Source organism: Hypanus sabinus, chromosome 1 (genome assembly GCF_030144855.1).
Source record: "Hypanus sabinus isolate sHypSab1 chromosome 1, sHypSab1.hap1, whole genome shotgun sequence".
NCBI lineage: Eukaryota > Metazoa > Chordata > Chondrichthyes > Myliobatiformes > Dasyatidae > Hypanus > Hypanus sabinus.
Window position 1 is genome coordinate 138,489,577 of NC_082706.1, and position 288,358 is coordinate 138,777,934.

The 288,358-nt window shown below is 43.4% G+C and overlaps 3 protein-coding genes across 5 annotated transcripts in view; all 3 read right to left on the reverse strand.

The window, feature by feature from the left end:
- Positions 1 to 7,306: 7,306 nt before the first annotated feature.
- laptm4b (lysosomal protein transmembrane 4 beta) lies at positions 7,307 to 56,498 on the reverse strand. Its single transcript, XM_059948115.1, has 7 exons — positions 56,409 to 56,498; positions 37,808 to 37,919; positions 28,284 to 28,357; positions 24,320 to 24,442; positions 22,024 to 22,122; positions 12,498 to 12,590; positions 7,307 to 7,381 (listed from the first exon to the last, which is right to left on the reverse strand). Exons 1-7 carry the CDS (start codon positions 56,496 to 56,498, stop codon positions 7,307 to 7,309), a joined length of 666 nt encoding a protein of 221 aa, XP_059804098.1.
- Positions 56,499 to 86,143: 29,645 nt separating this feature from the next.
- mtdha (metadherin a) lies at positions 86,144 to 193,520 on the reverse strand. Its single transcript, XM_059977082.1, has 12 exons — positions 192,905 to 193,520; positions 172,664 to 172,774; positions 167,507 to 167,597; positions 153,182 to 153,373; positions 152,034 to 152,288; positions 140,687 to 140,770; positions 124,519 to 124,617; positions 119,007 to 119,131; positions 106,259 to 106,375; positions 104,295 to 104,417; positions 102,070 to 102,223; positions 86,144 to 87,970 (listed from the first exon to the last, which is right to left on the reverse strand). Exons 1-12 carry the CDS (start codon positions 193,313 to 193,315, stop codon positions 87,900 to 87,902), a joined length of 1,833 nt encoding a protein of 610 aa, XP_059833065.1. The 5' UTR covers positions 193,316 to 193,520; the 3' UTR covers positions 86,144 to 87,899.
- Positions 193,521 to 235,364: 41,844 nt separating this feature from the next.
- mep1ba (meprin A subunit beta a) overlaps positions 235,365 to 288,358 on the reverse strand; it is a 75,862-nt gene continuing 22,868 nt past the window's right edge. For 2 of the 3 annotated variants that reach the window (XM_059977096.1, XM_059977107.1), the window contains 13 exons: positions 287,384 to 287,434; positions 284,094 to 284,137; positions 283,902 to 283,980; positions 276,688 to 276,805; positions 275,457 to 275,635; positions 273,718 to 273,936; positions 270,755 to 270,907; positions 266,905 to 267,120; positions 258,893 to 259,366; positions 258,632 to 258,814; positions 256,140 to 256,332; positions 238,817 to 239,021; positions 235,365 to 235,601 (listed from right to left, as the gene is read on the reverse strand). In XM_059977096.1, the coding sequence (XP_059833079.1) occupies positions 235,590 to 235,601; positions 238,817 to 239,021; positions 256,140 to 256,332; positions 258,632 to 258,814; positions 258,893 to 259,366; positions 266,905 to 267,120; positions 270,755 to 270,907; positions 273,718 to 273,936; positions 275,457 to 275,635; positions 276,688 to 276,805; positions 283,902 to 283,980; positions 284,094 to 284,137; positions 287,384 to 287,434 (2,126 nt within the window). In that variant the 3' untranslated portion in view covers positions 235,365 to 235,589. Of the gene's footprint in view, positions 235,602 to 238,816; positions 239,022 to 256,139; positions 256,333 to 258,631; positions 258,815 to 258,892; positions 259,367 to 266,904; positions 267,121 to 270,754; positions 270,908 to 273,717; positions 273,937 to 275,456; positions 275,636 to 276,687; positions 276,806 to 280,850; positions 280,956 to 283,901; positions 283,981 to 284,093; positions 284,138 to 287,383; positions 287,435 to 288,358 lie in introns of those variants that run through there. The other variant, XM_059977115.1, reaches the window with a different exon arrangement.

Consider the following 288,358-nt stretch of genomic DNA (forward strand, 5'->3'; position numbering starts at 1 on the left):
GAGATTCCAAGAGCTAATATAGAACATAGAGCACAGGAACTGCCCTTCGGTCCACAGTGTCTGTGCCGACCATGATTGGAATGTAATTTACATATCTACTCATGGCTCACATCCTTTCACTGGCTTCCTGTTCAGATGCCTGTCTACCTCCCTTGGTAGTCTGTTCCAAGTACCTATCACTCTCTCTATAAAAAAACTTGCTATATAAATCTACTTCAAACTTGCTTCCTTTCAACTTAAAACTGTGTACCCTGCTCCCTTCTTCTCCGGCTTTGTACGTCTAGGATATATTCAACTTGGTTCCACCAAATCCGCGAGGTTGGGCTATCTTCCCCACCCAAACCCCGGAGTGTGTGAATCATACAGCATAGAATTAGGCCATTCAGCCCAACAAACAAAAAAATATTAACAACAACTTGACTAAAGCTTAAAGATTGGTCATGAAAATGATTTTCTTTAAAATTAACCATTCTGTCTACATATTCTTCATGAGTTCATTAATTTGAGATGTTAGAATATGCAAGGTGAAATTTGTTCAGACACTTCGGAACTCCTTCAAATTATTCCCACAAGATGGAAACATCAATTGTTTGTTCTCATAATGTGAAGAATTATTATTTGTATGAGCTGTGACCAGAATTACTGAAGTTACATTGAAGTGCAGCTGACTACCTACACCAATAGAATTTGAACAAAGAGTCAAACCATAGGATTGAGTCCAAGAGCTGTGAGGTAATGTTACAGCTATATAAGACCCTGGTCAGACCCCACTTGGAGTACTGTGTTCAGTTCTGGTCGCCTCACTATGGGAAATTGCAGAGGAAATTTACAAGGCTGTTGCCTGGATTGTTGAGCATGCCTTATGAGAATAGTTTGAGTGAACTCGGCCTTATCTTCTTGGAGTGACGGAGGATGAGAGGAGACCTGATAGAGGTGTATAAAATGATGAGAGGCATTGATCGTGTGGATAGCCAGAAGCTTTTTCCCAGGGCTGAAATAGCTAACACCAGGGGGCATAGATTTAATGTGCTTGGAAATACGTACTGAGGGGATGTTAGGAGTAAGTTTTTCACACAGAGAGTGGTGGGCGTGTGGAATGCACTGCCGACAGCAGTCATGGAAGCAGAAACAATAGGGTCATTTAAGAGCCTCTTAGGTACATGGAGCTGAGAAAAATAGAGGTTTTTGCGCTAGGGAAATTCTAGGAGGTCTCTTGAGTAGGTTACATGGTTGGCACAAAATTGTGGGCTGAAAAGCCTGTAAAGTGCTGTAGATTTCTATGTTCTATATTCTATGTTATGTTCAAACCTGTGCTGGTCCACTTATTTACATTAACCCTACACATCCCATTTATTCTCCCACATTTTCAGCAACTCCCCCTACATTCTTCCCCTCACTTACACACTATGGGCAATTTACAGCATCCAATTAACCTGCTAGCTGCAAAAGCCAATGCTTCTGACTGAGACTTCATCAGCACCAGTACTGATTGCAGCATAAACTCAGCTGATGAATTCACTAGTCATTTCCATGGAACACGATGGACAATCCTCTACCTTCACCCATGTTGGCATTGTGGATACAAGGCAGGACACTGGTGGCAGAGGGAAGCCTGATTTCTACAGGAGGACTGTCTCTATTGCACAGACTTAAAATTGGTTGCTCTCTAGCCAGTAGTTCACAGGTACTGGGTGAGTAACCAGAGGTCATGAATTGAAAAGGAATCAGGACGAGATGGACAAACCTTATCTAGATTGAAAGAGAAGGGGAATAAATCCAACATATTTGAAACACTGGAGTACTGTGTGCAGTACTTGTCACTACATTGCAGGAAAGAATGGTGCTTCACAGTTCTGATTAAAGGTCTCAGCCCAAAATATCGACTGTCCATTTCTCTCCATAGATACTGTTTGGCCAGTTGAGTTCCTCCAGCATTTTGTGTGTGTTGCTCTTTATTCTGTTTTGTTACAAAGCATTAAACAGGGAGGTATGGGAATGGAAGTACTGGAGTGTGGGAATTGGGAATAATTTTATTGTTATCACATGTACTGAGATACAGTTAAAAGTTTTTGTCTGGGTGCCATCCGGACAGATCATTCCAAATGACTACATCAATGTACTACAAAGGGAAAGTTAGACAGAATGCAGGATATATTGTTGGAGTGCATAGTGTAGAGTTAGCTATAAAAGCCTGAAAGCTTTGATGGATGTGCTTGTCCTGAAGATTTATGGACTATTGACAGTATGGATTTTTATGAGAAGTTTGAAACAAATAGCAGCCAATTTCACTGCCTCTCTCTTGTATTTTGAATCAATGTTAAACCCTGACAGATATAATACACAGATGGAATTATTGTGGTATCAGACAATGAGTTCTTGCATGGGTTGTATCTGGGTGAATTTCTTCTTTCATAGATGTGTTGAATCAAAGCAAAATTTGGCAGAGTAAGGCCATTTGGCTTACTTATGTTGGTTTTCCAATTAATCCCACACCCCTTCCCTTTTCTCTTGGCTCTGCAATTCTCTTTCTTTTACAAGTATTTATCTAATTTACTTTTGATAGTTCCCTTTGAATCACCTTCCAACTCAGGCAATGTGTTCCAGATCACAGCATCCTTTTGAGTATAGTTCTGTTTCCGGATGTGGTATTTGGTTGACAGTATCTTGGAAAAAGACACCGGTAGATTTCCTATTAGCCTGTTCCATTTGATAGTAGAGACCATGGATTTAAGAGGTGTAATTGGATTAAGCTGGGCAAGTAAGTGAACATTTTGCAAGTGATACACACTGTAACCACGGTGCACTGGTGGTGGAGGGAATGAAAGCTTGAGGAATTGGAGGAGCAGTTTCTTTGTCCTGGATGGTGTCAAACTTCTTAAAATTTGTGGAGTTGCAATTAGAATCAGAATCAAATTGATTACCCTTGACTTATAGGTGGTGATATTTGTTGCTTTGTGGCAGCAGTACAGTGCAAAGTTACAAAATTGCTATGAGTTACAAAGACAAATAAATAGTGAAAAAAGAATAACGTTCATGGATTCATTGACTGTTCAGAAATTTGATGGTGGAGGGGAAAAAGCCATTCCAGAATCTTTGAGTTTCTTTTATCTCCTTCCCAATGGCAATAATGAGAAGATGAGAATGTAAGTCTTTGGCAACATGCTGAACCTCCTCGAACTCCTAATGAAGTAGAGCAGTGTTGCCTTCATCGTGGTGGCATCAATGTGCTGGATGCAGGCTAGATCCTCCACTTACCTGGGCAAGTTGAGAACATTCCATTACTTATGGATGATGATGACCGCAAGAAAGTAGATGTGGAGATCTTGGCGATGCTAATGCCATTGAATATTGAAGTTTGGTTAATAGGATCTGTCATCGTCTGTGACCCTTGTTTAGCATGGGTGTTATTTGCCACTTATCAACCTACGTCTGGTTGTTGCATGCAGGTATGGACTGTTTCTGAAGCTGAGGAAATGCAAATGGAGCTGATGATGGTTGGGTATAAGGAGCTCCTACAGTGATGTCTTGGCACCGGGATGATGACTCCCCCATCAGCCAATCACAACCTTTTTTTATGCAGTCTGGTCCCAACCATTGGGATGGTTTGCCTCTCAACTATGTTTTAATCAACATATTATTAAAAATATTTTAGTGATACAAAGATAGCTTTCACCTTGCTGTTATAAGATGATTACAAGTTCCTTAATGTGATAAGTTGGACTCGTAACCTTACACTTATCTCATTATGATCTTACACCTTATTGTCCACCTGCACTTGCTCTTTATTCTATCTGTACACCTATGGTAGAAGTGAGGAAACCCATATGGCCACAGGAGGAACGTGCAAACTCCACACAGTTAGCAAAATCCACACAAATCCACACAAATTTAGGATTGAGCCAGGATCGAACTTGTGAAGAAGCAGAACTGATTGCTGTGCCTCTATGACTGCCTGCTTGCTTCTCATTTCACTTTTCTTTGCATGGCACTACTTCAGAATCTCTTCAGTGCCTCTGTTCTTGAACTTGATGACTAAATTCGGACCCTCTATGCAGTGCCAAAAAAGTGTCAGGGAATTTGATAGCACAATTTTAAGAAGCATCCTCTACAAATATTACTCCACAAATGTTGGCCACTATACATTCCAACATTCCCCTGAACATAATAAACATCTTTCAACATCCTTTAATCAGGAGAGCCAGAAAGTGAGGCTGTTTGGGCACAGAGAGATGCAAGTATTGTAATCAGGATGGGAGAGGATTGTAGACCAGTTGTGGCCTCAGTCTGCCATGGAATGTTCCAATGGCAGGAAGAGACTTGGAAGAAGTTTGGCTGTGTTACTGCTGGTGGCATTTTACTGCTCCTGTCCTTGTTCCCAAACCTACTCACAAATTGTGGACAAAACTAACTGTCATTCAGTAGGTTTTGAGGTCAGAGGGCGATGATAAGTGAGTTCTGGTGTGAAAGCCCAGAGATCAGCGAGTCTGGAATTCGAAAACCAGAGATCGATGGCACAGTTCAGCAAGTCCAGAGGTTGGAGAACTGATGTCTGTGAGTCTGGAGCAGTAGTCTGAAGCCTGTCCTGGGATTGGAGGCTCATTTCTGTGTGTGTGTGGAAGGGAATGAGGAAAGGGGTTTGCTTTGCTTTTGTTGTTGTTGTATGTTGGCTGCATGTTTTTCTGTTGAACGTGGTGGGTATGCTATGTTGGCACCAGAATGTGTGGTGATGCTTGTTGGCTGTGCCCAGCACATCCTCAGATTGTGTGGGTCGTTTACATAAATGACATCCTGCCTGTCTCCACTCTAGACCAAAAAATTCATCCACCTCATCTGGAATATACTCACTGATTCTGCCCACCCAGCTCTCTGGGAGAGAGAATTCTAAAGGATCTCAGCCCCCTTGAGAGAAGGAACCTGAGGGGTAGATCCTTCACTCATAAGATGTCTCATAAATGGACTGAGCTCCCAGATGAAGTAGTTAAAACAGGTACAATAACAATGTTTAAAAGACCAGTTGAACAAATACATGCACAAGGAAGTTTAGAGGCAGATATGGGCAGATAGGATTTGCTTCGATGGACATGGTTGATTTGGGTTGAAAGGCCTACCTCCATGTTGGATGACTCTATGGCTCTTTTCAAATGACTGGTCAATCATCCAGGCATCAGTCAGTCTGATGAACCCTCGGAAATGAGACATTCATCTACCATGATATTCTCTACTTCCACCAAGGTTAAATCAACCAAGCAGCCATTGTAATTGAAGATCCCACCCATCCTGGTCATTCTCTCTTCTCCCCTTCCCTTCATGCAGAAGACACAAAAGCCTGAAAGCACACACCACCAGCCTCAAGGACAGCCTCCATCCCACTATTGAACCCAGACCTCAGAATCTGTTTGTCATGGTCTTGCACCTTATTGTCTACATGCACTGTACTTTCTCTGAAACAGTAACACCATAAACTTCATCACTACCTCCTCCCATAGATGCTGTCTGGCCTGCTGAGTTCTACCAGCATTTTGTGTTTTTATTGATTTCCAGCATCTGCAGATTCACTTCTGTTGTTGCTTTCCCTAGTACCACCTTGAAGTACTGATGTAATGAAATGATCTGTATGGATGACATGTAAAACAAACTTTCATATGTAGCAATAATTTACCAGTTTAGTATAACCTCCCTTTGAAATGTTATTTGAATCCTGCATGTCCCAATTACCTGCATCATCTGTAATAATGAAGATCTATAAGGTGACACAGCAGCCAAATTTAGGGTCAGCATGCCCAGCATTTATTGATCCATTTGATTTTATAGACACATATGGATAGAAACCAAGATTTAGAGAAAGATTCTGTGGCTTCATTCATTAACAATCTGACCAACAGTACTGATCTACAATTCATTTTCCTGTTTTTATTCCAACAACCACTCACAGTTCAAGCAGATTCATACGTTTGTGATCATTTACAGGATTAAGGAGCCTTGTCTTGGTATCATCATGTTTCCCCACAAATGGTTGCCATGTGAACGTAGCAGGAAATGTCCTAAACTGTGAAGTGTAATGCAACAGGAAACTTTAAACAAAGCTCATAATCAGCTGGGATAAATACTGAGATGTCCAATTAAATTTTGGAGAAGCTTTTAGTTTCACAGATGCATTGTCATTCAGCAAGGAGGTAGGTCACTTGGCCCCTGGAGTCTGTGCCAACTATCAACCTCAACTGTTCTCTCTAATTCTACGCAGATCCAATTTCATTCTCCTCAGGTTCCCATCAGCTCTCCCAGAAACTCCTCGCTCATCTACGCAGCTCATGTGGATACTATAGAGAGTGTAGAGGAGATCTACATTGATTGTGTGGATAGCCAGAGGCTTTTTCCCAGGGCTGAAATGGCTAACATGAGGGGGTACAGTTTCAAGGTGCTTGGATGTAGGTATCGAGTGGTGTCAGGGGTAAGTTTTTCACACAGAGAGTGGTGGGTGCATGGAATGCACTGCTGGCGATGGTGGCGGAGGATCTTTTAAGAGCCGCTTAGATAGGTACATGGAGCTTAAAAAATAGAGGGCTTTGCGCTGGGGAAATTCTAGGCAGTTTCTAGAGTAGGGTACATGGTCGGCACAACATTATGTGTTAAAGGGCCTGCAATGTGCTGTAGATTTCTATGTTCTATGTTCATCCACCTACAATAGGGGTACTTATTTAGAGATACTGTACAGTAACAGGCCCTTCTGGGGTTAAATAAACAATTGAGGGGAAGGACAGAGGGAATGGATCATGTTGAAGAGGCCCAGTGGGTTGAATTGGCTCTCTGTGTTGCACTAGTCTATGATTCCATGAAATTTTATCCTTGGCTGATAGTGAATGAAGGTCAAACATCATTCTCTCTCTCACACACGCACACAATGTTAACAAAAAGAATAAAGTTCAAAATAATCACAAGGGATCAAAGTTACTAACATTTGACATACTTTTTCAATTCACATTTTATCTTTCCTGTAAGATACTGCATTAAGTAGAACACTTCCTCTCCCAAATGACTCACAAATCTATGGGAATAATAAAACAGATCAATTTTCAGAGGAGGCATTTCATTTAAACATCACTGGATGCAATAAATTATGGATAAATGATATCTATATTTGAAACCAACAACTGGAGGAAAAACAAGAATCATAATTATGGAATGCTTCATTCCCAAAGTAATCAAAACACGCTGCACAATGGAATGAAGATAGCTTTTAAATAGTGTTTAGTTAGACAGCGTGCGTACAAGTGTTTTTCACGTCTTTAAGTTTGTTTCTCTTTCGACTTTAAGCAGAGATGTAAGGAGGGGGTGGATCTTTCTCGGTGGTTATGGTAGCCTCATCATATGGCGGCAGAAGAACCTAATGGCAAGGAAGAGACTATGTTACAGAAAGAAGGACAAATATATTCCCACCTCCACTGCTCCGTCGCTGAAATGTTCTCAGCAATCGCTCTATTTCTGTTGCATTTTTCACAGCCTCCTCACACCTGAAGCTCTTTAAATTAATTCATAGAAAGTCAACAACATTATTCTGTTGTCCCTAGGCCAAGGAGGCAACGAAGAGCCAGCGAAGAGCCGCAGTATTGTGCAACACACAGTAAACACTGGAGGAACTCAGCAAGTCAGGCAGTTTCTATGGAGGAGAAAAACAACTTATGTTTCTGGCTGAGACCCTTCATCAAGACTATTGATTTGTTTCAGCCCAAAATGTCGACTGTCTATTCTCCTCCACAGATGCTGCCTTACTGGCTGAGTTCCTCCAGCATTTTGTGTGTGTTGCTCAAGATTTCCAGTGTCCCTAGAATCTCTTGTCTTACTTGCTTTTTTATTTAGAGATACAGCATAGTAACAAGACTTTTCAGCCCAATTACATCCATGTGACTAATTAATCTATCAACCCACAGGTCTTTTGAATGTGGGAGGAAACCAGAGCACCCAGAGGAAAGCTGTGTGATCATAGGGAGAACATACAGACTCCTTAGTGGCAGGAATTGAACCCGGGTCGCTGCCACTATAACAGTGTTCCGCTAATCGCCTTGCTACCCTGTTGCCCCTGTGGTTGGCAATGGTATTGTGCTGGGGCTGGAGTCACATTTAGGCCAGGCCAGGTCAGGGCAGCAGGTTTCCTCTCCAGAAGAACACACGAACATCTCACAATCACCATTGCTGACCCCAGGTTCCTATCACGGTGTAGTTCATTATTTGCATTTCACCTTCCCAGATGGGATTTCAACTCCTGTCTCTGGATCAGCTCCCATTGTGATGAATGGCTGAGCAACAGTGGGTGGTCTATTCATGCACCTGGTTCCTGTGATCTTATCAAAGGTCCATAGAGCCATACGGTATCTCCCTCTTTAAAAGTGATCTAGTTCTCTGGCTGTGGCTTCACTTGTATGGTTGTAGCAGGGCTTCCCAGGGACTGGGGAGGGATGGAGTCCTTCATAATTTGTAAAAAACTGAACTGTTGTCATCGACAGGACTGGAGACTAATATCTAATATCAGAGTACACACTAAGCCCTAATATCTTTTTTACAGCCTGGTTTCATCTATGAGGTTAAATCTCCATGATGGTTAAATCTGCTGTAATTCATTAACACTGAGAAAATGAATTGAATGGTAACCTGCAGCCTCACCCACTCCCCAGCCAAAGTTTCAATGCCTCGCATCAGCACCCTGTCTGACATTTCCACCAGGCATCAGTGCACCTCTTCATAGAAGCATAGAATGTGGACAAGAGCAGCACAGGAACAGGCCCCTTGATGCTGTGTCACACTGATTAGATTAGTAATTAAGTGCCCAGCTAAACTAATCTTCCCTTCACCATTGGTGCTGCTCTCACCCACCTCTCCTTCATTTCCCAGATATTGGCATTCAACCCATCTTCCCACCACTTTAGTGGGGATGGAGTTCCTCTTGCCTCCCCTACCACTTAATGAGCTTCCATATTCAACGCATCATTCTCTGCAACTTCCACCACCTTCAATGTGATTCTACTATCAAATACATCTTTACCTCCCTTCCACTCCACTTTCCACAGGGATTGCTCCCTACATGATTCCTTTGTCCATTTGTCCCCCTCCACTAATCTCCCTCATGGCACTTATCCCTGCAAATGACTAAAGTGCCTTACATGCCCATTTACAGTACCTCTTCCCTCACTGCCATTCAAAGCCCCGAACAGTCCTTCCAGGTGAGGCAATACTTCATGAAAGGCTGAATTTCCTGGTGGCCAACCATTTTAATTCCTATCCTCATTCCTGTGCTGACATGTCAATCCATGGCCTCCTCTTCTGCCACGATGAGGCAGGCCACTCTCAGCGTGGAGAAGCAATATCTCATATTCTGTCGAGGTAGCCTCCAACTTGCTGGCGTGAAAATCGATTTCTCCTTCTGGTAATTTTTTTTGTCCTTCCCCCTTCCCTCTTGTATCCCCCACTCTGGCCTCTTACCTCTTCTCCTTATCTGTTTATCACCTCCTCCTGGTGCTCCTCCTTCTTCCCTTTCTCCCATGGTCCACTCTCCTCTCCTATCAGATTCCTTCTTCTCCAGTCCTTTGCCTTTCTCACACAGCTGCTTCACCTATCATCTCCTTGCCAGTCATCCTTCCCTTTCTCCCATCATCTTATTCTGGCATCATCCCCCTTCCTTTCCAGTCCTGAAGAAGGGTCTTGGCCCAAAACGTTGACTGTTTTATTCATTTCTATAGATGCTGCCTGACCTGTTGAGTTCTTCCAGCATTCTGTGCGTGTCAATCTAAACCCTTCTACCTATGTGATAATTATACCCCCCCCCCCCAATATCTGCACATCCAGCTGCATATCTAAGGCTTCCTAAATGTCTCTAATGAATCTGTCTCCATCACCACCCCTGGCAGCACATTCCAAACACTTATATCAGTGCCAAAAACTTGACCCACACATCTCCTTTACACTTAACCCTTCTCACCTTAAATGCATGCCCTCTGGTATTAGATATTTCAATACAGGGAAAAAGATACTGGCAGTCTATTCTATCTATGCCTCGCATTATCTGTCCCTCAGCCTCCACTGCTCTAGAAAAAAATAATCCAAGTTTGTCCAACCTCTCCTTTTAGAAAATATTCTGTGCCAGGCAGTATCCTGGTAAACATCTTCTGTTCCCTCTCCAAAGCATCCACATGCTATTCCTACAATGGGTTGACTTTGCACTTAGACCCCAAGATCCCTCTGTACATCAACAGTTAAGAGTCTGTTAAGCATTTTGCCACTAACAGTGTCCCTTTACATTTGATCTCCCATCTGCCAAGCCTCCCATATCTTCAACTGATCTACACCCACTGGCTACTTTTCTAGGTTCCTCCGGTACCTAATGAAGTGGCCACTGAGTTTACGTTCATGGACTTCTGCTGCTACAGCTCATCCACTTCAAGGTTCATCATATTGCGCTCTTCTGCACATCACTGCTGTAATGCATGATCGTCTGAGTTCCTGTCAGCTTGAACCAGTCTGGCCATTCTCCTCTGATCGCTCTCATTAACAGGGTGTTTTTCACCCACAGAATTGCCACTTACTGGATGCTTTCCTCCCCTGTTTTTGCACCATTCTCTGTAAAATCTGCAGCATGTTGTGTGTGAAATTCTCAGGGGATCAGTAGTTTCTGAGGTATTCTGACCACCCCATCTGGCTCCATATCTTTCCATGGTTAAAGTCACTTTGATCACATTTCTTCCCCATTCTGATGTTTGGTCTGAACAACAACTGAACCTCTTGACTATGTCTACATGCTTTTATGCTGCTGCAACATAATTGGTTGATTATATATTTGTATTAACAAGCAGGTGTCCAGGTGTACCTAATAAAGTGTAGAGACAGAGTATACATTTAGCAATACTCTACACCATCCACAGTACCACCAAACATAGTATTGTCTCCAAACATTTTAACCCCACTCATCTATATTTTCAACCAGATCATTTATATATATCACTAACAGCAGCAGTTCCAGTTTCGATCCATATGGAATACTCCTGGTCACTGACCTCCATCAACCATACCATCTATGGACAAGCCAATTCAGAACTCAAATGGCTCATTCACCATGGAGTCCATGCATCTCAATCTTTTGGATGAGCCTCCCATGAGGCACCTTGCAAAAAGCCTTACTTGTCATTTGTGATAAAGCAAACACCTGAAACTTTCACTCTCAAGGAATCATGTATCTGTACTCCTGGGTACCTCTGATCTATAACATTTTCCTTGGCCCTACTGTTGTCTGTGAAAGTCTTACCCTCATTTGTCTATTCGAATTAAGCTCCATTTGCCATACCTGGACCCAATTACCCAGCTGTTCACGACCCTCCTGTAAATCTTTATAACCATTTTCACTATCATCACCACCACCTGTTTTAGTGCCATCTGTATACTTATTAACTATGTCTTGAACATTCTCATTCAAACATTTGATAAACATTTGATGACAAATAACAATGGGCCCTGGGGAACATTACAAGTCACAGGCATTACCCTCTGCTGTCTTCCATTAAGCCAACAGTGTATCCAGTTTGCCAGCTCTCCCTGGATCTCATGCATTCTAACTTTTTATTGCAGCCTACCCTGTTGAACCTTAACTGACTATGTCTACTCCCCTACCCTCATTGTCGTTCCTAGTGACTTCTTCAAAAAACCCCATCCCATTATGAGACATGATCTCCCATGCATTGAGCATTGTTGACTCTCCCTAATCATCTGTCTTTTCAAGTTCTTTTATATCTTATCCCTCAGAATTCATCCAGCAACTCACCTTCCACACATGCTAGGGTTACTGGTCAATAGTTCCCAGGATTTTCTTTGCAGTCCCTCTTAAAGGAAGCAGAACATTAGCCAGCCTTCAGGCTTCTGGCTCCTCACCCATCTTGAACAACATATCTCAGACAGGACTCCTGCTAATTCTTCACTAGCTTCCCACAGTGTTCTTGTAAAGTGGCAATTTTATGACCAATTTCTGCCTCCACCTTTTTTGGTGCTCTCTTAAGTACGTTGAACCAATACTCACAACTCAGTACAGGGAGCAATACTTTCAGTTTGGACTTTTATCCAACATGTCTCCTAAATGGTTGAAGTAAGAACACATGTTATGGAGTTATGGGTCTGTAATGGAGCATTAAACTCCATTTGTCATTCTTTAGCCACTTACCCAGCTAATCAATTTCCCTCTGTCAAACCTGATAACCGTCTTTGCTGTCATGCAAGAGGATGTGTCATACAGAGCCAGAGTTGTGGTCTACTCCTTCTCCACCCCAATGAATTAAAGAGTGTGATCTGACAAAGCAGCTCCCAAAGGAGGAACACACACAAAATGCTGGAGGAACACAGGTAGCATCTAGGAAATGAGTACAGTTTACGTTTCAGGCAGAAACTTTTCGGCAGGACTGAAGGAGGAAGATGGATGGAAGAAGATGCAAATTTTAAAGAGGTTAAGGCATACTCTCATTGCTTACCGTAGTGTCATTGGCCACATAGACTAGAACATCAGCTGAGTGTCTGCTGTTGATGTATCTGTAGCAGTTCCAGACACAAGCAATCAGATACACCTAGAAAATAAAGAAAGATAATGTTTCCCTTTGCTCTTTGAGCTCAACTGTCCCCTCCAATTAGACAGAAGGTACAAAAGCTTGAAAGCAGATACTTTGAATTCCTGCCCTTAAATCTCTCCCTCTCACTATCTTGCATCAAGAATCTCTATGAAGTTCACTTTTCTCACAGGGGACACACACAAAATGCTGGAGGAAGTTCAGCGAGTTGGGCAGTATCCATGGAGGGAAAAGGACAATTGATGTTTCAGCTGAGACTCTTCATCAGAACTTCCCTCCGTAGATGCTGCCTAGCTTGCTGATTTCCCCCAGCACTTTGGCTGTATTGTTCCAGGTTTACAGTCTGTCTTGTGTCTTCCCTCACAGGCTTTTTTTAAACCACTTTCCCTAATGAGATCAATACCGAACACAAAATGGAAAATGCTGCAAAAACTCAACAGATCAATATTTAGCTTTTGCAGGAAAAAGGACTGCATGCATTCACCCTCTCTGTGCCCCTCTTGTATTTCTACACCTCAGTGAGTTCATTTCTCAGTCACCTACACACCAATGAATAAGGTACTATCCTGCCCAACCTTGAGACCTGGCAACATTCATATAAATCCTCTTTGTACTATTTCCCGTTTAATGATGGCTTTTCTATTACAGGATGATGAAGGCCATTGTACCAGATGTTTCTTTTACCACCCAAAGTTCTAACAGACCAAGAGAAATGGTTTTCTGAATGGTTACCATGAAACATTTGCATGAAACATGAAACAAATGTATCAACCAAATGTTAAGACAATGGGATTGTGTTACTGGCCTGCATCAATCCAGGCAACTCTGGGCTTAAGTAATTTGCACCATTGTAAATAAATTCAGGGAAGCTGGCAATTAGTTTACCCCAGCAGTGGTATTTGAACATTCAGAAGTGTCACCCGCTGTAGATGTGTCATTCAAAGGAAGCATCATCAAACCAAAATATTGAAGTAAACAATATCATTGTGACTATTAAAATTGTCCTGAATCGTCTACTGTTACCTTTTGTAGACTTGAGTTTGTAAGTGTCTTTAGGAAAATGTCTGCTTGTTGTGATGAATGAGCACTTCTATATCACCAGTTTCAGTGTCTCTCTGATGACTTTGATCACAGTTACAACATTTGGGGGCTCATCCAGGATACATTCAGGACCCACTACGTGGCCAGTGATTTAAGTAGTCCAAGGGGGTGAGTATTTTTAAGAGTAACACCTAGGTTTAGATCTGTTCAGGCCAACAACCACAGGGTCATGAAGTTACAAAGAACCTGGCCGAGAGCTAAACTGTTAGATATAAAAGTGTGTGTGTGTGTTTGTGTAAGCAACCAGCTATTAGACTGTGTTAGGTAGCTTGATGAGATAGGCTACCAATTGTGAAAGGTGGCTACTGACCGTATGCGATGCCAGAGAGGTGTGTGTTACTCGCCTGAGAAACAGTATAGTAATATACTGTGTGTCTGTGCGTTTTAGAAATAAGTTTGAAAATTTGCGGTAACAGATTTTTAAATGGAAAGGAATACAACGGGCACCATGACTTCAGCGGTACTGAAGTGGCAAATTTCAGAGTACATACTCTGTGGTTTTAAGTTTGTACTGTTTAATTTTTATTGATTATATTTCACTTAATTTTGGAATTAATATGGAAATATTTGAGGGACAGGTTGTTCCCGGGTATATTTGTTAGGAAGACACCTTTTGAGGTCAGATAATGGCTGGTCAAGAATCCCAATGACCCCTGTCATCTCTTGACACTGATTGCCACTCCTTAGTGGAATGGTGCCTCAGCAACAACCTGGCACTCAACGTCAGTAAGATGAAAGAGCTGATTGTTGACTTCAGGAAGGGTAAGATGAAGGAACACATACCAATCCTCATGGAGAAATCAGAAGTGGAGAGAGTGAGCAGCTTCAAGTTCCTGGGTGTCAAGATCTCTGAGGATCTAACCTGGTCTCAACATATCGATGTAGTTATAAAGAAGGCAAGACAGTGGCTATACTTTATTAGGAGTTTGAGGACATTTGGCATGTCAACAAATACACTCAAAAACTTCTATAGCTGTACCGTGGAGAGCATTCTGACAGGCTGCATCACTGTCTGGTATGGAGGGGCTTCTGCACAGGACCAAAAGAAGTTGCAGAGGGTTGTAAATCTAGTCAGCTCCATTTTGGGTACTGGCCTACAAAGTACCCAGGACATCTTTCGGAAGCGGTGTCTCAGAAAGGCAGCGTCCATTATTAAGGACCTCCAGCACCCTTGGAATGCCCTTTTCTCACTGTTACCATCAGGTAGGAGGTACAGAAGCCTGAAGGCACACACTCAGCGATTCAGGAACAGATTCTTCCCCTCTGCCATCCGATTCCTAAATGGACATTGAAGCTTTGAACACTACCTCACTTTTGTTAATATACAGTATTTCTATTTTTGCACTTTTTGAAAATCTTGTCAATATACAAAATTGATTTACTTGTTTATTTATTATTATTATGTTTTATTTATTTTTTTCTGTTAGATTATGCATTGCATTGAACTGCTGCTGCTAAGTTAACAAATTTCACGTCACATGCTGGTGACAATAAACCTGATTCTGATTCTGATTCTGACTATCCATAAGTTCTTTACCACTGGGAAGAAGCAAAGCATTTTGTCAGAGCTGCCTTCACTTAAAGCCGCTTGCAGCAATTCAGAGTTCTTGTGCAAGCTCAAAGAAATGATTGAGAGTCACCAGATGCAGAGAGTCAGAAGATGGATACATGTTGGTAAAAGGAAAATCCCTGCGAAACGTGTGGGACCGTATGGCCCAGGGAGTGTGGGATGGTACATGGGCTGCTACTGGGAGTGCTAGTAATGAGGAGAGTTTTCTCTGCTTTAAAGGAGAAGTGAGGCAGCGACTGGGGGAGGTGAGAGTAACTGGGGAAAGATAACATCAGTGGTTCAGAGAGCTGATGAACCAACCATGGATTATGCAAAGCATAGATATTGAGCATATGATGAGTAGTCAGGGCTGGACAATCCAGGGAAGGATGATCCAGTCTTCCTGAAAATGCTGAAGCAAGGCCTGAGCTCAGCCCACCAAGAAGTTTTAAATTTGGGGATAGCAGCGGGATCAACCTACCCCACAACAGTATCATGGGCTAGGGAGATAGACCAGAGGAGGGGGAAGAGAAGTCATGAAGTGGCTGTAATGGATGTACCTGCTGTGAAGAAACAGAGGACTTACTTTGTGTGTCAGAACTGGGGAACCTAGCAAAGAACTGCTGGAATAGACATAGAAGGGTAAAGGAGCTGATTTGTTACAGCCATGGCATATTGGGCCATAGTTGAGCACTGCCTGAAAAAGGGAAGAAAGTGTGAGAATCACTCACCACAACGGGCAGAAACCTCAGTACTGACCTCTCTGTCCAGTCTGACTGCTGACCAGATCATATAGCTGGTGAGGATAGTATCCAGGTCAGACAACTGCTGGGTGCAGCATTCATTGCTAGTACTGGTCACCTATGGATGTACACAAAGGGTTTATTAGGCTCCAGCGATGTGATATGCAAGTGGACAGTGGGTCGTTGGTGTTGATAACTGATCAACCTTTGCCCATGACTGGAGAAGTGATTTACATTACCAGTACTGGAGGTGAAACAATGATGGCAAGGAGAAGAGAGCTTCAGGGACTTGAGATTGAGGGAGTGCAGCTTCTTGCAGATTTTTGGGTGTGCCAAAGTAATTAGGGCACAGTTCTGGGGATAGACACAGTGAGTAAGACAGGTGCTGTCATAGGCTCAGGAAGCAACATGGACAAGACAGAGATAGTGAACATGTGTGATTCACAGAGCAGACAACATGGTTCACAGAGAGATACCCCCCCACCACTGAGCAGGGACAGGAGATGGGATAATGTGTGTGAATCATGTCAGAAGGTCCCATGGGTAGGGACCAAATACAGACAAGAAATGTTAGAAGCACCACAGCCAATTTAGTAAGGTTATATGGAGATGTGAAGAACCATTGCAGTTAGGTTAACACGTTAAGGGACAGAGCAAAACAGCAGCAACACATTGCTGATCAACAAAAGTCAGACAGAGAGAAGATAATCTTCCCACGGCCGTGTGACCAAGTCATGGTAAGGGAACTGCCTGAAAAGACAGAATTTGTTCCCAGGCGAAGCTCCTGACAAATGGTACCTGTGTCTGTGTGCAGACATGGCAAGGCAGCCAGTGGAAACACTAAACTCAGATGAAACCAAATGACCCACCTTCCTGTCGCCCTCACAGACAGAACATCTGATCAAGTCTACCTATTAACAGTGTCATTACTGAGAGTTTAAGCCTGCTGCTTCGCATCTGACCCCTCCTGATGGAAGCAGGTCTGTGAAAGGGAACACGAATATCGAAGACACAGAGAGAAGCTGTCAGCAAAGCATTAATGAAGCGTTTGAGTATAACAGTAACTGTAATTTGACATGAAGACTGGTTCTGGAAGGTAGATTATTAGTTATACAGATCAGGATAGGACGATATTGGGAAAATACATGGGAAGAGATCTATGTTATGGCAGAGACAGCAAGTCCCACAACTTTGATGGCAAGGCAGAGCAAGAAAGAGAAGAAATTACACATAGCTTCCGAAAGCAGCCACACCATTCCAGAGTGGATACAAGTGAGCTGGGCCGGCGATCAGAGGGACTGTCAGAGAGGAAGTGTCGTCTGGGGGAGGTCCTTGCAGACATTCCAGCAGAGCCCACCTCAAACCGTTCTGTAGACTGATCAAAGGGATTGTCAGATCATTCTGTCATAGCCTGGAATGTGAACTCTTGCCTGTGAAGTTAGCTTGCTGTGCCCCTGCCCACAGAGAAACGACCGATAGCCACTGCTGAGTCTTGGCTATCAGGTGTTGAAGTGGCACAGATAAGAATATGTAAACCACAATGGGCCAGCAGGAAGGAGGCAACAAGCACAGGAGCACCAAAGCTGCATTTTAAAGTCTGGAATTCCTGGGACAGATTTTTGTCCGGGGCCAAGAGCAGAGTATACTAGGGAGTATTCTGGAGTTATATGACTATAGCAGATATTAATTCAAACAAGAACTAGTCTGTAGTTCTTATTATAATTGTAAACAGTAAATTGATGTTAAAAGAACAGGCTGGCCCACAGACTGAGGAAAATGGTTACCATGAGACACTTGCATATGTAACAACCAAATGTTAAGACAATGGGATTGTGTTAACTGGCCTGCATCAACCCAGGCAACTCTGGGCTTAAGTAATTTTCACTGTTGTAAATAAATTCAAGGAAGTGGGCAATTAGTTTGTCCTAGCAGTGGTGTTTGAACATTCACAGGTGTCTCCCATGGTAGATATGTTATTCAAAGGAAGCATTGTCAACTCAAAATATTGAAGTAAACAATGTCATTGTGACTAATAAAATTGTATTGAATTACCTATTGCTATTGCTTCTGTGTTCTCCTGGTCTAATGACTCATCTGAAACACAGCATCTCTGATGCTGCACTTCACCCTGGTGTGACTAGACATTGTTCGAGCTTCTGAATTCCACCTTTGGACTGCAGCCAGGGCACGTTCTCCCCTCATTACTACCATCAGGGAGGAGTACAGGAGCCTGAAGGCCTAAAACGCAGTGTTTTAGAAACAGCTTCTTCTCTCTGGCCATCAGATTTCTGAATGGTCTATGAACCCGTGAATGCCACCTCACCGTTCCTCTTTTGCACAGTTTGTTTATTTGCATTTTATTATAACCTAGAGCGATTTTTAAATGTCTTGCACTTCACTGCTGCCACAAAACAATGCATTTTATGACATTTGGCAACGATAATAAACCTGGTTCTGGTTCCGAGTACTTTGGAAAGGCTAGTATTAGATCCCATGAGTCAGTTAATGAAGCACCGTGGTGAGCAGGGACACATTGGGGCAACGAATTATACTGATTAGGTTAAATTACTCACATTTTGATTTCTGATCAATAAATTCCACTTATTTTCCATCCCCCCCTCGATTTCCCTTTCATTTCCACCTGAGAACTGCCCCCTAAACACTCTACTGCCTCAGACTTTGGAGCTCAGCTTAGTCTGATAAAGCATCAGCATCCAATGTGGACATCAGGCCTTGCCTGCTGACAGCGCACGGCGAAGAAAGCCTGTGTCTAGATAATAAGGCCATAAGACACAGGAAGAGAATTAGGTTATTCGGCCCGTTGAGTCTGTTCCGCTATTTCATCATGACTGACCCACTCATCCTCTCAGCCTCAGTCTCCTGCCTCTCTCCCATATCCCTTCATGCCCTGACCAATCAAGAATCTGTCAGCCTCTGCCTTAAATATACGTAATATCCAACCAAGTCCAATAACAACAGCATGCCATGAGTTGCACTGATTCACACTCTGTTTAATCCATTGATTATTAATTTATCTTGGCACCATCTGATATATATACAATAAAATATTTTCATATCTTAACAGAGCTTTGGTTTTATGTGTGAAAATAAAACTGGTTTATTTTACAGGAGGAAGAGGCACAACTCAAAGTCCACAGGAATGTGTGATTTGATCTTTTGCAAAAGCACGCCTGCTCCATTTCCACAGGAAAGAAGGTTGGAGAGGAAGAAGACAGCTCAGCCTCTCAAACTCAATGCGTTGCCATTCAGTGAGGCCGGAACTCTGTCAGCATTCCACCCACTCTCCCACATGTAGCAAGTTTAGCAGCAGTTAGTTTCAGGGACCCAGGTTCCAGGTAAGGTAAGATGCAGAATGGGTGACCACTTCACCGTGTACCTGCATTCTATCTGTCATGGCCGTTTGGAGCTCCTGGTTCTTTAAAATGATCTTTAATCTTCTTAGTATGATACTTATTAGATCTCACAGTCTACCTTGTCATGGCCTTGCATCTTACTTTCTACCTGCACTGCACTCTCTGCATTTTGCTATTGCTTTCCCTTGTAGTGACTAACTTCATGTACTGTTGTGACGAAATGCAAAACTAAGCTTTTCACTGTACCTTGGTATGTGTGACAATAATAAATCAGGGAGGTGGTGTTGGCAACAGTGTATGTTGGCTGAGGATTGGAAATTGTCTTTCAGTCCAGAAAAATGTGGCGTATTGCACTTTGGGGGATCACCCTAGAGTACGACTAACACAGAAAATGATAGGGCTCTGTTGTGGAAGAGGAGAACTCGGAAGTACAAGTGCACAGTTTGCTGAAACAGGTAGACAGGATGGTGAAGAAGGCATTTGACATGATGGCCTATACCAGTCAAAATGTTCAGTAAAGGAGCTGCGAAGTTATGTTGTAGTTATGTGACATTGGTAAGGCCGCAATTGGAGCATCGTGTACAGTTTTTGGTCACGTTGTCATCAGAAAGATGTTATTAAATTAGAAAGACTTGAAAAAGATTCACCAGGATGTTGCGTGAACTTAGGGGCTTGAGTTACAATGAGAAGTTGCACAGGACTTTAGGACTTTATTCCCTGGAACACAGGGGATTGAGGGGTGACCTGATGTAGGTATATAAGATAATGAGACAGGGTGAAGCAGATGGGGGGTGCTGTAAACATGAGGGCATAGTAAAAGGGACATCAGGGCATCTTCTTCACCAAAGTGTGACGTATTTTTGGAATGAGCTGCCAGAAGTAGTGGGACAGTTGGAAACAACACCAATGTTTAAGAGCTACCAAACAAAAAAAAATTGATAAAAAGAGACTGAAGAGACCTCAGATGCTGAAATCAAGAGCAAAAGCAGGTCACTCAGCACCTGTGGAGAGAAATGGACAGCCGATGTTTCAGCTCAAGATCCTTCATCTGGTCTGAAGGACAGAGTGGGGGCTTGTCAGTATAAAAAAGTGAGTGGGAGGTATGGTCGAGAGCTGCTGGCGATAAGTGAAACCAGGTGAGAAGGGGTGATAGGCAGATGGAGGAGGGGAGGTTAGGAGTAGCGGCAGAAGCTGGGAGGTGGGAGGTGAGAGGTGCAGGTGACAGAGGGCTGCAGATGATGGAATCTGATAGGAGAGGAAGGTGGAACATAGAACCAAATAAGGGAGGTAGCAGATGGGAACAATGTGGGGGGAAAATAGAAAACAGATTGTTCTTACAATGATTGAAATAACAAGCTTTTAAAACACAAGAAGTAACCAAAAAATTAATTGTGAACTTCCAGGAGGGAGAATTTAAGAGAACACACACCAGTCCTCATTGAGGGGGTCAATGGTGGAAAGAGTGGGAAACTTCAAGCTCCTAGGCATCAAGATGTTAAGGGACCTACTCTGAGCCAATCATGAAGAAGGCACAAAGGCAGGTATACTTCATTGGGAATTTGAGGAGATTCACCAGAAACTGTTGGAAATTTCTGACTGATTACATCACAACCTAGTATGGAGGATGCATTCAATATACAGGACTGCAAAAGGCCACAGAGGATTGTAAATTTGGCCAACTCCATCATAGGCACAGCTCTCCCCACATCTTCATGATGTGGTGCTTCAAGAAGGCAACATCCATCATTAAGGACCCTCACCATATAGAACATGCCCCCTTCTCATTACTATCATCAGTAAGGGAGCCTGAAGACTTGCTCTCAATGCTTTAGAAACAGCTTGTTCTGCTCCACCATCAGATTAATGAATGGCTCATGAATCTATGAACACAACCTTGTTATCCCTTTGTTTCTGACATTATTTATTGATTTCTGTAATTCATAGTAACGTTATGTCTTTGTTCTGTACTGTTGCCACAAGACATCAAATTTCATTTCATTTCATTTCAGTCAGTAATAAAGCACCTAATCCTGATTCTATACCACCCAGGCAGAATAAGGAAGGAAAATGTTATTGTAAAGTGATGGACATCTTTTTGCAACTGTGCAGGGCTTCAGTGAGAGTTTACTTTTGGTCTTAAGGAAGGGTATAGATGACAGAGCTACAGTGATATATATGCATTTTGATAATACATTTACTTTGAACTTTGAACCCATGGAGAAAGGCTGAGCAAGGTTGGCTCACGCTTACCTTGAACTTTGAACCCATGGAGAAAGGCTGAGCAAGGTTGGCTCACGCTTACCTTGAACTTTGAACCCATGGAGAAAGGCTGAGCAAGGTTGGCGCACGCTTACCTTGAACTTTGAACCCATGGAGAAAGGCTGAGCAAGGTTGGCTCACGCTTACCTTGAACTTTGAACCCATGGAGAAAGGCTGAGCAAGGTTGGCTCACGCTTACCTTGAACTTTGAACCCATGGAGAAAGGCTGAGCAAGGTTGGCTCACGCTTACCTTGAACTTTGAACCCATGGAGAAAGGCTGAGCAAGGTTGGCTCACGCTTACCTTGAACTTTGAACCCATGGAGAAAGGCTGAGCAAGGTTGGCTCACGCTTACCTTGAACTTTGAACCCATGGAGAAAGGCTGAGCAAGGTTGGCTCACGCTTACCTTGAAGGCCAGAATAACACTGATGAAGAAAACAACCATAATGAGCAAGTAGATTGGGTTCATCGACATGATGTCTTCCTTATATGGCAAGTCGTCAGGCTGTGGAAGCAGAAGGCAAGAAACAAATTATCCCTGGAGCTGCTGGTATATGGCATCACACAGATCCACACAGTCCTTACTCCCATCGTACCCATCTCCACCTCCATTCTGAGCACCGACAATTGTTATAATCATTCAGTGCAAACCACATCAGCATGAATCCCTGAAACACACTCTCTCCTGAGCTCCAGCATGGGAACAAGTGGAGAGATGGAAAAAAGATTCAAGCATCCTTGAAGAAGCACAAGTAGATAGGAAAGACTTGGAGGGAAATGGACTATACAGAGGCAAATGAGAGCAACACACGTAAAATGCTGGAAGAACTCAGCAGGTCAGGCAGCTATGGAAGGAAGCAAATAGTCACTGATTTGGTTCAAGACCCTTCATCAGAACTGGAAAGGAATGGGGCTGAAGCCAAGATAAGAAGGCAGGGTGAGAGAAGGGTGCAAGGTAGCAGGTGATGGATAAAACCAGGAGATTGGGGAATGTGGGTGGTGAGGGATGGGGGTGTTGGAGTAAGAAGCTAGGAGGGGGTAAGTGGAAGAGGCAAGGCTGAGGAAGGAATGTGACAGGAGAGGGCAGTTGACTGTGGAGGGGAAGGAGGAGGGGAACCAGAGGAAGGTGATACAGCAAATGATGATGGCCGGGGAGCAGAGAAAGGCTGGGAGGGCCACCGGAATGGGCAATGGTGGAAAAAACAAAAAATTAAGAAAAGGGATTGGGGGGTAGTGAAAAATAGAGGGGAGTGATTACCAGAGTTATAGAAATGAAGTTCATGCCATCAGGTTGTAATATGAGATGTTGCTCCTCTGGCCTGGGTTTGACCTCATTATTGCAGTAGGAGAAGATGTGAATGGTCATCTTGGTGTGGGAAAGGGAAGTGGAATTGGTCTTTTAAGAGACTTTTGGATAGGTACATTGAGCTTAGAAATATAGAGGGCTATAGGTAAGCCTAATTTCTAAGGTAGAGACAAGTTCGGCACAACTTTGTGGGCCGAAGGGCCTGTATTGTGCTGTAGGTTTTCTATGTTTCTAAATGGATGGCCACCAGGAGATCCTGTCTTTTGTGGTGGACAGAGTGAAGGCGCATTTCTGATAGGCAAATGGGCTAGCCCACTTAGTCAACGTGATCCGTGTGGGCAAGTTGACCTGTTCCCCATGCAGAATAACTTTAAGACTCTCTCCCCACTGATTCATGGAATGTCTGGCCCATGGCTGCACACAGTGCAGAAATGAATGCTGAAAGGAAACCAAGAACCTTCAGGCTCATCCATCAAAGCACACAGCAGCCCTGTGGGAGATGTGAATCACCTCATGGACAACCTCATCACCACCCTGTCAGGTACCTGCTGTCCTGTCAGTGGAAAAGTCTGTGGTTCCCGCATCAGCTTCATCAGCCGCCCAGAAACCCAGCACGGAAGACCTTCAGTCTTGAGGGACTGTCTGAGAAGGTGTTAAGGAAGGCTAAATATCTGGTTGAGGCTTCAGGAAGGGGAAGCAGGGTAAACATGTTGCAATCTATACTGGTGATGAGAGGATCAGCACCTTTAACTTCATAGCCATTAACATTTTGAATGCCCTGCTCTGGGCCCAGCACACAGACTTACTTTCTCTTGAGGTTGAGCTTGTTACTGAAAACTCTAACAAACTGCTAGTGATGTACTGTGTCCTGATTGTTTGCCATGTGGCCAGGTACAAGGAATTCAATGCACAGGAATGCAACAAGCCCATTACATCATGGGCATCATGGGCACATCTCTCCCCACCAACAGTAGTATTTACAGAGAAATACTGTCTCGAGAAGGCAACATCTATTGTCAAAGATCCCCACCGTTTGGGCCATGCCATCTTCTCACAGTTACCATCAAGCAGGAGGTACAGAAGCCAGAAGTCCCACATCATCGGGTTCAAGTACAGTTACTTCCATTCAACCATTCAGTTCTTGAACCAACCAGCACTACAGCACTACAGTTTAGCAATGCTATGACCACTTTGCGGTAAAATGGATGTTTTTCATTGTGTTCTTTCTTGTAAAAATTTTGCATCGTCTGTTTTTTCTGAATGCTGCTTATCTGATGCTATGTGCCTGTGATGCTGCTAGAAGTGAGTTTTTGATTGCACCTGGGCAGACATGTACTTGTGCTCATGGCAATAAATTCAACTTTGACTTTGATTTTGAAGAGTATTTGTGTCATACCAGTTGTTGCAAGTAGTCCTGGATGGAGTTTGGGTAGATAAGCAGACTGATAGCGACAAGAGTGTCGAGGGTGCAGTCGAAGATCTGGTAACAGAAGAACGGTACAATCCAGGCACTCCGTTGCTGGAAGACAAAAAGGAACAAAGATGTTTGAACTGCAAGCAGTAGCCTTCCTCCTCCCTCTATCGCAACAGAATGCCGACATTCTCTCACAGTGAACGCTGCAGCAAAGAGTGGGCCTTATAGCATGGTAGCGTAGTGGGAAGCTTAATGCTATTACAATGTCAGCTGCCTGGGTTCAAATCCACTACCGTCTGTGAGAAGGTTGCATGTTCCCTCCGTGATCACAGGGCATCTTTGAGGTGGCGGCTAGTGTAATGCATCAACGTGCCAGCAACGCGGTTCAGTTCCTGCTGCTGTCTGTAATGGGTCTGTACGTTCTCCCCGTGAACAAGTGAGTTTCCTTCGGGTGCTCGGGTTTCCTCCCACTTTTCGAAACCATGAGGGTCAGTAAGTTACGGGAATGCTATGCTGCTGCCGTCACCACGTTCTCACACTGTGTTGGTCATTGACACAGATTCCACCATATGCTCTGATGTTTTGATGTAAACGTGACACATAAAGATAATCTTTCATCTCTTTCGCATCTGTGAGCAGAACCGCCCGAGATTCCCAGATTAACTACAGGTCATCCCTCCACACCGAAATTACTAACTTCCAGATTCCCATGCTATGTGAGTTGGTTGAGGTTTCACCAACAAAATGTGGTCCATCCACTCTCACTACTGAACTCTGCTGAAGTATCTCATCAAACAGGCCTTTCAGCCCATCAAACCACTGCTGACCACTGAGCACCCGTTTTATTTTTACGTACATTTATTTCAACTTCTGCGTTAGTACAAACTACAACAATAACACTAGACATTATAACAATAACTAAACATGAACTAAATTTAAATAGTCCCATGCCCACCTAGGGTGCAATTTATCCCCTGTGGTGCTCAACGGTCACGGAAAAATTCCATGATACCCAGGGGCAAGCACGTTCTTTCTCCAGGGTTACCCAGGCACAGACATGCCCTCGAAGCTCTCCAATGCACGCCTCAGGACCATGACTACAGAACTTGATCAATCCCAGGAGCAAATTCACTAGGCCATCCTCTTCCCTCCACTCCCTACCCCCACCATACTGGATTACCAGATATAAAGAGGGTGGCCAGAAGGCGAGAAGCAGCTCCCCTCCTCCCTCGATAAGTGAACAGAGCCTGCAGCTTCGTGGCACATGGCCTTTCGCAGCCCGCAGAGGTGACATGCTTCTGGGCGATCTGTGTATATTACAGAGCACCACATAGTGCAGCAGTCTCACCCAAAGTCCCAAGTGTAGAAGGGAGGAGAAAAGGTAGGGAGAAATGCCCCTTTCCCACCTGGCAGAAGACACCTGCAGCCTTGCACTAGCCAGTGGATGGGCCCCCATTCTCCTCGCTGGTCTCCCAAACACTCACTCATATGGATGGGGTGTCTGTAATCCAGGGAGGAGCTGAATGCTGACCCTACACTACACCCCTTCTGTCCCCATTAACTCCCTCAGATTCTGCCACTCTCTTACACTAGGGACAATTTACCAGCCTTCTTTTCTTTCTGGAGATGGGACTCCTTGGAGCAAACCCATGTGATCACACGAAGAGCGTGCAAACTCCACATGGACAGCGCTAGAGTTCAGGATCGAACCTTGGCACAGAGAGGCAGCAGCTCTACCCAATTTGCCACTGTCCTGTCTTACTTTCACTGGCAAAGAGGCCAATGCAGTTCACAAGTTCTGACTGAGGTATTGTCAGTCATAATAAGAAGACTTAAATCTGAAATGTGTTAGAGGCAAGTGAGAACTCAGTGGGATAATTAAATGTGTTTAAAATGGAACTGTTAAAATTAGACCCAATTTACCACTTGGTACATCGGTGAGATATAACACAGTAGTAAGAATTGGAGAGCCAGACAAATTTAGCTCTCCCTGGTGTAAAATGGTGGCTGGTGGTTTAAGCAATGCTCACAGAATGCTGGAGGAACTCAACAGCTCAGGCAGCATCTGTGAGGGAAAATGAACAGTCGACATTTCAGATGCGGATCTTTTATCTGCCTTGATGAAGGGTTGTGGCCTGAAATATTGATTCCCCTCCGCAGACACTGCCTGACTTGTTGAGTTCCTCCAGCATCCTGTGTGTTGCTCAAGATTTCCAACATACACAGAGGCCAGTGGACCTCAGAGTCTCTCGGGTCTGCAGTTGGGTGTTTATTCTCATTTGTTGTTCTTTCAGAAGGTTACGGGTTCAAGTTCCACACCCGAGACTAGAGCAACAAAACACACAGAGCTCTCCAGTGCAGTGTACTGTCTCCAGTTGCCCTCTAGGGGCTTTGGATAAGGAATTAAGTGGAGGTCCCTTTTGCCTCTTCAGCTGGATGTTGAAGGTCAAAGCTGCATGTGTCAGGGTTCTGTCCTGTTCCAGTATTTGCTGCATGGAGTTTGCACAACCTGGTGGGCTTGCTCCAAGTGTGCTGTTTTCTCCCACAGCCCAAAGATGGATTGGTCCATTGTATTTTACCCTGGTGTGTAAATGAATGGTAGAATGTGCGAGAGCTGATGAAAATATGTGGAGAATAAAATGGGATTAGTGTAAATGGGTGCTTGATGATCAGCATGGGCTCAGTGGGCCAAAAGGCCTGTTTCATGCTATATAACTCTATGGCTCTAAGAGCAAGGAAGATCCCCCATGATAATGCTCCCACTGTCTTCACAAGTGTTTCCTGCTCCTGCAGAACCTCTTGAGTCACTCTGTTCACATTGCTGTTTGTGTGACAGCATGCTATCGCAGACAGGCAAGGCAATTCTTGCATTATAAGCAAGAACTAGAGGACATGGATTTTGGGTGAGAGGGACAGATTCAATCGAAACACGAGGGGCAACTTTTTTCCCCAGAGCGACTCGTAACGCTGGAGGAACTCAGCAAATCAAGCAACATCTATGGAGGGGAATAAACTGACGCCATTTCAGGCTGGGACCCTTCATCAGGACTGCAAAGGGAGTGGGGAGAAGCCAGAATAAGAAGGATGGGGGGGGGTGAGGGAGTACAGGTGACAGGTGAGACGAGGGGAAGGTGGGTGATGAGATAAGGTAAGAATCTTGGAGGTGATAGGTGATAAGGGCTGAAGTAGAAGGAATCCGATAAGAGAGAACAGAGGATGGTGGGAGAAAAGGGTAGGAGAAGGGGAACCAGAGGGTGGTAAGGGGCAAGTGAGGAGAAGGAAAGGGGTGAGAGGGAATGGAAAAAGAGAGGAGGAGGAGGAAGAGAAAGTGAAGGCTACCCAGATGGAATATGAGATGTTGCTCCTCCAGCCTGAGTTGGGCTTTTCTCATCCAGAGAGTGCTCTGTATATGGAATGGAGAGCTGCCAGAGGAAGTGGTTGAGGCAGGAGTATTACCAGGATTTAAACACACCTAGACATGGATAGGAAATGCTTAGAGGGATATGGGCCAAATGCCAAAAGGTAGGACTAAATTAGATGATAATCTTGGTCAGCATGGGCCAGTTGTGCTGAGGGGCCGGTTTCCCTGCTGTGTGACCCAATATCTCTGTAACAGTGACTGCACTCCACAAGGTGCTTTGGGAATGTCCCAAAGTGGATGTGAAGGATGCTAGGGCAAAATAGTGTTCCTTTAATTCATGTCCACACTGGGATTGCTTTGCAGGAGCCAGCCTGTTCTTAGTTACGGAACAATCTTTTCTGGAAAAATATGAATTCAGTCACTTTTTTGAAACCTACAGATCTGATAATATTGTATTGATTTTCATCAACCTGAGTGTGCTTTGCAAAATGCATAGTTCAAAACAAAATGATGGAGTTTATGCAGCTAACCAAAAAGCACCAAGTTTTAGCTGCAGGGAGTCAGGGCGCTGGGCTCTTCGTGTACCTTGTATGCACCGTAAGTGGCCATCCCGCAGATTGTAATCATAAGCAGCGAAATTGCAGTGGCAATGCATATACCTGGAACAGAGGAACAGGAGTCATGCACAGCACAAACAGCACACTATCATTGCAAGCCAGATCACTGCAACAAGTCGTAATTATTAAACCTGAATACTGATCGATTACAGGGAATGGTGGCGGAAGAATGAACCTACTAGAGGTCCTGACTGAAGATCTAACCTTAAGAATTCAAGCCTCATCAAGGAAATCGGAAAATTTAATTTTTAATTAATTAAATGCAAATTGTTTGAATATTGGTGTATCATTGTCACATGTGCCACGATGCAGTGAAAATCTTCGTTTTGCATGGAATCCATAAAGATAATTTTTTACAATAGTGCATTGAAGTAGGTCCAGGGAAAACAATAACAGAATGCAGAATGAAGTGTTACAGTTACACAGAAAGTGCAGTGCAGGCAGGCAATAAGATGCAAGACCATAGTGAGGCAAATTGTGAGGTCAAGAGTCCATTTTATCATATTAGAGAACTGTTCAATAATCTCATTCAATGTCAGCTTTGAGGTTAGAATAGCTGTTTTCTTTGGAGCAGGGAGAAGGGATTTGTTCATGGTAGATGAGACTATGACTGGGTTGGTCAGAGATACAGACTCCTACAACCCTCTGAGTGAAAACATTTTCCTCATCCCCTATTCATAGATTTTACAAATTACTTTAAATCTCTAACCTGTGACATTTAACCCCTCTACATTTCCTATCCATTTTGTCCCATCCCCTCTCAGTATTAGCTGCCTTTATTAAGCCTCCTGCATTTCAGGGAAAACAGCCCTGGCTTATCTAGTCTTTCTTTGCATCCCTTTTCTTTCAATCCTGATGACACCCATGCAAATCATCCCTGCACCGGCTCCATCTTCCCTGCAATGTTGTAATCAGAACAGTCCACAGTTCTTTGGCTGGGGTCTAACTAACACAATGGTGAATGAATTTATCCATGTTGGTTCAGGAGCCTGATTGTTGTGCGGTAATAACTATACGTGAACATGGTGGTGGGGATCTCTTGTCTGATGGTAGTAGTGAGACCAGGGCATCGATGTTTGACTGAAGGGCTTCTTCCTGTGCTGTACTCTCCTATGTTCTTTGTTCTAATTAACATAACAGCACTATTTTAGAGTCATATACTTCACCACTGAAACAGGCCCTTCAGCCCATCCAGTCCATGCAAGCCTCACCTTCTACCTAGTCCCATCTACCTGCACCTAGACCACAGTCCTCCATACCCTTCTCATCCACCTACCTATCTAAACTTCTCTTATTACAACTGAATCGGCATCTAGCACAGTCTGCTGGCAGCTCATTTCACAGTCACTCACCCTCTGAGAGATTGTGATAAAACTGCAGCATCTGGGTAAAATCCATAGAGTCACTGGAGGTCAGAATTGTTCACTTTGTAAATCAATACAGTTTTTAGTTCCAGCATTTTTAATGTTGATGACCTTAATTCAATTAAAATAAATTGCAAGTTAAAATTTCCCCACCTCAGAAACACACAATTGTAATATGCGGCAGTTCAATAGGAGGTAGCAACCACCAGGCAGTTATCTACTGTTTAATCATTTAAAAGCAGTAACCGTTGACAATCAATTGTTTGCAATCAATTGCATTCTTTCCTGAAAATCAGATACACAATAAATTAATGTCTGGTGATAAAACACTTCAGATTACAATGCAAGTTTGATCTGCCACATGTGTGGGACAGGGAGGTTTAGCGCATAGCTTGTATAAGCAATACTAACACTAGCACAACCAACGAGGACCTTTCAAGAGGCCGTGCCTCAAGGAGGCAGCATCCGTCACTAAGGACCCTCCCCATCCTCTTCTCATTACTACCTTCAGGGAGGAGGTACAGCAGCCTGAAAATTCACACTCAATAAATCAGAAACAGCTTGTTCCCCTCCATTGACAGATTCCTGAACAGTCTATGAACCCATCATAATACCTTGTGATCCAATTTTATGCATTATTTATTTATTTTGCAATTTATTGTAACTTTATGTCTGCAATCAACTGCTGCTGCAAAACAACAGATTTCACCTTATATAAGCCAGTGATAATAAATCTGATTCTGATTCTGAAGAAGCTATGAACTAAAAGTGAGCTTTAACTCAGAGCTATCAGGACTCTGAAGAAGAGTCCTTATGAAGTGCCTCGCCCAAAACACCAACTTTTTATTTCCTTCTGGAGATATTGCCTGACTTGCAGAGTTGCTCCAGCATTTTGTGTGCGTGTTTTATTCTGTGATAAATTCTGCCCTAATGGATCATTTCTGTGTGAACTCATTCTCGAACCTCTATCTAGAGCCACTAGATGGCAGCACAAGACAGCTTTGATGGACAGGTCTGACCCAGCTGAGGATACCTGCCATCCAGAACCATTCAAGCCTCCCATTCTTCCTCCCCTGTCTAGATATTTTTACAAGAAAGATTCAGTATAAGCTTGTGGAAGAACCCTTTAACTCCTGACTTGGCAAGTTACAGCCTTTTGGAGCTTATGCTGAGTTGAATAACTTCTAGTAATGGTTCTGTTGCTGCCTCAGAACCATTCCTTTGGTCCTTTATTAGTCCTAATCCAACCATTCCTTCCTGTAATTCACTCCTTCTTTCCTTTTGGTTTGCTCTGTCACTCTCCAACCACCCCCCCCCCCACCCTTTCTCTGTATCTTAAAACTTGGGATCTACCTGGATAAATGGGATTGATCTGGGCACCCAGAATCAGAACTAGGAACCTGGGATCTGGAGTAGGCAACAGTATCCAGATTAGTTATTCCAGATCAGGGATAGTTTGTTCTCTCACCAGTACTGACATCAATATTAGATAAACTTTTTTAAAGAGTTGGTAAAGGCACTGTAAGTGTCTGTTAATTATTATCCCTGCTCTAATCTCTCTCATTAAAATTAGAATTTTATTTCTTATATCCATATCACAACACGAAGGAGCAAAATTCTTTATGTTGTGTCTCTGTCACAATATACAACCTATAAGGTTTTCTCTTGAGGAACACATTCTGACTATGGCCTATCTTATCATGTGCCTCCAAGTACCCTGAGACCTCATCCTTAATAATCGACTCCAACATTTTCCCACCCGTTGAGGTCAGATTAATTGGCTTACAGTTTCTTTTCTTCTGCCTCTCTCCCTTCTTGAAAAGTGGAGTAACATTTGCAATTTTCCAGTCTATAGAAACATTCCAGAACCTAGTGATTCTCAAAAGATCATTACTGATGCCTCCACGATTTCTGCAGCCACCTCTTTCAGAACCCTGGGGTGTACACCATCTGGTCCAGATGACTCCTCCACCTTCAGACCTTTCAGTTTCCCAAGAACCTTCTCTCTAGTTATGGTAACTTCACACACTTCATAACCCCTCACACCTGAAACTTCAACCACACTGCTAGTGTCTTCCACAGTGAAGACTGATGCAAAATCCTCATTCAGTTTGTTGGCCATTTCCTTGTCCCCCATTACTACCTCTCCAGCTTCATTTTCCAGCGTTTTGATATACACAATCTTGCCTCTCTTTTACTCTTTACATATCTGAAGAAACTTTCGATATGCTCTTCAATATTATTGGCTAGCTTATTTTTGTATTCCATCTCCACCTTCTTAATGACTGTTTAGTTGCTTTCTGTTGGTTTTTAAAAGCTTGTCAAACCTCTGACTTCCCACTAATTTTTGCTCTATTATATTTTCTCTCTTTGGCTTTTATGCTGGCATTGACTTCTCTTGTTAGCTAAGGTTGTGACATCTCACCTTTAGAATACTCCTTCCTCTTTGTGATGTATATATCCTGTGCCTTCTGAATTGCTTCCAGAGATTCCAGCCATTGCTGCTTTGCCATCATCCCTGCCAGCGTTCGTTTCCAATTGATTCTGGCCAACTCCTCTCTCATGCCAATGTAATTCTCTTTACTTCACTGTAATACTGATACATCTGACTTTACCTTCTCCTTCTCAAAGTTCAGGGTGAATTTGATCATATTATGATCACTTTCCCCTGAGGGTTCTTTTACCTTAAGCTCTCTTAAGCTCTGGTTCATTGCAAAAAACCTAGTCCAGAATAGCTGATCCTCTAGTGGGCTCAACCAGGTGCTGTTCTAAAAAGCATCTCGTAGGCACTCTAGAAACTTCCCCTCCTGGAATCCAGCACCAACCAAACTACCAGCATATTGAAATCCCATGACCATTGAAACACTGCCCTTTTGGCATGCACTTTCTGGCTCCCGTTGTAATTTGCAGACCACATCCTTACTACTGTTTGGAGGTCTGTTACCCTTGCAGTTCCTTACCTCTATCTGCAATGATTTATCATCCTCCGACCCTCTGTCACCTCTTTCTAATGATTTGATTTCATTTTTTACCAACACAAAACACCGCCCCATCTACCTTTCTGCCTGTCCTTTCAATACAATGTGTATCCTGTGACGTTAAGCTCCCAGCTATAATCTTTCACCCATGAGCCCATGATGCCTACAACATCATACCTGCCAATCTGCAATTGTGCTGTAAGTTCATCTATCTTATTCCGTATACTGTACTGTGCACACTCAAATGTAACACCTTCAGTCCTGTAGTCACTTGTTTCGATTTTGTCCACCTGTTACATTGTAACTATTGACTACAATTTTGCCCTGTCAACAGCCTCTCCTCACTACACATTGCTTCCTTCTGTAAACCAGCTACCTCATCTTCGGCACTATCATCTGTCTTTCCTACGATACTGCTTACATTGAAGTATCGGCAGCTCAGGACACTAGTCACACCACGGTCAACCTTTTGATTCCTGACTTTGTCTGTGGTCTTACCAGTATCTGCCTCCACAACCTCTCCACTCACTGACCTGGGACTCCGGTTCCCATCCCCCTGCAATTCTAGTTTAAACCCCCACCATGCAGTATTACTAAATCTTCCCACCAGGATAAATGTTCCCCTCCAGTTCAGGTGCAAACCGTCCCTTCTATACAGGTCCCAGCTTCCCAAATCTAGGGATGATTCAAAATTCTTACACCCTCCCTCCTACACCAACTTTTTAGCCATGTATTAAACTGTATAATCTTCCTATTTCTGGCCTCACTAGCACGTGACATGGGTAGCAACCCTGAGATCACAACCCTGGAGGTCCTGTCATTTAACTTAGCACCTAATTGTCTGAATTCTCTATGCAGAACCTTGGCACTCATGTCATTGTTACCTACATGGACCATGTCTTCTAGCTGTTCACCCACCCGCTTGACAATGCTGAGGGCTCAATCTGAGATATCCAGGACCCTGGCACCCAGGAGGCAATACACCATCTGGGAATCTCATTATTGCCCTCAGAGCCTCCTGTTTGTTTCCCTAACTAATGAATCCTCTATCACCACAGCATGCCTCTTGTCTCCTGCTTCCCGTCTGAGTCTCAGAGGCAGACTCAGTATCAGAGACCCGACCACTGTGATTTTCCTCTGTTACATCAACTCCTCAACAGTATCCAAAGAGATGTATCTGTTGTTGAGGGGGTTGACCACAGGGGTACTCTACACTGACTCCTTAACCCTTTTCCCCTTCCTGAATGACATCCAGTTTCCTGTGTCCTGCACCTTGGGTGTAACTACCTCTCTATATGTCCTAACTACAACCCCTTCAACCTCCCAATTGATCGGGAGTTCATCCAGTTCCAGCTCCATCTCCTTAACGTGGATTGTTAGAAGCTGCAGCTGGATGCACTTCTCACAGTTGCAGTTGTCAGGAATACTGGAGGTCTCCCTGCCTTCCCACTATCCTGTCTGGCATCTTTACTGTCCTAGCTGAGCAGATATCAAGAAGGGAAGGAAAAACAATGTAACCTTGCTTTCCTTTGCTTTCTCTGACTGAAGCCTTGAAGAGCTAAAGCCTGAAGATCACCACTCTGATTCTGTCCACTCGGACAATAGCCACTGCACTTGCCCCTACTTTCCTTTAATTTGCTCTTGCTAATGCTGATTGGTCACTGGTCAAAGCGGTATTATGCTTCAATGACCTGCTGCTCCCTCTTCTACTCGGGCAGTGGACCCAAGTCCACCTAACTCCCTGAATTCCCTACACAGGGCCTCGTCACTCATTCTACCTGTGTCAGTGGTACTTACATGGTCCAAAACTTCTGATTGTTATGGATGTGTTTAAGATCATGAGGGGCATAGTCAAGGTGAATGCACTCTATTTTTCCCCAGGGTTGGGGAATTAAGCACTAGAGAGGGGAGAAATATAATAGGAACTTGAACAAATTTTGTACACAAAGGGTAGTATGTATGTTGAATGAGCTATCGGGGAAGTTGTTGAGGCAGGTAGAATCATAGACCCTTCAGCCCGTCTGGTTCATTCCAATCAAGTCGCCCCATCCAAGCTAATCCCATTTGACCCACAACATTCTGAACCTTCCCCTGTCCAGCTGTCTTTTAAAAGTTTCTGTTGAATCTGCCTATATACTGTACTGTTCTTATTGTTTACCTGCACTGCACTTTCTCCATAAGTGAAACACAATATTCTGCATTCTGTCTTGCCTTTTATTCTCCCTTGAATGATTGGTTCGGTTGGCATGCAAATAAAATGTTTCACTGTTTCTCAGTATATATAACAATAATAAACCAATCACCAATTCTTTGAGAGAAGATAGTTCAAAGTAAATTTATCATCAAACTACATGTATATCACCATATACAACCCTGAGATTCATTTTCTTGTGGGCATACTCAATAAATCCATATTAGAATAATAACCATAATAGAATCAATGAAAGACTGCACCAATTTTGGTGTTTGACCAGCATGCAAAAGACAACAAACTATGCAAATACAGAAAGAAAGATATAATACCAATAAATAAATATTGAGAACATTGAGATGAAGAGTCCTTGAAAGACAGTCAATTGGTTGTGAGAACATTTCAATGACAGGGCTAGTGAAGTTGAGTGAAGTTATCCCCTTTGGATCCAAGAACCTGATGGCTGAGGGCTAGTAACTGCTCCTGAACCTAGTGGTGTGAGCCCTGAGCCTCCTGTACATTCTTCGTGATGGCAACAGTGAGAAGAGAGCACGTCCTGGGTGATGGGGGTCCGTGATGACAGATGCTGCTTTCCTATGACAACATTTTGTGTAGATGCGCTCAATGGTGGGGAAGACCTTACCCATGATGGACTAGGCAATATCCACTGCCTTTTGTAGGATTTACAATGTGGCTGAATTTGTGTTAACTTTACAATAACAACAGCAGTAGGGATAAATCAAGCCAAGGGGGCACCATATCCCCATAAATTAGAACAATGATATTAGATTCATCTGAGATTCTTTGGCACAATTCTGAACTGCCCACTTTCCCCACTCCAGGAATATGTTGCATTTGCTTTCTTCTCCTAATTAAGTTAGGGATGTGGGGCAGTGTGTATTACCCCTCCCTGTTTGTCCTTAGGGAGTTGCTGGTGAGTCACCACTCATGAATGGGCTGCACAAGTATGGAGCACTCCCCAGACAGGGAAGGAAGCTTGGGCTATACATGAGCAGTAGATTTGGAGATAACTGCATGGGATTCTTGGGGGCAGTTTAATCATAAAAAAGGGAAAGAGAATCATTAAATTGTTGGAGAAGACCATTTGGTCTATGCCAACTTCCAAAGGAGCAATACATTCCTCTGAACTGTCCCCATTACTCTGTAAATCAGTCTTCCTCCAGTGCCCATCCAATTCACTTTTAAAGGCCTAGCTTGTACCAGCTCCCACTCCACAAGCAATGAGTTTGTCCTCACTGGGGGGATATAGTGGTTAGTTCAATCACTTTACAGCCCCAAAGATTACTGGTCGGATTTCAATTTGCCGTCAGTGCTGAAGAGCCTGTTTCTGTGCTGTGGTGCTCTCTGAGCCTCTGCCAACAGCCTCCTACTGATAAAGAAGTCCTCGGTGCGTGGCACAGAGTCACTGCCTCGAAGTTCCAAAGACCCGGGTTCAATGTGTGAAGTGGTGACCACAGGGGGTTTCAGTTTATTGCTGCATCCCAAGGATGTGAGTATTGGTAAGATAACTGTTAATCACCCCTCGTGTGTGGGTGAGTGGTAGAATCTGGTGAAATAGTTTGAAATAGAATTGATGTGGGTGATTAATGGCCAACAGGAACTCAATGGGTCAAAGGGCCTGTTTTGTATTTTGTTTTGCCAACTACCTCATATCCTGGAAACAGATCACTCTGTAGGTTTAGATTTCCCTGGATCTGGAATCTTCTCTCAGAGAACAACTCCAGCTTCACCACCCTCTCCAGAAAGCTGAATCTAAATAAATCTCTTCCACACCACATCTTTGCTCCAAGGAGAACAACCCCAGCTTCTCCAGTCCTACTGTGGAGCCAAAAGCCCTCACCCTGCACCCATTTTCATAAGTCTTCCCTTCACCCTTTCTGAAACCGTCATGTCCTCAAAGACCCGTTGACCAGAACTCAGAATAAAGTTATTATTACTGACATACATCATAAAATTTGCTGTTTTGTGGTAGTGGTACGGTGCAAGACATAAAATTGCTATAAATTACAATATAAATAAATAACAAATAAATAGATAGATAAATAGAAAGATAGATAGATATTGTAAAGGAGAAACAGTGAGGTAGTGTTCATGAAATTATGGATTGTTCAGAAATCTGATGATGGAGAGGAAGAAGCTTTTCCCGAATCATTGAGTGAGGCTCTTCAGGCTCCTGTACCTCCTCTCCAATGGTAGTAATGAGAAGAGAGCATTCCCCAGCTGGTAAGTATTCCATCAGTGGCCTAATCAGCATTTGGTACAAAGTCATCAAGTCATACAGCATATTCCGCATTCTGTTTTGTTTTCCCTTTTGCATTTCCTTGATATATTTATCTGTGGAATGATCTGTTATGGATGGCACACAAAACATTGTATCTTGGTGCATGTGACAATCATAAACCAATTATCAGTCACCACCATGGAAACAAGCTCATTGCCCATCGTCAAGCCTTTTACACCAATCCCATTTTACTCTTCCCAATTTCCTGTGAACTTCCCCCCAGGTTCTACCACTTACCTACCAACCAGGAACAATTCACAGCAGTCAGTTACCCTACCAACCCTCAGCTGGGAGGAAACTGAGCCAATTGGAGGAAGCCCACATGGTCATAGAAAGACCTGCAAACTCCACACTGACAGCACCCACGTTCAAGGTCGAACCAGGGTTTCTGGAACTGTGAGTCAGCAGCTCTACCAGGTACACCACTGACTCTGTTGAAGGTAAGGGAGATGAAATCAGCAAGGGACTAGGAATATGAGAGAGGGAGACAAGTAAGAGAGGGAGGAGGGGGAACGAAAGACAGAAAGATAAAGGAGAAAGTGAGGGGGAATGAGGAAAGTGGTAAAGGATGAAAGAGGAAAAGGGAATAGAAGTGGTAAAGAAAGATCTAGGGGAGAGACAGAATAGCAAAGGCAGTAAATATGTTGGTAGACTTACTAGCATCATCTGTGAGGTCAAAGTTGGTGCCAAGTTCAGCGTGGATAAGGTGGTAGTGGTCTGGGTCACCAAGTACTGACAGAAGGATCAACAGCACTGCACCATTGATTAACTAACAAGAGAAAATTAAGTCATTAGTTTCACATTAGTGTGTGCAAAAACAAGCTTCAGTAAATATTCAAATAGACTGACTTGTTTCCATTACTCATGAGCTATCAGTAAATCAATACAATGTCTACATTTCTTGCTGTCAGTAAAGCAGCCAGCACAATCAAAGAGCCCACCCTCCCTGGTCATCCTCTCTTCTTCCCTCTTCCATCAGACAGAAAACACAAAAGCCTGGAAGCTCGTACCACCAGGCTCAAAGACAGCTTCTATTTTGCTGTTATAAGACTACTAATAGTTCCTATGATAAGTCGCACTGTCTACCTCTTTATGATCTTGCACCTCATTGTTAACCTGCACTGCACTGCTGTTACACTTTATTCTGCATTCTGTTTGACCTTGCTCTAGCTCAATGCTCTATGTAATGATGTGATGCATATGAACAGTATGTGAGACAAGTTTTTCTTGGCATGTCGCTACCTGTGACCACAATAAACCACTTCCTTCTCAATTTCATTGCTGCACCCTGAACACAGTGTCTGAGAAATTACAGAATTTATCTAATCTTTCAGCTACGGAATGGAAACTGCACTGAACTGGAGAGGAAGGCTTTACAACAGGTCATCAAAACTGCCCAATGCATCACCAAAATGTGCCATCAAGGACATATCTACAGAAAGATGCCATAAAAAGGCCAGCAATGCCATGAAGGATCTCACCCACCCTACTCACGGACTGATAGTCCCACTACCACCAGGGAGGAGGCTACATAGCAACTACATCAGGACCAACAGACTCAGAAACAATTACTTTCCCCAAGCACTAAGGCTGATTAACACTTCCACCCACTAACTCACCCCACCACACTCCCCAGTGCCATTAGTTTACCTGTCAGAGTCACCTTACTTACAGATGTTCCTATACCAGGTGTCACTTCATGTACATGGAAAATATCTATGTATATTGCTATTTTATGCATTTGTATTTATTGTGTTTGTTTTACAAGTGTATTCTTTATCTTACTGTGTTTTTATATGCTGCACTAGATCTGGAGTAATAATTATTTAGTTCTCCTTTGTACGAGTGTACTAGAAACAATCTTGAGTCCAACTAATACAGGTAACAGCTAAGTTTATAAATGCCTTGATGGGATTGGTTTGACTTGCTCTTGTACCCATAGTGTTTATGTGGCAGGTCCAGTTGTGTTTCTAGATATTGATGATGCCAGGGTACCGATGAAGGGGTCTCGGTATTGGAAATGCTATTGAGTGTTAGGGGTGGTGGCTAGACTCTCTCCTGTTGGAGGTGACCATGCCTGGCATGAAAGTTTATAATTCCGTGCTTGATTCAGAATCACGTTCATTATCACTGACACGTTGTGAGATTTATAGTTTAGTGGCCGTAGTGCAGTGCAAAACATCAAATAAATTACCTGCAAATTAAAAGAAAAATGAATAAATAGTATAAAAGAAGAATAACAAGGCAGTGTGCATGGCTTCTGTGCTGTGCTGAGTTATTTTAATGTAGCAAGGAGAGAGAATTTTTGCCACAGCAATTGCCTTTGAATCAATTTGAGTGAATTAGACAAAATCAGCCAGTTTGCAACAATAGCATAGTTTATGTAGAACACTGTCTCAGAGGACAGTTCTGCCCACAGATCGAATGAAAATATGTCTGTTTATTGCTTTGTTTATTGTGTATCAATTACCCACCTAGACTTAAGGGACCACTGAAAATTTAATGATGAGACTGCTTCAGTTACAACAATTATATTCTCATGTGACTTGAATTGTGATGGATATTTGTTACCACTTTCTGCTTTTGCTAAGCTGCTGGAGAGTTTCCTTTATCATTAAAGAATTGACCAGTATCCGAAGCTGTTTGATGTAACGAATAGCTGGTGAATGAACCCAGAAGATCAAATTCTGGTTATTCTCCATTCCAATACAACTGCAGATCGCATTGCAGCTCTGCTGACATTGATGGCGCATCTATTAAACTATTCCCCTTTGCAAAGCGTTTAGATGAGTGGCCAGCTGCTGTATTGCAGAGCAGATGGGCTGAATGGCCTGATTATGTACCCATGCCTTTTGATCTTATGGTATTTCAGTGTTAAAAGACAGTTGGATGGGTGTTTGGGTAATAAAGGCTTGGAAGGATTTGGGCCAAAAGTTGGCAAGTGAGATTAGCTTGAATGGGGCATCTTGGTTGGCATGGACTAGATGGGCTGAATGGCCTGTTTTTGTGCTGTATTACTCTACAACTTGATATCTACTGAGGCCTAGTCGCATTCATTCTGTGTTTCCAAAACAAAAGAAGCTAATTTAATGTGGGGAAACTGGGAGCGAAGCAGATAATGCTGGCAATGTTGGGTCAATGAGGGTGGAGGTACACATGAGGAAGAAGTACGGAGGTGAGTTGGAGGGTGTCATGGAATCATAGCACAGAGCAGGCTCTTTGCTGCACTGAGTCCACACCGACTTTCAACCATCCTTTGACTCTCTCTAGCTGTTATTGGTGCTCTACAGAAAGCATCCTACCCAGGTGCATTGTGGCAGCTGCTCTGGCCATGCCAGCAAGGAACTGCAGAGGGTTGTGGGCACAGCTCAGCATATCACAGGAACCAGCGTCCCCCGTCCCCCCCCACCCCCCATCCACAGACTTTCTCTATACTTCTCACTGCCTTGGTAAAGCCACAGAAGATCAAAGACCCCACCCACCCCGGGCATTCCCTCCTGCCCTGTCCCATCAGGCAGAAGATATGTGCCTGAAAGCTTCTACCCTGTTGTTATAAGACTCTTGAATTGTTCCCCCAACACAATAAGATGAGCACTTGACTTCACAATCTACCTTTTTGCGACCTTGCACCTTATTGTCGACCCGCACTGCACCTTCCCTGTAACTGTAACACTTTATTCTGTTATTGTTTTCCCTTGTACTAACTCAAAGTACTGCGTAATGAATGGATCTGTATGAATGGCAGGTAAAACAAAGATTTTCACTGTACTTCAGAACATGTGACAATAATAAACAAATTTTCCAATTTAATTTAATCTGGCATTAATCTAATTTTCTATGCCTTCTCATCAGATCACAGATTCTACCACCCACCTACACTGGCAACAGTTAACCTACCCCTCAGTATGTTTTTAGGATGTAGGAGGAACCTGCAGCATCCGGAGGAAATCTGTGCAGTCACAGGGAGATTGTGCAGATTCCACTCACTGACGGTGAGGCAGCAGTTCTGTTAACTGTACCACTTTATGGCTAGCACGAGAGGGCACAGTTTTAAGGTGCTTGGAAGTAGGTACAGAGGAGATGTCAAGGGTAAGTTTTTTACACAGAGAATGGTGAGTGCGTGGAATGGGCTGCCGGTGACTGTGGTGGAGGCGGATACGATAGGGTCTTTTAGGAGACTCCTGGATAGGTACATAGAGCTTAGAAAAATAGAGGGCTAAGGTGACCCTAGGTAATTTCTGAGGGAAGTACATGTTCAGCACAGCATTGTGGGCTGAAGGGCCTGTATTGTGCTGTAGGTTTTCTTTGTTTCTGTGTTTGTACTGAGTCATTGGATTCCTTGCTTTAATAGGCCATTGGACAAACTTACATATTAAGGAAAAAATAAAAAGGCAAACACCTTCCCCATACCCAGAGCAGCCTCCCAAACCCTCCCCAGGTGGAGGAAGGCCCATCTTTATTCACAGCTCATAAAAATACAACTGCAGATGCTGTGGATCAAAGAATACGTATACAACGCTGGAAGAACTCAGCAGGTCAGGTAGCATCTGTGAGAAAAGAGTAGCCAATGTGATGAAGGGTCTTGGTCTGAAACGTTGGCTACTCTTTTCTCACGGATGCTGCCTGACCCGCTGAGTTCTTCCAGCGTTGTGTACATATTCTTTATTCACAGCTATCTCCCAGGTTATCCTCTTGTGCAATAAACTCTTTCCTTCATCATCAGATTTCTGAACGGTGTATGAACCCATGTACACTACCCCTCTGTTCCTCTCGTGCTATTCTTGTAACTTATAGTAGTTTTTACGTCTTGCACCGTACTACTACCACAAACAGTTCATGACGTTTGTCGGTGATAATAAACCTGATTCAGATTCTAATACCTTAGTATGGCCCTGGCACTTTATTGATCTTCTTGCACTGCACTTTCTCCATTCCTGTAACACTGTATACTGCAATCCGTTACAGCTTTCCCCCTGTACTCCACTGCTCTTATATTCTATAAGGAGTCTCTGTACGTCCTCCCCATGGAATGGATGGGTTTCCTCCCACAGTCCAAAGACATACCGGCCAGGTTAATTGGTCGTTGTAGATTGTCCCGTGATTAGGTTAGGGTTAAATTGGGATTGTGGGGTTGCAGGGGTTGCATGGCTCAAAGGGCCAGAAGGGCCTTCTCTGCGCTGTGTTGTTCAATTATGAATTCCACCTGAAGTTTGCTGATTATGCAGTCCTTCCTCCTGATGAGGAAGACTGCTCCCAGTCTGCTCCTGTGGGCTGGGGTGATGTGAGAAGCTCACGCTCTTCCACTAATGGCACTGGAGGCGGTTGATAGCGTGGGTAGTTGGCAAAATGGTGCAATCCCTCTGGTGCTCACGCAGGGCCTCTGAGACTGGGGCCTTCTCAGAACCATCCTAAATAATCCTTCCCCACCTTGTGCAGTCTTGGTCAGAGGATCCCAGGAGTTGATGGGGATGTTGCAGATTTTCAAGGAGACTTTGAGCTTCAGTTTTGTGCAATGCGATCTAATATCCACAATTAGAACAACCCAAAGCTCCCCAGTTTAACCTGGTAGCTGAAATATGAAATCGTTCCAGCAAAACTCCCTGATTTTACTATCCACCGGAAAGTGTGGTGATTAGAACTGGAAGCAGCACTGCAATTTGGATAAGTCCACTTCTTCAGCTTAACGCAATCTTCAACTCCCCTGACTTTGCAGTCAGTTTCTGGATGACAAGGTCTGATTTGCTTTACTTACTTTCCTCTCCATATGTTCTGATCCTTTATGTGCAGAGATATCTTTGGGTCCAAGTCCATTACTCACTGAGAGGGGGCACACATGCAGCTGGGGGTGGTAAAGAAAAGCATATGGCATGCTGGTTTTCACTGGTCGGAGCACTGAGTGTAAGGTTCAGGAAGTCATGCAGCAGCTAGATAATACTTCGGTGAGGCTGCACTTGGAGTTTTATATATGTTGCTGTTTGCCCCATTGCAGGAAGGTGGTATGCTCGCCCGCAGCGTCCATTGCCCTAGTCCGAGTAATACCATGGCACGTGGCACTTTGTAAATGTTTGCTTAGAATCCTTATAACCATATAACAATTACAGCACAGAAACAGGACATCTTGGCCTTTCTAGACCGTGCCAAACGCTTACTCTCACCTGTTCCCACGTAAACAAACTCCATTGCAATTCCTTCATTGTTTCCTCAAAGCATATAGTTACTGTAGGTCACCCTATTGGAAATTGATGCTAAATCTCTTTAGTTTATTCAAACTTCTCCAAGTGCCTCTTGATTATTTTCCTGCTAATTGCTTCTAAAATCCTTAGCTGCCATTAATGTTAAACTAGCCAGCCCGTGGCTACTAGAAATGCTGCTACAGCCTGATTTGAAGTAGGATGTCACTTTCCAACCCTTCAACACCTTGTCCCAACACTAGAGAGATTGGAAGATCTGAGTCCATCCATTTAATTCGACTCCATTTCCCTTGGTAAGACATTCAGTGCTGGCCATCACACTGATGTCGGTCCTCACCGTCCGTAAATGTTAAAACGCAGAACACAGAACAGTACAGCACAGGTTGTGCCAGTTGTGTCAATGACCAGCAGAGTATGAGGTGGTGCTGGGAGCAGCTGGAATGTGTCACCATGCTTCTGGTGCCAATGTAGCATGCCCACAATTATTAACCATGGCCAATACATCTTTGGAATCCGGGAGGAAATTAGAGCAGCAGGAGGTCATGGAGAGAACGTACAAACTCCTTACAGACAGCAGCAGGAATTGAACCCCAAATGATGGCGCTGTAGAGCATCACGCTAACCGTTATGCTACCATAAGATAACTCTTCCCTCCTACACAGTCCATAACCCTCCATTTTTTTCTTTCATTCACATGCCCACCTAAGAGTCTCTTAAATCTCTCTAATGTACCAACCTCTACCATCAGCTCCGGCAGTGCAATTCACCCCATCCATTATCCCTTCCGCCTCTCTTTCTACCAATGTTCTGTCAAGATCTTCCCACATAGTAAACACCAATAGAAGAATGTGCTAACTTCTTTTGTACTCCACGCTGCTCAACATAGACCAACTGGAAAGTGGGCAAAGGAATGACAAATGCAATTTAACTCGGAGAAGTGCTAACGGCTGCATTTTGGAAAGCTAAGCAGGACATACACTGTGAATGGCTGGGCCCTGGGGAGTGTTGTAGAATAGACAGACTTTGAGGTACGAGTGCATAGTTCCCGGAAAGTAATGACACAGGTAGGGTGGTGAGGAAGTTTTTGGCTACACTTTCCTTCATCAGCTGAGGATCTGAGTACAGGATATAAGGCAGAGAGTTAAAAATGCACAAGGCATTAGTGACACACCATCTGCAGACTTTCTCATATTTAAGATATAATGAGACTGCTCCTGAAATATCGCGCAGGATTCTGGTCACCATACTACAGGAAGGATGTAATTAAGCTAGTGAGGGTGAAGAAAAGCTTCACAAGGATGTTTCCATCACTGGAGAGCTGAGTCTTAAGGGGAGACTGGATCATCCTGGGACACTGAAGGTGCTGAATAAAATTATGAGGGGTATAAGTTGGGTGGTCACAGTCTTTCTCCCAATGTAGAAGGTTCTAAAAGTAGAGGTAGTAGGTTCAAAGGTTGAATTTAATGTCAGAGAAATGTATACAATATACACCCTGAATTGCTTTTACTTTGCAAACATCCACAAAAACAGAGAAGTGCCCCAAAGAATGAACGACAGTCAAACGTGAGAACCCCAAAGTCCCCCCCAGCTCCTCCCTCTGTGCGTAAGTGGCAGCGAGCAACGATTCCCCCTCCCCCACCCACCAGCAAATAAAAGAGCATTGGTATCATCACCAAGCCCAAGCGTGTGCTAAGCAATAGCAAAGACACAGACCAAAGTTACCCCAAAGGCTTTGCATTTCATCTGACATTCGACAAACCAAAGGTTCTCTCTCTCCCTGGCAAGGGAGAGGGAGGTGTCCCCCATTTTCACAGCGAGTGGAAGACATAACAGCAACCCGCTGGTTTACGACCTGAAGAGCATTTTTTTCATGCAGAGAACGTGACAGATGTGGGTACAATTGCAACACTTTAATGAGAGTTGGCTGGGTATGTTTGGTAGGAAATGTTTAGGGAATATGAGCCAAACAGGTAAGTGAGAGTAGCTCAAGTGGACACCTTTGTTGGCTCTAATGAGCTGGGTCAAAGGGTGATTTCTATGCTATTTAAATTTGTTGATGACACCATGGCTGTTGGCTGAATTAAAAGCAGTGTAGAATCAGCATATAGGATGGAAATTGAAAATCTGGATAAGTGGTGCCAATACAACATCGTACTCAATTTCAGCAAAACTAAAGAACTGATTATTAACGACAGGAGGAGGAAACCAGGGAGCCATGAGCCAGTCCTCATCAGGGGATCAGAGGTGGAGAGGGTCAGCAACTCAGTGTTATCATCTCAGAGGACTTGTCCTGCGCACAGCGTGTAATCACCATTATAAAGAAAGCATGGCAGCACTTACTTAGAAGTTTGCAGAGTTCAGCATGTCATCTAAAACTTTGACAAACTGCTTTCGATGCGCTGTGGAGAGTACATTGACCGGTTGCATCGCAGCCTGATATGGAAACACCAATGCTCTTGAATGGGAAAGCCTACGAAAAGTAATGGATACAGACAGCCTAGTCCATCATCGGTGAAGCCCTCCTCACCACCGAGCACAACTACAAGGAGCACTGTGTGAGGAAAGCAGTATCCATCATCAAAGACCCCCACCATCCAGCCCATAAGCTCCTGGCTGGAGAAGGTACAGGAACCTCAGGACCAACACCACCAGGTCTAGGAACAATTCCAATCCTCAGCCACCTCTTGAATTCCTCTTGAATCAGAGCCCATCACTGAACTGTGTGCACACCTTTGGAACTCAATTTCACAGAGACAAACAGCATGGAAACAGGCACTTAGCTCCACCAAGTCTGTACTAACTATTATTACCTCCCTCCATTGACATTAATCCATTTAAAAATGTTTTGTCATGTTCTCAGTAAATCTTCCCAGATTCTGCCACTCTTACATGGGGGGGCCATTAACTCACCAGCCCACACATCTTTGGGATATGGAAAGAAACCGGTCAAAGGGAGAATGTGCACAGGGAAACTCCACAAAGACAGTGCCAGAGGTCAGGATCGAACCTGACTCTCCAGCGCTGTGAAGTAGTGGCTCTACCAGTTGCCCAATGTTCCAGGAGGCAAAATGGGGAGCCTTCAGTTCTTCAGTTCTCAAAGATACAAGAGAAACTGCAGAGAATGGAAATTTGGAGCTAGACAGCATTTGTGGAAGGAAATGAACAATCGACGTATTGGGTTGAGACCCTTCATATGAAACTTCAATTCACATTTTCCAGGGCAAGTTATATTCTCAGGGATCTGAAGCTTCGTGTATTCCATCCTAACACCCTTAGCTGTCTCTGCAGTGTGATTAAACTGGAGCGACTTCTCTAGAAAACAAGGCAGAAATTTATGCACAACAAATATGCCACAAACTGCAATGCAGTTGAGGTCAGAAGATCAGTTCTTTTCTAAGTGGGTGCTGGATAAGCATCTAAGGACAACTAAAACTAATACCCACGCAATGATTGATGAAACATTTGCATTATGTGCATTATAATAATCACGGGGAAATTTAATCTTCTTATGGACTGGGCTAACCAAATTAGCAATAATGATGTGAGGGCAAATTCCGGCATGGAAAATGCTTGTGTTCCAGATCAATATGTTTAGATTTGATGAGAGTGCAAAATTATTTCAGAGCAAATGATGTAGAATGAGAAAGGATTAGAGCATGGAACATAGAACAATGTGGGCATCTACTCTGATCAATCTAGGGTGCAGGGGGCCTGGACAGAGGTAGAACCTTTAACGTCTGGCAGCTGCGCTCTACCTCATAGGGTGAACGGGCATCACTTGTCCTCATCCATCTCCTGAATCTCTCATGTTTGCCTCCAACTGGCACACCCCGGTATACTGCTTCAGCTGGCAAGCTAAACAATGTGAGGGGTTATGTTAACATGGCACCACTGGGTGTAGGACCTCATCGACAAAGTCACCGGTCAGGGTGGGTAAGTTCCCTAAAGAACTACAATGGCCATGTGTTCGAGATGCAGATGAGCCAAGTTGGAGGGCGTTGGTTGTGGCCTGGCCTGGAGAGGGTTGGGGATCCCCAGGCCTCACCAGCCCAGGATATGCAGCAAATGTAAAAAAAATGGAAGTTTGCTCTGAAGCCAAGGCCTTAAATATAAATGAAGCAAATGAGAAAATTGTGAGCTGTGTGTAGGCTGTGATCGTTGGCCTAACAGTGAATGAGCTGTAATTAAATAAGAGAGTACTGAAATCTGGAGCAAAGAAACAAACTACTGGCGGGACTCAGCAGCTGTGGAGGGAAAGGAATGGATGCCGTTTCAGGTTGAGACTTTGCAGATTAAATGAACAATGGCAGATATTTAAACTAAAAGGATCAGTAAGTAGAATGCCAATTGTAAAGGTACATAATTATGTCAGAGAGAAAGAATAAGGAGTGGCAATATTTCAGAATTGCACAACAGGGGGCTAGGAGCCAAATGTGTGTAGATAGGACAAGCTCTTTGCTCCTTGTTCAGTTTGCTGAACTTGGGCTGTAGACTATCTAACACTATGACTCTATGACTGAGGAACTGGAAAGGAAAGAGGAACATCAGATCAGTTAAACTGGTTGGGAAATTGCAGGAAACAGTTATTGACAAGTAGCAATAATGTCCTTAGAAAATAATAGGATTGTGCAGAATCAACAATGCACTTGGGGAAGAAAAGTAATGTTTAACAACTCCTTTGGCGATTATAACTATCATAGTAGAAAAAGCTGCATTAGTTGATTTGTATTGGTATTGCTTTATTATTGCAACATGAATAGAGATAGAGAGAAAAGCTTTTGATTTGTATGTCATGAGGACAGGTTATTTATTGAGATAATAAAAAAACAACAGAATACAAAATATAGTGTTGTGGTTACAGAGAAACTGCAGTGCAGGCAGATAATAAAGTGCAAGAACCACAATGAGGTAGACTGGGAGATCAGGAATTCATCTTTAGCGTATGAGAGTTCCATTCAAGAGTTTGATAACGGTGGGATAGAAGCTGTCCTGAGCTTGATGGTTCATTCTCTCAATGTCTTCAGCCCAATGGGAGAGGGGAGAAGAGAGAGTGTCTGGGACAGGAGGTATCTTTAGTTATGTTAGCTGTGTTCCTGAGACTGTGGGAAGTGTAGACAGATTCAATAGGGAGGAAATCTTTTTTGTGATACACTGAGCTGCGTCCACAACTCTGAAATTTCTTGTGGTTATGAATACATTTCAAAGTTCAAAGTTCAAGCTCAAGGTAAATCTTTTATCAAAGTACTGTACACACTGTATATGCCACCCTATAGTCCTCTTCAACTTCTTGTAGATATTTACAGTAGAACAAAGAAATACAACAGAATCAGTGAAAAGCTGCTCACAAAGACCGCAAGCAATCAATGTTCAAAAGAAGACAAACTGTGCAAATACACAAATAAATAACTGGGTAAATAATACTGAGAACAAAGCAGCTATCAAACATACCAACCCCTAATGCATCCAGATAGGATATCTATAGTGCATCTAGAAAAATTGGTGAGAGTCATCGGGGTACACATCACATTTCCTTAGCCTTCTGACGACATGGAGGTGATATGCTTTGGTGTTCAGAAGTCCTTTGTAGAAGAGGTTATGAAATAACTCTGAGCATGTGCAATTGGAGGCAATATTTCAGTGTGGATTGGAGGTAAGGTAACAGATAGCAGGCAGATGCTTGGAATAAACAAGGAGTGTGCTGGATCCAGATGTTCACTATCTATTGCTATGATTTAGGTGAGGGGACAAGTGTAATATGTCCAATTTTGCTAGTTATACGAAGCCAGGTGGCAGTGTGGCCATGAGGAACTCACAGGGAAGCCTTGGGGGAGTGAGATGCTGGTGAGGTTAGGCAGATGGAATATAATGTGGAAAGATGGGGTTACTCACTCTGGGTAGACATTATATCTGATGAGAAATTGGAACAATGTCAGTTCTCAGAAGGAATCTGGCTGTCCTTGTACTTTGATCATTGAAAATTAACGTGCAAGGACAGCAGGCAAGCAGGAAAACATAGAATATGTAGGTAGGCAACATAACTAATTTGTTTCCACATGAGAATTACTATACCAAAGCCACAATGTCCTGCTGCAATAGATTGTATTCTGCAGAGAATTCACTTGGAATATTGTACAAAAGTTCAGATGTTGAGGCTTTAGAGAGGGTACAGATGAGAGTTACCAGGATGATGTCTGCATTAGAGATTAGTCGCTCTAAGGAGAGATTGGAAAAATTGGGAAGTTTTCTCTGGAACATAGGAGGCTTAGGTACGACCTGATAGAAGCAAAACATTTTGGGAGGTTTAGATAGGGTAGACGGTCCTAATCAGGGGGTCGTCATATTCTGGGGTAGATAGCCAGAGCCTTTTTACCATTAAACCACAAATACCAGAAAGCATAACTTTAAGGAAAAGGAGAAATGGGGAAAGTTTGAAGGAAATTTATGAGGCATTTTTTACGCAGAGATTGATAGCTGCCTGGTAATGTGGTGGAAGCAGGTACGACGCCAATGTTTAAGAGGCTTTAAATTGGCAGGGAATGTGGGAGGTGAGTAGAGACCATGTACAGACAAATGGGGTTAGTTTAATTTGGCATCCTGATTGGCACAGACATTGGGAGCTGAAAGGATTAAGAGGCATGTTTTATTCTTCATGCACATATTCCTGCCTCTATTCTTAATGTTCTCCCGAGAGACCAAACTATGCAGATTATTGGCTTCACCCAAGCTCAGATAACTGAAGCAAGATTTGCATACACTTCTTACGTTAAGGCTGATTTGCAAGGATTTTCATGCAAGGACACCCAAATTCTTCGCAATTCTACTTGCCAGGCTGAGATGGTGTAATTCAATGTTATTAAAGCCCTTACTAATTTCTCATGGTTGAAGTGATGCATCATTGCCTGGCACGAAGGCTTAATGCACGGGTTCATAAGAGGCTGTAGGAGGCTCAGCCCTCTCCACCATGGCCAATAGCCTCCACATCATCAAAGACTTCTTAAAGAGGCTGTGCCTCAGGAGGGCAGCTCTAATTAGTAAGGATCCTCACCATCCAGAACATGCTCTCTTCTCATTATTACCAATGGGAAGGAGGTACAGGAGTTAAAGACCCAGACTCAGAGATTTAGGAACAGCTTTGTTCCATTGGGGTCCATGAATACTACCTCACTTTTCCTCCTTTGCACAACCCACACAAAATGCAGGAGGAACTCAGTAAGTCAGGCAGCATCCACTGAGGGATGTTTCAAGCTGAACCCCTTTATCAGATTCTGAGTCTGATCATCTGCTTTCTGCCTTGTGGATTACTTGCTATGTTCACGTACCATAGTCCACACATCCCCAGCTTTCCCAGTCCCCTGACCTGAAACACCTAGATAGAGTCAACATGGAGAGAGGGTGTTTCCAATAATGGGGGAGTCTTGAACCAGAGGGTGCATTCTCAGAATAGGAAGGTCCCTTTGGAACAGAGATTAGGGGGAATTTCTTTCGCCTGACTGTAATGGATCACTGAAATTCATTGCCACATATGGCTTTGGAGGCTAAGTCATTGAGTATATTTAAAGCTGATAGCTTCTGCTTATTAGGGTGTCAAAGGTTACAGGGAGAAGGCAGGAGAATGAGGTTAAGAGGAAAAATAAATCAGCCATGATGGAAAGGTGGAGCAGACTCGATGGACTGAATGGCCTCATTCTGCTCCTAAGTCTTGTGGTCTGATGTCACTCCACATCTTCTGCTGAGTTCCTCTAGTTCTTATGTGTGAAGTTCTCGATTTCCAGCATCTACAGAATTTCTTGTGTTTTGAAAAAACAGATTTATTACCTAATTACTTGGTGGTATCTGAATTTACAACTCAGAAGCTAAGTTAGAACCTTAACCACCATGCTTCCAAATCACATAATCTAGTAGCTTCATTCATCCACGATTCATATAATATTTTTAATTTCAGTTTTAATTAATTTAAGTGCTGGGATTTGAACTATGACTTCATTTGAGGTAAAAAGCTTCCAAGGTATTTTTGAGAAAATGAAGGCATCACCAATGAGTCAGAGTTGCCACAAGCAAGAATTCCTGTTGTTGGTTTCTACCTCACCGACTTCTACAGTTAATTCCGGTTTTTACAAATTTTCAGTACTTTCATTAATTTTTCAATAACGTCATAGAAAGAGGCTATTCAGCCTCTCAGGTCCATGCTGGCTTTCAGAGCATTCTAGTCAGTCCCATCCCCCTACTTATAATTCTGTGTCTATTCCCCAAAGTTGGTCCCAAACAGCAGCAATGAAACAGAAATTTTACAGTGGCCATAACCCACCATCTTTGAGGCATGGAGTCATAGGGTCATGCAGGCCTTCCAGCGCATTGCAAGCACATCAAATACCCATATATGGTATATCCATAGATAGGTCACATCAGGAGATTGCCCCATCCTAGGAAGAATGAGGAGGCTTTCAGAGGATGCAGAGGAAGGTTCACCAGGATGCTGGCTGGATTGGAGGGCATGAGCTATGAAGAGAGCTTGACAAATTTGGGTTGTGAAAGCTGAGAGGAGATATGATAAAGATTATCTAGTGTTTCTGTGCTTCGTGGCTGCTTGCGGGAGAACGAACCTCAGGGTTGTGTTCTGCATGCATAATTCAATAATAAATGCTCTTTGAATATTTGAAGAGGCACAGATAGAGTAGACAGCTGGTATCTTTTATCCCCAGGGTCAAAAAAGTCTAAAATAGAGGGCAATCACTGAAGGTAAGTAGGGTATGTTCACGGGAGATATGTGGGGGAAGTGGTGGGTGTCTGGAATGCGCTGCCAGGGATGGTGGTGGAGTCAGGTGTTTTAAGAGGCTCTTGGATAGGCAAATGAATATGCAAAGATTGGAGAGATATGGAGCTTGTGTAGGCAGAAAGGATTAGTTCCATTAGGTATTTAATTACTAGTTTCATTAGTTTGGCACGTCTTGGGCCAAATGGCCAGTAGCTGTTATATGTCCCAGATCCTGTGTATTGGTTTTGGTTTATTATTGTCACCTGAACCAGGATAAAGTGGAAAAGCTTGTCTTGCAGACCATTTGTACAGACCATTCATTACACAGTGCATCGGGCTAGGACAAGGTAAAACAGTAACAATGCAGAATAAGGTGCAACAGTTACAAACATGATCCCATTCGCCAGATTATCTGGATACTTCTGACATCACTGCTTCCCCACCCACTGAGCTATGGGAAGGAGCCAGAGTTCCTCAGAAAACCCACATCGACACAGGAAGGCACAAGCTCCACACTGTGGCAGCGGAGACCAGAATCGAACCCATTCACTGGAGCTGAGAGAGAGGGGCGCTTCACACACACAGCACCCGTGTGAAGCCCGCGTCATTTCACCACTGTAGGAAATCCTACTCCTGTTATTGGCCTTTGTTCCTGTTATCTGTGCGGAGAGGCTGGACTGGCCGTTGTTACTTCCTTGGCAAAGCGGGGTGATTTTACTGCAATGTGGGAGGCTGCAGATGCTGGTAGATTTGGCGGGGGGGGGGGGGGGGGCACGGAGGTAAAATGGGGAATTACTTCATTCAAAGTATAGGTGGGGTCTGGAACTCACCTCCTGCAGAGGCAGGATATACTTCCCACTGATGATCACACAATGCTCAACACTACTAGCATCTGCTCGGATAACAAAGTAGTCAGCTGCCAAATGCAGCAACAGCTGGGTGATATCCAGGGCCAGGCTGATGGGTGACAAGTTTGTGCCATTCCAGTGCACACGAAGAAGCTCAGCACCCACCTGACATTCAATGGCCATGGGATTCATCGCCGGATTGCTGCTGTCTGTGTTCTGGAGGGTGGGGGCATGGCTGACCGGACCCTGAGCTGCAGTAGCATTGGGTTCTATGTTTCTAAATGGTTCAATGTCGCCAGGCATGGATTTAAACTTTTAGGCAACTGGGAGATGTGAAGAGTCAGAGTTATAAAGCAGAGAAATAGACCTTTAGTCCATCTGGTCTGCGTGGGCCTGGTCTTGTATCTAGTCCCATCTCTCGTCCATGTACCTGTCCAATATTTTCTTAAATGTTAAAATTGAACCTGCATCTGTCACTTGTACTGGCGGCTCATTCTGTACTGTCACAACCCTCCGAGTGACAGAGACTTCTTTAGGTTTCCCTTAAGTATTTCACCTAATTATGTGCGGCAGAAGGGATTAATATAATCAGGCATCACGCTCAACACAGACGGCCTGTGCTGTACTGTGCTATGTTCTATGTCTGTTTCAATATTCTATGTTTTCTGCTTATGGGGGAAGTGGAAACAGAGTCCTTACAGGGGAATTGGATGGCCATCAAAGAAGAAATAATTTCCAGGGCTGTGAGGAAAGAGCAGGGAAATGGAACTGATGGAATTTCCCCTTTAGGAGCCAGCATTCAACTCAATGGACCAAATATCCCCCCTTTTTGTGCCACTACAGTTCACAAGATGGAACCAGGGACATTTACAGCAGAAGGATTCAAAGTACATTTATTATCAAAGTATGTATGCAGTGTACAACCCTGAGATTCATCTTCCCACAGACAGCCAGAAAACCAAGAAAAATGATGTGACTAAACACATTGATGAAGAGCAGCAGGTAGAGTGTATATGGATTTCAGCAAGGCATTTGATAAGGTACCCCATGCAAGGCTTATTGAGAAAGTAAGGAGGCATGGGATCCAAGGGGACATTGCTTTGCGGATCAAGAACGGGCTTGCCCACAGAAAGCAAAAAGTGGTTATAGACGGGACATATTCTGCATGGAGGTCGGTCACTAGTGGAGTGTCTCGGGGATCTGTTCTGGGACCCTTACTTTTAGTGATTTTTATAAATGACCTGGATGAGGGATGGGTTAGTAAGTTTGCTGATGACACAAAGGTTGGAGGTGTTGTCGATAGTGTGGAGGGCTGTCAGAGGTTACAGCGGGACATTGATAGGATGCAAAACTGGACTGAGAAGTGGCAGATGGAGTTCATTACAGTTACGTGTGAAGTGGTTCATTTTGGTAGGTCAAATATGATGGCAGAATATAGTATTAATGGTAAGACTCTTGGCAGTGTGGAGGATCAGAGGGATCTTGGGGTCTGAGTCCATAGGACGCTCAAAGCAGCTGCGCAGGTTGACTCTGTAGTTAAGAAGGTGTACGATATATTGGCCTTCATCAATTGTGGAATTGAATTTAGGAACCCAGAGGTAATGTTACAGCTATATAGGACCCTGGTCAGACCGCACTTGGAGTACTGTGCTCAGTTCTGGTCGCCTCACTACATGAAGGATGTGGAAGCCATAGAAAGGGTGCAGAGGAGATTTACAAGGATGTTGCCTGGATTGGGGAGCATGTCTTATGAGAATAGGTTGAGTGAACTTGCCCTTTTCTCCTTGGAGCAAAGGAAGATGAAAGATGACCTGATAGAGGTGTGTAAGATGATGAGAGGCATTGATCACGTGGATAGTCAGAGGCTTTTTCCCAGGGCTGAAATGGTTGCCACAAGAGGACACAGGTTTAAGGTGCTGGGGAGTAGGTACAGAGGAGATGTCAGAGGTAAGTTTTTTACTCAGAGAGTGGTGAGTGTGTGGAATGGGCTGCCGACAACAGTGGTGGAGACGGATACGATAGGGTCTTTTAAGAGACTTTTAGATAGGAACATGGAGCTTTGAAAAACAGAGGGCTATAGGTAAGCCTAGTAATTTCTAAGGTAGGGACATGTTTGGCACAACTTTATGGGCCGAAGGGCCTGTATTGTGCTGTAGGTTTTCTATGTTTCTAAAAAATCCATGGAACCCATTCAAAGAAAAAACATCAACACCACCCCTACAAATAAAGTGCAAAGTTAAAAATGGAACAGATCAAAATAATTATTGGGCAGCATGGAGAGACCACAGAAAATTAAACTCCTCTATTTTTAACATAAATCCCTTAGATATTGTTTTAACAATGGTTGCTGCCTGGAAACAGAGACTTGATTCTTTGAGCCTCACATAGTTAGTGAAGATGTATTACTCCAGGAGTTTGATTGTTGCATCGTTTTATGTGGATGTGTTAATCCAACCTTTTGCGGTTCACTGCAGGATATTCTCAGGCAGGGCTTACAGGGAGTCAACAGCCTAACGTATTATCTTAATTACTCTCTCGATGCAAAGCTTGCTGAAGGTTACAGTTTTAGCCTCCCAAGGCCATATGTGCTTATGCTCCCCCTGACTTTTCCAATGAAACTAAGGAAAGAGCTTGCTCCATCCCAGTCGATCCCAATGTTGAGAGACCCCTGCAAAGGTTCTGAAGCCTGTTTTCAGACAACGACAACAGCCAGGGTCCTGACGGCTGGGTGAGATGTGTTCACCACAGCTGGGAGTTTATCGAGGGTTAGTGCAGTCTGGCAAAGACCTTCATCATCTTATCACCAGCGGTTTGCTCACACTTTGTACTCTCCTTCTCGGGTGTCTACCTCACCCCTGCCACTCCTTATCCCTTTCCCTCTCCCTCCCTGCATTCTCCCTCACTCCTTCTCTCTCATTGTCCTACCCACTCCATCTAAACCTCCACCTTTCCAACCTCCTCCTCCCACTCCACTCCATTTCTCCTGCCCTCTTCTTCCCATTTCCTCTCTCTTCCTCCCCAATTACCTCTTTCATCCTTGTCCTGCACAATTTCTGCCTCCGCCCTCCCCCTTCATCCTTTCTTCGCCTACCCTCTCCTCCCTGTCCGCTCTCACTTCCTTCTCAATTGTCCCTCCTGCCCCCTCCTCACACGCTCCTGCCATTGCCTTGCTCCCGCCATTGCCCTGCTCCCTTTTTCCCTCCTTTTTCTATAATGCTCCTTTCCCACGCTTCCAGGCCCCTGATTATTACCCTGCATTGCTGCCCTCCCTCCCTCCTCAGCCTGTTCATCTCCCTCTCCCTCTGTTCTTCCCCACCCTCCTTCCCCAACTGTTACCTTCCCTCCCAAACCTCAAACCCCTCTCTCACACCTCTTTGCTCCTCTACTTCCCTTCCTCCTTCTCTCACTCTCCCTCCCTCCTTCCCTCTCTTCCCCCTCCCTCCCTCCCCCACTCCCCCATCACTCACCATGTACCAGACTCCCAGGATTATGGTTCCGGTGCGGACATGACAACAGCAACACTTGGTGGAATACCAGCGATCCACAGGCGAGATCATCCTCACCAGCCTGAGAACGAGCCAAACAGAGAGAAATCTAACGAGAAGTAAACTACAACCCTGTGGCTGGGAATGAAATGCCCTGCTCTCCCCCCCCCCGCCTTTCACTGTACCATGATCCTGAAGCCGACTCTCTCCTATTACTCGGTACAGTCTGCACTGCCTGACTGAGAGAGCAAGGGGAGGAGAATATACCTTTAACCCTTTCCCAGCCGGAGCTCTGTGAGTCCCAGTTACCATCCAGTTGTCTTTACATTCCTTACTTAGTAGATTGGGAGAAGGAGACAGCACTGGAATGGATCCTTCCGACACACAACAGTACAGCGCCTTCAGCCCCCCGCCCCATGTAAGACCATCAGATATAGGAGAAAAATTAGGCCACTCACCTATCATGCCTGCTCTACCATTCCCTAATTCCTGATTTATTATCTATCTCAACCACATTATCTTGTCTTTTCCCAGTAATGTTTGAATCCTAGGTTCGCCAGCTATAGGAAACTTCCTCCCCACATCCACTCTATACAGGCCATTCATTATTCAATAGTTTTTAACGAGATCCCCCTCATTCTTCTAAACTCCAGTGAGAATGGGCCCAGAGCCTTCAAATACTCTTCATATATTAACTCTTTCATCACTCTGGACCCTCTTCAATTCCAGCACCTCTTTTCTTAGATAAAGGGACCAAAACTGCACTCAATACTCCAAGTGCAGTCTGACCAATGCCTTAGAAAGCCTCAGCATTACGTCCTTGCTTTTATATTCTAGTCCTTTTGAAATTAATGCAAACATTGCCTTTGCCTTCTTCACCACCAACTCAACCTGCAAGTTAACCTTTATAGAATCCTACACAAGGACTCCCAAGTTGCTTTGCATCTCTGATTTTTGAATTTAGAAAATAGTCTATGCCTTTATTCCTTTTACCAAAGTGCATTGCCAGTGGCTTTCCTACATTAATTTTCATCTACCACTTTGCCCATTCTCCCAATTGGTCTAAGTCCTTCTGTAGGCTCCCTGCTTCCTCAGCATTAGGAAGTGTGAGGTGTGAGAAGTGTGAGCTTCTACATTTTGGCAGGAATAATCCAAATAGAACATACAGGGTAAATGGTAGGGCATTGAGGAATGCAGAGAGATCTAGGAATAACAGTGCATAGTTCCCTGAAGGTGGAGTCTCATGTTGACAGGGTGGTGAAGAAGGCATTTGGAACGCTGGCCTTTATAAATCAAAGCATTGAGTACAGAAGTTGGAATGTAATGTTAAAATTGTACAAGGCATTGGTAAGGCCAAATTTAGAATATTGTGTGCAGTTCTGGTCACCAAATTATAGGAAAAATATCAATAAATTAGAGAGTGCAGAGATGATTTATTAGGATGTTACCTGGGTTTCAGCACTTAAGTTACAGAGAAAGGTTGAATAAGTTAGGTCTCTATTCATTGGAATGTAGAAGGTTGAGGGGGGATTTGATCGAGGTATTTAAAATTTTGAGAGGGATAGATAGAGTTGACGTGAATAGGCTGTTTCCATTGAGAGTAGGGGAGATTCAAACGAGAGGACATGATTTGAGAGTTAGGGGGCAGAAGTTTAAGGGAAACACGAGGGGGTATTTCTTTACTCAGAGAGTGATAGCTGTGTGGAATGAGCTTCCTGTAGAAGTAGTAGAGGCCAGTTCAGTTGTGTCATTTAAGGTAAAATTGGATAGGTATATGGACAGGAAAGGAGTGGAGGGTTATGGGCTGAGTACGGGTAGGTGGGACTAGGTGAGATTAAGAGTTCGGCATGGACTAGGAGGGCCAAGATGGCCTGTTTCCGTGCTGTGATTGTTATATGGTTATATGGTTATTACCTGCCCCACCACCTATTGTTGTATCATCCGCAGACTTGGCTACAAAGCCATCAAGCCCATTGCCATACAACATGAAAAGAAGTGGTCCCAACACCAACCCCTGCAGGAAAATTCTAGTCACTTACAGCCAACCAGAAAAGCCCCCCCTTTATTCCCACTCTTTGCTTCCTGCCGATCAGCAAATCTTCTATCTATTCTGGTATCTTTCCTGGAATATACCATGGGTTCTACTCTTGTTAAACATTCTCATGTATGGCACCTTGTTAAAGGCCTTATGAAAATCCATGTATAGAAGAACCACTGACTCTCCTTTGTCTATCCTGCGGATTATTTTCTCAAAGAATTGCAACAGGCTTGACAGGCAAGATTTCCCTTTAAGGAACCCATGATGTCTTTGGTCTATTTTCTCATGTGCCTGTAAGTACCCCAAAATCCCATCCTTAACAATGGATTCCAACATCTTTCCATAATACTGAAGTCAGGCAAACTGGCCTATAGTTTTCTTTCTTCTGCTTCCCACTCTTCTTAAAGAGTGGAGTAACGTTTGCAATTTTCCAGTCTTCCAGAACAATTCCAGAATGTATTGATTCCTGAATGATCATTACTAATGCCTTCACAATCTCTTCAGCTACCTCTTTCAGAACTTGGGGTGTACACCATCTGTCCAGGTGACGAATCTACCTTCAGACCTTTCAGCTTCCCTTCCTCCTTAGTAATTATGTGACTTTTAAAACCTATTGGCTGCACCAATGATGATTTGGTGTGCCATATTATAGAGGACGAATTCTTATGCAATCAATTATTTTGTGTTTTATATTTGTAATTAGTTCAGATCACTTTGTTGGGCCATCTTTTTACTTTGACATGAAAGGCTTTTTCTGTTGATCAGTGCCAAAAAAGCCAAATTAAATCCACTGTGATTCAATGTAGTAAAACATGAAAACTCCCAAGGGATGAATCCTTTTTACAGGTACTGTAATGTCCTCTCTTTTTCCTTTTATGTTGCCTTTGACTTCCCTTGTCAGCCATGGTTGCCTCATCCCCCCTTTGGAATACTTCTTCATCTTTGAGACGTATCTATGTTGCACTCTCCCAGTTGCTTCCAGAAACACCAGCTATTGCTGTTCTGTTGTCATCTTGATAGTGTTCCCTTCCAATTTACTTTGGTCAGCTTCTCACTTATGCCTCTGTAATTCACTTTACTCCACTGTAATACTGATATATCTGACTTCAGATTCTCTCTCTAAAATTACAGGGTGAATTCTATCATATTACGATCTCTGACTCCTAAGGGTTCCTTTCCCTTAAGCTCCCTAAGCTTAATCCCGTTCATAACACAACACGCAATCCAGAATTGCCTTTCCCCGAGTGGGCTCAACCACACACTGCTCTAAAAACCCATCTTATAGGCATTCTACAAATTCCTTCTATTGGAATCCTACACCAATCTGATTTTTTCAGTTTACCTGCGTATTGAAATCCTCTATTATTATCATAACATTACCCTCTTGACATGCCTTTTCTATCTCTGTAATTTGTAACTCACACCCTGACTATTATTTGGGGGCCTGTATATAACTACCATCAGTCTCATTTTACCCTTTCAAGTTTCTTAACTCTACCCACAAGGATTCTACATCCTCTGATCTTATGTCACCTCTTTCTAAGGATTTGATTGTATTTTTTACCAACAGAGCCACCCCATACCCTTTGGCTACCTGCCTATTCTTTTGATCCAGTGTGTATCCTCACTTGTTAAGCTTCTTTCAGCCACAACTCAGTGATATCCACAGCGTTGTACCTGCCAATCTCTAACTATGCTACCAGATCATCAGCCCCATCATACTGAAGATGCAAGATGGCGGCGTGACGCAGCTTGCAGCGGCCACTCCAGAACTGATTATCTGTGAAGTGGGGTGCCGTGCGCAATCATAATCGATTGAAAATGGACGGAAAAACATCGGGAAAATTCCAGGAAGACCTTCTTCGTTGCTGCTGCTGCTGTGAGGTCCTGGACTCTGCTGGGAAGAACAGGCCCCCAGTCCTCGGGGTCGCATTGCCGATGGTGGGGCCGTCTTAATACGCTCGGCAGAGGATGGTGCTCGGAGAAGCTGTTCCGGAGGAGTTGGTCGTCGGCTCGAAGGTTCGATGGACTCGGAGTCTTTTCGACGGACTCGGGTCGCTTTCAGTGTGTGCTGTGTCTGTGAGGCTGAGTCGGGCGGTGCCGTGGAAGTCCATAGCGGGGGTACTCCCTTCTGCCGCCGGCGTGGGATGGCGAGTCTGTCGGGACCCTGGGGACTTGTGGAAACTGTGGTGATTTCTTTTGAACTAACAGTCCTTTAACATCTTGGACTATTTTTACTGTGCCCATTGTTTTTTTTTATCAATTATGCTTTTGTTTGCACTGTTGTAACTATATGTTGTGGTTTTGTGCAGGTCTTGTAGCTTTAGTTTTTGGTCTTGTTTTTATCTGGTGGATTTGGAGCTCCTTCCTGGGGAACGCGCTAGACAGTAGCGCCATGTTAATATGCAGCAGTCTCTCCGGACTCTGTATTGGGGATTGCCAAATGTTGTGTGGATTTTCTGGTGCAGTCTGTTTTGTCATATGCTTTTGTGATATCATTCTGGGGGAACATTGTCTCATTTTTTAACCACATTGCATTTGTGGTTTCTAAGTGACAATAAACTGAATCTGAATCTGAATCATCCTGGTCCCGAACCCTGCAAAATTGCTTTAAAACCTACCCCAACAACTGTAGTAGAACTGCTCACAAGGGCATTGGTCCTCTCCAGATCCAGGTGTAATCCATCCATTTTGTTCAGGTCATATCTCCCCCAGAGGAGATCTCAATGATCCAGAAATGTAAAATTCTGCCACCTGCACCAATTCCTTAGCAACTCATTGATCTGCCAGATCAAATTCTTACTCTCACTGGCTTGTGTCACGGGCAGCAATCCACAGATTACTTTTCAGCTTTCTACTTAACTCCCTATATTCTCTCTTCAAGACCTCCTCCCTTTTCCTACCTATATCATTGGTACCAATATGAACCACGACTTCTGGCTGCTCCCCCTCCCCCTTTAGAATGCTGTGGACCCATCTGACACATCTCTGACCCGGGCACCTTGGAGGCAAAGTACCATTTGGGTCTCTTTGTCATGTCCACAGAATCTCCTGACTGCTTGCCCAACTATGGAATCCCTTATCACTACTGTACTCCTCTTCTCTCCTATTCCCTTCTGAGCCACAGCAAGCAGGTCTCTGGCAATGCTGTGACTACTCCCTGGTAGGTCACACCCCCAAAAAGGTTTGCTTATTATTGGGGGTATGACCACATGGGTATTCTGCACGGGCTGCTTATTCCCTTTCCCCCTCAACCAGATACCTGCCTCCTGCAGCTTAGACATGACTACCTCCCTGTAGCTCTGTCTATCACCTCTTTATTCTCTTGCATGAGCTTAAGGTCATCGTACTGCAGCTCCAGGTCCCCAAGGAGATGCAGCTTGATGCACTTCATGCAGATGTCATTACCAGGGAGAAAGGAGGTCTTCCAGAGTTCCCACATCTCACACAAAGAACATAGCACTAACTCTGGACCTATTCTTAATGCACTAGCTATCTACTAATAGACAGAAAAAAGCTTCCAAGGAACTCCACCTGTACTTCAATAGGTTTCAATGAAATCCCCCATCATCCTTCTAAACTCTGGTGAGTACAGGCCCTGAGCCATCAGCATTCCACACACACTAACCCTTTCATTCCTGATCTAATTCTGCTGAACCCCCTCCGACGCCAGCACAACTTTTCTTAGAAAAGGGGACCAAAACTGTTCACAATACTCCAAATACAGTCTGGCTTTTATATTATAGTCCTCTTGAAATGAATACTAACATTGCATTTACCATTGTTACCACTGAATAAACCTGCAAGTTAAACTTTAAGGAATCCTGCATGAGGACTCTGAAGTCACTTTGTGCCTCTGATTTTTGAATTTTCTCCCCGTTTAGAAAATAGTGTACGACCTTATTTCTTTTACTGAAGAGCAGGACCACATACGTACCTACGTCATATTCCATCAGTCCTTTCTTTGTCCATTCTTCCAATCTGTCTATGTCCTTCAGCAGACTCCCTACCTCCTCAACACCAACTCTACCACCCCCCACCATTTTCATTTGGCCACAAAGCCATCATTCCCGTCATCCAAATCATTGACATACAATGTGGGTAGCCTTGAGATTTACAATGTGAAAAATAACACGAGACAATGAATATGGCTTACAGTAGAAATGGAGCACAGATTAATGGATGCTGGTTTGACCGTTTCCATCATTCCCCAAAGTGACTGTGTTGGCATTTCAAGGGTACTGAAGTGAAGTCTGTGGATATCGAACTAATTACTTATTCTGGGGAAAAGATAACTCCTGTGGGAATGACATTCATGACAGTGAGATACAACAACCAACAAGCCACATTGGATTTGTATGTAGTAAAGAGAGGAGGGCCAGCACTGTGGGGTCACAGGTGGCTGAGACACCCACTTGATTGGAGATCCATCCACCATTTGCAAAAGAGTCGACTGAAAGTGAATAAAGAAGGGTGCTGCATGATGCCACAGCAGTGTTCAAGGATGGCATTGGAAAAATCAAACTTATCAGGGGTAAAATAGTGTTAAATGAAACTGCCGCACCCAAGTTTTACAAAACCCATCCTTATGTATAAAGTACCCAGTGAGCTAGATCACATGGAGGCTGAGGAAATCCTTTCCACAGTTGTGTGGAGCCTGTGGGCAACGGTAGTAGTCTCAGTAGCCAATAACATTGGGTCTGTCAGAATCTGTGGTGATTTTAAGGTCACCATCATCCCAGTTCTGAAAATAGATCAATAGCCTCTGCCCAGAATAGAGGATATCTTTGCAAACCTCTCTGGAGGGAAACAGTACAGCAAAGTGGACTTAGCTGAGGCCTCCTACAGATGGAGGTGGAAGAGCCCAAAGTGTTTTTAAGCATGAACACTCACAAAGAGCTTTATCGCCACAGTAGGCTTATTTTTGGGGTAACACCTGCACCTGCACTCTGTCAGAAAGCTGTGGACCAGGTGCTGCAAGGCTGCCCCAGCATTACATGTTGGAGTTAAGAAACATTACAACTTTGGCCCCTTTTCTCATGTGCCTCCAAGTACCCAAAACTTCCTCCTTAATAATGAACTCCAATGTCTTCCCAACCACTGAAGTGAGGCTAACTGGCCTTTAATCTCCTTTCTTCTGCCTTCCTCCCTTCTTGAAGAGTGGAGTGACATTTGCAGTTTTCCAGTCCTCTGGAACTATTCCAGAATCTAGTGATTCTTGAAACACTAATGCCTCCACAATCTCTTCAGAAACCTCTTTCAGAAAGCTAGGATGGCAACCTTGCAACTTATTCCAAGATACCATACCTTCTTCCACCACTTTCCTTGGCAGCACACTCCAGGCACCTACCAGACTCTAAAAATACTTGCACACAAATTTAAATTTTCTCCCTCACAGCTTTAAGTTGTGGTCTCTAGTATTTGCCATTTCTTCCCTAAGAAAAGAAGACTCTATTGACCATGTCTGTGCCTTTCATAATTTTATATAATCCTTTTGAATGACATCTTAGTTTCCAAGTTTTTTCTGCCTCTGCTAATTGCTCATACTCTCTAATCCAGACAACATCCTGATGAAGCTCATCTGCACGTTCTCCAGAACCAGGATTGCACACAATATTCCAAGTGTAGCCTAATCAAAGTCTTATACAGCAGCAATATGACTTCCTGACTGTTATTTTCAACTCCCCAGTCAACGAAGGTAAATGTGTGGTACATCTTCTTTACCATCTTTTCTACTTGTGTTGCTACTTTCAGAGACCCATGGACTTGAACACATTCATATTCTGAAGGGTCCTACCATTTACCCTGTACTTTCATCTTACATTTGACTCCCTAAAGTGAAACATCTCACACTTCTACAGATTAATTTGCCACTTCTCCACTCACATTAGATCACACAAGATCACCACACAAAGGAGCAGAAGTAGGCCACCATCGAGTCTGCACTGCCCTGCCATGAGCTAAACTATTCTCCCGTCTAGTTCCAATTTCTGGCTTTTCTCTCACATTCCTTGCTACCCTGTCTGATTAGATACCTGTCAATCTCCTCCTTAAAAACCTTCAATGATTGGGCCTCCACAGCTGTATGTGGCAATGAATTCCATAAATCCACAACCCTCTGGCTAAAAAAAAATTCTCCTCATCACTGTTTTAAATGGGTTCCCTCTAATTCTAAGACTGTGACCTCTTCTCCTGGACTCACCCACCAAGCCTTTTCACATCTACTCTTGTCCAACCCTTTCAACAATCGAAATGTTTCTATGAGATCCCCTCTCATTCTTCTATACTCTAATGAATACAATCCAAGAGCCGATAAATGCTTCTCATATGTTAGTCCCTGCATTCCAGGAATCATCCTAGTGAATCTTCTCTGAACTTTCTCCAACATCAGCACATCCTTTCTAAGATAGGGGGCCCAAAACTGCACACAGTATTCCAAATGGGGTCTCACTAGTGCCCCATAGAGCCTCATCAACACCTCCTTACTCTTATACGCTATTCCTCTTGACATGAATGCCAACATAGCATTCACTTTCCTTACTGCCGATCCAACCTGGTGGTTAACCTTTAGGGTATCCTGCACTAGGACCCCAAGACCCTTTGCACTTCTGATTTTTGAATTTTCTCCCCATCTAAATAATAATCTGCCTGATTGTTTCTTCTTCCAAAATGTACAACCATACATTTCTCAACATTGTATCTCATCTGCCATTTCTTTGCCCACTCTCCTAAACTGACCAAGTCTCTCTGCAACTTTTCCATTTCTTCAACACTTCCTGCTCCTCCACCTATCTTGGTGTCATCCGCAAACTTAACCACAAAACCGTTTAATCCATAATCTAAATCATCGATATAGAAACTGTGAGGCAGACAGTAAGGGACAAGGTAAAAAGAAGAGGCCCCAACACCGACCCCTGCGGAACACCACTAGTGACCGGCAACCAACCAGAATAGGATCCCTGTATTCCCACTCTTTGCTTTCTGCCTGTCAGCCAATGCTCCACCCATTCTAATATCCTTCCTGTAATTCCATGGGCCCTCATCTTATTAAGCAGCCTCTTATGCGGCACCTTATCAAAGGCCTTTTGAAAATCCAAATACACAACATCCCCAGCCTCTCCCTTGTCAATCTTATTTGAGATCACCTCAAAAAATTCCAATAGGTTGGTGAGGCAGGATCTTCCCTTCATGAAATCATGCTGGCTTGGGCCTATTAGCTCTGCCTGAGACCGCAATAAGCTGCAGAGAGTTGCGGACACAGCTCAGCACTTCACGGAAACCAGCCTCCCTTTCATGGACTCTGATAACACTTCTCGCTGCCTTAGTGAAGTAGCCAATTTAATCAAAGATCCCACATGCCCTGGACATTCTCTCTTCACCCCTTTCCCATTGGGCAGAAGGTACAGAAGCCTGAGAAGATGTACCACCAGGCTCAAGGACAGCTTCTATCCTGCTCTGGTGAGCTTATTGAATGATCCCCTGGTATGAAAAAATGGACTCTTAACCTTTCAGTCTACTTCATTACAATCTTGTCCCTTACTGTCTGCCTCACAGTTTCTTGTGTAACTCTTTACTCTGCATTCTGTTATTGTTTTTGCACTGTTGTAATGAAATGTTCTGTATGCATGGCATGCAGAATAAAGTTTTTCACTCACTGTAACAATAATAAACCAATTGACCACATTTCTAGCTGATCATATCCTACTGTAGCCCCTGACAACCTTCCACCAGTGTTTGCGCTGCCTGTATTCATAGACAATTAAGACAAAATACTCCAATCCTGTGAGAACTGATTGGCTAATAAATTCTGCATGTTTAAATAAATAGGGAACTACTAATGAAAATACAATCATTGATGTGTTTGCATTCCCACATGACTTAGCAATTTTTTAACTTCTCCTTGCAGGATTGACTGGTTTAAATCCAGACGGTTTGGACGGCAGCCGTTGATTTTGCTCCTTCTTTGTCGGAAGGCCTTGGCAAAAAGTCCTACTCCTGATTTGTGATTGGTGTCTCAACATCAGACCAGAACAGAGTCAGGCCCGGCTGCTCAGGGTTCACTGATCAGTGACATTTACTGCCAAGCTTCATAGTTGTGCAAAATGTCTTCAAAGTCAAGATTGAGTTGATTGCCATTTGCACAAGTACATGCACAAGAAAAACATACATTAAACATAAATTATACAGAACTACATGAGAGAGCACAAGTAGAACAAGAAAAAACAAAGTTCATTCTAGTGCACAGTGATCGTAGTGTTGCTGTACTCTAGTAATCAGGGTTGTGTCAGCTGATTCAAGAACCCGATGGCTGAAGGGAATTAGCTGTTCTTGAACCCGCTGGTTTGGGCCTTCAGTCTTCTGAATCTCCTGCTCAGCTGCAAGAAGATGGCATGACCTGGAAGGTGGGGATCTTTGATAATAGACAGAGTCATAGCTATACAGTGTTGAAACAGGCCTTCAGCCAATTATGTCCATGATGACCAATATGCCCACCTAAGCTAGTGCTATTTGCCCAAGTTTAGTGAATATCCTTTTAATTCTCTTCTGTCCATGTACTTATCCAAATACAGTACCTTTTAAATGTTGTTAATGTACTTCCTCTGGTGGCTCATTCCATGTACTGAGAACTCTCTGGATTCCTAGTAAATCTCTCTCCCTCACCTTACACATCTGCCCTCTAGTTCTTGATTCTACTGCTGTGTCAGTGCACTGATGTGATGAACTGATCTGTATGGGTGGCATGCAGAACGAAGTTTCTCACTGAACGTGACAATAATAGACCAATTCAGCACCAGGTTTTTTATGTAGACGGCAGTCAGCTGCTTTTGGTGCTTGAACTTCACCATGGTTGGGTAAGTTTCTGAAGTGAAGTGTCCAGTGTAATGTCAGTCATGAACCAGCTGCCATGGCAGAGGAAGCCTGACAGAAAATCTAAAAATATCAGGAAAAAAGTCAAGCACCCCCAGGAAGTTGCATGCTTATTAAGTAAGGAAATCAAACAAACTGCCTGGGTTGTAACAAGAGCCTCGACAGTTCAAAGCAAGTTTATTATCAATACATATATGTTACCAAATAATCCCAAGAGATTCATTCTCTTGTAGGAATTTACAAGGAAAAAAGAGAACTGCAATAGAATTTCACTAAAAAGTTGTTTTATTTCATATAAACAAAGACTAACAAACAACCAATGTGCAAAAGATGACAAACTGTTGAAATAAAATAAATAATATTGAGAACAAGAGTTGTAAAAAGTCCTTGAAAACGAGTCTGTAGATAATAGAATCAGTTCACAGTACTGCTGATTAAAGTATCCAAGTCTGTTCAGGAGCCCGACTGTTGTAGGTTTATAACTGTTCCTGACCCTGCTGATCTGGGACCTACTCTTGATGTCTCATCTCCTGGCATTATGTCAAGCTGAAGGATCTGCCTAAGTGTCATAGACTTTTTGTACCAAGGGCCCCGGGTGCTTGCCTTCTTATCCCTTGTGAGTGGTTCATCCAACAACATGACAAACATGCACTTCCTTAAACACAATGATTCTCCAGGTGGATTTCTCATCTCTCCATGACCGTAAGAACATAATGGAAGGACTTAAGAAAGAGGGGCAGGAGTAGGCCAGCTGATGATTGATCCTGCTCCACCACTCCAAGCTATGGAAGATCTCCCATCCCTGTTCTGGTTTCAGCACTCTCCTCATATCTCTCCCTTTGACGTGAAGAAATCTTGAATAAACTCGTTTACGACTCCACAGGCTCAAGAGTAGACAATTCACAATATTCACTGCTCTGTGTGCAAAGATGTTTTCAGATGAAGGGTCTTGACCAGAAACATTGAGTGTCCACCTCCCTCTGTCGATGCCCACTAAGACACCCCCAGCTTCCTGTGTGTTGCTTCATAGTAGAAATATCTAAAATTAGAGGGCAGAGATTCAGGATTAAAGGAAAGCAACTTAGAGGGCCCTGAGGAAGAAATATTTTCACTCAGAGGATAGTTGGAATCTCAATTACACTTCTTGAGGGGGTGGTGAAGGTAGAAACTCTCACAACATCTATCCTACTGTTATCAGACTCTTGCAAGGACCTCTTGGATGATAAAATGGACTCTTGGTCTCACAACCTGCCTCGTTATGATCTTGCACTTTATTATTTACTACCAATGCATTTTTGGTAGCTTGTACACATTATTTTGCGTTGTTATTCAGGCAAACACTTTGATTGCCAACGCAGAGAAGATCATGGACGAAGTGATGGTAGATAGGATTAGTGTAGATAGATACTAAATGTTCAGCACGCACATGGTCTCTGCTGTAGAACCCTATGATTATGACTAAATCAGTTTGCAAATTTTTATATTTCCCTTTCTGGAAATCCAGACATGCACAAGAAAGTTTGGACAGGTACATGGATGGGAGGGATTTGAAGTGATATAGTCAACATTCAGGTAGATGGGATGAGGCAGTAGATCAGATCAGCATGGAGTAGATGGGCCAAAGAGCCTTTTTCTGTGCTGTTGTGCTCCATGAATCTTTGCTATTAAATAATAGGGCCGCACAGCATCTTTACACATCTTGTGCTTGGGGATCTCCCTGAATGTCATCAGCAATATATTGCCTCCCAATTCTCTTCAGCATTCTGGGTAGAATCATGGAGTCACAGAGTAATACAGCTCGGAAGCAGGTTCTCCTGCCTGACTTGTTTGTGCTGACCACCGCATCCTCCCTGTTGCCCGCATTTAGCCCATAAGTTCCAGGGTGGAATTTGAACTTGGGTCTACTGAACCACCTCCCTAGGTCCAGTCAATTTCCTCCTGTGTCACCACTACCTGCAAAACTACACATGCGCTAGGTGAGCTCTCTTTGAGTGTCATGAAGAAACTCATCTCCAGTATTCTGGTCAGTTTAAAACATGGAGTAATACTACAGGAAAAACAGGCTCTTTAGCCCAGTTCATCTGTGCCATCCAAGCAGCTGTTGGATTCTGGTGTTTTGCGATCCAGAGGTTTGGAAGTCAAGAATAGGGCATACAACTTGCTCCTTATGGCCATTTTATTGAGTGTTACAAGGACAAAAGGTCAAACATAAAGGAAGAGAAATGAGCACAAAAGCTGTGGTTGTCTTATACAAAATAAACTAACTCTAATTAAAAAGACAACAACATCCCAGTGATAACAATTTAACTATGAATTTGCCAAATTCAAGTTGGCATGACAGCTGCTGCATAAAAACTAAGATGTTTCTAGAAAAATACACAAGCAGCTATACTACAATTACTGAAATGTTCAATGAACAACTGCACATATGTTGGTGATTATATAAAAATGCAATCAAATATATGGAAGCTAAACTACAATGAAAAAGAATTTACACTCTAGTCCAACATGTCCTAGGTAGTTAGTTCATTTGGCTCAGATTGCTCTAAACATTTCCTAACTGTGTACCTATCCAAATGTCCTTTAACTGCTGTAACTGTGGCCGCCACTACCACTTCCCATATTCCCACCACTCTTTCACAAGATCCACATGGCAGGCTAGTCCTATGCTAGCCATGGCATCCAGGGAGAGGTAGCTAAATGGATTCACAACTGGTTTTATGGGAGGAAGCAGAGAATGTTGTTTCTTGGACCAGTGGCCCGTTTCTAGTGGTATGTCACAGGGGTCGATGCTGGTACTTTTTGGTTCAGCACTTATATGAACAATTTGGATGCGAATGTACAAGGCATATTTACTAAGTTTGAAGATGATACTAAAATAGTTGGTATCATAGACAGTGACAAAGGTTATCATAAACTACAGGGGGATCTTGATCAGTTAGGCAAGAGGGCCGAGGATTGGCAAATGGCTTTCAATTGGACAATTGCGAGATGTTGCATTTTGGGAAGCCAAACCAGGGTAGGACTTCCACAGTGAGCGGTAGGGCCCTGGGGGTATGTTGTAGAACACAGGGACCTAGGAGCATAGGTACATTATTCCCTGAAAGTGGCATCACAGGTAAAGAGGGCGGTGATGAAGTCGTTTGGCACACTGGCCTTCATCATTCAGGGCACTGAGTTGGGAAGTTATGTTCAGTTGTACAAGACAATGGTGAGATTGCGTCTGGAGTACTGTGTACAGTTTTGGTTATCCTGTTATAGGAAAGATGTAGGTGAACTGGAAAGAGTGAAGAGAACATTGGTGAGGATGTTACTACGACTTAAGAGGGGATGTTAAGCAGGCCAGGACTTTATTCTCTGGAACATAGGAAACTGAGTGGTGACATTATTGAGTTGTATAAAGTCATGAGGGGCATGGACAGATACATCTTTTTTTTGCCAGGAAAAGGGAACTAAAAATTAGAAGGCATAGGTTTAAGGTGAGGGGGAAAGATTTAAAAAAAACATGATGGACAACTTTTTCACACAGTGGGGTAGTGCATATGTGGAACTAGCTGATAGAGGAAGTGGTTCAGATGGGTACAATAACAATGTTTCCTACATGGATATGAAATATTTAGAAGGATATAGGCCAAATGTGAACATTTGGCATAGCTTGGTGGGCACCATGGTTGGCACAGACAAATTGGACCAAAGGGCCTGTTTCCAGCAGTATAACTCTGTGACTCTCTGGCTCTCTGTATGGGTATTCCCATTTTTGGGGAGGGGTGATAATTCAGCATTTATAATCAATGTTAGTATCATACTAGCAAAGTCAGGGCGTTCATGAAAATTAATGTCATTCATGGTTCAACTCAAAAGTATCTTGGTGCATGAAGCCTTTTAACTATTTATGCTGTCATCCACCACTAGAGGGAGGTAGTAACAGTAACATCAGAACATGTCTTCAAGGAAACTTTCTCAGGAAACATTATTGCAACTACAAACACCCTCAGCCATTGTACCTTCTTAGAAAATGAAGCTGTCCATAAACACAAGAGTTTCTGCAGACACTGGAAATCCAGAGCAACACTCACAAAATTCTGGAGGAACTCAGCAGGTCAGTCAGCAACTGAAAGGGGGAATAAATAGTCGACGTTACGGGCATACAAGCAAGACCTTGGCAATGTTTGAGCATAGGCTGGAAAGAAGACAGTGTGTGTGTGTGTGTGTGTGTGTGTGTGTGTGTGTGTGTGTGTGTGTGTGTGTGTGTGTGTGTGTGTGTGTGTGTGTGTGTAATTGTAGGTTTCCATTCATTCATTAAGAACAACTAATATAGTGTATCTGCTGCAAAGTAAGAATAATATTACTCTTAACAAGCTTAGATCTCATTTAAATCCAATATATTTCCTTTTTAAAACAATAGGATTATTGTTTCATTATACAAGTAGACTGTTTTAGTTACACCAGTTACTGTGGCAAATTATATCATCTTGGACAAGATAGCAATGAATAAATTCAGTCGTTAACATGGCTCTCGCTGAAGGACTTTTAACCAAATTGGCCCCTGCTTGAAAAATAGCAGGGTGCGCAGATGTAGAGTGATTGCTTTCACAAATATTAAACCAAGAGCTACAAATCATGTTAGCATGTGGTCTTTTTAGTCAACATCCTCCATTTTTGGATGTACTGTACGCTCCTAACTTCTGTGTAATTTAACACCTGAAGATTTGTGGATTTACAGTCAAAACCCAAGGGTTCAGCACCCAAGAGACTTCTAAACTCTCAGTTGTTCTGTTAATGAGGAAAACATTCAACATAACTAGACTCTGGTGATAATCCTTGGGGAGATCAGCCTTTATTTTTAAATGAGTGAATTTTTAGCAAGATGCTGTAAAGCACAATTAATTAGTAATTGGCTTCTTGCTGTCACTGGTACTGAGGCACAGTGAAAAACTTTGTTTTGCTGGCCATCCACATACATCATTACATCAGTGCATTGGGGGTGTTCAAGGACAATAAATAACAGAATGCAGAATAAAAACACACATTTTTAAAAGGAAGAATGGAATTAGAACCAAAACAGACAAAGTCTATTTTAGAGCAAAGTGATCAAAATTGTCATAGTGATGCTATACTGAGGTGGTGATTAGGATTGTATCAGTTGGTTCAAAAACCTAATGGTTGAAGGGAAATACTGTTCTTGAACCTGGTAGTATGGAACTTTAGGCTCCTGTACCTCCTACCTGATGATTGCTGTGAAAAGATGGCATAGCACCAATAGCCGGAATCTTTGGTGATGGATGTTACCTTCTTGATTTCCCAATCCTGGGAAAGACTATGCATTCACCCTGTCTATGTCCCTCATGACATTGTACCCCTCTCAGTCTCCTAAGTCCCAGTAAATAAAATCCACAGGTTAATAGTGACACTGCCTACACCACAACAGGTTAATTAGTTCATAACAGGGTGTAAAGAACATTGTCATTATCCTGTCCAAGTGAACTGGCAGGGCCGATTCATATTTGATTTTCCTTACACCATTGAAGGAAGCCATTGGTCTCTCCAAATCTATCCTAGCTCTCAGAGCAAGTGTTTCATTATTTTACTCTGCAATGGGCCACCAAGTTCACATTGACCATTTCTTTTACCATCAACACAAACACATTTGATTGCATTATGTCCTTATTCTCCAGAGAACACCTATTTGTGTTCTCTGCGTCAGTGGTGTTGAGGATGAAAGGGTGAGAGCTTCAGGTTCCTAAGCGTGAACACTCCAATAGCCTGGTCCAGCCACACTGATGTCATGGCAAAGAATACTCTACTTCTTTAGGAGGCTAAAGAAGTTCATCAAGTCCTCAATGAACATTACCAATTTTTATTGATGCTCCATAGACAGCAATCTACTGGGATGCACAATGGATTGGTATGTCAGCTGCTCTGCACATGACCACAAGAAACTACAGAGAATTGTGAACAGAGCTCAGCAATCACATGAACCATCCTCCTTCCATGGACTATGTCTATACTTCTCACTGCCAATGTAAAGTAGGCACCATAATCAAAGACCCCACCCACCACTGGTTTTCTCTCGGGCAGAAGATACAAAAGCCTGAAAGCAGATACCACCAAGGTCAAGGACAGCTTCTTTCCCAGTGTTGTCAGACTCTTGAATAAACCTTTGCACGATAAGATGGACTTAGCCTCGCAATCTACCTCATTATGATTTTGCACTTAACCACAAACGTGCACTGTATTTTTTTTTGGAGCTTTTACACTTTATTCTGGATTGTTATTGTCGTACCTTATTCTTGGACAATGCACTGTGTAATGATTTGATCTTGTAAACAGATTCAGAATCAGATTTACTTACCTACATATCCAGGAAAGTAAGTCATTTGCATTAACATCCAACACACCCAAGTCTGTTCTGAGGGCAAGTGTCGTCACACATTCCTGTGCCAACAAAGCGTGCCCACAACACACGGCTGTACAACACAGATCACAGCAAGACAGGGCATACCGAACAACAAAACAACAATGGCAAACAAGTCCCATTCCTCCCTCCCTCCCACCTATGTACGACTGTACACAGTCCTCCAACCCCGTATAGGCTGCCTTCTTTGATCTCCAGTGGACTTGCAGATACACAGACTTCCCCATCGGGCTCGCAGACATTCACAGACTCAGGCTCCGGCCATCAGCCCTCGACTTCTAGACTTCCAATCGACCTTTGGGCTTTGATCCAGAGTTTTATTCCTGCCGTTAAGTTCCTTTCTTTATCCAGAAACAGTGCACATGACTAGATTTCCTGGTATCTTGGTACGTGAAAATAATAATTCATCACAAATTTGACTATTACCTGTTCCCTCTCCCATGTCTTCTAAAGCAGCCACAAATTCTAGGGTTACCCTTCTGCACCTATTAACCTAGCAACCTGCGTGTCCTTGGGATGCGGAAGGAAGCTGGAGGAGACTGTGGGAGACCCACGCCACCACAGGAGGAGTGTGCAAACTCCACATGGAGATCAGCTGAGAACTTGGGTCACAGGCGAGCGGCACCACCCACTGTCCTGCGACTGACTGACTGTCCTCCAAATTAGGGAGATTACCTCTGAAAGTTGAAATTAAAAAATAAATAGATGCTGGAAACTTGAAATAGAGGCACTAGAGTGACTGAGATGCTGGGAATCGGGAGCAACACAGAAAATACTGGAGGAACTCAGCAGGTCAGGCGATATGAACCAGAGATCGAGTGGACAGCCAGCACCTTTTTCCCAGGGTGGAAACGGTTAGTACAAGAGGATGTCATTTTAAGGCGATTGGAGTAAAGTATAGGGGGAATGTCAGAGGAAGTTTTTTCTACTCAGAGTGCTCGGTGTGTGGATTGTGCTCCGGGGTAGTTGTAGAGGCATTAGAGGCATTTCAGGGACTCTTGGATGAACGAAAGAAAAACGGAGGGCTAGTTGGACGGGAAGTGTTAGATTGATCTTGGAGTAAGTTAAAAGATCAGCACAGCATCATGGGCCAAAGAGCGTGTATTGAGCTGTATCGTTCTATGTTCAGCGTCAGGCAGCATCTCTGAAGGGAAATGAACGGTCAAGGTTTTTGGCCAATACATTTGATGAAGAGTCTCGGCCCGAAATGTTGACTGTTCATTTTCCTCTATAGACTGGAATTGGGTTACTATTGTCATGTATACTGAGATATAGTGAATAGCTTGTCTTGCATACAAATCAAATCATTACACGGTGCATTGAGATAAAACAAAGTAAAACTATAACAGAAAGCAGAATAAAGTATAACAGCCACAGAGAAAGAAAGCGGAGTGCAGGTAAACAATAAGGCGTAAGATCATATAAAGGCAAACTGTGAGGTCAAGAATTGATCTTATGGTACTGGGGACCATTCGATAGTCTTATAACAGCGGCATAGAAGCTGGTGGTACATGCTTTCAGGCATTTGTAAACTCTGCCTAACAGGAGAGAGGAGAAGAGAGAATGTCTGCAGTCTTTGCTAGGAGTTCCAGAGCCAAGGGTCTTAATGCTGAAAATTCGGTTGAGCAGCCTCCTCCATTGAATCCAGAACCCTTCACTGCACGTCATCCAAGTATCCTGGAAGAAAGTTCAGGCGGGAGACACCTTCACAGCAAACACAAGTTTGGGTCCAACCCTACAGAATACGTGAACGGCCCTGAACAGTGAAAAGGACTGGTCACAGATGACGTGGCCACTTGTTGCAAAGACAGCACCTTAAACCTTCACGTATTGCCGCTATAGAAACTGTGAGGCTCATAATAACATCTTGCCCCTGAATGCAAGTTTCAGTCTAACAGATTGGAATTATATAGAACATTGAACATACAGGCTCTTGAGCTCATTATGTCGTGCTGATCTTTTAACCTATTCTAAGACCAATTTAACCCTTCCTGCTCAATAGCCCTCCAATAGTTTTTATCCATATGCCTACCTAAGGGTCTCTCAAACATCCCCAACACATCTGTCTCTACCAGCGCCCCGATAGACTTGCCCTGGGAAAATGTCTGTGGCTGCCCACTCAGTCTCTGCCTCTTATCCATTTCAACCCCTCTTTCAGAACACTTCACATCCGCCTTCACTCCAGAGAGAAAAGCCCTGGCTTGCTCTACTTATGAGATACTCTGTAATCCAGGCAACATCCTGGTAAATCTCTCTGCACCCTCTCTAAAGCTTCCACATCCTTCCTATAATAAGGTGACCGGTACTGTACACAATAATTCAAGTGTTGTCTAATTAGAGTTTTATAGAGCTGCAACATTACATCACGGTTCTTGATCTCAGTGCCCTGACTAATGAAGATCAATACACTGTACACCTTCATAACCACCCTATCAAGTGGTGCAACAACTTTGCGGACTTGAACCTCAAGGTCCTTCTGTTCCTCCACATGCAAAGAATCCTGCTGTTTATCCTGCCTTCAAGTACAACTTTCCAAAGCATCACTTCACACTTCTGCTGTCCAGCATGGTGTTGGGCAAGTTAGGGGATATTTTCTGCAGCAGGTCATTTCTAAAGTAAGGCAGGTTCATAAAAATTCATCCTATTGCACTGTAGGTTTAATTGGTATTGTTGGTTCATATCACATATCCAATTTTCAATCATTTTCAGAATGCCTTCGGAGACAATTTGCAAGTGTCATCAGAGAGAATCCAGTCAGATAAATATATTGTCCGACTCACAGTATTTGAGGCCCTTTCAACTGCGTCTACTGTTGAAGGGATAATGCGGTATTTTGAAGGAAATTACAAGATTTTCATGGATTATTTTTGGATGTAGCCACTGAAGTTACTGAATGTACCACCAACTGGCAAACCACAAAATGCATTCATAAGAATTTAATCAAGCTACTAACAAATTTGGCTGGCTGGTGGCGTAGTGGCATCAGCGCTGGACTTCAGAGAGTAGGCTCCCGAGTTCGAATCCAGCCGGCTCCCTTGCACGCTTTCCATCTGTGCTGGGTTGAGCATCGAGCTAGCAACTTGGCCTCGTAAAAATAAGAAAGACTGCTAAAAAAAAAATGCCATCACGACAGCATCCCGATGACTCTACTCGGAATTAGTGGCTTAAAAATAAAAAATTAAACTAACAAATTTAAAGGTTTAAATGTTTATAAACAAGTATTTCCAGAAAATCATCTGTATTGTGTTTAAAATACATTTATAGCTTTAGGTTAACAATCAAAATTCAAGATTTTAGATCCTGTTATTTTTCTCTATTGTAACCCTGTTATATCTTACAAATCAATTGATTATAATTTAGCAAACATGAAAACACAGACATCACTGACAAGTAGTGTTTAAAAAGATAAGAGTTGAATGTTAACAAACTAATTTTATTTGACAATTACACTGGCCTTATTCATAAAACTGATCACCCCATTTTCCCTTTTGTAAATATTCCAAGAGAATATAGACTTAATCACCATGACATGAGGTCTCTCAGTCAGGGTCAACCATGGATGTTGCGTCCAAGCTATCTGGATATGCAAGCCAGGGCAGTAGAATATGGAGAATAGGCCCATGTAGCAATTTAGATTTGCAGTAAATCACAATTTCAGACAAAATTAATTCTATGTAATCTCTAGTAACATGCAAAATGCTGGAAGAACTCAGCAGGTCAGGCAGCATCTATGGAGAGGAATAATCAATTGACGTTTCAGGCTGATACCCAATGAAGGGACTTGGCCCAAAAAGTCAACCGTTTACTCTCTCTCCATAGATGCTACCTGACCTGCTGAGTTCCTCCAGCATTTTATGTGTTAATTCAGTATAAAATTTTCGAACCTTTCCAACAAACAGATAACTAGTAATTCCCAGAGGAATTCCCCATGGTTAGCAATTTAGTTATTCTTAGTTCCCAGACATTATCTACTCTCCTTTCACTGGATTATTAATGAGGTAAAATTAAAATCTGTGATTCTATCCACTCACAAGTCACAATGAAAGTGGGTAACCAATAACTGGCTGCAGTTGTACAGAGCAGCTGTTCTGAGCAGAACAACTGCTGTTGAGCCATTCAAATAAAGATAAATTCCAAACTTAAACACACGTACACCAAGGGGCTAAGAGTTATTGGTTTGTTATTGCCACATGTGAGGTACAATCCACTGTTTGGACAACCCAAACGCTGGCCCGGATAGGCAGGGTGTCGAGTCAGGCGAGGCTGGATCACTCCGGGCACCGAGCTGACTTGGAGAGGTCGAGAACAGCTCCATCGGCAGTGATATCTAGGTCCAGAGCAATTCGGCGCGGTGGAGTCTGGGCTCTAATGTGAGGTACCATTTGCTGGTCAGACAATTCAAATGCCGGCCCAGGTAGTCTGGGGGCTCCTCTCTCCGTGAAGCTAAGGCTGTGAGACTGCCCCTGGCTGCTGTGCTTCATGTCTGTGAACTTTGTGGCGATTTGCCCCGCTAATATGATGAACTAGATACTGAGGCTTTAGGCCTAGTCTGGGATTTGGGACAAAGGACTCAATTTGCTGTCGTTGTTGCTCACTTCTATTGTTTGCATGTATTTTTTTTCTCGCTCTTTCTCAATGTGCGCATTGGTGGTTGGTCTTTATTTTTTTAATTGGGTTCTTTTGGGTTCCTAGCTTTGCAACTGCCTGTAAGCGAACAAATCTCAAGGTTGTATAATTTATACATTCTTTGATAATAAATGTACTTGAATCTTTGACTGTACCAAGACACTCACTGCAGTTTCTTTGCAGTCATAAGCAGAGCAATTGCGTGCCAAGCTATTATGCATTCGGACAGAATGCTTTCTATGGTATCGATAACATTCGCTAAGTGTTAACAGGGACATGCCACATTTCTTTAGCCTCCTGAGGAAGTAGAGGCACTGGTGAGATTTCTTGACTACGATATCAATGTGGTTGGACCGAGACAAATGATTGGTGATGTTCACACCTAGGAACTTGAAGCTCTTGACCCGAATAACCTCAACACTGTTGATGTAGACAGGAACGTGTGCACTGCCTCACTTCCCGACGTCAAAGAACAGCTCTTTTGTTTGACACCATTTCACAAAGCTCTTTACCTCCTTTCTGTACTCCAACTTATCCTTACTGTTGGCAGCTCAGGGCAGGATTGTATCCAGCAGTTCTCTCTGCTGTTACAGCCCACTATGAAGTTCAATGCCAGAGCAAGGTCTCGTTGGGATTACATTAGCAAAACTGCACTCAGACCCTGTGTCAGGTCGGACCTGGAGATCTGAACTCACATTGACGTCACTGGAGATTCTATCTAGGCCCTTGGATGATGAGGTAAACACAAGGGCAAGTTGTTTTAGATACTTGGAGATATAGGAGATTGTACATGCTGGAATCTGGTATAACTCACAATCTGCTGGACAAACTCTGCGGGTTGAGCGACAGCTGAGCAGGGAAGGAACGGTCAACAATTTAGGTCAAAACCCTGCTTCCAGACTGGGAGTGGAGTCTATAGACCATAAGATTTAGGAGCAATTAGGCTATTCAGTCCATCAAGTCTGCTCTGACATTCGATCACAACTGCAAAGTTGGGTGAGACAAGAATTAGAGCACATAGGTTTAGGGTGAAATACAAAATACTTATGGAGAAACTGAGTGGTACTTCTTCAGTCAGAAGGCTGTGCAGCTGAGGAGCAAGCTGCTAGTGGAAGTGGTGGAAGCAAATTCAAAGTCAGCATTAAGCTTGGATAGGTACAGACTAAATGGTCAAAGGGTTTGTTTCCATGCTCTAGGATTATGATTGGGTATTATGATGGCTGGGCAGATGAAATATTAGCCTCCACAGATGCTACTTGTCCACAAAGTTCTTCCAGCAGTTTGTATTTGTATTTAACTACTTTACTGTTTTTTTAGGAAAAATAAAATTATAGTATCTTTTTCTGATGTCTCCTTGATGTGGGAGTCATTGAAAATCTTCTAGGATTTTTGGAATGAGGTCGGGTTTCACTGATGTAGAGGAGGCTGCACTGGGAACTCCAGATATTGGACTCCCCTACATCTGTGAGACCTGATGTAGATTGGGGGGGGAGGGGCTGCTTTGACAAGCACCTTTGATCTGTCCACAACCGGCAGGATTTCCTGGCAGCCATTTCAATTCCACTCCTCATTCCAACTTATCTGTCCATGGACCCCCCCCCCCCCCAACCCCCACTACCGCCACAGAGAAGCTACTCTCAGGATGGAGCAGTAACACCTCACATTCTGTCTGGGTTCCCTCTAGCTTGATGGCATGAACACAAATTCCTCTTAACATCCAGTAATTTCTCCTCATTACCCCCTCTTTTTCCATTCCAGCACCCCCTTACCCCTTCTCTTCTCCTCACTTGCCAATCACCTCCCTTTGGTGCTCCTTCTCTTTCCCTGATGATCTACTGTCCTCTCCTATCAGATTCCTCCTTCTTCAGGCCTTTACCTTTTCCACCTACCACCTCCCGGCTTTTTAATTTATCCTCACTACCCAGCCATCTTCCACCTCACCTGACCTCACCTATCAACTGTCAGCTTGTATGACTTCCTCTCACCTACCTCCATATTCTGGCTTCTTGCCCCTTCTTTTCTAGTCCCGATGAAGGGTTTTGGCCCTAAATGTCGATGTTTAATCACCTTCATTGATGCTGCCTGACCTGCTGAGTTCCTCCAGCACTTTGTGTATGTTGCTCTGGATCACCGTTCCCTCTAAGCTGTACAGGTGGGTAGCCACTCAGTAACTGAGGTGCTCCCGTGCCGTAGGCTTTGTTGCTGAGCAGCTGGAATTTTCTTTTATATAATATTAATATAATTTTGAAATAATGATGACTGTGAAATACCCTGTAGTTAATTACCTGATAATGAATACATAAATTTTCTAAATAATAACTGTACCACACTTACACTTCAAAACATTTTAGAAAATTCACATTGGTCAGTTTTTCAAATTACAACACCGTTACAAACTGTAACAATAAACACAGAATGGGAGCTCATTATTAATAATCCATTATCAAAGCAGTTTATTTTTATCATTGTGCTTGTCAATTGTTTTGACCACCTGACATCGTTTACTTGTGTTGTGAGTTGTGCTTTGTGTTTGTTTGATGTGCAGTATTCAGGCAGTGTTAAACATTTCTGCTCAGATCAAAGGTTGGTTTGCACAGCTGTAAAAAAATTAAGCTGTAAATTGTTCTGGATTTCAGCATCTGCAGAATCTTTTGCGTCTGACAACCCTAATTAATGTAGTTTAGCACCACTATGACCACTTGGGCACTAAAATGGATGATTTTTGTTCTAATTGTCTTTCTTTCTTGTTAAGATTGTTCAACTTGTGCTTAATTTATGTTTTTCTTCTGAATGCTGCTTATGATGCTATGTGCCTGTGACACTGCTGAAAGTAAGTTTTTCCATTGCATCTATCTATAAATGTACTTGTGTATATAATAAACTCTACTGTAGTTGTAGGATTTACCATTGGTTTCTTATGAAAATACCAGGAAAGTGGGGTAAAGAGGACTGTTAAACCAGGGTAACCATGTGGATAAGCTGTAAACAAGAACACAAGAGATTCTGTAGATGCTGGAAATTTACAGCATCACAGGCAAAATGCTGAAGCAACTCAACAGGTCAGGCATTATCTTTGGAGAGGAATGAACAATTGATACTTTGTATTGAGATGCTTTATCTGTAAACAAGACTACTTGGTCACTGGGTGAGTGTGTAGCAGTTTGAAGAGAACATGGACAAAAGAATGTAGCATATGTGAAATGCAGAACAGTGAGACATCAGCCAGAGAGAGAGATGAAAAAATTGAGGCAATATTATAGATGGATGACTGATATCAACTGAGAAATAAAGTTACCTGAAGATATTTACAAAGATATCGCCGAGGCTGGAGAATCTGAGTTACAAAGTAAGATTGAGTAAGTTAGGACTGTATTCCTTAGAACGCAGAAGACTGACAGGAGATTTGATAGAGGTATACAAAATTATATAGATAGGGTAAATGCAAGCAAGCATTTTCCATCGAGGTTGGGTGAGGCTACTACCAGAGATCATGGGTTAAGGGTGAAAGGTGAGAAGTTTAAGGGGAACACAAGGGGAAACTTCTTCGCTCGAAGTTCATGAGTATGTGGAATGAGTTGCCAGCACAAGTGGTTCACGAAAGCTTGATTTCCACTTTTAGAAGTTTGAATATGTACATCGATAGTAGGGGTATGGAGGGCTTATGGTCCTAGTGCAGGTGAATGGGAGTAGGCAGTTCAAATGGTCTCAGCATGGACTAAATGAGTCAAAGGGCCTGCTTCTGTCCGGTACTTCCCTATGACTCTATAAAGAACTCCATATCAACTCCAGAAGACTGCAGAGCACCCAGGTGGAAAATGAGATGCTGTCCCTCTGGTTTGTGCTGGGCTTTACTGTAACAATGCAGGAGGTCAAAGACTGATGTCAGTGTGGGAGGAGGTTGAAAAGCAAAATGGTAGCAATATCAAGCTTAAGGTGTCCTCTGTGGACTAAGTGATCACCAGACTGTGTTTGGTCTCCCGAGTGTATAGACCACATTGTGAACAAGAAATGCAATAAACTAGATTGGAATTGCAAGTGGAATGCTGCCTTACCTACTATGACCTTTTGTCACTCGTTGGTGGGAAAACAGTACAAGATTTCCATCGCCTGTGGTTGTAAGGGGAAGTGCTGTATAAAAGGTAGTGGGTGGAAGGAAGAAAGAATGGACCAGGGAGCTATGTAAGGGACTGTCCCTGCGAAATTCTGAGAGGGGAAGAATAAGGCGTGTCTGCTGGGGATGGGAAAAATCGCTGAAGGTGACAGAAACTACAGAGAGCGGTCCGTGGAATGCAGAGGTTAGTGAGGTGAAAGGTGGGGACTGGAAACTCTATTCTTGTTTTGTTTCGCTCTTATTCCTTCCATCTGCCCCACCTCTTTCCAGACCAGTTTCTCAGGTTTGTGTTGGGCCTCACTGCAACAATGCAGATCACAAACTGGTAAGTCATAATGGGAACTGCCATTAACTGCCACCAACCATGCACTGCTTGTTTCTGCCTCCTACCTAAGGTCGACAAACCCTACTTCCTTGTAGGTCCATTGTTTCTGCCTGCACCTGCTCCACTGAAAATGTGCCTGCATACCTCGACCCCATTTTATCCCCCTTGGTTCAGTCCCTTCCCATCTATACTCACACTTCACATGCTCTCAGTCTTCTCAAATAACTTTTTCTGGCCTGATCACCTCATTTTCTCATGGATGTCCAGTTGCCATACAATTCTATTCTCCCTATCAAGACCTAAAGCTCTCCGTTTTTTTCTTGATTCCCCTCCACCACCTCCACTTTCCATCTAGTAGAATGATTTCTCCTTTAGCTTCTTCCACTTTCTCCAAACTCAAAGCTGTAGCTATAGGCCCCCATGTAGGCGTCAGCTATGCCGCCTTTTTGTTGGCTAGATCAAAGCCTTCCCTGCTTGTTCCCCAACTCTTTCTCTGCTACACTGACAATTGCATTGGTGCTGTTTCAAGCGCCTATGCTGAGCTCAATTTTGTCTCCAATTTCCACCCTGCTTGGTCCATTTCTGACACCTCTCTTCCCTTTCTCCATTTTGGGAGACAAAGGGTCTACTAATACCTTGTATAAACCCACTGACACCCACAGCTACCTTGACTGTAGCTCTTCCAGTCTTCTGTAAAAATGCCTTCCTTCATCATTGATGCTACCCACACCCTAAGCTCTTCCATTTCCCAAACATCTGCCCTCATCCCATCTACCTGCCATTAACAGGGATGGAGTTCCTCGAGTCCTTGCCTACCAACTCATGAGCCACCACATCCAGAACATTATTGTCCGCAACATCTGCCATCTTCAATGGGATCCTACCACCAAACACATCTTTACCTCCTCCCCCCACAGTATTCTCTGCTTTCCACAGAAATTGCCTCCATGATTCCCTCGTCCATTTGTCCCTCGCCACTAATCTTCTTCCCGGCACTTACCCCTGCAAGCTGCAGAAGTGCTATGCCTGCCCATTTACCACTTTCTTCACCTACATTCAGTGCCCGAAACATTCCTTCCAGGTGAGGCAACACTTCACCTGCAAATCTATGGGGTCATTGTCCGTATCCAGTACTCCTGATACAACCTCTTCTACTGAACAACTGGCTGATGTATTTACGAGAATTTTCAATCTGTCTCTGAGGCAACAGGCCCCAAGTGCCTGAAGTCAGCCATCATAGAGCCTGTCCTGAAGAAAACAAATATCAACAAAGAGATTGGTCATCTCCCACATTAAAGTCACTATCCCTGCTACACTGGACTTACCCAGTTTGCCTATAAAACAAACAGGTCTGCGGAGGATGCCATCTCATTAGCTCTTCACACTGTCCTGACACATCTGGAGGGAAAGGGCACATATATGAGGATGTTGTTTGTTGATTATAGCTCTGCTTGTAAGAATGTCATCCCCAGCAAGCTCATCTCCAAACTCCACCAGCTAGGCCTCAGCTCATTACTCTACAACTGGGTCCTGAATTTCTTGTCAGAACACTCACAGGCAATGAGACTGGGCCCTCACCTGTCCTCCACTACTACCCTGAACACTGGTACATCACAAAGTTGTGCAATGAGCCCCATACTCTACTCCCCCTTCACTTACAGCTGTGTACCTGCATTTACTACCAATACCATTGTCAAATTCAGACAACACAACAGTCATCGGGTTGATCTCCAAGAGACGAATCAGTGTAGAGCGGAGGTACAGAATTTAGTGAGCTGGCACTCAGAGAACAACCTGTCTCTTAAAACAGCAAAGACTAAGGAACTAATTATCAATTTTGGAAAGTCACTGGAAGACAAGTACGCTCCAGTCTACATTAATGGCGACACAATGGCCAGAGTATCCAGTTTCAGGTTTCTGGGAATACACATCTCAGAAGACCTTACATGGTCCACCAACACCACAATAGTTAAGAAAGCACAGCAACACTGTTTTTCCTCAGTTTGCTGAAGAAAGCTGGTGTACCTGAACAGATGCTGGTGACCTTTTACCACTGCACCATAAAGAGCATCTTAACATACTGCATCTCTGTGTGGTATCTCAGTTGTACAGCAGCTGATAGGAAAGCACTTCAGTGGGTCGTCTCTAGCACACAGAAGATCATCGGGACACAGCTCGTAGCCCTGGAGGACATCTACAGCTTACGCTGCCCAAGGAAAACTGTAAGGACAATACGCACCCATGCAATCACCTGTTTGAACTTCTTCCATCTGGCAAACGTTATAAGATTTTCTACGCACACATTTCCAGACTGAAAAACAGCTTTTTCCCCAGAGCTATAATTGCTCTGAACCAATCGATCAGGCGTCATCCATAAATTCGTCATATTGCTACCTTTAATACTGATTTTATGGCTGTCATGCATCTGAGTTGCATTTTTGTACTGCTGGACGTTGCTTGTACTGGCTGGTTACTTCATTTTATTTATTGTTTATTTATTTTATTTGTTGTTTTATAGCATTGAGTATGAGAGTTGCAAACTCATTTTCGCTGAATTGGCTCATGGCAAATTGTACTATGCAATGACAATAAAGATATTTCAATTACATTGATGAGACCAGATACCGATTGGGGCTGCGTTGAGCACCTTTGTTCCATCCATAAAAAACAAAATTTCCCAGTGGCCAATCATTTTAATTCCAAACCCAATTGATGCATCACCTCCACCTTTGGCACAATGAAGTCAATGTCAGGTCGGAGAAGCAACACTTCATATTCCATCTATGTAGCCTCCAATCTGATGGCATAAACATTGATATCTCTAACCTGGTATTTTTCCTCTTTCCCTTTTCTTCAATTCTCCACTCTGATTCCCTTCTGACCCTTTCTCTTCTCCTTACCCACCTACCATCTCCAACTGGTGCCTCTTTTTATTCCTCCAATAGTCCACTCTCCTCTCCAATCAGATTCCTTGTTCTCTAGCCCTTTCCCCTTTATACCCATCACATCCCTACTTCATCCACCCTTCCTCCAACCATCTGGCTTCACCTATATCTGTACTCCTTCCCTTTCCCTCCCCACCTTTTTCTGGATTCTACCTCCTTCCTTTCCAGCCCTGATGAATGGTCTTGGTTTGAAACATCAACTGTATATTCATTACAATAGATGCTGCCTGACCTGCTGAGTTCTTCCAGCATTTTGCATGTTATTCTGAATTTCTAGCATCTGCAGAATATCTTGTGTCCAGACCTTTTGGCCCATTTTTTAACTCAAGCAAATTGCCTCCTCTAAGTATGACTGTGGGGGAAAAGAAATTACATACAATACATACATATTCATTTGCTAAATTTATTTCAACAAATCAACTTAGAAATTCATTTCATTTTAACAAACTTTAGAACATGTAAACATACTTGCTATGTTTTTGAAACAGGTATAAATACATTTGTTTAACTTTAGTAATCAAGGTAATTACAAAAGCACAACAAATACCACGTCATAACCAATTAAGGCAGGTTATCGGGAGCATAATGACCATTATTTAAACTTTGCAAAATCTTTGCTGTCCCGTGTCAAACTCATTTACAGGTTTGACACAGATTAGTGGACAAAGTACCATTAGTATCAGCTCATTAAACTTCGGCCCCATTTACTTTCACTGTGTAGTTTAAACATTTCACATCCATTTAAAAACAATAATCATGGCTTGGTATGATCAGGTTAACTCAAGGAGGGGATGGAACATACAATGGTCCTTTATCAAGAGAATATATGGCTGGTAAAGTTATTAAAGAATGCATGTGGCTTTGCATGCACTAGTTACTTCTAACAATACTTGCCAACACTGCAAAGTAGACTGGAGATTTACCTGTGTGGTTATGGTTTAGATTCTAACCAGACTACAAATTTAATAATTGGTGGTTTTATTTAGTTTTTGTGCTTCAACTCTATTTTCAAACCTTGCATTTCAAGTAATTCCATTTGTCCACATGCAATTTAATTTCATCCTGTGCACCCATCCCTTCTTTCTGTCCTGCTAAGGTGTGTGGAAGCACTAGCAATGAGCCCTGTGACCAACACCAGTCGCTCTGCTGTCAGTGATCAGTACGCAGTTAGTTTGTGCAGTTTGACAAAACCTGGTGACTATTGAGAGGTGTTGACACACATGCATCTCAGGTGGGGAGTGAGGGGCAGAATGCTAAATGCAGCTTTAATCCAAAATCCAGGTTTTGCAGACCCACTTTAATCATTGGTGGGATGCCATCACGATTATTTTATGGAGAAACAGGTCTATGGATATTTTGTTGTGCCTTTTCAGGAGCTAATTGGCACAAAACGTCACATGCATCTGGTAAATTTTATCCCATATCCACCCTCCCCACTGTTTTGAATCAACCTTAAATTGCAATTTTCCTTTAACATTTTTCTTTCTAAACTACAGGTTAAGGCAGTAAAATGTCACTCCTGATATAAATTGAAATTATGTCCACAAATATTAAAGCTATCTAAATATTTACTTCCCTTTTCCTTCCTGCTTGTCACTCAACCCAGTACAGATTGAACACCATGCAATCTACGTTTAACTGCATTTTGTTAAAGCGATATTTTTGCTGCGGCTCATAGTCCCTCCCAAAGTCAACAGTGGTTTCCATTCTTTTGAAATTAAACCCACATTTGGGAGGTGGGTAGAGAAAGAGAAAATGCAGTGTTATTCTAGAAATTAATCCTTGTATGGCCTGGACTCAACTTCAAAGTCAGGCTCGCACTGAAGGTTTCTTGTGTGGAGCTAATGGTCACATGTGATTTGGTTCTGCACTTACTTCCGAAAAATTTAACTGTAAAAATCACACATTTCCTAGTGTCAAACATAGACCCAGCATTAGTGGCTGTAGACAGCATCAGTGTTTCACTTGAAGTTTCTCACATTGTATCAAATCAAGTTGCTCATGCGCTTTGCAACAGTTTTTTTTAATAAAAATTACAGTCAAATTTTCTATAAAATTCTGTACATTTTCACAAATTATTGCATAAACAGATTTCTTCAAGATCATTTTGCATAACAACTGACCACTGAATACAAAATAAAAAGCTCATGTTTCCCTTCTTGCCCTCTTCTTCTTCTTTATCTGCTTCGGTGATTCCCAACTTCCTTCAGATTTTGCTGAAATGAGATAAAAGAAATGTGTTCATTTTCAGTATTTGTGCCCTGCCAGAAAGGGCCACATTTAGCGCCTTAGAGAAGGTGGTGGTGAGCTCCCTTTTCGTCTTACTGTTCAAGATGTTCTTATAGTACTGTCGGGGCAGGAATTGGATGCAGTTGGGATGGTGTGCAACTTGTAGGGGCCTTGCAGGATGGGTGTTCCCACACTCCTGCTGTCCTTGCTATTGTGGCAGTGCTGACCATAGGTTCAAGAGGGCAACTGAAAGATTCAATACAGTCAGACTAATCATGCTGGTATACCTCTGACCACAGAACAGCACAATAGAGGACTTTTGGCCCATAATGTTGTGCCAGCCTTTTAACCTAATCCAAGATCAATCTAACCCCATCCCTCTCGCATAGCCCCCCATTTTACTTTCATCCATGCACCATCTACCCACAATACTGTTTAAAAAAACTACCCCCTCCCTGCTTCATTTCCTCCAATCATCTTAAAATTATCTCTCTTGTATTAACCATTTCCACCCTGGGAAAAATGCACTAGATGCCCATGTTATCTATGCCTCTTATCATCTTATACATCTCTATCAAGTCACCTCTCATACTCCCGGAACTCAGTAGGCTAGGCAGCAATTATGAAGAGGAAAAAACCATGTTTCTGTCCAGCCACTTCATCAGGACAGATGAAGGGTCTCAGCCCAAAACATCAACTGTTTATTTTTCTTCATAAACCTACTGAATTCCTCAAGCATTTTGTGTACATTGCTCTACATTTTCAGCATGTGCCAAATCTCATTTATCTCTCATCCTCCTTCATTCCAAACAGTAAAGTCCTAGTTCACTCATCCTGTCCTCATTAGACAAGCTCTCCAATCCAGGCAGCATTCTGTTAAACCTCCTCTGCACATCTGTAAAGCTCCCACATCCTTTCTATAATGAGCCATGCATGGTCATGCACTTTGGTAGCAGAAATAGATGTGCTGACTATTTTCTAAATGGGGAGAAAATCCAAAAATATGAGATGCAAAAGGGACTTGGGAGTCCTTGTGCAGAACACCTTGAAGGTTAACAGGCAGGTTGAATTGGTGGTGAGGAAGGCAAATGAAATGCTAGCATTCATTTCAAGAGATCTAGAATACAAGAGTAAGGATGGGATGCTGAGGCTTTAAAAGGTACTGGTGAGGCCTCACCTTGAGTATTGTTAACAGTTTTGGACCTCTCATCTTAGAAAAGATGTGCTGGCATTAGAGAGGTTCCAGAGCAGGTTCACAAGGATGATTCCAGAAATTAAAGTGTTATCATACAAGGAACATTTGATGGCTCTGTGTCTGTACTCACTGGAATTCAGAATGATGAGAGGGGGATCTCACTGAAACCTTTCTAAGGTTGAAAGGCCTAGACAGAGTAGATGTGGAATGGATGTTTTCCACGGTGGGAGAGTCTAGGACAAGAGGGCACAGCCTAAGGATAGAGGGGTGCCTTTTCAAAACAGAGATGCGAAGAAATTTCTTTAGCCAAAGGGTGGTGAATTTGTGGAATGTCTCTACCACCACCCCTGGCAGAGCATTCAGGCACCCACCACTCTGTAAAAATATACCTGAAATCCCCTCTATACTTTCCTCCAATCATCTTAAAATTATGGCCCTTCTATTAACCACTTTCACCCTGGGAATGTCTCTGGCTATCCATTTAATTTATGCCTCATCATTTTATATACACCTCTATCAAGTCTCCTCTATCCTCCTTTGCACCAAAAAGAAATATTGCGAGCTCACTCAAACTATTCTCATTAGACATGCTCTCTCATCAGGCAGCATCCTGGTAAATCTCTGTAACCCCTGTAAAGCTTCCATATCCTTTCTACAATGAAGCGACTAGAAATGAACACAATACTCCAAGTGTGGTTTAACCAGTGTTTCATAGAGCTGCAACATTACCTTGTGGTTCTTGAACTCAATCTCCTAACTAACAAGGGAATAACTGGGACTCCCACACTGTAAAAGCACTACTTAGATTTTAGCAAGGCCTCTGACCAATTCCTACATGGGAGGCAAAACACACAAAATGCTGGAGGAACTCAGCAGGGCTGGCAGCAACGATGGAAAAAGAGTCGACATTTCAGGCTGTGACATAATTGATTTTACTCCTAGATGGGAGGTTGGTCAACAAGGTTGAGTCGCTTGGCATTCTGTATGAGGTAGTAAATTGGATTAGACATTGGCTTTGCGGGAGAAGTCAGAGAGTGGCAGTAGCTGGTTGCTTCTCTTGCTCTTTATTTTTGTTCCTCTTCCGGGTGCATGAGTTTACAAGTTGGTTAACCCTTTCTATACCAAAGGGTTGATTTTAGAATTATGGTTCAGACCATTAATCTTGTGTCTTGGAATACTAATGGTTTAAATCATCCGATTAAACGAAAGAAGATTTTCATAGTATTCCAAAGACTTAATGCTCATATCATTTTTGTACAAGAAACTCATGTGAGGAAGGAGGACAAATTTCGCTTTTTTAGGTTTTGGCGGGGTCAACAGTATCATGCAAATTTGAATGCCAAAGTAAAAGGAGTTTCAATTTTTATTGACTCCTCTATTGCATTTGTTCAACACGATATCTTTTCGGATCCGAATGGTAGATTTTTGTTAATTATGTGTAACTCCCTGGGTCGCCTCAGGCTCGCTCAGCTCGTTCTTGTCTAGGGGGAGCAGCCTTCGGCCCCGCCAAACTGGGTAATCAGCTGGTGTGGATGCTGTGTGATGTCCCCGCCTCACCCAAAACCAGACAGTACACCATATGCGATTAAATGAGTACAATTTATAAAGGTTACTATAACTAAGTGATTAATAACGATACAGTATATATGAAGAGAAAATTAAAGAAAAGGCGCCAAACTTATCAAAGTCCAAACCACTTCGTGCACAACCGTTGGAGCTCAATTACTGAAGTCTTCTGGCCACCATTCGATCCCCTCCGAACTCCTCGACTCGCAGCTCAGGACCCTCCGAACTCCTCGACTCTCCAAACAGCTCAAGACCCTCCGAGTGGTCAACCAAGCACATCTAGCTTCATCCCCCCCCCCCCGGAGAATCTCCCGGCCTCGGACCCCCCTTTGGGGTCCGATCCTCGCCCAGCTTAGAGCATTGCGTCCTCTCTCTTGACCCCCTCGCACCGATCTGCCCAAAAGCCCGTCAACAAAAGTTTACAGACTCAGAAGAAAGAACATTAATCCCCATTTGGTTTACAAAGGAATACCATTCTCGTTATCAGTAAATTAGCATTCCTGCTAGTTAACAAAAGGAAACCCTTTCCCAACAGTAACAAAGAAAAAAAAAGAAACCCCCTTTTCATATGGGTTTACTTTGTAATAAAAAGGTTGCTTTGGTTAATGTTTATGCTCCAAATGTGGATTGTCCTGACTTTTTTAAGTCCTTATTTACTTCTTTACCCAATCTAAATGAATATAAGTTAATAATGGGTGGTGACTTTAATTGTTGTTTAAATCCTTTGATGGATAAATCTTTATCTATTCAGACTGTACCAAATAAGTCAGCCACTTGTATTAACTCCTTTTTGACTGATAATGGAGTTTTTGATGTTTGGAGATTTTGGCATCCTAACGACAAAGAGTTTTCTTTTTTCTCACATGTTTATCATTCTTATTCGAGAATTGATTATTTTTTTGTTGACTCTTGTTTTATTCCATCGGTAATCGGTTGTAATTACGATATTATAGCTATCTCTGACCATGCTCCATTAATACTTTCTATTAAGTTTACGGATACAGTTTCTAAAGCCAGACAATGGCGATTGACTCTACCTTACTGCAGGACTTGGACTTTATAAAATTTATGAAGGAACAGATCAATTTCTTCTTTTCAACTAACTCCACGGATGATATCTCCTGCGGAACACTTTGGGACACTTTTAAAGCGTATATACGTGGACAGATTATCTCTTACTCCGTTGGTTTGAGAAAACGCATTAAGAAGGAAACTCTTTTATTGGTCGATAAAATTAAAGAGATTGATAAGAAATATTTGATTACTCCTAGTAAGGAGCTTTACAAACAAAGGGTTGAACTTCAAATGGAACATAGTTTATTACTTACATCTCCGATTGAAAATCAATTAATGAAACCCAGATCTGATTTTTATATACATAGTGATAAATCAGGTAAACTGTTAGCTAGTCATTTGAAGAATGCTTTGGTTAAACGTCAAATCACTAAGTTTCGTCAGCAGAATGGGAATTTAACAGTTAATCATGATGAGATAAATAAGGCATTTCAAGACTTTTATACCTCCCTGTATCAATCTGAATTCCCTCAGGATTGTAATACCATGTGTGATTTTCTTGGGAAATTAAATTTCCCAAGATTATCATCTGATGATCTTTTAATATTAGATACTCCTATTACGGATGTAGAAATTAAAGGGGCTATTTCCTCAATGAATTCTGGGAAAGCACCAGGTCCAGATGGGTATACAGTAGAATTTTTAAAATGTTTTTCCGCTACTCTTTCTCCTTGGTTATGTAAGGTTTTCGAGGAAGCAATTAGATTGGGGAATTTGCCACAATCTATTTATAGAGCTTCCATTTCTCTAATATTGAAGAAAGATAAAGACCCCACTGATTGTGCATCCTGTAGACCAATATCTTTATTGAATGTAGACTCCAAGATTTTTTCCAAATTACTGGCATCCAGATTGGAGAAGGTATTACCCAAAATTATTTCAGAAGATCAAACCGGTTTTATTAAAAATCGCTATTCTTTTTTCAACGTTAGGAGATTACTGAATATTGTTTATACTCCCTCACATGGCACTTCAGAATGCCTGATTTCATTAGATGCAGAGAAAGCATTTGATAGAGTTGAATGGCCTTACTTTTTTAATGTGTTGGAGAAGTTTAATTTTAGTCCGACATTCATTTCTTGGATTAAATTGATTTATCACACTCCAGTCGCCTCAGTGTTTACCAATAATCAAAGATCTCCCTTTTTTCGCCTATTTCGGGGCACTAGACAAGGATGTCCTCTTAGTCCATTACTATTTAACATTGCCTTAGAACCTTTGGCAATTGCCATCAGAGAATCACGGGATATTTTGGGTATTAATTGTGGGACAGACATTCATAAGTTATCTTTGTATGCAGATGATTTATTATTATTCATTTCTAACCCTGAGAAATCTATTCCAGCAGTTTTATCATTGTTGGCTCAATTTAGTGAGTTTTCTGGGTATAAGTTAAATCTTAATAAGAGTGAATTGTTTCCTTTGAATAGACAGGTCCCAATATATGGAAATTTACCTTTTAAATTAGTTAATGACTCTTTTATTTATTTTTAAAATCACAAAAAACCATAAAGATTCATTTAGGTTTAATTTTTTACCCTTAATTGATCAGATTAAAGGCTTGTTTACTAAGTGGTCACCATTATCTCTATCTCTAATGGGCAGGATTAATGCTATTAAGATGGTTATTTACCTAAGTTTTTATATATTTTTCAAGCGGTACCAATTTTTATTCCGAAATTTTTTTTTTTACTAATGTTGATTCAAAAATTTCCGCATATATATGGCAGAATAAAAATCCCAGGTTAGGTAAAATATATTTACAGAAGACAAAGAAGGAAGGTGGGTTAGCATTACCTAATTTCAGATTTTATTATTGGGCAGTTAATATTAGATCTTTATCATGTTGCTTCAAAGACTGGGGTGGATCTTTTGGCCCTCATTGGGTGAGTTTAGAAATTAAATCTGTATCAGGTTATGCTCTGGGTTCTATTTTAGGGACTTCTCTCCCTTTTGCTCTTTCTAAATTGCTGAAACAAATTGACAACCCGATAGTTAAACATACTTTACGTATATGGTTTCAATTTCGGAAATTTTTTGGGTTGACTCAATTCATTTTAAATAGTCCTATTGTATCTAATTGCTTTTTCCACCCTTTCATTATAGATCAAGCTTATTTGGTTTGGAAAACTAAGGGATTGCTAAGATTTTCTGATTTATTTTTGGACAATTGTTTTATGTCTTTTGAGCAATTATCCAACAAATATAACTTGCCTAGATTTCATTTTTTTTTAGATATTTACAGATTAGACACTTTTTAAGTACTGTACTCCCTATGTTCCCAAATTTTGTACATTCAGATATTTTGGAGAGCTTGTTTGAATTAGACCCTTTTCAAAAAGGGCTTATTTCAAAACTTTATAATATAATTATGAAGATACGTTCAGAACCCCTTTATAAGACCAAAAAGGATTGGGAAAGAGAGCTTATTATTCCTAATGAGAATTGGGATAGAATTCTTCAATTAGTTAATACATCTTCGATATGTGCCAAACATTCATTAATACAATTTAAGGTCGTACATAGGGCCCATATGTCCAAGGATAAATTAGCTCATTTTTACTCCTATATAAATCCTATTTGTGATAGATGTCAATTTGAAATCACGTCTTTAACTCATATGTTTTGGTCATGTCCGCTTTTGAAAAAATATTGGGAAGATATTTTTGATATTATCTCTGCGGTTTTGAATATTGATTTACAACCTCATCCTATTACCGCAATTTTTGGTTTACCAATGATGGACTCACTGCATTTATCTTCTTCCGCCCGTCGAATGATTGCATTTCTAACTCTGATGGCTAGAAGATCTATATTGTTGAATTGGAAGGAAATTAATCCTCCCACTGTATTTAATTGGTTCTCTCAAACTATGTTATGTTTAAATTTAGAAAAAATTAGAAGTGGTGTTTTTGATACTTCTATGAAATTTGAAAAAGATACGGAGACCATTTATTTAATATTTTCATATGATGTAATATGACCCCGTTCCAAGTTCATTTGACTTTCCAGCTTTTAGCTTATGTATGTTGAGAGGACCGGAAGTGACAGCATTGATGATTATTTATTCTTGTGAGATATCATAAACAGCCCCTTTTTTTTCTCTTCCAACGTTTCTTTTTTTCCTTTTTTTTTGGCTTCTTTTTTCTTCTTTATTAGTCATTAGATCAGTAGATTAGTTAATTTGCATTATATATTTTTTTCTTTTTCTTTTTTGTTTTTTTATATCATATATTATGAAATATCTAGACTTACCATGTTCATACATATACTGTATGGTTCATGTCTTGGTAAACCCATTTATACTATAACCATTGTTTATGTCTTTTTTCATCTGTAATGGAATTTGTATGTTTGTAATTTCTTTATTAATATATCATTTGTATTTTGTCCATATTATTATTAATAATAAAAAGATTGAGAAAGAAAAGATGGTTGCTTCTCTGACTGGAGGCCTGTGACTAGGGATTGATGCTGGGTTCGACGCTGTTTGTCATCTATAAATGATCCAGATGATAATGTAATAAACTGGATCTGCAAATTTGTGGATGTCACCAAGATTGCTGGCATAGTAGACAACGAGGAAGGCTATCAAAGCTTTCTGGACCAGCTGTTAAAGCGGGCAGAAAAATGGCAAATGAAATTTAATACAGACAAGTTGGGATGTTCCGTTGAAATTGTTTAAAATGTTAGTGAGTTCGGAGTATTGTGCCCAGTTTTGGTCAACTACCTAAAAAAGAAAGATATAAATAAGAGTGAAAGAATGCAGAGAAAATTTAAAAAGGATGTTGCCAGGATTTGAGGACCCGAGCTGCAGAAAAATGTTGAATAGATTAGGATTTTATTCCTTAGAACGTAGAAGATTGAGGGGGGATTTGAAGAGGTATACAAAATTATGAGGGGTTTAGATGGAGTAAATGCAAGCAGGCTTTTTGTACTGAGGTTGGGTGGGATTACAACTAAAGATCATGGGTTAAGAATGAAAAGTGAAATATTTAAGGGGAACATGAAGGGAAATTTCTTCATTTAGATGGTGATGAAACTGTGGAACAAGATGTCAGCGCAAGTGAATGTTGGCCTGATTTCAACATTTATGAAAAATTTGGATAGGTACATGGATGATGGGTGGTTTGGAGGCTATGGTCCATAACTCAGGTCTTCAAGTTCTGGCAACATCCTTGTAAATTTTCTCTGCACTCTTTCAATCTTATTTGTATTTTTCCTGTAGGTGACCAGAACTGTACACAATACTCCAAGTTTTGCCTCAGTCTTAAACAACTTCAACATAACATCTCAACTCCTATACTCAATGCCCTGGTTTATTTCATTTCGAGGTACAGTGTAGAACAGGCCCTTCTGACCCTTCAAGCCCCATTGCCCAGCCACCCATCAATTTAACTTGGTCTTATCACAGGACAATTTATCAGGACCAGTTAATCTACTAACAGGTTGTTTTTGGACTGTGGGAGGAAACTGAGCACTCAGGAAACATAAATGTGCATGGCAAGGAATGTGCAAACTTGCTTCAAGAGAATGCAGAAATTGAACTTTAAAAAATGCCTTCCCATCTATCCAACAATCTTTTTGACTCCCCACCCCCCACCACCTACCATCAAGCAGGAGGTACCAGAGCATTAGGACAAGGACTGTTAGAATGCAAACAACCTCTTTCCCCATGCTGTGAGACCACTGAACTCCCTGCCACCACCTATGTCCCATCACATACAAATGCCACTGGTGTAATACTGTTTATTCTTTTTAAACTTGTGTTGTAAATGCACTTTAATATTTGTTAATTTATTTGTGGTAATATTACTTTATGTTGTGTGAGAGTCAGGTGCTGTGTTGTGCACTTTGGTCCAGAGAAATATAGTTTTGTTTGGTGATATACATGCACTGGTTGTATATCAATAAACTTGAATTTGCATTTCTAGAGTTCTATTCCTCAGGCCAACACACCATATCTCTTCTTAACCACCCTATCAATTTGTACAGAAACTAGATCAATGGATGTGGTCCAAGATCTCTCTGTTCCTTCACCCTGATAAGAATCCTGGCATTAATCCTGTACTTTGCTGGAAGTTCAACCTTCCAAAATGAATCACTTCACACTTTTCCAGACTGGCCTACATCTGCCGCTTATCAACTCAGCTCTGCAGCCTATCAATGTCCTGTTGTAACCTGTGACAACCTTCTACACTATCCACAACACCAACAATCTTCATGTCATCCTCATACAAACCCAACCAGTGGCGTATCTAAGGTATGGTAGGTATGGCAGATATGGCACGTACCCTGGGCATCACTTGAAGGGAGGCGCCACTGAGCAGTTCCTATTAAAGTCAGATAAGCCATCGTCAGACAGTGAAAAAAGAATTTTCTTCAGATGTATGATCTGTCTTTGATTATCATGGTGAGCAGCACTAGGATGGCCTTATTTCAGAGCATTGTGCAAGAAGACCATGAAAAGTTTCTTCACGAAGAAGGAACGTGGAGCTGAAAGACGCCAGAGACAATAGACAATAGGTGCAGAAGTAGACCATTCGGCCCCTTGAGTCTGCACCGCCATTCTGAGATCATGGCTGATCATTCACTATCAATACCCAGTCCCAGCCTTGTCCCCATAAGAAAGACGAAAGAAACAAATGGCTGATGAGAACTCGAGAGATGCTAAGGAGGAAATGAAAAGAGTCATGAAGGGAACACTTGACCGACTTCACAGAGAAATGGACGAAATGCTTGTTTGCATGACACTGTCGTCAAGTTTGGGTTCCTTCTCGATGTCGAGGGACTGGTGTTACGGTGCTGACAGTAACGACCTAAGGAAGAAGTGCGAAAATCTGGGCAAATTGTACAGCTCTGATGTTGGTGGACAGGAGCTATATGAAGAAATTTCAGATTGCAGAATGTTGCTATCAAGGCAGGTCAACATGAAAATACCAAGACTGAAGAGCTTCTTGAATTTATTCTCATCTTGTATGGAGATGAGAGTGTCTTCCCCAATCTTTGCATTTCTATTCAGATCATACTAACCATCGCAGTTTCCATTGCCAGCTGTGAGAGATCATTCAGCAAATTAAAACTAATACTTTTGTAGTTAAGAGCCTCCATGGTTCAAAGCAGACTGTGAGCTTGCTCTGCTGAGTGTAGAAAGAGAAGAAACTGAAAAAACTTGCTCGATTTTATTTTCATGTTAATCCAATCTGCGACAGATGTCATTCTGAAGTTGCTTCATTGACTCACATATTTTGGTCTTGCTCCTGTTTACAAAATTATTGGAAAGATATTTTTGGTATTATTTCAACAGTTTTGAACATCAAATTGCAACCGCATCCTATCACTGCAATTTTTGGTTTACCAATGGTGGATAATAGTTGTTAATCCCCTTCAGCACGGCTAATGACTAGAAGACCTATCCTATTGAACTGGAAATAAATTAATCCTCCAACTACATTTCAGTGGTTTTCTCAAAATATCTCTTGTTTGAGTTTAGAAAAAATTATAAGTGTCGTTTTTGACCCTTCAGTTAAATTTGAAGAAACTTGGAGACCATTTATTCAACACTTTCATATGAGCTAAACTGACTTTTCCTAAACCTTATTCTTATCATCTTTAATTATTTGGATAGAGGTGCGGAGTTATTGACACTACTGTGTATATTTAATATAATGCAATGGCCCACATCGGTTAGGTTAGTTGTTTTTTTTTTTTGGGGCTTCTTTTCTTATTTTTTCCATTTTCTGTAACCACTATGAGTTTTATTATATGTGGATTATCAACTGTTTGTATTTGTACTTTAACCTATTAATTATGTACTCTCAAGCTCTTTGTACTCGATGTTTTATTATGCTTGTTTAAAATTAAAAAGATTTAAAAAGAAAAAGAAAACTGACTTTGATCGCATCATAGACCAATTTATATCAGTGAAAGCAAGGAAAGTACAGTTATAATTTTCATGTAGTGCCATAATTTGTTAATTAAAAGATTAACAAGCTTGACTGAAGTGTTGGGTAAATAATAGTTTTTGTTGACTGTAGATCATGGTCTCTCTTTGGGGTCTTTGCTGTTGCTTGGTGGGTGGTGGGTGCTGATGCTTTTTGCTGAAACTGACGGGGGAAGAAGGCAGGATGATTAACTGATGCTTGCTGCTGCTTGCAGGGTGGGGTTCTAATGTTTTTCTGTCATTCATTCTTTTGGGGCTCTTCTGTTTTCTCCAGCATTTCAGTGGTATTCAAATGAACCAAATTACTTCCTTCTGAGTCAGTATGGAAATATGACACAAACATGAACAATTCCTGGTTTTCTGGAATTTACAAAGATGAACTTTATTGTCAATTGTACACTGCATCATCTGTGTCAACAACCAACACAGACTGAGGATGTCCTGGAGGCAGCCCGCAAGTATTGCAATGCTTACAGTGCCAAAATAGCATGTCCACAACTTACTAAGCCATCTTTGGAATGTGTGAGGAAACTGGAGAACCTGGTGGAAACTCAGTCACACAGAAAATGTACAAACTCCCTACAGAGAACAGTGGGAATTGAACCCAAGTGACTCATTATTCTAACTGCTATGCTACTGTGCCATCAGTTTTGGAACTGTCTAAGCAAGTTTGAGCAAACCTTTACTAATTTGTTTTTGAATTTATAATCATGAGTTCTGGACAGAGCAGAGATCAGTGCATCTGAACAATGATTTCCCATCTAGGTAATGTTTTAAGTTTGCTAGATAATCTTGCGGGAAGCACTGGCAATGGAGGGAAATGGATGAACTGTATGTGCAGATGAAGGGCCTTTGCTGACAGAGGTATACAGTCAGTGGCCACTTTATTAGTTACACCTGTACACTTGCTCATTACTGCAAATATCTAATTAGTCAATCATGTAGCAGCAACTCAAAGCATGCAGACATGATCAAGAGGTTCAGTTGCTCAGACCAAACATCAGATTGGGGGAAAAAATGTGATCAAAGTGACTTTGAGTGTGGGATGATTGTTGGTGCCTATTGGGTGGTTTGAGTATCTTAGAAACTGATCTTCTGGGATTTTCACACACAACAGTTTCTGAAGTTCAGAGAGAATAGTGAAAAAAAAATAATCAAGTGAGCTGCATCTCTGTGGGTGAAAATGCCTGGCTAATGAGAGGTCAAAGGAAAGTGGCCAGACTAGTTCAAGCTGATAGTAACTCAAAGGACCACTCATTGTGGGCAAGAGCATCTTTGAAAGCAAAATATGTTGAACCTTGATGTGGGTAGGCTACTACAACAGAAGACCTCAAACATATACTCAATGTCCACTTCATTAAGTATGGGAAATACCCAATAAAATGGTCACTGAGTGCATATTTAAATTCCCTGACAATTAAAAGCGAGTCCACTCAGTCCCATGCATCTCCACAGCAATCCCATCCCATACTCCTAGGGGTAATTTACAGTGCCCAACTTAACTACCAACCAGTACAATTTTGAAGCCATAGCACCCAGGAGAAATCCACAGATTCACAGGGAGAACATGCAAACTCCACACAGAAAGCACTGGAGGTGACGACTGAACCCACGGTGCAGAAGCTTTGTTAGTTCTGCCAAATCTATATGCCATGGGATGTGGGTGATGTTGATAAGTGTTCATTGATTGGTTTGATCCTAAATGCATGACCTTCCAGAAGCTAAGGAAATTTGCCATGTCCCTGTTGATCCCCACCACCTTTTTATCAATAGAAGGCATCTGATTTGGTTGCATCACGGCTTGGTACGGCAACTGCTCTGCATGTGATAGCAAGAAACTGCCGAGAGTTGTAGACACAGCTCAGCACATCATGGAAACCAGCTTTTCCCTCAGTGAACTCTGTCCACACTTCTCACTGCCTCAGTAAACAGCCAGCATAATCAAAGGTTGCAGCCCGGGCATTCTCTCTTTCCTTGCATTTTGGACAGAAGATACAAAAGCCTGAAGTCATCCACCAATAGGCTCAAGGACACATTGTATCTCACTGTCATAATACTATTGAACAGCCCCCAGTACAATAAAATGGACCTCTGACCTTGACTCTATACCTTGCCATAGCCCAATATCTTACTGTCTAACTTGCACTGCAGTTCCTCTGTAACTTAACACTCTATTCTCTTAATTGCTTTTCTGTTTGTACTACCTTGTGGTGTGGATGTTTGGAACGACATGTTTGAATGGCATGCAAAGTCCCCCCCCCACTGTATCTCAGTAAATATGACAATAATAAACCAATTACCAATTCATTGGGAGTCAACTACACTGCAATGTCTCTGCAGTCACAGACAAGGATGTTGGTAAGGCAGATTCAATAGATGGGCGCAAACTGTTGATTTTTTGAGCACTGACCCTTCATCAGTCCCAACTCAGCCCCCAAGGACGGCTGTTTACACCCCTCTGTAGATGCTGCCCGATTTACTGAGTTCCTCCAGCATTTAACATGCTGCTCAAGATTTCTAGCATCTGCAGAACCTTGTGTTTTTTTGCCAAAACAGTTGGCTTCTTAGCAACAAAATGAATACATTTCTGGATCATTGGTCCAAGCCATTAGATTATTAGATTTACCTTCCTGACAAGATTTGGAAGGAATTAGCTGCAGCTCTCTTCATTCCCATCTTTACAAAGATCAGCCACAGAGGACAGTTAGAACCCCAGCATTTTGTGGAGTATATAATCAGTAGCAAAATATTCAGTTGGGTCAAATTAAACTGAAGCACCAACATCTAAAAGCTTCAGATTTCAATGCTAGGGATAACATAACAGTTGTGTTACACCTCGCATGATATAGGTAAAAGAAAATGTTATGGAATAAATGCTTACCTGGAAACTCAACATCCATGATAAATAGGTATTTTTAATCTACACCTTACCATTCACTTCCTCTACCACCAGCACACAGTCACCCTATCTACAAAAATGCACTGCAGTTACTCATATAGGCATTTCTAACATCATCTACTAAAATGAAGAAGCTGTACCACAGAGGAGAGCTTGAGGTAATAGGACCATCATCAGCTGCAAGTTAACCTCCAGCTCACATGCCATCCTCAGTTTGAATATACTGCCATTCTGTCTAAATCCTAGAAATTCCTACATAACACCGTGAGAGTATCTTCAAGCTACAACTCACCACCAGCTAATCAATGACAATAGAAGATCTTTTGAAACAACTATACAATACCTACATACTTGGCACTGTAATTTCTCCATTCAAGGGGAAACAATTGGAAAGAATTCGAGTACTGACCTTGTGAAGAAGGCTGGCTATTCTGTTTAGCAACAGAAGCGGAAGGTTCCGACTCAGATAGTATGTCTGGCACTTGGGAAGTGATATCCTGGGAAGAACTTTTCAAAATGATAGCTGGTTCTTGGCTGATAATGACCGGCAGTGCCTCTTCATCCTGTGGAGAAACAACACCTCAATGAAAAAGTTCAAGACATCTGAAAGAAGTTTATTTATTTACAGATACCAATTACATCTAAGTGACCAATTACTCTATGAACACATACATCTTTACACTGGGAGGAAACAGGAGTGCCAATGGAAACACGTGGTCACGGGGAGAATGGACAAACTCCTTAAGACAGTGGCGGAACTGAACTGGGTCACAGGTGCTGTAACAGTGTTATGCTAACCACTACACTACCATGCTGCTCTTGGGAATGCTCAATATACACTAATAAAAACACACAGATGAAAAACTACGCCACCTTTCAACAACAGGCCACTGCATTAAGCAGAGAAACATTCCACAGCACTTCCATGAAGGTTTAAAGAGAAACAGGTGCTGAGTTAACAAATGGTGGAAAGGGAATGCTCAAGCTTTAGTCGTGGTGATAAGGTTGCAATTAGAGGGTACAGCTTAGGCAGCTAAAGACTGTTAGAAACCAGAAATGGAAGTGGGGGGGGGGGGTGGAATATAGAAGGGTCCAAGCTTTGAGGAAAGATGTATAAATTGAAGAAAGGAATATTAAGACTTAAATTGTGAGGAAAGTATGTGAGTTGTGTGGTGGATGAGAAGGAAACAGAGAATTCATTTAAAATGTAGATGGAGAACAAAGGCAGTACAGCTTTGAAGGTACCATTATTGGAGGTTAGCTGGAATTGATGAGTCTCAGCTGGTTCACTCTGGAGCCAATCTCTCAGACCTTGGGTTGCTCCAATGGTCAAGGCAGCACTACTGTAATTGCTGGCATGCGATGGACTTGTCAGGTCATTACATAGTACCTACATTGTACAGGATGCATTCTGTGACCCATACTGCTTTCATTAAATTGTTGATTTTGTTAGCCAACCCTCCCTAAAATCCTTAATGGGAGGCATTCAATACCTCCACAATGATAGGCTTTCTTCTGTCCTAAATTTCTACAGGCGTCTCATAAGACAGGATTGCTAGGGTTTAACTCTGCCTTTTCATTACAGCAAGCAACATCTCTGAACTCAACAAAACACAATAATTTGGCTAATTTAATTCCACTCTTTAACACACTGCTCAAGTAACATTTGTTAATGATCTTGTACTGTGTTTACAAGTGCATAGGAGTCTTGGCAATCAGTGGACCAAGCATCTCTTCATTAATACATCCATTTACAGGTGTTGGGAATTGTTAGAAAGGTCAATTGCCCTTTGAGAAGGTAAGAGTGAGCCATGTATTGAAAACGTTCCCAATGCAGCAAGTTACAATATTTGGACCAACTAAATCTTAAAGTCACTATGCAATGTTGGCAGGGACTCTGAGGGGACTTTGTATTCCCCTGTGGCTGCTATCATTGCTCTTTCTGGAAGCAGAACTGATGAGTTAAGGATTTGCTATCACAGTAGCCTAAGTGAATGCATTTTGTAGATGGAACACACTGCAGCTATGCTGTGCCAGTGATGAAGTCTGTGATAATGGGTGCCAATCAAATGAGCTCATCATCCTACAGGTTAATGGCTTCCCTCTCCATAAATGCTACCTGACTGATTGAGTACCAAGGCGCAACAAACAGTCTGCTGGAGGAACTCAATGGATTGAGCACAATCCATACAACAAAGGAACTGCCGATGTTTTGGTTGAAGGCTTGTATCTGGAGTCCTGATGCTGAGGGTCATAGAGCTTGAGGCAGAATCATATAAGAACAGGTAATCAAACACAAAATCTAGCTGACCATCAACATCAAACCTACACTGGGCCCATTTTATTCTCCCAACTTTCACATCCTCTCTCTCCAGATTCCACCATTCACCTACGGCAGTGCAATTTTTTTTTACTTTTGTGGGATCCAAGAGGAAAAAGAAGCAAATCAAGGAAAAAGGTCACTGGGAGAATGTACAAAGTCCATATAGTCAACACCAAAGGTTAGACTGAACTGGGGTTGCTGGAGCTGTGAGACAGCAGCACTACCAGCTGTCCTAAAGTGTTCCCAGCATCTTGCATTTAAATTCAGGTTTCCAGCATCAGCAACAGTTTGTTTCTGTTGCCAGTTCTTACCTCAGCTAGTTCACTAGTGCATATGGTTTCAACGGGTGAAGAACTCTCTTCTTCAGGCTGGGCCTTCACAATGAGCTGCTCCTGGTCTCCACAAGTGGGTTCCTTCTCCTGATCCTCGACCTCCTTTTTATTAAAGTATTTACACTATAATACACTTATGAACAGTTGAGAACCTTAACTTCACTAAAGAAAACTGCTGAAAATTCATACATTAGCATTTTAATTCCTGCATGGAAGGCTCTTTTTTGAATGTTGATATATGGGTCTTGCATCAATTAACTCAACTCCAGATCAAGAGAAGAGACTGCATATGCTGTGATCTGGAGCCAAAAACTGCTGGAGGAAGTCCGGTCAGACAGCATCTGCAGAGTAGAGGAATGGCTGACATTTAGGTTGAGACCCTGCATCAGAATTTCAACCCAAAACGTGGACCACCTCTCTGTCTCCACAGATGCTACTTGACTGATAAGCTCCTACAGCAGATTTGTGTTTTTGAGTCTGTTGATTCCGATAACTTTGGGTATCAATGTAACAAGGTGATAATAGGGTGATCAACCATTTCTTTAGGGAAATTCAATGATAAAAGACTAGGAAAAGTTGGTTAGCAGGTATACTGTGCACAGAGGTAAAATATACAGGCTATTAAAATACATCAATGGAAAAAATCAAGCAGCTCATACTCAATCAAACTTTTGTTAGTAAATATATTCATTTTTTCATAGCCAATGATGTTATTGTTGAAACACTAATTTGTAGAAAATGCTCAAGAATCTTCTCACCAACAAAAAGGTGATAATGAACTACTTGCTTTAGAGATTTCTTGATGAGAGATCTTCCTGGGTATCCTACTTCTCTGCCTTTTAAAAATTTTATGATTTTTTCCTTTTACCACTCTGCTAAATAGGTGTGACCCCGGTTTAATCTCATTCAAAAATCCACTCACCATACCATCATTCCCTTCATTTAACCTCATTTGCCCACCATTCCATTACAGGTCATCCTCAGCCTTTGCCCTCACAGCCATTCACCTTCATTAGTGTCATGTCATTTATAAACTGGTCGATGACCTCCTTGCAGCTCTAGATTTTCAGTATCAGTGTTCAATAATTCACACCACATTTTCAAAGCCACTTATGTTTCCTGACAGGCTGCCAGCTAACACTTTAGGTCTCTTTATTTAAGCCTGTAATGAAACTATTGCTTTCATTTACAAAGCTAATACAAAACTGAAATCCTCAGATGCCAACTATTTTTGCTCTCTCACTGCACTACTTAATGTATATTTTTATATACATTTTGTATTGTAATTTTATTTTTGTCTTGCACTGTATTGCTGTGCAAAACAACAAATTTCATAACAAGTGTCAGTGATATTAAACCTGATTCTGATACATACATCACTGAAATCATCTTCAAAGCAATTTCATAGATTCAAGATTCATAGATTCCATTTACCACTTTGCTATCTTTACAACTCCACCACGAGGATGTCTGAAATAATATGTCATTAGTATCTCTGTCCTGACCGTGAGTTTTCATTATTGCCAATCAGAACATCACTGAGGAAAGCCACTAACTTTTGTACTTGTACTGGCTGTTCCAAGTAGTTTTCCCCATTCACTCTCCTCACTCATATCCTACTGCTATCAGGTTGTCTTTTTACTGAATCCACTTTTTTACTCTCAGGCACCTCATTCTCATTTGTAATACATTGCTGCCTTTGGGAAAGTGGTTTCCCTCTCTAGCTCTTCTGTCTATCATCTTAAATCTACATCCTCTGGCTACCAATTTTCTTATGCAAACACCAATTAACTTGCGGCCGGAAATCCACAACTGTTTTTCCATTTCAAATTTCTCTTACTTTTTGCATCACAGTTGCCATCTGACCTACATCACTTTTAGAAAAAAAAACACAAGATTGCAGCAACTTAATGAACTCCACTGGACATGGGGCACATGCTCACTTGTGCAGCAGCAGCAGTATCTTCACTCTTTTTCTTCTTCTTCTTCTTCTTCTTGGATTTGCTGCTTGCAGAACCTTGCAAACCAGCATCTGTTTTTTCTTTATCTTCATCTGACACCTGCAAAATTTAACAAGTCTTTTAAAACAATCCACAACTTGGATAATTCTATTCAGACTGAAGCAGACTGTCTTTTCACCCAGACTGGTAAATAAAAAAGAAAATATACGTATAAATTAGAAAGTATTCCATCCTGAAATGATTCCACAAAATATAGTCAATAGATTATTTTTTCTATCTACTCAGATCAATTTGATATAGAATCGAACAGAACTACAGGCTATTTGGACAATGCTACCTCTACTGATTTTTCAGAAGAGTATCAATCAGTGCAGGGGTCGGCAACCTTTACCACTGAAAGAGCCATTTGGACCTGTTTCCCACAGAAAAGAAAACACTGGGAGCCACAAAACCCATTTGACATTTAAAATGAAATAACACTGCATACGTGTTTTTTTTGCCTTTATGCTATGTGTAAACAAATTATAATGTGTTGCATTTATGAAATCGATGAACTACTGCAGAGAAAACGAAATTACATTTCTGCATGCAACAAAAAACATTTTGAACTCCGATAAAAAGACGTTGGGTTGAAGGTTACTTTTAAGTAAAATACTCAATGTCTATTTGAGTCCTTCTTGTAGTTATGAAAAACGCTGAACTTAAATTGTCCGCCAGCAGCAAACCATTTCCTGAGCGGCAACAAAACTAGCATATGTAGTTGATTTTCCAGACTTCATCCACTTCTTGAAATGATTTTTGCTCAGATCAACCTTCCGCATCAGTTCCAAAACAGCTTTTTTTTGCTCATCTCCATCCGGATATTTTTGAGCAAAGGCTGCGTGTTTATTCTGGAAATATCTTGCGACATTTGACTTTTTGTTGTTTGCTAGTTTCTCATTGCATATTAAGCATACCGGTAAACCAGTCTCGTCAGCAGTGAAAGCAAATGAATCTGCCCACGTATCATTAAACATTCTGTTTTCTTCAGTCACTTTTCTTTTTTTAGAATTCTCCATAGTTAGCCTACCTTGGATCGAAAAATTAAAGAAATCGCGCACTGGCGGGTGTCAGGCATTGGTGACGTATATTAATAGCAAAAAAAAACACGTTTTATTTCGATTATACAAGATCACCATTATCTTCAAATTTAGAATTACATTTCAAAAACTAACAAACTAACATAAAATACATTTTAATTAAACACTCATCATTTATTTTCCAAAGCCACAGGGAGCCACAGCACAGGGATGAAAGAGCCGCGGGTTGCCGACCCCTGAATCAGTGCTATCCTCCTGCTGTTAGTTACTGTCCTACAGATCATCACTCTAAGTGGAAAAATACACTTAAGTGAAACCCTGACAAACCATTAGCCAATTATTTGGTTAATGGTTCAGCAATTGGGTCACTAGGATTGGTAGATTAAACCATTGTTATCCACGTATCCCCAAATCCATGCACTGGAGAGTTCAGTTGTGTATTACTGGGTGTGCTGTGGAACCCAGTGTCAAAAGCTTTTCTGCATTTGTTGTTTGTCATCTACATCAACCATCTGGATGATAATGTGGTTAACTGGATCAATTTTGTGGATAACACCAAGATTGGGTGTGTACTGAATCAGAATCAGGTTTATTATCACCAGCATGTGTTGTGGAATTTGTTAAGTTAGCAGCAGCAGTTCAATGCAATACATAATACAGAAGAAAAAATAATAAATCAATTACAGTATATGTATATTGAATAGATTAAAAATCATGCAAAAACAGAAATATATATTAAAAAAGGGAGGGAGTTCAATGTCTGTTTAGGAATCGGATGGCAGAGGGGAAGCTGTTCCTGAATCGCTGAGTGTGTGCCTTCAGGCTTCTGTACCTCCTACCTGATGGTAACAGTGAGAAAAGGACATGCCCTGGGTGCTAGATGTCCTTAATTATGGATGCTGCCGTTCTCAGACACTGCTCCTTGAAGATGTCCTAGATACTTTGTAGGCTAGTACCCAAGATGGAGCCGACTAAATTTATAACCCTCTGCAGCTTCTTTTGGTCCTGTGCAGTAGCCCCTCTGTACCAGACAGTGATGCAGCCTGTCAAAATGCTCTCCATGATACAACTATAGAAGTTTTTTGAGTGTATTTGTTAACATACCAAATCTCTTCGAACTCCTAATGAAGTACAGTCACTGTTTTGCCTTCTTTGTAACTGCATCGATATGCTGGGACCAGGTTAAATCCTCAGAGATCTTGACATCCAGGAACTTGAAACTTCTCACTCTCTCCACTTCTGATCCCTCTATTAGGATTGGTATGTGTTCCTTCGTCTTACCCTTCCTGAAGTCCACAATCAGCTCTTCTGTCTTACTGACGTTAAGCACCACTCCACTAGTTGGCATATCTCGCTCCTGTATGCCCTCTCGTCAACCTCTGAGATTCTACCAACACAGTCATGGGTAAAGAGAGAGTAGAGCAGTGGGCTAAGTACACACCCAGGAGGTGCACCAGTATTGATTGTCAGTGAGGAAGAGATGTTATCACCAATCCACACAGATTGTGGTCTTCCATTTAGACAATAGGTGCAGGAGTAGGCCATTTGGTCCTTCGAGCAAGCACCACCATTCAATGTGATCATGGCTGATCATCCACAACCAGTACCCCATCCCTGCCTTCTCCCCATATCCCTTGAGTCCACTATCTTTAAGAGCTCTATCTAACTCTTTCTTCAAAGTATCCAGAGAATAGGCCCCCAGTGCCTTCTGAGGCAGAACATTCCATAGATCTACAACTCTCTGGGTGAAAAAGCTTTTCCTGAACTCTGTTCTAAATGGCCTACCCCTTATTCTTATTAGGAAGTTGAGGATCTTGTTAGGAAGTTATTAGGAAGTTGAGGATCCAATAGCAGAGGGAGGTACAGAGATTAAGGTTATGTAACTCCTCAATCATGATTGTGGGAATGATGGTATTAAATGCTGAGCTACAGTCGATGAACAGCATCCTGACATAGGTGTTTGTGTTGTCTAGGTGGTCTAAAGCTCTGTGAAAAGCCACTGAGATTACATCTGCTGGTGACCTATTGTGGCAATAGGCAAATTGCAATGGGTCCAGATCCTTGCTAAGGCAGGAATTCAATCTAGTCATGACCAACTTCTCAAAGCATTTCATCATTGTAGATGTGAATACTACTGGGCGAGAGTCATTAAGGTAACTCATATTCTTCTTAGGCACTGGTATAATTGTTGCCTTTTTGAACTAAGTGGGAATTTCCACCTGTAGCAGTGCCAGGTTGACAGTGCAGGAGACTATTAAAGCTTGCAGGGGAATCTGGACCAGCTGGAAAATGGCAGATGGAATTTAATGCAGACAAGTGTGCACACTGGGAAGACCAATCAGGGTAGGTCTTAGACAGTGAGTAATTGGGCATAAAGGAGTGCGGTAGAACAAAGGAATCTGGAATCTGGTCCATAACGCATCGAAAATGGCAGCACAGGTAGAAAGCTTTTGGCACATTGGCATTCATAGATCAAAGTACTGAGTACAGGAGTTTGGATGTTATGTTGAAGTTGTATAAAACGTTAGTGAGGCCTACTGTTCGGAGTATTGTGTCCAGTTTTGTTCACCTACCTGCATACATGATAGCTATAAATAAGGAAAAATTTACAACTGGAGGACCTGCGTTATAAGGAAATAATGAATAGGTTAGAACATTATTCCCTAGAACGTAAAAGTTTGAGGGGAGATCTGACATAGAGGTATACAAAACAATGAGGAGTGAAAAACTGGGTAAATGCAAGCAGGCTTTTTTCCCCACTGAGGTTGGTTGAGACTTCAACTAGAGGTCATGGGTTAAGGTGAAGGGTGAAATGTTTAAGGGTAATCTGAGGGGGAACTTTTTCACTCAGAAGATGGTTGAGGGTGTTGAATGAGCTCAGCGCAAGAGGTGGGTGTGATTTTGATTTCAATATTTAAGGGAAGTTTGGATAAGTACATAGATGGAAGGGGTATGGAGGGCTGTGGTCCAGGTGCAGGTCGTTGGGACTAGGCTGTTTTAGTGCCTCGACATAGACTAAATGGTTGAAAGGATATTTCTGTGCTGTGTTTTATATGACTCTACAAGCGGAGTAAAGGGAATTACTGAGGCACGAGGAGGAATCGGCCCAACTTGGTTAAAAGGTGACACTCTGAGGGATGATGGCAGAACACCAATGGACAGTGTTTCTGGGGGCAATTCAAAAGGTGCAGGATAGCTACATCCCAAGGATGAAGTACTATTCTAATAGGAAAATGAGACAACTGTGGCTGACAAGGGAAGTTGAAGACAGATAAAAGCAAAGAGAAAGCATTATTTAAAAAAAGCAAAAAAAAACACGGAGTGCTAGAAGATTGAGATGCTTTAAAAAAACCAACAGAAGGCAACTAAAAAAGAGATAAATATTTACTATGAAGATAAGATAGCCATTAATATCAAAGCAGATACCAAAAGATTTTCCCCAGATAAATGAAGAGTAAAAGCGAGAAGAGAGTGGATATTGGACCACTAGAAAATGATGCTGAAGAGGTAGTAACAGGAGACAAAGAAATGGGGGATGAACTTAATAAGTATCTTGTGTCAGTCTTCACTGTGAAATAAACTAGCAGTGTGCCAAAAATTATATATGTGCACGCATGTGCGCAGGTGCGCGCACACACACTTGGAAAGACTGACAAGGTGCTGTACATGTGGTTGCTTAACAAATTAAGAGCCATTCGTATTACAGAAAAGATAGATGCATTGACAGAAGATTGGCTGACTGGCAGGAGACAGTGGGAATAAAAGTGGCCTTTTCTGGTTGGCTGCTGGTGACTAGTAGTAGGGAAGTGTAAGGTCATGCACTTCAGTAGAAGGAATAAAGACATAGTCCTATAGTTATAGCATAGTTCTAAACAAGGAGAAATTCCAAAAATCAGAGGTGCAAAGGGAACTGTGAGTCCTTGTGTAGGATTTCCTAGAGGTTAACTTGCAGGTTGAGTCAGTGTTAAGGAAAGCAAGTGCAATGTTAGTATTGAGAGTATATAAAAGCAAGAATGTAATGTTGAGGCCTTATAAGGCACTGCTGAGACCACATTTGTAGTAGTATTATGAGCAGTTTTGGGACCCTTCCTCTAAGAAAAGATGTGCTAGAATTGGAGAGAATGATTCTGGGAATAAAGTTCAAAGTAAATTTATCATCAAACTACATGTATATCACCATATATAACCTTGAGATTAATTTTCTTGCGGGCATACTCAATAAATCCATAATAGAAAGATAATCATAACATGATCAATGAAAGACTGCACCAACCTGAGTGTTCAACCAATATGCAAAAGACAACGAATTGTGCAAATACAGCAATAAATAAATAAATAAATAAGCAAGCAAGTGATAAATATTGAGAACATGAGATGAAGAGTCCTTGAAAGTGAGTCCATAGGTTGTGGGAACATTTCAAAGATATGGCAAGTAAAGTTGAGTGAAGTTACCTCCTTTGGTTCAAGAGCCTGATGGTTGAGGGGTAATAACCGTTACTGAGCCTGGTGGTGCAAGACCTGAGGTTCCTGTACCTTTCTCCTGATTGGCAGCAGCAAGAAGAGAGCATGACCTTTGGTGGTGGGGTCCTTGATGATGGATGCTGCTTTCTTGTGACAATGCTAAACGTAGACAGGTTCAATGGTGGGGAGGGCTTTACCCATGATGGTCTGGGCTGCATCAACTACTTTTCCTAGTATATTCCTTTCAAGGGCATTGGTGTTTTCATACCAGGCTGTGAGGCAGCCAGCTAATATACTCTCCATCACTCATCTATAGAAGTTTGACAAAGTTTTAGATGTCATGCCAAATCTTTGCAAGCTCCTAAGGAAGTAGAGGCATTGTTGCGCTTTCTTCATAATTGCACTTGTGCACTGGGCCCAGAAAAGGTCCTCTGAAATGATTACACCGAGGAATTTAAAGTTGCTGATCCTTTCCACCTCTGGCTCATGGACCTCTGGTTTCCTCCTCCTGAAATCAGTAATCAGTTCCTTGGTCATTTGTGGTACCACCCAGTCAGATTTTCAACCTCCCACCTATATGCTAATTTGTCACGCCTACAACAGTGATGTCATCAGCAAACTTCAATATTCGTGCTGTACTTAGACACACAGTCATACGTGTAAAGCCAGTAGGGCAGGGATTACACACACAGCCTTGTGGCACACCAGTGCTGATGGAGGTTGTGGAGATGTTGCCAATTCAAACTGACTGGGGTCTGCAAGTGAGGAAATAGAGGATCCAATTGCACAAGGCAATATTGAAGCCAAGGTCTTGAAGCTTACTCATTAGTTCTGAGGGGATGATAGTATTGAATGCTGAGCTGTAATTGATGAAGATCATGTTGATGTGTGCTGTCCAGGTGTTCCAGGGCTGAGTGAAGAGCCAATGAGATGGCATCTGTGGTGGACCTGTTGCATCAGCTGGCAAACTGGAGTGGATCCAAGTCACTTCTTAGGCAGGAGTTGATACGTTCAATTACCAATCTCTCAAAACATTTCATCACTGTGCTACAGGATGATAGTCATTGAGGGTTAACACATTCTTCTTGGGCACTGGAATAAGTGAAGCCTGCTTGAAGCACTGCTGAAGTGAGTGGTTAAAGATCTCACTGAATACTCCAGCCAATTAACAGTACAGGGTCTTTAGTACTTGGCTAGGTACCCCACCAGATGCTTTTCATGGGTTCATCGCCCAAAAGGCAGATCGCATGTTGTCCTCAGAGAATGAAATCAGAGTATCATCGAGGGCTGTGGGAGTTTGTGATGATTACTCTATTTTGACGGTCAAAGCAAGAATAGAAGGCAAGAATGAGCTCATCTGGAAGTGAAGACCAGTTGTCACCTATGTCGCTTGAGTTTACTATACAAGAGATGATAGCATTCAAGCCCTTCTACAACTTCATGCACCCTTTGCTGATTCAAATTTGGTCCAGAATTGCCACTTTGCCTCTGAGATGGCTTTCTAGAAACTGTAAATGGACCTCTGGTAACTTTCTTGGTCATCAGACATGAATGCCTCTGATCTGGTCCTCAACAGATTGCAAATCTCATGGTTCATTAAGGGCTTCTGGTTGGGGAAGACTGATTTTGTGCGCACACACTCATCTACAATTGTTTTTATAAAGTTTGTGACAACCATGATGCATTCATTCAGATCCACAGATGAGTCATTGAACATGGCTCAGTCCACCAACTAAAGCAATTCCGTATCTGCTACATCGCCTCCCACAGCCCCTCTTTGCTGTCCTAATCTCTGGAGCCTTGCTCTTTAGCCTCTGTCTGTTTGCAGACAGAAGGACAGCCAAGTGATCAGATCAGAAAGGGTTAACATAGGAAGAGCATTTGATTGCTCTGGCCCTATACTGACTGGAATTTAGAAGAATGAGACAGCAATCTCATTAAAACCTAACAAATGTTGAAAGGCCTAGATAGAGTGGATGTGTTAATGTATCCTATAGTGGGTGAGTCTCCGGCCAGAGGACGCAGCCTCGGCATACAAGGACGTCTCTTTAGAACAGACATGAAGAGGAATTTCTTTTGCCACAGCGTGGTGAATCTGTGGAATTCATTGCCACAGACAGCTGTATAGGCTAAGTCATTGAGTATATTTAAAGCAGAGATTGATAGGTTCCTATTTCGTCAGGGCATCAAAAGTTTACGGGGAGAAAACAGGAGAATGGGGTTGAAAGGAATAATAAATCAGTTATGATGAAATAATGAAGCAGACTTGAGTAGGCCGTGGTCTAATTCTGCTCCTGGGTCTCATGGCCTCTCATTCATCTTATTTATTCTCCTTATGATTTTATACACTTCTATGAAATCACCTCTGGCCTCCTACACTCCAGGGGAAAAAGCCCCAGCCTATCCAGTCTCTCCTTATAACTCATGCCTTCCGGTCCTGGTAACATCCTTGTGAATCTTTCTGCATCCTTTTTTGCTTAATGACATCTTTCTTATGTAACCAGAATGGAACACAATATTCCAAGTGGGGTTTCATCAGTATCTTGCAGAGCTGTGAAGTGGCATCCCAATTCTTTTACTCAAATGTTCTGACTGATGAAGGCAAATGCTTTCTTCACTACAGTCTACCTGCTTCACCACTGTCAGGAAACTATGTACTTGTACACCTTGATTTCTGTTCTACAACAGTCCCCAAAGCCCCATCATTTACTACACAAGCCTCGCACAGGTTTACCTTTTCAAAATACAACACTTCACCCTTATTTGTGTTATATTCCACCTGCTATTCCCTGGCCATTTCCCCAGTTGATCTGGATGCTGAAGAAATCTTACTCGACCTTCTTTACTGCCCACTACACCATTAATTTTGATGTCATCTTCAAATTTACAAACCTCACCAATTATATTCTGAAACAAGTCACTAATATAGATGATGTACAAATGAAAATTACTGTATGATATGTTAAGAAACTGTTGGATTAATCTTAGCAGTAAAATCTGATAGACTAGAAAATCTGCCAGTCCAGCCTGTTCCAAGACTGCCAAATAATTGGAGTTTTGAATCTGTCGTAACATCCAGAGCTCAACTTTGCAACCAAAAGAAATGCTAATTCTCATCCACAGAAGTAATTAGCCAATTACTTCTGCTGCATTTTGGAGGTTGCATTTTCTGCTGCAGTTCCTTAATGTTGTTACAGCTAGGAGTGGGAGTAGGGATAAGCTCCCACAACCTATTAAATGCTCCTAGTGCCATGCATCCCTGACAACCAAGTCTAGCTCCTGGCCATCACACGTGGATTAGCTACTAAGACCAATAGAAACATTTCTACTGATGGGAGAAGGGTCAAAGGCAGATTACTGGTGGCTTAATGCTAGCTGCTTTGGGCAGATGGAGCTCGTCCAAGAGAAGGAAAACTGATCTCAAGCCTTCACTGCCTTGAGGACATGCTCACTCTTGGGAAAGGTCTTAGGAGTAAACACTGAGGGGAAATCTGGGGCTGGAGTCCCTAAGGCAGTCCTACATTGAGTTCAACACTGAGTGGCAACTCCAGTGATGCCACTGGTACCAAACAGTATTAACCTCTGCCGATCATTTGGATTGATCAGCTGTGCAGAGGGGGAAGCCTTTACATGGGCAACAGCTTGCTGTCCATGTCATACTGCCTTGGCTTGCATATCACAGACAGCTGGGATGTAACATCCATGGTCAACTCGGATGAATGGAAATCCTTAAAGTATTGCTGCAAAGGATAACATTTGTTGCCCACCCCTTAATAGCCCGACTGCTTTTTTGGTCAATCGCACTGGGAAAGTGTTAGACCCAGCTATGGTGAATGAACAATGATGGTTGCAAGCAAGCACATGTAATTTGGAACGAAGCCTGCAGGGAAAGGTGGCTCCCATGTGTCTGCTGACCCAGTTTTACCTGTTAGTTGAGACTGTGGGCTTGGCAGGAATTGTGAGTAGCCGCAGCAAGTAACTGCAGTACAATTTTCAGATAGCAGAGTGCAAGCATGGAGCACCACTGGAAGTGAATCCTGTGATTCAATACCCTGCTATTTTCACATTTGTAGAATTAATCATTGGTTTATTATTGTCACGTGTAGTGTAAAACTTTGATGTTACGATATGGTCTGAATATATGGCAGGTGAAACAATGCAACAAGGTAGTACAAAAGTAAAGCAGAAGAGATCTCTAGAACTGATGGTGAAACTGCAGTTATTTATTTCTTTCTAGCCTGGGTGCAATCTGTGAGCTGGCCACCAAACTTCGGTGCAGTCTATTGTTCCATAACTAAAATGTCTCAATTCTACATTACTCCCCAAACCTCTGAAGACACATTACTTCTGCAATGCCCTCCTGTGAATACAAAAACTCAAAATAACCAATCCCCTCAGTAGAGAAATCCAAATATTGTAAATATGAAAATATCTGCAGGAGACAACTACAGCATGATTTCTCATGGCTCAAGGTATGTGCAATACTAAAAGTACTTCTGCTAATCCACTTCAATCACGTCCTTCCTTAATGCTAGTCTATTGAATGTTCATATTTAGAAGCTTACCACAGTAAAGGAAAATAATTTCATTGCTAAAAATAATGAAGACATTTTTTAAATATTGTTTTGGCACTAGGGGCTAATTGTAGAATTTGTAATCCCCTTGACAAACTAACAAACTCCCAATACAATTTGATACATAATTGTACTTGCATCAGTGCAGACTGAACAAGTACAAGCAAGTAAATACTATATTAATAATGATCTTTTAATTCTATGAATTCATTCAAATCGACTACAATCTATGTGAACATGATGCCCCAGGCTGGAGGTAATGATGCAGTTGTCAGTATTGAAAGGCTGGTAGGCTTTAAAAATGTGTAAGTTTCTTGGGAGAACCTCTCTTTGCCCATGAAATGGAGATCAAAACAGCTGGGAATTCCAAACTAGCACATGGCACAGCTGCAAACATAACAGTCCAGCTACCTCAGCTCAACTAGTTTATAGAGTTTTGGATATTGAAAGGAGTATTGGCAGTTTCTGGCTCAAATCCAGACAGTTGTTTTCCCAATGACTGGAAACATCTCAGCTTGCTTCAATTCTGCAATGGAATCTGAAATCACCAGATCAATCAAATCCAGTAATTTTTCTTCATTTATTGCTTCTGAATTTTAGTTTTATTTTCTTCCACTATCCAATCGCTAATATCTCCCACTCCTGCAGAAATTTGCTTTCATAACATACTGTTGAAGAGGACATGGTAAAGTTTGCCTATTTCTCCAGTTCTAATTAACTGAACTGAGCTGTCCTTTTGGTGGGTCTGGAGTCTCATATAGAGGCTAATCCAAATAGAATACAAAACAGAAACAGGTCATTGACCCATGATATCTGCGCCAAATGATGTGAAATTAATCTAAATCTCCTCTCACTGCACATGATCAATATTCTTCCATTACATACCTATCTAAAAGACTCTTAAACTACACTATCATATCTGCTTCCACCACCTGCCCTGGCAGCTGATTCTACACATCTGCACCGCAAACAGTGCAGGCAAAAGTCCAAGTTACAGTACCTTTTAAAAGTACTCAGCCCCCAACCCTTCGTTCATACAAATGAATATTACAACCATGAATTTTGATCTATTTAACTGAAAATTTGTATTTGTAAATCACATGCTCCTTTTTAAAAAAAAATATAGTGGAACCCAAATATCAGGGAAAATTGTAAAACATGAAAATCCAAAAATTCATAAACTGAAATGTTAGCAGTTCAAAAGAATTCAACCCCCTTTGATTAGTACTTAGTTGAGGTACCCCTAGCAGATATTATAGCCCAGTAGTCTTCTTGGATAAGTCTCTATTAACAATGCACAAGATGGAGCAAGATTTGCCCATTCCTCCTTGCAAAGTTGCTCAGGCTGTGCCAGGTTAGTTGGGTGGTGGTGGACAGCAATCTTGAGATCTTACCCAAAATGTTCAATCAGGTTAAATTCTGGACTCTGATTGGGCTTCTCAAGGACGTCAATTTCCTTCATTTAAAGCCACTCCATGGTTGCTCCAGCAGTGTGCATTGTCCTTCTGACGGACAAACTTCCTCTCTAGTTTAAGCTTTCTGGCAGAGGCTAGCAGGTTTTTATCCAGGATCTTTCTGTTTTTACCTACATGCATCTTTCCATCAATCTTGACGATGTTTCGAGTCCCTGCTGCTAAAAAGCATTCCCACAACATGATGCTTGCTCCACTATATTTTACAGTAGGGATGATGTTATCTATCTGATGCACAGTATTAAAGATACGCCACCTTTCTGCTTAGTGATGAGATCAAAATGTTCCACTTTAGTCTCTTTGACTACAAGACCTTCTTCAACATCTTTACAGCATCTTCTAAATGACACTTTGCAAAACCTTTATGGGCTAGGATATGTTTTTTTTTAAGCCAGGGGTTCCCAACCTGGGATCCATGGACCCTTCGGTTAACGGTAGGGATCTATGGCATAAAAGATAGGGAACCCCTGCACTAAGCTTACCATTTCATATATATTCTCCTTGAATTTCTTTCTCTTTGCCACTCGAAATCTGTTATTTATCCCTTCCTGCATTTTCCTCATCTGGTTCATTTTATCTCACTTTGCCCAGCAGAGCACAAATACTAATACAGCGCTTGCTTAGGCATAATCAGGAAAATAAAATGAACCTTTCATTTTGATGATTTTATTTCCCGTATTTATAAACTAGCATCAAAACCCATGATTTAAGAAACAGAAATTAAACCAAAATATTTTTATAAGTTTACTCTTCAGACTCAGCTGCATTCATTTGCAAATTAGGCATGGAGTGCACAAGAATTTATAATAAGCATTTTTCTAAGTACTTGGTTTGACAGCACCTCATGATCAAAGTGCAGTTCCCATTAGCATTGCTTAAAAATAGAACGATGCAAGTGTGAGATCTTTCCAATACTAATGACGTATGTAATCACACTATCATGAACGGCATCACATGGGCAAAAATGCTAGGGTACAAAGATCACATGGTCCCTGTTGAATTCACCACTGTTTGAACTCACGTTGACTATACAGGTGCAAAAAAGGCAACGGACAACCCCATCATTGTGCTCAGTGTGTAACCTTGCATAGGAGTGTGAAGGGCACGGAAGGGGAGCTCAGCAACAATGGCCAGGGTTACTAACCTTCTGAGCTTCTGTAACAGTCTCCTCAGGATGCACAGCTGGAGTAGGCTCCTCTGCTAGCCAATTACCCCATTCTTCTGTTGGGGCGTTCCAGTCTGAGCTTGGATCAGCTGTCGAAGTTCCATCTAGGAAAAATGATGGGCAAGAAATTAAATTGATTTTAACAATTGTTAATAGCGACAAAAGAGACACGAGATGCTAGAATTTGGAGAAAAATAAAATGTTGGAGTTCAGCGAATCAGGCAGCATTATCTATGGAGGGAACTGGACCATTGCCATTTCAGGTAGAGGACCTTTATCTAGAATGGCCACTGTCCATTTCCCTCCAAAGATGCTGATTCACTCTGAGTTCCTCCAGCAGATTTTTTTTTGAACAATTGTTTAAGTTAGCTTTAACCATGAAGAATATGCAAAAATTAAGGTGTATAATACGTTAAAGGATAGACAAATTAGTGTTTTAGAAGCTAAAATGTTATTTATACACAGCAATTACTTTGAAGTCCAAATGTGAGACATTAAATATTGAAATATTAATATAAAATACTGAACTTAAATTTAATAAAGTAGACACAGTTTGTGGGTTAACCATCAGAGAAACTTATGGACCAATGAAGCCACTACTATTTCCACTGATCCTTTCTATCTTTTTCTTACTGAACTGTAAAAAGGAGAAACTGAACATTATAAGGAGTAGATTTAGACAATCTGATGACACAAAATAATAGTTTGCTTAGAAAACCAGGCAAGCTAAAGAATCAACATCTTATGTCAACCACACTGCAGATGAGCAGATGAAATTGGAAAGTGAGCATCTCTTCATAAAGACCAAGTACAAATCTTTTGTTTTCTCATTAACATAAAGATAACATGTTTAAAACAAGAAAAAAAAGGAAAAAGACAATCTGAAGTGACAGAAGAAACAATTTAGAATGTTTTAAAAATTCTACTGGTACTCAGGTGCCACCAGGTTCAGCATTAATACTGGCAGAGATCAGAACAAATGCCCAAAATAAATACTAGAGGGATTTCTACTGCTGGTAAACAATTCTTAACCACACTGGGGAAAACAGCAATTATAATCACAATGTACCATTATGGCTTAATAGAACCACGTAAGGGGAGATGGTGTCACTTAGATCTCGATATGTCCCAGAACAGCTGTCTATAGATACAACTTAGCCTCAAAATTATTTGCAGTTCAAAGGCACTGCTGCAAAGGTAATTGGGTTTTAATTCACATCAGAAGGTTGGGCATTTATATCCCTTCATGTCAAAAATGTTATGAGATATCCATCAGTAGATTTAACTGAAGATTGGTTAACAACCTTGGCATCAGTGGCAATTGGAGGCTGAAGGATGACCTTAGAGATTTATAAAACTGAGGAACACAGACTAGATAGTCAGTCTGTTTCTTAGCTAATGGAATTTAAAACTAGAACATATAGGTTCAAGAGCAAGGGGAAAGATCTAAAGGAGCTCTCAGCAGCACTGTTTACCACACAGTGTGGTAGGTATATGGAATGAGCTGCCAAAGATGCTGCAAGAGGTAGGTTTAATTGTAATGTTTAAAATACATTGGGATAGGTACAAGGAGAGGAAAGGTTTAAATATGGGTCGAATGCAGACAGGTGGGACTAGCACAGATTTTCATCTTGATGGGCACTGATAAATTGGGCCAAAGGGCTTGCTTCCATGCGCTATATAACACTGTAGTCTATGAATCTTTATATACAAAACATTTTCTTTCAAGAATCTTTATTAAATAATCCCTTCAATCTACAAAGCATACAGACTACATTCTGTTATGTCCGCAGCCCCCTCCTTTGTGAGAATTGCAAGAGCACTAGTTGAGAGGGGGTCAGTAGACCCAGGAAGTGGGAGAGCCGAATAGACACAGGAAATGGGAGAGAGAGAGACGTGCCGAATACCGCGTTCCACCGGGATGCAAAATAAGGCGACATTGACTATTGTCTCGTGGAGACCACGTGTAAAGCCCTCGGGCAAAGTGGGCTGGTTGAGAGAGAGATTGCATCATCCCAACCTGATTGACACCTGAGACCCCATGAGGAAGTATAAAGGAGGGTCTGGGGGGGACAACCCCTTCAGACGCACCAGGAGACACGATAGCGATCCCGTCGTAGAGGGAAGCCATTTTGAAGGAAGCCACGTGTGTTAGATTCTGGGCCTGGAATCTGTGGCTGGAATCACGGAAAACCGCTTTTAGCTAACAACGGGGAAGCCCACTCCCCTGATTCAACGGATTTGCTTCATAAAGACCCGGGCAAGTTTTCCTTTTCTCACCAATCTCTCTCTCTCTCTCTCTCCAACAAGTGGAAACCCAGTACCCCCCCCCCCCCCACCCCCGAAAGCCAGAAGCCTGCAGGAATTTGAGTGTCTTTTTATATTTCCATCGGACACTATATTATCCCCTAGACAAATGATCGAGCTGCTTCTTATTGATGGTTATTATTAGACCCGTGCTTTTAGATTAAGTAGTGACTACGTATATTATCTGAGTGTTTGTATTAATCTTACGTTTGTGCCCCTTTCATAAATAAAGACTTTTAAAAATAGTACCATCAGACTTCAACGGACCTCTCTATCTTTGCTGGTAAGTGATCCCGTTACGGGATTTCATAACAATTCCCATTCAATACCTGACCTATTAAACTTCAAGATGTTCTGCAGCAAAAGCAAGATCAAAACTACTACTAATAAGTTTTGTTCAAAACGCAAAGAATTCAACCAACATTTGCCCCCTCCTCTCCACAGGTGTCAAATCACAAGGGTTACATTCTCATCAAACATGAGAAAATCTGTAGATGCTGGAAATACAAAGCAACACACACAAAATATTTGAGGAATTCAGCAGGCCAGGCAGCATCTATGGAAAAGTAAACAGTCAACATATCGGCCGAGACCCTTCATCAGGGCTGGAAAGGCAGGGGAGAAATCAGAAAAAGAACATGGGAGGAGGAGATGAAGTAGTAAAAGGTGGCAGGTGATAGATGAAAATGAGAGAGGGGAGGAGTGAAGTAAAGAGCTGGGAAGTTGATTAGTGAAAGAGAAAGGGCTGGAGAAGGGGGAATCTGATAGGAGAGGACAGAAGACCATGGAAGAAAAGAAAGGGGGAGGATCACCAGAAGGAGGTGATAGGCAGGTAAGAAGATAAAAAAGATAAAGAGATAAGATGAGAGAGGAAACCAGGAATGAGGAATGGTGAAGTGGGGTGGGTTAATTTCTGTAAGTTCATGAAATCAATGTTCATGCATCAGGTTGGAGACATGAAACAATTTTGTCTCACTTCCATGAAGGATGTCCAGTCATTTTAGACTTCCATCCACCATCAGGAGGGCCCTAAAGCTCTCCGCTTCTTTCTGGACAAAAGACCCAACCTGTTCCCCTCCACCGCTTTCTTCTGTCTGGCAAAACTGGTTCTCACAATCAATAAAGTCTCCTTTGGCTCCACCCACTTCCTTCAAACCATAGGTGTAGCCATGGGCACTCGCATGGGTCACAGCTATGCCTGCCTTTTCATCGGTTATGTGGGACAGTCCATGTTCCAAGCCTATGCTGGCATCGCTCCCCAACTCTTCCTACAATACACTGACCACTGCATTGGTGCTGCTTCCTACATCCTTGCTGAGCCTGTCAATTTCATCAACTTTGCCTCCAACTTTCACCCTGCCCTCAAATTTACTTGGTCCAATTCCAACACCTCTTTCCCCCTTCCCAATCTCTGTCTCCATCTCTGGAGACAGTTTATCTACTGATATCTTTTATAAATCCAGACTCTTACAACTATCTGGACCATACCTTTTCCCACCCTGTCACTTGTTAAAACGCCATTCCATTCTCTCAGTTCCTCCATCTCTGTTGCTTCTGCTCTCAGGATGAGGCTTTTCGTTCCAGAACAACTGAGATGTTCCCCTTCAAAGAAAGAGGCTACCCTTCCTCCTCCATCAACGCTGCCCTCAACCACATCTCCTACATTTTACATACCTGCCCTCACTCCATACTCCTGCTGCTGCACCAGGGATAGGGTTCCTCGTGTCTTCACCTAGCACCCTTCTAGACTCCATGTCCGGCATATAATTTTCCATAACTTCCGCCATCTCCAATAGGTTCCCACCACCAAACACATCTTTCCCTCACCCTAGTTTCCACTCCCTTCTCCACTCGGTCCCTCCCCACTGATCTCCCTCCTGCTACTTATCCTTGCAAGCAGAACAAGTGCCATACCTGCCCCTACACCTCCTCCCTCACTACCATTCAGGGCCCAAAACAGACCTTCCACATGACACATCACCTGTGAGTCTGTTGGGGTCATCCTGGCGTGACCTCCTGTATAATGGTGAAACACGATGTAGTTTGGGAGACCATTTTGTTGAGCACCTTCATTCTGTCTGCCACAAAAAGCAGGATTATCCAGTGGCCACCCATTTCAAATCTACTTCCCATTCCCTTTCTGACATATCGGTCCATAACCTCCTTTACTGCTAGAATGAGGCTACACCCAAGTTGGAAGAACAACAGCTTATATTCCGTCTGGGTAGCCTCTAACCTGATGCATTACTTCCGGTAATTGATGATCCCCCTCTTGTACTTCACCATTCCCTATTCCTCTCTCACCTTATCTCCTCACCTACCCATCATCTCCCTCTGGTGATCCTCCCCCTTTCTTTTCTTCCATGGTCTTCTGTCCTCTCCTATCAGATTCCTCTTTCTCCAGCTCTTTGTCTCTTTCACTAATCAACTTCCCAGCTCTTTATTTCATCCCTCTTTCCTCCCGGTTTCACCTATCACCGGCCACCTTGTACTACTTTCTTTCCTCCCCCCATTTTATTCTGACTTCTCCCCTTCCTTTCCAGTCCTGATGAAGGGTCTTGGCCTGAAATGTTGACTGTTTACTTTTCCACAGATGTTACCTGGCCTCCTGCATTCCTTCAGCATTTTGTGTATGTGTCATGCTCTTCAAAACTTATCACAACAGTCATTTGCTCACGAAGAGTGAAATGTCAAACTGTACACCATCCAATCTTTAGGTGGGTCCAACAATCATGGGGAGTGTGATTAAAGGCAAAGAAAGTGCAGCTAACTTGCCATTCACAAGCAAAAAATCAATACAGTTTCTGTACAGCAAACAAAATTCCTCAGCAATGTTAAATCACCCTAAATCAGAGGCAATTGAGTGACAGCTTTACTCAATATTGAAGTGCTCCTGGTGGTTTGAAACAGGATCTTAAATACAAATTCCCTTGATGAAAACTACTTCCAATTTAATTTTTTCTAATTCAAGTTATATAACAATTTTAATAGTGCAAAAGCTTTTAATGACATACTTCACTTTACATATTCTGCCAAAGAAGTGAATTAATATCTATGATAATTTATGATCAGCTTGCAGCTACAGTAGGCAATAATAATTTAAATACCCTTTCTGGCTTTTGAGTTATCAAGCACATTTTTAGCACATTTAGTACACCAAATTAATAATAAAAACACAACATACTTATCCCAGACCAGGCATCGTCAATGGAACTAGGAGTTGGGTTAGCATCCCACTGATGATCAGTAGAGCTTGGCTGGGGAGATGGTTCACTGGTGTTACCTGTTAGAAGGGAGAATGAGAGATATTTACAGGATCATAATGTCTTAAAATAACAGGTTTCAAACACAGCTCCACAAGATTTTGTTCAATTGATTAATCAAAAAAAAGTATTGAAGTTCAGTTAATATACATACTCAATATGCCACTCAACGTCAGTAAGACTGAAGTTATTACTGATCACTGTATCATAGATATTAATTCTACTTATTCTGCATTTCTTCTAAAATCTGTATGCCTTGTTGATTCAGGTGCCTGACTAGGTGGTTCTTAATAATTGTGAGAATCCTTTTCTCCACAACATGCAGTGTATTCCAGATTCCAGCCACTGTGAGAAAAACAACCCCTCAGATCCACTCAAAAGCACCTTGTATTTTATGTTATGTGATGAGACTATTTAATTCAAAGTTTGGGAGAATTCTCCCTTTTGCAAAGAAGGGACAAATTAAGAAAAAGTGCAGCATTTGATGAATGACCAAATTAATTTATTAGCAACAAACAGTCAAATGTTGCAGGAAGGTGTGTAGAAATCATCTGCTCAATACCAATCCTAAAGAGAATTATAACTGCAAGTCACAACTATTATGTTCTGATGGACATGCTGAATTTTCAGTATAGCAGAATTTTGCTTTTGCTTTCTGGTGAAAGTAGTTACTGTACTTCTCCCAACAGAAATGCTGAATGACCGGTTAAGTGTTTCTAGCATTGTTGGGTGAAATTAAATGCAAGGGAATGCTTTGAATATTCTAGCAAAAAGTAGTTATTAATTCATTGATCAATCAGTCTCATTCACACCAGGACGCTGCCTGGATTAAAGAGCACGTCTTTTATGGGAAAAGTTGAATGAGCTTGGCCTTTTCTCTGGAGAAAAGGAGTATGAAAGGAGACTTGGAGGTGGCAATGATAATAGCAAAGGGTCAGCCTTCTCCCCAGGATGACTGTAGTGTTCTCGCTCGGGTGTAACAGAACGCCGAACTAAACACCGAGATAAACCGTAGTCAATGAAAACAGGGTCGCAGTAAGATTAACCATTTACTGTTCGCTCTTTCTCATTAACGTATGGTGAAAACTGTTGATAAAACAATACAAGATTTGTACAGCACTTGTTTCCTTCTTGATATTACATTTACATTGTAAATACTTACAAAAGTAAAACTACAACAACTACATTACATTAAAGTGCAGCATACAGTCAGAATCTACCTACACCATTGACTGCTTTAAATACACTTCAACACAAACTATCCGCAACTCTTTAACTAACGAAAACATAAACCTTCTTTCTTTCTTTTTCCATCTTTTTATTATCATTATTAATAACAAAATAAAATTGGTACATAGATAATGGGATTACAAACGTACATATTTCAACTAACTATAAAAGATTACAAGAACAATGATTACAGTATAAATGAGTATTCCCACATCGTAAATGATACAATATACAAATAGACAAGGCAAACCTAGGCGTATCATAATAAAGAATAAAAAGAAAAAAGAAAAAGGAAAAAAGAAAAAAAATCATTATGCAAAAAAACTAATCTAAAAATCTAATAACTAATAGAAGAAAAAAAACGAAAAAGAAAAAAAGAAAAAATAGAGAGAAAAAAAAAGGGGCTGTTTATAATATCTCACAAAAATACAAAATCATCAGTGTCGTCAACTCCGATCCTCTTGACATATATGAAATCAAAACTGGAAAATCAAATAGGCCTGGAACAGGGTCCTATTACATCATATGAAAATATTGTATAAATGGTCTCCATATCTTTTCAAATTTAGAAGTGTCAAATACACCACTTCTAATTTTTACTAAATTTAAACATAACATAGTCTGAGAAAACCAATGAAATACAGTAGGAGGATTAATTTCCTTCCAATTCAACAAAATAGATCTTCTAGCCATTAGAGTAAGAAACGCAATCATTCGACAAGCGGAAGAAGATAAATGAAGTGAGTCCATCATTGGTAAACCAAAAATTGCGGTAATAGGATGGGGTTGTAAATCAATGTTCAATACTGCAGAGATGATATCAAAAATATCTTTCCAATATTTTTTCGAAAGTGGACACGACTAGAACATACGAGTTAAAACGCTATTTCAGATTGACATCTATCACAAATAGGATTTATATAGGAATAAAAATGAGCCAATTTATCCTTGGACATATCAGCCCTATGTACAACCTTAAACTGTAATAGAGAATGTCTGGCACATATAGATGATGTATTAAATAATTGAAGAATTTTATCCCAATTCTCAATAGGAATAATAAGGTTAAGCTCTCTTTCTCAATCATTTTTTGTCTTATGAAGGGGCTCTGAATGTAACTTCATAATTATATTATAAAGTTTTGATATAAGCCCTTTCTGAAAGGGGTTTAATTCAAACAAATTCTCCAAAATGCCTGAAGACACAAAGTTTGGAAAAGTAGGAAGTATTTAAAAAATTCCTAATCTGTAAATATCTAAAAAAATGAATTCTAGGCAAATTATATTTATTAGATAATTGCTCAAAAGACATAAAACAATTATCCAAAAATAAATCAAATATCGTAGTAATCCTTAGTCTTCCAAGCCAAATAAGCTTGGTCTATAATTGAAGGGTGGAAAAAACAATTGGATACAATAGGAATATTTAAAACAAACTGAGTCAACCCAGCAAATTTCCGAAATTGAAACCATATACATAAAGTATGTTTAACTATCGGGTTGTCAATTCGTTTCGGCAATTTAGAAAGAGCAAAAGGGAGAGAAGTCCCCAAAATAGAACCCAGTGCAAAACCTGGTACCGATTTAATTTCCAGGCTCACCCAATGAGGGCTAAAAGATCCATCCCAATCTTTCAACCAACATATCAAATATCTGATATTAACTGCCCAATAATAAAATCCAAAATTAGGCAATGCTAATCCACCTTCCTTCTTTGCCTTCTGTGAGTATATTTTACCTAACCTGGGATTTTTATTCTGCCAAATATGAGGAAATTTTTGTATCAACATTAGTAAAAAATTATTTCGGAATAAAAATTGGTACCGCTTGAAAAATATATAAGAACTTGGGTAAAATAACCATCTTAATAGTGTTAATCCGACCTATCAGAGATAAAGATAATGGTGACCACTTAGTAAACAAGCATTTAATCTGATCAATTAAGGGTACAAAATTAACCTTAAATAAGTCTTTATGGTTTTCTGTGATTTTAATCCCTAAATAAATAAAAGAGTCATTAACTAATTTAAAAGGTAAGTTTCCATAAATTGGGACCTGTCTATTTAAATGAAACAATTCACTTTTATTAAGATTTAACTTATACCCAGAAAAATCACTAAATTGAGCCAACAATGATAAAACTACAGGAATGGATTTCTCAGGATTGGAAATAAATAATAATAAATTATCTGCATACAAAGATAACTTATGAATATCTGTCCCACGATTAATACCAAGAATATCCTGTGATTCTTTAATAGTAATTGCCAAGGGTTCTAAAGCAATATCAAATAATAGTGGACTAAGAGGACAGCCTTGTCTAGTGCCCCGAAATAAACAAAAAAAGGGAGATCTTTGATTATTAGTAAACACTGAGGCTACTGGGGTATGATAAATCAGCTTAATCCAGGAAATGAATGTCGGACTAAAATTAAACTTCTCCAACACATTAAATAAGTATGGCCATTCAACTCTATCAAATGCTTTCTCCGCATCTAATGAAATTACACATTCTGAAATATTATGTGAAGGAGTATAATATTGAATAACCTAACATTAAAAAAAAGAATAACAATTTTTAATAAAACCGGTTTGATCTTCCGAGATAATTTGGGGTAATACCTTCTCCAACCTGGATGCAAGTAACCTGGAAAAAATCTTGGAATCTACATTCAGTAAGGATATTGGTCTATAGGATGCACAATCAGTAGGGTCTTTATCTTTCTTCAATATTAAAGAAATGGAAGCTCTATAAAAAGATTGTGCCAAATTGCTTCTTCAAAAACCCTGTATAACCAAGGAGAGAGAGTAGCGGAAAAACGTTTAAAAAATTTTGCTGTATACTCATCCGGACCAGGTGCTTCCCCTGAAATCATGGAGGAAATAACCCCTTTGATTTCTGCATCAGTCATAGGAGTTTCCAATATTGAAAGATCATCTGGTGATAATTTTGGGAAATTCAATTTCCCAAGAAAATCCACACATGGTACTACAATCCTGAGGAAATTCAGAATGATACAGGGAAGTATAAAAATCTTGAAATGATTTATTTATCTCATCATGGTTAACTGACAAATCCCCATTTTGCTAACGGATCTTAGTAATTTGACGTTTAACCAAAGCATTCTTCAATTGACTAGCTAGCAGTTTACCCGATTTATCACTATGTATATAAAAATCAGATCTGGACTTCATCAGTTGATTTTCAATCGAAGATGTAAGTAATAAACTATAGTCTGTTTGAAGTTCAACCCTTTGTTTGTAAAGCTCCTTACTAGGAGTAATCAAATATTTCTTGCCAATCTTTTTAATTTTATCAACCAATAAAAGAGCTTCCTTCTTAATGCGTTTTCTCAGACCAACAGAGTAAGAGATAATCTGTCCATGTATATATGCTTTAAAAGTGTCCCAAAATGTTCCATAAGAAATATCTTCCGTGGAGTTGGTTGAGAAGAAGAAATCGATCTGTTCATTCATAAATTTAATAAAGTCCGGATCTTGCAATAAGGTAGAATCAAATCACCATTGTCTAGCATTAGGAACTGTGTCCGTAAATTTAATAGAAAGTTTTAATGGAGCATGGTCTGAAATAGCTATAATATCATAATAACAATCATTTACTGAAGGAATCAAACGAGTCAATAAAAAAAAATAATCAATTCTCAAATAAGAATGATAACCATGTGAGAAAAAAGAAAACTCTTTGTCCTTAGGATGCCGAAATCTCCAAATATCAAAAATTCCATTATCAGTCAAAAAAGAGTTGATACAAGTGGCCGACTTATTGGGTAAAGTCTGAGTAGATATAGATTTGTCCATCAAAGGATATAAACAATAATTAAAATCACCATCCATTATTAACTTATATTCATTTAGATTAGGTCAAGAAGTAAATAAGGACTTTAAAAAATCAGGACAATCCACATTTGGAGCATAAACATTAACCATAGCAACCTTTTTATTAAAAAGTAAGCCGGTAATTAACAAAAATCTACCATTCGGATCCGAAAAGATATCATGTTGGACAAATGCAATAGAGGAGTCAATAAAAACTGAAATTCCCTTTACTTCGGCATTCGAATTCGAATGATACTGTTGACCCTGCCAAAACCTAAAAAGCGATAATTGTCCTCCTTCCTCACATGAGTTTCTTGTACAAAAATGATATGAGCATTAAGTCTTTGGAATACTTTGAAAATCTTCCTTCGTTTAATCGGATGGTTTAAACCATTCGTATTCCAAGAAACAAAATTAATGGTCTGAGACATATTTCTAAAATCAACCCTTTGGTATAAAAAGGGTTAACCAAATTATAAACTCATGCACCCGGAAGAGGAACAAAAATAAACAGCGGACCCGGAAGTGACGACATCGCGGACATTTGTAGTTCAAAATCAGCCCAAATGAAAAAACTAAAAAAAAAAACTGGTAAAAGAAATATAGAATTAGAAAAAAGATCACCCCCCTCCCACTCAAGAGAGAAAAAAAACCAGAGCCAAAAATAGGCTGGGAAAAAGAAAGAATGAAACTAACTCTACCCCCATATCAGCTGAAGACCACTCCATATATAAAGGATATATATATTAAAAAAATCCACCCAAACTTTAAAAATTATTATCACTATACTAAAAGCAAACTTCTTAATATAATTGGTAGTAGAAAAAAAATGAAGAAAATATAATCACTAGAAACTTATAAATCGGGTTAAAAGCCAAACAAACCAAAAAATATTTAAACTGTGATAAGCGATGCATTGCAGGAAGAAGACGAGAGAAGAAAATAGCGCCATCTTAAAAAAACACTAAAAATGTTTTTTCAAAAAACCACCATCTTAGTAAAAAAGTATTCACCTTCGAAGGGTTTACCTTCGAAGGAAAAGAAATAATAGCCAGCGATATAGTATAACGGTTAAAGTGTGTAAAACAAAATGATTAATATGTCGAAAGAACACTTTAACTTGAGTATAAAGTATAGAGTAAACCTACACCAATAACCAGAAACAAAATCTGGTTTAGGGAATCAAAAACAATCTTGCACGATCAAAATCACTCAATCATTAGGCATGAGAGTCCGTAGCAGTAGGGAAGTTCTTGTTCAGAAAACTTCTCGCTTCAGATGTAGAAAGGAAAACCCGGCGTGGAGCGTTCGGCGGCGAGATTCTGAGCTTCGCAGGGTATAAGAGCACTGCTTTTAGATTTTTCTCATAACATTCAGACATCAGCAGTTTAAAAAGAAGCCTTGCCTTCATTACTTCAGGACTAAAATCTTCTACTAAACGGAAATTGTGATCCTGAAATTTAACCATTCCTACACGCCGAGCTGCATGAATAAGTTGCTCTTTAACATGTACGTAATGAAACTGGACAATTACATCCGAGGGTTTAGCTGAAGCACTCGGTGATCGACGCATAATTCTATGAGCATGATCAAGTAACGGAGGACTATCTGGAAATACAGGTGGGAACGCATCCTTTAAAAGTTGAGCAAAGAACTTCATGGGGTCGCCTTGTTCAATACCTTCCGGAAGACTGAGTATACGTAGGTTCTGTGTTCTGGACCGATTCTCGAAGTCGACACTCTTGGCTTTAAGTGTTTCCACCAGTTTAGTGGTTGAAAGCAAGTCCTGTTGCAATTTTTCAATTATCAAATCTCGTTTCCGAGCGTCTTCTTGCAGAGATGCGATAAGAACTTGCTGCTGGTTACCGAATCCGTCTTATCCATATAATCTTGAAAAGCCTTTATATCTTGTTTAAAAATTCGTTGTTGTTCATCAAATTTTTTTTATCCAGAACCTCCAATAACAATTCATAAGTTAATTCAGTGCGTTGCGGATGAGCTTGCTTCTTTCCATTACCGTTCGGGTTCCGCCCAGGTTCTCGTCCTTTAGATCTAAGAGCCATTTCTGAGTACATATCTTCAAAAATTCACAATAAACTCTTAACGACAAGTCCAAAAAAATAGCAAGAATCTTTTGGTGTAGGTAAAAATAAATTGAATAAGGGTGATCAAAGGTTAAAAAAAGTAAAGGTTATGGAGCGAATCTAAAACAGTACTCACTCCATGAGCGTCTCCCGCTGACCTCACATAAACCTTATCGACCGTCGTTACTTTTAACAGAATCGGCGTTAACATTTTAATTCAACATATCGATTATCTCATGACTTATGGTGTTGCTTCCACTATGTTTCTAGACAACTTTTCTCGCACTGGACTCGCACATGTCAGCCCCCACCTTCCTGTTTCTCCAAACCGGTATTTTCCCACAGGACACTGCGAAACCGGATGTGACGTCATCACATGCCACGATATATCACAGACAACGAATTTACTTTAAACAATCCTAACTTTAACTGGAAAATGCTAACAAACGAATTACTAATCGAAAATATTATAAACTAAATAACTGCCATAAAGGCAACACACTCCCCGCTTGACCTTCGTAAGGTCACAATGAACACAATACAAAACTTCAGTCTCTAAATCAGTCCTTAGGTAGAAGTAGAATGACTTCTGTAACTGGCCTTTAGTATATTTTCACATCACCTTGGTCGGTAGTTTTCAACTCAACCTTCCTGACATGTCCATCCCTACTAGGGAATGTAGCAGTGATTCTGGCCATTGGCCAGCAGTTGCGGGCGATTTGCTTGTCCCTGAGCAGGACTAAATCTCCAACTTGAAGATTCCTGCAGGGTTCTGTCCACTTTTGTCTGTGTTGCAACAAAGGTAAATATTCCTGTCTCCAATGAGACCAGAACCGATTTGCCAGAGCCTGGACCTGTCTCCATTGCTCTGTGTACAGATCCTTATCGGAGAAGTCCCCTAGTCTCCTGCCTTCTGCGTAAGCAGCATTGATGGCGAGAGTATGAAGGGGTTTTCTGTGTCGGAAGACACGGGTAGAAGTGGTCGTGCATTTATAATGGCTGTGAATTCTGCCATTAGTGTGCACAGTACCTCGTGGGTCAATCGGGTGCGTTGCTGCATCTCAGGTTTCCTTTCCAGGGTTTTTTGCAAGGGCGTGAACTGCCTGACTGCCTGCTCTTTGTTGTTTGGCAAGCACTGGTGTGGTTCTCTGAAAGGTAGTGGGGCAACCCCATTACTTGCTTCATCTCTGAAGACCTTGGTGTCCTTTGTTTTTAAGAAAATGGCATCTTGAGCTGAATGAGCAAGTTTATTATCATGCTCAGTTTGAGCGAAGACTGACTGACCCAGCATCTCGTCAGTTACTTTACGTTGGTTAAAGCCTTATCGTGCTTCCTTAATACACGTGACACTTGTGCAGGGTTGAAAAATTGAATGGCGACCACTCTCTAGCACATTGGTCTTGAGTGTGCTAACCGTCAGTTTGTGTACATTGCCAGGGCACACCTATCCTATCACCACCCAGCCCAGGTCCAGGCGTTGCGCAAAGGGGGCGTCGTGTGGTCCATTGACCTGCTGCCTAACCTTGTGCACCCGAAGAACATCTCTTCCTAATAGCAGGAGTATTTCTGCTTTTGGATCCAGTTCTGGGATGTGTTTGGCGATGTGGCTGGTGTAGCACCGCACTTGGCGTCGGGATCTCAGTGTGGTTCTTCAAAATCTCATTGCACTCTAAGAGTGGAGGGAGACAGATGACGACTTTACCATCCAGGGATTTGAGCTGGAAGCCTTCTGCCTTCCTTCCATAAGTTTCCATGTTGCCTGAGCAAGTTCTAAGGTAGTATGGGACCTGCTCACTCTTAATGTTGAACAAGTTAAAGAACTCTGGACTGACTAGTGAGCGATTGCTCTGATTGTCCAGAATTACATAGGCTTTGATGGCCTTGTCTTTGGCTCCCTTTAGGGTACACCTTAGTGAGGCAGATCTTTGAACAAGAACGGCTTGACTGAGCTTGACCGCAAACTTCTGTACAACTCAGCTCGAGCTGACAACAGTTGTCCTGGAGTGAGTCTCTCCCTCCCCGCCGTCCTGTTGTGGGGGTGAAGGAGCGTTGTCGGTTTGCGGTAACGGGCCAGGATGCATGGCCCCATCGTGATTAGTGCTATTACATTCCGGACACTTCACGGCGATCGTACACTCTCTAGCAAAGTGAGAGGTCAAGGAACAGCATTTAAAACATATTCTTTTCTCCTTGAGAAGGGCCATCCTCTCTTAAAGGGGTTTTTCCCTAAACCTTCTGCATTTTCTGAGGGGGTGGGGTTTGTTATGCAATGGACAATTCTTGCGAGGGTTGTTGTTAGTTGTAAAGGCTTCAGTCTTAAGCACTGAGACGGGTGTATTAATGTTGAAATTATTCGAAGAGGATTTATCTGGCTTGGTGTAAATTGTACTGCTTCCTGGACCCATGAGGCTAGGGTTGTTTCGCTTCTTCGCCTCAATGCACACAAACCTAGTGAAATACTCAAAGGGAGGAATTCGACCATTGTGGTCTTCTTTGTACTCTGAGGCAACAAACACCCACCTGACCTGCAGCCCAAATGGAAGTTTGTCTAATCCCGGGTGGAGTATCTAGGTATACTAGACCAGTTGAGTAGCCATCTTCTTTGGCGCCTTGAAGCTCCATGAGTAAATCTCCGAGCTCCTTAACTTAATGTGGTCCTTGGCTGACACCTTGGGAAAATTTTCCAGACATCGGTACAGCGCCGCTTCAATAATTTCAGGGGCCACATAGCCCTCCCGAAGTCTCTCCCATGCTTTGCTTAAGGCTAGCTTGGGCTTGTTGATGTACACTGAACATATGCGTCTCACCTGTTCGCATGATTCTTTTCCCAGCCATTTCGCCATAAGAGCCAACTCTTGGGTTGCTCTGAGCTGGACTCCATCGATAGCGTTGGTGAATGTGGAGTACCATGCACGGTAACTTTCAGGTTTATCGTCAAACTGGTACAGTCCTGAAGTGACGAGATCTCGTCGTGCTAAATACTGTGCCACGGGTTCAACTGCAAGTGGCATACGGGCTGGGGAAATATGTCGGTAGGTATATGACTGAGGGCGTACCTCTGTTATGGACTTTGCTGTTCTGAATTCAGCCTTTGCCTCTCTTCTCGCCAAATCTGGTAAGTTTGGTGTCGAGAAGTATTTGTCATCAGCCCTTTCATTCTTGACTTCATCGCGGAGTTGCAAGGGTAAATTGTCTTCCTTGGATGGATGTGATGCAATTGGGCTTCTCTGGGACTCCTCATGAAGTGGGGCGTTATCAAATAAGTATGGAGAGGAAGAACGAATCTTCCAGTCTGTTTGAGATCGGACATAGTCGCTTGTGCGTTCCAATCTGGTCTTTTCTGAAGTAGATTTTACGTCAACCAGATCATGCATTTCTTCAGCATCTTCTATGAACTCTGCTTCCACCCTGGCAGCTTCTTTTTCTCGTTCCAGCGTCAGCACTTCTAACTCTGCCGCTATCCTTGCCCTTTCCAACTGGTTTTTGGTTTCTCTGGCAGCCGCTTCCTTCTGGTTTTCGGCTTCTCTGGCAGCTGCTTCCATCTTCAATTTTGCTTCTTGTTTGGCGTAGCGCACTCACACCTTGGCAGCTTCTGCCTTAGCTCTTGCTTGGGCGGCCTTACTTGATGCTGGATCGAGTCATCACTGCAGCACTTGAAACACCTGATACTGCCGCCTTTTCACTGTAGTGTTCTCGCTCGGGTGTAACTGAACGCCGAACTAAACACCGAGATAAACCGTAGTCAATGAAAACAGGGTTGCAGTAAGATTAACCATTTACTGTTTGCTCTTCCTCATTAACGTATGGTGAAAACTGTTGATAAAACAATACAAGATTTGTACAGCATTTGTTTCCTTCTTGATATTACATTTACATCGTAAATACTTGCAAAAGTAAAACTACAACAACTACATTACATTAAAGTGCAGCATACAGTCAGAATCTACCTACGCCATTGACTGCTTTAAATACACATCAACACAAACTATCCGCAACTCTTTAACTAACGAAAACATAAACCTTATCGACTGTCGTTACTTTTAACAGAATCGGCGTTAACATTTTAATTCAACATATCGATTATCTCATGACCCACAGCGTTGCTTCCACTATGTTTCTAGTGTGTAGAAAGACAACTTTTCTCGCGCTGGACTCACACGTCAGCCCCCACCTTCCTGTTTCTCCAAACCGGTATTTTCCCACAGGACGCGGCAAAACCGGATGTGACGTCATCGCATGCTGTGATATATCACAGACAACGAATTTACTTTAAACAATCCTAACGTTAACTAGAAAATGCTAACAAATGAATTACTAAGCGAAAATATTATAAACTAAATAACTGCCATAAAGGCAACACAATGACAATGGCTAGTATCAGAAGATCGTTTCAAGGTGCTGTGGAGGTAAGTATGGGGGGTGGGGTGGATGTCAGAAGTAGCTGTTTTTTTAAAAAAAAATAAAACAGAGTGCAAAGTGCATGGAACACACTGCTGGGAATGGTGGTAGAGGCAGATATACTAGGGACATTAAAGAAAGGCACACTGACGAAAGCAAATGGAGGAGTAGGTTAATAGGTTGGCATAACATTATGGACCAAAAAGCCTGTGCTGTGCTGCTCTGTTCAATGTAATTGCCTCTTTTATTTTAAACAAATAATACCTTTATGTCCAAAATGTCAATGACCTCAGGAGCTTAGTCACAATCTTCAAGTGCCTTTGAAGTTAATTTAGAAATAATACTCATACTATTTTACAAAATAGTTTCCATGTTTGATTTAGCCAAACTTACCATCGTGGGATGATTGAGAATGACTTAAGACTATTTATTTTCAAATAAGAATCCAAGCTAGACAAACAGTTTAGTTACAACAACCAAAGCAGTTTTAAAACAATGCCACAGTGACAGCAATTTGCAATTCTACCTCTACTGCAGACACAATAGGGCATTCAGACTTCTCTGTCATAGAACTCTTTAGCAGAGAAACAGGTTCGTTTGCCTGACTCATTCATGTTGTTGAACTTACCTTCCTGAACTCCTTCGGCCCTATCCCTCTAATACTTTACTATCCAGATATTTGTCTAAAAGTCTTTCAAAAGTTGATATTGCACCCACCTTTACCACCTCCCATCCACATATACCCAGCCACCCTCTGGATAAACCCCCCTCACTGTCCTCTTCAAATCTTTGATCTCACCCTAAATCTATGCCCTTTAGTTTCAGACTTTTCCAGCCATGGTTAAAAAGACCATGTTCTATGCCTCTCATTATTTTATAAACCCCTATAAAAGGCTGCCACTCAGCTCTCTCATCAGAGAAGACAGCTTAAGTCCCAGCTTATCCAGTCTCTCCTCAATATGCAAGTCCTCCATTCTTAGCAATGTCTTTGTGAATTTTTTTCTAATACAATAGTTTATCTTTTTTGAAAAACGAGATGCCCTATGCTAATTTTGACAGATCGTTGCAATTTCAATTGAGACTTTGTGTACACTATAACAATGACTTCACCAGAAAGGTAAATGATTCAGCAATGAGGCAATTAAGGTATGTACCGTGAGAACAGATGAAGAGGGTTCAGAGGAGTTAGACGGAGATGTCGCTTGCATGGGAGCAATTCAGTTATAAGGAGAGAATGGATTAGACCATAAAATATAGGAGAATTAGGCCATTTAGCCCATCAAGTCAACTTCGCCATTTCATCATAGGTGATCCAATTCCCTCTCAGCCCCAATCTCTCACCTTCTCCCTGCATCCTTTCACGCCCTATCAAGAATCTATCAACCTCTGCCTTAAATATACCCAATGATTTGGCTTCCACAGTCACCCATGGCAACCAATTCCAGTTTCACCACTCTGGCTAAAGTAATTCTTCCTCATCTCATTTCTACATGGTCAGCCCTCTATTCTGAGGCTTAGAATAGGAAAGCAGAGGAAACATCCTCTCCAAATCTACTCCATCAAGGCCTTTCAACATTTGACGTGTTTCAATGAGATCGCCCCTCATTCTTCTGAATTCCAGTGTGTGTAGGCCCAGAGTCATCAAACACCCCTCACATCCAGAATCATTTTCATGAAGCTCCTTTGAACCCTCTCCAATAAGTATATCTTTCTTAGATAAGGGGTCCAAAGCTGCTCACAATATTCCAAATGAGATCTCACCAGTGCTTTATAAAGCCTTAACATTATTTCCTTGCTTTTATATTCTAATCCTCTTAAAACAAATGCTACAAATTCACCTTTAGGGAATCCTGCACAAGGACTCCCAAGTTCCATTGCACCTCAGATTTTTGAATTTTCCCTCTCCATTTAGAAAATAGTCTACTCTTTTATTTCTTCTACCAAAGTGCATGACTATACACTTCCCGACACTGTATTCCATCTGCCATCTCTGGTTTTAATTTCCCTGACACATGGGAAGCAGATGGGTGCCCTGATAATAAGTCCATAAATTAAGGGGAATAGATATTAAAAAAAATACCTTTGTTCCTTGGGGGAGAGTGTCTAGGAAAAGAGGGCTAAGGCTTAAGATGAGAGGTGAGTGGCTTACAGGGGATTCAAATATGAATATTTCTCCACGAGGGTGACTGGAGTTTAAAATATATTGCCTGTAGAGGTGGTGGAAGCAAACACAATGAGTATTAAAGAAACATCTAGACAAGTACTTGCATTGTTCATCACAAAAGACTATAGACCTCATGTGGTTATATGGGATTAGTATACATAAGCACAATGTAAATAGGCATGTTGTGTTGGAAGAGCCTGTTCTATGCTGTACCGTTCCAAGACTTCGGATCTTAATTTGCTCCTTTCTTTGCAAATTACACCATTCAGTGAAAGAAGGGAAAGCTATTTTTTTTACATCCAAGCACAGACTCACTCAGCTTCATTCTAAAGTAACCTTCCTCGGCACTTCTGCAAGTAAATTTTTGTAGGGAGCCAACAAATGCCCCTGGTAGAGTAGCAGCTAGCATTACGTTATAACGACACCAGCAAACCAGATTCAATTCCACTGCTGTAAGGCGTTTGTACAATCTCCCTGTGATAGCATGGATTTTGTCCCATTTTCCAAAGACAGAATCAGATTTATTATCACCGGCATGTGACGTGAAATTTGTAACTTAGCAGCAGCAGTAAAATGCAATACATAATATAGAAGAAAAAAAACACAAAATAATAATAATGAAAAATAAATAAATCAATTACAGTATACATATATTGAATAGATCAAAAATTGTGCAAAAAACAGAAATACTTTATATTAAAAAATTGTAATGTCCAAGGGTTCAATGTCCATTTAGGAATTGGATGGCAGAGGGGAAGAAGCAGTTCCTGAATTGCTGAGTGTGTTCGTACGGGTTATTAGGTTAATTGCTTAAATGGTTGTAATTATGCAATGCAGGCTTGTTGAGTTGGTAGGCCCGGTTACTTTGCTGTATCTTGAAAAATAGAACAGGCATCATCCAATTTCAGGTTCAAGAACTTCCAAGCAGGATCAAGCAAGGCCAAATAAACCAATCCAGCCACAAGCTTACATTTCAATTCAGAAACAGTTCTAACACGCCAGTGTAAAACAAATCAAGCCCAATGACTCCTCCTTCCTACTTCCTACTGGTCACTTGAAAAAAAATGCCATTTTGTTTCTCAGTTCCTCTGTCTCTGCCACATCTGTACTCAGGATGAAGTTTTCCTTTCCAGAACATCTGAGAAGGGGTTTCCCTTCCTCTACCGCCGATACTCTCCTTAACTGCATCGCCTCCATTTCCCAAACTTCTGCCCTCACCCCAACTTCCTGCTGCCATAACACAAATAGAGTTCTTCCTTCTCGTTATCTACCACTCCACGAGCCAATGCATCCAACATATTATTCCCTGAATCTTCTGTAATCTTCAATAGGATCTTACCACTAAACACATCTTTACCTCCTCTCCCACTCTCTGCAGGGATCTCTCTCTCTCTGTACCTCCTTTGTTCATTCATCCCTCCCCACTGATTTCCCTCCTGGCACATATCACGGCAAGCAGCCCAAGTAATGCACCTGCCCCTGAACCTCCTTCCTCAGAGCCCCAAATAATCCTTCCAGGTGAGAAAATTCTTCACCTGTGAATCTGTAGATTTTCATAAATAAAACGAAGTGAGGTGCTTTGTGTTTAATGAAACCCGTAACACATTTTATTGAACTCCAAAACCTAATAACAAAAGCATGCTAAAAATCTTTACGTAACCACGTTATCACTCAGACCAGCCTCTTAAAGTGATGTTGGTGGCTGTGAAATATGTGCACTTCTCCCAATTATGTTACCCAGCACAGCAACCCCCACCCCCAGGATTCACTAAAACTGGCATTGTGAGCTCGGATGAACCGGCCTACTTGAGTACTATGTTCCATGGGTGAAGGAACTGCAGATGCCTCTGGCTCATCCAGAGGTGCACTGACATGCTTATGGCCATGCGGTCACTGAGGGTTGTGGAATCCTCCAAGTCTTGGTGGGCAAGTTTAAAACGATCTACTATTCATCTCCCTTCCTTTCCAGTACTGATGGAATCTTGGCCCAAAACTGACTATTTATTCCTTTCCATAGATGCTGCCTGAACTGCTAATTTCACCCAGGACTTTGTTTATTACTAAGCCAATGTACAAGTATTCTATTCACCACAATCTACATGTATGTCAGACAACCTCAGTGCCCAAAAATTTACCCTTCAGTTGTGCAAGAATTACCAGTTTCGACGCCATCAGGAACACAAAAGTTAAATAAAAATACAGACATTTAATTATACAGTGGATGTAAAAAGGCACTCTACCAAACTACTAGTCCAGATGATCAATGTACAATTGCAAAACAAAAACATGACAAAACAAATTACCAATCCAACATTCACAAAGTAGTTGTTTCAAAAGAGCTTTCCAATTAAATGTCAGAGACTGAATCAATACTTACTGGCCACTGAGGCTTTAGCCCCACGAGAGAAAGGTGGTTTTGGCTCTGAGGAATTTATTCTTTCATTGACTCCTGGCCAAGCACCTGCAAAAGAACAAAATAACATGATAAATTAGTCTGCGAATGAATCTGATTTACAGACTAATAAAATTATCTCCCACTGCTCTAAAACATGCAGTTCATTAGAGCAAGGACCATCTTTAAAAAGAGAAGCAAACAACATAAAAAGATAAAAAATATCTGAGATACAAGCGACTGTAGATGCTAGAAATCTAGAGCAATACAAAGGCACCGGAGGAACAGCATGTTCGGCAGCATCCATAGAGATAAATGGACAGTTTGACATTTTGAGTTGATGTCCTTCATCAGGACAAGTTGTACACATTACAGCAATAAGGTTAAGATTCACATTATTGTATGATCCTTTTTCGCTGGTAGTTTAATAAGATATTGTTATCTTGTTATCAACTCAATTTCAAATCTATTGTATTCATAACATATGTAATATAATATTATGTTATGTTTTCTTAAAAAAACTAATAAAAAGATTGAAAAAGAAAGAAAGATTCACATATTAGAAAAAGTGCTTAATCTTTGCAAATTGCTCAATTTAAAAAAAATCTTTGGCCACAGAAAGGTTTTGAGTATTCATAAAATCCTGATGTAGTAACTTTAAATTCCATCCTCTACTCAAAGGAACATGAAACTGTACAGCACAGGCCTTTTGGCCCACAATGTTGTGACCACCACTTAACCTACTCCATTATCAATCTAACCCTTCCCTCCCACATAACTTTCCAATTTCTTTCATCCATGTGCCTATTTAAGAGTCTCTTAAATGTCCTGAATGTATCTGTCTCTCCCACCACCCAGGAAGTACATGCCACACAGACACCACTTTGTAAAAAATCTACCTCTAAATTACACTATACTTTCTTCAAATTTACCTTAAAAATTCTGCTCTTTCCTATTAGTCATTTCCACCCTGGGAAAAAGGTGCTGATTGTTTGCTATCAATGCTTCTCATCATCTTACACACCTCTTTCAAGTCACCTCTCATCCTTCTTCACTCCAGAGAGAGAAGCCCATGCTCACTCAACCATTCCTCATAAGACATGCTCTCTAGCCCAGGCAGCATCATAGTAAATCTCTTCTGTGCCCTCTCTAAAACTACCATTTCATTCTTTTAATGAGTTGACCAAAACTGAACACAATACTCCAAGTATGGTCTAATCAGATTTTTATAACACTGCAACATACCTTGTGGCCCTTGAATACCACACACCTTAATCACCCTAATCAACTTGTGCAGCATCTACTCAAGTCACTTTTCTTGATGAATATCAACAGAAAATCTGAGAAATGCTTGCAGCATGCCCAACATCATGTGGATGCAAGCCTGAAACTGTAGGTCACCCAAGCTTATTTGGAAAACTATAACAGGACAAGGCTCAGATTTATTTACCTTTACCAAACAGTACAAAACTATTCTAATTTAAAATAGGTAGGCATAAATAAAATCTTAAAAATTAGAATATACCTTTAACTCAAAGAATATACAGTGGATTCCAACTAATTGGGACACAACGGGGGCAGTACGTTTTGGCCCAATAAAGCACTGCCACAATTAGCCGAAGTTTCATGGAAACAGTTCAAGGTATATTTAAAAGACAAACTACCATACAATTGAGTAACAAATTATGAATTTAAATCAAATACAGAACCAATTAGAACACTACTACAATTACTGTAGTATTATTAAACTTTGTATTAGTTCCTAATAGTCTTGGCCCTTTCTGGCATCTCCAAACCTGAATGCTTGAAACCACAGAGGCGGCCAAAACAGTTCTGAATTGTCTTGATGCTCATTTGTCACCGGTGACCAAAATTAAATAAGTTACTGCTCTTTGAAAATACTCACACTATTCAAAAACTGTTTGCTCTAAGCAGTGTAGTGCCTAACGCCACAGCATGTGCACGCAACTGATGCTAGTTAGAAACTGTTCAGCAAATCTCCTGTCCCAATTAAGCAGTATAGTTGTCCAAAATAAACAAAAGGAATCCTTTCAATTATTTTTTTGTTGAGCTGTTCCAAATAAGTGGCTGCCTCAATCAACCGATGGCCCAATTTACTGGAATTCACTATATTTTCAAACTGACAGCAATGATAAGTGTGAAAACGATAACTTGGAACAAGAACTGAATGCTATACCATCAGCAAAATTCCAGATCTTACTCACAAGGTAACAGCCAAGCGCAGTATACTGTTTCAGTACTTCTCACTTATAAATCAACTGAAAAACACTTCAAAACCCTCTCAGTTAGGTTCTATTTCATGCACCTTATGACAAAAATGGTGCCTCTTTGTCAACTTCTTTTTCTACCAGACTTGGAAATATCAAATCACACAGTCACCTTCAGTTGATCAATGGAAGAAAAAAAACCTCAAACAGCTCTTTCCTTCCAACACTTCTTTTTTCAGCTCAAGGAACCCAATGTTTGATGAATGAAGATCTGCTTAAAGGCATATTTATAATTGTGTGCCAATAATCTCAAATCAAAGGCATCCACACAAAGGAATGACCAATATAATTCTACTATATCTTACATTTTCAATGCTGCTCTACAGTACACTTACACATAAACTGTATAAGCATTATTAACACAAATGTACTTTCAGCAAATGGCCAGCAGCAAGATAGTGAAAGGTCAAAATCCTAAAATCTATGGAGTTCCTCTCTTTTGAAGTTTCACAACAATTGAATGTGACAGGATTCTTTTTTGGACCAGCAAGAAAACTAGCTAGGGTTACTGGAAGTATAGACCCGAGACTGCAGATCCTGGAGCAGTAACAAGCAAACTACTGGAGGAGCTCAGTAGGCAAGGCAGCAAATGTGGAAGGAAATGGACATTATCCCAGAAACACAAACTATCTCATCAGGTGCTGCCTGATCTGCTGAGTTCCTCCACCAGTAGCATTTTGTTCTTAGAGGTGTTTATTTCAGTGCAACAACTGTGACTAAATGCTGGCTTCCTAATAGTTAATACTCAAATGACAAACAACACTTAAGATATCCTTTAAAGTATATCTTGTACTACATTGAATATGAAACTATGTAAGATCCACAAGGTTTAGAATTACACAAAATTCCTGGTCACTTATTTAACAACTAGGTAGGACTTAGAATTGTACTTTTTTTTAAATTACAGGTTCATGGGATGCAGATGTCACTGACAATATTGATATTCATTGTCCATACACGGCAGGAACAGCAGATTTCCTTTGCTGATGGATTGTGAATAGGAATGATTTTTCAGGACTACCTAATAATTTTACACATCTCATTATCCACACTAGATTTCTTTTTGTACTTTCAGACTTATTTGAATTTAAATTCTCCTGATGCCATGGAAGAATTCAAACTTGGATTTCTGGTCAATGATACATAACTGCCTGCTAATCTAGTAGTTTAACTACTATGCTGATGAATGCATTTGCTCAGAAGTTGATGCAAACAGATTGAATAGTAGCATTCAAAGTGGAATTGGCTGATTACTGTGGAGAAAAATTTCAGGAATACAAACAATTGAATTCCTGCACACAAAAGAAAACCCACAGTGACCTGACAGGAGAAATGACCTGTATTATTTGTATTTATTCTATTGTTTAAAGACCTTTCTATTAATTATTCTGCTCATTGTTCAAAGGTGAATTATTTTGGCCATATACCAAATAAGACAACTAATAATTAATAGATATTGCATAAAAATGGAAAGATCCATATGATTAAACAAATTAAATCCAGCTGGTCTTGAGTGCTTTCCTTTGAAAATCAGAGAAGCAAATGAATATTAAATATCTGAATGTGTATCAACTTGAGTAGTTCCAGTGTGTAATGTAGTGGCTGTTTTAATAGATGACAGCAGACCACAAGCCTTTTGTTTTTAAAAAAAACTCACTAGTAGGTGTCACCACAGAAGCTGACCTCATTCCTCTTCATTCTACAATACAGTTGCAAGCAAAAGTTTGTGAACCTTTTGCAATTACCTGGTTTTCTGCATTAATTACTGTACTTATAAAATGTGGTCTGATGCACACCCATCTGCTTCAATTTATCACTACTCAGAATATTTCCTCCCCATTTGCAATTCATCCTAGGACCTGTCAAGGCTGCCCCCTTTCTCTGTTTTTGTTTGCACTTATCATTGAGCCATTGGCTGTTAGCATCATACAGGACCCTTTCATATCTCCCATTGATATGCATGGATATCAATGTCCTTTATGGATGCCCAATGACGGATATCAAACGTCACATTTTCTTTTATGCTGACATCCTTTTATATATCTCCAGCCCACAAACATCAATACCCACCCTTCTGACTCTAATTAATAATTTTGGCAGTTTCTCTATTGATTGGGTTAAGAGTGAACTAATGCCAGTCACTGCAGTGCTTAAAACAGTGTATGTACAGTCCATTTCCTTTAAAATAACTTTTGATAATATTTCCTAACTTGGTGTGACTATTACAAAAAACACAGATGATCTTTTGCAAGTGAATTGGCAAAACAAAGTTGAGCAGGTTAAATGCAATATTGACTTTTGGAAAACCCTTCCAATTTCTTTGGTGGGGAAGGTTAACACAATGAAAATGATTGTACTGCCACGATTTCTTCATCTTTTCCAGTCAATTCGATGTTTTATTCCTCTGTCATATTTTAAGCAATTGGATTCAATTATTATACCTTTCATTTAGAATTATAAAGCCATTAGAATTACTAAAAACCACTTGTCAAAGCCTAAGGAAGCAGGTGGTTTTGCTTTACCGAATGTTAAAATGTATTACTGGGCTGCTCACCTATCTATTCTTGTGGTGGAAGAAAGGCCCATCCTCTATCTCAGACTCATGCCCAGCATGGTTACTCATTGAGCGAAAGCTTTGTAAGAAGACTTCCTTACCAGCTCTCCTTAATAGCCCCACTGCAGTTAATGACACATTTTAGTAACAGCTTCGTGGTCTGCAGCACTACAAGAACTTGGAAGCAGATTCAACTACATACTAAGGTGCCAAAAACTTGTATTGTCACAGATCAGAGTGTCAATCATTCCTTTTTGCCTGGTGTGAATGATACTATTTTTTCCACCTGGAAACCTGTATAGTAATGGAAAGTTTGCCTCATTTGCGCAGTTACAAGCAGTTTACAATATCCCTGCATCTAGTTTTTTTTAAGCTATTTACAAATTTGAGATTATGTTAGGAAATATATACCCAGCTTTGAGGTTTTAGACAAACATGAGTCCCTGGAGGCAATAAATAAATTTGATCCTGTTACTCGTAGTGCGGTATCCTATTTTTATCAGATCCTACATAATGGAATACTGCAGGTCTTAAACAGGCATGACTGGATGAATTGGGTATAGAACTGACAGAGGTGGTCTGGGATGAGTGTTTAAAGAGTATACATGATTGTTCAGTCAATGTTAGACACAGACTCGTACAGTTTAAAACATTACATAGACTCCATTATTTTAAAGAAAAGTTGCATAGCTTCTACCCAGATGTTTCGCCAGTTTATAATAGATGTTCCACATGGAAGGTTAGTTAAGAAGGTTCAGTCGTTAGGTATTAATGCTGGAGTAATAAAATGGATTCAACAGTGGCTAGATGGGAGATGCCAGAGAGTAGTGGTGGATAATTGTTTATCGGGATGGAGGCCGGTGACTAGTGGGGTGCCTCAGGGATCTGTTTTGGGCCCAATGTTGTTTGTTACATAAATGATCTGGATGATGGGGTGGTAAATTGGATTAGTAAGTATGCCGATGATACTAAGGTAGGAGGTGTTGTGGATAATGAGGTGGATTTTCAAAGCTTGCAGGGAGATTTATGCCGGTTAGAAGAATGGGCTGAACGTTGGCAGATGGAGTTTAATGCTGAGAAGTGTGAGGTTCTATATTTTGGCAGGAATAATCCAAATAGAACATACAGAGTAAATGGTAGGGCATTGAGGAATGCAGAGGAACAGAGAGATCTAGGAATAACTGTGCATAGTTCCCTGAAAGTGGAGTCTCATGTAGATAGGGTGGTGAAGAGGGCTTTTGGAACGCTGGCCTTTATAAATCAAAGCATTGAGTACAGAAGTTGGGATGTAATGCTAAAGTTGTACAAGGCATTGGTAAGGCCAAATTTGGAATATTGTGTGCAGTTCTGGTCACCGAATTATAGGAAAGATATCAATAAATTAGAGTGCAGAGACGATTTACTAGGATGTTACCTGGGTTTCAGCAATTAAGTTACAGAGAAAGGTTGAACAAGTTAGGTCTCTATTCATTGGAGCGTAGAAGGTTGAGGGGGGATTTGATCGAGGTATTTAAAATTTTGAGAGGGATAGATAGAGTTGACGTGAACAGGCTGTTTCCATTGAGAGTAGGGGAGATTCAAATGAGAGGACATGATTTGAGAGTTAGGGGGCAGAAGTTTAAGGGAAACACGAGGGGGTATTTCTTTACTCAAAGAGTGATAGCTGTGTGGAATGAGCTTCCTGTAGAAGTAGTAGAGGCCAGTTCAGTTGTGTCATTTAAGGGAAAATTGGATAGGTATATGGACAGGAAAGGAGTGGAGGGTTATGGGCTGAGTGCGGGTAGGTGGGACTAGGTGAGAATAAGGGTTCGGCACGGACTAGGAGGGCCAAGATGGCCTGTTTCTGTGCTGTGATTGTTATATGGTTATAAATCTATGAATAGTAACTTGTCACATTCATTCTGGCCATGTTGTAAGCTTTATGCATACTGGAAAAGTATTTTTCTCTGTTTCTCTGAGGCTTTTGGGAAGCAGTGGGAACCGGACCCACTCTTGCTCCGGACCCTTGGAGCAACAAGCTCCTTATCTTCAGCCAATATGTATGAAAAAGTGGCTGTACTGTTTGGAATGGTGATTGCCAAGAAGTTAATCCTGCAAATGTGAAAACTGGACTCTGTGCCTACGTACGATCTGCGGCTGAGAGAACTGGCAAACACTTTACATTTGGAGAGACTGAGACTATGTAATGAGGACAGCGGGGACATCTTCAAAAGGATATGGGGCCCTGTATTGGACTTTCTTACTGGGTGAGGACTGAAGTTTTTTGGTACTGTGCACCTCTGCTGTGTATGTTTACTTTTTGCCTTTATATTTTTTTTCTCTTTTGCTGCTCAATATTTAATTTGATTTTGCTATGGTGTGATTTTTGTGGATGTGTTGTATTTTTTGAGTTTTTTTGTTAGTTTTTTCCAAGTCTGTTCACATAAAACAATATTTTTAAAAATGTGGTCTGATCTTCATGTAAATCACAGTAATAAACACAGTCTATCTAAAATAATAACTCACAAAAAGTCATACTTTTCACATCTTTATTGAACACATTGTTTAATCATTCACATTCCAGGCTGGAAAAAGTATGTAAACTCTTGTATTTAATAACTGGTAGAACCTCCTTCAGCAGCAACAACTTCCACCAAACATTTCCTGATCAGACTTGCACAACAGCAAATTTTAGACCATTCCTCCATACAAAACTGTTTCAGTTCATCAATATTTCTGGGATACCTGCATGAACAGCCAGCCCTCTTCAGGTCACGCTACAGCATCTCAATTGGGTTAAGATCTGGACTCCAACTTGGTCATTCCAAAACACAAGTTTTCTTTTTAAACCATTCTGCTGTTGATTTCAGATCACTGTCTTGTATATCATCCAACATCTATTAAACTTCAGGGGATGGATCACTACCCTGACATTCTCCTGTAAAATGTCTTGATACAATTTTGAATTCATTATTCCCTCAATGATTGCAAGCACTCCAGGCCCTGAGGCAGCAAAGCAATCCCAAACCATGATGCTCCTTCCACCATAATTCACAGTTGGGAAGAGGTTTTGGTGTTGATGTGTAATGCCCTTTTCCTTCCAAATATTGCGGTGTACATTTCTGCCAAAAAGTTCAGCCCTTTTGTCTCATCTGTCCACAGAATATTGTCCCAGAAGCATTGTGGAACATCCAGGTGGTCTTCTGCAAACTTGTGACGTGCTGCAATGTTTTTTTTTTGGAGCAGTGATGTCCTTCCATGACACCATTCTTGTTCAATATTTTTCTTAAAGTGGACACATGAACAAAGATTTTAACAAGTTCTAGAGATTTCTACAGGTCTTTTCCATGTGTTCTCTTTCACCTCCTTCAGCATTGCACATTGTGCTCTTGGTGTGATCTTTGCAGGACACCCACTCCTAGGGACAGCACTGAATTCCCTCTATTTGTAGACAATTTCTCTTACTGTGGATTGATGAATGGTCAGGTCTTTAGAAATACTTCTGTAGCCTTTTCCAGCTTCATATGTCTCTACAATTCTTCTTCCAAGGTCCTCCGAAAGTTGATTTGATTGAGGCATGGGGCACATAAACTGATCTTTCTTGAGAAGAGCAGGCCCTGTCAGTAAACTGATTTTGTACTTTTTTTTATATAAATAGGGGCAGGGCACCTCTAAAACCTACACCTCTAATCTCATATCATTGATTCTAACACCTGACTGACTCTAAACAGAGTTTGTAGAAGGCACTACCCCAGAGGTTCACATACTTTTTTGAACCTAGACTGATTGTTTAAATGGTGTACTATTGACAAGAACAACAATTTTTGAGTTGAGTTTAGGCAGGCTGTTTTTGTGCATTATTGTGACTTTGATGAAGATCAGACCATCTTATGAGTAATTAATGCAGAAAATTAATATGGGCCACACAGTAGTGAAGTAGAATCAGCAGTGGACACAGGCCGATGGTCCAGAGTTCACATGCAGCTGGATCCCAACTAGGGCAGCAGCAGCAATACCTGTGTGGAAGAAAGGCCAGGCAATCTACTTCCATATCTTGACATGAAAACCTTATCGAAAAGTACACTATTGGCGACTCGATGGCACTCAACAACAATAATGCAGAAAGCCAGGTAATTGCAAAGTGTTCACAAGCTTTTTCTTGCAACTGTACGTGGATAGCATTTAACAGCAAAATCTACTTCCTCTCATTACCTAAAAGAACATTCAGTTATGCTAGTAACCAAATACTATGCCAGATGAGATAGAGTTGCTACTTCATAGCTCAGAATCAGACTCAGTATCGGGTTTAATATCACTGGTTTTGTCGTGAAATTTGCTGTTTTGCAGCAGTAGTACAATACAATAATAAAAAAAAATCTATAAACTAAGAAATACAATGCTCTGGTTAATTGGGCCATTGGCTAACCAGGGTAGCCGCTTATTTGGGAAAACTCTTAAAAGAACAAAATCAAATCAAGAAAATAGCTGGGACTCCTTTCATTTATTTGGGACATTATGTTGCTTAACTGGAGCAGGCGAACAGTTTCTAACCCCTATCAGTCACATACACTTGCTGTGGGCATTAGATACTACAACATGTTTAGGGCAAAAGGTTATTAAAATGTCATTTGTGTGTATATGTTTTCAAAAACCAGTAATTTTCATCACTGGTAATTGACAAGTAATGAATAATGAACAGTAAGCCAATTCAGAACTGTTTTGTTCACTTCAATTTCCAGCTTGGAAATGCCAGAAATGTCCAGGAGTGAAAATGAAACTATTTCACTACTTCAACAATTTAGGGACTATGAAGAATGTGGAAGAATGGACAATCATCTTGAATATTCCAATGAAAACAAATATTCATCGTAAACATTGTACGAAGGCAACCGACTATCTGCACTAGGCGTCTGTGCTGATTTTCTTTTCTACAGTCAAAAGAACATGTCAATGTACACTGAATTCCTGCATCAATAACTATTAGGAACTAATACAGTTTTTTAGTATTGTAGTAGTTTTGGTGGTGTTCTAATTTATTCTGTACTTCATTTAAAGACATAATTTGTTACTTAATTTGTCTTCTTATATCTTTTTAAACTATTTCCATGAAACTCCAGCAAATTGGGACAGCCGCTTCAATTACTGGTCCTGATATGTCCCAATTAACTGGAACCCACTGTATTTATATTAAAAAAATTAAGTCATGCAAAAAGGAAGAAGTCAGTTAGTGTACATTGGTTTATTGTCCATTCAGCTATCTGATAGTGGAGGAAAAGAAGCTATCCCTAAAACATTAACTGTGTTTTCAGGCTCCTGTACCTTCTTCTTGATATTAAGAATGAAAAGACGGCATGTCTAGGGTGATGGGGATCCTTAATGACCGAGGTCATGTTCTTGAGGCATCGCATTTTTAAAATGTCCTCACTGCTGGGGAGGCTAGTGCCCATGACCAAGCTTGAATGAGTTTGCAACTTACTGCAGCTTTTCTTGATCCTGTGCAGTGGCCCCTCCATACCAGATGGTTATGCAACCAGTTAGAAAGGTCTCCAGGATACATCTATATAAATTTGCCAGTCTTTGGTGACATACCAAGTATTCAGACTCCTAATGTAATATAGGCAGTGTCGTGCCTTCTTTGCAATTGTATCGATATATTAAGCCCAGGATAGACGTTCAGAAATGTTGACAGGCAGGAGCTTAAAAATACTCATCATTTCCACTGCTGCTCCAGGGATCCAATTCTGACCTCTGGTGCTATCTGTTTGGAATTTGCACAGTCTCTCAGTGACAATGTGCATTGATTAACTCTCCACAGTAAATTGCCTGCAGAGTTTATGAGAGTGATGGGAATGTACTGGTATTAGTGTAGGATGAGTGCAAATGGGTGCTTGAGAATCAGTGTGCCACAGTAGGCTGAAAAGACAGTTTCTGTGCCAGGACAGATCTTTATCCTTGTAAGTTTTCATCTGCTAAACTGTCTGGATGTTAATCAAATTGAGCTCCATCAGGTAGAAACTATATGACAAGGCCAATGGAACTAAGATCCTGGAACTTGCTGTGTACAAAACTCCTACATTTGTCTGTCTGTCTAGGTACCACATCCGATGCGAACATTGGTGACCATGGTTTTCCATACAGATCTATTCCTCGTTCTTTGGATGACTTCCATTTCCTAGATGTGTAGCCACCTGGCTAGGCTTTTGATGTACATAAGCCGAGGTCTTCCTCTAAGTTTGCTCCCCTGATCTTTCCAGATTATGAGTATTTCTAGTTCATCTTTCCACATGATGTGTCCAAGGAATCTGAGTTGTCTTTCTCTTATTGTTGGTATGAGTGATCTAACTGCTTGGGCTCTTCTGAGACCTTCTTCATTTGATGTGTGTGTAACTCACATTACAACAATGAAAAAAAATTTAGAAAGATTTTTAAATGAAAGTCATTTCATATTAAACTAAGTAACGTCCTTCTCTTATTTGATCAATTGCAAATTCAAGGGCCCAGATTCACTCACCAATGCTGGAGAAAAGAGCATGGTCACCCCAAGTCTCATCGACTAATGGCACAGTCCATTCTTTAGCCCCTGCACTGGTATCACCACGTTCCTGACCCCAAGCAGGCTGATCCGGGCTTCGTTTTGCATTGGACAGGACTGGAATTTGCTGCCATTTATCTTCCTTGGTTGCATTAATCTGAGCAGGCAGTTTCGCTGGAATATCACACCAACCTCCTCCATTCACAGCTTGCTGTTCACCCCACCCAGGGGCAACTTAGAGGAAAAAGACATCCATTAAGCCTTATTAAAACAAAATAACAAATCACTCATTTCAAAGCCATTAAAATGTGTTTTACAACAGAAGGCTACATTGAGATTCATTGATAACAAAAAGAATTATGTTAGTTGTGGTCATATACAAATCCAGCAATAATCCAAGTAAATTAATCCCATCTTGAAAACTTGCCCATTTAGCCCTTAGGGGTAAATACAGAGGGCTCCAACCAAATTTTTGATTGCTTCATCTACAGAGCTATACAAAATTATGAGGGGAAAAGAATGGGCAAATGCATGCAGGTTTTTCTCCTCAGGATGGGTGACATGAGGGGTCAGAGATTTAGGGTGAAAGGTGAAATATTCAAAGGGGAATCCAAAGGAGAACTTTTTCCACACAGAGGGTGGTGTGAGTGTGGAATGAACTGCCAACAGAAATAGTGAATGTGATTCAGCTTCAATACTAAGAGAAGTTTTAATAGGGACATGATGAGAAAGGTTTTAAATGATATGGTATGTGCACAGGTAGACGAAACTAAGCAGAAAATCAGATTAGCATGAAGTAGATGGGCTGAAGGACCCACTTCTGTGCTGTAGTATTCTATGACTCAATAACACCACCCCTCCCTCAAATCATCTTCAGCAGTACCCCAAACTATATCTGGAATAAAATTGATTAAAAAGTCTGTGGAAGTTCAATAATTGGTATTCAGAATACAGCTAGAGATGAGAATTTACACAAACACTGCTCAATGGAAACAGCATGCCACTTCATTACATTTTTGCACCTCAGAGCACTGAATCATTCAGCACATCTACCTCACCTCATACTGGATTGCATACTATTTCCTGCATCAAATCATTGTTCAGTTCACCTTGTACTCGTAACCAACCTGATGCTTCAACTGCTTTGGCCTTCCGTGGCCCAAGCCCGGATGAGGCTTGTGGGTGCTGCTGAGTAGAAGATCCTTCAGAACCACCTGCTGGAAGACTGGAATCCATGGATGAAGGAGGATCACTTACTCCTTTATCACGTCTGCGTTGCTGTCGCTTTTCCCGGCTACTGATTTTGGTTTCCCATGCACCTATAAATCAAGTAAACGCCATAATAAATATACACATCCTCTCACCCTCTGCCCCGGCCACCCAAGTGTAGTGGGATGCACAAAAAAACTGAAAGCCAAAAAGGCAGGGTTTTCCTGGTTTGCTCCTGGCCAGTTCACATCCTCAAAATCTCATGGGCCTTAAATTTAGTAAGTTGGTTTATTACTGTATTATGTAAAATCTTTGATTAGCATGCCAACTATACAGATCATTTCAATTCAACAGTTCAGTGAGGCAACAAGACCATAAAACACTGAAGTAGAATGAGACCATTCAGCCCATCAAGTCTGCTCTGCCATTTATCATGTCTGATTTATTTTTCAATCTCCCCATAACCTTTGGCAACCTTACTAATCAAGAACCTATCAAACTCCACTTTAAATACAGCCAGTGACTTGGCCTCCACAGCTGTACAGTATGTGGCAATGAATTGAACTTCACATGCTCTCGCTAAAGAAGTTACCCCTCATCTTTGTTCAAAAAGGGTGTCCATGTATTCTGAAGCTGTGCCTTCTGATCCAAGGTTCTCCCTCACTTGGAAGTACAAGTGAAAAGGATAGCAGAATGCAGACTGAAGTGTTACAGTTACAGAGAAAGTGCAGTGCAAGCAGTTAGGCCATAACGAGGTATATTGTGAACTCACGAGTCCAGCTATTATACAAGGAGACCATTCAAATGATCATCCAACATATTTCACTCTACTTATTGGGTCGCATGAATGTTGCCGCATCAGGTGTTTATTGTCATGAAAATTCATTCTCGGTGAGCAACCTCCTGATTGTACCGCTCTGATCTTAGAGCCCAGATGAGACTTGCATGTGCTGCTGAATACGAATTACGTGATCTGGATGTAGCCTGCGGTCTTAGAGGGTCTGGACCTGAACTATCAGCTGTCTCTGACTGCAGATGACACTTCACCTACTGACATCTTCCAGCAGTGTTTCGTGCTCTGTGCTCTCTTATTTGGGTCTCAGCAACTGAAGTGCTTTGCACTGTAGTTCCAGCCATCTTGTACTTCCTTGTCCTTGTTCATCTTCCTCAATCCACTTCCTCCAGACAGTTCAGCTGCAATTAGTAAGGTTTCACCACTCAGCTAGCACCACCGCCTGTCATCTCAATTTATCTCTTTTGGCAGATGTTGTCTTTGGTTCTCTCCACACCTTTCCCAAAGTCAAAAGTAAAATTTATTATCAAAAGGATGTATATATTACCATATACTACCTTGAGATTCATGCTTTTACAGAAAAATAAAGAAAAACAACTTAGTTTTTCCTCTTCTCAAATACTTCCAGTCCTGCTGAGTGCTTGTAACAGTTTTTATTAAACATCTTGTTCATATAGTTCGCATAGACCAAACAGCAACGTTTGGTGTGCCCTTCATAATTCTATAATGCAAAATCAAAAGAACAGAATTAAATGGAAAGACTTTGTAAATGGCAATGAACCCTCTTTCAATGCTTTGAAACTCTTATAATGACAGCGATAGTAGTAATCAATAATGATTCCCATCACAGACAATTTTCAGCTTGCATTTTACTCAGGATACAGCAAGACTAACAGCATAAAACGCCGAACCTCTGACTCAGACCAAAAGGCATAGAACCAGAATAAGGCTATTTGGCCTATCGAGTCTGCTGTATCATTTCATCATGGCTGATCCATTGTCTCCCTCAAACCCATACTCCTGCCTTCTCCCTGTATACCTTCATGCTCTGACTAATCAACCTCTGCTTTAAATACACCCGATGACCTGACCTCCACAGCCACCTGTGGCAATGAATTCCAAGGGTTCACTACTCTCAGGCTAAAATTCCTCCCCATCTCCATTCTAAATTGCTGCCCCTTTATTCTGAGGCTGTGCCCTCTGGTCCTAGAGTCCCCAACTACAGGGAGCATCCTCTCTCCATCCACTCTATCTAGGCCTTTTAATGTTTGGTAAGTTCCAATGAGACCCTCACTCATTCTAATTTGCAGCTTATACAGGCCCAGAGCCATCAAAAACTCCTCATATCATAACCCTTCATTCCCAGAATCATTTTTGTGAATCTCCTCTGAACCCGCTCCAATTTCAACACATCCTTTCTTAGTTAAGGGACCAAAACTGCTCACTATATTCAAGTGAGGCCTCACTGTGCCTTTTAAAGCCTGAGCATTACATTCTTACTTTTATATTCTAGTCCTCTCAAAATGAATGCTAACATTGCTTTTGCCTTCTTCACACCAACTCAACCTGCAAGTTCACCATTAGGGACTCCTGCACGAGGACTCCCAAATCTCTTTTCCTTGGATTTTTGAATTTCTTCTCCATTTATGAAATAGTCTACTATATTCCATCGGCCACTTCTATGCCCATTCTACTAATCTGCTCAAGTCCTTCTGCAGTCTCCGCTTCCCCAAAATTACCTGCCCCTCCACCTATCTTTGAATCATCCATAAACTTGGTCACAAAGCCATCAATTCTGTCATTCAATTTCATTAACATATAATGTAAAAAGCAGTCCCAACACCGATCCCTGCAGACCACCACCAGTTACAGGCAGGCAATCAGAAAAGGCTCCTTTTATTCCCACTCCTACCATCCAGCCAATGTTCTATCCATGCTGGTATCCCTCCTGTAATACCATGGGCTCTTATCTTGTTAAGCAGCCTCACGTGCAGCACCTTGGAAAAGGCCTTCTAAAAATTGAAGTACACAATGTCCACAGATTCTCCTTTGTTTATCCTTCTTGTTATTTCCTCAAAGAATTCCAACAGATTTGTCAGGCAAAATTTTCCCTTCAGGCAATCATGCTGACTTTGGCCTAGTTTATCATGTGTCTGCAAGTACACTGAGACCTCATCCTTAATAAGCGATTCCAACATCAATCTCATCGCTATCATCAGGGTAACTGGCCTATAATTTCCTTCCTTTTGCCTCTCTCCCTTCTTGAACAGGAGAGTGAATCCAGAATCTAGTGATTCTTTAAAGATAATCACTAATGCCCCCACAATCATTTCAACTACCTCATTCAGAACCCTGGGATACAGTCCATCTGGCCCAGGTGACTTATATACTTTCAGACCTATCAGCTTCCCAAGCACCTTCTCCCTAGTGATGCACTTACTTCTGCCATTGACACTTTCGAATCCTTGGACTTGTAAACAGAAGTTGTTTTGGGCCCTAACATTCATTGTGCTCTTGTACAAAGCTATGGGTTCAAATTCCACCACACTTTCAAATACAAATACACAAGTATTTGTACACAGACTGCAGTAAAATACTGATAGAATTTCATATGTCACAACAAAATGAAAGATAGCATTGCACTCCTTTGGGGTTAAAGCATCACAAGTGAAGTCCTCTCCACCATTGAGCACATCTTCAATGAGTGCTGTTGCAGGAAAGTACCATTCTTCATCAATGACACCCACCATCCAGGCCATTCTCTCTTTTTGGTATAACTTCACTCACACAACACTAAACTGATCCTACAACCTAAGGACTCACTTTCAAGAACTTTCAACTCATGTTCAACATATGATTCTATCATGTTTCTTTATATTTACGGTGAATGCCCACAAAATGAATCTCAAAGCAAAATATGATGACATACAGGGTACTTTGATAATACATTTACTTTTATTTTCACAATGTGAATTAACTGACAGGATGTGACAGGACATGTATAGTTAGCAGATCCAAATACCTGTATCACTTTGTGTGTATGTGTGCTCTCCCTGGAGATATACTGTACCTATGGCTCTCAAGAGCTCAGATTTGCAGAGTGGGCAGTCACATGGCAGATAGAAATTAATACAGAGGTGGCTTAGGGAGATGGAGGTTTTGTCAGGACACTAAAGATGACTGTTTATTTGGATTATGACATGTAAAACAGTGTCTGAAAGCTCTTCGAAGTATATTCAACCGAAAATTTAATGTGGACATTTGTAAATAGTTTAGAAATAAACATTTGCAGAGTGATGGGTGGAAATGGGGGGAAAAAAAACGACAAATACACACAAAGTGATACCAATTGTCAACTGAAAAGCTTCAGCACTGACACAATCTTCTTCTATGCAAATATGATCCATTCCATGATTTGTAACTATAGTTCCATTCAGAAAGTGCAAAGAGTACATGCAAAAGGTGGAATGTGATTGCACGCTTGCACATGAAGGTGCTGATGGAGAGAGTGAAGATGGACATTATCTCTCTTTGTAAGAGTACGAAAGCAGCAAAAAGTGTTCGAATTGTGAAATACAGCGCAATAAAATAGCAGAATAAAGATAAATCCGAATCAAAGAAGCCGTGAACAAGAGGAATAAACAGTTGACGTTTTGGGACAACATCGTTCATCAGGATTTCTAGCATCTGCAGAATCTCAAACAAGAGAAAATCTGCAGATGCTGAAATCCAAGCAACACACACAAAATGCTGGAGGAACTCAGCAGACCTGGCAGCATCTATGGAAAAAAAGTACAGTCAATGTTTCGGGCAGAGACATTTGGGCAGGACTAGAATCTCTGTGCTTAATAAAAAAAAAGCAACTTGTTTCGTTAAAATGCAAATATTGCAATTTTTAATAACAACTGTGTCACTAGGGGACACACGCACACACTTGGATCTAGAGTGAATAACGCACCAACTCAAAACAATTGCGCTTTCTTGGGAATGGCAAATTATCCAGATCCCTTTTTATATTGCATGCAATTTACCAGAAAATATTTCACACCACCAAGTCCAATAGAGTAATGGAATCAAAAAATAATGCATCTGTTGGTTATACAAATCAGATCAAGAAAACATTAACAGAGCTTTGGGTTATCTGAACAAATTTAGCACATTGCTACAGGAGCGAACCATTGAATCACTGATTGACAATGGAAGCGGTTATGTGTCCTAAAGGGCTATATGGGGAAATAGAAGTTGTTGGAAGCATTCAAAATTCTTTTGGGGAGGGGGTGGGGAGGGGGAGGAGGGACGAGACTTGACCGACTATTAGTAGAGCAGGGACTTCCAAAAAAAAAGGATGAGGCATCAGAACACAGGAAGAACCATAGCTCTGCTATGGTTCAGTGACTCTGAAACTCGGCAATTTCAAGTCTGCAATCCATTGTATAATTCATCATCTCACAGCTAAAAACCTCAGTTACCAACTTTTTTCAATCATGACTCTTAATATCTGCTATCAACAAAATAAATAGCAGATTATTTTGTCAGTTATGCCACAATAATGATAAAGAGTTTGAACGTTTGCTTCTTGACACTGAAATGCACTGGCTGTCAAAAGGCTGCTGCTTAAAATGTTTCTTTGATCTTTTTGACACTGTGCTTGAATTTTTGCTCAAAGTGAACAAGAACTTGGGAAACAAGACTGAACTTCTACATGAAGATGTGGCATACCTAGCCGATCTGTATGACAGAATGAACATTCTACATGTGAAACTGCAGGGTGAAAATTTTAATTCAATTCAGGCAAAAAGTGCAGTGTGCACTTTTATCGGAAAATCGGAAATGTATAAGCAAAACATTGGAAGAACGTTCTCACAGTTTCCCTGCATGGAAAGTATGGCACTCTCTTTCACAGACTGTGATTTACAAGAGTACTGCTTACACCCGCAGTCACTGAAGATTTTCAGAACGGATTCAAAGATTTGAACGATATGGAAATTGCAGGGGTCTCAAGATGGCGCTTATGGAGTAAACCGCTTTTGGCTTTGCTCCAAGCCTTTTATGTCTTTTTAACCTACAAACACCTCTTAAATGATCTTTTTTTTACTTATTCTAAAGGGGTTTAAATATATAGAATTTTTCTTTTTAACTATTCGACCTATTTTCAACTCGCTGAAATGTCTAAAGCAAAAGAATCGAAACAGACGAAAGAACCGATAACTTTAGAAACTATTGTAAAGCTTATAGAAGATAAATTTGCGGGTCTGGAGAGAAAAATTACTGAACAGCTTTTTGCGTTTGATGAGCGTTTAAAATCATTCGAAGGAGAACTTAAAACACTTTCACTGGAACTACAAAAACAAGTATTTTGGTACTTGAAGAAGCCGCACGGAAGAAAGAACATATTATCGAAACTTTGAAACAAGAGCAAGCTTCGACTTCTCAACAGATGGATCGTTATAAATCTAAAATTATTGATCTTGAAAATCGCTCTCGAAGACAAAACCTTCGGCTAATTGGGATTCCGGAAAAATTTGAGAGGGGTGATCTTACCCTTGTCTTTTCTAAACTTCTAATGGATGTCTTCGGTTCAGAAGTTCTGGACTCTCCTCCAATAATCGATCGTGCTCACCGTATCTCTCGCTATCATTCTGATTCAGACAAACCACGGCATATAATTCTCCGGATCCATTACCCTTATATCAAAGAGCAACTGATTCGAGCGGCTCGGAAAAAGGGTATGATTAACTTTCAAGAATTCAAATTTCATATTTTGGAAGATTATAGCCCTGAAGTTTTAAGGGCAAGAATGGCTTTTAGACCCGTTATGTCTAAACTTCACCAGGAAGGCTACAAGCAAGCGCTGTTATTTCCAGCACATTTGAGAGTTACTTCTGAAGACGGAACTGTTCGGCTGTTTAAATCTCCAGCGGATGCTGAAAGTTTTTTGGAACAATGACACTCTATCGCATTGACTAATGTAATAATTAGTCTATAAATTTCGATCTCTTACAGAATGATGGTTTTTTTTGGTATGACTGACATGTATTTTTTATATATTGTAAAAGTTCTGTTTTTTGGTCTATTCTGATTTTATTATATTTTTATATTTTATTAATCTATTAACCTTGAAAATAACTGATTAGGGTTCCTTTTTTTAAGTTTGTATAAGCTTTTTTTATATTTTAAAAATTTAAATATTAAGATTTAAAAAAAATAATAAAATGGCGTTTCTTCTTCCTGACAGACTTTAGTGCTTGGAACGTCATATCCGTTTTGATGAGTTTGAAAGTTTTAAACTCTCATTTAAAATACTAATTTAGTAGTATTTATTTATGGTTTTTATCAATTTAATTTTTTTAACCCTTTTGTTATATATATATATATATAATACTAATTTTATATTTTAACTTTCGTTATATTAATCCTTTCTTATAATATGGGTTGTTAGTATTTTTTTCAATTTTTTTGTCTGAGTTGCCGTCTTGAGACACGGGGGTAATTTTAGTATTAGATTGCCTGCTTGCCTCTTTTTGGCTTTTTTCCTGCGGTTTCGAGGGTGGAGGGAGGGGGACTTTTCTTTTTCTTTTTGCTTGCTTTTTGCATAGTTTTATTTCATGGGCCTATATGAAACTACAAAAATGGTTGCAGTGCCGTGACTTCCGGTTTCTCCTTGAACTCACTTCCTTCTTCCGGGTTCATGAGTTCACACTTTTTTTTAAAACTTAAGTGTTAACTGTAATAAATATTGTCAATATGGATAGGATTATTAATTTTGTTTCTTGGAATACTAATGGTTTAAATCATCCGATCAAACGGAAAAAAATATTCAGAGTATTCCATAGAATGAATGCTAATGTTATTTTTATGCAGGAGACTCATGTAAGGAAGGTGGATAGTCAACGTTTTTTTAGGTTTTGGAAGAGCCAACAGTATCACGCAAATTCGCAAGCCAAAGTAAGAGGTGTTTCTATTTTTATAGACTCATCAACTTCTTTTATACATCATGAAACAATTTCAGATCCACAAGGTAGATTTTTGCTTATTACTGGTCTACTTTTCAATCAAAAAGTTGTTTTAGTTAACGTTTATGCTCCAAATACTGATTGTCCTGAATTTTTTAAATGCTTATTTACATCTTTTCCTAATCTGAATCAATATAGACTGATAATGGGTGGGGATTTTAACTGTTGTTTAAACCCTGTGATGGATAGATCCAAGCCTACCGAAACTCTTCCGAATAAATCGGCTTCTCTTATTAACTCTTTTATGATTGATTCAGCTATTTGTGAAATTTGGCGTTTTCTACACCCTAATGACAAAGAGTTTTCATACTTTTCCCATGTTTATCATAATTACTCAAGAATTGATTACTTTTTCATTGATCACCATTTACTCACAGAGGTTACTGATAGTAAATATGACTGTATTACCATATCTCATCATGCACCTCTGAAGTTATCTATTAAAATAACAGATTCATATATCAATGCTAAATTTTGGAGGTTTAATCCTATTTTATTGCAGGATTTAGACTTTGTTAACTTTATTAAACAACAAATTGATTTGTTTTTCACAACAAATTCTACAGTAGAGATCGCTAGTGGAATTTTGTGGGATACTTTTAAAGCATATATTCGTGGACAGATTATTTCATTGCTGGAGTTAGGAAACGAACTAATTCTAAAATATTAACATTAGTTGATAAAATCAAAGCAATTGATAAAATTTATTCAATGACTCCTAGTAAAGAACTTTATAAAGAAAGAGTGGAACTTCAAATGGAACATAGTTTATTATTATCCTCTTTGATTGAAAGTCAGTTAATTAAATCAAAAACTCAATTCTATATGCATGGAGATAAGTCTGGTAAATTATTGGCTAACCAATTGAAAATTGTTTCGGATAAACGACAGATTACTAGAATTCGTAAACAAGATGGTACTCCGACGATCGATCACAAAGAGATAAATAGAGCCTTTCAAGATTTTTATAACTCCTTATATCAATCAAAATTCACTGAGGACTCTTCTATAATAAATGAATTTTTAAGGAAATTGAATATTCCAAAAGTAACTGTTGAGGATAATGTAATTTTAGATACACCTATTACGGAGTCTGAAATAGAAAAGGCTATTTCTTTAATGAATTCTGGTAAAGCTTCTGGTCCAGATGGTTTTCCTGTAGAATTTAAAATCTTTTTCTCCTATACTTTCTCCTTGGCTTTGTAAAATTTTTGAAGATGTATTAAGTGTAGGTAAACTACCACAATCTTTTTATGAAGCTTCTATTTCTTTAATTCTTAAAAAAGATAAAGACCCTACTGAATGTGCAACCTATCGACCTATATCCTTATTAAATACGGATTTTAAGATTTTCAGTAAAATTTTGGCTATTAGATTAGAAAATATATTACCTCGAATTATTTCTGAAGATCAGACTGGATTTATTAAAAATCGCTATTCATCTTTTAACATTAGAAAATTAATTAATATTATTTATACTTCTTCATCTAAAATACCAGAATGTGTTATTTCTTTAGATGCTGAAAAAGCATTTGACAGAGTTGAATGGCCATATTTATTTACTACAATGCAACAATTTAATTTTAGTTCAAAATTTATATCATGGATTAAATTAATATACCATAAACCTTTAGCTTCGGTTTTTACCAATAATCAAAGATCCCCTTTTTTTCAGCTATTTCGTGGTACAAGGCAAGGTTGCCCTTTAAGTCCTTTACTATTTGACATTGCTTTAGAACCGTTGGCTATAGCTATTCTTGAATCACCTAATATTCTGGGTATTACCCGTGGGGAGAGGACGTATAAAGTATCATTGTACGCTGATGATTTGTTATTATATATATCTGACCCTGAAAAATCTATCCCTGCTATTTCGTCTTTGCTTGTTCAATTTAGTAATTTTTCTGGTTATAAATTGAATTTTAACAAGAGTGAACTATTTCCATTAAATATGCAAGTTCCAATTTATAAACATTTACCATATAAAATTGTTACAGATTATTTTACTTACCTAGGTATTAAAATTACTAAAAAACAAAGATCTATTTAAGGTTAACTTTTTACCTTTAATTGATCAAATTAAGCAACTTGCTATTAGGTGGTCTCCACTATCTTTGTCATTGGTTGGTAGAGTTAATGCTATTAAGATGATGATACTACCTAAATTCTTATATTTATTTCAAGCATTACCAATTTTTATTCCTAAAGCTTTTTTTTGATACTATTGACTCTAAAATATCTTCTTATTTGTGGCAGAACAGAAATCCTAGATTGGGTAAAAAATATTTACAGAAGCCCAAGAAGGAGGGCGGCTTGGCTTTACCAAACTTAAGATTTTACTATTGGGCAGTCAATATACAGTATTTAATATTCTGGACACAAGAATGGACTATAGCTACTTGCCCACAATGGGTAAATTTGGAATGTAAATCTGTGCAAGATTTTTCACCGATTTCAATCTTAGGATCTTCACTTCCTTTTTCTTTATTCAAATTGAATAAACAGATAACTAATCCTATAGTCAGATATACATTACGAATTTAGTTTCAATTTCGTAAATTTTTTGGTTTGAATAAATTTATTTTATCATGTCCTATAATATCTAATTATTTTTTTCGGCCTTCATCTATGGATCAAGCTATTCTTTTATGGAAAACAAAAGGTATAACACTTTTCGTGATCTGTTTCTGGATGATAACATTATGTCCTTTGAACATCTATCTAATAAATATAATTTACCTAAAACCCATTTTTTTTTTAGATATTTGCAAGTTAGAAATTTTTTGTATTATGAGTTAGTCTTTTTCAAAAGAATATCCATTGGACATTAGATAGAATTTTAGCTCTTAATTCTTATAAATGATGGCTACTATACCCTTTTGATAAGATGATCATGAATTTACAGTTGGATGGATCAGAAAAAATTAAGAAGGAATGGCAAGAAGAGTTGCATTGTCCTATATCTATTGAGCAACGGGAAACAATTTTATTATTGGTAAATTCATCCTCTATTTGTGCTAAACATGCCCTAATACAATTTAAGGTTGTACATAGAGCTCATATGTCTAAGGATAAACTGGCTCGATTTTATTCTCATCTTAACTCAACCTGTGATAGATGTCATTCTGATGTTGTTTCATTGACTCATATGTTCTGGTCTTGTCCTTGTTTACAAAATTATTGGAAAGATATCTTCAGTATTATTTCAAAAGTCTTAAATATTAATTTTCAACCGCATCCACTTACTGCAATTTTCGGTTTACCAATGACGGATAATAATCGTTTATCTGCTTCATCTCAACGAATGATTGCATTTGTTACATTAATGGCTAGAAGATCTACTTTATTGAATTGGAAAGAAATTAATCCTCCAACTGTATTTAAGTGGTTTTCTCAAACTATTTCTTGTTTGAGTTTAGAAAAAATTAGAAGTGTGGTTTTTGAACCAGTTAAATTTGAAGAAACTTGGAGACCTTTTATTCAACATTTTCACATGAGTTGTATTGTCTTTTCCTAAACCTTACTTATATTATCCTTAACCAATTGGATGGAGGTTCGGAGTTATTGGCACTACTGTATATGTACTTAATATTATTCAATGGCCCATGTTGGTTAGTGTTTTTTTTTTGCTTTTTTTTCTCTTTTTTTTTGGAGTTTTTCTTTTTTTTCCTCTTTTTACTTCTTTGTTCATTATTGTTCTGGGTTTGAGAGGTTATATATTTTTATTATTACATATCTGAATGTCTATTTAAACTATTAATTATGTACTCTCAAACATTTTGTATTCATGTTTCATTTATGTTTGTTTAAAACTAATAAAAAGATTTAAAAAGAAAAAAGAAAAGGAAATTGCAGACAGGGTAATTAATCCATTCTTTGCAAGATGGAAGAACAGGAAGAGAGCTTGCAAGAAATGATTGAAATTCAGAATGACAACGAAGCAAAACTGCTTTTCAAAAATGTCAGCTTTTGTGGTATGTGGCTACACTGTTTACCAAGTTTTCTAGTCTTTGGAGAAGAGCCAAACTGCTTTTCATTGTACTTCCATCTTCCAAACCTGTTGAAAGAGGCTTTAGTGCAGTGAACCACATTTAAAAAAAACCAGAAACTGCTTGGACACCGTTATGGGTGGGGAGCTTGCAGCTTTTGCTGTAACAACTTCATTTAGATATTTCAACTCTTGATAAAAAACTAAATTCAAGGATCACGTTGATATCAAAGTAGCTCACAGGTACTATGTAAGCTAGGTTTTAAAAACAACTAAAAATTTAAAGTAGAATAATTTTTATCATATTAGCACATGGTAGATACGTTTTTACACTATGGGGGTGCTGGAAAGTATATTGTGCCTAGGAGGGGCAATGGCAAATATGAAAGTGGTTTGAAGTGCAATGGGAAACACTGGTTTAACTCTTTAAGCCTGCCTGCCTTTCAGTTAAAGCCCAAGGGTGACCGACCTTTTACTTACAGAATGTTAGCCTTTACTTTTGGAAATTAGTGAGGCCTTTCAATTGTTTCATTGGAAAGAACATTTCACAACTTTACAACTAGCTTGGTGATCTTCTATGGTTTAAAGTGGGTGACATTTTACTTGCTCCCGGAGACCCATTTGCTACTTCTGTGTCCATAAACATTTCTTTACAATCTGACAATTTCATAATGCATGACTCCATGTTTCTTTGCCTCAATCACTAAATGTGGTACATTCCAACTACACACTGACTTTGGTTCTTTGCAGAAATGGGACCAGCTCTCAGGGCCTCATGATTGGTAGTTTTTCAATACGCCAAGGGCAAGGCCTGGAAGACTAGTGAAACTTCAGGGTGCCAGATTTTCATGGCTCTGGAGATGGGCTGATTCAAGACTGGTGCTGCCATCTGATGTGTCATAAGAGTACACGGTAGATTGAAAGCAGTGAGGTGGCTGTTGGTGGTGTGCCCAGGGACTCGAGGAAGTGGGCACAGAGCTCGGAAAAAGCGACACAACAGACTTGTAACACCATAAATCAGCAAGTCGTTTAAGGTCTCCCCTCACACTGGGGAGGAAAAAAAAATCTTTTTCCCTTTGAGACAGAGATATGTTGAATACCAGATGAACGAGTAGTCTTTGGGGTACTGCGAGTCTGTGTCTTTATCGATGCTTTGTTGCATGCTTGAGTGCTTGGTGGGGGGGGGGGGGTGCTGACGCTTTTTTTGCTGGTGGGCGGGAGTGTTGCTGCTTTGCTGCTGCTTAAGCGTGGGAGGGGGAAGCTGGGGGGGGTCTTTGGGGTTCTAACATTTAACTATCATTCATTCTTTGAGGAACTCCTCTGTTTTCATGGAGGAGTGCGAAGAAAAAGAACTTCAGGATGTATATTGCATAAATTTCTCTAACGAAATGTACCTGTTATAGCCACTGTAGTGTCTTTATAGCTGAATGGGATAAGCTGACTGGCCAGTCTTTTTTTTCCAGGACAGGGAAGATGAAAACTACAAGATAGAGTTAAGGTCAATAGAGGAATGATTTCAAAGGTACATGAGAAGCAAGTTTTTCCAACACAGAGGGTGATAGGTACATGGAAGGAGCCACCAGAAGATGCTGCAGAGGCCAATACACATACAATTTGCAAAAGGCATTTAGGAAAGGTCTAAAGGGATCTGGGCTAAACATAGGCAAAGGGAACTAGTTTGGATAGGCAACTTGTTCAGCATGGGTATGCTGAGCGAAGGGCCTGTTTCCACACTATATAATTCTATACCACTATTCATAAACCCCAAGATCCCAGAAACTGCACTGAACACTTTCTAACTGGCCCTATCACTTTCAACATTTCATGTAAAAAGTACACCAGACCTCTCCACTTTACAGAATCCATTTTAAAACTGAGTTTATACTGCCTCTTCTCATTCTTCCTACCAAAGTGTAACATTTTACATTTTTCAGCATTAAATCTAACTTGAAAACAGTAACGTTATCACATCTGCAACCAACGTCCAAGATTTAGTCAGTGCATTTGTTAGTAATCTATCCAAGTAAGGACGTCCTGCACATTTAGGTAGAACTTCATAGGTAAATTAGGTTACAGGAATCAAAAGCTATTTGGCTTTCATCCAAAATGACTGGTTTCCTGCTCCTGGATGAAAAGAACAGACGTTGGATTTAACATTCCACTCGGTCCAATTTTGAGATTTTATTCACTGAAGGACCATGTTAATCCAGATCTTTTTTTAAAAAAAGTGACATTTAACTGACATTTAACCAACTACCAACTCCCCCAGTTCATCAACTTAACCACCAGGTTACCATTCAGTACAGCCAACTTGTTTCAGTTCAAACTAACCCTACTTGGAACAGAAATGTAAAAGCCTTTGCACTTTTACTTATTTAAAAACCACTGGGCTACATAAAATTTTGAGTATTGAATTGAATGAACATAGTTAGCGGGTAGTAAAACTCACCTTCATCAGTTTCTCTACATTCTGCCCGATTCTGGAGCTCATCCTGCAGCAACTTCACCTCTGGCTTTGGTTTCTTCTTGTTTTTCCTTGCCTAAAGAAAAGTGTCCGGATTATTAAGGAGCTGCAGATAACAAAAGGTCATCAGTCTTAACGGCTAGTCAATGAACAATCAAGTTTACAAACCTGAAAAACACCCATACTAGATCTTCGGACCATGTAACCCACTACCACCTTATACTCTTCACTGTACCCACATCAATTCAACAATGTGTATTTACATTACAATGCCTTTAATGTAACACATTTAACAGGAATACTATTAAATAAAAAAGACAGCAAAGTATAGGAAGCATCAAGACATGGCCAAAAGCTTTGCTACGGAAGTGAGCTTCTACTTCTAGGAGATTAAAACAAGAGGTAGTGGTGGTGTGGGGGGGGTGCAAATACTGGTTCAAGAAAAACACATCCATGAAAAGTATGATAGGCAATGATGATCAAACAAGGCCAAATTGATTGAACTAAAGAACAAAAAAGGAGACAATCACATTCTTGCAAATGAATTAGAGACCTTGAAACAAACAATCGAAGACGACAGAATCTCAAATCAGGAGGGAAATTTCTTTGTGAAGGAAAAGATAGTATTATCAAGGATTTCAGTTAACCTATCATTAATGTGATACAGCCAGTGTAAAAGTTATAGGCGGCATAGAATTTCTAAATGGAATTAAGGGATTAATTTTGGATTTCATTTCAGGTAATGAAGCTGAGCAAAATAAAGTGAGACTGAACTTGTGCAGTAGTATTCATAATTTACTGAAATTCAACAGATATTAAACTGTCAAATCTGTAAATGACAAGGTGCACAAAGGGGATGATGAGACAAAGAAATGACATTTATATGAAACAAAGAGTTTAATACAGGAGAAAGTGTCAGAGCATTGAAAATGTAGGAGAGAAATTAAATGGGAAATTAGGAAAGAAAAGAGAGGTCATGAACAACACAGGCAGTGAGGAGTGTGGTGGAAAAAAGGGACCTGGGAATACAGCTACATTATTCATTGAAAGTGGTGTCACAGGTAGATGGGTCGTAAAGAAAGCTTCTGGCACATTACCCTTCATAAATCAATGTATTGAGTACAGAAGATGGCATGTTATGTTGACATTGTACAAGATGCTGTTGAGCATATTTTGGAGCACTGTGTACAGTTTTGGTTACCTACCTACAGGAAAGTTGTAAACAAGGTTGAAAGAGTGCAGACAAAACTTACAAGGATGTTGTAGGGTCTAGAAGACCTGAGTAAGATTGAATAAGTTAGAACTGTATTTTTTTTTAAAAGAACAGTGAAGGTTGAAAAAAGATTTGATAAAGTTGTACAAGATTATGTGGGTATGGATAGATAGGCAAGCAAGCTTTTTCCACTGAGAATGGGTGGGACAACAACCAGAGGTCATGGCTCAAGGATGAAAAGTGTGAAGCTTAAGGGGAAGATGAGGGGAAGCTTCTTTGTTCAGAGCAACATGAAACATTGGTTTGGCTGAAAATGCAGTATTGTTGTCCAATTTCAGTGAGAACACTAAGTACAATCATGTTCCTCATGATTTCAGTTTGTTCTCTCTACAAGAGGGTGAGCGATGACTTTATAGACAAAATCACAAGCAGCACAGGTAGGTCAGTCTTTTTTTTCCACGACAGGAAAATCTAAAATCTAGTCGAAAGGTCTAAACTACAGCAAAGGGTTAAAGTGAGAGGGAAATGACTTAAAAGGTACCTGAGGGGTGAGCTTTTCTACAGGTCAGGAACATGGAACAAGCCAGTAGAAAATGTTGTAGAGGCCAATACAATTATGTTTAAAAGGCAATTAGACTAGCTGTGAATAGGATGGTTAGGAAAGGTTTAGAGTAGTGGTCACCAACCTTTTTAAGCCCAAGATCCCCTACCTCGGCCTTAGTGAAAGGTGAGATCGACCACAGAGCGATTAGTTACACACATGCGCACTGGGGCAGAAAAGACCGGAAGTAAACCCCCGCAACCCAGAAGTAGAAATAATGCATAAACATCAGGGATACCCACCCTTTTTTTGTACCGCGGACCGGTTTAATATTGACAATATACTTGCAGACCAGCCGATGTGGGCCAGTAGAATCAGCGCTTCCCGCTGGCCGCGCTCCGGGCCAGTAGCATCAGCGCTTCCCACCAGCCGCGCGAGGTGAACACTGGCACGAAGGTATCACGGCGTTTAGGCAACTGATGACCTCGTGTGGGTTCAAGTTCAACAGTGGGCTGACAGGGAATGAGGAAAAAGGTACAACTGACTTGTATTGTTTCCTCGCGGCCCAGTGGTTGGGGACCACTGAAGTACACTGTGTAGTGCGGGGGAACTATGCGCACGCACACTGAGCAGAAAGAACAGAACTAAAACCCCACAACCCAGAAACAATCTCTGAACAGTATTTGTGTATTTATTTTTCATCTTTTTCAGGATCTACTGGGAAAGTCTCAAAGATCAACCAGTCGATTGCGATCGACAGGTTGGCAACCACTGGTTTATAGGGATCTGGCTAAACACAGGGAAAAGCACTCATTTGGGTAGGCAACTTGATCAGCATGGATATTTGTGAAGAGCCTGTTTCTCCACTGTACAATTCTATACCTGTTTGTAAACTCCAAAATCCCAAAAACTGCAATAAACGTTTGCTCAAATGACACTAGCACTTTCAATATACTATGTAAATACTGCACCAGACTTGTTCACTTCACATAACTCACTTTAAAACTGTCTGAGTTTATACTACCTCTTCTCATTCTTCTTGCCAAAGTGTAACATTTTACATTTTTCAGCATTAAATTTAATTTACGCTTGATGTTTTCATGAAAATAGTAATGTCATCACATCTGCACCCAAAGTCCAATATTTAGTCAATGACTTGGTCTGCAATCCATTCAAAAAAGGAAGTTCTGCACTTTCAAGTAAATCTTCACAAATTTGATAGCAATTAGATTATAGGAATCAAAAGATATTTGGTTTTCCTCCAAAAAAGTTGTGGCTTCCTGCTTCTGGATGAAATGAACGGATGGTAGATTTAACATTCACTTACTCCAATTTTGAGGATCGTTTCAGAATAAAAACTACTGGAATTGTACTTAAATTGCACTTAATTGAACTGTAATAGGGACAATGTCATTTTGGAAGCTTCTCTTTGACAGCATGTTTTTGTGGGTAGCTCTGCACTACCTGGTTGAGATAAATGGGAATATTAGGATAATAAAAAAAAGAGACAGCAGACACTGGAAGCTAGAGCAAAAACCAAATGCTGGAAGAACTAGCAAATGAGGAAGCAAATGTGGAGGGAAATGGATAGTACAGTCAACATTTCAGGTCAAGATACTTCACTCACCTGATAGAGTGCAGATAGCCAGAATAAAGCAGAAAGGAGAAGGAGAAGGGATGGTTGGCAAGTGATAGGTGGATCCAGGTAAGGAGGGGTAATAAGTCGATGGAGGAGGGGAGAGTTCAAATAATGATAGAGGCTGAGAGGCAATAGGTGGAGGCAAAGAGCCCCATAGGAAAAGAAGGTGGATCATGGAACCAAAACAAGGGAGCTGGGGTGGTCAGATGAAGTGGGTGGAGAAGGGGAAATAAACAGGCTGATAGAGGGATGGGATGAATGTAGAAAGAACTGCATAGATCAAGAGAAGAGAGAAAGGAGGAGGAAGCAGTTTACCCGAGATTAGAGAATTCAATGATAGTCTAATTAATGTACTGGATCATTTTGTGATTTGTCAGCATGGTTGACTCTTAGCTGTCTTCCCCAACAAGGGCTAGCTACACACCTTGTGAATAAATAAGTTTATAAACAGAGATCATGAAAGCATCTACCTGTTGGCAGTTACAATAAACTTCCTCCAAGTCATCCAAATAAAGAATCTGGGAACACTATACCGTTATACATTGCCTTGTAAAAGTAGTCAGCCCCCAGTCATTTGTTCACATAATTAAGTATTACAACCAGGATTTTGATCGATTTAACTGTGATTTTTTAATCTGTGAATCACATGCTCCTCTTCTCCCCCTGCCCCCCCACCCCCCACAGTAGAACTGGGAAAACAAGGAAAACTGTAGAGCATGTAAAACTAAAAATTCAAAAACTGAAATGTCAGCAGTCCAAAAGTATTCATCCCCCTTTGCTCAGTACTTAATTGAACCACCTCTTGCTGCTATTAAAACTAGTAGCCTTTCTGGATAGATCTCTATTAGCTTTGCATAACATGATGGAGCAAGATTTTCCCATTCCTCCTTGCAAATTTGCTCAAGCTACAGCAATGTTGGAGAGTCAGTGGATAGCAACCTTGAGGTCTTGCCACAGACATTTGATCCAGTTAAGGTCAGGACTCTAACTGGGCCACTCAAGGACACCAATTCTTATCATTTGAAGCCACTCAATGGTTGCTCTGGCAGTGTGCTTTGGATCATTTCCTGCTGAAAGATCAACTTCTTCTCCAGTTACAGAGACCTTACAGAGAGGGGGTAATTAATTCAGATGATCCTCTAATTTTCTACATCAACAAATTGGGTGAGTTGGTAAGAAAATATATAGTACTGCACCTGAGGAAATTAGCGCAGGGGATGCATACTTTTTCAGTCTCAATTTTAGGTTTTGAAATTTCTTTTGATTTGACATGATGCACGAAGTTCTGTAAATTAGCTTAAAAAATCCTACTTCAATACATATAGTTGTGAGAGCTGAATACTTTTTCAAAGTACTGTAAATAGACTTGTTTCCCAAATATATTCCTCAGGGTATGGGTGTCACTGGCAAGGTTAGTATGCACTATCCATCTACAACTATTCCCAGATAGTGGCAAGATACCATTATGCATCATTGAAGTTGGTGATTTTTGTAGGATACTAAGTGCCTTCCAAAGTTTCAGGCATTACCAAATTATTACCTTAGCTGTAATAAATCCTAGACAACCTCCATCCCTGTAATGCAGGGTGCATTATTTTGAACATCTCTGAAATGGTTTGGAATCATTTTGTTTATAATGAAGATACAAATGCAACTTAATGTAGAATGTCAACAACTAACTCAAGTCCAATACATTAGACTACACAAACATCACACAAGAAAATCGAGAGATATCAGATGTAAACAAACCTTTTCAGTTTTCTTTTCTACATCCAGTTGTTTCACAATAATCTTCTCAAATGATTCATTAATTTCCTCCTCTAATGGCTCAGCTCCTGCACGTCCATTAGGCTGAGATTTCTGGGGAAAAGAAAACACAACTATAAGTACTTGGGAAATATATATCTAAAACAATTACAACCAAAATAAACAATTGTTCCAAACCATGGAGGGGACGCAGGAAATATTGATTTAACGATATTTCAATACCCCTCAACACGGGCCTGCCAAACTCATTATTTTCCCCAAGTACTCTGCTACCACTTCCTTAATAATACAAATCTGGCATTTCCTCTACTGCCAAAATCAGCCCAAGTGCTCTGACTTATCCCTCCTTCCAAATTAAAAAGTAGGCTTACAATTCCTAAATCACCGTACTTATTGCAACTATTCTAAAATCTATATATTTGGATGATGACAACAAATACCCCCATTCTCGAGGACATGCCTCAAAGCTCTAGGACACGTCATCAGCTACTGTGAATACTGGCTTTCAGTCCCCTTAATTTCTCCAATATTAGTATTTGATTAATGATAATTTCATTAAACTCTTCTGTAAGTTTTCATGGTCATTTCCTAAGAGGGCAGACAAAATATTCATTTAATTTTGCTGCCATTCCTTTTATGCTAAATATAATTTCCATATTGCATTCAGTAAAGGATCTATATTACCTGGCCTAAAAAATAACTTTACATAACTTTCACAAAAGGTTTCAAGCCAAACTGACAAAAAAAAAGTTGGTAGGTTTAGCAGAGAATAACATCTCACTGGTGGTGACCAGTGGTGTTCCACAGGGGTCAGTATTGGGTCTCCTACTTTTCACATTGTATGTTAATGACCTGGATAACATAACTGATGGTTTTGTGTGTGGTCATGCACTTGGGTAGAAATAAATGTGCAGACTATTGTTTATAGTGGAGAGAAAATTCAAAAATCAGAGGTGTTAACAGACTTGGAAGCCTTAGTGCAGGATTCCCTAAAGGTTAGTTTGCAGATTGAGTTGGCAGTAAGGAAGGCATATGCAAAGTTATAACATTGAGGCTTCATAAGGTATTTGTCAGACCACATCTGGAACAATGAGAACAGTTTTGGCTTCCATACCCAAAGATGTGCTGGCATTGGAGTTTTACGAGAATAATCCCAGGAAAGAAAGGAGTGCTTAATGACTCTAGGACTGTACTTGCTGGAGTTGACATGAATGGGTGGGAATCTCATTAAAACCTACTGAATATTGAAAGGTCCAGATGAGCAGTGTATAGACAATGTTCATAACTGAGGCTACATCCACACTAGATCGGATAATTTTGGAAATGCCGGTTTCACGTAAAAACGATAGGCGTCCACACCAGGCCACCAAGGAATCTCGAACCAGACAGCACAGCTCAGAATAGAAGGACATCCCTTTAGAACAGAGATGGAGATGGATTTCTTTAGCCAAAGGGTCATCAATCTACGGAATTCAATGGCACAGATGGCTGTGAAGGTCAATTGATGGGGCAAATTTAAAGTACACTTTAGTAGGTTCTTAATTATTAGGTGTGTCAAAAGTAATGGGGAGAAGACAGGAGAATGGGATTGAGGGGGGAAAATTAAATCAGCCAAGATTGAATGGTGTGGCAGACTCAACAGGAGCAGAATTAGGCCATTTGGCCTGTCTTATCGTCTTACATCTTGACCATAGACAAAGTTGTGCCTTGCGTGGAACTCACAGAACAGGCCAGAGTCTCCAATTCTTACTAGGCCATAAATGGAATCATTGAGTTATAGAGATATACAGCACAGAAGCCACCCCTTTGGACCAACCTGTCCATGCCAACCAAGGTGGCTAACTGAACTAGTCCTACTTACCTATATTTGACCTATTCCTCCAAACATTTATTATCTGTGTATCTTGTTGCCCAATTAGGAAGTACAGGCAAGACCAAAAGGGAGCACAGAAAAAATCTACCAAGAAGGTGCTAGGCTTGAGGGACTTCAGTTACAAGGATAGGCTGGCGTTCTTCTCATGAAAGAAGGGACTGGTAGAAAACCAAGCTGTTTTGGTTAGCAGTAGTTTAAAGATTAGGAGATGTGAAATAATATTTTGGGGAAGTAACACTGAGCAGATGCAAAGAAAGATTTTCTGCTTAGAAGTCATCAGCTGAAATTCACAATCTGCATGGGTGGTAAAAGTAGTTAGTACCTTCAGTAACTACTCTGGCATAGGCAGAGCATTTTTCAGGGAAATGGGACTGTGGGACTGCTTTACTTGTAAACTGCATTGCTTTGATGGTTGAAATGGACTTCTATGCCTTAGCATATTTATTACACAGTAGTTTTAGCTAGTTTGGCCAGCAATGCTGCTATTCACTGTCAAATAGGTATGGTGGTGAGGAACATCAACCAACTAACAAGTAAATACATCTTCAGGTAAGCTGAATCAATAATAGTGGGAATAAAAATGGCATTTTTTTTAAAGTTCACGTTTTTTTTAAGAACTATTGTACATCTTTTCAAATATCCATACATGCATTAGAATACAGCACAGCACAAGTCCAGCCCAGTGTTATGCCAAACTAATTAAGCTGATATCTAATTGCATTGTCTGTATATGGTCCACATCCCTCCATTCTCAGCACATTCATGTGCCCATCTTAGAACCACTTAAATGTCTCTATCGTATCTGCCCCCTGGCAGTGCATTCCAGGCACCTACCAACATGTTAAAAAAAAGAACTTGCCCTGGGCATCTCCCTTAACTTTGCCCCATCTTGCCTTAAATGCATGCATTCTGGTACTGGACAGCTCAACCTGGGAATAAGATACCAGCTATCCACTCCATCTATACCTCTCATACTTCCATCAGGTCTCTTCACAGCCTCTGACACTCAGAAAATAGTGTAGTATGCCTAGCCTCTCCTTGTAGCACATTCCATCTAATCTAAGCAGCATCCTGGTAAACCTCTTTTGCGCTCTTTTCAAAGCCTCTACATCCTTCCTAAAATAGGTTGTTTTGTGTAAGCTAGAAAACATGTGCAAATTTTCAGAGGTAAACTAATGTAGTTTACTGATCTCATTACCAAAGTTCATTTGACCAACTTCAAATGTAAATTTTGCTCATGCAAATTTTGAGTCTCTTGTGATTTGTTAATGTATTTTGGTAATATTACTTAATATGTTATATATGAGTTACATGTACTGTGTTGTACACCTTGGCCTGGATGAATGCTACTTCATTTGGCAGTTTATCTGTGTACCATTGAATGATAATAAACTGAACTTGAACTTGAAGGATTTGAATGCACAACAAATTGGTTGTGTGACTGTTGTTCCCAGTACCCATTATTCTAAAAAAATGTTACAACCAGAAAGCCAGGGAAATCAAATCAAACAGGTTTAATCACATTCACATTAAAAATATCCCAAACAAACAGGCCCTGCTGCTTGCAAAGCCTACCTGGTGTGTGACCTTGACAATTTTACCCTGATCACTCATAGTTCCTTCAGCTGCTTGGCCAAGATAGATCTGTACATTGAGAGTTTTCTCCTCAACCAATAACAGTGGAATTTCACATTACTGTACACCTCTGATCCTGGACCCTCTTCCCCAACTTTCCAAAAGTTTGGAAGTTTCCATCCAATCCAGGCTTAGAAAATTCCAACAAAAACATTCCTTTCCTTATTTAGAGTATGTCTTAATGCCAAGGCACAGGTAGTGAAACTAGAGTTAAAATTTACTTCTTATGTATTGAAGTCCAGTATGCCACACACAAATCTAACAGCAGCTACTTTAAACCAGACTATAAAGACTCTCAGGACACAAGGATCTTTTGCTTTTATTTCCCCCCAATAAAATTACCATTTCAATTCACAGTGCAGCTTTTTAAATCAACTTTTAGACTTAATTCAGATGCAAAATTTTATCTCCAATAGTTTTGCCTATTTGTCCAGCAGCATATACTATTGCTTTGTTGGTCTTTGACTACATTTCCATTTTGATAAAATTTGTTTCTAAGCCTTAATCAGATCTCCAATAATTAGCCACAGGGATCGATGCAAGTTATCTACCGTAATAATTTTGATTTCAGGATCAAGTAATGATGTGTACAAGTTTACTGATAACAAAACTGGGTGTGCACTGCCAGGAGGATACAGAGAGGCATTAGTCATCAGTAAGGGAGCAGTGAGCAGATAAGGGCAAGCAGCTTCAATTTCTTGGATGTCAATTATCTCTGAGAACATATTGATGCAATTAGCAAGACAGCACTCCAGTAGTTCTACCTCAATAAGGAGTTTGAGGAGATTTGATATATCTTTATGATCAGTGGTTAAATTACCATCTTGTTTACGAATTTTAATAATTTGTCGCCTGGTCGAAATAGCTTTTAATTGATTAGCTAACAGTTTACCAGTTTGATCACTGGGAATATAGAATTGAGCTCTAGTCCTAATTAATTGATTTTCAATTGAAGAAGATAATAATAAACTATGTTCCATTTGAAGCTCAACTCTCTTCTTATAAAGTTCTATGGTAGGAGTCACGGAATAAATCTTATCAATTTCCTTAATTTTATCCACTAATAAAGCAATATCTAAATATCTTTGTTTCCTTTTACCAGCGGAATACGAAATAATTTGTCCACGGATAAAAGCCTTAAAAGAGTCCCAAAGTATTCCTCTGTCAATTTCTTCAGTATAGTTTGTTGAGAAAAACAAATCAATTTGCTGTTTTATATAGGTGACAAATTCTGGGTCTTGAAGCAGAGTAGCATTAAGTCTCCAAGATCTAACATTATTGGAAAAGTCCGGAATCTTAATAGATAACTTCAAAGGTGCATGATCTGAAATAGTAATAGAATCATATTTACAATCAATAACATCCGTTAATAACCGATGATCAATAAGAAAGTAATCAATTCTAGAATAACTATGATATACATGTGAAAAAAATGAAAATTCTTTATCTTTAGGGTTCAAAAACCGCCATATTTCTGTAATTCCCGAATCAACCATAAAAGAATTAATAAGTAAGGCTGATCTATTCGGAAGAGTTCGAATAGGTTTAGATCTATCCATCAAAGGATTCAAACAACAATTAAAATCTCCACCCATTATCAACATATATTCATTCAGATTAGGAAGGGAAGTAAATAAACATTTAAAAAATTCAGGGCAGTCAAAATTTGGGGCATAAATATTAACTAGAACCACTTTCCGATTGAAAAGTGAACCAGTTATCAACAAAAATCTGCCCTGTGGATCAGAAATAATTTCGTGATGTATAAACAAAATTGAGGGGTCTATAAAAATAGACACACCCCTAATTTTAGCAGTACAATTCGAATGAAATTGTTGACCCTTCCAGAACCTAAAAAAACGTTGATTATCCTCCCTCCTAATATGGGTTTCCTGTGCAAAAATAATATTAGCATTCAATCTACGGAATACCTTAAATATTTTTTTACGTTTAATCGGATGATTTAAACCATTAGTATTCCAAGAGATAAAATTAATAGATTTATCCATCATGCCAATATTAGTTGTGTATATCATAATAGGTTAAAAAGACACATAACCCATAATTTAGGAAAAAGGAAAATAGATTCAGGAGCAACCGGAGAACATGACACCTCAACAATATTAATAATTTAAAGTTGGCCCATAAACTAAAAGCAGAAAAAAAACGCAAAAGCGTGAAAAAGATCCCCACCCCCTCCCCCCACCCTTCGAAGAAAAGCCAAGCGGCAGGCGCATAATCTAACACTAACCTTACCCCCATTTCAAGATGGCAGCTCCATAAAAAGTTTTTTTAAAAAAAACTATGTAACACCCATATTTAAATATAGGGTTGCAAAAAGAAAATATATGTCAATCAGAATGAGAAAACTAATATAATAAAACAAACAATCTTTAACAAAAAAAAAATAAACATCAAAATTTAAGAGTGTAATATACCTTTAAAAAAATTTCATATATAAATGCAAGAAAGATGATGTTTCAAAAGCAAAGACTTATGGGAAGAAGAAACGACATTTTGAAAAAGCCATCTTACAAAATATAAATGTAGATTCAACAATCTATTAAAAAAGTTTAATAATAAAAAAATACCAAAATAGGATCAAAAAAGATTCAATAAACACTACAATATATATAAAAAAAACTAAAAAAAAATTCAAAGCATTCGTCCCATTTCTAAGTACAGGCAAACAAATAAATGTTTATAAAAAGCAGTCTTATGGGAAGAAGAAACGACATCTTGAAAAAAATAAATCATTATTACAAGATATAGATGTATATATCTGAAACAGAAAAAAGAATAAAATAAAAAAAATATTATAAAAGTTAAGAAAGCATCCATAAAACAGTGATAATAGTGAAAAATAAGAGCCAGACCCGTAGAACGGGATAGAAAGTTATAACCCAACTTCGTAGGTTACTTAAAATGAGATGGCACCCTCTCTCCGAGGAATCTTCAACATGACACATAGTTCAAGTTGCACTAGAAGATCTATATTCTTCAACAAATTTCTTCGCTTCTTCCGGTGTTTTGAAAAATTGCTGACTGTTGGCGTTTAACGTAATTCTGAGCTTCGCTGGATACATTAAAAGCTTGTTTAAGGCCAATCGAATAAATCTCTGCCATCACTGGTTTAAAAGCGATTCTTGATTTCATTACATCATAAGAATAATCTTCAACAATTTGAAATGAATTGGTGTTATAAGAAATCATGCCTTTTTTACGAGCTAATCGAATTAAAAGCTCTTTCTCCCGAGGATAATGAAGGCGAACAATCACCGCTCGTGGTTTATCAGACAGAGCCGAAAATCTCGCAACTCTGTGAACACGATCGATAACAGGTTTAGCTTGCAAACCTTCAGCACTGAAAGTTTCCCATAGTAAATTAGAGAAAAATTCAGTTAAATCACCGGACTCAACTTTTTCGGGAAACCCGATGATACGCAAATTCTGTCTGCGAGATCGATTTTCGAGATCAGTAATTTTAAACTTATACTGATCCATAGTTTTAGCATTCGACTCTACCTTCTTCTCCAACGCTTCAATTGTACGTACTTTTGCACAAATGGATTTTTCAAGAGTCGTGATCTTATCTTCATGCCGCTGAATGTCCGATGCCTGCGATTGAAGTTTAATTTCAAGCGATCTATCAGCAAGTTCGGATATTTTCCTGGTAAGCTTATTTTCCAAACTTGTCAGTCTGCTTCCCAATCTACCATCCAATCTGCCTTCCAGACTCGAAAGTTTAATATCCAGTTTAGCGTCCAAAAGAGTAGAGATTGCGTCGATGGATACAGGTTCCTTAGACGATTTCTTGCTTGTAGCCATTTTAAGTTTGTCGAGATTAGATCAAATATTATTTTAGGAAGAAAAAGTTAATCAAAAGTATCAACCCATGTGATTAAATTCGAAAAGATTTAATTAAGGGGTGATTATAGTTGAAAAAATGAAGAGCGCCTAAAGGCAGATGTTTACGTCGCCATCTTGAAAACTCCACCCCCGAGATTTGATATATCAAAGACTCTTGCAAATATCTATAGGTATACAGTGAAGTGCATTTGACTGCTTGTGTCACAAAAGTGATATGTAGCCTCCAATGCACAGGATTTCAAGATGCTACAGAGGGTTGTAGACTCAGTCAGTTCCATCATAGGCACTATGCTCCCCACCAGAGGACATATGCAAAAGGCAGTACCTAAAGAAAGTATCATACCCCATTAAGGACTCTCACCATCTGGGACATGCTTCCTCCTTTTTACTATCCTCAGAAAGTATAGGAGCCTGAAGATCCACACTCAGCAATTCAGAAACAGCTTCTTTCCCTCAGCAACCAAATTTCCAAATGGTAGTTCCAAATTTCCCTCAGTATTCATTCCCACCACCACCATTTATTTTTGTAATTTATAGTAATTTTGTCTTTGCAATGGTGCTGCCACAAAACAACAAATTTCATGTTACAAGACAGTGATAACAAACCTTAATCTGATTTGTATATGCTCAAAGTAAATGGCAGATGGGATTAGAATATGGAAATAGGGAGACTGTCACTTTGGTAGAAAAATGAGAAACTGAACAGTATTAGCCACAGTTGTATAGTATGGAAACAAGCCATCCATTCCAACTTATCCACAACGACCAGAAGTAATGCTGTTTGCCTATATCCCGTAAATCTTTTCCATCCATGTACCTGCTGCTGTTCAGTAGACCTGAGGTTACACTGTACATAAACTAATGAAAGCTAGTATGCAGGTCAAGCAAGCAATTTGGAAGGCAAATGCAGGAATGCCAGAAAAACTCAGCCAAACATGTAGCATCCACAGAAAGAGAAACCAGTCAATCTTTCGAGCCATCATTCCTTCCTCGAAGGGATGATAGCCTCGAAGCAAGTAGAGATACCTTGCTCAAATTATACAGAGCTTTGGTGGGAGTGCCTTTGGAATGTTGTACATTTGTTTACTCTATCTGAGGGAATCCATATTTAGTGGGGTTGAAATATGGAAAGACCTGTGTTGTGATATTTCTAACAGTATCTACGATCAGGAGGCAGAATCGCAAAATGCAGACTCAGCCACTCAGGAGAGAGTCTAGAAGAAATGCCTTCACCCAGAGGATCACTAATCTTTGGAATTCTCTACCCAAGGTGGTTCAATTGTTCAGTTTATTCTATCAGAGATTGAAAGATTTTCCGATATTAAGGAGCTGAAGATGCGTAGATTAGAGGAAGAAGATGGCTCTGAGGTAAAATAAATGGCTGAGAAGACTCAAAAAGACAAATAATCTACTCCATTTTCTATTTCTTATGTTTTCCTTGCAAAGGAAAACTCGGTCAAATAAATGATGGGCTCATTCAGAGAATATAGGTATTGGTAACTGCACTAGACTAGAGATTAGTTGTCTACTTCAGAGGCAGTTAAAAGGCAGACTGGGCAATTAATCTGTGGTCACACAATTCAGACCACATGGCAGATATCTTTCCATGGAGGATATTAGTGAACTGGTTTAGTTCTTAATGATGATAACAGTGATTTATAGGGCACTAATGCTGATACCTTTTAATTTCAGATTATTTTACTGAATTTAAGTCTCCAACTACTGTGGAGGAATAAGCACACATCTCTCGATTATTAATCCAGACCTCTGGATTAGTACTACAGTACCATATCCACAGTAAGAACAAACTCATACAATGAACAATTGAAAAGCATTTGTTCAAAAGCATTGTGTTTATGCACCCTGACCTATGATCTTAATCTGCAATAATACACCTATGGGATACTAAAGAGGATCAACTCATTAGCACAGTTTTAAAAAAAAGACTGCAGCATTTAATGAATGAATGATACAATAATTTAACACTGATGTCACAAAGAATCTACAAAAACCATGGGATTTGATTGTAGCAGAAAGGTCATTCTCAATCTTGAAGGACTATCCAAAAACTAAACTGATTTTACTGCACTGTTGCTCGAATTTGTTCTTTCATTGTTACGGCACAGAAGATACAATGTGAACCCACTGTGTCTGTGCCAACTCCTTAAAAGAGCTATCAAATGTGTTTTACTATCATGCTCTTTCCTCATAACATAGCATCTTTTTCAAGTACTAATCAAACTTAATTCTCTTTACTGAAACTGCTAATTATAGATGATCTATCTAATCTATAATTGGAAATGCTCTGCATATGAAAAGATTTCAGATGCCAGAAACTAGAAATGTGGGAGGACACAACTTATCAATGACAGTGTACGAATAAGCTTTGCATTATCAATTACTAGAAGCAAATTAAATTGTGCCAACTTTAAATCATTGTGTTCAACTGACTTTTACAAGAATGGACCAAAGTATAACTTTACTGTCTGCTCAGTTTAAATAAATTGGCTTGATGATTCGATTTACTCATGAATTTCAATTACTAAAACTCAATTCATTGCAGAATTAACATATGTATACACAAATCCTGCCAAGACCATTTGGTTGGCAATGTTTAATCATAAATGTGCAAATACAAGATTTTTAAATATCATTTAGTTGACTTTCTGTGCTTGCATTGGATGCATTGACTAACACATCAGGTGAAGAAACTTGGTCAAATGGACCAGAACATGCAAATGTAATACTCTCCATTTGAAAAGTCACCCGTCTGCCCTTATTTTTAGATTTCAATTATCAATTTCTGTGTCCTTATTGAGAATAGAAACTTTCACTCCGTAACTAAGCCATTTCCAATATGCAAGGCATTAACAGTTTTTCTTAGGGCTGGGAAATGGTAGCACTGGGTTCTACAATCACCAATCTCTGCAAGTTCATCACAAGACATCAGAAGCTAAAGAGGCATTCTTTAATGGGGGGGGGGAGAAGGCAGACAGGGGGCAGTCAATCTTCAACATTAAACTAAGAATTTGCAGGTGAATCAGGATAAATTTGACTGAAGAGGCTGGAATGCTTGTTCCTAGAGTATAGCAAGCAAGCTGAGGGGTGACCTTTATGAGATTTAGGAAATGATGAGGGCATAAAAGGGCACAAAGTCTAAACCTAGGGCACAGGACAGGAAACATTTAAATAGGACCAGAGGGGAACCTTTTCCACAGGGTGGTGGCTATGTGGCACAAACTGCCAAAGGAAGTGGTAGATGTTTAAAACATAATGTTTAACGGACACTAAACACTGATATGGGTCAAAAGCAGACAAATGGGAATAGTTCAAGCAGACATCCTGCTAGATATAGATGAGTTGGGCCAAAGGATCCATTTCCCTGCTGTATGATTAAGATAAAATGAAAGTTCGATAGAGATTTCAGAATAAGCTTTATTTGGAGAATGGCTAAAATGTGGCACTTATTAATGCATATAAGAATTTAAATGAATAGCAACAAAAGAAATGAAGGAGCTAGATGAGCTTGTGGGGAAAGGTTAAGTAGGACAAGATAGTTATGTGGAGCCTAAACCCCAATATTGAACAGTTATGCCAAATAACTTTGTGTGTTCCAAACTCTCAAAGACTCAGCTGCCAATACAGGAATACTTGTGACAGTTTATAACTGGGACATCTATCCAAGTACTGGAATACAGTTGTTTAATTTGACTTGTACACATTAATTTTAAGGTAACTTACTCTGGAGAATGACTAATTAAAAAATGTAAAAACTGAATTAGAAACAATTATGAAATACATACAGTCTCATCACAAAAAAGAGAAAATCTTCAGATGCTGGAAATCAAAGCAACACACACAAGAAGGATCTCCCAGCGTCCACCCATTTTAATACCACATTCCATTCCCATTCCGATATCTCTATTCATGGCCTCCTCTGCTGTTGTGATGAGGCTACAGTTTGATTGGAGGAACAAACCTTACATTCCATCTGTGTAGCCTCCAAACTGATGGTATGAACACTGATTTCTCGAACTTTTGGTAATGCCCCCCCACCTCTCCTTCACCATTCCCCATCCCCCTTTCCCTCTCTCACCTTATTCTTGCCCACTCATCATCTTCCTCTGGTGCTCCTTCCCCCTTTTCTTTCTTCCATGGCCTTCTGTCCTCTATCAGACTCCTCCTTCTCCAGCCCTGTACCTCTCACTAGTCAACTTCCCAGCACTTTACTTCATCCATCCCCCTTCAGGTTTCACCTGTCACCTGGTGTTTCTCTCTTTCCTCCCCCCACCTTTAAAATCTTCTCTTCAGCTTTTTATCTCCAGTCCTGCTAAGAGGTCTCGGCCCAAAACGTCAATTGTACTCTTTTCCATAGATGCTGCCTACCCTGCTGAGTTTCTCCAACATTTTGCGTGTTACATACCGTCTTAAATGGCTTAAGGCAAGTAAACCGTGACAGGAATTATCAATTGAAAGGATGACTTCAATTGGTCAAATGGCCAATGTTTATTCTGATATGTCACTTTCAGGGAAAGCTGGGGATGCAAGCCTTTCTCCTGTATAATATACTGCAACAAACCCTGATTAAGATTACAACTGGAATTGGTGATGAATATCATATACTTTTTCCACCAAAATATTCCTCATAAACTTTGCAACAGTGGGCTGAAAATTATAGTTAATCAACAGCAATTAGGAAAACTACAAAACAAAATCCAGTATTGTCAGTGAAAATGTTTCCAAACAGCATTTCTCCAACTCGCTCAGAAAGCAATTTTATTACAGTAACCCTTTTGTTTAGACTGGTCAGGTTGGAGGAAAGCAACAAGTCTGCTGAGACAAGGTTGAAAGTTAGAACTGGCTACCAACACAACAGCATGCAATGCAAGACATCTGATACAGGGGACATACAGGGGCCCCATGTGCCAAAAAAATAATTTGGAAATTACACAATTTTCCCCATACAAAACAACAGAAAATACTAACAGCAGATTTAGGATTAAATCAACAGTTTGTTTTCAACTAATTTGATTCATACGGAAAAACTAAGCAATTTATACGGTTTTACACAGACTAGGATAGGATTATTTAATACATGTTGTGAAAATCTAACTTTAAAAAAGGTGTTTTTTTTGTTTTAAAAGCAGTTATGTCATTTTAAAGATAATGGTGACCACTCTGCAGTAAATTATGGAGACAAAACACACAAATTTCTGATTAAAGCAACTTTTTTCTCTCAACACACACAAAATGCTGGAGGAACTCAGCAGGGTCTCAGCCTGAAATGTCAGCTGTATTCTTTTCCATAGATGCTGCCTGCCCTGCCGAGTTCCTCTTGCATTTTACATGTGTTGCTTGGATTTTCAGCATCTGCAGATTTTCTCTTGTTTTCTCCCTCAACACTATGCTTCATCTCTGCCTACTAGGATACCAGACATTTCCAAAAGTAGTCCTGAAATAAAACTATAATGGAATTGCTCAGTACTTCTTAAAATGTCGTCTGTAACTAATTACCAGTCTCTAAGCATTTTCGGTCAGGGTTAACAGCAAACCACAAGTGTAGTATTTTGTCACAAGTACACCAACACTTAACATTTGAAGCACACTTTAAAAAAAAACACAGAAGCATGTTCTCAGACCATTATTTTGCCTGCACCACGAATTCTATCCATGTTTTCAAACAATTTCCTTGGCTGCTGTCACTTGATTTTAGTTAGGGATTAGAAAATTTGGTATTAGGTTCGTGGAATATTTAAGTCTATATTGGCAGTCACCAGAGCAGACCAGCTCCACCTTAGCAGCGCTGCACTGACTCATCTCATTTTCACGGAATCATTAACATCCAGTGCTCTTCTCTGGTGTACACCAACTGCTATTTATGTTCTACCTTAACTACAATTGCTCCCCAATGTGCTACAATAAAGCTATTAGTCCCAAAACCCTAGATGATCTCTCTGCCATTTCAGTGCCTTCAAACCTCCAACATTCCTATGGCTCCTTGCATTTCATCTATTCTTCCAATGTTGAGTCTACCATTGAGATACAAGCATTAGTGGATGCTGGAATCTAGAGCAACAAAATCTGCTGGAGGAATTCAGTGGGTCAAGCAGCATCTGTAAGGGTTGGGAAAAATAAAAGGTCCTGGTGCAGGGTTGCATCTAAAACTTTGACAATTACTTTCCTCCCACAGTTGCTGTTTGACCTGTTGAGCTCTCCATCAGATTGCTTGTTAAGTCTACTATTGTCTGGATTTTTCCTCCAAAATATTTCTACATTTGTCTTTTTAAATGAGGTGTGACTTCTAAAAGCATCATGTCTATTGTTCCCATCACTGACAATCCACATGTACATATCGGAGATGTAGTGGTAGGAAGCACAACAGTGCCTCTTTCACCTCAGACAGTGGAGGAAGTTTGGTATGGGCCCCCAATTCCTAAGAACTTTCTACAGGGCACAACTGAGAGCATCCTGACTGGCTGCATCACTGCCTAGTATGGGAACTGTACTCCCCTCAATCGCAAGGTCTCTGCAGAGAGTGGTGCGGATAGCCCAGTGCATTTGTTGATGTGAACTACTCAGGACATTTACAAAGACAGATGTGTAAAGAGGGCCTGAAGGATCATTGGGGACCCGAGTCACTCCAACACTCCAACCACAAACTGATCCAGCTGCTACTATCCAGGAAATGGTACTGCAGCATAAAAGCCAGGACCTCCAGGCTCCAGGAGAGCTTCTTCCAACATGCCATCAGACTGATCAATTCACGTTGTATTTCTATGTCATATTGACTGTCCTGTGGTACATACTATTACAAATGATTAAAGATTGCACATTGTACATTTAGACAGAGACTTAACACGAAGATTTTTACTCCTCATGTATGTGAAGGATGAAGTAATAAAGTCAATTCAATTCAAAAGACTGGAAGTAAAGTACTGAAAGGCTTTTATTAACAGTAAAATGGATCCACGTCCATGCTGTATGTCTGTCCTGGACTGTGGGAAGAGCAGTGACACAATCGCCTTTATTCAGGGGTCTGTGGGAGGAGCCACAGGAGCAGTCAGCAGAGGGGTGTGTCCAGGCATGCCCAGACAGATAACCCAGTTACAACCTATATACGTGTTAAGTATATAAGTAAACCTTCGTGTTAAGTCCTGACGAAGGGTCTCGGCCCGAAACGTCGACAGCGCTTCTCCCTATAGATGCTGCCTGGCCTGCTGTGTTCCACCAGCATTTTGTGTGTGTTGTTGTTTGAATTTCCAGCATCTGCAGATTTCCTCGTGTTTACAACCGATATACATGGTTTACCACACTTGGTATTATGGTGTCATATAGATATACAATAGGTGCAATGCTGTGGTTGAGAAAACCATTAGCATCTCAACACTTGCTGCTAACCAGATAAACTTTCAAGTAGAATTCATATAGTATTAGATGAGAGCCAGAGTTGAAACTTCAGCCAGTAAATGAAAATCCTAAAAATTGCAGATTTTGGATTTCCAGCATAAGAACAGAAAATGGTGAAAATACACAGCAAGTCATGCCACCTGTCTGGGCAGAGAAAGAAATTAATGTCTCAGGTCAGAAACCCTTTGCCAGAATTAGGTCTGATTCTGACAAAATATGTTCAACCTGAAACATCTGATTTTTTTTTAAATTACTATACAGTCCCTTAATGTATAATTATACATTTCCATAAAAACATTAAGGGAAAAAGAGCAACTAGAGACAAAAGAGAGCCCTTAAAGATCAAAGGGAACATCTGTGTGGAGCTGAAAGAGTTGGGCAAGGTCATTAGTGAATATTTTACTTGTTTTTAACCCAGAAAACTTTAGCACTCGGAAAAGTAATGGAGGGGCCTTTGGGAGAGACTGGATTACAGGTGGTGTTGGATGTCTAAAAGGTAAGGTGGACAAATTTCCAAAGCACAAGCTGGTTTATCCAAGAACACAGTGGAAGGCTTGAGAAGAAATTGCAGGAGACCTGGCTGAGATAGTTGCATCGTTAGCCATGGGTGAGATGCCGGTAGACTGGTGGGTACGATAGGCCTTTATTTCAGAAGGGTAGCAAAATAAAGGGGAGGCCAGCAAGTCAAAGATCTGTGTTAAGTAAGTTACTGGATGGTATTCTAAGGGATAGGATATACACACATCTGGACACAGACAAAAGTTGTCAGCATAGTTTTGATCATGGGAAATTATTTCTTATGAGCCTGAGGCTTTTTTTTGTGATACCTTATGAAATAGGAACAGAATTAGGCCCATCGAGTCTTCTCTACCATTCAATCATGGCTGGTTTAATTTCCCTCTCAAACCTATTCTGCTTTCTGTCCATAACCTCTGACACCCTTTACTAATCAAAAACCAATCAGCCCCTGCTTTTAATACACCGAATGACTTCACCTCCACATCTGTCTGTGGCAATAAACTCTATAGATTCACCACCAAAGAAATTTCTCTTCAGTTCTGTTCTAAAGGAACATCCTTATATTCCGAACCTATGCTCTGTGGTCCTAGAGTCTCCCATTATTGGAAATATCCTCTTCACATCCACGCTATCTAGGGCTTTCAATATTCAGTAGATTTCAATGCGACCCAACTTCAAACTTCAGTGAGTACAAGCCAGGAGCTATCAAAGGGTCCTCATGTGTTAACCCTTTCATTCCCAGGATCATTCTGTGATGCTTCTGGGACAATGTTCCATGGACAGGTGAGACAAAATTTGAACTTTTTGGTAGAAATGCATACCACTATGCTTGGAGGAGCCCAACTGAGATGCTGTGGCATGCACACCAACATCAAAACTCAACCCAACTAAGAAGCATGATGGAAGGAGTATCATTGTTCGGGACAGCTTTGCTGCCTCATGGCTTGGACAGCTTGCAATCACTGAGGGTAAAATTAATTCAAAATTGTATCAAGACATCTTACAGGAGAAAGTCAGGATAGCAGCCCATCACCTGAAACTTAGTAGAAATTGGATGATGCAACAAGACTATAATCTGAAACGAGAGCAAGTCAAAAACAGAATGGTTTAAGAAGAAGAAAATTTTTGTCTTGAAATGACCAAGTCAGAGTCCAGTCTTAACCCAATTGAGATGCTGTGGCATGACCTGAAGAGGGCTGTTCATACAAGGTATCCCAGAAATATTGATGAACGGAAACAGGTTGTATGGAGGAATGGTCTAAAATCCCTCCTCACCATTGTACAAGTCTGATCAGCAGCTACAGGAAATGTTTAACGGAGGTTATTGCCGCTAAAAGAGGATCTACCAGCTATTACATACAAGGGTTCACATACTTTTTCCAGCCTGGAGTGCAAATAATTACACAATGTGTTCAATAAAGACAGGAAATGTACAATTTTAAGTGTGTTATTGGTTTAGTCAGATTGTGCTTGTCTATCATTGTGACTTCAATAAAGATCAGACCACATTTTATAAGTAATTAATGCAGAAAACCAGGTTTCACTAACTTTTTCTTGTAACTGTAGTTCCCTCAATGTGAAGGCATAGTTAGACTGTGACTGTCATGTTGGCCTTCATGAGTCAGGTTACTGAGCATAGTAGTTTGAGGTCATGGTGAAGTTGTACAAGACACTGGTAGGGCCACATTTGGAGTAATGTGTTCAGTTTTGTTTGCCCTGCTATAGGAAATATATTATTAAATTGGAAAGAGTACAAAAAAGGCTTACAAGGATAATACTAGGACTTGAGGGACTGAATTATAGGGAGAATTTAGTACTTCGTTCGTTAGCGCACAAGAGACTGCTGATTTTACAGGTGTATAACATGAGATGCATTCATATGATCAATTCACTGTCTTTTGTCTCCCACCCAAGAGACTGAGTATCAAAAACTTGAGGACATAGGTTTAAAGACCATAAGGCTGTTTCGCCCAGAGTCTGTTCTGACATTCCATCGAGGCTGATCCTGGATCTCACTCAACCCCATACATCTACCTTCCCGTAAATATCCTTGTATGTCCTGACCGATCATGAAACAATCAACTTTGGCCTTAAATATACCTACCAACTTGGCCTCCACCACAGTATGTGGCAGAGCATTCCACAGACTCACCTAACTCTTTGGCTAAAAAAATTCCTTGTTGACTCTGTTCTAAAGGGTAGCCCCTCAATTTTGAGGGTGTGCCTCAAAATTCACTGTTATTTGTCTCCCACCCAAGAGACTGAGTATCAAAAACTTGAAGGCCACTCTTTTATTACATCTATGGAACCTAGGCGGAATCAGCCGTCAAAGAAACTGGCTGAAGCATGTACAGTGTAATAAGCCAGTTTAACAGGTAGATGGATTGGAATGGTTTAGAAAGCTAAGGGCTAAAAACTGGCAAGTGGGACTAACTTGGACAGAGTATCTAGGTCAGCATGGACCATTTGGGCTGAAGTGCCTGTTTCCATGCTCTATGCCATTACGCTGGAAAGAATGCAGAGAGTCATAAAGATGTTGCCCAGACTTGAGGGACTGAATCATGGACAGAGGTTAACCAGATCAGGACACTGCATTGGAGTGTAGAAGGAGAGGTGATCTTAACAGAAATGTATAAAACCATGATGGGCAAAGACAGGCCGAAAGAACAATCTTTTTTCTAGGGTTAGGGAATTAAAAACTAGACAACATAGATTAAGGTGAGACGGGAGAAGGCAGCAAGGTGGCTAGCCTAATACTTTGCAGTATCAGCAATCAGGGTTCAATTCCTGCCACTTTCTACAAGGAGTTTGTATGTTCTCCCTGCGACAGCAAGGGCTTACTTTAAGTACTCCAGTTTCCTCCCACATTCCAAAGACTTACAGGTTAGTAGGCTGCCCCAGCACATCATTGGACTGTGTTGATCACTGACATAAATAACACATTTCATCATTGTATGTTTCAAAGTACATGTGACAATCCAAGGATGGTCAGTGTATAAAAGGAGCTGGCAGAGGAAGTGGTTGAGGCAAGTACAACAACGATATTTAAAAGGCACTTGGATAGGTTCATGGATAGGGAAGGTTAGAGGGACATCGGCCAAACACAAGCAAATGGGGCTAGGTTCGACTGGAATATTGATAGGCATGGGCCAATTGAACCCAAGGACCTGTTCCTATGCTCTATGAGGCTACATAAAACATTAACTTGTTCTTCAAGCAGACGCTGGCTGATCTGAATAATTTTCCAATGATCACTTTCAGATCATTTCAGATTTCCAGCAGCAATGGTATTAAATATTTCTTAAAGCAGAAAACAGACTGAGAAATTCCCTACATTAGCGTGCAAACCGATGGCATTTTGGCGGAGTCCTGTACCTAGACACAGAAGCAAATAAAAGGCAAAAATTAACGTGACGCTTTCATTCTTATTCAGCGAAACATCTGTTCATTCACAGGGAGCAACTAGGTAACGTATCTAAAAATAAATTTGCCTCTAAGTACGAGATTACACACAAAAAGACGCAACAACCATGCGTTGGCAAATTGAGCCCGGCCACGATCTTCTTGCGCGCTGTTACTGCGAGAACTGCCACATCACACAACTAGCGTCTGGCACCGGCCCAACTACACAAAATGCACTCATGGCCTGACCCATCCCATCCTAGGCAGATGCAGTGAAAGGCCACTGCAAATTCCACTCTCCCCGCCTCTCTCCCAAACTCCAACAGTGCACAGACGAAGCCTTTCAGGTTTCAAGGAGGGATTAGGGGAATAGGAAAATATGTCCCTGCCTCCAATCCAACAAAAAATAAACTCGGCCATAAAACGGTGTTGCAGCAAAGTGTTAAATATTAGAAAGAACGCAGCATTTCAAGCTGGGATTATTAATGACACAGGGCCAGAACATATTAAATGCAGGGAGTTGGTGGTGGTTACAAGGAAGTTGCTTAGTTTTAGGGAATTATTATGGCCACATGATGATTATTATTTGCTCAGCCTACATGGAGTACAGGGTAGGGTATGGAAGCTAACAGGGTAATTACACATTAGGAGGGGCTCAGGACTGTCATGCAACAAGCTAAACAAGAGCTATGGGTAACCACGGAGGTTATTAATAAGGGTTTTTATTTTAGAATTTATATTGGGTAAAGGCGTATCGACAGCAAGTTTATTAATTATTTGGTAACGTGGTTTAGGGGATCATTCAGTTGAAGAGGCTCAGATTTAAACATTGAGTGTAGTAAAAAGCTCAAGACGGATAGAAGAATTCTGATACCTTGAGTGACTGGTTGGGTTTAAGGGCGTATTAGCAGGGAGTTCCTAAAGGGAATTGTTTTCCAGACGGTATAAATCAGGGAATATTAACTTTAATAGGGCTATATTTGGCATAAGAAATTCAAATACAAGGGCTGAGTATGAAAATTTGGAGGTCTGGGAATGAAAAAAGACACGGATCGCTCCATTCAGAGAGGTCGTTAGGCTGACTAATCACTTTTGTAAAGGCCAGAGTGGTCTAGTACTAGGATAATTAATTCATTTGAGGGTTTCAACCATTTTAAAGACGTTCAGGGTGGCGAATAAAAGAGGATGGCTACACATTCAAGAGGGGAAATAATATGGGGGCGTTGGATATTTTAAATGGTTGGGAGATTTATAAAGGTGTTAGTTACCTATTTAATTAACAAGGGCAATTGAGCATGTAAAAGAGCCAGAAGAAATATAAAAGGGTGGGTTACCCATACGGAGGAGGGGGATAAATAACGGAAGGGTGACCATTTTAGAGAGTTGGGAAAATTATAAACGAGTTGATTACCTTTTCAATGAGGATTAATGCGTTATATGGCCATTTAAAGGAGCTGGAAGATTTATGATGGGGTTGGTTACCCCTCCATGGGGAGATGCTGCAGTTTTTCTCCTACCTTTGGCTTTTCCTTCTTGCGGCTCCTCTTCCTCTGCTCCTCGGCTCGCTGCAGTTGCACCTCTGCCGGCGTCCTATCCCTGTTCCTGGCGCCGCTACCACTCCTCCGACCACCGGCGCCCGCAAGCGGGGCTCCGCTGCCGGACCGCTTGCCAAAGCCCAGACATCGACCAAGGCGACAGGCGGCTGTCCATAGCCCGGCGAGTAGCAACAACAGGCCACCCGCCGCCGCCGCCAGTAGCAATAGCCAGCTGGCTGAGCCGGGGGACTGGCGCCTGAGCCACGGCTCCAGGCCCAAATCGATGCCCAGGCCGGTGCGGAGAAGGCCCAGGCCGGCCCATACTCCTTCCTCCAGCCGCCCCAGCAGGAGCTCGGCCTTGTCGGCCAGTACGTCGTGCCAATTCGCTGCCATCTCCACCTCCCTCGACCCGCGCTAAACCGCCGGCCACATGGCCCGGGGGGGCCAGGCTCGTCCCACTCCGAGCCTAAAACACTGCCAACGCCGCCTCCCGCATCCAGTAACCAGGCCGCTAGCTCGGCGGCTCCCACACCCGTCACTCGATAGCCAGCCCTCCCGCTTCTGCGAGGTAACCCTCCGACCGCGGCGGCGCACACACCTGCCTCAGTCCGTTATATAACTAGTGTTGTGTGGTCCTCCGACCACGAAGATGATGGAGCGCTATCTGTGGAGGCTGGATCACCATGTGGTCCTCCGACCACGAAGATGATGGAGCGCTATCTGTGGAGGCTGGATCACCATGTGGTCCTCCGACGACGTAGGTGGCGGGGCGCTGTACGTGGAGGCCAGCTCACCATGTGGTCCTCCGAGAGCGGGAGATACACTGTCATGGCAGTCTGAATTACACTGTGCTGAATGCTGGAGGACCTCATCGGGTCAGACGGCATCTGTGGAGGAAAATGAAGTTTACCTGTAACCATTGGCCATCATCCATCCTTCTCAGTACAGATGAAGGGTCCCAACCTCAAACAACGACTGTCCATTTCCTTGCACAGTTGCTCTCGGAGTCAAAGGAAATTTATTATTGAAGTATATATATGTTATCATATACTGCCTTGAAATGTATTTCCTTGCGGGAATTTAGAGGAAAATAAAGAAATACAATTGAATGCAAGAAAAACTAATCAGGTGAGGCAGAACACAAGGAAATATGCAGATTCTGGAAATTAAAGCAACACACACACAAAATCCTGGTGTAACACAACAGGCCAGGCAGCATCTATAGGAGGAAGCACAGTCGATGTTTCAGGCTGAGACGCTTTGTCAGGAGTAACTGAAAGAAAAGATACTAAAAGATTTGAAAGTGGGAGGGGGAGGGGAAATCCAAAATAATAGGAGAAAACAGGAGGGGGAGGGATGAAGCTAAGAGCTGGAAAGTTGATGGGCAAAAGGTATACACAGCTGGAGAAGGGAGAGGATCATGGGACGGGAGGACGAGGCAGAACCTATGGAAAAGAACAAACATCTGGTCTTGGCTGAAAATATTGACCGTTTACTCTTTCCCAAAGATGCTGCCTGGCCTGTTGAGATCCTTATTTAGGAAGAAGGAAGGCGTCAGAATAAAAAGGTGAACTACTGACTCTTTCCACCTCTGATCTGCTAATGAGGCTCATAGACCACCAGCCACTTCCTCATGTAGTTGATAATCATCTCTGGTTTTACTGACGTTGAGTTAGAGGTCATTGTTGTGGCACCACTCAACCAGATTTTCAATCTCCTGCCTATTTGCTAATTCATCATCACCTTTAATTTGGCCAATAACAGTATGTCATTGGCAAAATTTAATACAATATTGGTGCTATACTTAACCATGCAATCATATGTATAAAGCAGGGGGGCGAAGCATACAGCCTTGTGGTGAATCTATGCTGATGATGAATGTGGAGAAGTTGTTGTTGCCAATCTGTACTATATGGGGTTTGCCAGTGAGGAAATTGAGGATCCAGTTGCACAGGGAGGTGTTGAGGCCCAGGTCTTGGATCTTAGAGTTAAGTTCCTCCAACTTTTTGTGTGTTGCTGCATGAGGTCAGTCAGTGAGCCTGGCGTTCAAGGCCTGTATCCCATCGTCGGAGAATGGGACTGATACTAAAGATCAAAACAACTAAGGTCAGTCGGAAGTTGAAGCCCAGCGGCTGAAGCCTGGAGTTGGAGACTAAAGTCTCTGTATCCGTCTTGGTGTTGGAGACTGAAGGCTCTGTGTATGTCTAGGAGTTGGAGACAGAAGGCTCTGTGTCTGTCCCGGAGCTGGAGACTGAAGGCTCTGGGTATGTCTTGGAGTTGGAGACCGACGCTCTGTGGCTGTCCCAGAGTTGGAGACTGAAGGCTTTGTGCCTGTCCCGGAGGTGGAGACTGAAGGCTCTGTGTCTGTCCTGGAGTTGGAAACTGAAAGCTCTGTGTCTGTCCCGGAGTTGGAGACTGAAGGCTCTGTGTCTGTCCCGGAGTTGGAGACTGAAGGCTCTGGGTCTGTCGCGGAACTGGAAAATGAAGGCTCTGTGTCTGTCCCGGAGTTGGAGACTGAAGGCTCTGTGTCTGTCCTGGAGTTGGAGACTGAAGGCTTTGTGTCTGTCCCGGAGTTGGAGACAGAAGGCTCTGTGTCTGTCCCAGAGTTGGAGACTGAAGGCTCTGTGTCTGTCTTGGAGTTGGAGACGGAAGGCTCTGTGTCTGTCCCGGAGCTGGAGACTGAAGGCTCTGTGTCCCAGAGCTGGAGACTGAAGGCACTGTGTCTGTCCCAGAGTTGGAGACTGAAGGCTTTGTGCCTGTCCTGGAGTTGGAGACTGAAGGCATTGGTCTGTCCCGGAGTTGGAGACTGAAGGCTCTGTGTCTGTCTCGGAGTTGGAAACTGAAGTCTCTGTGTCTGTCTCCGAGTTGGAGACTGAAGGCTCTGTGTCAGTCTCGGAGTTGGAGACTGAAGGCTCTGTGTCTGTCCCGGAGCTGGAGACTGAAGGCTCTGTGTCTGTCCCGGAGTTGGAGACTGAAGGCTCTGTGTCTGTCTCGGAGTTGGAGACTGAAGGCTCTGTGTCTGTCCCGGAGTTGGAGACTGAAGGTTTTGTGTCTGTCCCGGAGTTGGAGACTCAAGGCTCTGTGTCTGTCCCGGAGTTGGAGACTGAAGGTTTTGTGTCTGTCCCGGAGTTGGAGACTGACGGCTCCGTGTCGTCCCGGAGTTGGAGACAGACGGCTCTGTGTCGTCCCGGAGGTGGAAACTGAAGGCTCTGTGTCTGTCCTGGAGTTGGAGACTGAAGGCTCTGTGTCGGTTCCGGAGTTGGAGACTGAAGGCTCTGTGTCTGTCCCGGATTTGGAAACTGAAGGCTCTGTGTCTGTCCCGGAGTTGGAAACTGAGCACTCTGTGTCTGTCTTGGAGTTGGAGACTGAAGGCTCTGTGTCTGTCTCGGAGTTGGAGACTGAAGGCTCTGTCTCAGTCCCGGAGCTGGAGACTGAACGCTCTGGGTCAGTCCCAGAGCTGGACACTGAAGGCTCTGTGTCTGTCCCAGTGTTGGAGACAGAAGGCTTTGTGCCTGTCCTGGAGTTGGAGACTGAAGGCTCTGTGTCTGTCCCGGAGTTGGAGAATGCAGGCTCTGTGTCCATTCCGGAGTTGGAAACTGAAGGCTCTGTGTCATTCCCGGACTTGGAGACTGAAGGCTCTGTGTCTCTCCCTGAGTTGGAGACTGAATGCTCTGTGTCTGTCCTGGAGTTGGAGACTGAAGGCTCTGTGTCTGTGCTGGAGTTGGAAACTAAGCGCTCTGTGTCTGTCTCGGAGTTGGAGACTGAAGGCTCTTTGTCTGTCCCGGAGTTGGAGACTGACGGCTCTGTGTCTGTCCCGGAGTTGGAGACTGACAGCTCTGTGTCTGTCCCGGAGTTGGAGACTAAAGGCTCTTTGTCTGTCCCGGAGCTGGAGACTGAAGGCTCTGGGTATGTCCCGGAGTAGGAGACTGACGGCTCCGTGTCGTCCCGGAGTAGGAGACTGACGGCTCTGTGTCTGTCCCGGAGTTGGAGACTGAAGGCTCCGTGTCGTCCCGGAGTAGGAGACGGACGGCTCCGTGTCGTCCCGGAGTAGGAGACTGACGGCTCTGTGTCTGTTCCGGAGTTGGAGACTGAAGGCTCCGTGTCGTCCCGGAGTAGGAGACTGACGGCTCTGTGTCTGTCCCGGAGTTGGAGACTGAAGGCTCTGTGTCGGTTCCGGAGTTGGAAAGTGAAGGCTCTGTGTCTGTCCCGGACTGGGACACTGAAGGCTCTGTGTCTGTCCCAGACTGGGAGACTGAAGGCTCTGAGTCTGTCCTGGAGTTGGAGACTGAACGCTCTGTGTCCGTTCCGGAGTTGGAAACTGAAGGCACTGTGTCTATCCCAGAGTTGGAGAATGAAGGCTCTGTGTCTGCCCCGGACTTGGAGACTGAAGGCTCTGTGTATGTCCCGGAGTTGGAGACCGACGCTCTGTGGGGGTCCCAGAGTTGGAGACTGAAGGCTTTGTGCCTGTCCTGGAGTTGGAGACTGAAGGCTTTGGTCTGTCCCGGAGTTGGAGACTGACGGCTCTGTGTATGTCTCGGAGTTGGAAACTGAAGTCTCTGTGTCTGTCCCGGAGTTGGAGACTGAAGGCTCTGTGTCGGTTCCGGAGTTGGAAAGTGAAGGCTCTGTGTCTGTCCCGGACTGGGACACTGAAGGCTCTGTGTCTGTCCCAGACTGGGAGACTGAAGGCTCTGAGTCTGTCCTGGAGTTGGAGACTGAACGCTCTGTGTCCGTTCCGGAGTTGGAAACTGAAGGCTCTGTGTCTATCCCAGAGTTGGAGAATGAAGGCTCTGTGTCTGTCCCGGACTTGGAGACTGAAGGCTCTGTGTCTGTCCCGGACTGGGACACTGAAGGCTCTGTGTCTGTCCCAGACTGGGAGACTGAAGGCTCTGAGTCTGTCCTGGAGTTGGAGACTGAACGCTCTGTGTCCGTTCCGGAGTTGGAAACTGAAGGCTCTGTGTCTATCCCAGAGTTGGAGAATGAAGGCTCTGTGTCTGTCCCGGACTTGGAGACTGAAGGCTCTGTGTATGTCCCGGAGTTGGAGACCGACGCTCTGTGGGGGTCCCAGAGTTGGAGACTGAAGGCTTTGTGCCTGTCCTGGAGTTGGAGACTGAAGGCTTTGGTCTGTCCCGGAGTTGGAGACTGACGGCTCTGTGTATGTCTCGGAGTTGGAAACTGAAGTCTCTGTGTCTGTCTCCGAGTTGGAGACTGAACGCTCTGTGTCAGTCCCAGAGCTGGAGACTGAAGGCTCTGTGTCTGTCCCGGAGTTGGAGACTGAAGGCTCTGTGTCTGTCCCGGAGTTGGAGACTGAAGGCTCTGTGTCTGTTCTGGAGTTGGAAACTATGTGTCTGTCTCGGAGTTGGAGACTGAAGGCTCTGTGTCTGTCCCGGAGTTGGAAACTGAAGGCTCTGTTTCTGTCCCGGAGTTGGAGGCTGAAGGCTCTGTGTCTGTCCCGGAGTTGGAGACTGAAGGCTCTGTTTCTGTCCCGGAGTTGGAGACTGAAGGCTCTGTGTCCGTTCCGGAGTTGGAAACTGAAGGCTCTGTGTCTGTCCCGGACTTGGAGACTGAAGGCTCTGTGTCTGTCCCGGAGTTGGAGACTGATGGCTCTGTGTCTGTACAGGAGTTGGAGACTGACGGCTTTGTGTCTGTCACGGAGTTGGAGACTGAAGGCTCTGTGTCGGTTCCGGAGTTGTAAAGTGAAGGCTCTGTGTCTGTCCCGGACTGGGACACTGAAGGCTCTGTGTCTGTCCCAGCCTGGGAGACTGAAGGCTCTGAGTCTGTCCCGGAGTTGGAGACTGAACGCTCTGTGTCCGTTCCGGAGTTGGAAACTGAAGGCTCTGTGTCTGTCCCGCAGCTGGAGACTGAAGGCTCTGTGACTGTCCCAGAGCTGGAGACGGAAGGCTCTGTGTCTGTCCCGGAGTTTGAGACTGAAATTTCTGTGTCTGTCCCAGAGTTGGTAACTGAAGGCTCTGTGTTCCAGAGCTGGAGACTGAAGGCTCTGTGTCTGTCCTGGAGTTGGAGACTGAAGGCGCTGTTTCTGTCCCGGAGTTGGAGACTGAAGGCTCTGTGTCTGTCCCGGAGCTGCAGACTGAGGGGTCTGTGTCTGTACCAGAGCTGGAAACTGACGGCTCTGTGTCTGCCCCGGAGTTGGAGTCTGAAGGCTCTGTGTCTGTCCCGGAGTTTGAGACTGAAATTTCTGTGTCTGTCCCAGAGTTGGTGACTGAAGGCTCTGTGTTCCAGAGCTGGAGACTGAAGGCTCTGTGTCTGTCCCGGAGTTGGAGACTGAAGGCTCTGTTTCTGTCCCGGAGTTGGAGACTGAAGGCTCTGTGTCTGTCCCGGAGCTGCAGACTGAGGGGTCTGTGTCTGTACCAGAGCTGGAAACTGACGGCTCTGTGTCTGCCCCGGAGTTGGAGTCTGAAGGCTCTGTGTCTGTCCCGGAGTTGGAGACTGAAGGCTCTGTGTCTGTCCCAGAGCTGCAGACGGAAGGCTCTGTGTCTGTCCCGGAGTTTGAGACTGAAGTTTCTGTGTCTGTCCCAGAGTTGGAGACTGAAGGCTCTGTGTTCCAGAGCTGGAGACTGAAGGGTCTGTGTCTGTCCCGGAGTTGGAGACTGAAGGCTCTGTGTCTTTCCCAGAGCTGCAGACTGAGGGGTCTGTGTCTGTACCAGAGCTGGAAACTGACGGCTCTGTGTCTGCCCCGGAGTTGGAGACTGAAGGCTCTGAGTCTGTCCTGGAGTTGGAGACTGAACGCTCTGTGTCCGTTCCGGAGTTGGAAACTGAAGGCTCTGTGTCTATCCCAGAGTTGGAGAATGAAGGCTCTGTGTCTGTCCCGGACTTGGAGACTGAAGGCTCTGTGTATGTCCCGGAGTTGGAGACCGACGCTCTGTGGGGGTCCCAGACTGGGAGACTGAAGGCTCTGAGTCTGTCCTGGAGTTGGAGACTGAACGCTCTGTGTCCGTTCCGGAGTTGGAAACTGAAGGCTCTGTGTCTATCCCAGAGTTGGAGAATGAAGGCTCTGTGTCTGTCCCGGACTGGGACACTGAAGGCTCTGTGTCTGTCCCAGACTGGGAGACTGAAGGCTCTGTGTCTATCCCAGAGTTGGAGAATGAAGGCTCTGTGTATGTCCCGGAGTTGGAGAATGAAGGCTCTGTGTCTGTCCCGGACTTGGAAACTGACGGCTCTGTGTCTGCCCCGGAGTTGGAGACTGAAGGCTCTGAGTCTGTCCTGGAGTTGGAGACTGAACGCTCTGTGTCCGTTCCGGAGTTGGAAACTGAAGGCTCTGTGTCTATCCCAGAGTTGGAGACTGAACGCTCTGTGTCCGTTCCGGAGTTGGAAACTGAAGGCTCTGTGTCTATCCCAGAGTTGGAGAATGAAGGCTCTGTGTCTGTCCCGGACTGGGACACTGAAGGCTCTGTGTCTGTCCTGGAGTTGGAGACTGAACGCTCTGTGTCCGTTCCGGAGTTGGAAACTGAAGGCTCTGTGTCTATCCCAGAGTTGGAGAATGAAGGCTCTGTGTCTGTCCCGGACTTGGAGACTGAAGGCTCTGTGTATGTCCCGGAGTTGGAGACCGACGCTCTGTGGGGGTCCCAGACTGGGAGACTGAAGGCTCTGAGTCTGTCCTGGAGTTGGAGACTGAACGCTCTGTGTCCGTTCCGGAGTTGGAAACTGAAGGCTCTGTGTCTATCCCAGAGTTGGAGAATGAAGGCTCTGTGTCTGTCCCGGACTGGGACACTGAAGGCTCTGTGTCTGTCCCAGACTGGGAGACTGAAGGCTCTGTGTCTATCCCAGAGTTGGAGAATGAAGGCTCTGTGTCTGTCCCGGACTTGGAGACTGAAGGCTCTGTGTATGTCCCGGAGTTGGAGACCGACGCTCTGTGGGGGTCCCAGAGTTGGAGACTGAAGGCTTTGTGCCTGTCCTGGAGTTGGAGACTGAAGGCTTTGGTCTGTCCCGGAGTTGGAGACTGACGGCTCTGTGTATGTCTCGGAGTTGGAAACTGAAGTCTCTGTGTCTGTCTCCGAGTTGGAGACTGAACGCTCTGTGTCTGTCCCGGAGTTGGAGACTGAAGGCTCTGTGTCTGTCCCGGAGTTGGAGACTGAAGGCTCTGTGTCTGTCCCGGAGTTGGAGACTGAAGGCTCTGTGTCTGTTCTGGAGTTGGAAACTATGTGTCTGTCTCGGAGTTGGAGACTGAAGGCTCTGTGCCTGTCCCGGAGTTGGAAACTGAAGGCTCTGTTTCTGTCCCGGAGTTGGAGGCTGAAGGCTCTGTGTCTGTCCCGGAGTTGGAGACTGAAGGCTCTGTTTCTGTCCCGGAGTTGGAGACTGAAGGCTCTGTGTCCGTTCCGGAGTTGGAAACTGAAGGCTCTGTGTCTGTCCCGGAGTTGGAGACTGATGGCTCTGTGTCTGTACCGGAGTTGGAGACTGACGGCTTTGTGTCTGTCCCGGAGTTGGAGACTGAAGGCTTTTGTCGGTTCCGGAGTTGTAAAGTGAAGGCTCTGTGTCTGTCCCGGACTGGGACACTGAAGGCTTTGTGTCTGTCCCAGACTGGGAGACTGAAGGCTCTGAGTCTGTCCCGGAGTTGGAGACTGAACGCTCTGTGTCCGTTCCGGAGTTGGAAACTGAAGGCTCTGTGTCTGTCCCGCAGCTGGAGACTGAAGGCTCTGTGACTGTCCCAGAGCTGGAGACGGAAGGCTCTGTGTCTGTCCCGGAGTTTGAGACTGAAATTTCTGTGTCTGTCCCAGAGTTGGTAACTGAAGGCTCTGTGTTCCAGAGCTGGAGACTGAAGGCTCTGTGTCTGTCCTGGAGTTGGACACTGAAGGCTCTGTTTCTGTCCCGGAGTTGGGGACTGAAGGCTCTGTGTCTGTCCCGGAGCTGCAGACTGAGGGGTCTGTGTCTGTACCAGAGCTGGAAACTGACGGCTCTGTGTCTGCCCCGGAGTTGGAGTCTGAAGGCTCTGTGTCTGTCCCGGAGTTTGAGACTGAAATTTCTGTGTCTGTCCCAGAGTTGGTGACTGAAGGCTCTGTGTTCCAGAGCTGGAGACTGAAGGCTCTGTGTCTGTCCCGGAGTTGGAGACTGAAGGCTCTGTTTCTGTCCCGGAGTTGGAGACTGAAGGCTCTGTGTCTGTCCCGGAGCTGCAGACTGAGGGGTCTGTGTCTGTACCAGAGCTGGAAACTGACGGCTCTGTGTCTGCCCCGGAGTTGGAGTCTGAAGGCTCTGTGTCTGTCCCGGAGTTGGAGACTGAAGGCTCTGTGTCTGTCCCAGAGCTGCAGACGGAAGGCTCTGTGTCTGTCCCGGAGTTTGAGACTGAAGTTTCTGTGTCTGTCCCAGAGTTGGAGACTGAAGGCTCTGTGTTCCAGAGCTGGAGACTGAAGGGTCTGTGTCTGTCCCGGAGTTGGAGACTGAAGGCTCTGTGTCTTTCCCAGAGCTGCAGACTGAGGGGTCTGTGTCTGTACCAGAGCTGGAAACTGACGGCTCTGTGTCTGCCCCGGAGTTGGAGACTGAAGGCTCTGAGTCTGTCCTGGAGTTGGAGACTGAACGCTCTGTGTCCGTTCCGGAGTTGGAAACTGAAGGCTCTGTGTCTATCCCAGAGTTGGAGAATGAAGGCTCTGTGTCTGTCCCGGAGTTGGAGACCGACGCTCTGTGGGGGTCCCAGAGTTGGAGACTGAAGGCTTTGTGCCTGTCCTGGAGTTGGAGACTGAAGGCTTTGGTCTGTCCCGGAGTTGGAGACTGACGGCTCTGTGTATGTCTCGGAGTTGGAAACTGAAGTCTCTGTGTCTGTCTCCGAGTTGGAGACTGAAGGCTCTGTGTCAGTCTAGGAGTTGGAGACTGAAGGCTCTGTGTCTGTCCCGGAGTTGGAGACGGAAGGCTCTGTGTCTGTCCCGGAGTTGGAGACTGAAGGCTCTGTGTCTGTCTCGGAGTTGGAGACTGAAGGCTCTGTGTCTGTCCTCGAGGAGGAGACTGACGGCTCTGTGTCTGTCCCGGAGTTGGAGACTGAAGGCTCTGTGTCGTCCCGGAGGTGGAAACTGAAGGTTCTGTGTCTGTCCTGGAGTTGGAGACTGAAGGCTCTGTGTCTGTCTAGGAGTTGGAGACTGAAGGCTCTGTGTCTGTCCCGGATTTGGAAACTGAAGGCTCTGTGTCTGTCCCGGAGTTGGAAACTGAGCGCTCTGTGACTGTCTTGGAGTTGGAGACTGAAGGCTCTGTGTCTGTCTCGGAGTTGGAGACTGAAGGCTCTGTGCCTGTCCTGGAGTTGGAGACTGAAGGCATTGGTCTGTCCCGGAGTTGGAGACTGAAGGCTCTGTGTCTGTCTCGGAGTTGGAAACTGAAGTCTCTGTGTCTGTCTCCGAGTTGGAGACTGAAGGCTCTGTGTCAGTCTCGGAGTTGGAGACTGAAGGCTCTGTGTCTGTCCCGGAGCTGGAGACTGAAGGCTCTGTGTCTGTCCCGGAGTTGGAGACTGAAGGCTTTGTGTCTGTCTCGGAGTTGGAGACTGAAGGCTCTGTGTCTGTCCCGGAGTTGGAGACTGAAGGTTTTGTGTCTGTCCCGGAGTTGGAGACTCAAGGCTCTGTGTCTGTCCCGGAGTTGGAGACTGAAGGTTTTGTGTCTGTCCCGGAGTTGGAGACTGACGGCTCCGTGTCGTCCCGGAGTTGGAGACAGACGGCTCTGTGTCGTCCCGGAGGTGGAAACTGAAGGCTCTGTGTCTGTCCTGGAGTTGGAGACTGAAGGCTCTGTGTCGGTTCCGGAGTTGGAGACTGAAGGCTCTGTGTCTGTCCCGGATTTGGAAACTGAAGGCTCTGTGTCTGTCTCGGAGTTGGAAACTGAAGGCTCTGTCTCAGTCCCGGAGCTGGAGACTGAACGCTCTGGGTCAGTCCCAGAGCTGGACACTGAAGGCTCTGTGTCTGTCCCAGTGTTGGAGACAGAAGGCTTTGTGCCTGTCCTGGAGTTGGAGACTGAAGGCTCTGTGTCTGTCCCGGAGTTGGAGAATGAAGGCTCTGTGTCCGTTCCGGAGTTGGAAACTGAAGGCTCTGTGTCATTCCCGGACTTGGAGACTGAAGGCTCTGTGTCTCTCCCTGAGTTGGAGACTGAATGCTCTGTGTCTGTCCTGGAGTTGGAAACTAAGCGCTCTGTGTCTGTCTCGGAGTTGGAGACTGAAGGCTCTTTGTCTGTCCCGGAGTTGGAGACTGACGGCTCTGTGTCTGTCCCAGAGTTGGAGACTGACGGCTCTGTGTCTGTCCTGGAGTTGGAAACTAAGCGCTCTGTGTCTGTCTCGGAGTTGGAGACTGAAGGCTCTTTGTCTGTCCCGGAGTTGGAGACTGACGGCTCTGTGTCTGTCCCAGAGCTGCAGACGGAAGGCTCTGTGTCTGTCCCGGAGTTTGAGACTGAAGTTTCTGTGTCTGTCCCAGAGTTGGAGACTGAAGGCTCTGTGTTCCAGAGCTGGAGACTGAAGGGTCTGTGTCTGTCCCGGAGTTGGAGACTGAAGGCTCTGTGTCTTTCCCAGAGCTGCAGACTGAGGGGTCTGTGTCTGTACCAGAGCTGGAAACTGACGGCTCTGTGTCTGCCCCGGTGTTGGAGACTGAAGGCTCTGAGTCTGTCCTGGAGTTGGAGACTGAACGCTCTGTGTCCGTTCCGGAGTTGGAAACTGAAGGCTCTGTGTCTATCCCAGAGTTGGAGAATGAAGGCTCTGTGTCTGTCCCGGACTTGGAGACTGAAGGCTCTGTGTATGTCCCGGAGTTGGAGACCGACGCTCTGTGGGGGTCCCAGACTGGGAGACTGAAGGCTCTGAGTCTGTCCTGGAGTTGGAGACTGAACACTCTGTGTCCGTTCCGGAGTTGGAAACTGAAGGCTCTGTGTCTATCCCAGAGTTGGAGAATGAAGGCTCTGTGTCTGTCCCGGACTGGGACACTGAAGGCTCTGTGTCTGTCCCAGACTGGGAGACTGAAGGCTCTGAGTCTGTCCTGGAGTTGGAGACTGAACGCTCTGTGTCCGTTCCGGAGTTGGAAACTGAAGGCTCTGTGTCTATCCCAGAGTTGGAGAATGAAGGCTCTGTGTCTGTCCCGGACTTGGAGACTGAAGGCTCTGTGTATGTCCCGGAGTTGGAGACCGACGCTCTGTGGGGGTCCCAGAGTTGGAGACTGAAGGCTTTGTGCCTGTCCTGGAGTTGGAGACTGAAGGCTTTGGTCTGTCCCGGAGTTGGAGACTGACGGCTCTGTGTATGTCTCGGAGTTGGAAACTGAAGTCTCTGTGTCTGTCTCCGAGTTGGAGACTGAACGCTCTGGGTCAGTCCCAGAGCTGGAGACTGAAGGCTCTGTGTCTGTCCCGGAGTTGGAGACTGAAGGCTCTGTGTCTGTCCCGGAGTTGGAGACTGAAGGCTCTGTGTCTGTTCTGGAGTTGGAAACTATGTGTCTGTCTCGGAGTTGGAGACTGAAGGCTCTGTGTCTGTCCCGGAGTTGGAAACTGAAGGCTCTGTTTCTGTCCCGGAGTTGGAGGCTGAAGGCTCTGTGTCTGTCCCGGAGTTGGAGACTGAAGGCTCTGTTTCTGTCCCGGAGTTGGAGACTGAAGGCTCTGTGTCCGTTCCGGAGTTGGAAACTGAAGGCTCTGTGTCTGTCCCGGACTTGGAGACTGAAGGCTCTGTGTCTGTCCCGGAGTTGGAGACTGATGGCTCTGTGACTGTACCGGAGTTGGAGACTGACGGCTTTGTGTCTGTCCCAGACTGGGAGACTGAAGGCTCTGAGTCTGTCCCGGAGTTGGAGACTGAACGCTCTGTGTCCGTTCCGGAGTTGGAAACTGAAGGCTCTGTGTCTGTCCCGCAGCTGGAGACTGAAGGCTCTGTGACTGTCCCAGAGCTGGAGACGGAAGGCTCTGTGTCTGTCCCGGAGTTTGAGACTGAAATTTCTGTGTCTGTCCCAGAGTTGGTAACTGAAGGCTCTGTGTTCCAGAGCTGGAGACTGAAGGCTCTGTGTCTGTCCCGGAGTTGGAGACTGAAGGCTCTGTTTCTGTCCCGGAGTTGGGGACTGAAGGCTCTGTGTCTGTCCCGGAGCTGCAGACTGAGTGGTCTGTGTCTGTACCAGAGCTGGAAACTGACGGCTCTGTGTCTGCCCCGGAGTTGGAGACTGAAATTTCTGTGTCTGTCCCAGAGTTGGTGACTGAAGGCTCTGTGTTCCAGAGCTGGAGACTGAAGGCTCTGTGTCTGTCCCGGAGTTGGAGACTGAAGGCTCTGTGTCTGCCCCGGAGTTGGAGACTGAAATTTCTGTGTCTGTCCCAGAGTTGGTGACTGAAGGCTCTGTGTTCCAGAGCTGGAGACTGAAGGCTCTGTGTCTGTCCCGGAGTTGGAGACTGAAGGCTCTGTTTCTGTCCCGGAGTTGGAGACTGAAGGCTCTGTGTCTGTCCCGGAGCTGCAGACTGAGGGGTCTGTGTCTGTACCAGAGCTGGAAACTGACGGCTCTGTGTCTGCCCCGGAGTTGGAGTCTGAAGGCTCTGTGTCTGTCCCGGAGTTGGAGACTGAAGGCTCTGTGTCTGTCCCAGAGCTGCAGACGGAAGGCTCTGTGTCTGTCCCGGAGTTTGAGACTGAAGTTTCTGTGTCTGTCCCAGAGTTGGAGACTGAAGGCTCTGTGTTCCAGAGCTGGAGACTGAAGGGTCTGTGTCTGTCCCGGAGTTGGAGACTGAAGGCTCTGTGTCTTTCCCAGAGCTGCAGACTGAGGGGTCTGTGTCTGTACCAGAGCTGGAAACTGACAGCTCTGTGTCTGCCCCGGAGTTGGAGACTGAAGGCTCTGAGTCTGTCCTGGAGTTGGAGACTGAACGCTCTGTGTCCGTTCCGGAGTTGGAAACTGAAGGCTCTGTGTCTATCCCAGAGTTGGAGAATGAAGGCTCTGTGTCTGTCCCGGACTTGGAGACTGAAGGCTCTGTGTATGTCCCGGAGTAGGAGACCGACGCTCTGTGGGGGTCCCAGAGTTGGAGACTGAAGGCTTTGTGCCTGTCCTGGAGTTGGAGACTGAAGGCTTTGGTCTGTCCCGGAGTTGGAGACTGACGGCTCTGTGTATGTCTCGGAGTTGGAAACTGAAGTCTCTGTGTCTGTCTCCGAGTTGGAGACTGAAGGCTCTGTGTCAGTCTAGGAGTTGGAGACTGAAGGCTCTGTGTCTGTCCCGGAGTTGGAGACGGAAGGCTCTGTGTCTGTCCCGGAGTTGGAGACTGAAGGCTCTGTGTCTGTCTCGGAGTTGGAGACTGAAGGCTCTGTGTCTGTCCTCGAGGAGGAGACTGACGGCTCTGTGTCTGTCCCGGAGTTGGAGACTGAAGGTTTTGTGTCTGTCCCGGAGTTGGAGACTCAAGGCTCTGTGTCTGTCCCGGAGTTGGAGACAGACGGCTCTGTGTCGTCCCGGAGGTGGAAACTGAAGGCTCTGTGTCTGTCCTGGAGTTGGAGACTGAAGGCTCTGTGTCGTCCTGGAGGTGGAAACTGAAGGTTCTGTGACTGTCCTGGAGTTGGAGACTGAAGGCTCTGTGTCTGTCTAGGAGTTGGAGACTGAAGGCTCTGTGTCTGTCCCGGAGTTGGAAACTGAGCGCTCTGTGACTGTCTTGGAGTTGGAGACTGAAGGCTCTGTGTCTGTCTCGGAGTTGGAGACTGAAGGCTCTGTGCCTGTCCTGGAGTTGGAGACTGAAGGCATTGGTCTGTCCCGGAGTTGGAGACTGAAGGCTCTGTGTCTGTCTCGGAGTTGGAAACTGAAGTCTCTGTGTCTGTCTCCGAGTTGGAGACTGAAGGCTCTGTGTCAGTCTCGGAGTTGGAGACTGAAGGCTCTGTGTCTGTCCCGGAGCTGGAGACTGAAGGCTCTGTGTCTGTCCCGGAGTTGGAGACTGAAGGCTTTGTGTCTGTCTCGGAGTTGGAGACTGAAGGCTCTGTATCTGTCCCGGAGTTGGAGACTGAAGGTTTTGTGTCTGTCCCGGAGTTGGAGACTGAAGGCTCTGTGTCTGTCCCGGATTTGGAAACTGAAGGCTCTGTGTCTGTCTCGGAGTTGGAAACTGAAGGCTCTGTCTCAGTCCCGGAGCTGGAGACTGAACGCTCTGGGTCAGTCCCAGAGCTGGACACTGAAGGCTCTGTGTCTGTCCCAGTGTTGGAGACAGAAGGCTTTGTGCCTGTCCTGGAGTTGGAGACTGAAGGCTCTGTGTCTGTCCCGGAGTTGGAGAATGAAGGCTCTGTGTCCGTTCCGGAGTTGGAAACTGAAGGCTCCGTGTCATTCCCGGACTTGGAGACTGAAGGCTCTGTGTCTCTCCCTGAGTTGGAGACTGAATGCTCTGTGTCTGTCCTGGAGTTGGAAACTAAGCGCTCTGTGTCTGTCTCGGAGTTGGAGACTGAAGGCTCTTTGTCTGTCCCGGAGTTGGAGACTGACGGCTCTGTGTCTGTCCCAGAGTTGGTGACTGACGGCTCTGTGTCTGTCCTGGAGTTGGAAACTAAGCGCTCTGTGTCTGTCTCAGAGTTGGAGACTGAAGGCTCTTTGTCTGTCCCGGAGTTGGAGACTGACGGCTCTGTGTCTGTCCCAGAGTTGGAGACTGACGGCTCTGTGTCTGTCCCGGAGTTGGAGACTGAAGGCTCTTTGTCTGTCCCGGAGCTGGAGACTGAAGGCTCTGGGTATGTCCCGGAGTTGGAGACTGACGGCTCCGTGTCGTCCCGGAGTAGGAGACTGACGGCTCTGTGTCTGTTCCGGAGTTGGAGACTGAAGGCTCCGTGTCGTCCGGGAGTAGGAGACGGACGGCTCCGTGTCGTCCCGGAGTAGGAGACTGACGGCTCTGTGTCTGTCCCGGAGTTGGAGACTGAAGGCTCTTTGTCTGTCCCGGAGCTGGAGACTGAAGGCTCTGGGTATGTCCCGGAGTTGGAGACTGACGGCTCCGTGTCGTCCCGGAGTAGGAGACTGACGGCTCTGTGTCTGTTCCGGAGTTGGAGACTGAAGGCTCCGTGTCGTCCCGGAGTAGGAGACTGACGGCTCTGTGTCTGTCCCGGAGTTGGAGACTGAAGGCTCCGTGTCGTCCCGGAGTAGGAGACGGACGGCTCCGTGTCGTCCCGGAGTAGGAGACTGACGGCTCTGTGTCTGTTCCGGAGTTGGAGACTGAAGGCTCCGTGTCGTCCCGGAGTAGGAGACTGACGGCTCTGTGTCTGTCCCGGAGTTGGAGACTGAAGGCTCTGTGTCGGTTCCGGAGTTGGAAAGTGAAGGCTCTGTGTCTGTCCCGGACTGGGACACTGAAGGCTCTGTGTCTGTCCCAGACTGGGAGACTGAAGGCTCTGAGTCTGTCCTGGAGTTGGAGACTGAACGCTCTGTGTCCGTTCCGGAGTTGGAAACTGAAGGCTCTGTGTCTATCCCAGAGTTGGAGAATGAAGGCTCTGTGTCTGTCCCGGACTTGGAGACTGAAGGCTCTGTGTATGTCCCGGAGTTGGAGACCGACGCTCTGTGGGGGTCCCAGAGTTGGAGACTGAAGGCTTTGTGCCTGTCCTGGAGTTGGAGACTGAAGGCTTTGGTCTGTCCCGGAGTTGGAGACTGACGGCTCTGTGTATGTCTCGGAGTTGGAAACTGAAGTCTCTGTGTCTGTCTCCGAGTTGGAGACTGAAGGCTCTGTGTCAGTCTAGGAGTTGGAGACTGAAGGCTCTGTGTCTGTCCCGGAGTTGGAGACTGAAGGCTCTGTGTCTGTCCCGGAGTTGGAGACTGAAGGCTCTGTGTCTGTCCCGGAGTTGGAGACTGATGGCTCTGTGTCTGTCCCGGAGTTGGAGACTGAAGGCTCTGTGTCTGTCCCGGAGTTGGAGACTGAAGGCTCTGTGTCTGTCCCGGAGTTGGAGACTGAAGGCTCTGTGTCTGTCTCGGAGTTGGAGACTGAAGGCTCTGTGTCTGTCCTCGAGGAGGAGACTGACGGCTCCGTGTCGTCCCGGAGTTGAAGACTGACGGCTCTGTGTCTGTTCCGGAGTTGGAGACTGAAGGCTCCGTGTCGTCCCGGAGTTGGAGACTGAAGGCTCCGTGTCGTCCCGGAGTTGGAGACTGAAGGCTCTGTGTCTGTCCCGGAGTTGGAGACTGAAGGCTCTGTGTCGGTTCCGGAGTAGGAGACGGACGGCTCCGTGTCGTCCCGGAGTAGGAGACTGACGGCTCCGTGTCGTCCCGGAGTTGGAGACTGAAGGCTCCGTGTCGTCCCGGAGTAGGAGACTGACGGCTCTGTGTCTGTCCCAGAGTTGGAGACTGAAGGCTCCGTGTCGTCCCGGAGTAGGAGACGGACGGCTCCGTGTCGTCCCGGAGTAGGAGACTGACGGCTCTGTGTCTGTTCCGGAGTTGGAGACTGAAGGCTCCGTGTCGTCCCGGAGTAGGAGACTGACGGCTCTGTGTCTGTCCCGGAGTTGGAGACTGAAGGCTCTGTGTCGGTTCCGCAGTTGGAAAGTGAAGGCTCTGTGTCTGTCCCGGACTGGGACACTGAAGGCTCTGTGTCTGTCCCAGACTGGGAGACTGAAGGCTCTGAGTCTGTCCTGGAGTTGGAGACTGAACGCTCTGTGTCCGTTCCGGAGTTGGAAACTGAAGGCTCTGTGTCTATCCCAGAGTTGGAGAATGAAGGCTCTGTGTCTGTCCCGGACTTGGAGACTGAAGGCTCTGTGTATGTCCCGGAGTTGGAGACCGACGCTCTGTGGGGGTCCCAGAGTTGGAGACTGAAGGCTTTGTGCCTGTCCTGGAGTTGGAGACTGAAGGCTTTGGTCTGTCCCAGAGTTGGAGACTGACGGCTCTGTGTATGTCTCGGAGTTGGAAACTGAAGTCTCTGTGTCTGTCTCCGAGTTGGAGACTGAAGGCTCTGTGTCAGTCTAGGAGTTGGAGACTGAAGGCTCTGTGTCTGTCCCGGAGTTGGAGACTGAAGGCTCTGTGTCTGTCCCGGAGTTGGAGACTGAAGGCTCTGTGTCTGTCCCGGAGTTGGAGACTGATGGCTCTGTGTCTGTCCCGGAGTTGGAGACTGAAGGCTCTGTGTCTGTCCCGGAGTTGGAGACTGAAGGCTCTGTGTCTGTCCCGGAGTTGGAGACTGAAGGCTCCGTGTCGTCCCGGAGTAGGAGACTGACGGCTCTGTGTCGTCCCGGAGTAGGAGACTGAAGGCTCTGTGTCTGTCCCGGAGTTGGAGACTGAAGGCTCTGTGTCGGTTCCGGATTTGGAAAGTGAAGGCTCTGTGTCTGTCCCGGACTGGGACACTGAAGGCTCTGTGTCTGTCCCAGACTGGGAGACTGAAGTCTCTGAGTCTGTCCTGGAGTTGGAGACTGAACGCTCTGTGTCCGTTCCGGAGTTGGAAACTGAAGGCTCTGTGTCTATCCCAGAGTTGGAGAATGAAGGCTCTGTGTCTGTCCCGGACTTGGAGACTGAAGGCTCTGTGTATGTCCCGGAGTTGGAGACTGAAGTCTTTGGTCTGTCCCGGAGTTGGAGACTGACGGCTCTGTGTATGTCTCGGAGTTGGAAACTGAAGTCTCTGTGTCTGTCTCCGAGTTGGAGACTGAACGCTCTGGGTCAGTCCCAGAGCTGGAGACTGAAGGCTCTGTGTCTGTCCCGGAGTTGGAGACTGAAGGCTCTGTGTCTGTTCTGGAGTTGGAAACTATGTGTCTGTCTCGGAGTTGGAGACTGAAGGCTCTGTGTCTGTCCCGGAGTTGGAAACTGAAGGCTCTGTTTCTGTCCCGGAGTTGGAGGCTGAAGGCTCTGTGTCTGTCCCGGAGTTGGAGACTGAAGGCTCTGTGTCTGTCCCGGAGTTGGAGACTGAAGGCTCGGTGTCCGTTCCGGAGTTGGAAACTGAAGGCTCTGTGTCTGTCCCGGACTTGGAGACTGAAGGCTCTGTGTCTGTCCCGGAGTTGGAGACTGATGGCTCTGTGTCTGTACCGGAGTTGGAGACTGACGGCTTTGTGTCTGTCCCGGAGTTGGAGACTGAAGGCTCTGTGTCGGTTCCGGAGTTGTAAAGTGAAGGCTCTGTGTCTGTCCCGGACTGGGACACTGAAGGCTCTGTGTCTGTCCCAGACTGGGAGACTGAAGGCTCTGAGTCTGTCCCGGAGTTGGAGACTGAACGCTCTGTGTCCGTTCCGGAGTTGGAAACTGAAGGCTCTGTGTCTGTCCCGCAGCTGGAGACTGAAGGCTCTGTGACTGTCCCAGAGCTGGAGACGGAAGGCTCTGTGTCTGTCCCGGAGTTTGAGACTGAAATTTCTGTGTCTGTCCCAGAGTTGGTAACTGAAGGCTCTGTGTTCCAGAGCTGGAGACTGAAGGCTCTGTGTCTGTCCTGGAGTTGGAAACTAAGCGCTCTGTGTCTGTCTCGGAGTTGGAGACTGAAGGCTCTTTGTCTGTCCCGGAGTTGGAGACTGACGGCTCTGTGTCTGTCCCAGAGTTGGTGACTGACGGCTCTGTGTCTGTCCTGGAGTTGGAAACTAAGCGCTCTGTGTCTGTCTCGGAGTTGGAGACTGAAGGCTCTTTGTCTGTCCCGGAGTTGGAGACTGACGGCTCTGTGTCTGTCCCAGAGTTGGAGACTGACGGCTCTGTGTCTGTCCCGGAGTTGGAGACTGAAGGCTCTTTGTCTGTCCCGGAGCTGGAGACTGAAGGCTCTGGGTATGTCCCGGAGTTGGAGACTGACGGCTCCGTGTCGTCCCGGAGTAGGAGACTGACGGCTCTGTGTCTGTTCCGGAGTTGGAGACTGAAGGCTCCGTGTCGTCCGGGAGTAGGAGACGGACCGCTCCGTGTCGTCCCGGAGTAGGAGACTGACGGCTCTGTGTCTGTCCCGGAGTTGGAGACTGAAGGCTCTTTGTCTGTCCCGGAGCTGGAGACTGAAGGCTCTGGGTATGTCCCGGAGTTGGAGACTGACGGCTCCGTGTCGTCCCGGAGTAGGAGACTGACGGCTCTGTGTCTGTTCCGGAGTTGGAGACTGAAGGCTCCGTGTCGTCCCGGAGTAGGAGACTGACGGCTCTGTGTCTGTCCCGGAGTTGGAGACTGAAGGCTCCGTGTCGTCCCGGAGTAGGAGACAGACGGCTCCGTGTCGTCCCGGAGTAGGAGACTGACGGCTCTGTGTCTGTTCCGGAGTTGGAGACTGAAGGCTCCGTGACGTCCCGGAGTAGGAGACTGACGGCTCTGTGTCTGTCCCGGAGTTGGAGACTGAAGGCTCTGTGTCGGTTCCGGAGTTGGAAAGTGAAGGCTCTGTGTCTGTCCCGGACTGGGACACTGAAGGCTCTGTGTATGTCCCGGAGTTGGAGACCGACGCTCTGTGGGGGTCCCAGAGTTGGAGACTGAAGGCTTTGTGCCTGTCCTGGAGTTGGAGACTGAAGGCTTTGGTCTGTCCCGGAGTTGGAGACTGACGGCTCTGTGTATGTCTCGTAGTTGGAAACTGAAGTCTCTGTGTCTGTCTCCGAGTTGGAGACTGAAGGCTCTGTGTCAGTCTAGGAGTTGGAGACTGAAGGCTCTGTGTCTGTCCCGGAGTTGGAGACTGAAGGCTCTGTGTCTGTCCCGGAGTTGGAGACTGAAGGCTCTGTGTCTGTCCCGGAGTTGGAGACTGAAGGCTCTGTGTCTGTCCCGGAGTTGGAGACTGAAGGCTCTGTGTCTGTCCCGGAGTTGGAGACTGAAGGCTCTGTGTCTGTCCCGGAGTTGGAGACTGAAGGCTCTGTGTCTGTCCCGGAGTTGGAGACTGAAGGCTCTGTGTCTGTCTCGGAGTTGGAGACTGAAGGCTCTGTGTCTGTCCTCGAGGAGGAGACTGACGACTCCGTGTCGTCCCGGAGTTGGAGACTGACGGCTCTGTGTCTGTTCCGGAGTTGGAGACTGAAGGCTCCGTGTCGTCCTGGAGTTGGAGACTGAAGGCTCCGTGTCGTCCCGGAGTTGGAGACTGAAGGCTCTGTGTCTGTCCCGGAGTTGGAGACTGAAGGCTCTGTGTCGTTTCCGGAGTAGGAGACGGACGGCTCCGTGTCGTCCCGGAGTTGGAGACTGAAGGCTCCGTGTCGTCCCGGAGTAGGAGACTGACGGCTCTGTGTCTGTCCCAGAGTTGGAGACTGAAGGCTCCGTGTCGTCCCGGAGTAGGAGACGGACGGCTCCGTGTCGTCCCGGAGTAGGAGACTGACGGCTCTGTGTCTGTTCCGGAGTTGGAGACTGAAGGCTCCGTGTCGTCCCGGAGTAGGAGACTGACGGCTCTGTGTCTGTCCCGGAGTTGGAGACTGAAGGCTCTGTGTCGGTTCCGGAGTTGGAAAGTGAAGGCTCTGTGTCTGTCCCGGACTGGGACACTGAAGGCTCTGTGTCTGTCCCAGACTGGGAGACTGAAGGCTCTGAGTCTGTCCTGGAGTTGGAGACTGAACGCTCTGTGTCCGTTCCGGAGTTGGAAACTGAAGGCTCTGTGTCTATCCCAGAGTTGGAGAATGAAGGCTCTGTGTCTGTCCCGGACTTGGAGACTGAAGGCTCTGTGTATGTCCCGGAGTTGGAGACCGACGCTCTGTGGGGGTCCCAGAGTTGGAGACTGAAGGCTTTGTGCCTGTCCTGGAGTTGGAGACTGAAGGCTTTGGTCTGTCCCGGAGTTGGAGACTGACGGCTCTGTGTATGTCTCGGAGTTGGAAACTGAAGTCTCTGTGTCTGTCTCCGAGTTGGAGACTGAAGGCTCTGTGTCAGTCTAGGAGTTGGAGACTGAAGGCACTGTGTCTGTCCCGGAGTTGGAGACTGAAGGCTCTGTGTCTGTCCCGGAGTTGGAGACTGAAGGCTCTGTGTCTGTCCCGGAGTTGGAGACTGAAGGCTCTGTGTCTGTCCCGGAGTTGGAGACTGAAGGCTCTGTGTCTGTCCCGGAGTTGGAGACTGAAGGCTCTGTGTCTGTCCCGGAGTTGGAGACTGAAGGCTCTGTGTCTGTCCCGGAGTTGGAGACTGAAGGCTCCGTGTCGTCCCGGAGTAGGAGACTGACGGCTCTGTGTCGTCCCGGAGTAGGAGACTGAAGGCTCTGTGTCTGTCCCGGAGTTGGAGACTGAAGGCTCTGTGTCGGTTCCGGAGTTGGAAAGTGAAGGCTCTGTGTCTGTCCCGGACTGGGACACTGAAGGCTCTGTGTCTGTCCCAGACTGGGAGACTGAAGGCTCTGAGTCTGTCCTGGAGTTGGAGACTGAACGCTCTGTGTCCGTTCCGGAGTTGGAAACTGAAGGCTCTGTGTCTATCCCAGAGTTGGAGAATGAAGGCTCTGTGTCTGTCCCGGACTTGGAGACTGAAGGCTCTGTGTATGTCCCGGAGTTGGAGACTGAAGGCTTTGGTCTGTCCCGGAGTTGGAGACTGACGGCTCTGTGTATGTCTCGGAGTTGGAAACTGAAGTCTCTGTGTCTGTCTCCGAGTTGGAGACTGAACGCTCTGGGTCAGTCCCAGAGCTGGAGACTGAAGGCTCTGTGTCTGTCCCGGAGTTGGAGACTGAAGGCTCTGTGTCTGTCCCGGAGTTGGAGACTGAAGGCTCTGTGTCTGTTCTGGAGTTGGAAACTATGTGTCTGTCTCGGAGTTGGAGACTGAAGGCTCTGTGTCTGTCCCGGAGTTGGAAACTGAAGGCTCTGTTTCTGTCCCGGAGTTGGAGGCTGAAGGCTCTGTGTCTGTCCCGGAGTTGGAGACTGAAGGCTCTGTTTCTGTCCCGGAGTTGGAGACTGAAGGCTCTGTGTCCGTTCCGGAGTTGGAAACTGAAGGCTCTGTGTCTGTCCCGGACTTGGAGACTGAAGGCTCTGTGTCTGTCCCGGAGTTGGAGACTGATGGCTCTGTGTCTGTACCGGAGTTGGAGACTGACGGCTTTGTGTCTGTCCCGGAGTTGGAGACTGAAGGCTCTGTGTCGGTTCCGGAGTTGTAAAGTGAAGGCTCTGTGTCTGTCCCGGACTGGGACACTGAAGGCTCTGTGTCTGTCCCAGACTGGGAGACTGAAGGCTCTGAGTCTGTCCCGGAGTTGGAGACTGAACGCTCTGTGTCCGTTCCGGAGTTGGAAACTGAAGGCTCTGTGTCTGTCCCGCAGCTGGAGACTGAAGGCTCTGTGACTGTCCCAGAGCTGGAGACGGAAGGCTCTGTGTCTGTCCCGGAGTTTGAGACTGAAATTTCTGTGTCTGTCCCAGAGTTGGTAACTGAAGGCTCTGTGTTCCAGAGCTGGAGACTGAAGGCTCTGTGTCTGTCCCGGAGTTGGAGACTGAAGGCTCTGTTTCTGTCCCGGAGTTGGAGACTGAAGGCTCTGTGTCTGTCCCAGAGCTGCAGACTGAGGGGTCTGTGTCTGTACCAGAGCTGGAAACTGACGGCTCTGTGTCTGCCCCGGAGTTGGAGTCTGAAGGCTCTGTGTCTGTCCCGGAGTTTGAGACTGAAATTTCTGTGTCTGTCCCAGAGTTGGTGACTGAAGGCTCTGTGTTCCAGAGCTGGAGACTGAAGGCTCTGTGTCTGCACCGGAGTTGGAGTCTGAAGGCTCTGTGTCTGTCCCGGAGTTGGAGACTGAAGGCTCTGTGTCTGTCCCAGAGCTGCAGACGGAAGGCTCTGTGTCTGTCCCGGAGTTTGAGACTGAAGTTTCTGTGTCTGTCCCAGAGTTGGAGACTGAAGGCTCTGTGTTCCAGAGCTGGAGACTGAAGGGTCTGTGTCTGTCCCGGAGTTGGAGACTGAAGGCTCTGTGTCTTTCCCAGAGCTGCAGACTGAGGGGTCTGTGTCTGTACCAGAGCTGGAAACTGACGGCTCTGTGTCTGCCCCGGAGTTGGAGACTGAAGGCTCTGCATCTGTCCCGGATTTGGAGACTGAAGGCTCTGTGACTGTCCCAGAGCTGGAGACGGAAGGCTCTGTGTCTGTCCCGGAGTTTGAGACTGAAATTTCTGTGTCTGTCCCAGAGTTGGAGACTGAAGGCTCTGTGTCTGTCCCGGAGCTGCAGAATGAGGGGTCTGTGTCTGTACCAGAGCTGGAAACTGACGGCTCTGTGTCTGTCCCGGAGTTGGAGTCTGAAGGCTCTGTGTCTGTCCCGGAGTTGGAGACTGGAGGCTCTGTGTCTGCCCCGGAGTTGGAGACTGGAGGCTGTGTGTCTGTCCCAGAGCTGGAGACTGATTGGTCTGTGTCTGTCCCAGAGCTGGAGACAGAAGGCTCTGTGTCTGTCCCGGAGTTTGAGACTGAAATTTCTGTGTCTGTCCCAGAGTTGGTGACTGAAGGCTCTGTGTTCCAGAGCTGGAGACTGAGGGGTCTGTGTCTGTACCAGAGCTGGAAACTGACGGCTCTGTGTCTGCCCCGGAGTTGGAGACTGAAGGCTCTGTGTCTGCCCCGGAGTTGGAGACTGAAGGCTCTGTGTCTGTCCCAGAGCTGGAGACGGAAGGCTCTGTGTCTGTCCCGGAGTTTGAGACTGAAGTTTCTGTGTCTGTCCCAGAGTTGGAGACTGAAGGCTCTGTGTTCCAGAGCTGGAGACTGAAGGGTCTGTGTCTGTCCCGGAGTTGGAGACTGAAGGCTCTGTGTCTGTCCCAGAGCTGCAGACTGAGGGGTCTGTGTCTGTACCAGAGCTGGAAACTGATGGCTCTGTGTCTGCCCCGGAGTTGGAGTCTGAAGGCTCTGTGTCTGTCCCGGAGTTGGAGACTGAAGGCTCTGTGTCTGTCCCGCAGCTGGAGACTGAAGGCTCTGTGACTGTCCCAGAGCTGGAGACAGAAGGCTCTGTGTCTGTCCCGGAGTTTGAGACTGAAATTTCTGTGTCTGTCCCAGAGTTGGTGACTGAAGGCTCTGTGTTCCAGAGCTGGAGACTGAAGGCTCTGTGTCTGTCCCGGAGTTGGAGACTGAACGCTCTGTGTCTGTCCCGGAGCTGCAGACTAAGTTGTCTGTGTCTGTACCAGAGCTGGAAACTGACGGCTCTGTGTCTGCCCCGGAGTTGGAGTCTGAAGGCTCTGTGTCTGTCCCGGAGTTGGAGACTGAAGGCTCTGTTTCTGTCCCGGAGTTGGAGACTGAAGGCTCTGTGTCTGTCCCGGAGCTGCAGACTGAGGGGTCTGTGTCTGTACCAGAGCTGGAAACTGATGGCTCTGTGTCTGCCCCGGAGTTGGAGTCTGAAGGCTCTGTGTCTGTCCCGGAGTTGGAGACTGAAGGCTCTGTGTCTGTCCCGCAGCTGGAGACAGAAGGCTCTGTGTCTGTCCCGGAGTTTGAGACTGAAATTTCTGTGTCTGTCCCAGAGTTGGTGACTGAAGGCTCTGTGTTCCAGAGCTGGAGACTGAAGGCTCTGTGTCTGTCCTGGAGTTGGAGACTGAAGGCTCTGTTTCTGTCCCGGAGTTGGAGACTGAAGGCTCTGTGTCTGTCCCGGAGCTGCGGACTGAGTTGTCTGTGTCTGTACCAGAGCTGGAAACTGACGGCTCTGTGTCTGCCCCGGAGTTGGAGTCTGAAGGCTCTGTGTCTGTCCCGGAGTTGGAGACTGAAGGCTCTGTGTCTGCCCCGGAGTTGGAGACTGAAGGCTCTGTGTCTGTCCCAGAGCTGGAGACTGAAGGCTCTGTGTCTGTCCCCGAGCTGCAGACTGAGTTGTCTGTGTCTGTACCAGAGCTGGAAACTGACGGCTCTGTGTCTGCCCCGGAGTTGGAGTCTGAAGGCTCTGTGTCTGTCCCGGAGTTGGAGACTGAAGGCTCTGTGTCTGCCCCGGAGTTGGAGACTGAAGGCTCTGTGTCTGTCCCAGAGCTGGAGACGGAAGGCTCTGTGTTCCAGAGCTGGAGACTGAAGGGTCTGTGTCTGTCCCAGAGTTGGTGACTGAAGGCTCTGTGTTCCAGAGCTGGAGACTGAAGGCTCTGTGTCTGTCCCGGAGTTGGAGACTGAAGGCTCTGTTTCTGTCCCGGAGTTGGAGACTGAAGGCTCTGTGTCTGTCCCGGAGCTGCAGACTGAGTTGTCTGTGTCTGTACCAGAGCTGGAAACTGACGGCTCTGTGTCTGCCCCGGAGTTGGAGTCTGAAGGCTCTGTGTCTGTCCCGGAGTTGGAGACTGAAGGCTCTGTGTCTGCCCCGGAGTTGGAGACTGAAGGCTCTGTGTCTGTCCCAGAGCTGGAGACGGAAGGCTCTGTGTCTGTCCCGGAGTTTGAGACTGAAGTTTCGGTGTCTGTCCCAGAGTTGGAGACTGAAGGCTCTGTCTTCCAGTTCTGGAGACTGAAGGGTCTGTGTCTGTCCCGGAGTTGGAGACTGAAGGCTCTGTGTCTGTCCCAGAGCTGGAGTCTGAAGGCTCTGTGTCTGTCCCGGAGTTGGAGACTGAAGGCTCTGTGTCTGTCCCGGAGCTGCAGACTGAGGGGTCTGTGTCTGTACCAGAGCTGGAAACTGACGGCTCTGTGTCTGCCCCGGAGTTGGAGTCTGAAGGCTCTGTGTCTGTCCCGGAGTTGGAGACTGAAGGCTCTGTGTCTGCACCGGAGTTGGTGACTGAAGGCTCTGTGTCTGTCCCAGAGCTCCAGACGGAAGGCTCTGTGTCTGTCCCGGAGTTTGAGACTGAAGTTTCTGTGTCTGTCCCAGAGTTGGAGACTGAAGGCTCTGTGTTCCAGAGCTGTAGACTGAAGGGTCTGTGTCTGTCCCGGAGTTGGAGACTGAAGGCTCTGTGTCTCTCCCAGAGCTGCAGACTGAGGGGTCTGTGTCTGTACCAGAGCTGGAAACTGACGGCTCTGTGTCTGCCCCGGAGTTGGAGTCTGAAGGCTCTGTGTCTGTCCCGGAGTTGGAGACTGAAGGCTCTGTGTCTGCCCCGGAGTTGGAGACTGAAGGCTCTGTGTCTGTCCCAGAGCTGGAGACTGAGGGGTGTGTTTCTGTCCCAGAGCTGGAGACTTAAGTCTCTGTGTTGTCCCGGAGTTGGAGACTGAAAGCTCTGTGTCTGTCCCAGAGTTGGAGACTGAAGGCTCTGTGTTCCAGAGCTGGAGACTGAAGGCTCTGTGTCTGTCCCGGAGTTGGAGACTGAAGGCTCTGTTTCTGTCCCGGAGTTTGAGACTGAAGTTTCTGTGTCTGTCCCAGATTTGGAGACTGACGGCTCTGCGTCTGTCCCGGATTTGGAGACTGAAGGCTCTGTGTCTGTCCCGCAGCTGGAGACTGAAGGCTCAGTGACTGTCCCAGAGCTGGAGACAGAAGGCTCTGTGTCTGTCCCCGAGTTTGAGACTGAAATTTCTGTGTCTGTCCCAGAGTTGGAGACTGATTGGTCTGTGTCTGTCCCAGAGCTGGAGACTGACGGCTCTGCGTCTGTCCCGGATTTGGAGACTGAAGGCTCTGTGTCTGTCCCGCAGCTGGAGACTGAAGGCTCTGTGACTGTCCCAGAGCTGGAGATGGAAGGCTCTGTGTCTGTCCCGGAGTTTGAGACTGAAATTTCTGTGTCTGTCCCAGAGTTGGTGACTGACGGCTCTGCGTCTGTCCCGGATTTGGAGACTGAAGGCTCTGTGTCTGTCCCGCAGCTGGAGACTGAAGGCTCTGTGTCTGTCCCGCAGCTGGAGACTGAAGGCTCTGTGACTGTCCCAGAGCTGGAGATGGAAGGCTCTGTGTCTGTCCCGGAGTTTGAGACTGAAATTTCTGTGTCTGTCCCAGAGTTGGTGACTGAAGGCTCTGTGTTCCAGAGCTGGAGACTGAAGGCTCTGTGTCTGTCCCGGAGTTGGAGACTGAAGGCTCTGTGTCTGTCCCGGAGCTGCAGACTGAGGGGTCTGTGTCTGTACCAGAGCTGGAAACTGACGGCTCTGTGTCTGTCCCGGAGTTTGAGACTGAAATTTCTGTGTCTGTCCCAGAGTTGGTGACTGAAGGCTCTGTGTTCCAGAGTTGGTGACTGAAGGCTCTGTGTTCCAGAGCTGGAGACTGAAGGCTCTGTGTCTGTCCCGGAGTTGGAGACTGAAAGCTCCGTGTCTGCCCCGGAGTTGGAGACTGACGGCTCTGTGTATGTCTCGGAGTTGGAAACTGAAGTCTCTGTGTCTGTCTCCGAGTTGGAGACTGAACGCTCTGGGTCAGTCCCAGAGCTGGAGACTGAAGGCTCTGTGTCTGTCCCGGAGTTGGAGACTGAAGGCTCTGTGTCTGTCCCGGAGTTGGAGACTGAAGGCTCTGTGTCTGTTCTGGAGTTGGAAACTATGTGTCTGTCTCGGAGTTGGAGACTGAAGGCTCTGTGTCTGTCCCGGAGTTGGAAACTGAAGGCTCTGTTTCTGTCCCGGAGTTGGAGGCTGAAGGCTCTGTGTCTGTCCCGGAGTTGGAGACTGAAGGCTCTGTTTCTGTCCCGGAGTTGGAGACTGAAGGCTCTGTGTCCGTTCCGGAGTTGGAAACTGAAGGCTCTGTGTCTGTCCCGGACTTGGAGACTGAAGGCTCTGTGTCTGTCCCGGAGTTGGAGACTGATGGCTCTGTGTCTGTACCGGAGTTGGAGACTGACGGCTTTGTGTCTGTCCCGGAGTTGGAGACTGAAGGCTCTGTGTCGGTTCCGGAGTTGTAAAGTGAAGGCTCTGTGTCTGTCCCGGACTGGGACACTGAAGGCTCTGTGTCTGTCCCAGACTGGGAGACTGAAGGCTCTGAGTCTGTCCCGGAGTTGGAGACTGAACGCTCTGTGTCCGTTCCGGAGTTGGAAACTGAAGGCTCTGTGTCTGTCCCGCAGCTGGAGACTGAAGGCTCTGTGACTGTCCCAGAGCTGGAGACGGAAGGCTCTGTGTCTGTCCCGGAGTTTGAGACTGAAATTTCTGTGTCTGTCCCAGAGTTGGTAACTGAAGGCTCTGTGTTCCAGAGCTGGAGACTGAAGGCTCTGTGTCTGTCCCGGAGTTGGAGACTGAAGGCTCTGTTTCTGTCCCGGAGTTGGAGACTGAAGGCTCTGTGTCTGTCCCAGAGCTGCAGACTGAGGGGTCTGTGTCTGTACCAGAGCTGGAAACTGACGGCTCTGTGTCTGCCCCGGAGTTGGAGTCTGAAGGCTCTGTGTCTGTCCCGGAGTTTGAGACTGAAATTTCTGTGTCTGTCCCAGAGTTGGTGACTGAAGGCTCTGTGTTCCAGAGCTGGAGACTGAAGGCTCTGTGTCTGCACCGGAGTTGGAGTCTGAAGGCTCTGTGTCTGTCCCGGAGTTGGAGACTGAAGGCTCTGTGTCTGTCCCAGAGCTGCAGACGGAAGGCTCTGTGTCTGTCCCGGAGTTTGAGACTGAAGTTTCTGTGTCTGTCCCAGAGTTGGAGACTGAAGGCTCTGTGTTCCAGAGCTGGAGACTGAAGGGTCTGTGTCTGTCCCGGAGTTGGAGACTGAAGGCTCTGTGTCTTTCCCAGAGCTGCAGACTGAGGGGTCTGTGTCTGTACCAGAGCTGGAAACTGACGGCTCTGTGTCTGCCCCGGAGTTGGAGACTGAAGGCTCTGCATCTGTCCCGGATTTGGAGACTGAAGGCTCTGTGACTGTCCCAGAGCTGGAGACGGAAGGCTCTGTGTCTGTCCCGGAGTTTGAGACTGAAATTTCTGTGTCTGTCCCAGAGTTGGAGACTGAAGGCTCTGTGTCTGTCCCGGAGCTGCAGAATGAGGGGTCTGTGTCTGTACCAGAGCTGGAAACTGACGGCTCTGTGTCTGTCCCGGAGTTGGAGTCTGAAGGCTCTGTGTCTGTCCCGGAGTTGGAGACTGGAGGCTCTGTGTCTGCCCCGGAGTTGGAGACTGGAGGCTGTGTGTCTGTCCCAGAGCTGGAGACTGATTGGTCTGTGTCTGTCCCAGAGCTGGAGACAGAAGGCTCTGTGTCTGTCCCGGAGTTTGAGACTGAAATTTCTGTGTCTGTCCCAGAGTTGGTGACTGAAGGCTCTGTGTTCCAGAGCTGGAGACTGAGGGGTCTGTGTCTGTACCAGAGCTGGAAACTGACGGCTCTGTGTCTGCCCCGGAGTTGGAGACTGAAGGCTCTGTGTCTGCCCCGGAGTTGGAGACTGAAGGCTCTGTGTCTGTCCCAGAGCTGGAGACGGAAGGCTCTGTGTCTGTCCCGGAGTTTGAGACTGAAGTTTCTGTGTCTGTCCCAGAGTTGGAGACTGAAGGCTCTGTGTTCCAGAGCTGGAGACTGAAGGGTCTGTGTCTGTCCCGGAGTTGGAGACTGAAGGCTCTGTGTCTGTCCCAGAGCTGCAGACTGAGGGGTCTGTGTCTGTACCAGAGCTGGAAACTGATGGCTCTGTGTCTGCCCCGGAGTTGGAGTCTGAAGGCTCTGTGTCTGTCCCGGAGTTGGAGACTGAAGGCTCTGTGTCTGTCCCGCAGCTGGAGACTGAAGGCTCTGTGACTGTCCCAGAGCTGGAGACAGAAGGCTCTGTGTCTGTCCCGGAGTTTGAGACTGAAATTTCTGTGTCTGTCCCAGAGTTGGTGACTGAAGGCTCTGTGTTCCAGAGCTGGAGACTGAAGGCTCTGTGTCTGTCCCGGAGTTGGAGACTGAACGCTCTGTGTCTGTCCCGGAGCTGCAGACTAAGTTGTCTGTGTCTGTACCAGAGCTGGAAACTGACGGCTCTGTGTCTGCCCCGGAGTTGGAGTCTGAAGGCTCTGTGTCTGTCCCGGAGTTGGAGACTGAAGGCTCTGTTTCTGTCCCGGAGTTGGAGACTGAAGGCTCTGTGTCTGTCCCGGAGCTGCAGACTGAGGGGTCTGTGTCTGTACCAGAGCTGGAAACTGATGGCTCTGTGTCTGCCCCGGAGTTGGAGTCTGAAGGCTCTGTGTCTGTCCCGGAGTTGGAGACTGAAGGCTCTGTGTCTGTCCCGCAGCTGGAGACAGAAGGCTCTGTGTCTGTCCCGGAGTTTGAGACTGAAATTTCTGTGTCTGTCCCAGAGTTGGTGACTGAAGGCTCTGTGTTCCAGAGCTGGAGACTGAAGGCTCTGTGTCTGTCCCGGAGTTGGAGACTGAAGGCTCTGTTTCTGTCCCGGAGTTGGAGACTGAAGGCTCTGTGTCTGTCCCGGAGCTGCGGACTGAGTTGTCTGTGTCTGTACCAGAGCTGGAAACTGACGGCTCTGTGTCTGCCCCGGAGTTGGAGTCTGAAGGCTCTGTGTCTGTCCCGGAGTTGGAGACTGAAGGCTCTGTGTCTGCCCCGGAGTTGGAGACTGAAGGCTCTGTGTCTGTCCCAGAGCTGGAGACTGAAGGCTCTGTGTCTGTCCCCGAGCTGCAGACTGAGTTGTCTGTGTCTGTACCAGAGCTGGAAACTGACGGCTCTGTGTCTGCCCCGGAGTTGGAGTCTGAAGGCTCTGTGTCTGTCCCGGAGTTGGAGACTGAAGGCTCTGTGTCTGCCCCGGAGTTGGAGACTGAAGGCTCTGTGTCTGTCCCAGAGCTGGAGACGGAAGGCTCTGTGTTCCAGAGCTGGAGACTGAAGGGTCTGTGTCTGTCCCAGAGTTGGTGACTGAAGGCTCTGTGTTCCAGAGCTGGAGACTGAAGGCTCTGTGTCTGTCCCGGAGTTGGAGACTGAAGGCTCTGTTTCTGTCCCGGAGTTGGAGACTGAAGGCTCTGTGTCTGTCCCGGAGCTGCAGACTGAGTTGTCTGTGTCTGTACCAGAGCTGGAAACTGACGGCTCTGTGTCTGCCCCGGAGTTGGAGTCTGAAGGCTCTGTGTCTGTCCCGGAGTTGGAGACTGAAGGCTCTGTGTCTGCCCCGGAGTTGGAGACTGAAGGCTCTGTGTCTGTCCCAGAGCTGGAGACGGAAGGCTCTGTGTCTGTCCCGGAGTTTGAGACTGAAGTTTCGGTGTCTGTCCCAGAGTTGGAGACTGAAGGCTCTGTCTTCCAGTTCTGGAGACTGAAGGGTCTGTGTCTGTCCCGGAGTTGGAGACTGAAGGCTCTGTGTCTGTCCCAGAGCTGGAGTCTGAAGGCTCTGTGTCTGTCCCGGAGTTGGAGACTGAAGGCTCTGTGTCTGTCCCGGAGCTGCAGACTGAGGGGTCTGTGTCTGTACCAGAGCTGGAAACTGACGGCTCTGTGTCTGCCCCGGAGTTGGAGTCTGAAGGCTCTGTGTCTGTCCCGGAGTTGGAGACTGAAGGCTCTGTGTCTGCACCGGAGTTGGTGACTGAAGGCTCTGTGTCTGTCCCAGAGCTCCAGACGGAAGGCTCTGTGTCTGTCCCGGAGTTTGAGACTGAAGTTTCTGTGTCTGTCCCAGAGTTGGAGACTGAAGGCTCTGTGTTCCAGAGCTGTAGACTGAAGGGTCTGTGTCTGTCCCGGAGTTGGAGACTGAAGGCTCTGTGTCTCTCCCAGAGCTGCAGACTGAGGGGTCTGTGTCTGTACCAGAGCTGGAAACTGACGGCTCTGTGTCTGCCCCGGAGTTGGAGTCTGAAGGCTCTGTGTCTGTCCCGGAGTTGGAGACTGAAGGCTCTGTGTCTGCCCCGGAGTTGGAGACTGAAGGCTCTGTGTCTGTCCCAGAGCTGGAGACTGAGGGGTGTGTTTCTGTCCCAGAGCTGGAGACTTAAGTCTCTGTGTTGTCCCGGAGTTGGAGACTGAAAGCTCTGTGTCTGTCCCAGAGTTGGAGACTGAAGGCTCTGTGTTCCAGAGCTGGAGACTGAAGGCTCTGTGTCTGTCCCGGAGTTGGAGACTGAAGGCTCTGTTTCTGTCCCGGAGTTTGAGACTGAAGTTTCTGTGTCTGTCCCAGATTTGGAGACTGACGGCTCTGCGTCTGTCCCGGATTTGGAGACTGAAGGCTCTGTGTCTGTCCCGCAGCTGGAGACTGAAGGCTCAGTGACTGTCCCAGAGCTGGAGACAGAAGGCTCTGTGTCTGTCCCCGAGTTTGAGACTGAAATTTCTGTGTCTGTCCCAGAGTTGGAGACTGATTGGTCTGTGTCTGTCCCAGAGCTGGAGACTGACGGCTCTGCGTCTGTCCCGGATTTGGAGACTGAAGGCTCTGTGTCTGTCCCGCAGCTGGAGACTGAAGGCTCTGTGACTGTCCCAGAGCTGGAGATGGAAGGCTCTGTGTCTGTCCCGGAGTTTGAGACTGAAATTTCTGTGTCTGTCCCAGAGTTGGTGACTGACGGCTCTGCGTCTGTCCCGGATTTGGAGACTGAAGGCTCTGTGTCTGTCCCGCAGCTGGAGACTGAAGGCTCTGTGTCTGTCCCGCAGCTGGAGACTGAAGGCTCTGTGACTGTCCCAGAGCTGGAGATGGAAGGCTCTGTGTCTGTCCCGGAGTTTGAGACTGAAATTTCTGTGTCTGTCCCAGAGTTGGTGACTGAAGGCTCTGTGTTCCAGAGCTGGAGACTGAAGGCTCTGTGTCTGTCCCGGAGTTGGAGACTGAAGGCTCTGTGTCTGTCCCGGAGCTGCAGACTGAGGGGTCTGTGTCTGTACCAGAGCTGGAAACTGACGGCTCTGTGTCTGTCCCGGAGTTTGAGACTGAAATTTCTGTGTCTGTCCCAGAGTTGGTGACTGAAGGCTCTGTGTTCCAGAGTTGGTGACTGAAGGCTCTGTGTTCCAGAGCTGGAGACTGAAGGCTCTGTGTCTGTCCCGGAGTTGGAGACTGAAAGCTCCGTGTCTGCCCCGGAGTTGGAGACTGAAGGCTCTGTGTCTGCCCCGGCGTTGGAGACTGAAGGCTCTGTGTCTGTCCCAGAGCTGCAGACTGAGGGGTCTGTGTCTGACCCGGAGTTGGAGACTGGAGGCTGTGTGTCTGTCCCAGAGCTGGAGACTGATTGGTCTGTGTCTGTCCCAGAGCTGGAGACTGACGGCTCTGCGTCTGTCCCGGATTTGGAGACTGAAGGCTCTGTGTCTGTCCCGCAGCTGGAGACTGAAGGCTCTGTGTCTGTCCCGGAGCTGCAGACTGAGGGGTCTGTGTCTGTACCAGAGCTGGAAACTGACGGCTCTGTGTCTGCCCCGGAGTTGGAGTCTGAAGGCTCTGTGTCTGTCCCGGAGTTGGAGACTGAAGGCTCTGTGTCTGCCCCGGAGTTGGAGACTGAAGGCTCTGTGTCTGTCCCAGAGCTGCAGACGGAAGGCTCTGTGTCTGTCCCGGAGTTTGAGACTGAAGTTTCTGTGTCTGTCCCAGAGTTAGAGACTGAAGGCTCTGTGTTCCAGAGCTGGAGACTGAAGGGTCTGTGTCTGTCCCGGAGTTGGAGACTGAAGGCTCTGTGTCTGTCCCAGAGCTGCAGACTGAGGGGTCTGTGTCTGTACCAGAGCTGGAAACTGAAGGCTCTGTGTCTGTCCCGGAGTTGGAGACTGAAAGCTCTGTGTCTGCCCCGGAGCTGGAGACTGAAGGCTCTGTGACTGTCCCAGAGCTGGAGACGGAAGGCTCTGTGTCTGTCCCGGAGTTTGAGACTGAAATTTCTGTGTCTGTCCCAGAGTTGGTGACTGAAGGCTCTGTGTTCCAGAGCTGGAGACTGAAGGCTCTGTGTCTGTCCCGGAGTTGGAGACTGAAGGCTCTGTTTCTGTCCCGGAGTTGGAGACTGAAGGCTCTGTGTCTGTCCCGGAGCTGCAGACTGAGGGGTCTGTGTCTGTACCAGAGCTGGAAACTGACGGCTCTGTGTCTGTCCCGGAGTTTGAGACTGAAATTTCTGTGTCTGTCCCAGAGTTGGTGACTGAAGGCTCTGTGTTCCAGAGTTGGTGACTGAAGGCTCTGTGTTCCAGAGCTGGAGACTGAAGGCTCTGTATCTGCCCCGGAGTTGGAGACTGAAGGCTCTGTGTCTGTCCCAGAGCTGGAGACGGAAGGGTCTGTGTCTGTCCCGGAGTTTGAGACTGAAGTTTCCGTGTCTGTCCCAGAGTTGGAGACTGAAAGCTCTGTGTTCCAGAGCTGGAGACTGAAGGGTCTGTGTCTGTCCCGGAGTTGGAGACTGAAGGCTCTGTGTCTGTCCCAGAGCTGCAGACTGAGGGGTCTGTGTCTGTACCCGAGCTGGAAACTGACGGCTCTGTCTCTGCCCCGGAGTTGGAGTCTGAAGGCTCTGTGTCTGTCCCGGAGTTGGAGACTGAAAGCTCTGTGTCTGCCCCGGAGTTGGAGACTGAAGGCTCTGTGTCTGCCCCGGCGTTGGAGTCTGAAGGCTCTGTGTCTGTCCCAGAGCTGGAGACTGAGGGGTGTGTTTCTGTCCCAGAGCTGGAAACTGACGGCTCTGTGTCTGTCCCGGAGTTGGAGACTGGAGGCTGTGTGTCTGTCCCAGAGCTGGAGAGTGATTGGTCTGTGTCTGTCCCAGAGCTGGAGACTGAAGGCTCTGCGTCTGTCCCGGATTTGGAGACTGAAGGCTCTGTGTCTGTCCCGCAGCTGGAGACTGAAGGCTCTGTGACTGTCCCAGAGCTGGAGACGGAATGCTCTGTGTCTGTCCCGGAGTTTGAGACTGAAATTTCTGTGTCTGTCCCAGAGTTGGAGACTGAAGGCTCTGTTTCTGTCCCGGAGTTGGAGACTGAAGGCTCTGTGTCTGTCCCGGAGCTGCAGACTGAGGGGTCTGTGTCTGTACCAGAGCTGGAAACTGACGGCTCTGTGTCTGCCCCGGAGTTGGAGTCTGAAGGCTCTGTGTCTGTCCTGGAGTTGGAGACTGAAGGCTCTGTGTCTGCCCCAGAGTTGGAGACTGAAGGCTCTGTGTCTGTCCCAGTGCTGGAGACGGAAGGCTCTGTGTCTGTCCCGGAGTTTGAGACTGAAGTTTCTGTGTCTGTCCCAGAGTTGGAGACTGAAGGCTCTGTGTTCCAGAGCTGGAGACTGAAGGGTCTGTGTCTGTCCCGGAGTTGGAGACTGAAGGCTCTGTGTCTGTCCAAGAGCTGCAGACTGAGGGGTCTGTGTCTGACCCGGAGTTGGAGACTGGAGGCTGTGTGTCTGTCCCAGAGCTGGAGACTGATTGGTCTGTGTCTGTCCCAGAGCTGGAGACTGACGGCTCTGCGTCTGTCCCGGATTTGGAGACTGAAGGCTCTGTGTCTGTCCCGGAGCTGCAGACTGAGGGGTCTGTGTCTGTACCAGAGCTGGAAACTGACGGCTCTGTGTCTGCCCCGGAGTTGGAGTCTGAAGGCTCTGTGTCTGTCCCGGAGTTGGAGACTGAAGGCTCTGTGTCTGCCCCGGAGTTGGAGACTGAAGGCTCTGTGTCTGTCCCAGAGCTGGAGACGGAAGGCTCTGTGTCTGTCCCGGAGTTTGAGACTGAAGTTTCTGTGTCTGTCCCAGAGTTGGAGACTGAAGGCTCTGTGTTCCAGAGCTGGAGACTGAAGGGTCTGTGTCTGTCCCAGAGCTGGAGACTGAAGGGTCTGTGTCTGTCCCGGAGTTGGAGACTGAAGGCTCTGTGTCTGTCCCAGAGCTGCAGACTGAGGGGTCTGTGTCTGACCCGGAGTTGGAGACTGGAGGCTGTGTGTCTGTCCCAGAGCTGGAGACTGATTGGTCTGTGTCTGTCCCAGAGCTGGAGACTGACGGCTCTGCGTCTGTCCCGGATTTGGAGACTGAAGGCTCTGTGTCTGTCCCGCAGCTGGAGACTGAAGGCTCTGTTTCTGTCCCGGAGTTGGAGACTGAAGGCTCTGTGTCTGTCCCGGAGCTGCAGACTGAGGGGTCTGTGTCTGTACCAGAGCTGGAAACTGACGGCTCTGTGTCTGCCCCGGAGTTGGAGTCTGAAGGCTCTGTGTCTGTCCCGGAGTTGGAGACTGAAGGCTCTGTGTCTGCCCCGGAGTTGGAGACTGCAGGCTCTGTGTCTGTCCCAGAGCTGGAGACGGAAGGCTCTGTGTCTGTCCCGGAGTTTGAGACTGAAGTTTCTGTGTCTGTCCCAGAGTTGGAGACTGAAGGCTCTGTGTTCCAGAGCTGGAGACTGAAGGGTCTGTGTCTGTCCCGGAGTTGGAGACTGAAGGCTCTGTGTCTGTCCCGGAGTTGGAGACTGAAGGCTCTGTGTCTGTCCCAGAGCTGGAGACTGACGGCTCTGCGTCTGTCCCGGATTTGGAGACTGAAGGCTCTGTTTCTGTCCCGGAGTTGGAGACTGAAGGCTCTGTGTCTGTCCCGGAGCTGCAGACTGAGGGGTCTGTGTCTGTACCAGAGCTGGAAACTGACGGCTCTGTGTCTGCCCCGGAGTTGGAGTCTGAAGGCTCTGTGTCTGTCCCGGAGTTGGAGACTGAAGGCTCTGTGTCTGCCCCGGAGTTGGAGACTGAAGGCTCTGTGTCTGTCCCAGAGCTGGAGACGGAAGGCTCTGTGTCTGTCCCAGAGCTGGAGACTGAAGGGTCTGTGTCTGTCCCGGAGTTGGAGACTGAATGCTCTGTGTCTGTCCCAGAGCTGCAGACTGAGGGGTCTGTGTCTGACCCGGAGTTGGAGACTGGAGGCTGTGTGTCTGTCCCAGAGCTGGAGACTGATTGGTCTGTGTCTGTCCCAGAGCTGGAGACTGACGGCTCTGCGTCTGTCCCGGATTTGGAGACTGAAGGCTCTGTGTCTGTCCCGCAGCTGGAGACTGAAGGCTCTGTTTCTGTCCCGGAGTTGGAGACTGAAGGCTCTGTGTCTGTCCCGGAGCTGCAGACTGAGGGGTCTGTGTCTGTACCAGAGCTGGAAACTGACGGCTCTGTGTCTGCCCCGGAGTTGGAGTCTGAAGGCTCTGTGTCTGTCCCGGAGTTGGAGACTGAAGGCTCTGTGTCTGCCCCGGAGTTGGAGACTGAAGGCTCTGTGTCTGTCCCAGAGCTGGAGACGGAAGGCTCTGTGTCTGTCCCGGAGTTTGAGACTGAAGTTTCTGTGTCTGTCCCAGAGTTGGAGACTGAAGGCTCTGTGTTCCAGAGCTGGAGACTGAAGGGTCTGTGTCTGTCCCAGAGCTGGAGACTGAAGGGTCTGTGTCTGTCCCGGAGTTGGAGACTGAAGGCTCTGTGTCTGTCCCAGAGCTGCAGACTGAGGGGTCTGTGTCTGACCCGGAGTTGGAGACTGAAGGCTCTGTGTCTGTCCCAGAGCTGGAGACTGACGGCTCTGCGTCTGTCCCGGAGTTGGAGTCTGAAGGCTCTGTGTCTGTCCCGGAGTTGGAGACTGAAGGCTCTGTGTCTGCCCCGGAGTTGGAGACTGAAGGCTCTGTGTCTGTCCCAGAGCTGGAGACGGAAGGCTCTGTGTCTGTCCCAGAGCTGGAGACTGAAGGGTCTGTGTCTGTCCCGGAGTTGGAGACTGAATGCTCTGTGTCTGTCCCAGAGCTGCAGACTGAGGGGTCTGTGTCTGACCCGGAGTTGGAGACTGGAGGCTGTGTGTCTGTCCCAGAGCTGGAGACTGATTGGTCTGTGTCTGTCCCAGAGCTGGAGACTGACGGCTCTGCGTCTGTCCCGGATTTGGAGACTGAAGGCTCTGTGTCTGTCCCGCAGCTGGAGACTGAAGGCTCTGTTTCTGTCCCGGAGTTGGAGACTGAAGGCTCTGTGTCTGTCCCGGAGCTGCAGACTGAGGGGTCTGTGTCTGTACCAGAGCTGGAAACTGACGGCTCTGTGTCTGCCCCGGAGTTGGAGTCTGAAGGCTCTGTGTCTGTCCCGGAGTTGGAGACTGAAGGCTCTGTGTCTGCCCCGGAGTTGGAGACTGAAGGCTCTGTGTCTGTCCCAGAGCTGGAGACGGAAGGCTCTGTGTCTGTCCCGGAGTTTGAGACTGAAGTTTCTGTGTCTGTCCCAGAGTTGGAGACTGAAGGCTCTGTGTTCCAGAGCTGGAGACTGAAGGGTCTGTGTCTGTCCCAGAGCTGGAGACTGAAGGGTCTGTGTCTGTCCCGGAGTTGGAGACTGAAGGCTCTGTGTCTGTCCCAGAGCTGCAGACTGAGGGGTCTGTGTCTGACCCGGAGTTGGAGACTGGAGGCTGTGTGTCTGTCCCAGAGCTGGAGACTGATTGGTCTGTGTCTGTCCCAGAGCTGGAGACTGACGGCTCTGCGTCTGTCCCGGATTTGGAGACTGAAGGCTCTGTGTCTGTCCCGCAGCTGGAGACTGAAGGCTCTGTTTCTGTCCCGGAGTTGGAGACTGAAGGCTCTGTGTCTGTCCCGGAGCTGCAGACTGAGGGGTCTGTGTCTGTACCAGAGCTGGAAACTGACGGCTCTGTGTCTGCCCCGGAGTTGGAGTCTGAAGGCTCTGTGTCTGTCCCGGAGTTGGAGACTGAAGGCTCTGTGTCTGCCCCGGAGTTGGAGACTGAAGGCTCTGTGTCTGTCCCGGAGTTGGAGACTGAAGGCTCTGTGTTCCAGAGCTGGAGACTGAAGGGTCTGTGTCTGTCCCGGAGTTGGAGACTGAAGGCTCTGTGTCTGTCCCGGAGTTGGAGACTGAAGGCTCTGTTTCTGTCCCGGAGTTGGAGACTGAAGGCTCTGTGTCTGTCCCAGAGCTGGAGACTGACGGCTCTGCGTCTGTCCCGGATTTGGAGACTGAAGGCTCTGTGTCTGTCCCGCAGCTGGAGACTGAAGGCTCTGTGTTCCAGAGCTGGAGACTGAAGGCTCTGTGTCTGTCCCGGAGTTGGAGACTGAAGGCTCTGTTTCTGTCCCGGAGTTGGAGACTGAAGGCTCTGTGTCTGTCCCGGAGCTGCAGACTGAGGGGTCTGTGTCTGTACCAGAGCTGGAAACTGACGGCTCTGTGTCTGCCCCGGAGTTGGAGTCTGAAGGCTCTGTGTCTGTCCCGGAGTTGGAGACTGAAGGCTCTGTGTCTGCCCCTGAGTTGGAGACTGAAGGCTCTGTGTCTGTCCCAGAGCTGGAGACGGAAGGCTCTGTGTCTGTCCCGGAGTTTGAGACTGAAGTTTCTGTGTCTGTCCCAGAGTTGGAGACTGAAGGCTCTGTGTTCCAGAGCTGGAGACTGAAGGGTCTGTGTCTGTCCCGGAGTTGGAGACTGAAGGCTCTGTGTCTGTCCCGGAGTTGGAGACTGAAGGCTCTGTTTCTGTCCCGGAGTTGGAGACTGAAGGCTCTGTGTCTGTCCCAGAGCTGCAGACTGAGTGGTCTGTGTCTGTACCAGAGCTGGAAACTGACGGCTCTGTGTCTGTCCTGGAGTTGGAGTCTGAAGGCTCTGTGTCTGTCCCGGAGTTGGAGACTGGAGGCTCTGTTTCTGACCCGGAGTTGGAGACTGGAGGCTGTGTGTCTGTCCCAGAGCTGGAGACTGATTGGTCTGTGTCTGTCCTGGAACTGGAGACTGAAGGCTAAGCGTCTATCCCGGAGTTGGAGATTGGAGGCTCTGTGTCTGTCCCGGAGTTGGAGACTGAAGGCGCTGTGTCTGTCCCGGAGTACGAGACTGAAGGCTCTGTGTCTGTCCCGGAGTTGGAGACTGAAGGCTCTGTGTTCCAGAGCTGGAGACTGAAGGCTCTGTGTTCCAGAGCTGGAGACTGAAGGCTCTGTGTCTGACCCAGAGTTGGAGACTGAAGGCTCTGTGTCTGTCTCGGTGTTCGAGACTGAAGGCTCTGTGTCTGTCCCAGAGCTGGAGACTGAAGGCTCTCTGTCTGTCTCGATGTTTGAAACTGACGCTTTGTGTCTGTCCCGGAGTAGGAGACTGAAGGCTTTGTGTCTGTCCCGGAGTTGGAGACTGAAGGCTCTGTGTCTGTCTCGGTGTTTGAAACTGACGCTTTGTGTCTGTCCCGGAGCTGGAGACTGAAGGCTCTGTTTCTGTTCCGGAGTTGGAGGAATGCCCAGGTGTGTGGATTGATGGGATGGAGGGAAGAGTCTTCTTTTGCTGGTTTGTTGCATTCTGTATTTTTCTGCTGAGCGTTGTGTGCCTGCTACATTGGTGCTGGAATGTGTGACCAGACTCGGTGGCAGCCCCTGGCACATCCTTGTGTTGTACTGATTGTTAATGTAAGCAATTCTTTTTGCCGTATGTTTCCATATACTTGGGATAAATAAATCTGAATCTGACATATAGGTGATGTGTGGCCAAGACAAGGGAGATTGCAGCTGCTGGTTTCTTGAGCAACACAAGAGGAACTCAGTAGGTTGAACATCATCTAAGGGGGCAAAGGACCAGGCACTGGGATGTGCAGTCGTCCAGCCAGAGGATGCAGTCTATAGCTGCTGATGGGTTCAGTAAGTGCAGTGGCTGCAAATGACTTCTTTAACTCGTTCTATATAGTTCGTAACAACCATTCCATAAGGACAGAAGACTAAGAGATTGAAGCAGAATTAGGCCATCCGGCTCATTTATTCTGCTCTGCCATTAGATCATACTGATTTACTCTCCATCTCACATTATTCTCCTGCTTTCTCCCTGTAATCTTTGATGCCCTTACTAATCGAGAACCTAACTTTAAATATACCTAATGTCATGGCCTTCACAGCCAAAACGGATCTACAGATTCATCACCTTCAGGCTGAAGAACATCTTCCTCATCTCTGTTCTAATGGGATTTTCTGGACTTTTGTACTCTGGTCTTAGTCTCTCCCACTATCAGAAGTATCCTCTCCACATCCACTCTCTCCAAGTCTTTCAATATTTACTAGGTTTCAATGAGGATTCTCCCCCCCCCCCCCACTACTCCCCACATTCTTCTAAGCTCTGGTGAGTATCGGCCCAAAGTCATCAAACAGTCCTTGTGCCTTAACCCTTTCAGTCCTGAAATCACTTTTGAAAATCTCTTCTCCTATGCCAACACATCCCTTCTTCGAACCAGAATTAGGTTTTATATCACCAGCATATATCATGCAATTTGTTATGTGGTAGCAGTAAATTGCAATGCATAATAAGTTTTAAAAGTATAAATTGCAATAAGAAATATATTTAAAGTAATTAAATAAGTAGTGCAACAAAAGGCAAAAAAAGAGGAAAAAATATTGAGGCACATGGGTTCATTGTCCGTGGAGAAATCTGATGGAGGTAGGGGAGGAGCTGTAACAAAAACAGTGAGAGTGTGTCTTCTGGCTCCTGTATCTCCAGCAATGAGAAGAGAGCTTGTCCTGGGTGAATGGGGCCTTTAATGATGTATGCCACCTTTTTGAGGCATTGCCTTTTGAAGACATCCTCTAACTGCAATTTCTTGTAATCATGGGCAGAGTAGTTGCCATACCAAGCTACGATGCATCTGTAAAAATTGGTGAGGGTCAAGCTGAACTTGCCATTGAGGAGTTTCGGTAGGGTTTCACCAGATTGGTTCCAGGAATGGTGGGTTTATTATATGAATGAAATTACTAATCTGGGACGGGCCTCTATAAATTAGAAGATTGAGTGGATATCTTGTTGGCATTTACAAAATTCTTGCAGGGCAGATGCAGGGAAGAAATTTCCCCTGGCTGAGGAGTCTGACAATAGGCAATAGGTGCAGGAGTAGGCCATTCGGCCCTTCGAGCCAGCACCACCATTCAATGTGATCATGGCTGATCATCCACAATCAGTACCCCGTTCCTGCCTTCTCTCATCTGGGACCAGGGGCGCAGCCTGAAGTTAAGTGGTAGGCTGTTTAGGCTGAGATGAGGAGAATTTCCATCAGGCAGGGTATGGTGAATGTTGGAAGTCTTCCCCCTCCCCATCGAATGACTGTGAAGCCTCCATTACCTGCATCAGAGCAGAGGTCAATGTCAATAACAGAGGGAGTGGACACAGATGGAATCTAAGGATATGGTGATATACAGCACTGAGATATGTCAGTAATGATCTTGATGACAAAGTAGGTTCAAAGGAGTGGATTTCCTACTCTTGCACCTGATTCGTCTATCCTCATTCTCGAGTCACTGTTAAATTCACTGCTGACACTGATAAAACCATTTTCAATTTTAAATTCTATCACATAACTACAAGTGATTAAATGGCACCTCTATCTAATTCATGATAATCCTGCAGTCACAAACCAACCTTGTTATATGATTGTTTTGCAGTCATTTTTATTTAACATTTTCATGCAATGCTGTACATTTAATGTTCAAACACCATCGATGGTTACAATCAGCTCCTTTGGTACAATTTTTAACTAGAAGTCACATATTTGTAAAGCTAAATCACAATTCACAAATCTGTCCAGTTCGATTTGGATTTCTGCTGAAATGTCCTTGCTTGGAGTTTCCTGTCCCTTTTCCATGATTAGAGCCTTTCAAAATGCGGTCTGTCAGAAAAACAATGCAACAATTTTGACATTGGAAATTGATAATGTTATGAGTATAGTTACAAGCAATGCAATTGAGTCTTCATAAGCATTTCCCTTAATGGATCTATTGGCAAATGCATAGCCCAGGTTGGAGCTGGACTTCACAGACAAGTAGATCCTGCTCACCCAGTTGGGCTGAATTCTCAGATTACAGCTGGAGCTGGATGGACTCTACTTGGAAAGTGCACCACCTCACTGGGATCTGAAAGCCAAGGTGTCCCAAATTGTTCCCAGGTTTCTGATTGTTTAGAAATAGTGATGGCTTGGCAACTGTCTCGCTCACTTTTCTGAATTGTGAAAAATGGATGACATTTGTGCAGGTGGTACAGCCACTGGCTCATGGCTCCAGAGACGTGAGTTTGAGTCTGGCCTCGGTTCCTGTCTGTGTGGAGTCTGCACATTCCCCCTGAGATCGTGATTTTCCTCTGGGTGCTCTCGTTTCCTCCGGCCTCTCTGACATGTGCAGGTTGGTGGGTGAATTTGATCAGAAACACGATGCCTGAGCAAGTGGTGGACTCACCGTGTTTAAGAAGCATGGTGTGCAACAAACCAAAAACAGGTCAGCGGGATTAGAACATGGAAATCTACAGCACATTACAGGCCCTTCAGCCCACAATGTTGTGCCGACCATGTAACCTACTCTACAGACTGCCTAGAATGTCCCGAGTGCATAGCCCTCTATTTTTCTAAGCTCCATGTACTAAGAGTCTCTTAAAAGGTCCTATTGTATTCACCTCTATCACTTCACTGGCAGGGCATTCCATGCACCCACCACTATGTGGAAGAACTCACCTCTGACATCCCTCTTGTACCTACTTTCAAGCACTTAAAATCTTGCCCCTCATGTCAGCTATTTCAGCCCTGGGAAAAAGCCTCTGGCTATCCACACAATCAATGCCTCTCATCATCTTATACACCTCTATCAGATCACCTCTCATCCTCTGTCGCTCGAAGGAGAAAAGGCCAAGATCACTCAACCTATAAAGCATGCTCTCCAATCCAGGCAACATCCTTATAAATCTCCTCTGCACTCTCTGTAGTATCCACATCCTTCCTGTAGTGAGGTGACCAGAACTGAACACAGTACTCCAAGTGGGGTCTAACTACAAGTCTTGTATAGCTGTAACCTTGCCTCACAGCTCTTGAACTCAATCCCACAGTTGATGAAGGCCAACACACCATATGCTTTAACAACACTGTCAACCTGTGCAGCAGCTTTGAGTGTTCTATGGACATGGACCCAAGGAGCTTGCTGATCCTCCACACTGCCAAGAGTCTTACTGAAGACAGAATATTATATACTTTCTTCACATTTGACTGACCAAAATTAATCACCTCACACTTACCTGGATTGAAGTCCATCTGCCACTTCTCAACCAGTGCTGCATCCTATCAATGTCCCGCTGTAATCTCTGACAACCCTCCAGACTACCCACGACACCCCCAACTTTTGTGTCATCAGCAAACTTACTAACCCACGCTTCTACTTCCTCCTCCAGATCATTTATAAAAATCACAAAGAGGAGGGGTCCCAGAACAGATCCCTGCAGAACATCACTGGTCACTGACCTCCATGCAGAATACGAATCATTTACAACCACCCTTTGCATCTGTGGGCAAGCTAATTCTGGGTCCACAAAGCAAGGTCTCCATGGATCTCGTGCTTCATTACTTTCTGAATGAGCCTCGCATGGGAAACCTTATCAAATGTCTTACTGAAATCCATGTACACTATCTTCATCAGTGAGCTTTGTTACATCCTCAAAGTATGCACTCAGATTCGTAAGGCATGACCTGCCCTTGACAAAGCCATGTTGACTATCTCTGATCAGACTACATGTCTCCAAATGCTCATAAATCCTGCCTGTCAGGATCTTCTCCAACAGCTTGCCCACCAGTGAAGACAGACTAATCGGTCTATAATTTTATGGGTTACTCCTACTCCCTTTCTTGAACAAGGGAAAAACATTTGCAACCTTCCAAATCTCTGGTACTTCTCCCGTCCCTATTGATGATTCAAAGACCATCGCAAGAGACTCAACAATCTCCTCCCTTGCTTCCCACAGTAGCCTGAGTATATCTCGTCCTGTCCCAGTGACTTATCCGACTTCATACCTTGCAAAAGCTCAAGCACGTCCTCTTTCTTAATGTCTATACAGTCAAGCATTTCAGTCTGCTGTAATTCATACCCACAATTGCCAAGGTCCTCTTCACTGGTGCATACTGAAGCAAAGTGTTCATTAAGTTACTCCACTACCTCCTCCGGCTCCTTGCACTTTTCCATTCTCATTCCTGATTGGTCCTATTCTCACATGGTCCTATCCCTCTCCTGTGCTATGGTAAAGGAGATAGAATTGTGATCAGTACCTCCAAAATGCCCTCCCACCAAGAGATCTGACACCTGACCAGGTTCATTTTCCAATACCAGATCAAGTACAGCCTCTCCTCTAGTTGGCTTATCTATATGTTGCATTCGGAAACCTCTCTGAACACATCTAACAAACTCCACCCCATCTAAACCCTGTGCTCTAAGGAGATGCATGTCAATATTAGGATAGTTAAAATCACTCATCACAACAATCCTGTTATAATTGCTCCGGTCCAGGATCTGCCTCCCTATCTGTTCCTTAATGTCTCTGTTACTACTGGGGCAGTCTAGGAAAAAACACCCATTAGAGTTATTGCTCCTTCCTGTTTCTGATTTTCACCCACAATGACTCAGTAGACAATCCCGCCATGACTTCCTTCTTTTCTGCAGCTGTGATACTCTCCCTAATTAGCAGTCCCACTCCCCAACTTTTTTGCCTCCTTCCCTATCCTTTTTGAAACATCTAAAGCCCGTCATACTCAGCAGCCATTCCTGCCCCTGTGTCATCCAAGTCTCTGTAATGGCCACAACATTCATCCACGTATTGATCTACACTTTCAGTTCATCCTCCTTGCTTATAAATCTAGTGTCCATGCTGGTCAGCACCAGTAATGGTGGTTCAATTCCCGCTGCTGTTTGCAGGGAGTTTGTACGTTCTCATTGCTGGTGCTGTAAAGCATTACTCTAGCCACTACGCTACCACGCCATCCCAGTGAACATTGACTTCCAATGGTTACAGAGAGAAAAAAATAAATATGGGGGATCTGCACAACTTGCTTTTGACAAATCAGTTTTGAATACTCACATTGGCTAAACCGACTTCCTTGTCAGACTTGATCATTTCCTCCCAGTACTTCTTCCTCATGCAGTATGCAGTGAGCAGTGTGATCAGCAGCATGCCCAGGAAGATGACTACAGATGAAGTCACAGCAATTACAACAGTATCTTGTTGTTCACTGAGGTTTTCACAGTATCTGCCCGAATACCACCAATTATCACCTGTTCGACACCTGTAAAACAGTCAGATGTAGGTCTATTTGGCCAAACTGGTTGACATTGTTTATATTACTCACCTATTGAAAGTATCCTGACTTGTTACATGATGGTTTGGTCCAGCAATTCCATGGCGAAAGAATGCAAGAAGCTGCAGAGAGTAGTGGACTCTGCCCAAAATATAACGGGTACACCCCTCCTCGCTGCAATAGTATCTACAGGAGGTACTGCCTCAAAAAAGGCACAAAGATTTCCACCATCTGGGCAATGAATTACCATCCAGCATGATGTACAGAAGCCTGAAGTCCACATCACCAGGCTCAAGAACATCTACAGTACATCCCTTTAACCTGCACAACCCTAGTTGCTACCTCAGTATTGCAACACTAAGACTACTTTACACTAAAATGGATGTTGCTTTGCTTTGTGCTAATTGTGGTTTATTGCAAAAAGTGCCTAAAATTTATTTTTTTCTTGTGAATGCTGCCTATCTAATGCTATGTGCTCATGAGGCTGCTGGAAGTAAGTTTTTGTCATTGCATCTGTGCATGTGCAGTATAGACTTGTACATATGCAATAAACTTGATTTTGACTTTGAAGGTTGAGCATAGAACATTGAACAGTACAGTACAAGCCCCACGACCCATAATGTTGTACTGACCTTTTAAACTACTCCAGGATCAATCTAACCCTTCCCTCCCACATGGCCCTCCAGTTTTCTCTTGTGTCACAAATGTATCTGCTTCCACCACCATCTCTGGTAGCACTTCCCTCCTCTCACCACTCTGTGTAAAACAAACCTACCTCTGATATCCTCCCTATACTCTCCACCAATCACCTTCAAATTATGTCCTCTTTATTAGCTATTTCCACCCTGGGAAAAAAAGTGCTGGCTGTCCACCCTATCTATGCCTCTATCATCTTATAGACCAGTAACCTTCAGGTTCGGCTGGTGGCGATAGTCGAGGGGAAGATAGTATCTGGCACTGCCAAATTTGTGAAATCTCATTTGTGTGGATGCTGCGTGATGTTTTCCCCTGTTACAAATCAGTACAGGTAGTCCCTGAGTTACGATTGGCCGACTTACGGACAGCTCGTACTTACGAACCGAGGAAGGAGAAAGCCGTCCACCATCTTAAGTCAGATCGCAATGCCGTCCGCCATTTTCAGTTGGATCGTGATGCCGTCTGCTATTTTAAGTCATTGCCGTTGACACTGTGTTGAGTGTTTAACTTTGTATTTGGCTTAAATTTTTCTTAGTAAGTGTTATGATCCCAGCCCCCTCCTTTGTGAGAATCGCAAGAGCACCCGTTGAAGGGGGGGGTCAGTAGACCCAGTCGGAGAGAGAGAGAGAGAGAGAGAGAGAGAGAGACGTGCCAAATTGCAGGTACCACCAGCGATACAGAATAAAGACAACAGCGACTATTGTCTCATGGAGACCACGTGAAAAGCCCTCGGGCAAGGTGGGCTGGTTGAGAGAGAGATTGCATCATCCCAACCTGATTGACACCTGTGACCCCGTGGGGAAGTATAAAGGAGAGTCTCAGGGGGACAGCCCCTCAGACGCACCAAGAAGACCCGAGAGTGTCCCGCAGCAGCGGGAAGCCATTCTGAAGGAAGCCACGTGCGTTAGATTCCGGGATTGGAATCTGTGGCTGGAATCACAGGAAACCGCTTTTAACTAACAGGGGGAGAGGAAACCAACGCTCCCCCGATTTCACAGAAGATTCATCGAGACTTGGCAAGTTCTTTCTCTTCTCCCCAATCTCTCTCTCGGTCGCCCCACGTGAAACCCAGCGATTTTCAAAGGGCTGAGGCCTGCAGCCTTCTGAGTGACTTTTATATTTCCAACGGACAATCTATTAACCCCTAGACATCAGCAGAGCTCACTTCTTAATGATGATTATTACTATACCCACTCTTTAGATTGAGTGTTGACGATGTGCACTATCTGAATGTATGTATTAACCCTACTTTTGTGTCCCTTTACGAATAAAAAGTTTGAAAATAGTGACAACAGACTTCAACAGACCTCTCTATCTTTGCTGGTAAGTTATCCAGTTACAGGATACGTAACAATTGGGTTGCTCGTCCGTGATTTGACACCAAATTGGGAAGCCAGTGAATCGGGCTCCTAAATCAAAAACGTATCTGGTTATGCGGGTAGCCAGACGGGAAACCAGCAAAGATGGACGTGGGTGAATTTATGGAAAACCCGACGGTGGGGGCGCTAGAGGCGGCCACCAAATCAGATTTGTTAAATTTGGAGAAGGGGTTGAACCTCACAGAAGTGAGGTCGTCCATGAAAAAGCGGGAGGTACGAAGGGCCATAACTCAGTATTACGTTGGGAAGAATGTGTTTGAAGATGAGGTATTGGAAGATATCCCTGACAAAGTACCATGAAGTGGGACAGTTCAGTTAGAGGTGGAGAAATTAAAGTTGGAACGTGAACTTAAGTTAAAAGAGCTGGAAGTGGCGGAGAGAGAGCTGTGAACGAGAGCAGTTTAAATCTGGCCAGTTTTGATTTGGCCGAGACGTCTTTGCCGACCCTGTGCCACGAGGGTTCCGAGGGTGGTAAGACGAAGAGTAGTAAAGTGAAAGGGGGTAAGGGAGAGGAGATAGATCTGCCTTTAGCGAAGAGAAAGGTCCTAAAGGTAGGAAATAAAGATGAGAAACAGATAAAGCTGTTAAAAGGTCCAGAGGTGGACATGGATGATCTGTCTGGTTTGGCAGAATTGTTTGAAGAACTTGAGAGTTCTAAAGGTGTTACCGATAATGAGAGGAGGGCAGTCCTAGATGGAAAGGATACCCTTGCCTCGAAGGAGTCTGCTGAAAAGGCCGAGGAGGTTGTTTCAGCTCGCAGGGTTGCGCCTTCCCCGGGTGGGAGCCGCCCAGAGAGTAACTGGGAGGATCGGGGGAAGTTAGAATTTGAAAAGGTACGGGTGTTGAAAGCCTGGAAGAGGCCAATGTCCCGTTTGAGAGTGTCCGAGATGGGGATGCCCGAGGGGCTGAACCTAGTAACAGAGCTCAGAAGAAGTCTGAGGTATCTGACCCAGTGGAACGGGGCGGCCGTCCTTGTGGGTCAGATGGACTCGGTTCAGTGGGAAAAGGGTTAACCTTGGTAACCGGGAAAAGTGTGAGCTCCCCGGCGTCTGTACTCGAAGGAGTGGTCATCGGTTCAGTGGGAAAAGGGTTAACCTTGGTAACCGGGGAAAGTGTGAGCTCCCTGATGCACCATCAATAACTCACACTGAGACGTAAGGCGAGATATCGGCTTTTATTGACTGGAAGAAGGAACCATGAGTGAGTGTCCATCATACTATGTCCTGGAGACTGAGGCCGAGCGTCAGGCCTCAGATCGCCTTTATACAGGGGCCTGTGGGAGGAGCCACAGGAGCAGTCAGCAGGGGGCGTGTCCAGACAGGCACATAGTTCACCACACTCCCCAGCGTCTGTACTCGAAGGAGTGGTCAAAGTTAATGCAGAATTTAAGAATGGGGGGGGTGAGGATTGTTGGCGAAGGAAATGAAAAGTCTGTAGTTTCCAAATCGAAGGAAGAAATCTTAAACCCGGCAGATCGCTCACAGAGTGAGCCGGGGAATAACGGGGCCTCCCACTCTATTGTTATGCCAGGATGGGGGTGAAGAGGCCGCCTTCGCCATGCTACTCAAGCGAAGAGTTAGAATCAAACACCAATAGCCCGAAGGGTACTGATAAAAAGGCCAGCTACCTGGGTAAAATCAAAGAGTTGGGTGGAAATGGTCTAAGTCTGGGACATGGGGTTGCTAAAATAACCCCGATGAGCGGGGCAGGCGGGAGTTCACCACACCAAACTACTCAAGTTTTTCACGGGGGGGCTCGCCGGAAAAGAGGCGACGGTTAATGGGGATGCCATTGTTAGACAGCCAAGCAGGTTGAACAGGGTTTTGCCAAAGCCTGTGAATAATAAAGACAGCCCTTTGTAGACCTACCGGTTAAGTTAAACGACTGAAACGATTAGTATTCGCGTAAACTTTTGTAAATGCACCTAAGCTAAGGTCACACCTCCTTAGTTTTGTTACTTAGAAAAAAAAATTAAATCGGTGGTTATTGAATTGAAGTCTGATGTACGGTTCGCAATGTTAAGATATTAAAGAAAGGGACACTGTAATCGTTAACTATTTAGATACTGACGTGAATGTATAACGGTAGTATTTTGTGAAAAGAAAAACGTGTGTATTGTGTTAGATCCAAAACTCCGGTAAGACTGTGGACCACTTCGTTTTAACCACTGGTAAAACGTCTTTTAAGAGGGGAGGTGTTATGATCCCAGCCCCCTCCTTTGTGAGAATCGCAAGAGCACCCGTTGAAGGGGGGTGGGGTCAGTAGACCCAGTCGGAGAGAGAGAGAGAGAGAGAGAGAGAGACGTGCCAAATTGCAGGTACCACCAGCGATACAGAATAAAGACAACAGCGACTATTGTCTCATGGAGATCACGTGAAAAGCCCTCGGGCAAGGTGGGCTGGTTGAGAGAGAGATTGCATCATCCCAACCTGATTGACACCTGTGACCCCGTGGGGAAGTATAAAGGAGAGTCTCAGGGGGACAGCCCCCTCAGACGCACCAAGAAGAGATGAGAGAGTGTTCCCGCAGTAGCGGGAAGCCATTCTGAAGGAAGCCACGTGCGTTAGATTCCGGGATTGGAATCTGTGGCTGGAATCACAGGAAACACTTTTAACTAACATCGGGGAGAGGAAACCAACGCACCCCCGATTTCACGGAAGATTCATCAAGACTCGGCAAGTTCTTTCTCTTCTCCCCCAATCTCTCTCTCTCTCGGTCGCCCCACGTGAAACCCAGCGATTTTCAAAGGGCTGAGGCCTGCAGCCTTCTGAGTGACTTTTATATTTCCAACGGACAATCTATTAACCCCTAGACATCAGCAGAGCTCACTTCTTAATGATGATTATTACTATACCCACTCTTTAGATTGAGTGTTGACGATGTGCACTATCTGAATGTATGTATTAACCCTACTTTTGTGTCCCTTTACGAATAAAAAGTTTGAAAATAGTGACAACAGACTTCAACAGACCTCTCTATCTTTGCTGGTAAGTTATCCAGTTACAGGATACGTAACAATTGGGTTGCTCGTCCGTGATTTGACACCAAATTGGGAAGCCAGTGAATCGGGCTCCTAAATCAAAAACGTATCTGGTTATGCGGGTAGCCAGACGGGAAACCAGCAAAGATGGACGTGGGTGAATTTATGGAAAACCCGACGGTGGGGGCGCTAGAGGCGGCCACCAAATCAGATTTGTTAAATTTGGAGAAGGGGTTGAACCTCACAGAAGTGAGGTCGTCCATGAAAAAGCGGGAGGTACGAAGGGCCATAACTCAGTATTACGTTGGGAAGAATGTGTTTGAAGATGAGGTATTGGAAGATATCCCTGACAAAGTACCATGAAGTGGGACAGTTCAGTTAGAGGTGGAGAAATTAAAGTTGGAACGTGAACTTAAGTTAAAAGAGCTGGAAGTGGCGGAGAGAGAGCTGTGAACGAGAGCAGTTTAAATCTGGCCAGTTTTGATTTGGCCGAGACGTCTTTGCCGACCCTGTGCCACGAGGGTTCCGAGGGTGGTAAGACGAAGAGTAGTAAAGTGAAAGGGGGTAAGGGAGAGGAGATAGATCTGCCTTTAGCGAAGAGAAAGGTCCTAAAGGTAGGAAATAAAGATGAGAAACAGATAAAGCTGTTAAAAGGTCCAGAGGTGGACATGGATGATCTGTCTGGTTTGGCAGAATTGTTTGAAGAACTTGAGAGTTCTAAAGGTGTTACCGATAATGAGAGGAGGGCAGTCCTAGATGGAAAGGATACCCTTGCCTCGAAGGAGTCTGCTGAAAAGGCCGAGGAGGTTGTTTCAGCTCGCAGGGTTGTGCCTTCCCCGGGTGGGAGCCGCCCAGAGAGTAACTGGGAGGATCGGGGGAAGTTAGAATTTGAAAAGGTACGGGTGTTGAAAGCCTGGAAGAGGCCAATGTCCCGTTTGAGAGTGTCCGAGATGGGGATGCCCGAGGGGCTGAACCTAGTAACAGAGCTCAGAAGAAGTCTGAGGTATCTGACCCAGTGGAACGGGGCGGCCGTCCTTGTGGGTCAGATGGACTCGGTTCAGTGGGAAAAGGGTTAACCTTGGTAACCGGGAAAAGTGTGAGCTCCCCGGCGTCTGTACTCGAAGGAGTGGTCATCGGTTCAGTGGGAAAAGGGTTAACCTTGGTAACCGGGGAAAGTGTGAGCTCCCTGATGCACCATCAATAACTCACACTGAGACGTAAGGCGAGATATCGGCTTTTATTGACTGGAAGAAGGAACCATGAGTGAGTGTCCATCATACTATGTCCTGGAGACTGAGGCCGAGCGTCAGGCCTCAGATCGCCTTTATACAGGGGCCTGTGGGAGGAGCCACAGGAGCAGTCAGCAGGGGGCGTGTCCAGACAGGCACATAGTTCACCACACTCCCCAGCGTCTGTACTCGAAGGAGTGGTCAAAGTTAATGCAGAATTTAAGAATGGGGGGGGTGAGGATTGTTGGCGAAGGAAATGAAAAGTCTGTAGTTTCCAAATCGAAGGAAGAAATCTTAAACCCGGCAGATCGCTCACAGAGTGAGCCGGGGAATAACGGGGCCTCCCACTCTATTGTTATGCCAGGATGGGGGTGAAGAGGCCGCCTTCGCCATGCTACTCAAGCGAAGAGTTAGAATCAAACACCAATAGCCCGAAGGGTACTGATAAAAAGGCCAGCTACCTGGGTAAAATCAAAGAGTTGGGTGGAAATGGTCTAAGTCTGGGACATGGGGTTGCTAAAATAACCCCGATGAGCGGGGCAGGCGGGAGTTCACCACACCAAACTACTCAAGTTTTTCACGGGGGGGCTCGCCGGAAAAGAGGCGACGGTTAATGGGGATGCCATTGTTAGACAGCCAAGCAGGTTGAACAGGGTTTTGCCAAAGCCTGTGAATAATAAAGACAGCCCTTTGTAGACCTACCGGTTAAGTTAAACGACTGAAACGATTAGTATTCGCGTAAACTTTTGTAAATGCACCTAAGCTAAGGTCACACCTCCTTAGTTTTGTTACTTAGAAAAAAAAATTAAATCGGTGGTTATTGAATTGAAGTCTGATGTACGGTTCGCAATGTTAAGATATTAAAGAAAGGGACACTGTAATCGTTAACTATTTAGATACTGACGTGAATGTATAACGGTAGTATTTTGTGAAAAGAAAAACGTGTGTATTGTGTTAGATCCAAAACTCCGGTAAGACTGTGGACCACTTCGTTTTAACCACTGGTAAAACGTCTTTTAAGAGGGGAGGTGTTATGATCCCAGCCCCCTCCTTTGTGAGAATCGCAAGAGCACCCGTTGAAGGGGGGTGGGGTCAGTAGACCCAGTCGGAGAGAGAGAGAGAGAGAGAGAGAGAGAGACGTGCCAAATTGCAGGTACCACCAGCGATACAGAATAAAGACAACAGCGACTATTGTCTCATGGAGATCACGTGAAAAGCCCTCGGGCAAGGTGGGCTGGTTGAGAGAGAGATTGCATCATCCCAACCTGATTGACACCTGTGACCCCGTGGGGAAGTATAAAGGAGAGTCTCAGGGGGACAGCCCCCTCAGACGCACCAAGAAGAGATGAGAGAGTGTTCCCGCAGTAGCGGGAAGCCATTCTGAAGGAAGCCACGTGCGTTAGATTCCGGGATTGGAATCTGTGGCTGGAATCACAGGAAACACTTTTAACTAACATCGGGGAGAGGAAACCAACGCACCCCCGATTTCACGGAAGATTCATCAAGACTCGGCAAGTTCTTTCTCTTCTCCCCCAATCTCTCTCTCTCTCGGTCGCCCCACATGAAACCCAGCGATTTTCAAAGGGCTGAGGCCTGCAGCCTTCTGAGTGACTTTTATATTTCCAACGGACAATCTATTAACCCCTAGACAACAGCAGAGCTCACTTCTTAATGATGATTATTAATATACCCGCGCTTTAGATTGAATGTTGATGATGTGCCCTATCTGAATGTATGTATTAACCCTACTTTTGTGTCCCTTTACGAATAAAACGTTTGAAAATAGTGACAACAGACTTCAACAGACCTCTCTATCTTTGCTGGTAAGTTATCCAGTTACGGGATACGTAACAGTAAGATTCACCCTGACCCTGCCCCCCCCCCCCCCCATTCAGGTCGGCTGGTGCCGCAGTGAGATCAGTGCCGGGCTCGAGAATGGAGGGTCCTGAGTTCGATCCAGTGACAGACTGCTGCCGTGCCGCGTTGATGTCAATGCAGTGACTCCCGTACCATCTGTGCTGGGTTGGTGTTGAGCTTGCAACTTGACCTCGTACAAAAAAACACTGCCACTTTCAGTTTAAATTCCCACACGGAATATTGTGGAGGATCAAACCCAGCACAGCCCCCACTTGTCTCAATTAACCTGTCTCAGTGTGGTGGTCCTCAGGACCCTACGGACCTCGGGACCCACCGCCCGCAGTGTTTCTGTTCCATTGATGGAAAGCGATTGTGATTAAAAATAAAGTAGAAATAATAAAGCATTTGGAATGAGGTGAAACGTCATCAGTCATTGGAAAAGTGTTAAGCTACAGTCAGTCAACGATCGGAACAATTTTAAAGGATGACGGATAAAGTGAGAATAATGGGGTATGTGAAAGGCCCTGCCCTGATGAAAGCTACAATTATTACTAAGCAACGCAATGGTTTAATTATTGGAATACATGTGTTTCTTAAGTGTTTTATGTGCATAGAAAGGTAAAATATATACTATATACTAAGACAAACTTTTGACTAACTGATGCTAAATAATACTAGATGTACTTGTTCTGACTTACGTACAAATTTGACTTAAAGACGGACTCAGGAAAGGAACTCATACGTAACCCAGGGACTGCCTGTACCACAAAATAATGAACAGTACAGAATATGCAATTAAACAACAGAGCTTTATGATTCTTAACTTGACTATAGGGTTAACAGAGAAAACAAAAAGGGAAAATGTGCTCATTTTAATAAAAGTCTAATGTGCCTGTTGGAGCTCACGATTTTCCCATCCATTCATTCTCCATCAATTTTCCCCGGGTGTCGTCGACTCCTGACCCCATTCCAGGTCCACTCTGCCCAGCCGTCCACGACCTCTCTGTTCTCTCTCCATCTTCTGCTGAACAGAAGCCCACAAATACCTCGCTCTCGGGCAGACACGAAGGAAATAACCTCCCCTCAATGGACGCCGCACACTCCAAAGCCCCCGTTATCTCTAGTCATAACCCAAACACTGCTGCTGCAGAGAAACCATTACATTAGCAGTGAAACCTTTGCCAGGGCATTACACTCTCCCCCACCCCACCAAATTTAGTCATGTCCTCATGACTTTGAGATGATTTGCCAACCCTTCCTGCAAAACACAAAGTACAACCCAGGTGTGAAAGGGAGTGACATAGCTCCCCAAAGCAGCAGGGGCCACATTCTGTTCAACCGGTCCTACATAGGCCAGCCTATCCAGTGGTCTCCTAATTCTCTGAGACCTCCATTACCTCTCACCTACCTCTTCATGTTCGACACTACTGGGGATACATCTGGTCTACCTGGCAAAGTCTCCCTGGTCTACCACTCATGCCCACCTGCAACTCAGCCCCCTCTTGCAGGGCCCCGCTGAAACCCAGGATATCCACAGATAGCCTCCCTGCACCCCCACCCCCCCGATTTCACCCGACTCTGCGTGGGAAGGGTTAGGAGTCACTTCCTCAATCAATGGAGAGTTAGCAAAAGGCAGAATACACCACACCCCTATGTCCTCATCCTCTGAATCAGTATCGCATTCAGGGGCAGGGGCTGGTCTAATCTCTCCTGTTGTTGGTCCTGCAGTCACCCCGCATTGCTGCAGAGTCTTCTTACTGGGTGTAAGCTCCAGGTTGGGCTCTGGGTCAACTTGCACCTCTTGTCCCAGAGGCAGAAGGTGGTTCCGATGGAGAATCTTGACAAGCCCATTCCCATTCTCTGGTTTCACCCAGAAAACTGGTACATTTGGCATCTGTCTCTCCACCACATCGGGCGTAGCCGCCCAGCAGTTGGCCAACTTAAACTCACCAGGTAGCCCCAAATTCCTCAAGAGGACTCGGTCTCCCGGCATCAGTTGGGAGACCCTAACCTTTTGATCATATCTCCTATTTCTTTGATTCTGTTTGGCAGCTGTGACCTCAGCTGATTCATAAGCCTTTTTCAGTTCCCTTCTCCTATCAGACACATACTTCAAATGAGTCTTCAGTAGTAGGTTGTCCTCATCAATCCCAAAAAAAGGTCAATGGGCAACCTCACCTTGTGCCTACATATCAAATAATATGGCGAGTACCTGATAGCTTCATTTCATGTACAATCATAACAGTGTACCAGATGTCCAATATATTGACTCCACTTGCTCTTTTTGCTGATCTCTAAGATTCTGAGCATGTTTAGCAAGGTCCAATTAAACCTCTCGGGCTAGGGATCGCCTGCGGGTCATAAGGAGTAGTCCCTGACTTCCTGACTCCGAGCAAGCTCCGTAACTCATCGATGAGCCTCCCTGCAAAATCCCGTCCCAGATCATTATGTAACCACCTGAAGAGGCCATAATAAACAAAATACTTCTTTCATAATACTCTGGCCACTTGGTAGGGAAAGCCCGTGCATATCTGGTGTAGTGATCTGTGATGACTAAGACATTCGCCATGTTGCTGGCATCTGGCTCTATTGATAGGAAATACATACACATGTTTGTTTGTGTGTTTCGTCTTCTCCGCTTGGGCCACGTCTCCCTTTTCAACTGCTGACCAAATGGTACCGATGCCAGAGTCATCTCACTGAGCAGCTGCCACTTCCCCAGAACACAACTCCAGTAACTGGTTTGTCTTCAGAGCAGTCAGGTTCCAGTAAACTTGTGGAATGGCGTCATCCGAAGCTCTCAATTGATCCACCACTCGATCCTGTCCCTGCTTTACGTCTGCCTTCACCGTGATGGCAAACTGTCACATGGCTTTCACCCCCGGGGCAGGAACGCTCTCCCTCTCCCCATCCCTGTCCAGCTCTTCATGCGCATGTTGGGACAAAGCATCAGCATCAATCTTCCTACTTTCTGGCCGGTATTTCAGGCTGAAATCATAGTCAGACAATGCCGTCATCCACCGATGGCCTGTGACATCCAATTTTGCCCAGGTCAGGATATAAGTTAGGGGACTGTCGTCCATCCTCACCTCAAACTTGGCACCATAAGGGGTAGTCACTCAGCTTACCCACCACTGCCCATTTCAACGCCTGAAACTCCAGCTTGTGCATGGGATAGTTTCTCTTGGCGACAGACTCCGGCTGACAAACACCACGGGCCTCAACTCAGTATCCTGATCCTGATACCAGGACATCCCCCAAGTCCTCTCTGCTGGCATCCATTTGCAGTACATACAGTATCCGGGGGTCAGCAAAAGCCACACAGGCACCTGGGTCAGCATCTCCTTCAATGACTAAAAGGACTCTTCATATTTCACATTCCAACTCAGTCCAAAATGCTCTGAAGGGTTAAGGTACTTTTACCCCCCTCTCCTTTTGTCCCCCTCCCTTTCTTCCCCAAGTGAGGGTAATCACACAGAAGCTGATTCAATGGGTAGCCCTTCACAAACCTCCAAGAGTAACCACAAAACCCGAGGAACGAGCGCAAAGCGTTCACAGTCTGGGGCCTTGGCCAGGTGGTCACTGCATCTATCTTAGACAGGAATTAGTTACTCCATATTGGGAAACTATGTGCCCAACATAGCTAACAGATGTCGTGCAGATCTGTCACTTGTCCAGGAAATGTTTTAGTGCTTCAGCTTTCAGACGGCCCAGCACCTTCAGTGGCCTCGCTTCACGTTCTTCCAGGGTGGATCCAAACACTATGAGGTCATCCAGATACACCAATACCTCAAGCAAGTTCCAATCCCCCACCATTTTCTCCATCACCTGCTGTAAGGTTGCAGGGGCTCCTGATATGCCCTGGGGCATCCTTTCGAACTGGAAGAATCCCAGTGGACATATAAATGCCGTCTTCTCTTTGTCGGCCTCACTCACGGGGATCTGGTAATATCCACTCAAGTCCAGCACACTGAACCACTTTGTACCACTCAGATAGTCCAGCGTGTCTTCGATCCTTGGAACCGCATACTGATCGGGGATGGTACACATGCTCAGAGTCCTATAGTCCACACACATCCGTACCTTCCCATTCTTCTTTCTGGCCACCATTACTGGGGTCACATAGGGGCTTCGAGACTCAGTGATAATCCCAGCTTCCTTCAAGTGCTGCTGAACGTCTTTCACCTCTGCAGGGAATAGTCGTCGTGTCCTCTCTCTGAACGAGGTATCCTCAGTCACCTGGATAGTGTGATGAGTGCTCTTGGACCAACCCAGATCAAACTCGTCAGTGGAAAAGATACCTTCCAGCTTCACCATTTTCTCTACCGACCTCCTCTTTCAACCCACAGGAACCGGGGAGTCCCCAAAGTTGAATGACTCAGCGGTCAACTTTCCCCCTTTTTCTACTAGCTTCCCCCTCTTCTCCTGATGCATGTTCTGAAGCCCCACCATGAGCTCCATTGGGCTCCCTGTCATGCCAAATCCCTCTTCCAGTGCTCCCATGTAATTGCCCATAGTTGGAAGGGGGTACTGGGACTTGATGGCTCACAATGTTAGCAGCCCTCCCACTCAAACTCTCAACCAATCTCTGTCGGTTTACATCATCAGAGCACTGCCACTCATCTAACAACTGAGAGGTCTGCTCCGCCCAATTCTCATACTCCCCTTACCCTATAGGGGTTGGCATAATTCCAGAGAATAGGCAGAGCCTACCATAGCTTACCTCTCACGTTCCCCCCTATATTTTCCTCCATTCACCTTATCTTCTTTTTAACCCCATTACCCCTCCAGAGGCAGAAGTCCGCCTACCACAGTTCACCAGAATCCTCTCTCCTGGACCAGATGTCCCCAGGTGTAGCCCATCTTCGAAGATCCTTCCTCTCTGTGTAATGAAGTCTTTGGAGCTTCTGTTGGTGTCTCTGTAGCACTGGGATTTTATGATATGGGGTTGTAGCCGATGTCCAACCCTCCTTCTTTCGCAGGCGGACTTGGAACTGCCCGTGGCAAAGTCCAATCACCTGATAATCATCCCGTATTATTCATTGCCATCCTGGTAACAAAGTGAAGATATCCACTCTGTTTCTCTTATGATCTCAAAGACCTCTATCAAGTCTCCTCTCATACTCCTTTGCTCCAAAGAGGAAAGTCCTAGCTTGCTCAACCTTTCCTCTATAGACATGCTCTCTACTCCAGGCAGCATCCTGGTAAATCTCCTCTGCACTCCGTCTAAAGTTTCTGCATCCATCCTATAATGAGGCAACCAGAACCAAATACAATCCTCCATGTGTCCTAACCAGAGTTTAAAAGAGCTGCAACATTCCTTCAAAACTCTTCAACTCAATCCTTCACCTCACAAAGGCCAACACACCATATACCTTGTTAACTGCCCTATCAATTGGCCCTCTCAGGTAAAAAGATCCTTTAAAATTACCCAAAGAGGAATTCCACCTGGGATCTGGGCCAATATTTAAATCTCACCAAAATGACAAATTTTCATTGTGGCAGCTTGTAGTGTAGCAATTGGCCAAGAAAGCTTAACAGTGCCTCTACTTCCTTAGAAAGCTAAAGAAATTAGCACTTCTTCCTTGACTCTCACGAGTGTTTATTGAGACACCATAGAGATCATCCTATCTGGATACATCCCAACTTAGTATGGCAGCTGCTCTGTTGAGACTGCAAGAAACTGCAGAGGGTTGTGGACATCATGTTGTGGACTCTCTCAGCACAACATGGAAAACAGTCTCCACTCCATGGAGTACTAGTTCAATCAGTATCGTTTTAGAGGAGATTTACCTGGATGCTGATTGGATTAGAAGGCATGCCTTATGGGGATAGGTTGAGTGAGTTAAGGCATTTTTCTTTGGAGCAAAGGAGGATGAAAAGTGACTTGGTAGAGGTGTATAACATGACAAAATGCATAGATGGAGTGGATGGCCAGAGGCTTTCTCCCCAAGATGGAAGTGGCTAACATGAGGGGGCATAATATTAAGATGATTGGAGGAAATTATGGGCAGGATGTTTGCTTTTTTAATACACAGAGTGTTGGTTTGTGGAAAATACTGCCAGGGTGGTGGAAGAAGTAGATATATTAGTGACATTTAAGAGGCTCTTAGGTAGGCATGTGGATGAAAGAAAAATGGAGGCCATGTGGAAGGGAAGAATGGTCAGAAAGAATGAAAATCTATAAATAAGTGAACAGGAATGAGGCAAGGGCAGTGGAAACAGACAGAAACAAAATTCTTTATTCTTGCTATGTAGTGGAGGAGGCCATTTTGTGAGATTGTCCTTGCAGCCACCATTTTGTTAACTGTTTGGTGAACTGGCTCTGACTCAAGGATAACTTAATCAGACAGTTGAACATGGACACAAGAAATTTCTGCTAATGGTCTACTAAACCTGAGACCATTCTCAGATGAGAAGCTCTTTATTATGTAAAATGTAAACTTGTAGAAGAAACAGCTGAGCCCAGTGTTTGGGTGAACTGGTTAGACTGCTTTGAACCAGGCTGAGTTAGGAAAAATAGCAAAGGAAGTCACCTTAGACACAAGGCTAGAGGAAGGGCCATAAAGCAACACTGCTTGTAGCCTTTGGTTACATCAATGGGAATCTGACACAGGTCAGTCAGATGACTTTAAACCAACAAAACTGAAACATCATAGATTGATAAGAAACACAACAAAAACGATAAAATCTGCAGTCCCGATGAAGGGTGTTGGGTTGAAACATTGTCCGTTTAATCTTTTTCATAGATGCTACCTGGCTTGCTGAGTTCCTCCAGCATTTTGTGTGTCCATTGCATAGACTGGTCCGACAAGGGAAAGAATAAGAATGACCCCACATTAGACACATGGAATTTACATTGGCACCACAAGGAACCCCTGGCCAGCAAAGGCTCTTTTACCCGTCTATTCTCTTTTCAGTTCTTTGACTGTTCATAGAGGGACAGAGAAACCTAGTAGGTCTGCACACAGGTATGCAGTTGTGTAAATTCACATGCTTGTGAACTGGGCCAATAAAGGCACTTGTCAGGAAATACAGATTCCCTGAGTGCCGAACTGATCATTACTATTGAGGGGTAATCCTTATAATAGAAGGGTTAGATCTTAGAGTAGGTTAAAAGGTCAGCATGACATTGTGGGCTGAAGGGGCTGGAGGTACTCAGCAGATCAGGCAGTGTCTATGGAGAAATGAATAGATGGCATTTCAGGCTGAGGTCCTTCATCATGCTCCCCTCAGTAAAGCATTCAGTAAGGCAACCAACATAGCCAAAGATCTCACCCACCCTGGACATTTTCTCTTCTCCATCTTCTCACTGGCAGAAGATTCAAAAGCCTGAAGACACATACCACCAGGCTCAAGGACAGGAATGAAAGGGTTAACATATGAGGAGCATTTGGCAGCTTTGGGCCAGTACTCACTGGAATTTAGAAGGATGCGGGGGAATTAAGAGGAAAAGATAGACTGGGCACCACTGTTCAAACATGGCTTTAAGGTAAGGGGTGGGAAGTTCAAGGGGGATATTTATAGGCATCTGTAAGTCTCATGAGACCATGGATTTGTGCCTTGGAAGGTTTTTCCAGGGCACAGGCCTGGGTAGGGTTGTATGGGAGACCGGCAGTTGCCCAAGCTGCAAGCCTTCCCCTCTCCACGCCACCGATGTTGTCCAAGGGAAGGGCACTAGGACCCATGCAGCTTGGCACCAGTGACATCGCAGAGCAATGTGTTGTTAAGTGCCTTGCTCAAGGACACAAACACAAGGGGATATTAGAGGAAGGTTTTTCACTCAGAGAGTGGTTGGTGCATGGAATACACTGTCTGAGTCTGTGGTGAATGCAGATACACTAGTGAAATTTAAGAGACTACTAGACAGGTATACGGAGGAATTTAAGGTGGGGTTTATATGGGATGCAGGGTTTAAGAGTTGGAACAACATTGTGGGCTAAAGGGCCTGTACTGTGCTGTACTATTCTGTGATCTATGAATCTCTTTGAAACCTACCTAATGTTGAAAGGACTAGATAGGGTGGATGTGGAGTGGATGTTTCCTATGGTGAGGGCATCCAGAAATTGAGGAGCAACATTTTAGAACAGAGGTAAGGAGGATTTTTTTTTTTAGCCAGAGAGCAGTGAATCTGTGGAATGCTGTGGTGGAGGCCAAATCCGTGTGTACATTTAAGGTGGACGTTGATAGTTTCCTGATTGGTCAGGGCATCAAAGGTTATGGCGAGAAGGGAGGTATATGGGATGGAGTGGGTCAGGGATCAGCCATGATGGAATGGCAGAGCAGACTCAATGGGCTGATTGGCCTAATCCTGCTCCTATATCTTGTGGACTTATGGTCTTATGGACATCTTCTATCCCTCTGTTATAAAATTGTTGAACGATTATCTAATACAATAAAATGGACTTTTGACTTCATAATCTACCTCATTATGGTCTTGCACCGTATTGTCTGCCTGCACTGCTCTTCCTCTGTAACTGTAACAATTTATTCTGTATTCTATTTGTACTGATGTTGTGAAATAATCTATATTGATGGCATGCAAACCCAGGTTCTTCATTGTACCTCATATACAAGGCAACAATGAACCAACTTATCAATTTACAGGCGCACGAGTGAATCTGCAGATGCTAGAAATAAATAATTCACAAAATGTTGGCAGAACTCAGCAGGGCAGACAGCATCGATTGGAGGAGGTAGTGACAATGTTTCGGGCCAAAACTCTTCATCAGGAGGGTTTCGGCCCGAAACGTCGTCACTACCTCCTCCCATAGATGCTGTCTGGCCTGCTGAGTTCTGCCAGCATTTTTTTTGTTGTTATCAATTTACAGGTACATCTGGTGCATCTGATTGTTTGTAAAGTATCCTGAAGTCACTAAATATGTTATATGTAAAATTAAAGTACTTTCCAGTTAATGGCAATCAAAATTATCAGTGGCGTGGGAACACTAACAAAAGCAATTACCTGCACACAGGCTCTCCATTCAGTACAACGCAGACTCCTCCATTTTGACATTGAAAGTCAATGCATAATTCTGGCTTGCTGGTCACCGGTTTGTCAGTTGCTGGCTTGCTGGTCAAGTTGGTGATAGGATGGGGTGTGGTGGAATGGTAGGGAGCTGATGGTGTAGGCTGACTGGCTACAAGATTTGATACATCTGAAAGATCAGAGAACAGCACACATCATATCTTGTCATACAAGCACAGTTGTTTTTTTCAAAAATATATTTATTTCAACGCTACAAAAACATTGGAGACAATGACGACAGCTAACATGAATTAATTTAAAGTATTTCCATCCTCATCTAGGATTCTATTTACCCCCTGTGGTACCCAACAGTCCCAGAACACCTCTATTGTATCTTTGGACTGTGCATGTTTTTTCTCCAAGGTTACTTGAGCAAGCAGAAACCCTAGAAAAATGGCCAGACAGTCAGCACGGTTGGAGCCCTCTGCTGCCTGTTTCCAGGACCCATTGATACTAACTCGGCCAAACGCCAGAAACAAATTGATGAGGATGTTCTGCTCCCTCCTTGCCTCCCTCTGTATTGGGTAACTAATTATGAAAAAGATGGGTCTAAAATGCAGCCAGAAGGCAAGGAGAAGTCCCCTTAGATAAGTGAAAAGGGGCTGCAGCTTTGCACACTTCATGTACGTGTACTAAGTGGCCTTTTACAGCCCACAGAAGTGGCAAGTGGCTGGCAGATCCATATACAGGCTTAGAAATTTATTGCAGCTTGCACTCCAGATCACATTCGGTAACTTCTTCACACCTGAACATTCCAAAACATTTTCTCAATCAAAATCAAAATTAGTATTAGGTGTGTATGTCACGAAATTTGTTTCGTGGCAACAGTACAGTGCAAGACTTTAAAAATTACAAGTTATAATTTAAAAATGATTGCAAAAGAGGAATAGGGAGGTAGTGTTCATGGGTTTGTGGATAATTCAGAAATCTGATGGCTGAGGGGAAGAAAGTGTTCCTAAATCATTGAGCGTGGGTCTTCATACTCCTGTACCTCTTCCTTGATGGTAGTGGTGAGAAGAGAGTTTCTCCCAGATGATGAGGATAGTGAGGATTGTGAACTTGGAATGTTAACTCTACTTCTAGTTTCAGATGCTGCTCAGTTTTCAATAGGTACATTTAATGTCAGAGATATGGACTGCATACAATATACATCTAGAAATTTTCTGAGTACTTCCAGCATTTTTTGTCTTCATACCAATTAAAGCAAAATGCTCAGATACCTTTGACAAGTCCTCATATGGTAGGTTGGTCAAGGAGGTTCAGCTGCTCAGCATTAGAGATGAAGTTGTAAATTGGATTAGACATTGGCTTTGTGGGAGAAGCCAGAGGGTGGTAGTAGACATTTCCTCTCTGACAGGAGGCCTGTGGCTAGTGGAGTGCTGCAGGGATCGGTGTTGAGTCCATTGTTGTTTGTCATCTATATCAACATCTGCATGATAATGTGGTTAACTGGATCAGCAGATTTGCAGTGCAGATGACACAAAGATAGGGGGTGTAGTGGACAGTAAGGAAGGCTCTCAACATTCGCAGAGGGATCTGGATTAGCTGGGAAAATGGCAGATGGAATTTAATGCAGTCAAGAGCAAAGTGTTGCACGTCATTAGGACCAACCAGAGTAAGTCTTACACAGTGAATGGTAGGGCACTGAAGAGTGTGGTAGAACAAAGGGAACTGGGACTATAGGTCCATAATTAATTGAAAATGGTGTCACGGGTAGATTAGGTCATAAAGAAAACTTTTGGCACATTGACCTTCATAAATCAAGGTATGAGTACAGGAGTTGGGATGTTACGTTGAAGTTGTATAAGACATTGGTGAGCCTAGTTTGGAGTATTGTGTACAGTTTTGGTTATCTACCTACAGGAAAGATATAAGTAAGGTAGAAAGAGTACAGGGAACATTTACAAGGATTTTGCTGGATCTGGAGGACCTGGGTTATCAGGAAAGATTAAATAGGTTAGAACTTTATTTCTTGGAACGTAGAAGATTGAGGGGAGATTTGATAGATGGATACAAAATAATGAGGGGTATAGATAGGGAAATGCAAGAAGGCTTTTTACACAATGGTTGGATGGGACTACAATCAGAGGTCAAGGGTGAAAGGTAAAAGTTTAAGGAGAACATTGAGGGGAAACTTCTTCACTTAGAGTATCATGAGTGTGTGGAATGAGCTGCCAGACTACGTGGTGCAGGCAAGCTCGATTTCAACATGTATGCAGTTTGGATAGGTGCATGGATGATATGGATGTGGACGGCTATGGTCATGGTGTAGGTCGATAGGAGTAGGCAGTTGAGATGGTTTCAGCATGGACTAGATGGGCCAAAGGGCCTGTTTCATGCTGTACATTTCTATAACTCTATGACCAGTTGTTCCTCCTTATAGATGTGCAGTGAGTGTAAGAAGCAGTATCCAGAAAACAAAGCCCTACCTTCCGTGGTTAGAAGGAAATAAACATCATCTCCCTTGACAAACTCTCTACTTTTCAGTCTTTCATGGGATAAGAAAGCGTCGATTCCCAAGCCTGGACCCCGGTAATAGTGACTGCCATCAGCTTCTGTCACCAGATATCCCACTTTGTTTGGCCTATCCCAGAAGAACCATGTTTCATTACCTGTAACCAGATCAGATAGCCATTAGTGTGCCTACACTGAAACCAGAGGCAGGAAAGCTAAGCAAGATATGGACTGACCTGTAGTTTGGGTTTTATTCGGATCTGTAGTTACACTTCTCTGGTGTGACATGCGCCGTCTAATGTCAGGGTGCTGATCCATCAGGAGCATGGTCCCTTGCATCCATGGGCATGGCCATTGTAGATGATCATCATGAATACCACTGACTAAGTGAAAGAATATACCAAGATAGAAGGGAGATTTACTTGTACCATTCATGTAGAGCCTGATTTGAAATGCATAACCTTCAATGGAGTAATATCTTGGACTGTAGATAACCCCAGCGTTTCCAGACGGGCTTCTGTTCAGAATATCGGTGAAGTTCCTGATGTGCCACACATGGGTTGGACAGTGGGTTTCTGAAAGGTTGATATCATCAATGGAAATCCCTCCATTGGATGAGGCTGCTAGTTTCACCCCTTCAAAGACAACACGAAACTTCCCAGAGACATTCAGGCTGACGTGATGAATCTGCCAGTAATTCAGACCTGCAACTGTTACAAGGAACAAAATTTCATTTTACTAAAACTAAAAGTCATTTCAAATAACCGGATGTCACTGGAGAAGACAACACTTACTGTCCATTTCTAAGTACTCTCTGTACCTGCTGGAAGACCATTTCAGAGTCAACAACATTGGCAGATTTTGCAGATTTTGCAGATTTTTATCAGATATTGACCAGTTTGGTTTAGGAAATTTCCTTCTGCATAAGGCTGAATTCTTCAAAAAATAATCTCGTAGGTTTAATCCAGAAACTACAGAGTTATGATCACAGCTTAGCACATCTCAGAAACCTGTATGCTTTCATTGGCCTCTGTCGATACTTCCCACTGGCTTGGTAATGCAACCAACATGATCAAAAGCACCAAGCACTCTGGCATTCTCTCATCTCTCCCCTCCACTGGGCGGAAAGTACAAAGCCTGGAAACAGGTAGCTGCAGGCTTGAGGACAGATTCAATCCCGGGGCTCGAAGATCTCCTAGTACAATAAGATGGACTCCTGACCTTTCAATCTACCTCATTATAATCATGCACCTTAATGCCTGTCTGCACTGGATTTTCTCCACAACTGCAACACTTTGTTCTGCATTCTGAAATTGCGTTCCCCTGTACCACCTCAATGGATTATTGTAATGAATTGATCTGCAAGGATAACATGAAAAACAACTTTTTTTTTACTGTACATTGGTATATGTGACATTAATAAACCAATTTACCATTACCAGTGATTGTTCATTCCAACACATTCATTCACTGATTTGAGTTTAGTTTTCCCACATGCCACCAATAAAGTTCAACTCCCATCAATGGGATTTCTGGATACAAGTCATATTTCTAATCAGTAGGGTTTCCAGATATCTTTTCTCACAAGTTATACCCCTATCAGTGAGTTATCATTTGATGGTGCATAGTAAGACATACACTCAGTGCAGAATGTTCAGAACCATGTCAAAACCAAACATTGTCCTCCCACTGGGATTCCCATAGTTTAATGTCTTCAGTCACACAGTGTGACCCTTGTATTAAAAAGAAGTCCACATGTTTATGCTGCTTTAAGAACAAGAATAAAGCCTTACGTTAAACAGCGTGTCTAAGTCCCTTGGCATTAAGAGAAAAAAGTGAGAAAGACAGTCTTATGAGAGACTATATATATGTACAAAAAGAATCCTTCATCTCTAATAATAAAGGTTAAAAAAACTATCCCAGTCCTATATAAACAAAGGCCAGATTTGAATATTAGTAGAGGTAGTAGACCAATTGCCACACCAACATATTACCATTCTGCTTGTATCTCTCTTCCATCAATGAAAGCTCAGGTCCCAGCAAAGAAAGCACGCTTCCTATCTTTTCCAGCAGCCTCCACCAGCGGCCATAGCTTCTGTCGGGTCAACTTATCAGCTGCAGTCAAGTCCTCAGTGATCCTCAGGCTCTGCGAGAGCAAGTATTCATTTTTCTGGCTTGTTTCCATACCAGATCCCTCATGGTTCTGTTTGAAAATCGAATAATTGTCACCCGAGGCTTCTTATCCCCTCTTATCTGACTGAGATGATGTACAACATCCATGTGTAGTAGAATCTCCTCCTTGGCCTCCAGAGCTACTGCTTGGCATATTTGAGTTACTTTCTTTTTATCCGTTTGTTCTGGAATGCCATGGATTCTCAGATACCACCTTCTCTGATAACACTCGGCCTCGTTCAGCCTCAACTCAAAGTCTCAACTCTCTTTTTGTGGTCCGTGCAAGTCCCTTTAATCTGCACAACATCAGACTTCAAGGTATTCACCTCTTCAAAAATAAAGTCGAGGGATTTCTTAATGTCATCGATGCTATTTTTATTGTTGCCAATTCTCAACACCAGATCATCGCATCTATTGTTAATTAACTGTGCTATAGTTTGTAAAGTGACCTCTGCTTTCTTCTTTTTAACAGCAGGTTCACCAGAGTGTCGAGGTCTGACTCAGGTAAAGGAGGCCCCAGGCTGGGGTCGACCTCCGGAATTTGAAGCTGGGAATATCTGTGCTCCCGTTCCGAAGCAGCAGCACTAGACTTTACCAAAGGGACTCCAGACTCTATATCTTCAGGGAAGGACTGAACATTGATTTTTTTCAGCCAATTTTCTTTTTCAGCCAATTTTTTTTTTCTTTCTTTGTTCTTGGGCTTCTTTGAAGGCATTATAACTTTCCAAAGCACATGGTATCATCCACCACGCGACAATAAAAAACACAAAATATGTCTTCCAAAGCCAAAGAAAACTTCAAAAATGGTAAATGATCGTGTATTGAGCGACACTAGACCGGGATTGTGATATATTATTAAAAATTTGAGATGAAGATCAACACACTATCTCAAGCATAAAAACTTGCGACTTCAGGCGGCGCCATCTTGCCGCATACCATCATTCTGAACATTCTACAGGTGTTTGTATTCTGATGTTTAACTCTAAAGGAGATGTTTTGCACTCTGAGGCGGATACTAATGGACATTATTTGGTTCCTATTGTTCAATATTGTGGTAAAATGTTTCTTATTGCTAATATTTATGATTATAATATTAGAAATGATAATGATAGATTACTTGAGATTGTGGAAAAATGTTTTGATTATTGGCTCTCTAAATTTCCTGAGGTATTTATTGTTATGGGAGGAGACTTTAATATGGTATTAGATGAAAATATTGATTGATGACCACCAAAGGCAACACTCTACTTGTAACAACTTAACTGGCTTTATTCAGAAGTTTAGTATCATAGATATTTGGAGAGAGCAATTTCCTGGTGTTAGAAATTATACTTGGACTAATAAATCTATTACATGCATGTCTAGACTAGATTACTGGTCACTATCCAATACCTTAAGAAATAATAATGTCACTTTAAATTTTTTCCCTCACCTTTAACAGATCATAAAGCTATCCATATACAAACTGCATTATCTTCAGCTGATTCCAATTTTAAATTTTACTGGAAATTAAATAATTCAATTTTGGGGCATGAAGTTGTCTCTTTGCACACTAAAAAGCTGGCAACCTACTTTGTACATAAAGCGATGGTAGAGAATAATTCCCTTTTAGATTTGAATCTGCCAAATTCTTTAGGAAATACAGTAGTGAAATTTAGTAAAGAAAAGAAAATTGGAAGAAAGCCTTGATCTCAAAGATTGCAAATTTATGTGAATTGTTTCCAGATAACCTTTCAGGGAAAGATAAAGAGGAGCTGGCTTTGTTAAAGGGCAAGTTAAAACATCTTTAGCGTTATAACGGCAGAAGGTGCATATGTGAGATCATGAAACAATGGTTGGAAGAGGGTGAACAGAGTACGGCTTACTTCTTTCGTTTAGAAAAGCAGCATGCCCAGTTCAATTCCATTCATCAACTTAATATTGATGGTGTGATTACAGAGGACTCTAAAAAAATTGCAAAATATTGTTCTGCCTTTTTATAGTAAACTATATAGCTCAAAATATTGTGAAGCATCTACACTACATCTCATGAATGATATTAATATTCTTAGGAACCTGTCCAATGATCAGAAAGACCTGTGTGATGCTTTTATTACCTTGGGAGAGGTTAAGGCTGCCATTTCAAATTTAAAAAATAGTAAGTCGCCAGGTGTGGACGGTCTGACTGCAGAACTTTATAAGATGTCTTCTGACACCTTAGCTCCCTTTTTACAAAAGTTGTTTTTAGAATGTATTGATAAAGAATTTCTTCCCACTTCTTTACACAGGGCCTTATTACTTTAATTCCTAAACCAAGAAAAGATAAATTATGTATCGATAATTGGCGTCCTATTTGCCTTCTCAATAGTGATTATAAAATTCTGGCCCAAATCTTTGCCAACAGAATGAAAATAGTTTTACCATTTATTATTGATGAAACACAGTCAGGTTTCATGAAGGGTCATCATATCTCTAATAATGTCAGATTAGTTTTAGATCTTATTGATTATTCTCATCTTGTTCAAAATGATAGTTTTATACTGTTTTTAGATTTCTACAAAGCTTTTGATACTATTGAGCATCAGTTTATCTTCTCTGCTCTTGGTAAATTTGGATTTGGTCCATTATTTTGTAAGGCTGCTAAGGCTTTGTACACAAACGCTAATAGTTCTATGAAGTTGAAGATAGGGATTTCACCGAGGCTTGATGTGAATAGGGGGTGAGACAAGGTTGTCCTATCTCACCTTATTTATTCCTTTTATGTGCTTGACTGCTCACCTGTTCCATCATCTAGTCCTCTAAAAGGCATTTCCTGTGCACATTTCAATATTCTGGTTAGTCAGGTTACAGATGATACGACTTCTTAAATGATGTTTTGGAAATCTCATTGGCTTTAAATTGTATTTCTGTTTTTTCCAAAGCCTCAGGCCTCTGTTTAAATATTCACAGATGTGAATTGTTTCCTCTTAAAGGTTGCACTCAATCTATAATTAATAATATTCCAGTAAAAGACAAAGTTACATATTTGGGGATAACTATTGTTAAAAACGAATACTTAAGGTGTGTGGATAATTTTCAACCACTTATAGACGAAACCAAAGGAAAATTAAACCAGTGGCTTCAAAGGGACTTATCTGTGAAAGGCCGGGTTTTGCTTTGTAAAGCAGAAGGTCTTTCCAGGATTATATATATAGCTCTCCCCTTCTACATCGATAAAAAAAATCTGTAAATTGATAGACAGTTTGTTGTTTAACTTTTTATGGAAAAACAAAGTTCATTATATAAAAAAAATCTGCTGTCATGAATAGTTATGACAAGGGAGGTCTAAATTTTCTTAATTTTGACAGTCATAATAATACTTCTAAAATTGATTGGATTAAACAACTTCTACATAATCCTACTTCTATATGGAATTGTATTCCTTCTTTTCTCTTTTCCCAGGTTGATGGATTGAATTTTTTTCTTTTATGTAATTACAAAATAGACAAAGTTCCTCTCCGTTTATCTCAGTTTCATAAACAGATGCTTTTATCTTCGTCTTTGATTTACAAACACAATTATTCTCCACGTAGTTACTTTATCCGGAATAACCACAACATAACTTATAAGAATGAATCTTTGTTTTATAAAGTTTGCTTTGATAATAATATTTTGTTAGTTAAACACTTATTTAATTCAAGCAGTACTTTATTGGGTTATACTGAGTTTTTATCCGCCTTTGAATTTCCTGTGATTCCAAAAGAATTTGATGTTGTTATGGATGCAATTCCCTCTGGTGTAATTATGTTGTTTAGAACTACATCATACTTGGTAGCTGAATTACCCAACTTGGATCCATCCAGTACAGCTGTAGAAAAGATCTGTTTTCCTCCATTTTTTAAAAAAAATTAGAGGTGTTAGAAGTTTGTTTCAAAAAGACATTACTTCTATTCCTACGGCTGTTAGTTTTTGGAATAGTCGCTTGGGGAATCTGAGGTGGAGGAGTATTTGGGGCTTATTTAATAAATTTTTATTGAGGAATAAAATTAAAGAAATGTCATTTAAAATTATACATAGATATTATCCAAGCAATGTTTATTTGACAAGGTTTAATTCTGATATTGAAACTAACTGTTCTTTTTGTGGTTTTTATCCAGAGGATTTATTTCATCTGTTTTGGGATTGTGAATATGTTAAAACATTTTGGGTTAATGTTTGTCAATTTATAGATCGATATATCAATGTGGATTTTACTTTCTGTTTTGAAAATGTCTTATTTGGGTTTACTAATAATACCAAATCTCATTGGGATCATTTCTTTATCATAAATCTTTTGTTAATTTACAGCAAATTTTATATCCATAAATGCAAATACAGCAATAAGAAACCTTCATCCTTATTTTTTACAACAGACTTCAAACTATACGTTAATACTCTGAAAGCTTCCCATAACCCGAAAGCTGTAAAGACTCTACAAATCTGTCAATGTTTCGGGTTATCTCTGTAAATGTTCCTGTTTTGTGACTCCTTCTAGATATAGTTCCTTCTGTCCAACAGTTTTAGAGTGGATTTTCTTGTTTAATTGTATATTTAAAGTTAATAGTTCCATATTAGTTGCTGCTTATGTGTGATTCCCTGGCTTTGTTAGCATATGTTTAGTGTTTTGGTTTTTGTTTGTGTTCAATAAAAATAAAAAAGGGGGAAAAAAGTACACTCAGTGCCATTTTATTGTGCATTTCCTGTACCCAATAAAGTGGCCACTGAGAGTATGTTTGTAGTTTTCTGCTGCTGTATTCCATCTCAAAGAACATCTCTGAACAAAGTGTTGTGCATTCAGAGATGCTCTGCATATCACTGTTATAACATGTGGCCATTTGTGTTACTGTGTTCCTGTCAGCTTGAACTATTCTGGCCATTCTTCTTTGATCTTTCTCATTAACAAGGCGTTTTCACCCACAGAAATGCCACTCACTGGATATTTTTTGGTTTTTCATAGCATTCTCTGCAAACTTTAGGGTAGGGGCTGTTGCCAATGAAAATCCCCAGCAGATCAGCAGTTTCTGAGACACTCAAACCACCCCATCTGGCAGCAACAATCATTTCATAGTCAAGGTCACTTAGCTCACATTTCCTCCCAGTTATGATGTCTAGTGTGATAAACAATTGAACTCCTTGACCATAAAGAGTCATAGAAAAGCACAGCACAGAAACAGGCTCTTTGGCCCAACTAGTCCATGTTGAACCATTTAAACCGCCTACTCCCATCGATCTGCTTTGGGACTATTGCCCTATATGCCGCTGCAATCCATATACCTGTCCAAACTTCTCTTAAATGTTGAAATCGAGCTTGTATGCGCTTCAGTTCATTCCACGCTCTCACAATCCTTTGAGTGAAGTTTCTCCTTGTGTTCTCCTATAACTTTTCACCTTTCATCCTTAACCCATGACCTCTGGTTATAGTCCCACCTAACCTCAGTGGAAAAAGCCTGCTTGCATTTAACCTATCTGTATTCTTCTTAATTTTGTACACCTCCATCAAATCTCCACTCATTCTCCTACATTGCAATTTTTCTCTGTGCATCTTGTTTACATCTTTTCTGTAGGTAGGTGACCAAAACTGCACACAATACTCCAAATTAGGCCCTACAAACGCTTGTATAACTTCAACATAACATCCCATCTCCTGCACTCTGTACTTTGATATATGAAGACCAATGTGCCAAAAGCTTTATTTCCGACCCTGTAATGCTGCTTTCAAAGAGCTGTATTCCCAGATCCCTTTGCTCTACTGCACTCCTCAGTACCCTACGGTTCACTGTGTAAAACCTACCCCGGTTGGTCATACTGGAGTCCAATACCCTGCACTTGTCTGTATAAGATTCCATCTGCCATTTTTCCCAAAGCATAACTGTATGCTTTTACATATTGAGTTGCTGTCACATGATTGGTGTGATTATATATTTTCATTAACGAGAAGTTATACCGGTTTTCTAAAGTAAGTGGCCACTGAGTGTGTCCATTATTATTATTATTATTATTATTATTATTATTATTATTTACATGACAAAGATCTTATTACTGTTGAAACTCATGTATTCTTTGCTGTTCAATAACCTACCTTCTACTCCTCTAATTTTAGTTAAAGTACCATTGGGATTTTCTTTGTTGAAAACTCTGACCCAAATGTTTAGCTCGTCTTTGTCGCTTCCACTGTTGAAGGAATAGAACTGGAGGCATTGAAACCCACGCTTTGGGTAAAATATCCTGCTTTCCAAGAAGGCCTTCTGTCCCACCGGGCCTGAGCTGGTGCTGAAGTGCATGAAGTATCCACTACCTGCCACACAGAAGAAACCTCATTTGTGAAGTGTGTTTGTTACGAAATTGGAGGTTGTCTGTTTTCAGTGGATTAAGCAGTTGCTGCATTTCATCCCAATGTCCATTTGGGATGCCAATAAAACCGTAATGGAGTTAGCTAAAATAAATTGAAACAGTGTTGGAGTGGGTCAGATTCAGATTTATTTATCACATGTACAACACATCTAAGGATGTGGGCAGCTCGCTAAGTGTTAACTCACACTCTGGGGCCAATGTAGTGTATCCATGATGCTCAGCAGAACAACACAGAACACAAGCAGTGAAACAACCAGTGCAAAACAAACCCTTTCCCTGCCTCCCACCCACCTACACACACAAACAGACACACACAATGTCGATTGCTAAAGCAAGACGCGAGAAGTTGCCATGGCACCAAGCTCAGATATGTGAGATTTTCTCCCATGGACTCTGCCTGGACGTCTCACTGCCTCAGTAAAGCAGCCAGCGTTATCAACATTATCTTGTTCTACCAAAATGCACTATGCAATGGATTGATGTATATGAACAGTAAAGCAGGATTGTACCTTATGTAGGGCTCTCAGTACCAGTAACTGTGGTGTTAACTGTTCAGGCTAACAAAATGGCTTCTCTGTATTGTTATAATGAAATGGCTTCTCCGTAATGCTGTAATGGGTCTCTGTAGCTGGTATGTTTGGGTTATAACTGCAGATAAGGAGGGAACCAACCAATGGAGAATTGTTATGCTATCTTGTATGTGTGTGAGCCGAGCAGGAATTCACGGTCTTTTTCAGGAGGCGAGCGAGGAGGACGGACGTGTGAGGAGCGGACAGCGGTTCCAGGGTGCCGGATACTGGACATCGACGATTTGCACAGTGGCCGAAAGCTCGGGAAGTTGTTGTGGATGGAACCGGGGGATTGAGCTCCCACGTGTTAAAATATTATGTGTACAAACTGATAAACTTATTGATTTGGCGCCTTTAGGTTATCTGTTTCTACTAACCCATCACTAAGAAATAACTATGAAGTTGTAATTATTTCCTCTCCTTTGGTGTATTGTCTGGTATTTGTGTTGCGAGCCTGTACTGGGGGAGGGGGTCATTACACCGTATTTACACCGAAGTATTGCACTGTTGGTGGGGTGACAGTGGTTCACCCTTGGTGAATGGGGGTAAATTGGGGGCACAGATGCTACACTTAGTACAGGTAATAACAATAAACTAATTTCAGTTCCAGTTCCAGCATGCACTAATCTGCTGGAAGAACTCAGCAAGTTGAGCAACATCTCTGGGGGAAAGGGATCGTTGAGGTTTCAGGTAGGGTCCCTGCATCAGGACATCCCAAATGCCATGATGGAACCAGGTGATCCTGGGAGGTGGTCACTCCATTGTCTCCTTCATATGTACAAAGTGAACAATGCACAAATGAGCTCCATGCCCCACAATGTCTAGCAGACCAGTGGACCATTTCAGAAAATCAATTCAGGTATTCATTCAGTTGAAGTGCAGATCAGTTATCAATAATCAGTGCAGATGAAGCGCAAAGCACCATGTAACTGATTACTGGGCTTGCCACTGACCAATGGTGTCCTGTGATAAGAAGGACCACCTAGCTTGCATTGGGGCTTGAGTAAAGGGCTACTTGGCTTGCTTTATGACTACAGTGGAGGCCTTGCTTTGGCACGTGAGTAGGGAACCATCTGGTTGACTTTGGGACTACAGCAGAGGGCTACCTGACTTGCTCTGGGGTTCATAATTTAAAGGTTTCTTCTATTGGAGACTCTCTACCATAGAGCCTCTCATGTCCTGCACAGACAATCCTTGCCCCCTGCACGCATATGGTGACCAGGGATGTGCCACTGGAAGCACGCCTCTTCTACCCAGTCCTCATGCTTCTTCAGTCTCCGTTTCACATCAACACACAGTCTGCTGAAGGAACTCAGTGGGTTGATCAGCATCCGTGGAAGGCAAGGAACTATTGACAATTTGGGTCCCAGTGCAGGGTTTTGATCGAAATGTCAACAGTTCCTTTTCCCTCCCAGATGGTGCTTGACCCATTGACCCATCGAGTACCTCCAGCAGACTGTGTGCTTCTCCTGATTGTAGCATTTGCATCTCCTCCTCCTCTTCATATCGCTGAGGTTCCGGGTCTCCTTGCTGCACTTCCTCAGGCACTGCATGATCTCTGCAATTGACTAACTTGTGTCTGCTATGAAAATCTGCACACCTAGCACATGGGACACAGAATTCCTTCAGCGTTCTCTCCACGTTGAGGACCATTCAGACTTGGAAATTTATCAGTTCATCCACGTTGGGGGATCGAAATCCTGGAACTTGCCCTCCTGTGGCACAGTGGGATCTCCTTCACCAGCCTATGCAAACAAGCGGAGCCTTACATGACAAACAGAGTTTCATTTTGAGAAGACTAAAAGCCTTTCCCCACACAATTGTATTAGCTGACGTTCAGATAATGTGATTGGTTTGCAAATTGGTGTGAGCATCCCAGGAATAGAAGATACTGCTCCCCAGTATCCATCCCTCCTGGCATTTCAGGCTACTGTAACTATCTGTTGGTGCATTGTCCCTGAGGAAACAAGAGTTTGAGTAGAGTCGGTCTGTCACCAAACACTCTTCTAAATTTCTACAGTGGAGAGCATCACAGCCTGGTATGTAGGCTCCAATGTACAGGACGGAAAGAGGCTGCGGTGGGTGTAGACTCAGCCAGTTCCATCGCAGGAATAGCACTCCCCATCATCAAGGACATGATCAAGGGCTGGTGTTCCAAGAAGGCAGAACCCATCATTAAAGAATCTCACCATCTAAGACATGCCCTCTTCTCATCACTACTATCAGTGAGGAGCTACCTACACCTGTAGACCCACACCCAATGATTCGGAAACAAACTTCTTCCCCTCTGCCATCAAAGTTCTGAACGGTTCATGATCCAATGAACACTAACTCATTATTCCAAAGCACAAACCACTCTGCAAGCACTGGAAATCTTGAGCAACATGTGCAAAATGCTGAAAGAATTCAACAAATCAGGCAGCATCTATGGAAAGGAATAAACAGTTGGAATTTCAGGCCAAGACCCTTCATCAGGATGGAAAAGGAAGGGGACAGAAGCCAGAATGAGAAGGTGGCTTCTTATTATTTTGTTTTGCACTATCTGCTTACTTGCTATAATTTTGTCTTTGCACTATACAACAACAAATTTCACCTCACATAAGTACACGTGGTAATAAAGTGGATTCTGATTCAGGTTTTGAAGTATTTATCATTTGTTAATTTCTGGGCCTTGGGCACCCTTGACAAGAACAACCTTTATTCCCCGTCTCTAAATGCCCATGCGATGGCGCTGGTGAGCCACATCGTTGAACCACTTTCATTCAGGTTAAGGTGATCTCACTGTGCCACAGGAAGGGAAGTTCCAGGATTTAGATCAACCAGCAACTGAAGAACTGCTAACAAATTTCCAAGTCAGGATGGAACTCTACAGGGATTGGTGTTCCCATGTACCAGCTTCCTTGTCCCAGGCAGTAAGAGATTGCAATAAGAACTTGCAGATGCTGTCAAATACGCAACAGTGAAATTTAAACCGTCTCATTAAATTGTGCTGGAAATGGAAGTGTTTACCTTTACAGTTGCCCATGTTGGTGAAGTCTGTTGAAGGCCCACCCGGAGCCTGGGAGACTCGCTGCCAATCTGCGCTGTCTTTTGGATCCTGTATCATGCCGCAGATATTTTCAAGTTCAAAGTCGCAACTGTCCAAAAAGCTGAGCGAGGAGGCTAACCAAAAACAAGAGGGAAGAAAGCTGAGAGTTTGCGTTTTACCTTGACAAGAAGAATTTGCATTTTTGTAACTAAAAGCAGAAAATATTTGAAACTCTCAGCAGGTTTGCGAATGTTACAAAGTTTGGTGGAGGGACTGATAGTGCCAAGGAAGCAGGGGGACTTGGACACTTTAGGATAATGGACAAAGAAGTGACAAATGAAATACTGTATAGGGAAGTGCACTTTGGTAGATGGAGTAAAGGAAGGGACTATTTTCTAAACAGAGAGCAAATTCAGAAATTGGATGTGCAAAGGGATTTGAAAGTCCTAGTGCAGGATTCCCTAAAGGTTAACTTGTGGGTTGAGTCAGTAGCGAGGAAGGCAAGTGAATTGTTAACATTTGTTTCAAGAGGACTAGAATATAAATGCAAATGTAGGGCTCCCAGTCCCAGTAACTGTGGTGTTAACTGTTCAGGCTAACAAAATGGCTTCTCTGTATGAGGCTTTATTCAGCATTAGTTAGACCACATTGGAAGTATTATGAACAGTTTTGGGCTCTATATTTAAGAAAGAATGGGTTGGCATTGGAGAGGATACAGAGTAAGTTCACAAAAATTATCTAGGAAATCAAAGGGTTAAAGCATGAGGTGTATTAGATGGCCCTGGACCTGTACTCAGTGGAGTTTATAAGAGTAAGGGTGGACCTCATTGAAATCTACCGAATATTGCCGGACCTGATAGAGAGGACATGGAGAGGATGTTTCCAAACGTGGGAGAGTCTAGAGCCAGTGAGCACACCCTTAGAATAGAAGGTCATCCCTTTAGAACAGAGATGAATTTCTTTACCTAGAAGATGGTGAATCTGTGGAATTCATTTCCACAGACAGCTGTGGAGGCCAAGTCATTGGGTCGATAGTTTCTTGATTTGTAAGCTTCTCCTTTCTCAGAAACTTAGAGTCATTGAGTTATACAACACTGAAAAAAGGCCCTTCAGCTCAACTCATTCATGCTGGCCTGAGCTCATCCAATTTATTCTATACTTTGCCTTCCCTTGTACTACCTTAATGCACTGATGTGGTGAAATGATCTGCGTGGGTGACATGCAAAAAGAGATTTTTTTACTGTATCTCAGTACATGTGACAATAACAAACCAATTTGACAATATTCCTGCAAACCTTTCATACCTTTTTCACACAGAGAGTGGTGAGCACCTGGAACACACTGCTGGATAGTGTCTTGGAAGGAGTTATTGCTGGTGTTTAAGAAGCATCTGGGCAAGCACTTGAATTGTCCAGATAAGGAAGGTTACAAGCCAGCAGCTGGAAAGTGGGATTCATGCAGATGGATCAGAATAAACATGCTGGGCAGAGTAGCCTGTTTCTATGCAATATGACTGCCCAATCACAAGTGTCCAATTCCCAAGCAAATCCACACAGCAGAGAGTGAGCCCCAAGTCCCCAGTGCTAAGCTGCTGAAGGCCAACAACATCTACTCAGTGGCTGCGTTATTAGGTACAGAAGTGGAAACTGCTGTGTGGCCTTCAACTGCTATAGGCCCATCCACTTCAAGGTTCAACATGTTGTCTGTTCATAGATGCTCTTCTGCACACCACTATCATAAAGTGTGGTCACTGTCAGCTTGAACCAGGCTGGCTATTCTCCTCTGACCTCTCTCATTAACATGTTTTCACCAACAGAATTGCTGCTCACAAAATGATTTTGTTTTTCACTCCATGCTTTGTAAAGCCTAGAGATCGCAAGGCATGAAAATCCCAGGAGATCAGCAGTTTCTGAGATACCCAAACTAGCACCAGTTACATTACTTTCCCCCCCATTCTGATGCTTGATCCGAACAACAACTGGATGCATTGAGTTGTTGTCACAGGATTGGCTGACTAGATATTTGCATTAACAAGCAGCTGAGCAGGTGTGTCTAGTAAAGCGCAGACACACTCTACACTGAGAATCAGAGAAAGATAGGTTGGTTTATTATTCTCACATGTAGCAAAACTTTGTTTTGCATGCCATCCACACAGATCATTTCATCATATCAGTGCTTTGAGGGAAAACAACAACAGAATGCAGAATAAAGTGCTACAGAGAGAGAGCAGTTCAGGCAGACAATAAAGTACAAGGTCACGTGAGGTAGACTGTGAGCTCAAAAGTACATCTCATCTTACTGCTCTTATAACAGTGAGGTAGCAGCTGTCCTTCTACAGCAAGAAAACAGGTCCTTCAGCCCACTGAATCGATGCAGGCTATTGAACACTAATGCTGACCAAATCCCATTTAATTTTATTCTCCATGTATTCTCAACAAATCCCTCTGCACTAATATTTTACCACTCACCTATACCTACACACAGTGACCAATTGACCTACCAACCATCTTATCCTTTAGCAGGGTTAACTGGCCACTGTAAATTGTTCCAGCTGTGTAGCTGAGTGGAAGAATCTGGGACGGGCGGGAGAGTTGATAGAAATACAGAGAGAATTTTTAAACATGGGATTAGTGAAGGGTTGTATTGTTAGGCATGTCCCTGTGACTCTATCTTTCCCAACACACACAATATCTCCAGCAACACAAAAGCTACTAGCGGAACTCAGTGGGTTAGGTAGCATCTGTGTTGTGATATTAACTTGATGTTTTGGGTCAAGATGCTTTCATCTGGATCCAAGACCCAAAACGTTGACTGTCTATTTCCCTCCACAGATGCTCCAGCAGCTTGTGAATCCCTCCAGGTTCCAACATCCGTGGTCTCTTGTGCCTCCACCTTCACTAATCTTCACATATTTTTACACTGCCCACAAAACACTGGTACTCACTGCAGTTATAGAGTCGGTTGACTTTTTGGAGATCATAATCGCTGAACTCCATGCGCTGTCCGATCACCTTACTGAATTCAGCAATCTTGGTGACAATTGTTGGTTCTGAGCCATTGTTGAAAGCGGTTGAGCTGTAGTGCATCACAGAGGTATAGTCATACGGTATGTTCTGTGAGATGGACACCTTGTCGTCGTACTTATTGAAATTGTGTTGCTTACCTGAATAAATTGAAACAAAAGCTCATCAAGGAATTTCTTAGAGAACGCTCAAATTAGGTGCTGGTCATGCTGGAGCAAACAGGCACGATCTATGTTCGCCAAGCTGTAATTCTATGAGGAGACTTTGTCGCTCTGTCAATCCTTCCTTTGCTCAACTGCCAGTCTGCCCACTACATCTAAAACCCCCTGTTGCTTGCTAGCTCTTGCCCTACCCATCCCCTGCAAACTTTTTATGCTAACTCTCTCTGCTCTCCCAATTTCATGTGTCTCGATCTGAAACATTGATTGTCTTTTTCCCTCTACAGGTGTTGCCTGACCTACTGAGTTACTCCAACAATTCCTTGAACCTTCTCCATCACTGGCTAATCTTGTGGATCAAATGATCTTAGCCTCAACTCTACTTTCTCGCCCAGTGTCCTTTGCCGGTCAGTAGTTCAGAAACCTATCTGATCATTGAATCTATTCAATGTCTCAACCAGCACCAGTCTCTGAGGTAGAGCATTGAAAGATGCCAAAGTAAGGGGCATATATAGTTGGCAGTTTAGAGGGAAGATAAGGACCATTACTTCACCTAGAGAGTGGAGGTTTGGAACTCACTGTCCTGAAAAGGTGGTAGCACATTTAAATAGCCCTAGAATGTGCACTTGAATACCTTGCAATACCAGCAGCTCACCTCAGTTTAGATGAAGAATGAACTGCTAGAGAGCAGCATCTGTGGAGGCAAGACTCATTTTGGGTCAAGACTCTTCATCGGGACTCTACATCAGCATGAAGAGGTGAGGAGGAGTGGGGAAGAAGGGGCTAGCAGGTGATTGATGGATCTAGGTGAGGAGGGGGTTGATGGGCAGGAGGAGGTAGAGACGGAGGCTGAGAGGTGATGTGAAGGCTGCAGGTGCTGGCACCTGATGTGAGGAAGGTGATGTTGAAGGCATGATTGGCAGCTGGGAAGGGGTATTGAGGGGAACTGTTCCAAACTGCTTCCATCTGCCATCTTTACTCATCAGATACCACCAGCCCTTTGTTGACTGACCAATTACCTTCCAGCCTTTGACACTCCCTCCACCCCTCCCTCACCACCCCCTAACCTGGCTCCACAACACACACCATCCCATGCCTCACCCCTTCCCTTCACTACTTTATACCAGCGACCTCCCCCTGCATTCTCAGTCCTAATGCAGTGTCTTAACGTGAAGTGTCAATGCAGATGTTACTCGACCTGCTGAGTTCCTCCAACAGTTTGTTTCTTGATCCCGGTTCCAGTGTCTGCAATCCCTTGTGTCTATGCTCGCTTGAGTAATTCTCTTTTTTTACCAGTATAGACACATGGACAGGTACATGGATTAGAAAAATTTAGAAGATTATGGGTGAAATGGGAGTAGATTGGATGGTCATCTTGGACAGCATGAATTATTTGGGCAAAAGGGCCAATCTTCATCTTTCTCATCTTCATATTAAACACTTGACTAAGTGTCCAAACCTGGCTCTGGGACACCTGTTTGGAGGATGTCACCTGACTTTACCATTTTCAATCCTGTCCCACATTATTTGGATGTAGTCATCACGATCGGGTCTTGACTGCTCATGCCAGAATCCCAGCGCATGGAGAAACTCATGTTCAATGGTGGCAATTCTTTCACATCTCTCTCCGATTGAGAGCTGCTGCTTGCCAACTTGATGATTACCCACCGATGACCAACACCTGTCACACAGAGAGATTCACGTCAAACCTGGAGCTGGTTCTTCAACAATTGGAAGAGGACAAAGCTAAAGGAATTGTCAGATAACAGAGAATGGGTTTGGTATTAGAGAAGGAGAATTTTGCGGGGTGCTTGAGGAAAGGAAATGTTTATTCTTTCCATGTAGATTAATAGAGCATGAAAATAGGCCTTTGGCCCAACTTCTCCATGCCAACCATGTGCTAAGCAAGTTAAATCCCATTTCCCCATGTTTGGCCTACATTCTTCTCAAATTTTCCTATTCATTCACACACACACACACACACACTCACACACCTGAGAAACTCAGCAGGTCAGGCAGCATCTCTGGAGGGAAATAGAGAATCCTGATGAACAGTTTCGGCCTGAGAAGTCAACTGTTTATTTCCCTCCCAAATGCTGCCTGACATGCTGAGTTCCTCCAGCATTTTCTGTGTGGAATTTCCTTGGAATCCATCTGCATTTCTCACTGCCTTAAGGATGGGTGGGGTCTTTGAATATGCTGGTTGCTTTCTTAAGAGAATCCTCTTCTATCAGACCGAAAATACAGAAGTCTGAAAGCACCTACCACCAGGCTCAAGGACAGTTTCTAACCCACTGCCATAAAGTGATTCCCTGGTATGACAAATTGAGCTCTTGACCGCACATTCTACCTCATTATGATCTTGCACCTTATTGTTGACCTGCACTGCCCTTGCTCTGTAGCTGTTACACGTTAATCTCCATTGTCAGTGTCTTACCTTCCTCTCTACTGTGTAATGATTGATCTGTAATCAAGCCAAGCTCTTCACTATCTCTCACTGCGTATGACAATAATAAACCAATTCCATAACATGCCCGGGGATAATAAATGCATTCCTCACTAGCAAAGTCCATATGGCATGAACAAGTGGAAGACAACCCTCGCCATATATTAAGAACAATGTCCCAGTACTGTACGTACTTAGTTATCAACCCTGAGGAACTGAATGGATAAAACAGCAACGAATAAAGAAAGTGAACCAGTCTTTAGAGGAATACCAAATCATGCTCTTACCCACTTCCCTTGAATACGGAGATGTAGTTAGCTTCCCCAGTCCAAGGCTTAAAATTAATGCAAGTTTTAAGACGATATTGTTCAAAAGCTTTAAGGATGACACCTTTAGCATTTACATCTGTGGGAAAGACAGGAGGTCGTATTTCAAATGGTCGCCTTTGCAAACTTCATCTTCGGAGTCGAATAAGTTTAGGGTCACAGAATCATTGAAATTTGCCACATGGGCATAGGCCATTCAGCCCATTGTGTTCATGCTTGCCGAGAATGGACTTTAGGTTAATCCTACTTCCCAGATCCAGATCATAAGCATCGCAAGTTATGGCTTCTCAAAGGTTTATCAAGGTATGGTTCAGTGTTTCTGCCTTTGGATCCCTTTCAGACCAAGAGTTCCACACCAGCAGCACTCAATGAGTGTAATAATCCTCTCTCAATCCCTTCTGATCTGATTGATTTCAAATGAAGTTTGTACTGAAAACCCCAATTTTGGAATGTAAACTCAGAGTCTGTGCAAAATAAGTTTCAGCTAGAGACTGTTGCTCAAAAAAAACTTTGTTCAAACTCTATCAGAAAAATGACAAAATGACAAAAATGACAAGAACATAAGTGACAATTAGAAATTATGTCTGGAGTAGGTATCCTATCGATCACTAAACCAATAAAATAAAAGCCAATGAAATTCAAAACTCTGCAGCTGGTGGAAATCTGAAACGGAAACCCTGGATAGAGTGGATGCAGGGAGGATGCTTCCATTAGTAGGAGAATCTAGGATCCAAGGGCATCACCTCAGAAGAGAAAGATTTCCCTTTAGAACTGAGATAGAATCATGGAGGTCATCGAAAAATACAGCTCAGAGACAGGCCCTTCAGCCCATCTAGTCTGTGCTGAACAACCTAAATTGCCTACTCCCAATGAGCTGCATTGTGACCATAGCCCTCCATACCCCTGCCATCCATGTACCAATCCAAACTTCTCTTAAATGTTGAAATTGAGCACACATACACCACCTGCTCTGGTGGCAAGTTCCACACTCTAATGACCCTTTGAATCAAGAAGTTTCCCCTCATGTTCCCCTTAAACTTTTCACCTTTCACCCTTAACCCATGATCTCTGCTTGAAGTCCCACCCAACCTCAGTGAAAAAAGCCAGCTTGCATTTACTTTATCTATACCCCTTATATATTTGTATACCTCTGTCAAATTTCCCCTCAATCTTCTACATTCTTAGGAATAAAATCCTAATTTATGAAGAACAAAATGCCAAAAACTTTCTTAATGACCCTATCTATCTGTGACAACACTTCCAATGAATTATGCACTTGTATTCCCAGATCACTCTGTTCTACAGTACTTCTCAGTGCCCTACCATTCGCTGAGTAAGACCTATCTTGGTTTTCAGTCCATTTGTCCATCTGATATAATTCTCTCTGCAAACCATGATAGCCTTCCTCACTGTCCACTACACCCCCAATCTTGGTATCACCTGCAAATTTGCTGATCCAGTGAACCACATTATCATTCAGATCATTAATATTGATGACAAACAATAATGGATTCAGCACTGATCCCTGTGGCATTCCACTGGTCTCGAGACTCTAGTCAGAAAGCCAACTCTCTACTACCACTCTCTGGCTCCTCCCACAAAGCCGATGTCTAATCCAATTTACTACCTCATCTTGAATGCTAAGCAATTGAACCTTATTGGTCAAACTCCCTTGTGGGACCTTGTCATATGCCTTGCTAAATTCAATGTAGACAAAACCCACTGCCTTGCCTTCATCACCTATTTGGTAACTTCCTCGAAAAGCTCCAAATGATTGGTTAGGCAGGACTTACCATACACAAAGATATGCTGACAATCCCTAATCAGTCCAAATACACATATATCCTGTCCCTTAAATACCTTTCAATAACTTTTCCACAACTGATGTCAGGCCTATAGGTTCCTGGTTTATTTTTAGATCTTTTTTTAAACAGCAGAGCAACATTAGCTATCCTCCAATGCTCTGATATCTCACCCGCAGCTAAGGGAGATTTCAATATCTTTGCTAGGGCCCCTGCAAATTCTGCATTTGCCTCCCACAATGTTTGAGAGAACACCTTGTCAGGCCCTGGGGATTTGTCCACCATAATTTGCCTCAAGACAGCAACATCTCCTCCTCTGTAATCTGTATAGGGTCCATGACCTCACTGCTGCTTTGCCTCATTTGTGTCAACTCTGTGCCAATCTCCTGAGTAAATACAGACACAAAAAAATCATTTAAGATCTCTCCCGACTCTTTTAGCTCAATGCATAGATTACCATTCTGAGCTTCCTGAGGACTGATTTTGTCCCTTGCAATCATTTTGCTGTTAAAATATCTGCAGAATCCCTTAGGATTCTCCTTCACCTTGTCTGCCAGCAAAATCTCATGCCTTCTTTTAGCCCTCCTGGCCTTTTTTCTAAGTGTTCTCTTGCATTTCTTATACTCCGTAAGTACCTCATTTGTATCTACCTGGCTAAACCTGCTACGCACCTCCTTCTTTGTTCTTAACCAGGGCTGCAATATCTCTTGAAAACTAAGATTCCTTAAACCTGTTATCTTTACCTTTTATTCTAAAAGTCACATGTAAGATTTGTGCTCTCAAAATTTCACTTTTGAAGGCTTTTGATCACTAGATGCAAAGTGTTCCCCTACACAAACCTTTGTCACCTGCCCTATCGCATTCCCTATGGGAGTCCCAGTCAATAAGTGGGAAGTTAAAATCACCTACTCTCACAGCCTTGTGTTTCTTGCAAGACTGTGATCTCTCTACAAATTTATTCTCTAAATCCTGCGGACTGTTAGATGGTCTATGATACAGACCCATTAATCTGGTCATACATTTCTCATTCCTCAGTCCCACCCATAAAGCCTCGCTAGACGAGATCCCCAGTCTGTCCTGACTGAGCACTGCTGTGACATTTTCCTTGACTAGTAAAGCCATCCCTCCCCTTTTAATCCCTCCTACTCTGCCCATTCTAAAACAATGGAACACCAGAATATTGAGCTGCTAGTCCTGCTCTTCCTGCAACCATGTCTCACCAATGGTTACAATATCACAATTCCATGTGTTTATCCAGACTTCAGCTCATCTGCTTTTCCTACGATACTGCTTGCATTGAAACATACGCAGTTCAGTACATGAGTCACACCAAGCTCAACCTTTTGGTTCCTGATTTTATCTGAGGTCTTAACAACATCTGCCTCTACAACCTCTCCGCAGTCTGTTCTGGCGCTCTGGCTCCCATCCCCTTGCAACTCAAGTTTAAACCACCCCACCCATGTAGCACGAGCAAACCTTTCCACTAAGATATTAGTCCCTCTCCAGTTCAGGTGCAAACAGTCTCTTCTGTACAGGTCCCGCCTGCCCTTGAAGAGAGCCCAAAGATCCAAAAATCTTCTGCCCTCCCTCTTACTCCAACTCCTTAACCACATGTTAGATGGTATAATTTTCCTAGTTCTGGCATCACTAGCAACTATCCTGAGGTCACAACCCTGGTGGTCCTATCTCTTAATTTAGCATCTAATTGCCTGAACTCACTTTGCAGTACCTCGTCACTCTTCTTACCCATGTCATTGGTACCTACATAGTCCAATTGTATGTTGCCTCCCGACTTGCAGGGTCTGGGGCATCTTGGATTAAGTCCTCACATTTAAGAATGCTGAATACTTGATCCAAGATGTCCCAGACCCTGGCACTTGGGAGGTAACATACCATCCAAAAATCTCAATCTTGTCCACAGAACCTCTTTTCTGTTCCCCTAACTAGTGAATCCCCCTATCACCACAGGTCGTCTCTTCCCCCCGCCCCCCCTTATAAATCGCAGAATCAGGCTCAGTGCCAGAGACCTGACTGCTGTAATTTTCCTCTAGATCATCCTCCCCTCAACAGTATCCAAAGTGTTGTTGAGGGGGATTGACACTGGGGTACTCTGTACTGGCTGATTAACCCCTTTACTCTTTCTGACTGTCACCCAGTCATACCCTGGGTGACAGTCATACCAGTTATACCTGCACCTTGGGTGTAACTACCTCTCCATATGTCCTATCTATCACCCCCTTAGCTTCCTAAATAATCTGTTGTTCCTCCATTTCCGGCTCCAATTCCTTAACATGGAGTGTTAGAAGGTGCAGCTGGATGTACTTTGTTCAGGTGAAGTCATCAGGATTGCTGGAGTTCTCCCAGCCTTCCCACATCCCACAATAAGAGCATCCAATTATCCTGCAAGGCATTCCTACTGTTCGAACTCTGCAAGTATAAAGAAGGAAAACAATAACTAAACTGGGGAAAAATATTTACCTTTAACGTTTGTATAGCTATAGCTAATTCCAGCAATTTCCTCATCTTAGGAGGGTGATGAATCTGTGGAAACTGTTGCCACTGAGGACTTGGAGAACAAGTCTTTGAACATAAATTGGTATATTATTGATTGGTAAGGGGGGCTTAAAAGTAATGCTGAAAGAAGGTGGAGAATCCTACAGGAATCTAGAGATAAGTTAAGAGCGAAAGAATTGCAAGGGGCAAAACTGATCCTCTGGAAGATCAGAATTGTAACCCATGCATGGAGCCAAAATTGATGGGGGAGATTTAAATACATCTTTTGCATGTGTATTTACCTGGGAGACAGGCACAGAGTCTATAGAAGTGAGGCAAAGTAGCAGGAACTTCCTGGATCCTATACAGATTACATAAGAGGAAGTGTTTGCTGTGTTGAGACAAATTAGGGTGAATAAATCCCCAGGGCCTGATGAGGTGCTCCCTTGGACCCTGTGGGAGGCAAGTGCAGAATTTTCTTGGGCCCTTGCAGAGATATTTAAATCATTCTTAGCAACAGGTGAGATACCGTAGGATTGGAAGATATGTTCCACTGTTTAAGAAGGGCTTGAAAGATAAACCGGGAAATTATAGGCCATTGAGCCTGACATAAGTAGTGGAAAAGTTACTGGAAGGTATTTGAAGGGACTGGGTATATAAGTATTTGGTCTTTGTGTGTAGTAAGTCATGTCTAATCAATCTTACGGAGTTTTTTGAGGAATTTACCAAGAAGGAGAATAAGACAAGGCAGTGGGTGTGGTCTTCATGGACTTCAGCAAGGCATTTGACAAGGTCCCACATGAGAGGTTGATCAAGAAGGTTCAGTTTCTTGGCATGCAAGATGAGGTAGTAAATTGGATTAGATATTGGTTTTGTGATCTGGATATCAATGATCTGAATAACTGGCTGAGCATATTTGCAGATGACACCAAGACTGGGGGTGTAATAAACAGTGAGGAAGACTATCAGAACATGTAGCAAGATCCAGACGAGCTGGAAAAATTGACTCAAAAATGGCAGATTGAACTTAATGCAGACAAATACGAAGTGTTACACATTGGTAGACCAACCAGGGTAGGTCTTACACAGTGAGGAGTGTGGTAGAACAAAGGGATCTGGGAATATAGGTCCATAATTCATTGAAAGTATTCTCACAGGTAGATTGGGTCATAAAGAAAGCTTTTGGCATATTGGCTTAATAAATCAAAGTATTGGGTACAGGAGATGGGATGTTTTGCTGAAGTTGTGTAAGGTGATAGTAAGGTCTAATTCAGAATATTGTCTGCAGTTTTGGTCACCTAACTACAGGAAAGATCTAAATAAGATTGAAAGAGTACAGAAAATATTTACAAGGATGTTGCCGGGTCTGGAGAACTTGAGCTATAAGGAAAGGCTATAGGCTAGCACTTAATTCCTTTGAATGCAGAAGACCAAGGGGAGATTTGATGGAGGTATACAAAATTATGAAGAGTATAGATCCTGTAGGCTAAATGCAAACTGGCTTTTTCTACTGAGGTTGGCTGGGACCACAATTAAAGCTCATGGGTTAAGCGTGAAAAATTTAAGGGAAACATGAAGGGAAATTTCTTCATTCAGAGGTTTGTGAGAGTGTGGAATGAGCTGTCAGTGTAAGTGGTGCATTTGAACTCAATTTTAACATTTAAGAAAAGTTTGAATAAATACATGGATGGCAGGGATACGGAGGATTATGGCGCTGGTGCACGTTGATGGAACTGGGCTGTTTAAATGTTTTGGCATGGACTTGATGGGCTGAAGAGCCTGTTTCTGTGCTATACTTTTTGACTCTAATATGAGGGGTGATTGATAAGTTCATGGCCTAAGGTAGATGGTGTCAATTTTAGAAAACCTAGCACATTTATTTTTCAGCATTGTCCTCTCCTACATTTACACACTTAGTCCAGCGGTCGTGGAGCATATGGATCTTGGACCTCCAGAAAGTGTCCACAGCAGGGGTGATTGATAAGTTTGTAGCCTAAGGTAGAAGGAGATGAGTTGTACAGCTCTCATTGCATGCACATGCAGTTCAACTCTTTGAGTGATGATGCAGAAAGTTTGAAGTTAATAGCTCACCTCCTTCTACCTTAGGCCACGAACTTATCAATCACCCGGATGAGTTATTAACAGATATTGAAAGACCTGAAGAGTGTGATGTGGAGAAAACGTTTCCATTAGTAGGAAAATCTGGAATCCAAAGGAACAGCCACAGAATAAAAAATGTCCATGTAAAACTGAGATAATAAGGAATTTCTTTAGCCAGAGAATGGTAATCTACAGAACTACAGAGAGCTGTGGTAGTCAAGTCATTGGGCGTATTTAATACAGAGACCGATAGGTCCTTGATTGGTAAGGGGGTTTAGAAGTTATAGGGAAAAGGTGGGAAAATGGGGATGAAAAGAAATAAAATTACCTATAATTGAATGGCATAACTTGACTTGCCGGGTCAAATGGTCTACTTTGCTCCTAAATCGTATGAACTTCTGTGTTCGTTAATTCTCTGATCTTACATACAGGATTCACTAGACAAAGGCCAGGTGGTGCAGTTGAAATTCACTGAATTATACAATTGGATCATCACGGTCCATTAAGAACAGTGACCTGGTTAATAATCTCAGTCAGGTGAAAAGTATGAAGTTTAGAATTCTGTAATTAACCAAAAATGCTTCATGGAACAACTATCACATAATCTAAGCAAAAAGTCAAGCTGAAAATGTGTAGCCTAGATATAATACTTGGCTAAAATCCATCTATAGTTAGTTGATAAAATGAATTTATAAATTAGAAATGCAAAATGAAAGCACTTAATTGCAATCTGGGTTAAAGTACCATAATAATTGGATTACATTCAGTGTTATTACCCACCTAAGCTATCTTCCAGATAGTATGGAATCATCTTTGGCCACCTGTATTTTTCATCAGTAATTGCACTTCTGTCGGTGGTCTGATTTTAAAGGTAATGCAAAAAAATCAGTCATCCTCACAGCAATACATGGGGTAAGTTTATGTAAACATCCTGCTTTCCTCAACATGCCAGAAAAAATGTCGTGAGCTTACCATATCATGCATGATATCTCCTTCTATGAGATCTAGTCCAAGTTCTGCAGAGAATAAACACACACTATCCATCAGTTTATACTTCTCGCTGTCTCAGTAAAGCAGCCAGCATTATCAAACTCCCCATCCACCCCAGACATTCTCTCTTCTCCCCCGTCCCACTGGGCTGAAGATACAAAAGCCTGAAAGCATGAACCAGCACACTCAAGGACAGCTTCTAGCCTGCTGTTATAGCACAATTGAATGGTTCCTTAGGGCAAAAAGATCGGCTCTTGACCTCACAATCTACCTGGTTATGATCTTCCATCTTATTGTCTTCCTGCACTGCACTTTCTCAGAAGTTGTTACACTTTATTCTGCATTCTGTTATTGTTTTACCTTATTCTATCTCAATACACTGCATAATGTTCTGATCTGTATGCAAGACAAGCTTTCCATTGTACATGTGTCAATATTACACCTATTCCAGTTCCACATTCCAAAGACGTGGGAGAAGGTGGAGAAGACGATGGTACCTGGATGGAGAGGTCATATCCAGCAATAAAAAGTGAATAGACTGAGACAGTTTGTTTCAAAGAGGGAATGAGAATCTCACAAAGGGCTTTAGAGTAGTGGTCGCCAACGAGTCGATTGTGATGGACTGGTTGATCTTTGAGACTTTCCCAGTAAATCCCAAAAAAAATGAAAAATAAATACACAAATACTGTTGCAAAGTGAGCATTATAAAAGTAAGTAATACTAATCAGGGTAATGATAACATAGCAATACTACCTCTACGGAAAGCTGTTTGTAAAGAGAGGTTTTTTCTGGGGTTGCAGGGTTTTCCTTCCTTTCTTTCTGCCCGGTGCCCCTCTGCTATTGTGGTGAACTACATATACCTGTCTGGACACGCACCCCGCCCCCCCCAGCTGACTGCTCCTGTGGCTCCTCCCACAGACCCCGGTATAAAGGCAATTGGAGCCACAGACCCTTCCTCAGTCTCCAGGACGTCGTGTGATGGTCACTTGCTACCTGTGCTTTCTTCCAGCCAATAAAAGCCTTCCTTCACCCACGTCTCAGAGTTATTGATGGTGCATCAGCCATGCACCGTGGTTCAGTGAAAACATCTGTATGTTAAATATTGGTTTTGCCATCCCAGAGAAAGTAGTTCCTTTGGGCATGAAGTCGTCAAGTGGTCCTTTTGCCAAGTAGAAGGTACTACAAATACATTATGCCTGGTAAACCTTTTGATGCAAAATTAAACGCACTTAACGACGAGCTCATGGGAAAAGACTGACACCTGCCCCCCATGATAAGCCCAGTAAATGCACTTAAGGCCAAGCTCAATGTTGGGATTTCCCACACTTTTCCAATTTAAAGAAAATGTTACAGGCCATCAAGGAAAAACATGCTTTTCGCCCTGAGCAGTATTGTGCTCCCCTAGACAAACTGGCAATAGAGTTCGATCAGCGTTTTGTGGAGTAAAATGTCATGAAAGATATTGCTGCATTTATTTCAAACCCATTTCTACCGATCAATGTAGAACAGATAGCAGCCAAATTCCAGCAAGTATTTATTGTGCCAAGTGATATTGAAATGGAAACAATTGATTTGCAAAATGACATCAAGCTTAAAGAGATTGTGACTTTGGGGACTTGTCAGCAGGGAGAAGTTTCCTCATCTCACCACATGTGCACTAAAGCTCAGATCCTACTCCGGGTCAACTTACCCGTGTGAAATTGTATTTTCACAGATGAAAATTATTAAATCTAAGAACAGGAGCTGTATTACTGACAGACACCTCACAGACTGTCTCAGACTGGCTGGCTGTCGTTATGAGCCAAATTTCAGGGAACTAGCAGAAAGTATTCAGCCACAGTCATCACACTGAGTGCAAGTCAATTTTTATTCATTTATTTTTTGTGTTAAAATAAAATTAAATAATGAAACTTAGAATTAAAGGTATGAAATATTGTAATATTCTTAAAGAAAGACAGCTATGGCCTGTTTGGAATGCTTGTTACAGTGTTTTCTTGGCTGAATTAATTTGAAAGTTTGACCAAAGCATTTTATGTAATTCAAATACAATTAGCCCAAATAAAAGGCCTCAAGTTGGAAGTACAATCTGAACTATTTTCTTCTCTAAACAATTTAGTAGGTAGATCTTGCCTTTCACTAAGGCTGAGGTAGGGGGTCTTGGACTTAAAAAGGTTGGTGACCACTACTTTAGAGCAAAGATGCTTGTACAGGATGTTCAGAATGGCCCTGTTTCCATATTGGATGACTCCATGGCAGAGGAGATGCTCCCGCATGTGTGTGGTGCTCTTTACCTGGGAGCCATAAACACACAGGGTGGTCACTGATGTGTCCAACAGAAGCTGCATCCAATCAGTGATTAAAATGTGCAGGTTGCTACCACATCAAGCCATTGAGGAAAGTAGTGATGACAAGTGTATGATAAACACAGGAAGGGGAGATGAACCAGTTCTGCATTACATGTTCTGAGAGTTCTATCTAAAATTAGGCAAAACATAGAAAATTGAAGATACTTCCATCACAGCAGGCTACACCAAAATGGATCCAGGCAGCAGAGAAACTGAGCCAGCAGTGAAGCCAGCATTTGTTTGTAATCATGAATTACTTGCCTGAAATCAGTCACAGCCCACTGCAGATAGAAAGCGCAGTGGAGGGGCACAGCTATCTAGGTCAGATTAGCAGAAGACCACAGTGTATTAGGCAAGTATTAAGACTATAGGGCCATGAAACAAAGGAGCAGAATTAGGCCATTCAGCCCGACGAGCCTGCTCTGCCATTTGATCACGGCTCTTTTATTTTCATTCTCAACACCATTCTCCGACCTTCTTCCCATAATCTTTGACTTAATAACCTCTACTTTAAATATGCCCAATGACTTGGCCTGCTCTGTCACCTGTGGCAAATCATTCCATAGATTCACCACCATATGGTTAAAGAAATTCTTCTTCATCACTGTTCTAAATGGATGTCCGTCTACTCTGAGGCTTGGACTCTCCCAATATCGGAAACATCCTCTCCATATTCACTCCATCTAGGCCTTTCGAAGAGGGGGAGAGGAGCCCTACACAGCAGGGGGCAAGGAGTTCAACCAGCCAGAAAGAGGATTGCAACCTTCACCCCTGCGACAGGGTGTCCCAAGCATATTTTGAATTGGTGGAATTGGTGTTGTCACATTGCAGCCAAGTTTGACACAACACACTCCCATTGTCTTAACCCTACTGAAAGTAAATATTGACAATGTCCACATCACACGTTTATAAATGGTGTAAAGTTACCTTCATTTATGTTGAATATGTCTTGATCCATTCCAGCGTCGACATCCTCTTCTAAATGAGAGGCCAAAAGGAGTTTACTTCAGTCATCTTTTTCAATGCTGAGAGTATTCAGCACAGAAAGCCATTTTTGACCCTCTGTGCTACTGCTTTGAAAGAGGGGATACCCTCCAGATGCCGCTGCTGTTCCCACTCTTCCCTCCCCCATCTGCCAATCATCCCTTCTCACCTGGATCAACCCATCACTTGCCAGCACTTTCTCGGCCCCCTTCCTCTCACTGCTTAATTGAGGCTAACTCCGCTCTAGCCTTTCGGCTTATATGAAGAGCCTTGACCTGAAACATTGAATGTCCATTTCACTCCACATTTACTGCCGGACTCACTGAGTTCCTCCAGCACTTTACTTTTGGTTCTGGATTTGAGCGTCTGCTGTCTCCATTTCCCCCAACTCTGAATCATTTGCTCCAAGTCTTTATCCAATTCCCGTTGGAACGTTTTTACTGAGCCACCTTCCAGAATGTGACTACCTGAAGCATTGATGTTCATTCTTCTTTACATTGCTGGATGGATTTAATACGGAAACTTTAAGCTTTCTCTTCAAGTTATACTTGCCGTTTGTACTTAGAGGCATTCCAAGGTGAATCTGGAAACAAGCATCTGAATGAACCTGCTAATTAAATCTTTATTAATTGCTTCATCCAAGGAAAAGGTTTTTAAAGGATGCTGATCCATATTGATGCAATGTGGTCGATTGAATGCTGGAGGCTGAGGGGTGTTCTGCTGCCTGGATTATGAGAGGCAGAAACTGGCAGCTGGTATGCTTCTCCTCGGGTTGATTATCCAATACAAGAGGGTTAGCAGCACAGGAGCCCCTCAGGGGTCTGTCCTGTCCCCCTTCCTCTTCACCATCTACATCTCGGATTCCAGACACAATTTGGAGTCCTGCCCCACCGCCCGCAGAAGTTTTCAGATGACTCA

Excerpts from the sequence above, each read along its gene's own strand:
- laptm4b (XM_059948115.1), bottom strand. The coding sequence starts at position 56,498 with ATGATCTCGCCTGTGGATCGCTGGTATTCCACCAAGTGTTGCTGTTGT. Across the intron at positions 28,358-37,807 it reads TGACCTCACAGATGATGCTA|GTATATGCATTGCCACTGCA; the intron begins GTAAGTCTACCA and ends CCTCTGTTCCAG. Across the intron at positions 22,123-24,319 it reads AGGACTACTTGCAACAACTG|CCTGACGACTTGCCATATAA; the intron begins GTATGACACAAA and ends CTGCTTCCACAG.
- mtdha (XM_059977082.1), bottom strand. The coding sequence starts at position 193,315 with ATGGCAGCGAATTGGCACGACGTACTGGCCGACAAGGCCGAGCTCCTG. Across the intron at positions 167,598-172,663 it reads TAGAAAAGAAAACTGAAAAG|GCAAGGAAAAACAAGAAGAA; the intron begins GTTTGTTTACAT and ends ACTTTTCTTTAG. Across the intron at positions 153,374-167,506 it reads ATGTAGAGAAACTGATGAAG|GTGCATGGGAAACCAAAATC; the intron begins GTGAGTTTTACT and ends CTTGATTTATAG.